This window comes from Somniosus microcephalus, chromosome 11 (assembly GCF_052327205.1).
Source record: "Somniosus microcephalus isolate GS21.2 chromosome 11, FLI_Smic_1.0, whole genome shotgun sequence".
Lineage (NCBI taxonomy): Eukaryota > Metazoa > Chordata > Chondrichthyes > Squaliformes > Somniosidae > Somniosus > Somniosus microcephalus.
The window spans coordinates 143264376-143552733 of NC_140997.1; the positions used below are offsets into that span (position 1 = coordinate 143264376).

Below are 288358 nucleotides of genomic sequence, written 5' to 3' on the forward strand. Positions count from 1 at the left end.
AGATGTCGGGGAACACAGGGTCTGATGAAAGGGAGGAACTGAAAGAAATCAGTATTTGTAGGGAAATGGTGTTAGGGAAATTGATGGGATTGAAGGCCGATAAATCCTCAGGGCCTGATAATCTACATCCTAGGGTACTTAAGGAAGTGGCCCTAGAAATAGTAGATGCATTGCTGATCATCTTCCAACATTCGATGGAATCTGGAACAGTACCCATGGATTGGAGGGTAGCTAATGTTACCCCACTATTCAAAAAAGGTGGTAGAGAGAAAACGGGGAATTACAGACTGGTAAGCCTGACATCGGTAGTGGGGAAAATGCTAGAGTCCATTATAAAAGATGTAATAGCAGAGCACTTGGAAAACAGACATGATCGGACAAAGTCAGCATGGATTTACAAAAGGTAAATCGTGCTTGACTAATCTACTGGAATTTTTTGAGGATGTAACTGGTAAAATAGATAAGGGGGAACCAGTGGATGTGGTGTATTTGGACTTTCAAAAGGCTTTCGCTAAGGTCCCGCATAAGAGATTAGTGTGTAAAGTTAAGGCACATGGGATTGGGGGCAAGGTATTGACTTGGATAGAGAACTGGTTGGCAGACAGAAAGCAAAGAGTTGGAATAAATGGGTCTTTTTCCGAGTGGCAGGCAGTGACTAGTGGGGTACCGCAGGGATCATCCTTGGACCCCAGCTATTCGCAATATATATTAATGATCTAGACAAGGGAACTAGATGTAATATCTCCAAGTCTGCAGATGACACAAAGCTGGGTGGGCATGTGTGCTGTGAGGAGGATGCCGAGAAACTCCAGTATGATTTGGACAGGTTGGGTGATTGGGCAGAAGCATGGCAGATGCAATATAATATGGATAAATGCGAGGTGTCAAAAACAGGACGGCAGATTATTATCTGAATGGCAATAGATTGGGAGAAGGGGAAGTGCAACAAGACCTGGGTGTCCCCTTGTGCACCAGTCGCTGAAGGTAAGCATGCAGGTGCAGCAGGTGGTTAAGAAGCCAAATGGTATGTTGGCCTTCGTAGTGAGAGGATTTGAGTACAGGAACAAGGATGTCTTGCTACAGTTGTACAGGGCCTTGGTGAGACCACATCTTGAGTATTGTGTGCAGTTTTGGTCGCCTTATCTGAGGAAGGATGTTCTTGCCATGGAGGGAGTTCAGCGAAGATTCACTAGGCTGATACCTGGGATGGCAGGAATGACGTATGAGGAGAGATTGGGTCGATTGGGCTTATACTTGCTGGAGTTTAGAAGAATGAGAGGGGATCTCATTGAAACTTATAAAATTCTGACAGGACTGGACAGACTAGATGCAGGAAGGATGTTCCCTATGGTCAGGGAGTCCAGAACCAGGGGTCACAGTCTAAGGATAAGGGGTAAGCCATTTAGGACAGAAATGAGGAGGAATTTATTCACCCAGAGAGTAGTGAACCTGTGGATTTCTCTACCACAGAAGGCAGTAGAGGCCAACTCATTAAATATATTCAAGAAAGAGTTGGATATATTTCTTAAGGCTAAAGGGGTCAAGGGGTATGAGGAGAAAGCAGAGACAGGGTACTGAATTTGGATGATCAGCCATGATCGAATTGAATGGTGGAGCAGGCTCGAGGGGCCGAATGGCCTACTCCTGCTCCTATCTTCTATGTTTCTATGTTTCTATGTTTCATCCCAGTTGTGGAGAAGAGTTCAAGATCTGATTGCAGGAGATGGCAAAGTTCTGAGATTACCTCCCTGTTGAAGCTTAAATCACAAAGACAGAACACTGTGGACATATCCAAGTATTCCAACATTGTCAAAATACCCACGATGAATGCCTTCCATCAATTTCTGCTCATGAACAAGTCATGATTAAGTAATGCCAACCTTGGATTTTTAAAGTACTATTAGGGAAAGTCTTAGTTTTAACCCTGCGGGGAGGAGGAAGAAAGTACAGAATGGTGTATTTAAGGCTTGGGAGGAACAAGAGAGGTTAAAGGAGCAATTACCAAAATAGAGAGAGACGAGAAAGATTGTGATTGAGATCGAGCCTTGAAGCTAGTGGTGAAAGAAGGATTGCTCATCAGACAGCAATCGCTCATCTTATATTTCATGAGGGTCCTGCAGTTCAAATGGTACTTATAGAGCTCCAACACCCATTTGAACAGGTCATTGTGTGGCTTCTTATTGTGTTCTTGAAATGTCTCAAATTGTTTTCCAGTGAAATGGTGCCTAATTCACCCCTTTGAATGCATGTTCAGAGTGCTGTGATCCACATCTCTGCAGGAAAATTACTTTTAATACTACTGGTGGCTCCATGGATAGATGTACTGCCTTCTGCTGTACCGAACCAGACGTACCAAAAAGGACCTAAGTTCCTTGGTTTGCACTTAGTTAGTTGATAGCCCCTTGGGTAGTGTGCACTGTAAAGTTGCTACAAGCAGCCACCGTGTCTGGCGACTACAAAGGAGGAAAAGCAGCCAGGCTCCCAACTCCTGACTGATGTTGCGTGACCCCTGAAAGTCTGTGTGTATGGAGGTTGGATGAGAATGCCTGATTGAATAACCTGTTGGCACTCATTGTCCATTTTCACATTCTCAACGAATGGCCACTTAGGTGATGAACTATGTGTTAATATATGCCAGCAACAGTAGCCAACACTAAGTATACTTAAAACTTTATTTTGTAAAACAGTGATTACATTTCCACTCACACGCAAATTTTTGGAAGGCATATCACATTGACCTGTAAGAAAAGACAATTTCTATATCGATATTTAGATTATCCCTGTCTACAAACCTTACTACTTATTGCCATGATTTCTGGTCATGGTTTTCTGCCAACATTTACTGTTGTAAATTGCTATTGTAAACATTTCCCATTTCAATTTTGTTATGTCAACTATCACAATGTAGTTGCAGGATCTGGCCACTGGTCAACTCTGTAAAGTGAGTTTTGGAACTCTACAAACTCGTACATTTCCCAGCTGACCTTGGGCAATCCAAGGGCAATTTATTAGTATCTAACTACATCCATATATCTGCATTTTTTTAAAAAGTCTTGCACTTAGCAGGCATTTTGTTCATTACTCTTGAGGCATCACACTTGATATGCAATGTCTGCATTATATTTGCTCGATTGGCTCAAGTGTCGTGGATATAAAACTGCAATAAGCCACAATTGAGAAGATTAGGACTTGCAGTAAAATTACACCTTTAAAAAAAAGAAAGTCCCCATATAAAAAGGAAAATCAAATTAGCTCAGAACTGGCTGAAGTCCAAAGAAATGTCTACAAGGACTACTGGGTCATGCCTCATGGTTAAGATAATGGAAGGACTGATCACCATGGAAAGCACTTTGAAGACAAAGGGCAAGATGAGTGTCAATCAATCCTTGAGGAGTAGTCAAAGGCACCAATTGGAGATGAGAAAGCGCAATGCAAACCATGTATGGAATATGAACTGGAAAACCTGCAACTAGGGAAAGAAGCCTATAGGTGGCAAATAATTGCACAGCAGTGCGGTCTTAATAGAAACATAGAAACATAGAAACATAGAAGATAGGAGCAGGAGTAGGCCATTCAGCCCTTCGAGCCTGCTCCGCCATTCAACGAGATCATGGCTGATCATCCAAACCCTAGCACCCGGTCCCTACACCGACAGCCATCCCACCCAAGCCCTATCCCCGTAACCCCACGTATATAATCAAGGAGATAATAAAATGACCACGTAGAGGAAGCTTTCTTTCTCTGCCCGTTTCTTCTTCCAGCCTTCTTTTTCCCAAATGTAAGAAGTCACACAACACCAGGTTATAGTCCAACAGTTTTATTTGAAATCACAAGCTTTCGGAGCGCTGCTCCTTCGTCAGGTGAAGTGGAGAAATGCATAAAGACACAGCTTATATAGCCAGAGAATAATGCAAGATGATTACAGGTAATCTTTCTAACTGCCATTTATCACACCTCGGCAGAGAGATAATCACAGCAATCAAAGGTGTGAATGGTGTCCAAATAGGTTAGTCAGGAAAACATTACATCAAAGAACAATGAGGTGGGGTCACAAGGGGTCAAATGTTGCAGATGCTGGGGTCTGTATGAAAAACAAAAAACAGACAAGAAAACATTTTTTTTGCTGGAAATCACAGCAGGTCCGGCCTCATCTGTGTAGAGAGAACAAGCCAACGACGACTTGTGTCTGGATGACCCTACATCAGCTGGGGTTACATGTAGCGTGACATGAACCCAAGATCCCGGTTGAGGCCGTCCTCATGAGTGCGGAACTTGGCTATCAGTTTCTGCTCTACGATTTTGAGTTGTCGTGTGTCTCGAAGGCCGCCTTGGAGAATGCTTACCCAAAGATCGGAGGCTGAATGTCCTTGACTGCTGAAGTGTTCCCCGACTGGGAGGGAACACTCCTGCCTGGCGATTGTTGCGCGGTATCCGTTCATCCGTTGTCTCGCCGATGTACCATGCTCCGGGGCATCCTTTCCTGCAACGTATGAGGTAGACAACGTTGGCCGAGTCACATGAGTATGTACCATGTACCTGGTGGGTGGTGTCCTCACGTGTGATGATGGTATCTGTGTTGATGATCTGGCATGTCTTGCAGAGGTTGCCGTGGCAGGGTTGTGTGGTGTCGTGGTCGCTGTTCTCCTGAAAGCTGGGTAATTTGCTGTGAACGATGGTCTGTTTGAGGTTAGGTGGCTGTTTGAAGGTGAGTAGTGGAGGCGTGGGGATGGCCTTAGCGAGGTGTTCATCGTCATTGATGACATGTTGAAGGCTGCGAAGAACATGGTGTAGTTTCTCCGCTCCGGGGAAGTACTGGACGACGAAGGGTACTCTGTTGGTTGTGTTCCATGTTTGTCTTCTGAGGAGGTCTATGCGATTTTTTGCTGTGGCCCGTCGGAACTGTCGATCGACGAGTCGAGCGTCATATCCCGTTCTTACGAGGGCGTCTTTCAGTGTCTGTAGGTGTCCATCGCGTTCCTCCTCGTCTGAGTAGATCCTGTGTATTCGCAGGGCTTGTCCATAGGGGATGGCTTCTTTAACGTGGTTAGGGTGGAAGCTGGAGAAGTGGAGCATCCTGAGGTTGTCCGTGGGCTTGCGGTAGAGTGAAGTGCTGAGGTGTCCGTCTTTGATGGAGATTCGTGTGTCCAAGAATGAAACCAATTCTGAGGAGTAGTCCATGGTGAGTTTGATGGTGGGATGGAACTTGTTACATAAGAAATAGGAGCAGGAGTAGGCCATACGGCCCCTCGGGCCTGCTCCGCCATTCAATAGGATCATGGCTGATCTGAATCTCACGTCCACTTCCCTGCCCTCTCCCTGTAACCCCTAATTCCCTTGTCTGCTAGGAAAATGTCTATCTCCATTTTAAATTTATTTAATGTTGCAGCTTCCACAGCTCTCTGGGGTAGCAAATTCCATAGATTTACTACCCTCTGAGTGAAGAAGTTTCTCCTCATCTCAGTTTTGAAAGGGCAGCCCCTTATTCTAAGATTATGCCCCCTAGTTCTAGTCTCACCCATCAGTGGAAACATCCTCACCGCATCCACCCGATCAAGCCCCTTCACAATCTTATATGTTTCGATATTGTTAAGTCCGTGAATGATTGAGACACGGACTAGCAGGAGAGAAACAAACAGAACTTTACTGGTGAAAGGCATAAACGAGTCTAACCAACAGAGGCTCTCTAGCGCCTTTTATACAGGGGTGGTCACTGCCGGTATTGCAGTCTGAGACCAGTTATTCTCTTAAAGGTACATACACAACAATTCCTCCCCTTTTAGATAAACAGTACATAACATTCATTTAACACTAATGATAACGAATTACAATCACAATTACTGTTGCTAGATACATTGGTTAAGTTTAAGCAATTATAAGTTCAGTCTTTGAGGAGGCTTCCTGATTCTGTCTGGATAACGCCTCTTTGGAGTATCAGGTTCTTCTGGCAATGTTGAGTTGAAATCAATGTCGTTGTTTGGTTCCTCTGCTTCCAATATTACCGGTTCTGCGGTAGCTGCAATTGGAACGTCGATTTCATTACCAGGTGTATCAGATCGTGGTGTGAAGTTGACGTTTTCCAGTGACTCTAGAATCTGGTCAGCATGGCGTCTTACAATGCTCTCCCCAACGTCCACGGTATACATGAGAGGTCCTTGTCGTGTACAAATCGTTCCTGGCTGCCATTTCTCAGTGCGGTAGTCCCGGGCCAAAACTGGTTGACCTATCTTAAAACTCCTGGTCGGCCTTTCATTCATATTCTGAAACTGCCTGTTCTCCACATCTCTTCGGACGTTTGGCTTAACCAAATCCAAGCGGCATCGTAGTCTTCGATTGAAGAACATCATGGCTGGAGTTTGGTTGGTAACCGCATGTGTCGCATTCCGGTAGGCAAACAAGAAGTTGTCCACCTTGTGTTGTAGGTGTATATCTTCATTACACATTGCCTTGACAGCCTTCTTGAATGTTTGGACAAACCTCTCGGCCAATCCATTAGTGGCTGGATGATATGGGGCAGATGTGTAATGCTTAACACCATTGTTCTTTAAGAACCTCCGGAACTCTTCAGACACAAACTGTGGTCCATTGTCAGAGCAAATCTGTTCAGGCAGCCCATTCCTGGCGAATATGGTTCATAAAACTGCGATAGTTTTTTTCGTGGTGGTTGAGGACATTTTTATTACCTCTGGCCACTTTGAATGTGCATCCACCGCAATTAAAAACATCGAGTCCATGAAGGGACCAGCAAAATCAATGTGCACCCTTTGCCATGGGGATGAGGGCCACTCCCATGGAAGCAGAGGAGCTTGTGGTGGGGCGTTTTGGACCTTCTGGCATCCTGCACAGCTCTTGGTCATCTCTTCGATTTCTCTATCGATTCCCGGCCACCACACAAACGCTCTGGCTAAGCTCTTCATTTTTACCCTACCCAGATGACCCTCATGAAGCTCATTGAGCACTCTATCCGTCAACTTAGGTGGAATTACTACTCTGGATCCACACATCAAGGTTCCTCTGCACACTGACAGCTGTTCTCTTCTTGACGAAAATGCTGGCAGCAGTGGTTCGCCATGTGCTGGCCATCCCTTCACCGTTAAATAACAGACCCGTGATAGTGTCGGGTCATTCCGTGTTTCCTTTTCTATGTTTGCATTCGTCACAGGGAGACATTCGACTATGGTCGAGTGGAATAACTCCATTGGATCCACTGCAAGGTCTTCTTCTTCCACCGTCGGCAACGGTAGACGTGACAGTCCATCAGCATTTCCATGCTGTTTAGTTCCCCTGTACTTGATGTCATATTGGTGTGCCCCTAGGAAAAGGGACCATCTCTGCAGCCGTTGTGCTGTCATTATTGGTACGCCCTTCTGAGGGTTGAAAATGGAGACAAGAGGTTGATGATCGGTTAGTAGAGTAAATTTTTGACCGTGCAGATAGTGATTGAACTTCTTCACCCCCCACACTAGGCTGAGGGCCTCTCTGTCAATCTGGGCGTAGTTACGCTCGGCAGAAGTTAACAAGCGTGACGCAAAAGCTATCGGCCTCTCCAAACCATCAAGGAATTTATGTGACAGTACCGCCCCAATGCCGTAGGGAGACGCATCACACGCCAGCCTGATTGGCAGTGCTGGGTTGTAGTGAGCCAATACTTCCTTCGAAGTGATTAAGTCCTTACTCTTCTGAAAAGCACGTTTACAATCATCGCTCCATGTCCATGCTACCCCCGTTCGTAGCAGGGCGTTCAGTGGATGCAGAATTGTCGACAAATTCGGCAAAAACTTATGATAGTAATTCACCAACCCGAGGAATGACCTCAGTTGCGACACATTTTCAGGCGCTGGGGCCTTAACAACCGCTTCAATTTTGTCAGGGGACTTATGTAAGCCTTCTTCATCAATCACGTGGTCACAATAAGATATCTGTTTCTTAAAAAATTCGCACTTGGGGCAGTTGGCTCGCAGCCCATGTTCCCGTAGTCTAGTGAGCACCTGTTCTAGGTTGTTAAGGTGTTCACTGTCATCTTCACCTGTTACAAGGATGTCGTCCAAGTAACACTGAGTCCCCGGAATCCCTTGCAGGACTTGTTCCATCGCTCTTTGCCATATCGCCGGAGCCGATGCTACTCCGAATACCAATCGATGATACTGGTAAAGACCTTTGTGAGTGTTTATCGTGAGATACTTCCTAGAGGATTCTTCAACCTCCATCTGCAAATATGCTTGTGCTAGGTCAATTTTTGTAAAACGCTTCCCTCCAGACAGTGAGGCGAAGATGTCTTCTATCCTTGGAAGAGGATATTGTACTGTGTGAAGGACTGGGTTCACCGTCACCTTGAAATCCCCACAGATGCGAATCTTCCTTGGCTCTCCGGACTTATTGCTTAACGTTTTCTTCCTGACAGGAATGATGGGTGTCGCCCACTCGCTCCAGTCGACCTTAGACAACATGCCCACCTTCTCCAGATTCTCCAGCTCTGCCTCGACGGCTGGACGAATTGCATATGGTACCGGTCTCGCTTTGAAAAACTTGGGAACTGCATTCTCTTCTATTTTTAACGAGACGGTTACGCCTTTAAGCGTGCCCAGTTCTTGTTGAAATACCTCTTTGGCGTTAGCTAAGATTGTTGACAATCGTCCAGGAGTGACGTCTTCATCTTTTTTACCGTCCACCGTCATTGCATGAATGGAATGCCAATCTAAGTTTATCTTCCTGATCCATTCCCGTCCCAATAACGGTGGTCCACCATTTGGCAGTATGTAGAGATACAATTTCCGTATTTTCTTGCCATTGTATTCGACAGGCACCCTTATTTTTCCTCTGGGATATACTTTTTGCCCCGTATACGTCGTCAAGACGATGGATGTCTCTCTCAAGAGTATGTGTGAAAATAGCCGCTCATAGTCTCGTCGATTCATGACGGTTAGCGCTGATCCTGTATCCAATTCCATTTTAACTTGGGACCCTGCTATCGTGAGGGTGACCCAAATGGTTCGGTGATCCTCTTTTGCGATTACATTGTGAAGTTTGAGACAGCTTAATCTCCTGTTCTCGGATTCACTATCGCTCATCTGGTCTTCGGAACTACTGTCCGTCATCTTTTGTACTTTCTTGTACGGTTCCTTAGTAGCCTTTTTGTTGTCGCTGGTCTTCTTCCCAGACCTACAAACTCGTGCAATGTGTCCAATCTTCCCGCATTGTCTGCATATTTTGTCTTTGGACCAGCAGTCCTTCTGGTCATGGTTAGTTCTGCCGCAGCGATAACATTTTGCAAATCCCCGTGCCATTTCGTGGGTGCTGTATTCCTGTGGTTTTTGTTGAATTTCTGCAGCTCCCCTGGCTGCTGCTTCATACGATACTGCCACGCTGAAAGCCTTATCTAGCGTCAGCTCTTTTTCTGCGAGTAACTTCTTCTGTGTTCCTTCATCTCAGGAGTCCACAGACAAATTCGTCCCGTAGGGTATCTGCCAGTCCTGCTCCGAACTGGCAGTGCTTTGATAGCTTGCGTAGTTCCGTAAGATACTCAGCATTGCTCTCATCTTTGTGCTGAGTTCTCCTGTGGAATTTAAATCTTTCTGCTATCAACAGCGGTGCAGGGTTTAAGTGCTCCTGTAGAACAGCAACAATTTCGTTAAAACTCTTCGCCTTCGGTTTGGTTGGAGTAATCAGGTCCCGCAATAGGCCGTACATTCTAGCGCCCATTAAGTTTAACAATAACGATGCCTTTTTCCCCTCCGCTATATCGTTTGCCTCGAAATATACCTCTACTCTTTCCACATACGTGGGCCAGTCCTCTAATGTATTATCAAAAGCAGTGATACAGCCAGTCTTCGGCATCTTGCAAATCTAAAATGGCGCCTCCCGCGCTTTGCCTTCTTCTCCGATTTAACAAAATGGCGCCTCCCGCACTTTTCCTTCTTCCCCGCTGTTGTTAGCACTGCTTTCCACGGTTTCCTGCGCGTTAAATATTAATTCGTTTTCTTTTATTATCTTCCCGTCGTGGAGCGGACCCTCTGGAACACTTCCCTCTCTCTTCTGAGGTCCAAACGCTGCCCAGCTTCGAAACACCGGCCGCGCCCTGTATGCTCCACCCTCTCTCTCTCTCCTTGCTTCCCGACTCGCTGCCCGGCCCCGTTGCAGCCCAGGAAGGATCAGAGCACTACCTGCCACCAGCCCGATTAGCTGGGAAACCACGGACCGAGGAACCCAGCCTGGCTCTGGAAAGTCGCTCCTGCAAAGCCTTGAACCCGATGATTGACGGTCGACGCCCGTTCCTCGAGTTTCAATGGACTCTATTTTTTTTTTTTCTTCCGACCTTCAACGTCGTCGGAGCTGCTGCTGAGTTGCAGGTAAGTTCTTTCTACCTCGTCGCCAATGTTAAGTCCGTGAATGATTGAGACACGGACTAGCAGGAGAGAAACAAACAGAACTTTACTGGTGAAAGGCATAAACGAATCTAACCAACAGAGGCTCTCTAGCGCCTTTTATACAGGGGTGGTCACTGCCGGTATTGCAGTCTGAGACCAGTTATTCTCTTAAAGGTACATACACAACAGATATGAGCGCCTCTCATTCTTCTGAACTCCAATGAGTAGAGTCCCAACCTACTCAACCTTTCCTCATACGTCAACCCCCTCATCTCTGGAATCAACCGAGTGAACCTTCTCTGAACCACCTCGAGAGCAAGTATATCTTTTCTTAAATATGGAAACCAAAACTGCACGCAGTATTCCAGGTGTGGCCTCACCAATACCCTGTATAACTGCAGCAAGACTTCCCTGTTTTTATACTCCATCCCCCTTGCAATAAAAGCCAAGATTCCATTGGCCTTCCTGATCACCTGCTGCACCTGCATACTAACTTTTTGTGTTTCATGCACCAGGACCCCCAGATCCCTTTGTACTGTAGCACTTTGCAGTTTCTCTCCATTTAGATAATAACTTGCTCTTTGATTTTTTTCTGCCAAAGTGCATAACCTCACACTTTCCAACATTATATTGCATCTGCCAAATCTCTGCCCACTCACTTAGCCTGTCTATGTCACTTTGCAGGATTTTTATGTCCTCCTCACTCACTGCTTTCCCTCCCATCTTTGTATCGTCGGCAAACTTGGATATGTTGCACTCGGTCCCTTCCTCCAAATCATTAATATAGATTGTAAAGAGTTGGGGTCCCAGCACTGACCCCTGCGGAACACCACTAGTTACTGATTGCCAGCCCGAGAACGAACCATTTATCCCAACTCTTTGTTTTCTGTTAGATAGCCAATCTTCCACCCATGCCAGTATATTACCCCCAATCCTGTGATTTTTTATCTTGATCAGTAATCTTTTGTGTGGAACCTTGTCAAATGCCTTTTGGAAGTCCAAATACACTACATCCACTGGTTCCCCTTTATCCACTCTGTATGTTACATCCTCAAAGAATTCGAGCAAATTTGTCAAACATGACTTCCCCTTCGTAAAACCATGCTGACTCTGTCCTATTAAATTATGTTTATCCAAATGCTCTGTTACTGTTTCCTTAATAATGGACTCCAACATTTTGCCAACCACAGATGTTAGGCTAACTGGTCTATAGTTTCCAGCTTTTTGTCTACTTCCCTTCTTAAATAAGGGTGTTACATTAGCAGTTTTCCAATCTGCCGGGACCTTTCCTGAGTCCAGGGAATTCTGGAAAATGATCACCAATGCATCCACAATCCCTACCGCCACTTCTCTCAAGACCCTAGGATGTAGGCCATCAGGTTCGGGGGAATTATCCGCCTTAAGTCCCATTATTTTACTGAGTACCATCTCCTTAGTGATTTTAATTGTGTTTAGCTCCTCTCCCCCCCATTGCCCCCTGTTTGTCCAGTGTTGGGATATTTTTAGTGTCCTCTACTGTAAAGACTGATACAAAATATTTGTTCAGTGTCTTTGCCATCTCCATGTTCCCCACCATTAGTTTCCCGGTCTCGTCCTCTAAGGGACCAACATTCACTTTAGCCACCTTTTTCTTTTTATATAGCTGTAGAAACTCTTGCTATCTGTTTTTATATTTTTTGCTAGTTTACTTTCATAATCTATCTTCCCTTTCTTAATTAATCTTTTAGTTATTGTTTGCTGGCTTTTAAATGCTTCCCAATCTTCTATCCTCCCACTAGATTTGGCTAATTTATATGCCCTTGTTTTCAGTCGAATACTATCCTTTATTACTTTACTAAGCCACGGATGGCTGTCTTTTCTTTTACTCCCCTTTTTCCTCAGTGGAATATATTTATCTTGAAAGATGTGAAATATCTCCTTGAATGTAGACCACTGCTCTTGTACCGTCTTACACTTTAATCTGTTTTCCCAGTCCACTTTAGTCAATTCTACTCTCATACCTTCATAGTCTCCTTTATTTAAGCTTAGTATGCTGGTTTGAGATCCAACTCTCTCACCCTCAAACTGAATTTGGAATTCAACCATATTATGGTCACTCATTCCAAGGGGATCCTTTACTAGGACATTTTTTATTAATCCTGTCTCATTACACAGGACCAGATCTAAGATTACCTGCCCCCTGGTTGGTTCAGTTACATACTGCTCAAGGAACCCATCCCTAATACACTCTATGAACTCTTCCTCAAGGCTGCCATGCCCAATTTGATTAGTCCAGTCAATATGAAAGTTAAAATCCCCCATGATTATAGCTGTTCCCTTATTACAAGCCCCAACTATTTCCTGATTTATACTCCGACCAACAGAGTTGCAACTGTTAGGAGGCCTATAGACTACGCCCACTAGTGACTTTTTCCCCTTATTATTCCTTATCTCCACCCAAACTGTTTCACTATCCTGATCCTTTGACCCAATATCATTTCTGACTATTGCAGTGATTCCATCCTTGATTAACATAGCAACCCCACCTCCCTTTCCTTCCTGTCTGTCCTTCCTAATTGTCAAATACCCTTGTATGTTTAGTTCCCAGTCATGATTATCTTGCAGCCATGTTTCCGTAATGGCCACCAGATCATACCCATGTGTAGTTATTTGCACCATCAACTCGTCAATTTTGTTACGAATGCTGCGTGCATTCAGATAAAGAACTTTCAAATATGTTTTCTGATAATTTATGCCTGCTTTTACCCCTTTTACTACTTTACCTTTTTCATTATACATTCTGTCCCTTCCTGACATGCTCTGGTTTTTAATTCCCCCACTGCTACCTTGCTCTATTGCCTTCTCCGCTGTCATTTTTATTTTTCGCTCTCTTAAAACCTCCCCCCAACTAATTAGTTTAAAGCCCTCTCTACAGCCCTAGTTATTCGATTCGCCAGGATTCTAGTCCCAGCACTGGCCAAGTGAAGTCCGTCCCAATGGAACAGCTCTCTCCTGTCCCAGTACTGATGCCAGTGTCCCAGGAAGCAAAACCCATTTCTCCCACACCAGGCTTTGAGCCACGCATTTAACTCTCTAATTTTATTTACTGTAGCCAAATTTGCACGTGGCTCAGGTAGTAATCCAGAGATTATTACCCTTGTGGTTCTGCTTTTTAATTTGGCCCCTAGCTGCTCAAACTCCCTCAGCAGAACCTCCTTCCTTGTCCTATCTATGTCATTGGTACCAACATCGACCACGACAACTGGATCCTCCCCCTCCCACTCCAAGTTTCTCTCCAGCCCAGAGGAGATGTCCTTAACCCTGGCACCGGGCAGGCAACACAGCCTTCGGAACTCTCGCTCTTGGCTGCAAAGAACTCTGTCTATCCCCCTAACGATACTATCCCCTACCACTGCAACATTTCTTTTAACTCCCCCCACTTGAATGGCCCCCCACTCCACGGTGCTGTGGCCAGGTTGCTCATCCTTCCCGCAGTCCCTGCTCCTGTCCCCACAGGGAGTAAGAGCCTCAAACCTGTTGGACAAGAGCAAGGGCTGCGGCTCCTCCAGCACTACCTCCTGGATCCCCGTACCTGCCTCACTTCTAGTCACACCATCCTGACCCTGGCCACGGACTACATCTGACTTAATTAGTCTAATTGGTGTGACTACTCCTGATACACAGAGTCCAGGTAACTCTCCCCCTCCCTGATGTGTCTCAGTGTTTGAAGCTCGGACTCCAGCTCTTCAACACGGAGCCGGAATTCCTCGAGCAGCCAACACTTACTGCAAATGTAATCACCGTGAGCATCAATGGTGTCCACCAGCTCCCACATATTGCAGCAGCAACACATCACCTGATCTCCCATTCTATGTAATTAATTACATTTATTAATATTATTTTTAAATACCCTCTGCCCCGATTCTAGATGATGAATATCGCACCTTAGAAACTATAAACCACAGAGTTTAAGCTTAATAAAGAGAGAAATACTTACCAACCAATCACTTACCCGCTTTCTGGTGACGTCACACTTGGATTACTTTTTACCTCTCTCCTTTCTTCGAGTTCCGAGTTCGGAGACTGGTAGGCCTTCCTGGTCTCTGGGGCCTTTTATAGCCCTGCTCTGCCGCTCGAGATTCCCGCCGACGCTGTGAGGCCTTACCTGGTTTCTGGGGCCTTTTATAGCCCCGCTCTGCCGCTCGAGATTCCCGCCGACGCTGTGAGGCCTTACCTGGTCTCTGGGGCCTTTTATAGCCCTGCTCTGCCACTCGAGATTCCCGCCGACGCTGTGAGGCCTTACCTCGTCTCTGGGGCCTTTTAGAGCCCCGCTCTGCTGCTTGAGATTCCCGCCGATGCTGTGAGGCCTTACCTGGTGTCTGGGGCATTTTATAGCCCCGCTCTGCCGCTCGAGATTCCCGCCGACGCTGTGAGGCCTTACCTGGTCTCTGGGGCCTTTTATAGCCCCACTCTGCCGCTCGAGATTCCCGCCGACGCAAACACACGGAACAGCCATGGGGACCAAATTCGCACCCCAATACGCCAACATCTTCATGCACAAGTTCGAGCAAGACTTCTTCGCTGCACAGGACCTCCAACCAACGCTATACACCAGATACATCGACGGCATTTTCTTCCTATGGACCCACGGCGAAGAATCACTGAAAAGACTACACGATAACATCAACAAGTTCCATCCCACCATCAAACTCACCATGGACTACTCCTCAGAATCGGTTTCATTCTTGGACACACGAATCTCCATCAAAGACGGACACCTCAGCACTTCACTCTACCGCAAGCCCACGGACAACCTCAGGATGCTCCACTTCTCCAGCTTCCACCCTAACCACGTTAAAGAAGCCATCCCCTATGGACAAGCCCTGCGAATACACAGGATCTGCTCAGACGAGGAGGAACGCGATGGGCACCTACAGACGCTGAAAGACGCCCTCGTAAGAACGGGATATGACGCTCGACTCGTCGATCGACAGTTCCGACGGGCCACAGCAAAAAATCGCATAGACCTCCTCAGAAGACAAACACGGGACTAAACCAACAGAGTACCCTTCGTCGTCCAGTACTTCCCCGGAGCGGAGAAACTACGCCATGTTCTTCGCAGCCTTCAACATGTCATCGATGACGACGAACATCTCGCTAAGGCCATCCCCACGCCTCCACTACTCACCTTCAAACGGCCGCCTAACCTCAAACAGACCATCGTCCGCAGCAAATTACCCAGCTTTCAGGAGAACAGCGACCACGACACCACACAACCCTGCCACGGCAACCTCTGCAAGACATGCCAGATCATCAACACAGATACCATCATCACACGTGAGGACACCACCCACCAGGTACATGGTACATACTCATGTGACTCGGCCAACGTTGTCTACCTCATACGTTCATGGTACATCGGCGAGACCATGCAGACACTGCGACAACGGATGAACGGACACCGCGCAACAATCGCCAGGCAGGAGTGTTCCCTCCCAGTCGGGGAACACTTCAGCAGTCAAGGACATTCAGCCTCCGATCTTCGGGTAAGCATTCTCCAAGGCGGCCTTCGAGACACACGACAACGCAAAATCGTAGAGCAGAAATTGATAGCCAAGTTCCGCACTCATGAGGACGGCCTCAACCGGGATCTTGGGTTCATGTCATGCTACATGTAACCCCACCTGACGTAGGGTCATCCAGACTCGAGTCGTCGTTGGCTTGTTCTCTCTACACAGATGCGGCTGGACCTGCTGTGATTTCCAGCAAAAAAAATGTTTTTTTGTCTGTTTTTTGTTTTTCATACAGACCCCAGCATCTGCAACATTTGACCCCTTGTGACCCCACCTCATTGTTCTTTGATGTAATGCTTTCCTGACTAACCTATTTGGACACCATTCACACCTTTGATTGCTGTGATTATCTCTCTGCCGAGGTGTGATAAATGGCAGTTAGAAAGATTACCTGTAATCATCTGGCATTATTCTATGATTATATAAGCTGTGTCTTTATGCATCTCTCCACTTCACCTGACGAAGGAGCAGCGCTCCGAAAGCTTGTGATTTCAAATAAAACTGTTGGACTATAACCTGGTGTTGTGTGACTTCTTACATTTGTCCACCGCAGTCCAACACCGGCATCTCCACACCATTATTTTTCCCAGGCTCTCCTGCTGATGTTCCCTCATCAATTCCCATCTTGAGAAAAGAACATGTGCTGCTCCACCACCTGCTGGACATCTACAGGCCTCAACAGACCTCAAAGTCTGAGCCAACCCTAAGTATATTTAAAACTTTATTTTATGGTGTTAGGATAGTGCAGGTCTTTCTCTTTAAGAAGATCATGCATTTTGGAATGAGCAGGTTTTTTTATTTAAAGCAATTCTAAATACCATAAAGTTCTTTAACTCCCAATTGTATATGGACTGCACATAATGTTTGATTTTATCTCACACCCTGTCTCTGAAACCCTTATCCAAAGTTTTGTTACCTCCAGACTGAACTTCCCCAATGCTCTCCTCACTAGCCTCCCAAGTCCACTCACTCATCCAAAACTCCACTGTTCACATCCTGTCCCACACTAAGGCCTAGAAATTGGGTATAGCCCCGCTTGGGGCGTTAGAATTGGCGCAGCGCAAAGTTTATAGCCAGACGCAACTTATCGCCACCTGGTGCGATATTGGGTTGCATCGCCCCTAAAGGTGATTGAGGCGCGAATTCAGGCGTTACACAGGACTCCTAAGGGGCTAAACTTCCGGCGCAACCCAATATCGGAGCGGACGGGCGCAGCACAGGTGCTCTCAATTACTGATGACCACGAGACTTCCAGGTGCCGGCCAGCTCTTAAAGGGGTGGGTCAGTCAGCTTCAGCATCCACACTCTGCACCTTGCAGGCCTCAGAATCGGTGCAGGCCCTTCTCTGGCGCTAAAAACTTGGACCAGATGGAGAAGGTGAGACAGAGAGCAGAGCGCTTCACCAATGAGGCTCTGGAGCAATTGGTGGCCGCAGTGGAGCTCCGGCGAGATGTTCTCTACCCAGACAATGGCAGGAGGCCGAATCATAAGGACTACCGACGAGCTTGGAGGGATGTATGCCAGAGGGTCAACTCCAGCAGCATGGTGACCAGGAGCCCTGTCCAATGCAGAAAGAAATTCAACGACCTCACTCGGGTCGTGAGGGTGAGTGTGGTTTCTGCAAACTTCTGCATCCCTTCATTTGCACCTGACTTTATGGCTACAGGGTGGCCTGTGCCCCATTGGCCATCTGCCAGCAAGCACCCATGGCCCTTTCTGGGCACACACATGCACATTTGACTCAAGGCGTCATGTAAGGGCTCTTGCACCATGGGGGGCATGAGATGATCACTCAGGGCATCGTGTAAGGGCTCTTCCACCATGGGGGGCATGGGATGATCACTCAGGGCATCATGTAACATAACTTCCCCTCCTTTCCCCTGCATTCCAAGCTGGCGAGGATTGGCAAAAAACAGCTTTGCACCGGTGGAGGACCTCCACAAGTGGTCACTCTCACGGATCTCGAGGAGAGAATCCACCAGACTCTTGGAGGACGTCTGAGTGGTCCTGTAACCACTGCAGCTGCCGACCCCATTGTCGACAGCGATGGTAAGGTTCTCACCTTTTACAACTGTTTCCTTCCACTTGTTCCCCCCGCCAGCATGCTTTCTCACTGTGGACCCATGTCATAGCCTTGCCACAATCTGGCATCCCTTGCTGCCAAGCTGTCCTTTTGCTAAAGCCACTCTTCCACCTCCCTGCTTTCAGTTGCTGCATCACCAGCTCGGGAGCCGGGCCCTCAAGCTGCCAGTGCCAGTGCCTCCGAAGGCTCAATGAGAAAATTACTGTCCAACAGAAGTTCAGCAACTCTCTCCAGCAACGATCAGAATGGCCAGCCCAAATGGCTGCAGCTTTTATACTAGTGCTGTCCCCTTTAAATAGCGCCCCCCGAGTCCGAGAAGGGCCTGGGAACGCTCCATCCAACTGTCACTAATAGCGCCAGGCGGAAAGGTTGCGGGCGCTACCGAATATCCGGTCCGGGGCGCCAAAAAGGCATTGCACACTGAAATGACGTCATGATCTCCCTGCGCCCGCGGGCGAGCGCAAAGAGTTAGCGCCGGCGCTAAAAGGATACTCAATATGGGAGGTGGCGCTATATTCACTGCGCCCGCCCGAAAATTGGGTAACGCCCCAATTCTCGGGCTCTTTAGGCGCTAATCGCTGGCGCTACCAACCGAATTTCTAGGCCTAAGTCTTGCTCGCCCATCATCATTATGCTTTTTGAGCTCCAATGGCTGCTTGTCCCTCAGTACACTGAATTCAAAATCCTTATTTTCATTTATGTATCTCGCCAAGGCCTCACCCCAGCCTACAACTGCAACCTTGTCCAGCCCAACATCCCAGCCCATGTCCTTCGATCCCTATGACTCTAACCTCCTATGCATCCCCATTTCTTTTGCTTTTGATGTCCGTTTCTCCTCCCCGCAACATTATGGGATATGTCGGTGTCAGCTGTGGCTCAGTGGGTAGGACTCTCACCTCTGAGTCAGAAGGTTGTAGGGTCAAGTCCCACTTCAGAGAATTGAGCACAAGATCTTATATAAATACAAGTTGTTGTTGTTGTAGGCTGACACTGCAGTGCAGTACTGAGGGAGCGCTGCACTGTCTGACGTGGCGTCTTTCGGATGAGACGTTAAATGGAGGCCCTGTCTGCCCTCACAGGTGGATAAAAAAAAAATCCCATGACACTATTTCGAAGAAGAGCAGGGGAGTTCTTCCCAGTGTCCTGGCCAATATTTATCCCTCAATCACTAAAACAGATTATCTGGTCATAATCATATTGCTGTTTGTGGGATGTTGCTGTGCGCAAATTGGCTGCCGCGTTTCCTACATTACAACAGTGACTACAGTTCAAAAGTACATAATTGGCTGTAAAGTGCTTTGTGAATTCCTGAGGTCGTGAAAGGCACTATATAAATGTAAGTTCTTTCTTTAGTACGTTAAAGGTAAAATGTAAGTTGTTATTGGCTGACCTCAGAAGTTTACAGGTATCTACATTAACTACCACTGCCTATTTGGAACACTCCCCCCCCCCCCCCCCGGCAGTGGCCTTAAGGAGAAAGGCCAGATTAAACACACCTCCATTTCAGCAACTAAACATCACGACTGTGCTTCAGCCCCAGAGAAGCTGTGAGAAACACCATGGGAGATCCGTTAGTTCATCAAATTAAACTCATCACTTGTTGCCAAAACAGATGTTTGCATATTTTCTTATTTGGTTTTTCAACTAAAGAGGGTAGCCCCAAGCAATGCACGTTACATGAGTAGGTTGTGAAATATCTAAGTACATCCAGTATGTTTGCCTATGCAGTTGAAATTACAATAAAACTGGAAGCATATTTACTGGAAAATCAGATAATTAGAATATAGACAATAAGCTACGAATGCAAAAATGCTGTGGGTTTGGCTTATTTTAGAATATTATTGACTCATCGTCACGACTGCAAAATCAATTGTATTCTGTCTCTAAGCATTGGCAATGGAGATAGATACTAGTTGAAAAGAATTCCCCAACACCTCTCCCCCCACTGTGTATTTTTAGCTTTCACTGAGGCAGCAGTAGGGGCACTAAAATTTGCCTCAGTCTCTCTGGGTTAAGATAGGGAAATCATCCTGCATTCCTGCTCCCTGCCCACTGACTCCTGCTGGCAAGTGCACATATCTGGATGTCAGTTTTAACTTTCAGGCTTTCTCCCAACACATTTGACTTCCGCTCATTGATGAATAGACAACTTCCATAAGCAGGCCAAGTCTATTATTAACTGACACCAGGGCCCTTATGTGTGCTGTGCTGTAAGGTAATATGCTATGGGACTATCAATTATCTCTAAAGTATCATATAATGCACTGGAGATTATGTGGAATGTCCAGCATAATCTCCTGTCTTTTCCGAAAGATGGTAAATGCCACATTGTCTGACTTTTACATTCAGGCTAAAGCTAAGTTAGGTTTATTTATAAATGAGATAATTACGCAGAATCTGAAAGCAAGAGAGCAAAAGTATAATTCTTAAAAACAATATCAGAAACAGAAAAGAGTAAAATACTCCCTTTAGAACATATTATTTTAATTGTCCAATAAACTACAGGATGTTTGGTTGAAAGTCTTTCATCGACTTTCCAAAGCAATATCATACGTGGGCAACACAATTCCTATGTCAACCCATAGAGTTCAGATGATTTGTTCAGAACTGAGCTGAAGATATGGAGAAAAATGTCTACTATATACTTTAGACCAAAGGCCCTTGATCAAGATCAAAGACACATGTTGGCTGTTTAACTAGGTCTTGTTAATGCCTTAAACAATATACATTTTAAACTTCTCCTAAGTCAAAGGCTTCTTATCTGGCTAATTACCAGTTCAATCAACTTGGCCTATTTTTCAAAAGGCAACTGGATTGTGCTCTCCAGTTTGAAGCTGAGTAAGGAAAGATGGCTTCCATTTAACTCGTCATTTCAAAACCACCATATAAATACAGAAATCTTTCCTCTGACACAGAACAAAAACTCTCCTTTCATCACAGTTGGGTAAGAATAGGACCATGCTTGGGTGTGATACTCCACACCCAAGTTCTCAGAGAAGGCTTCAGAGGGTGAACAATGTCCATGGAAGTATCCAGGAGAAGTCAACACCTGCCAGAGAGGAGGATTGAAAGAAAATTCCTATCTCTCCCTGCTGGTATTATCAGCCTGTAACAATTCCTCTTCCTGCTCCAGACTAAAATTTGAGTTAAATTTCTTTTTGGGACAAGTGAAAAGACAATGATCTGCGGTAAATTACAGTTCTGTCACACGTACTTTGTGTGATTCTGAGCCAAAAGGTCGCTATATCTGCTCTGCTTCCTGTATGCTAAGGCAATAATTGGTTGTGTTTTGTCTGAGGCCGTGTTTGTTCAGTGATTGTGCAGTGCCGGTTGAGAAAAGGAGATAAGTGAGCTTTCTGATCTTGTGGCCAAAAGTCTTGTTTTCAATTTTCTTGCTCATCCAAATAAGAATGCGGCAAAACTACCTGGTTAACATGTTTACTTTTGAGATTACTTCGGTGTCGAAAAAAATTAATTAAAAAAAATTGGCCTTAAATAGGGACTGAAAGGAAGCAAACTTGTATAAAGGGCTGTTTACTTGTTTCAGCTACACCACAACCATTTCTGTTGGAATCACAATGGGCAAGGGCTGCCCCCTACAATCTCCACCACTGCCACCACCCCCCCCCCCCCACCTCAGAGGAATGATCTTAATGATTCTTTTCTCCATAAATTTTACAGCACAGAATCAGGCCATTCGGCCCCACTGATCTATACTGATGTTTATGCTGCTACCCTACTTCATCTAACCCTATCAGCATATCCTTCTATTCCTTCTCCCTTGTGTGTTTATCGAGCTTCCCCTTAAATGCGTCTATGCTCAACAACTCCTTGTGTTCCACATTCTAACCACTCTCTGGGTAAAGAAGTTTCTCCTGAATTCCTTATTGGATTTATTAGTGACTATCTTATATTTATGACCTAGTTTTGGACTCCCCACAAGTGGAAACATCTTCTCTACGTCTACCCTATCAAACCGTCATAATTTTAAAGACCTCCAATAGGCTTCTTCGGCAGCAACCCCTACCACCTAGGACAAGAGGAACACCACCTCCATCAACTCCAAGTTCCCCTCCAAATTACACACCATCCTGACTTGGAAATATATCGCCGTTCCTTCATCGTCGCTGGGTCAAAATCCTGGAACTCCTTCCCTAACAGCACTGTGGGAGTATCTTCACCATAAGGACTGCAGCGGTTCAAGAAGGCGGCTCACCACTGTTAGATCTCAAGAGTTTAATAACCTTGCTTGTATAACAATTAAAAGAGTACGCAGGAGGCAGAGTTCAGTCAACAGCCATCACTTTCCAGAATCTTCTCAACTTCATGCACTCTATTTCCCATAGTGCATTGCACATCACAACTACGGTAAGCTATGTGGGACAATTCAAATACAACATTCAAAATACACAACATCTCCTCCCCTCTTACATTAGATGTCCCAATAGAACCACAACATTTTTAAAACACAATAACCTGGGAGTGAGGGTAGACTTCCTCCAACCATGGCTATACCCATGGGGATTATTCTGCCCCAGATAAAGGGTAAGCCTCTGAATTATAAGTTCAAACGTATAGGGGCCAGCCGCTCTCTGGTATGATACCGGCGGTCAACCTGGCTCTCCAGTTCATTGTCTCTCACAGGTGACGTCAACACAGTTGTAGGCGGCTGAGGTACCTGTATACAGGTCTCCCTTGCTGATGAGATAGGGGCTGAAGCGGCTGCTTCCTCAGAAGGTGAGCCTCTCGGTGTAGAAGGCGGATGACCCACAGTGTCACCCAATGACAGATAAACTGCTGTTGGTGGTTCAGTGGGTGTTGCTGCACTTCGTAGAAGCTGATCGGTGTGTCTCTTCCAGACAATGTCCTCAGGTGTCTGTACAGTGTAGGGTACTGGACCAGTCTGTGCAATGACAGTAGCAGGAACCCACTTAGGTCCACCACTGTAGTTCCGTGCCAACACATGTTCACCTGGACTGAAGACTCTGTCTTTGGAGCGTTGTTCACGTCGCTTGATCTGCTTGTCCTGCTGATACTGTACCACGTCTTTCACGTTTGGCAGTTTCAGCAGGTCGAAGTTGGTTCGTAGCTCTCTTTTGAGCAGTAGAGTGGCAGGTGATGCTTTTGTGGTCGCATGTGGTGTGTTCCTGTAACTCAACAGGAAACGATTCAGGCACTGATGAAGCGTTCCCTGGCCTTGCGATGCCTTTAGAGAGTGTTTCATGGTCTGAACAAACCTCTCAGCTAGACCATTGGTCACAGGGTGGTATGGTGCAGCCCTGATATGTTGTACGCCATTCACCTGCAGGAATGTAGCCATTTCTTGTGACACCCACTGTGGACCGTTGTCTGAAACAAGTTTTATCGGAGATCCAAATCGGCTGAACACCTCACCTAACTTCTCGATGGTCTTCTCAGCGGTGGTGGACCTCATTATAACAACCTCTGGCCACTTACTGTGTGCGTCAACAGCCACCAGGAGCATTCTCTCCTCGAATGGACCTGCAAAGTCTACATGAATGCGGTGCCATGCTTCCTCCGGAAAGTCCCAGGGGTGAAGAGGTGCAAGCTGTGGCACATTACAAACTCTCTGACATGAAGAACGGGTTTTAGCTTTGTCCTCAATCTGTCCATCCATACCCGGCCACCAGAAGTAGCTCCTCGCTATTTCTTTCATAAGAACCATTCCGCAGTGTCCGGACTGTAGTTGCTGTAACACTGGTTTCCGTAGCGATGGTGGAATAACCACTCTCCTCCCCCACAGCAAACATCCAGACTGCACCGACAGTTCGTTTCTCCTTAAGAGATATGGTTTCAGGTTTGGGTCATCGCTGTCAAGCGTGCCCCTGATGATAATGTCCAGCACTGCAGACAACACTGGGTCATTTCTGGTGTTTCGTCGGACCTGTGTCGAAGTAACAGGCGCGTTCTCCACCTGCCTAAAATAGCAGATGTCCATGCTACGCGTCATAGGCTTGGTGACAGGCAGCGGCAACCTGGAAAGACCATCGGTGTTGCCGTGCAGGTCAGACTTGCGATATCTAATGTCAAATGTGTGTGCAGACAACAGCAGCGCCCACCTTTGCATTCTGCTCGCAGCAAGTGACGGAATCCCTGTATGTGGCCCGAAGATGGTCATGAGAGGGCGGTGATCGGTTAGTAGGGTGAACTGTCTCCCGTACAAATATTGGTGAAACTTGCGAACACCAAAAACGATGCTCAGTGCTTCTCGTTCTGTTTGGGCATAGTTCGTTTCAGCTCTGTTCAAAGTCCTAGATGCGAATGCTATCGGCTTCTCTTCTCCGTTTGGCATGATATGAGAAACGACCGCTCCCACACCATATGACGATGCATCGCAAGCTAACTATATTGGTAATGAAGGGTTAAAATGCGTCAAAGCCTCTGACTTCAGCTGCGTGTCCTTTGCTGTCATGAACGCCTCCTGGCACTTGTTAGTCCATTCCCACTTCTTGTCTTTACATAGCAACCAATGCAGCGGCCTCAGCATCGAGGCTAGGTTCAGTATGAACCGTCCATAGTAGTTCAATAACCCTAGAAAAGAACGCAGCTGGCTGATATTTTCAGGTGCTGGGGCATCCACGATTGCCTTGGTCTTGGACGGTGCCTTGTGAAGGCCTGTGGCATCGATCACATGACCGAGGTACTCAACTGATACCTGAAAAAAATCGTATTTATCCCTGCGAACTCTGAGTCCGTAATCCCTCAGTCTCTGTAGCGTTGCATCCAAATTACGCAGATGGTCTTGGTCATCACACCCAGTAACTAAGATATCATCTAAGTAGCACTGGACTCCAGGCAATCCACTAAGGATCTGGTCCATAGCACGTTGGAAAAGCGCTGGAGCTGATGTAATTCCGAAAGGAAGTCGACGATACCTAAATAGGCCCTTGTGCGTCACAATAGTCAGCATTTCTCGTGACTGTTCATCCACATGCATTTGCAGGTAGGCTTGACAGAGGTCGATTGTGCTAAACTTCTGGCCCCCAGCAAGTCCCACAAACAAATCATCAATATGGGGGAGCGGATATTGCTCCACTGACAATACAGGGTTAACAGTTACTTTAAAATCTCCACATATCCTAACTCCACCCCCTTTCTTGAGCACTGGTACGATGGGCGTTGCCCATTCACTCACGCTGACTGGTTCTAGTACTCCGCTTTCAACTAGGGCTTCTAAGTCAGCCTCGACTTTTGGTCTGATAGAATAAGGTACGGGTCGTGCCTTCATGAACTTGGGTTTGCTATCCTGCTTAATACGAAGCTTCACAGTAATATCTTTCATGCTACCCAGTTCTCCATTAAAGACTTCTGCATGTTTCTTTAAGATGGCGGGTAAGCCTGGATCATTGTGTGACATCATGTAGACTGATAACCAGTCTAATTTTATTCTCTCCATCCATGAACGTCCCAGCAGGGAGGGGTAGTCTCCTTTAACTACATAGAGTGGTAACTTCCTAGTTTGTCCATTCAACTGAACTGTGACCTCAGTGATACCTCTCACGGTTACTCTTTCACCGGTATATGTCCTCAACGCTATGTTAGCTGGCTGAAGTGGAAGGTGCTTTAATGTCTTTTTGTAAACTGTCTCTGACATAAGAGATACTGCTGCCCTAGTATCGATCTGCATTCGCACAGGCTGCCCCTCTAGCAAGGGTGAGACCCAGTAGCCATGCGAATCCCCAGCTACAGTCAGCATGTTCAGTGATAGTTCCTCTTCTGAAGTGTCACTTGCCTCTGTTTTGTCCTGTTCTACAGAGCGGACATGCTTCTTTATCTTTTGTCTGAATTTTTTTTTTCCTTTCGTCTTTGATGTTTTCTCTGTGTCCTTTTTATTTCTGCATGCGCGCTGAATATGTCCCTTTTTACCACAGCTGTGGCAATCCATGTCCACACACCAGCATGCAGACGCAAGATGCCCCGTTTTGCCACAATGGAAGCATGGCCCTTGGCTCTCTGTTCTTACTTTGTGCACTTTTTCTGTTGCACCCAACTGTTGAGCTTCCTTAGCTGCCAATTCCATGGAAATACTGATTTCAATAGCCTTTTGTAGAGTCAGATTACTCTCCGTTAATAGTCTCTTCTGTATGGCTTCAGTTCTCATACCACACACTAGCCTGTCTCTTATAGTATCATTTAGCACGTCATTAAACTCACAGTGCTCTGATAGTCTTTTTAGTGCAGCTACAAACATGGTCACTGTTTCTCCTTCTTCCTGGTTACACCTGTGGAACCTAAACCTCTCAGCTATGACTAGGGGTTTGGGTGAAAAATGCCCTTTTAGTATCTCCACAATTTCACTATATTGTTTAGTCCCTGGTTTATCTGGATGCACTAAAGTACGCAAAAGATTGAAAGTCTTTGGTCCCATCACACTTAACAATGTAGGTACTACTTTGTTCCCTCCAATGTCATTTGCTTGTGTGAAGTATTCAAATCGTTCTGTGTATGAGCTCCATTGTTCGACATTCTCATCAAACGGTCCAATGTTACCGATAATTCCAGCCATTTTCCTTCTCTCAGGCTCCTAATTATCATTCACTAAGGATCCTTCCAATGTTGAACTCAACTAAAATCACTATCAGTTATTTAGTGCTTCAATTCACAGATCGTTTCACAGTTGAATAAATGTCCTTCCCGATTTACTCACTGCTTTTCCTCCCCTTCCTCAAGTCGTTAGTACCTTATATGCCGTCTCGTCTTCCCGCCATTGCAAGCTCCTTTATCCTCGAGCCAGCCTCACGTTAATTAACTGTCCACGACACAAATAACAGTTTTAAACACGTAAAACCTGACTATCTTCCGCACAGCAGAGCCACGTAAGTTCAGACGTCCTCGTCGCCACTTTTGTTAGATCTCAAGAGTTTAATAACCTTGCTTGTATAACAATTAAAAGAGTATGCAGGAGGCAGAGTTCAGTTCACAGCCATCACTTTCCAGAGAATCTTCTCAACTCAATGCACTCTATTTCCCATAGTGCATTGCACATCACAACTACGGTAAGCTATGTGGGACAATTCAAATACAACATTCAAAATATACAACATCTACCACCTTCTGAAGGGCAATTAGGGATGGGCAAAAAATGCTGGCTTTGCCAGCGACGCCCACATCCCAGGAACTAATTTATTTAAAAGGTCGCCCCCTCAGCCTTCTCTTTTCTAGAGGAAAGAGCCCCAGCCTAATCAGTCTTTCCTGATGGTTATAACCTCTCAGTACTGGTATCATCCTTGTAAATCTTTTTTGCACCTCCTCTAGTGACTCTATATCCTTTTTGTAATATGGTGACCAGAACTATGCATAGTACTCCATATGTTCTTTGCTCCAGGATGATTCTGAATACTGTCTGTAGTAACCTGGGAGGTTATGAGTAACCTGATCCACCAGGTGGTGCTGTGGCAATTGCTCTCCTGAGTTAAGTCTGATCTGTACTGTTGTACTCTTTGTTTTTGCTGCCTCATGGCAGAAACTTTTATGTGCAAGGGTTGATTAAACCATGTTACGGAGTTAACCTGTGTCTATCTCCATCTATGGCCAGCTCAAGATACCACATATGGCGACGAGAATAAAGGACGGAAGAGTTTTGGAGTATTCGGAAGAGGTGCTCGGGTTTGTTAGCAAACTAGTCGGAAAAGCACGAGGCTAGGCCACGGGAGTCGAAACGGAGTTTGATTTTTTGGCTGAAGTGACCGGACTCCAAGGATGGCAGGAACGGTAGGCTCCGTGGCACCTTTTGACAGCAAGTCGCAGTCTTGGGAGGAGTATATTGAAATACTGAGCCATTTCTTTATGGCAAACGAGGTGGACAGTGCTGAAAAGAAAAGGGCCATTTTACTGAGTTGTGTGGGAGCACAAACCTATACACGGATGAGGAATCTGCTGAGCCCGGAGCGGCCAGGAGAAAAACCTTTTGACGAGTTGGTGAGTCTACTAAAGAATCATTTCAATCCGAAACCTAGTGAAATAGTACAGAGATGGAAATTCAATTCGAGGATTAGGAGGCCGGAAGAAAGCGTTACCGAGTATGTGGAGGAGCTTCGGAAGCTCGCACAGGACTGTAATTTTGGAAATGCGCTCACAGTCATGTTAAGGGACAGACTAATATGCGGAGTTAACGACGACAGTATACAGCAAAGGTTGCTGTCAGAAGAAGGATTAACGTTTGAGACGGCACTTAAAAAAGCACAAGCCATGGAGACGGCTAACAAGGACATTAAGGACTTAAACAGTATGAGCAAGGAGAAATGGAGTAAACCAGGGGGAGGAGCTGTTTTCAAGATGGAAGCTGGCGTGAAAAGTCCACCAGTCGGGGTTGGGGATTGCTACCGATGTGGCGGGACGAGCCATTATGCAAAAGACTGCAGGTTTGCAAAGGCAAAGTGCCACAATTGTGGAAAAATAAGGCACTTAAAGAAAGTCTGTAAAAGGGCAGTGAGTGAGAGAAGCAGTGCTAAAGGGGCAAAGCATGCAAAAGGGGGGAGGGAGAAGTACACAAAGCGGGCAAATTACATACAAGAGGAGGAAGAGTCTAGTGAGTCTAGTGAGGAGGTTTTCACTGTATACAGTATAGACACTTCAAGGCCCAACGTACCCCCTCTCACTCAGTATTTGATAGTGAACAGAGGTCAAGTAAAGTTTGAGATTGACACCGGATGTAGTGTAACCATAATGTCGCAGACTGAGTACGCCAAGCTATGGGGGGAAGCAAAAGTACCAGAGCTAGGTACATGCCCCATTAGTCTCAAAACCTACACAGGACAGAAGGTGGACATTTTGGGGGCGGCCGAAGTACAAGTGGAACACAAAGGAGTCACCAAAGAGCTTACGGTGGTAGTGGTAGCAGGGTCAGGGCCAAACCTGTTAGGGCGAGGGTGGATCAGTGAGTTGAGTGTGTACTGGCAGGCAATGAATAAAATGGAGGACAGTACAGAGGCACTGCAAGAAGTGCTGATGAAGCATGAGTTAGTGTTCAAGGATGAACTGGGCACCTTAAGGGGAGCCACAGCCAAGATTCATGTAGCCAGTGATGCCACGCCTCGTTTCTTTAAACCAAGGTCGGTACCTTTTGCAATGAAAACCAAGGTTGAGGCGGAACTAGATCGCCTGCTAAGGGACAAAGTATTAGAACCAGTGAAATTTTCAGACTGGGCGGCACCAATAGTCCCGGTATTGAAGCCCGACGGTAACGTAAGGGTGTGTGATGACTATAAGTTAACAGTGAACAGAGTATCATCACTGGAACAGTACCCCATTCCGAGAATGGAGGACATGTTAACATCGCTCGCTGGGGGAGAAAGATTCAGCAAACTGGACATGAGTCATGCGTATCAGCAGATATTGCTAGATGAAGAATCAAAAAAGTTTGTCACAGTGAACACGCACAAGGGGCTGTTCACGTATGCCAGGTTACCATTTGGTGTCAGTTCTAGCCCAGCAATATTCCAATGGACTATGGAGGGCATTGTGCAGGGCATTCCAAAGGTGGCCGTGTACTTAGATGATATTCTGCTTACAGGAAGTGACGATCAGGATCACTTAAAAACACTGGACAAAGTGCTACAGTGGCTGGAAGAGGCGGGGCTACACCTGAAACGGAGTAAGTGTAGTTTCATGGAGAAGGAAGTTACATTCCTGGGACATCGGGTGGATGCCACAGGCCTCCATCCATTACCAGGGAAAGTGCGGGCAGTGCAGGATGCACCTGCACCCACCTCAGTGACTGAACTGAAAGCCTATCTAGGGCTCCTGAATTATTATAACCGGTTTCTTCCAAACTTATCGATGCTGCTGGCACCCCTGCACAAACTGCTGAGAAAGGAGGAGCCATGGCATTGGGGGCCAGAGCAAGCAAAAGCGTTTCAGCAGTCAAAGGAGCTACTTCAGTCCAGCAGGGTGTTGGTGCATTATGACGAGAAGAAGGAGCTGATAATGTCCTGCGAAGCATCACCCTATGGAGTGGGGGCAGTGTTGGCCCACCACATGCCAGATGGAGCAGAAAGGCCCATCGGGTTTGTTTCACGCACGCTCACAGCTGCGGAAAAGAACTATTCACGGCTTGCTAAAGAGGGGTTGGCCATTATATTTGGAGTAAAGAAATTCCATAAGTACATATATGGGAGGAAGTTTGTAATCAGTACTGACCACAAGCCTCTTATTAGCTTACTGAATGAGATGAAAGCGGTGCCTCAAATGGCATCACAGAGAATAATGAGATGGGCAGTAATACTAAGAGCCTATGAATATGTGATCACGTACAGAGCCGGCAAAGAAAACGGGAACGTGGATGCTCTCAGCCGCCTGCCCCTCTCAAAATCTCCTCGCAGAACTTCCCCTGAGGAGCACGTCCTGATGCTGGATCAGGAGATCAGTCCCCTGATGACTTCAGCGCAAATCCAGGGCTGGACAGCCAAGGACCCCGTTCTGTCAAGGGTCCGTGAGTATGTGTTGAAAGGCTGGCCAGATCACCGTGAGGGACCGGAGTTCGCGCCGTACAGACAGAGACAGCACGAGCTCAGTGTCCAAGATGGATGTGTGCTATGGGGAGCACGCATCATAGTCCCAGAGCGGGGACACTCTACTTTGATGGAATAGTTGCATCAATCGCACCCAGGAATGACTAGAATGAAAGGACTGGCTAGGAGCTACCTGTGGTGGCCTAACTTGGATGCTGAAATTGAGTCAAAGGTAAAGTCATGCACTATATGTCAGGAACAGAGGGAAGCACCTGCCGGGGCACCACTCCATCCCTGGGAGTGGCCCAGCAAACCCTGGAGGAGAATTCACATAGACTATGCGGGACCTTTTATGGGCAAAATGTTTTTGGTGCTGGTTGACGCTCACTCAAAGTGGATCGACGTTTATCCAGTGAGCTCTGCAATGACTGATGCCACACTGAATTGTCTCAGGAACAGCTTCAGCACGCATGGTATTCCAGAAATGATTGTATCCGACAATACACAGTGTTTTGTTAGTGAAGGGAGCAAAGAACTCATGGTAAGAAATGGAATCACACATGTCACCTCGGCTCCATATCACCCAGCCTCAAATGGGTTAGCCGAGCGAGCCGTGCAGACTTTTAAGGAGCTCATGAGGAAGAGCTCAGGTGACACCCTGGAGACCAAGCTCAATAGAGCCTTGTTTAGTTATCGTATAACACCCCAAGCTACCACGGGGCTTTCTCCGGCTGAGTTGATGATGGGGAGAAAGTTGCGGTGCACGTTAGACCTGATACACCCAGATCTCAAAAGCAAGGTTGAGACAAAACAAACAAACCAAAAAGCGTACCATGACAAACATACTAAAGCTCGCCATTTCTCCATAGGGGACTCTGTGTACACCCGGAACTTCGGTTATGGACCTAAATGGATACCAGGACTAATCCAGGACATTACAGGACCTGTGTCGTACTCCGTGTTACTAGGGGATGGTCGAGGGGTTTGTCGGCATGTGGATCAGCTTTTCAGCCAGCAGCAGGGGGAACTGCCTCAGATGGAACAAAGGGCAGTAGAGGAGGCTGTTCCAGGACCCAGCACGGCTTATAAGGTGCCAGTGGACACTGGTACTGCCAGGCTACAGTGGGACAGAGTAAAACCAACATCAGAGACTACTCCAATCTCAAGTGCGAATGAATCTGAGAATCCACCACAAGTGGAATTAAGACGTTCACAAAGGATTCGCAAGCAACCAGAAAGACTTATACAAACCTGTTAAATTAGTCAGGGGTTAACCATGGTTAGAGCATACTGGTTAATTAAAATGTAGTACCTAGTAAGGGTTATTGTTTAAGAATTGCATACGGCAATCTTAAGGGGGGAGGAGTGTAGTAACCTGGGAGGTTATGAGTAACCTGATCCACCAGGTGGTGCTGTGGCAATTGCTCTCCTGAGTTAAGTCTGATCTGTACTGTTGTACTCTTTGTTTTTGCTGCCTCATGGCAGAAGCTTTTATGTGCAAGGGTTGATTAAACCATGTTACGGAGTTAACCTGTGTCTGTCTCCATCTATGGCCAGCTCCAGATACCACACTGTCGATAACATGATAACAGGGAGCTGAATTAACATCAGCGGAGACAGTAGCCTAAAAATTATCCATAATAACGGATGAATACGTTCTGCTATTTTAGCTGAGGTGCTAACCCCTGCATTGAAAGAATGAATAAGGAAGGGTCATATGAACATGTTAAATGTTCATCTGCTATTGTGGCAACAGTAATTTTAGGCTACAGCTATGCTGGGTTAATGAGGTAGAGAGGAAGCTATCCTGTATCTATTGCTTTTTCCCATATCACACACTGTTTACTCGGGCAACCTGTTCCTTGGCCTCTGTCGATGACTATAAGATGTTCAAGCGTAACTAAGGGTGATTCACTCCCCGGCCTCTACTGCCCATCTCCTCTAACAGTGCAGCTGTTCTGAGTTCTCACTTTGTGGGGAATGAATGGGTTTGAACCCGTGCCTTGCTGCTAATGGTGCACTGCTCTGAAGCACTGTTGCACTGCACCAACTGGAATCACTTCAGCCGTGGCTTTGTGCTAATTCAGGTCCCTCACATCAATGGGCTTTCTAGCTTTTCCCTGTCAGTCCCACCAATGATGGTAAAGAGACAGAGCCAAAGCCCAACAATCTCATTATGATCTCATTCGATTTTGAATAAAGAAAGCCTAGGGATCTGCTGGTGCACATCGCTGCTTAAAGTCATTGGGCCAAATCTTGCTGGAAAAATAAGGCCGTGTTAACGACGCACACCATTATTAATGCACAAATCGGCCGGCAAGTTAATGGAATTAAGAGATACGATGTGAGTTGCAAATCTCCAGAACTTGCTGGTCGATTTATGCCGCTCTGCCGTATGCTTTGCACAAACGGCATCTCACTCTTAGCCTCCTTGTTATTTTTCAGAACTTGCTGAATTTGCACATTAAACTCACCGCAGAAAGTTAGAGCTGGTAATTAACATCATAAGTACCCTGTTAATGTGGTAATTGTTAATACAATGCCAATCAACCTCTCTGGTCCAGAAAGAGAACAATTAAAACTGTTGTCGCATTCCCACATCTAGTAAATTGTTAAGAGCTTTTAAAAATTTTAAATTTTACATTTAAAAAAAACTTTTCCTGTTGCTTCTTTCTTCCCCTCTCTTAATCCAATCTTTCTTTCCCTTTCTTCATTTCTCTTTCTGTACCTGATGTGACTCTAATTCACCCTCCTTCTCCGTCGTTCCTGTTTCTTTCTCAATCCTTAAATCTCATTGGTTAAGGAGATAGACTGTTGGTTCCGTTGTTCACCATGGTCGCAGATGCCCCGTTACCTTCGCCGCGCCTTTATTAGCTCGCACTTCCAGCAATTTGTGGCGCAAAACTTTTCGAGCTGAAGGATGAGGAAAAAGGTCTAACGGCGTAGGCCGTGAGATGCCCCGCTCCAACAAGATTTGGCCCATTGTTTTGGGGAGCCGACAAGTCATGCTAAACACAAGCAACATGGTAACATACTTGTTAATGCAAAGTTTTATAAAATCTTTAAAGAGAAAGAACTTGTGTTTATAGCCTCATCATTTCCAAAGTTCTTCACAGCCAATTAATTACTTTTTGAAGTGTAATAACTATTGTTACAGACAAATGCAGCAGCCAATTTCCACACAGCAAGGTCCTACAAACAGTAAATGAGATAAATAACCAGTTAACCTGTTTCAGTGGTACTGGTTGAAGGATAAATGTTGTTTAGGACACCAGAAGAATGCTCAGTTCTGATGACAGGCCATCAGTCTGAAACATTAATTCTGTTTCTCTCTTCACAGATGCTGCCTAACCTGCTGAGTGTTTCCAGCATTTTCTGTTTTTATTTCCCATTCTCTTCGATTAGTCAGAGTCATAATGGCACAGAAGGAGGCCATTCGGCCCATCGAGTCCGTGCCAGCTCTCTGCAGAGCAATCCAGTCAGTCCCATTCCTCCGCGGCCCTGCAAGTTTATTTCCCTCAAGTACCTATCCCGTCTTCCCTTGAAAACATTGAGTGTCTCTGCTTCCACCACTTCCGTCAGCAGCGAGTTCCAGGTCCTCATGCCTCACTGCGTAAAAAAGTATTTCCTCATGTCCCCCCTGTATATTTTGCCCAAAACCTTAAATCTGTGTTCCCTAGTCCATGTACCATCAACTAATAGGAACAGCCTTTCACCGTTTAACCTTTCCAAACTCGTCATAATCTTGTACCTCTATCAAATCGCCCCTCAACCTCCTTTGCTCTAATGAAAACGAATCCAGCTTCTCCAACTTGTCATTGTAGCCACGATCCCCCATCCCCGGAACCATTTTGGTAAATCTCCTCTGCACCCTCTCAAGGGCCTTCACATCCTTCCTAAAGTGTGGTGACCAGAACTGGACACAATACTCCAGTTGTGGCCTAACCAGCGGTTAGTGTCAGGGGATCTTTTATGTTCCCTTGAACAGGCATACAGGACCTCAGTTCAATGTCTCATCAGATAGATGGCACCTCCAACAATGCAGCACTCCCTTAGTGGGGCTTGAACTCGCAAACTTCTGACTCAGAGGGAAGAGTGCTGTCACTGAGCCATGGCTGACACTTTACAGTATGAGGTCCTTTTTAAGGGTTGCACTTGAATAGGATAATTCTACTTTGCTGCGTCAGATACCCACCACCATCACACAACATAATCATCACAACCTCTTGGACCATAATGTTAACTAAACAAATTTAGGCCAAGCGACAGCTTCGGGACTCTCATACTCACTACAATGGTCTCTCCTGCACAAGAACTCTTTAGGCTCCTAGTTCATTTTTTATTAATTTTCTGGCCAGCATACTGCTAATCACATCTCATCCAAGTTTTCTAGAACCTTCTTTTTGTTATTCTGGTAGATTATGCAACATTTATTTATCTAATTTTGTTTGTTTTCCCCCCAACATGCAACATAATATGCCAATGCATAAATACGCTCCAGCCTCATCAGGACAAATGTAAATTTTGTTGGCAAACATGATCACTCATATGAGGGAATTAGCTGAATAAAGCACAGATTAGGGTTATATTCCAGTGAGCTATCTGTGTCAAATTATATTCCTTTATATAAAAACCCAGGGCAGTAGCACAGCTCATTAACTCACTGGCTTCAGGGAATTCCATTTCTATTGTAACGTGCATTAAACTTCCAATCATTCTGAAAACCCGAAGGCAAACATTTTGTACAACCATTTACATGCCATCATTAGCAATAATGTTATTGTCTTCCAGCATCAAATCATTCATACCTGCTTTTAGTTGTCTCTCAATTCATTAAAAAAAATTATATCCTGAGGTAGGCATAAACGATCATGTTCTCTACTTCTCCTTCTCATCCAATGACATATCTGTAATGACCACCCTGCATTCTGAACCTTTGCTACAAATTGGTCTTTTAAGTTAGGTTTACACCCCCAGGCACAGCACAATGTGTGTAAACATTTCTCTCAAGTGGATCTACCCCCTTGTACAGTCAGTCACATCCGCAGTTATGCAAATCTCAGGCATGGAAACATCCCAGATTGTTCTGGGTTTAGATTCATGAACTTGCTAAAACCTATATTTTCTTGTAGCAGTATGAAAGCAGTCCACGGTGATGCCATTGTACCCACAAAGCAGTGCAGGAAGGAGAATGCAGTAATTTAAAAATGGTGTATTACCTACCTTACACATGACCTTAATAGTAAAGCCTTTTGAGCTCATGAGTCCCTTTCATTTTAACTCGCTTAGAATCAGATTCAAGTGGAATGTAGGGACCACCCAAGGAAGAAAATGTCATGCCTTCCACGGGGCCTTTCACAAACTAGGACACCCAGTGGGCTATTTCCCCCATTGTTATCCACACTTTGGAGAGGAGGCGATAGCAGTGAACCTGATGGGACTCCTGTAAAGTCTGTGGGTTGTTTAGTTAATTAATACACAGACTACCAGAGTAACTTAAAACAGGACTTTACTATTCGAAGGTCAGGGCGAATCTGCCCAATAAATCCTGACACAGCACTTATATACCGGTGTGGTCACCATCGGTATTACAGTATACAGAAGCCAACAAAGTAGTGCAACACCTAAAGTAGTTCTCTTAAAGGTGGACGGTTACATACAATAGTTCTCTTAAAGGTAGACGGGTACATACACTACAATCCTCCCTTTTTAGCTTACAACATACTGATTCCCCATTAAACATACATTATAACATATATACAACTTTATGCAAGACAGTTCACAGATTCAGTCTCTCTGGAGGTTTCCGGACTCTGCCCGGATAACGCCTCGGTGGTGTCGTAACACCCGGCGGGGTAGTAGGTGCTTCTGGCAAGGTCGATTCGGCTTGAAGGGCAGTGTCAGGTTCATCTGATTCCAGTATTACCAGATCGGAGGTAGGTGTTCTGGGTATCTCTGTCTCAACATTAACCGTGTAAGGTGGTGGAGTAGGTTGGCCATTTGTGGCTGACCCTATGATCTGGTCAACATGGCGCCTTATTATACTGTCCCCAATGTCCACCGTATACATCAACGGCCCTAGCCTTTTTCCAATAGTTCCAGGCTGCCATTTCTCGGTACGGTAGTCCCGGGCCAAAACTTGTTGACCTATCTGAAAATATCTAGTTGGCCTTTCATTCATGCCCTGGAATTGCCGGTTCTCTACGTCCCTTCTGACGTTTGGCTTAAGCAAATCCAGCCGGCATCTTAGTCGTCTATTAAAAAACATCATGGCGGGAGTTTGATTTGTGACCGCATGTGTTGCATTCCTGTACGCCAACAAGAAGCTATCCACCTTATGTTGTAAGTTAATGGCTTCATTACCCATGGCCTTTATGGCCTTCTTGAAGGTCTGGACAAACCTTTCAGCCAATCCATTGGAGGCGGGATGGTATGGGGCTGACGTGTAGTGCTTAACCCCATTGCTCTTTAAGAATTTCTTGAATTCTTCGGACACAAATTGCGGTCCATTATCAGAACAGATCTGTTCCGGCAGCCCATTCCTAGCAAACATGGTCCTTAACACTGTGATAGTTTTTTCCGTGGTGGTGGTGGACATCTTTATTACCTCCGGCCACTTGGAGTGTGCATCCACCGCTATTAGAAACATTGAGTCCATAAATGGACCAGCAAAGTCGATGTGTACCCTTTGCCACGGAGATGAGGGCCACTCCCATGGATGCAGAGGAGCCTGTGGTGGCGCGTTTTGGACCTTCTGGCATCCTAGACAGCTCTTAGTGATTTCTTCGATGTCCCCATCAATGCCTGGCCACCACACAAACGCTCTTGCTAGGTTCTTCATTTTCACTCCACCCAGATGTCCCTCGTGCAGCTCCTTTAACACCTTCTGTTGAAGTTTGGGTGGAATCACCACTCTAGATCCACACATCAGGGTTCCTCGACACACTGACAGCTGTTCTTTTCTCTGCGAAAATGCTGGCAGCGTTGGTTCGCCCTGTGCTGGCCATCCCTCCACCGTTAAATCATAGACTCGTGAGAGAGTCGGGTCATTTCTCGTTTCGTTTTCGATCATCGAATTTGTTACTGGTAGACATTCCACTATGGATGAGTGGAACATCTCTACCGGGTCCACTGTAGTCGCTTCTTCTACTATCGGCAATGGCAAGCGCGATAACCCATCAGCATTTCCATGCTGTTTGGACCTTTTGTATTCCATGTCATATTGGTGTGCCCCAAGTAACACGGACCACCTCTGCAACCTTTGCACTGTCATGGTGGAAACGGCCTTGTTAGGGTTGAATATGGACACCAACGGCTGATGGTCTGTCAGTAATGTGAACTTCTTGCCCTGCAGGTAATGATTGAATTTCTTTATGCCCCACACAAGGCTGAGGGCCTCCCTATCTATTTGAGCATAATTTCGCTCCGCGGAGGTCAATGATTGGGACACGAATGCCACTGGCCTTTCCGAGCCATTTGGTAACTTGTGTGAAAGTACTGCTCCAATTCCATAGGGGGAAGCATCACAAGCTAGACGAAGAGGTAACGTTGGGTTGAAATGAGCCAACGCTTCTTCAGAGGTAATCAACGCCTTGCTTCTGCGAAAGGCCTTTTTACATTCCTCACTCCACTTCCATGGTACTTCTTTCCGCAACAGAGCATTCAGCGGATGCAGCACCGTGGATAGATTCGGCAGAAACTTGTGATAATAATTAATCAACCCCAAGAATGATCTTAACTGTGATACGTTTTCCGGAGCGGGGGCCTTCACGACAGCTTCTATCTTGTCAGGTGACTTGTGCAGCCCCTCTCGGTCAATGACATGACCGCAGTACGAGATCCATTTTTGGAAGAACTCACATTTCTTGCGATTAACTCGAAGGCCATATTCCTTCAACCTAGTGAGCACCAGTTTCAAATTTGTGAGGTGTTCTTCCTCGTCTTCTCCCGTAATCAGGATATCGTCTAAGAAACACTGTGTGCTTGGAATTCCTTGTAATACCTGCTCCATGGCCCTCTGCCAAATTGCTGGAGCCGAAGCTACCCCAAAAACTAGTCTATTATAACGATACAAGCCTCTGTGTGTGTTGATGGTGAGGTACTGACGCGACTCTTCCTCGACTTCCATTTGTAAGTATGCCTGTGCCAGGTCTATCTTGGTGAAGTGTTTCCCTCCAGCCAACGAAGCAAAGATATCTTCAATCCGCGGAAGCGGGTATTGTACCGTGTGAAGCACCGGATTCACTGTGATCTTGAAGTCTCCACAGATGCGGACCTTCCCCGGTCCCCCTGGCTTGTTACTTGGTGAAGACTTCATGACGGGAACAATGGGCGTGGCCCACTCACTCCAGTCCACTTTTGACAGTACCCCTGATCGTTCAAGTTCTTCCAGCTCTGCCTCCACAGCAGGTCGTATCGCGTAAGGTACCGATCTGGCTTTGAAAAATTTTGGGCTTGCATGTTCTGCAATTTTAACCTTTGCTTTAATTCCTCGCAGTGTTCCCAGTCCTTGCTGGAATACCTCTTTAGCTTCGTCTAATATTCTGGACAACCGTTCAGGTTTAACATCTTCCTTTCCGGAATCTACCATCATGGTGTTTAGTGAATGCCAGTCTATCTTTATTTTCCTGATCCACTCCCGTCCCAGAAGTGGTGGACCTCCCTCAGGCAACACATACAGGTCCATCCTTTGGTGCTCTTTGTCCTTGTATCTCACCTTGACTTCTATCTTTCCGATGGGGTATACTTTGTGCCCCGTGTATGTCTTCAATACTAGTTCCGTATCCCGTAGGGGAATATGCTTGAATAACTTTTTATAATCATGCTTATTCATGACCGTCAACGCCGATCCGGTGTCCACTTCCATTTTCACTTGGACTTTTGCAATCTGTAGTGTGATCCAGATAGCTTGTCGGTCAGCTTCATTACTCACATTGTGAATTCTCAGACTATCCAGTTCCTTGCAGTTGGAGTGTGAGTCTGAATTCTGTTCTTCCAGACTCTTCCTAGTCACCTCATGTACCTTCTGTACCTCTTTTGTGGTGACTCATTATTGTTGGTCTTCTTTCCTGACCGGCATACCTTAGCTATGTGACCGAGCTTGCCACATTTCCTACATTCCTGGTTTTTAAACCAGCATTGGTTCTGGTCGTGTGTTGTCTTCCCACAACGATAGCATTTCGTTGTACCCGAAGTAATTTGCTGCACCCTGAGTGCCGCTGCCTTTAGCTGCATTTCCGCCATTCCTTTCGCTGCTGCTTCGTTCGATGCAGCAATAAGGACAGCCTTCTCAAGTGTAAGATCGTTCTCTTCGAGCAGTCGTTTTTGTGTTTCTTCCTTCGACATTCCGCACACGAATTTGTCTCGCAATGCCTCTGTCAGATTCCCTCCAAACTGGCAGTGTTTCGCTAGTCTACGCAGTTCGACCAAGTATTCTGCGTTGCTTTCGTCTTCCCTTTGCGTTCTCGCATAGAATTTGAATCGTTCCGCCAACATCAACGGTGTGGGGTTCAAGTGATCCTTCAGAACAGTCACAATATCATCGAAAGTCTGATCCGCCGGTTTAGCTGGTGCTAGTAGATGCTTCAAGAGCCCGTATGTCTTCGCGCCCATCGAGTTTAGCAAGGTTATAGCTTTGTCATCTTCTTCTATTTTATTGGCCTCACAATAGATCTCAATGCGTTCCACATACGTGGCCCAGTCTTCTACCTCGGAATTAAAATCGTTGATGTTACCACGCTTAGGCATCTTCCTCTCTTCCTGATAACACCACGAATTATTTCTTTAAATTTTTTTATTTTTTTTTCCAAGATGGCGGTTCCCGCAAAAATGGCGGATTCCCGCGCTTATCTTCTCTCCCCGCCCACTTCAATGGCGGTTTCCCGCTTCTGTCTTCTTCCCCGCCTAATGGCAGCTTCCCGCGTTTCTTCCCTAGCGGGAGGGGTACACTTTCCCCACGGGCGACGGCCGCTGGCTTTCAGGTTCACAGCCTGCGCGTCGGCTTCAGTGCTTTCCCTTTTCTCGGCAAGGCAACCGGCGCTGGGTACACCCCGTTGACGGCGAACAGTTTCAGCCGCTGGGCTGGCTCTCGCTCAGTCTCCCTTGGTCGGCTCTGCCTCTCCCGCTCGCTCGGCTCCCAATCGCGCCTCCCAGCCCTCTCGCAGTCCGGAGCTTCCCTCCCCGGCTGCGGCTGAGTTTTTATATCTTCCCGCGCCTACGCTCCCGGTCGCAGCGCTTCGTGGCTTCGGTCGCTGCCCGGCCTTTTTCGCTGGTCGCGGTCTAGCTGTCTCACGACGCCGTTGCGTCCCCAGCCTGTCTGTACCGCGGCTTCCTTGCTCCACGCTGCCCCAGTCTCAGCGCCTCTGGGCCCGACTTCTGTCCGGCTCCTTTCCCCCTCGACCGTGGTCGAGTGCACCGCCCTTATCCTCCAGTTATTCTTTTTACTTTTCCCTTACTCAGTCACCGTGGCCGGCTTGCTTCTCATGCTGATCGGCTCACTCCTCACCGTGGCAGAAGGGACAGTCAGTGCCTGTTGCTGATGGAAGTCTTTGTCTCTGAATTCTTCCTCCTTTCCAGCTCTGCAGACTCGAGTTTTCTCCCAGCAGAATGACGAGGGCGGTTGCCTCTTCTCAACGCTCGTTAACTGCTTTGGAAGTATTGTTGCCGCAGGGTACGATCGGACTCATCGCCACTGTAAAGTCTGTGGGTTGTTTAGTTAATTAATACACAGACTACCAGAGTAACTTAAAACAGGACTTTACTATTCGAAGGTCAGGGCGAATCTGCCCAATAAATCCTGACACAGCACTTATATACCGGTGTGGTCACCGTCGGTATTACAGTATACAGAAGCCAATAAAGTAGTGCAACACCTAAAGTAGTTCTCTTAAAGGTGGACGGTTACATACAATAGTTCTCTTAAAGGTAGACGGGTACATACACTACAACTCCCTGATCTACCAACATTTGAAATGGTTAGTTTATCACATCCTAAGTGCACTGAAATGGCAATTGCAGCACTTCTAGACAGAGCACTTCCAATTTGCACCGTTAGGTATTCCTGGTAGCTAACAGCATCATCACAACCATTGGAATCCTTATGACTCTCAGCCAGCTCTTTCTCAGGTTATGCTGATTGTCTAAAGCTTTGTGGGTACTAAGCTTGAGTTGATCATCAAACCGAGTGATTCTTCCAATATGGGATCCCGATAGGAGAGTTGGGGGCGGGGGGGATCATTAGAGTGACCATAATTTCTTTCATCTGATGCTTATGAATTAACTATGCTTTGAGGTGAAACAGGTAAAAAGCACACCTCCTCTGGGTAGGGATCAACAATGTCCAGGGCCACAGTTACATCTCAAAATTTGGAGCGTAACTCCAGTAGCCTCTTGCTATGGAACATAGCCACAAGGTCCACCTCTGGATAGCTACATTTATCAGTGGTAGAGTCGATCATCGGAGTGCATCATTCATGTGGTTGAACTTTGTCCTACTGGACACATTGCCAGAGGTGGTGTACTTTTGCAGTATTTCAATTGAGACCCTGTCTGACAATTGCTGGGATTCAGGTGGATGTGAAAGATCCCATATTACAGTACTATTCAAAGAGCAAGGACTTCGTCCCGTGATTTGGTCAACATTCATCCCTCAAACGCTACCTAAATCATATTAGCCGGTCGTTCATCTCATTTCCTGTTCCTGTTTGTGGGATCGATGTGCAAATTGGCTGCTGTATGAAAGCACTTCAACAAGTACTTCAGAACATCCCGAGGCCAAAGTAAGATGTTCTATAAATGCAAATTCTGCATCCCTCTCCCAAGGAATCTTCCCCTTCAGCGAAGGTAGCACCACTTAGATACAGGAGCAGGGCACACGAACAGTTCAGAACAGTTTCCTGAAGCAGCCTGGTCCTGGTATTTGATGAGAAGTCACTCCTGCAGCTTGGTTTAAATGTGAATTTAGCTACACAAGTGCCACACAGCTGCTTATAGTGGACAAACACCTGGACAGTTCTAAAGATGCCCTTGCTCTAAAAAAAAGCTTGCCATTCCATGCAAATTCAGTATCTAAAAGCTGGCTGCTTCTGTAGTTTGGTGACAATCTGTTACTGAGGCAACCAGTTAGTTTTCATGGGCAGCAGAACGAGAGGTTCAGAAAGGGGTGGGTTTGGCATCTGATGAATTAACAAGCTAAATTCCAAACATTACAAAGCAAATAGAATGACAAACTAAATGGCCAAAATAGAATGCAGGTCAGAGGAAAGCATGGTTAAACTATACAATGCTCTGGGCTAGACTGCACCCTGAGCGCTCTGCCCAGTTTTGGTCAGACACAGGACATTTCAGCCCCGAATGCAGTACAGAAGAGAATCAGGAGCTTGATCCTAAGGCTTAGTTAGAAGGATAGACTGGAAAACTTGGGCTTTTCAGCCTTGAAATAACTGAAGAGAGGCCTTTTCCAGGTCTATAACATAGTAAATGGTATTTAAAAAAGTCAAATAAGCAACACTATTTCAAACTAAACCCTGACAGTAGGACAGGGGCCACAGGCTTAAAATAGTGAAAGGCAATTTTGAACGGCTATCAGGAAGTTCTTCACACAAAAAGTGATCAATACATGGAATAAACTTCTGAGTAGGATCTGAGAGGCAAAAACCCTGCTATCATTTTAACAGTTGGATAATGTGATGGGAGAGTGGGGTAGACTGTAGTCTTTCTAGATGGGAGAGCTGTAATTGGCCAAATGGCCATCTTCATTTATATCTACCTTGCAATAGTGTGCAAATCTAAAGTGAAATATGTGGAAGGGTTTTGAAATCAAGACTCATCGCATGGTCTGTCCCACGACCAAATAACTGTAGAACTCCCTAGCTCCTTCAGTCTGCCCATCCTCCTATAGGGTTTCAAAAACCCAAGCTGAATGCCATCTAACCACTCACTTCTTGATCTGCACTTTTGCTCCTACCCTCTTGCACTTAGACTTTGGCCAGTCACCCAGACTCAAATAGGCCAAAAGTTATTTGTCTGTTGACAATGTCTGTCCAAGTTTCCAGAGAGAGTGTTCCTTGACTCGGGGATTGTCGAATCATTTAAAAGGGCAGATCCACGCTCTGAAAAAAAGGATGTTAAGAAAAACCCACTATAAAGCAATAATATTGTATCAATTTATTAAATAGTTCCGTGTAAACCAATGAGTCAGAGCCACAGGAAACAAACGATAAAAAGTAGTATTTAAACCAGATGGCTTCATTTCTAGTCTTCGCGATGAGGTTTTTAAAATGAGCCCACACTATACAACTCCTGCAGTTTACAGTTTGAACTATCCTTACCAAAAATATTGATGAAAATGGATTTCAGCCAAAGGCTTGTTCACACAGAGACTTGAACACTGCGTTCAGACCAGTCTGTAGGGGGCGAATGGGCTTTGAAATGGAAGTGTTGCAGGCACAGCTGGGGTGCGCACAGCACTAACCCAGCCAGTACTAGTATGAGTCAATTCCCCACGTGGGGTTGCCCGCAAGAAACACTTGGAAGCAGGAAACTCCAGCAGTCACTAGTGCCATTAAATTGGGGCCTTTTTATTTTGGGAGCGATTCGGAGGTGTTTTAAATTGCCGAGGCCGAATCAGGACATGTAGTAAAAGGATTCTGGTGTGGCTAAGAGGTTTGACCGTTAGGCAACATTTAGTGGAGAAACAAGTCTTTTCTTTTAAACTGGTGATTTGCACTTGAATCCACAGCGCAATGTCATTGCAGGGCAGCTTTCCTCCCCTTTTTTTTTTAGGGTGAACCGATCAGTAGGTGACCTGCTCCTAGGCCTCTGCCAACGCTACTGAAATTGGTTGGTAGGAGGCGGGCGGGAGCAATTCAGGGACAACCCCCTTCCCAATTTTCCTGTCCGGTTTCTGGATATTCCTTGGGAAAAAGAAATAAGCACAAGCTCACTCCTTGAACTCTGTGGTGTAGTGTGTTGTGGTTCCAATGTACTGGCCATCGTGCTGTCCAAGATCATTCCTTTGAAAAGCCTATTACCGTCTGCTGCTGGGGGTAAGCTATCGTATGGTGACAGACACTTGTCTGTGCCCACTATCAAGTGTACGGCCTTGGGCCGTGGCTGTACATTATCGGTTTAAGCACCTCAGACACCAAACAGCACCTCCTTTCAAAAGCCTCCTTACTCCCCCTACAAGGCACTCTGAACACAGCAATTAGGAAGGGTCTCTCTTACACATTGATGGCAACAGGGCTTGCAGCAATATATTTTCCCCTCCCAGAACAGGACAAGGCTCCAGGACACACAACAACTTATTCTCTGGTTCCCAGTTTTCTTGGAATCCATTTTATTTTGCCAAATATACAATTCAGGTCTCCAATCCTGTGATGCTCCTTTGCCATTCACTGCTCATTCTGTTGGCCCTCTGTGATACCAGACACCGAACCCTGGCCCTTGTTCACGTCACTGATGCAAACCCATTGGCCTTCCACCGACTCCTTCCACAAGCTGACCTGCAAAGACAAATTAGATAAGAGGGTGATGGTTAAGTTGTGTTAGAATATACACGGGTATAAGCATTTTTAAAAAAACATACCTACAGTGCAAAGTACCTTCATTAACACTCTTACTAGATTACTTTACTTGTACGAACCATTTAGAACCACAATATGCAGAATTATAGACAATCGAATGTGAATGATAAAGCAGTAAACTAATTTTTTAAAATTAATTCTCAGGCAATATCGGCATTTATTGCCCATCTCTATTTGCTCTCGAGAAACAACTGAGTGAGGGCTTCAGAGGGCAGTTAAGAATCAACCATGTGGGTGTGGGACTGGAGCCACATATCGGCCAAATGGCAGGTTTCCTTCACTAAATTACATTCGTGAACCTGTTGATTTACTATGACAATCCGACAGCTTCATGGTCACTATTACTGGTACAAGCTTTTTATTTCCAGATTTTTATATTTTCCCCCCCCCCAATTGAATTCCAATTCTAAAGTGCCATGGTGGGATTTGAACTCTCACTCGCTGGATTATTAGTCCAGGCCTCTGCTTTACTAGACCAGTAAAATTACCACTATGCTACTGAACCCGGTATTTTTTAATGGGGGAGAAAAGGATCATATCCCACAACCACATCTATTGCCCACCCCGGTGGTGGTGGTTGTTTGTACAACTTGAGTGGCCTGTTAAAGCTACTTCAGAGGGTGTTAAGGCCCAACCATGTAACGTCGAAGCCAGGTTGGGTAGGGGGTCCTTTCTCTGAAGGATGTGTAAACCCAGTTGGTTTTTATGACAATCCTATTTCTGCGGCCAGCCCACTAATTACCAGATTTATTGGATTCAATTTCTTAACTTGCCATGGGATTTGAACTCCAACCTCTGGGTTGCTTGTCCAGCACTATAACCACTACACTACCATACCCATCATTTATGGACATCATCTGAATTTCCAGATTAAATTACAGTCTTATTAACATCAGTCATCTATAATTTGTTACAAAAAGCACAGTGCTAATGCAGGTAAAGAAATAACTTGCATTTATATAGCACAATTCATGACATCAGGACGTCCTAAAGTGCTTTACAGCAATGAAATACCTTTTGAAGTGTAGTCATTGTTGTAATGTAGGAAACGTGGCAGCCAATTTGCGCAGAGCAAGGTCCCACAAACAGCAATATGATAATGACCAGATCATCTGTTTCAGTGATGTTGGTGGAGGGCTAAATATTGATCAGGACCTGGGGAGAACTCCCCCGCTTTCTGTCAAATAGTGCTGTGGGATCTTTTACATCCACCCGAGAGGGCAGACAGGGCCTCGGTTTAACATCTCATCTGAAAGATGGCACCTCCGATAGTGCAACACTCCCCAAGTACTGCACTGCAGTGTCAGCCTAGATTATGTGCTCAAGACTCTGGAGTGGGGCTTGAACCCACAGCAGAGCTGAACTCTTCTAATGGTCAAATCGGCAAAGGTACTACCTAGTACAGTAACTGAGCCACACAGGCCAGATGGGCCAATAACAATGTTCAATAACAATCATTGCAGTTAATTCATCGAGTGCTACAACTGACATCAATGGTCCCAATTCCCAGTGATCCCCTGCTTGAATCTCTACATCTGTGGAATTGGGTGAGAACATAAATGAACTTAGCTATGAATAGCCCACCACTGTCTTAGCTCTAGAGTATGTTATTGGAGGCTTACTCGCATCCATGAAAGCATATCTGAGAAAGAACCAGCACCTTCAAGAGCAAAAAATTGGAACAAAAAAGAGAGATCAAATAGACTAAAGATATACATGTGAGAGGGAAGTGCAGTAGATAGTCAGGTATCTCCCAGGACTGGTACCCATCATCTATATCTTGAAATGTGATTATAATCACACCATCCCCTTTATTTTTTAATATATATTATAAACCTGATCTTTCATCTGTGGGAGACAAAAGGAGTTAATATCGATGTACTGCATAAAGGTTTTATTACTCTGCTGTTTGAAAGGATTTTTGTGAAATAGCTAGGAAATTAAATAAAGTATTAAATAAAACACAGAACTGTTTTATAGATGAAAATATCCCCAACACCACCAAAGGATTAAATGTGTGATGTTGGCACAGTAAGTTCACAGAAGCCTAATTGTCAGTGGAGTACTCAAAGTAACCCAGCTCAGTGAATTGCAGTGCACAAATCATTGAAGATGGCAGGGCAGTTTGAGAAAGCAGTTAAAAAGGCTTACGGGATCCTGGGCTTCATAAATAGAGGCATAGAGTACAAAAGTGTGGAAATTATAATGAACCTGTATAAAACACTGGTTCGGCCCCAACTGGAGTATAGTGTCCAAGTCAGAGCACCACACTTTAGGAAGGATGTGAAGGCCTTAGAGAGGGTGCAGAAAAGATTTACGAGAATAATTCCAGGAATGAGGGACTTCAATTACATTGATAGACTGGAGAAGCTGGGGTTGTTCTCGTTGGAGAATAGATAGAGTCATAGAGTTATACAGCACAGATAGAGGCCCTTCAGCCCATCGTGTCTGCGCCGTCCATCAAGCCCTGTCCAATCTAATCCCATTTTCCAGCATTTGGTCCATAGCCTTGTATGCAGTGGCATTTCAAGTGCTCATCCAAATGCTTCTTGAATGTTGTGAGGGTTCCTGCCTCTACCACCCTTTCAGGCAGTGAGTTCCAGACTCCAACCACCCTCTGGGTGAAAAAGTTCCTCCTCAAATCCCCTCTAAACCTCCTGCCCCTTACCTTGAATCTATGCCCTTGTTATTGACCCCCCTACTAAGGGGAAAAGTTCCTCTTTATCTACCCTATCTATGCCCCTCATCATTTTGTACACCTCAATCAGGTCCCCCCTCAGCCTTCTTTGCTCCAAGGAAAACAACCCCAGCCTGTTTAGTCTTTCTTCATAGCCGAGGTGCTCCATCCCAGGTAACATCCTGGTGAATCTTCTCTGCACCCTCTCCAAAGCAATCACATCCTTCCTATAGTGAGGCGACCAGAACTGCACACAGTACTCCAGCTGTGGCCTTACCAGCGTTTTGTACAGCTCCATCATAACCTCCCTGCTCTTATATTCTATGCCTCGGCTAATGAAGGCAAGTATCCCATATGCCTTTTTAACCACCTTATCTACCTGTTCCGCTGCCTTCAGGGATCTATGTACATGTACACCAAGGTCCCTCTGTACTTCCTAGGGTCCTACCACTCATTGTGTATTCCCTTGCCTTATTTGTCCGTCCAAAATGCATCACCTCGCACTGTTCAGGGTTAAATTCCATTTGCCACTTTTCCGCCCATCTGACCAACCCGTTTATATCGTCCTGTAGCCTGAGGCTTTCCTCCTCGCAATTTACCACCCCACCAATTTTCGTGTCATCTGCGAACTTACTGATCATACCTTTTACATTCTCATCCAAATCATTTATGTAGATCACAAACAGCAAGGGACCCAGCACCGATCCCTGAGGTACCCCACTGGACACAGGCTTCCAGTCACAAAAGGAACCTTCGACCATCACCCTCTGCCTCCTGCCACTCAGCCAGTTTAGGATCCAACATGCCAAGGCACCCTGGATCCCATGGGCTCTTACCTTCTTGACCAGTCTCCTATGCGGGACTTTGTCAAAAGCCTTACTGAAGTCCATGTATACCACATCCACAGCATTTCCCTCATCCACACACCTAGTCACCCCCTCGAAAAATTCAATCAGATTGGTCAGACATGAGTTACCCTTGACAAAGCCATGCTGACTATCCCCGATTAATCCTTGCCTCTCCAAGTGGAGACTAATTTTGTCCCTCAGAATTTTTTTCCAATAATTTCCCTACCACAGATGTTAGGCTCACTGGCCTGTAATTCCCTGGTTTATCCCTGCTACCCTTCTTGAATAATGGTACTACGTTAGCTGTTCTCCAGTCCTCTGGTACATCCCCTGTGGCCAGAGAGGTTCTGAAAATTTGTGTCAGAGCCCCTGCAATCTCCTCCTTTGCCTCACACAGCAGCCTGGGATACATCTCGTCCGGGCCTGGGGATTTATCCACTTTTTGGCCTGCTAAAACCGCTAGTACCTCCTCCCTCTCGATGCTAATATGTTCAAGTATATCACAGTCCCCTTGCCCGATTTCTATGTCTACATCGTCTGATTGAGAGGAGATTTGATAGAGGTGTTGAAAATCATGAGGGGTTTGGACAGAGTAGATAGAAACTGTTCCCATTGGCAGAAGGGTCGAGAACCAGAGAGGACACAGATTTAAGGTGATTGGCAAAAAAAACAAAGGCGACGTAAGAAAAAACTTTTTTACGCAGCGAGTGGTTAAGATCTGGAATGCACTGCCTGAAAGAGTGGTGGAGGCAGACTCAATCTTATCTTTCAAAAAGGAGTTGGATAAGTATCTGAAGGAAAAAAATTTGCAGGGCTACGGGGAAAGGGTGGGGGAGTGGGACTAGCAGAGAGCCGGCACAGGCTCAACGGGCCGAATGGCCTTCTTCCACGCTGTAACCATTCCTCCACGCTGTAACCATTCTATGATTCTAGTGTTACAGACCCTCAGGACTACATTACAGGTTTGAGTTTCAATTGAGGCGTTAAGATAGTTTATGTGACATATAAAATAACAGATCCCTGGGAGTGTGTTACAGGCTGGAATCTAAATCAAGGTGATTCAGATTAGATCACGAAGCACATCTTTAAGATTATATAAGAACATAAGAAATAGGAGCAGGAGTAGGCCAATCGGCCCCTCGAGCCTGCTCCGCCATTCAATAAGATCATGGCTGATCTGATCCTAACCGCCAATCCACTATCACAGAACCATCTCCTGAATCTAACAGAATTAGACACACGAAATAGGAGCAGGATCAGGCTACACGGCCCCTGGGCCCGCTCCGCTACCCACAGGGCCATGACCACTCCGAACCTAGACTCATGTCCAAATTCCTGCCCGCTCCCCGTAACCCTTAATTCCCTTTACTTCTAGGAAACTGTCTATTTCTGTTTTAAATTTATGTAATGGTGTAGCTTCTACAGCTTTTTGGGGCAGCATATTCCATGGACCTACCACCCTCTGAGTGAAGTAGTTCCTCCTCATCTCAGTTTTGAAAGAGCAGCCCCTTATTCTAAGACTATGCCCCCTAGTTCTAGTTTCACCCATCATCGGGAACATCTTCACCGCATCCACCCGATCCAACCCCTTCACAATCTTATATGTTTCAATAAGATCGCCTCTCATTCTTCTGAACTCCAATGAGTAGAGTCCCAATCTACTCAACCTCTCCTCATATGTCCATCCCCTCATCTCCGGGATTAACCGAGTGAACCTTCTTTGTACTGACTCGAGAGCAAGTATGTCCTTTCTTAAGTATGGACACCAAAACTGTACGCAGTATTCCAGGTGCAGTCTCACCAATACCTTGTACAACTGAAGCAATACCTCCCTATTTTTATATTCTATCCCCCTAGCAATGAAAGCCAACATTCCATTGGCCTTCTTAATCACTTGCTGCACCTGCATACTAACCTTTTGAGTTTCGTGCACCAGGACCCCCAGATCCCTTTGTACTTCAGTACTTTCCAGTTTCTTGCCATTAAGATAATAACTTGCTCTACGATTTTTCCTGCCAAAGTGCATAACCTCACACTTTCCAGTATTGTATTCCATGTGCCAAATCTCTGCCCACTTACGTAGCCTGTCTATGTCCCCTTGCAGGTTTTTTATGTCCTCCTCACTCACTACTTTCCCTCCCATCTTAGTATCATCTGCAAACTTTGATATGTTACACTCGGTCCCCTCCTCCAAATCGTTAATATAGATTGTAAAGAGTTGGGGACCCAGCACTGACCCCTGCGGAACACCACTAGTTACTGATTGCCAGTCTGAGAATGAACCATTTATCCCAACTCTCTGCCTTCTGGTAGATAGCCAATCCTCTAACCATGCCAGAATATTACCCCCAATCCCGTGATTTTTTATCTTAAGCAATAATCTTTTGTGTGGCACCTTGTCAAATGCCTTTTGGAAGTCTAAATACACTACGTCCACTGGTTCCCCTTTATCCACCCTATATGTTACTTCCTCAAAGAACTCCAGCAAATTTGTCAAACATGACTTCCCCTTCATAAAACCATGCTGACTTTGTCCTATTAAATTATGATTATCCAAATGTCCTGTTACTGTCTCCTTAATAATGGACTCCAAAATTTTACCTACCACAGATGTTAGGCTAACCGGTCTATAGTTTCCAGCCTTCTGTCTACTGCCCTTTTTAAATAAGGGTGTTACATTAGCAGTTTTCCAGTCTGCCCGGACCTTTGCCGAGTCCAGGGAGTTTTGGAAAATTATTACCAATGCATCCACAATCCCTACCGCCACTTCCCTCAAGACCCTAGGATGTAAGCCATCGGGTCCAGGTGATTTATCCGCCTTGAGTCCCATTATTTTACTGAGTACCACTTCCTTAGTAATTTTGATCGTGTTTAGCTCCTCCCCCCCTTTAGCCCCCTGTTTGTCCAGTGTTGGGATATTCTTAGTGTCTTCTACTGTAAAGACTGATGTAAAATATTCAGTGTTTTTGCCATCTCCATATTTCCCACCATTAATTTCCCAGTCTCATCCTCTAAGGGACCAACATTTACTTTAGCCACCCTTTTTCTTTTTATATAACTATAAAAACTCTTACTATCTGTTTTTATATTTTTTGCTAATTTACTTTCATAATCTATCTTCCCTTTCTTAAATCAATCTTTTTGTTATTTTTTGCTGTCTTTTAAAGTTTTCCCAATCCTCTATCCTCCTACTAGATTTGGCTACCTTATATGCCCTTGTTTTTAGTCGAATACTATCCTTAATTTCTTTACTTAGCCACGGATGGCTGTCTTTTCTTTTACACCCTTTTCTTCTCAGGGGAATATATTTTTTTTGGAAGTTGTAAAATAACTCCTTAAATGTACACCACTGATCATGTATCGTCTTACCCTTTAATCTATTTTCCCAATCCACTCTACTCAATTCCGCTCTCATACCTTCATAGTCTCCTTTATTCAAGCTTCGCACGCTTGTTTGAGATCCAACCTTCTCACCCTCTAATTGAATATGGAATTCAACCATGTTATGGTCACTCATTCCAAGGGGATCCTTTACTAGGACATTTTTAATTAATCCTGTCTCGTTACACAGGACCAGATCTAAGGTTGCTTGCCCCCTGGTCGGTTCAGTTACATACTGCTCAAGAAAACCATCCCTAATACACTCAATGAACTCATCCTCAAGGCAGCCCTGGCCAATTTGATTTGTCCAATTAATATGATAGTTAAAATCCCCCATAATTATAGATGCTCCCTTATTACAAGCCTCAACTATTTCCTGATTGATACTCCGTCCAACAGAGTTGCCACTGTTCGGAGGCCTATAGACTACGCCCACTAGTGTTTTTTTCCCCTTATTATTCCTTACCTCCACCCAAACTGTTTCATTATCCTGATCTTTTGACCCAATATCATTTCTCTGTATTAGTGATTCCTTCCTTTATTAACATAGCCACCCCACCTCCCCTTCCTTCCTGCCTGTCCTTCCTGATCGTTAAATAACCTGGTATGTTTAATTCCCAGGCATTGTCACCCTGCAGCCATGTTTCTGTAATGGCCACAAGATCATACCCATATGTAGTTATTTGTGCCATTAACTCGTCTATTTTGTTACGAATGCTACGTGCATTCAGATAGAGAACTTTCAAAGATGTTTTGTGACACTTAGTTCCTGCTTTTGCCCTTTTTATTACTTTACCTTTTACTCCATACCTTCTGTCCCTTCCTGACACGCTCTGGTTTTTAATTTCCCCATTGCTATCTAAGTCTATGACCTTCTCTGTTATCATTTTTGTTATTTGCTCTCTAGGAACCTCCCCCCCACTAGTTAGTTTAAAGCCCTCTCTACAGCCCTAGTTATATGACCCGCCAGGACTCTAGTCCCAGCACTGGCCAAGTGAAGCCCGTCCCAACGGAACAGCTCCCTCCTGCCCCAGTACTGGTGCCATTGTCCCAGGAAGCAAAACCCATTTCTCCCACACCAGTCTTTGAGCCACGCATTTAACTCTCTAATTTTATTTGTCCTAGCCAAATTCGCTCGTGGCTCAGGTAATAAGATTATTACCCTTGTGGTTCTGCTTTTTAATTTGGCCCCGAGCTGCTCAAACTCCCTCAGCAGAACCTCCTTCCTTGTCCTATCTATGTCGTTGGTACCAACATGGACCACGACAACTGGATCCTCCCCCTCCCACTCCAAGTTTCTCTCCAGTCCAGAGGAGATGTCCTTCACCCTGGCACCGGGCAGGCAACACAGCCTTCGGGAATCTCGCTCTCAGCTGCAAAGAACTCTATCTATCCCCCTAACGATACTATCCCCTACCACTACAACATTTCTTTTAACTCCCCCCACTTGAATGGCGCCCCGCTCCACGGTGCTGTGGCCAGGTTGCTCATCCTCCCCGCAGTCCCTGTTCCCATCCTCACAGGGAGTAAGAGCCTTGAACCTGTTGGACAAGTGCAAGGGCTGCGGCTCCTCCAACACTACCTCCTGGATCCCCGTACCTGCCTCACTTCTAGTCACACCATCCTGACCCTGGCCACGGACTACATCTGAATTAATTAATCTAATTGGTGTGAATACCTCGTGATAGAGTCCAGGTAACTCTCCCCCTCCCTGATGTGTCTCAGTGTTTGAAGCTCGGACTCCAGCTCTTCAACACGGAGCCGGAATTCCTCGAGCAGCCAACACTTACTGCAAATATGATCACCGTGAGCATCAATGGTGTCCACCAGCTCCCACATATTGCAGCAGCAACACATCACCTGATCTCCCATTCTATGTAATTAATTAAATTTATTAATATTATTCTTAAATACCCTCTGCCCCAATTCTAGATGGTGAATATCACACCTTAGAAACTATAAACCAAAGAGATTTAAGCTTAAAAAGGGAGAAATACTTACCAACCAATCACTTACCCGCTTTCTGGTGACGTCACACTTGGATTACTTTTTACCTCTCTCCTTCCCTCTGAGGTTCGAAACTGGGGATTGGTAGGCCGTACCTGGGTCTCGGGAGCCTTTATACAGCCGCTCAGCCCACGATTCCCGCCGATTCTCGCACTGAGGCCGTACCTGGGCCTCGGGAGCCTTTATACAGCCGCTCAGCCCGCGATTCCCGCCGATTCTCGCACTGAGGCCTTACCTGGGTCTCGGGAGCCTTTATACAGCCGCTCAGCCCGCGATTCCTGCCGATTCTCGCACTGAGGCCTTACCTGGGTCTCGGGAGCCTTTATACAGCCGCTCAGCCCAGATTAGATTACAACAGTCAAATTCGTCCAGGGTGCATTTAAAAAAAATGTATGCATACATTTCATTAATTCCACGGGATGGACTGGCAGTGAGTCCAAAGGAAGAATACAGAAGGAAAGAAATGAGGAAGTGCGAGAAACAAAGGAAGCAAAAATTCATTAAAAAACAGAAACTGAAGCAAAGATACGAGTGATATTTGAATCTTTAATGCCCTGGTTGGAAGCCAGGTAGCCACCCTTTGGGGAAGGATCAGGACTGTTTTGTTGGGACAGTATGGTCCCAATGGAAACTGTTTCTTTGTCCAGTTGGTTAACCTCCTCCAATTAGTCGCCTCGTTTATTTGTCTGCTTTCCTTCAGCCCTTTTCCAACTGTTTCTAAAACATTACTTAATAGCATTGAAGCTAGGCTGAAAAAGCAGTGTTTCTCAGTGTATAGGGACAGCTATTTTGTACATATTTTAAGTGCTGCCTAGTTTTTATGATCAGGACAGTGCCTCTTTAGAAATGCACACCTCGCGCACTCCAGGTTATTACTATTCATTAGCATAACAGACACATCCAAAGCAAGCAACTGTTACCTTGTTGTCGCCTCCGGAGACTGCCAAGATATTCCCAGTGATAGACCAGCTGACATGCCACACTACGTCATTGAACTTGTGCAACAGTTTGTGCGTCCATGCGTTCCCAGCAGGGTCGTCGCAAATCCAGATAAAAACTCTGCCATCCTGTGGGGACCAGAGGAGAATCATAGAATCATACAGCATAGGAGGCGGCTATTCGGCCCATCGTGCCAAAATAAGTGCATGCGGCTAATCAGCAATTTCTATTGGACAACACTGCACTAACCTCCCTGCATCACACCACTTCACAAGCCCAGACAGCATGCGCAGGCCTCCTGCTCCCAAAACACTACCAGTTCTGCTGCGTAGGGCTCCTTACCTTTGATTTGCTTCCAGTGTATGGAAGCACCCAACTTCTGCCGAGAAACACCCCAGAGGCGTGACCCCTTAGCCCCAACACTTCTAATGTTGGCAGTGATTTGGGGCCTACTGCAGTATCTCAGAGGGCTAGTACATGGAACCATCGCTGCTCTCGGTCCAGTTCCCTTTTGAAGAGAGGATACAGCTTATAGCCACTGCTGTTACCCAGATCACAGAGCATGCAGAAGATTAGTAAGAGGCGGGTCCTACCAGCTAACAGCTCCACAGAACTGCAAATTTCTCCAAGAGATGCAATGTGATCAGTTTGGTTATTACCCTCACCCCCGAACAAAAAGCATTAACTGCAGTAGACCCCAAATCTCTGCAAACATTATAAGTCCCTCATCAGACTGCTTTGTCCTTTGCTGACTGTCCAGGTGGCACTGACTCACCATAGTCTGCTCATACATCCCTATTGCCCAGTGCTTACCTGGGAGCAACTGGCAATGGTGCTCGTGGGAAGCCCAATAGACGGAGCCCAGGCGACATCTCGAACCCAGTCACTATGGGCTTCAAGCTTTTGATCCTCTTTCCACTGACCGTCCTCCTCTCTGCAACAGGCAAAAAGGATCAAGTAGGACAAAACATATCTTAAAATTACCATCCAAGACAAAGCAGCCCGCTTGATTGGCACCCCACTTACCACCTTCCTCCACCACTGGCGTACCATGGCTGCAGTGTGTACCCTCTACAAGATGCACTGCAGCAACTTGCCAAGGCTTCTTTGGCAGCACCTCCCAAACCCGCGACCTCTACCACCTAGAAGGACAAGGGCAGCAGGCACATGGGAACATCATCACCTGCAAGTTCCCCTCCAAGTCACACACCATCCTGACTTGGAAATATATTGCCATTCCTTCATCGCCGCTGGGTCAAAATTCTGGAACTCCCTACCTAACAGCACTGTTGGAGTACCTTCACCCCACGGACTGTAGCGGTTCAAGGCGGCGGCTCACCACCGCCTTCAAGGGCAATTAGGGGATGGACAACAAATGCTGGCCTTGCCAGCGATGCCCATATCCCAGGAACTAATTTTTTAAAAAAAGGTGAAAGTTCAAATCAAACGTGCAAAATATTTTTGAATGTAATTTTCTGAGTACATTCTTGGGATGTTTGAGATAAACTTCTTGTACAACATCTTACATTTATATAGCACCTTTAACATAGTAAAATGTACCAAGGTGATTCACAGAAGTGTAATCAGACAAAATTTGACAATGAGCCCAAGGAGGAGACATTAGGACAGGAGACCTATTAAAGTGAGCTGGATTGAAGTGTCATTTTCCTTTGTATAACCGGTACCAATATGGTTAATGCGGCTAGTGACAACCTTTTCTCATGGTGCAGTTCAGCTATGATGTTGGGCACCGGAGATGGAGCTTTGAATTGGGTCCAGTTTTTACCAACTTCACATGCCCACCATTGCTGAAGTCTACTGACACTTGAATTTATTGAAATTTCTGACAGTAACAGACCCGCAAAAATAACAATGAAGCAACAGAAACACTTTAAACTACAAGGTGCAACAATCAGATTTATTAACCACTGGCGGCCAATCAGTGGAGCATCACATTGAGAGATTCAAGAGCAGCCAAGAGTGTTCTAGTAGGCCAGGTGCAAAGAGGGGTGCAAGGGGCAAATGGAGAGGCATAAAGAGATACAACAACGCCGCAGAGAGAGAGTGTGGAAGCAAAACCTTTGCCATCTCGCATGTCAGTCCCGCATGGAATCATACGGGTCTGATGATACTGAACCGAACCAGCACTCCCTGCCATGTGACTCCTGCACTTGTACGGCTTTACACCAGAGTAACACCACACCTAGCAGTGCAGAACCAAACCAGCAACCATTTCGTGGATAGAAAAATAAGTGTTTTTATTTTGTTTTTGCCCGGAGTGTCAGGGAGTGAAACACTGACACTGGCTGTACAACTCATTGGTGGCAGTACTATTTCGGGCTGGGGAAATCGGTAGATATAACTCCTCACACTTCTGAAGTGGCAGCCAGTCACATCTTTCATAATCACTAAAAATATCAACTGCAATTTTAAAAAGTTTGCACACTTTCTTAACATGGCTCAGCATATAACTGCACAGCCTGGTGTGGTACTGAACCACAGGGACCAGAGATTCTCAGGTTTGATCCCTGCTCTGTGCCGAGTTAGATGGCTTCAGGTGGGCCACAGTTACAAGGGTCTCCATACCCCTGTGCTAGGGAGAGGAAGATTAAGCAGGAGTTCCTACTCTTGATCACTATCCAGCAATCCCTGCTGGAAAGTCCACACAAGACACAAAAATCACACTCTACCATGGCCTGCCACCCCACCCTCCCAAACACAGTCACAGCCTCACTGTGCGGGTTGACCATCTGGCTCAGTTACTGGAGGACAACCTATCCCCGAGTAGATAGGGAAAACAATAATTGCATTTATTTAACATATATATATAATAAATCACACATCAGGAAACGGAACAGCCACCCATGAAGAGCACCTCCATGACTAATTCGAAGTAGTACAAGACAGATCACAGCCAGAAGTGATGCACCCAGGAAGGAACTGCATGGGAGGGAATACACCAGACGATGCTCTCAGACCCGTCAAACCTCACTCACAGAATTGATGAAAAATAAATACTACTCCATAGGCCCATACCTTCATCTTTTTTGATCTTAAATCTTATTCCTAATACAGTAATTGCCCAATGTTGGCGGCTCAGTACTGTAGTATGATCTCTTCCAATCACTTATTTTTCTTTCATTCCTCTTCCGCCACCACCGCTCCTCCCTGCCCCCCCACCTCACAGATGGAATGCCCCATTCTTGCAATGCTCCATCTAGTGATCCAGGAAGGAAACCACCTCCCAGTTTAAGCAGATTGACCAAAACTTACTTCCAAATTTTGACCAGATTGTCGCAGCCTCCTGACACAAATCGCTTGACATAGTTCGGCTTCTGACCCGAGGGCTGGTCTACAAGGCTTCCTGGTAAAACTGCAGGAGCCCAACTGACGGCATTGCAACCGATCTACAGAGAGAGAGAAACAAAGAGAGCTGCTTGTGAACTCGAGCCTCCTCCCGCTGTCCGTAAGTCAGGACCCAACATTGACAAGCTGTACAAAAAAAGACGGCTACATATAGTGACACCACAAGTCCCGGCCAGAATGGAGAAGATTGGGTAATTCTCCCGTCAATCACGTCTGTAGACCTCACTGCTATAAATGACTGGGATTGATTTTACACACACAATTTATATTATGTAACTATCTTCCACTCACTGCATTGTGCTGGAGAAATAATCCTGCATTTATCGGGAGACTCCGCTGTAGCTTCACTCACAAGTTTTGTTTGCTGTAGTTCATAGAGACTCTGTTTAAATAGACTCCATTTGCTGAGTAAATAGACTCTATTTACTGTAGTGTGTAGAGATTGAGTAAATAGATTCTGTTTGCTATAAGTCCCGCCCTGTCTCCAACTTATTGACTGACACAGTAGTGTCAATACTCACTCCAAATAAAAGCATAGTTTCTTACCGTGTGCGCATTGCTAATTTTCTTCATTTCCCACTGACCATCACCTGTGTACGAAAGCACCGAGATTGCACCGTCCGAGCTACCACAGGCAAGGATCAACCCAAATTCGTGGGGCGCCCAGCATAAAGAGTTGACTGCAACAAGAAAACCCAGAGTGTCTCAGTTCTAGCTCATGCTCCTTTTCAATGCCCTTTACATCTTATAACATTGGTTTCTGTACACTGGCTACAGGGAGGCAAGAACAAGACATTCAGGCAGTAACCATGGGGAAACAGCTACTTGTGCCAGGGACTAACAAAAGAATGCGGAAGTTATTAACATTACCAGTTAGTTCCAGGACCCAATTCCTATCCCAATCCACACTCTTTTCCGCCATGCTGCATCAGTAATCGATCCAATTCATAGCAACAGGAGTAGGCTACTTAGCCCCTCAAACCTGTTGAGCTAGTCAGTTAGATCATGGCCGATCTGTTCCTTAACTCCATTTACCTGCCTTGGTTTCGTAACCCTTACCTAACAAAAATCTATCAATTCCTCAGTCTTGCTGATGTTAATTGTCCCAGCATCCACAGCCTGTGTGTGTGTGGGGGGGGGGGGGGTAATTCCAGATTTCCACTATCCTTTGTGTGGATGTGCTTCCTGATTTCACTCCTATATGGCCGAGCTCAAATTTAAAATTGCGTCCCCTTGTTTTGGACTCTACCACCAGAGGAAATAGTTTCATAGGATCATAGCAAGGAGTAAGAATTTTCCACCATAACCCAGCTGAACATTATTTTTTGGAACTAATTTGAACAAGATCACATTTACAGTGGTGGGGGAAGGGGGGTTCATGACCCGCCCCTTCGAGGCCAGCCAATTTTGTATGTCAGGAATCCGCCCAAAACTAACTGCAAATAATTTACTTACTTAACTTTTAAATTGTTGATTGTGACGGCATTGGAGGATGTCGTCGTGGCCAATTTGTGCACGCAGCCTTGAAGCATCAGCTCTCCGGCCCCCAGACCCCTCACCTAAATTTTGGCCTCTGGACAAAATCTGGGCTTCAAACCCCCACGCCCCCTTCCTTCAACCTCACCTCTGGCCCTGCTGAGCTCTGTAGTTCAAGTCAGACAGTCGGGGCTGGAGGTTGCTTTGATTTTACCTTGTTCACACAGAATCATAAAAACACAGAAGGGGGCCATTCGGCTGGTCATGTCTGTGCTTGCTCATTGAAAGAGCAGTCGTGTTTAGTCGCACACACTCACTTTTTATCCGTAACCCTATAAGTTCCTCATCCTCAAGTACTTGTCCAACTCAGTTTTAAAATTATTTATGGAATCAGCTTCCACCACCTTTTCAGGTAGAGCATTCCAGATCCTGACAACTGAGTGAAAGAATTTCTCCTCACCTCCCCTCTAGATCTTTTGCCAATGATTTTAAATCTCTGACCTTTGTTTATTGACCCACTCACCAGAGGGAATAGTATTTCCTCCAAAAAAAAAACTCTCATCTTCTTGAAAACCTCGATTAGGTCACCTCTTAACCTTCTCTGTTCCAAGGAGAACAGTCCTAACTTTTCCAACCTCCCCTCATAACTGAAGTCCCTCATCCCTGGTAACATCCTGGTAAACCTCCTCTGTACACTTTCTAAGACCTTCAGGCCAAAACGCAAGTGTGTGGGACTAAACACGACTTCTCTTTCAAAGAGCCAGCACAGGCACAATGGGTCAAATAGCCTCCTTCTGTGCTGTAAGTTTCTATGATACAGAAGAGCCATACAACCTTCAGTGTCATGCTTCACAGCGACTCTCAAGATGGCACGTGACTCCACCTCAAGAAGGAATTACTTTGCTGCATTTAGCCGATAGTTTCTTTAATTTGAAACAAAAAGCCCCTCGACAGCTAAAATCAATGTTGCTCTTGTAATTACTTTTCCAAAGAGAATAGGTTTAGTTTATTATGCTTCTTTCATAAGGCAGTGCATCTGTCTTTGACAAACCTTCTCTCAATCCTTTTCACTGCTGTCAAGGTTTTTCAGAACGTATGGGGTGACAACCAGACAATGTACTTTGCATATAGTCACACTAATACTCTATAAAGCGATCATTTCCCATGGGGCAATATTCTATAGAAATACAAACACCCTAAACATGTAGCTGCCTTTGGACCTGCGCTGTCTAACACTACGATAGAAGTATCTATGTATGGTCAAGCATGCACCTATAAAAGGAACTAATAAAATGATCCAGACCGACGCTTCACTACGGTGAATGGTTCAAATACCAGAGGGCATTGGTCAAAAATTAGTGTTAGGAATAAGAAAGGAAATCGGAGGGAGGTTTTCCCCACTGGAAAAGGTAATCGAGCTGTTGAATTAAATTACCAAGATAGATCACTGAAGTGGACAGTAGAAATGGGTTAGAGAAAATTGGATGGCTTTTTGGATGGAGAAAGGGTTGTGGAATGTTTAAGGCGGGTAGGCAGGGTTATTCTCCAAAAGGAACATGCTTGTTGAGCCTAATGGTCTTTTCTCGTTCCTAAAAACTTTTGTGATGTATTACACCATGTCCTTCCCAAATCACATTGGTTAATAATCATTGACCATCTTTTGTACCTGTATATGCATTACCGTCCACTTCCATGCCATGCTGTGCCACAACCTACATAAACAGGCTCCTCTGGGCTTATTTCTACTAGCATAGTCTGGCGAGAAGTTATTTTAAGATGGACAGGTCACAGCAACTTCCCTCCTGGCACAGAATGAATGGTTGGGTGAAGTCTCATGCCTCAGCTATTGTGTGTGTGTTTTTTTTTTTAAAAAGAACACTTTTTTTTGGTAAGTTTTGTGCTTAGCAAGGTGAGGATGTCTGTGCTGGAGAATAGACTGTTCTCCTTTTGAGCAGAGTTAGCATCAAGCACTCAGGTCAGCTAAATAGTTAGATGCAGAATACCTCTTATGGGCTGGGCTGCAAGGGGCTACTTTTACTAGCTTTATTACAGAACAAGACGGACTCCTCACTCCAGAACAAGACGACAAAATAAATATGATTTTGGGACATGCCTAATTTTCATACCCTGGTTTATAAGCCACAACAACTTGTATTTAATATAGTGCCTTTAACGTAGTGAAACATCCTAAGGCACTTCACAGGAGCATTATAAAATGACCAAAAGCTTGATCAAAGAGGTAGGTTTTAAGGAGCATCTTAAAGGAGGAAAGAGAGGTGGAGAAGTTTAGGGAGGGAATTCCAGAGCTTAGGGCCTTGGCGGCTGAAGGCACAGCCACCAATGGTGAAGCGATTAAAATTGGGGATGCTCAAGAGGCCAGAGTTAGAATGTACAGTCTTGCAGTAAGTTAGCACACCATATGTTCATCCAAGTTCAAGACTGGCCTCCGCTGATGGGGTCATGGGTCTCCTTTTGTTCTTCTAGATATAAATGTCCCAAGTGAAATGAGCTTGACAAGCTGGAGCCAACTTGCAAACTTTTAGCAAAAACTGGAACTACCTCAGCAGTTTCACACAGAACAGAGTAGAGAATATGCCCAGCATTTCCCTATACTATTTTTAACCTACATTCAGCAACAACTAAGTAGTAGTGTGCGGAAAACCTGGTAAAATGAATGGATAATTTGTTTGACTGCCCAGACAGCCAAAAATCCATCTTTCTGAATGGATATTTGAATCTAAAGTGAAGTCTCTCTTTGCCAGATACACAATGCTAATCCGGAAAAAGAAAACAAAAAATCAATTCCGTAATAGAGTACTGTGATCCGTAACCTGCACGTAGCAAAGCAGAATCCTTACCAGAAGAGTCGTGGCCTGTGTATTCGTACATCTTGTCCCAAGTTCCATTTTCCTCCTTCCAGATGATGATCTTCCGGTCGTAGGAACAAGACGCCAAGATGTTGCCGTACATTGGGTGAGCCCAGCCCACCTGCCACACGGGGCCCTCATGGCTGAACAAAGAACAAGGATTTGTTCATTTAGATACGCAATTGATATTTATTCTCATAAATAAGGAGGAGCGATTGCGCAACACGTCAGTCACTGGCCGTGGGCTGAAGAGCTGTCATTTGGGGTCTCTCAGTTGGAAGACACCCACTCCACTTGCATGTTTGTCGGGTCCATCAGCAAGCCGCTCACATTGGAAAGATGCTGCCACGACGAGAGCCAAATGACAACTGCATCAGATGGCATGCTGGTTTATGCTACATTGCTCCACCTGACATTTAAGCCGAATCGAGCCAATGCAGGTATTGCTGGAGGCTTGCATGCTAGTCTGGCTCAATTTGACTCCTTTTGCAGAAGGACTGTTTGTCGCTGTCCAAAAGTCTCACTGTAGGACTGCTAGGCAAAGCTGTGGCAGTTTATATTTTGAAAAAGAGGATTATATCCTCCAGTGGAGGGCATACAGCGGGAAGAGGAAAGGGGGATTGCAAGAATGCTCTACCCTCGCAAGCGAACCAGACAATGTGAACCAAGCAATGCTCATCGCTCACTCTTCTTAATGATACTAAAGCCATAAAAGGTGGATGGTTTCTTGTACTTATCTCATGTCAAGTTACTAGCTTGAAATCACCACACTAGTCCTGGGGGTAGGGGAAGGGTCTTGGGATGTGGGCAATGCTGGCAAAGCCACAGTGATTGCCCATCCTTGTTGCCCTGAGAAGGCAATGGTGGACTTTCTTGACAGCAATTGTTTTTACAATTGAGTGGCTTGCTAGCCTACTTCAGAGGGCATTAAGAGTCAACCACACAATGTACAAAAAAAGCTGGGCCTTTGAGTTTAGCAATGGACAAATGTGTCCTGGATAAAGGGAAGTTAATGGAATTTTCTTCTTTCAGAAAGCTGGTGTACTATTAAACACTCTCAATAAAGTGGAACACATGTTAATACTTCTAAGTGAGGAACACCGTGCTCACCAACCAAAACTTTCCACTTACCCCCTCAGGTCAGCAACAAGGATCTGGCCTCCATTCTTGACATCAAATATCTTCACGGATCGGTCGGAGGAGCAGGTTGCAAGACGGGTGCCGTAGTAATCCATCTGCGCATCATGCTGCATGTAAACAGGGGGGGGGGGGGGGGGAGGGAGGAAAGCTTTCAGTAAACTTGCACCGCATGCTGCAATTGCTCAAATTATTCCAGTAGCTGTTGTCGAAACAAACACATCCATTAGGACTAGCCCAATGAACCATTGATGCCTTGTAGTGATATTTAGAGTTATCTGGATAGAGCCACATCATAAATACAAAGCAGCTATGTTCAAGCCCCAGTTCTGGAGACTGGAGACTGGAGCAGGCAGGTGAGCACATCACCATTTCCTTGGCTGCATTTGCAATATCAAAACCTTTAAAAGACTGGTCATTGACAGTAACTATACATGCTATAAATAGATGAAGAGCTAGGCATTTGTTGTCCACTTCCTCACTGGCTCAGGTTGTGGATACAGTTGCACAGCACCATCAGGCTGGTCTTCAATACCTCAGCAAATGGCCAACCTTCACGTGTGAGCCTAGACAGTGGCAACAGAGAATTCAACTGCAGAAGGCGGCGCAGCTGAGCCTGATCCTACCCGACCTCCCCCACCCATCCCCTCCCCCGCCACAGCATTTCCTAGCAATGGCTATTCAATGGAGACTGTCACTTTTTTTCACCCCCCTTCTATACCTCAGAGTGGCCAAGACCGATTGTAGCACCCTAAACAGTGCCCTGGGGATCTCTTGCTCAGCAAAGACCAGGATCAAATCAGGGACCTTGTGATACATCTGGCTTAGTACAAGACCGGATGATGCTTTTACCAACTCGGCCATGGTGCAGGGAGGGGGGCATGAAGGTACAAATATTCCACGTAGCAAGTTACTCGCACGGATAAGGAGATGCAACTTCAACAGGGAATCACTTAATGAAGCCTTTGAAGCTTGACGATTAAAAGAAAAGGGATGTCTCTGGTGGGACAGAGGAGCAAGCAGTTGATGCAGCATGGTACAGGTGACCAAAGCAGGAATCCTTATTTAGGTGCAGCAGACCCTGCACACCAATTTAGTGAAACTGCAGGTAATTAGCTAACCGGGAACACTATTACATAGAAACATAGAAGATAGGAGTAGGAGTAGGCCATTCGGCCCCTCAAGCCTGCTCCGCCATTTAATGTGATCATGGCTGATCATCCAAATTCAGTACCCTGTCCCTGCTTTCTCCCCATATCCCTTTAGCCTTAAAAAATATATCCAACTCCTTCTTGAATATATTTAATGAATTGGCCTCAACTGCCTTTTGTGGCAGAGAATTCCACAGGTTCACCACTCTCTGGGAGAAGAAATTCCTCCTCATCTCTGTCCTAAATGGCTTACCCCTTATCCTTAGACTGTGACCCCTGGTTCTGGACTCCCCCGCCATCGGGAACATCCTTCCTGCATCTAGTCTGTCTAGTCCCGTTAGAATTTTATAAGTTTCAATGAGATCCCCTCTCATTCTTCTAAACTCCAGTGAGTATAAGCCCAATCGACCCAATCTCTCCTCATATGTCATTCCTGCCATCCCAGGTATCAGTCTGGTGAATCTTCGCTGCACTCCCTCCATGGCAAGAACATCCTTCCTCAGATAAGACGACCAAAACTGCACACAATACTCAAGATGTGGTCTCACCAAGGCCCTGTATAACTGCAGCAAGACATCTTTGCTCCTGTTGTCGAATCCTCTCGCTATGAAGGCCAACATACCATTTGCCTTCTTAACCACCTGCTGCACCTTCATGCTTACCTTCAGCGACTGGTGCACAAGGACACCCAGGTCTCGTTGCACTTCCCCTTCTCCCAATCTATTGCCATTCAGATAATAATCTGCCTTCCTGTTTTTGCCACCAAAGTGGATAACCTCGCATTTATCCACATTATACTGCATCTGCCCAATCACCCGACCTGTCCAAATCATACTGGAGTTTCTCGGCATCCTCCTCACAGCACACACGCCCACCCAGCTTTGTGTCGTCTGCAAACTTGGAGATATTACATCTAGTTCCCTCGTCTAGATCATCATTAATATATATTATGAATAGCTGGGGTCCTAGCACCGATCCCTGCGGTACCCTACTAGTCACTGCCAGCCACTCAGAAAAAGACCCGGTTATTCCAAGTCTTTGCTTCCTGTCTGCCAACCAGTTCTCTATCCAAGTCAGTACCTTACCCCCAAATCCCATGTGCTTTAATTTTACACGCTAATCTCTTATGCGGGACCTTATCGAAAGCCTTCTGAAAGTCCAAATACACCACATCCACTGGTTCTCCCTTATCTATTCTACCAGTTACATCCTCAAAAAATTCCAGTAGATTAGTCAAGCACGATTTACCTTTTGTAAGTCCATGTTGACTTTGTCCGATCCTGTCACTGTTTTCCAAGTGCTCTGCTATTCCATCTTTTATAATGGACTCTAGCATTTTCCCCACTACCGATATCAGGCTTACCGGTCTATAATTCCCCATTTTCTCTCTACCACCTTTTTTGAATAGTGGGGTTACATTAGCTACCCTCCAATCCATGGGAACTGTTCCAGAGTCTATAGAATTTTGGAAGATGACCAGCAATGCATCTACTATTTCTAGGGCTATTGAGGATTGATGGGTCTGAATCCTCGCTGCATTTCACAATAGCCTTTGATTTGAAGTTGAATTGAATGAATCAATTTTATTTGAAGTGTAAATAACCATTACCGATCAACAGTGATAAAGCACAAGTTAAATTTCTACTCTTATGCAATTTTGATACATATAGTAAACAAACAGTTAAGTAGTGCAGATTTCTCTGCTATTGATGGTTTAACAGACATATACACACACAGGAGGAAGTACGCGATACAGAAAGCATTGGAGCTCCCAACCCTGGTGTTCACCCTGATCAACACTGCCATCCTCTGGTCTCTTTATTACATAGCCAAAGGGGCTCCAAGTTGCTCCTGCACCTACGTAAGGATTCCCACTTTGACTGGTCTCCAGCTAAACAATGGGAAGACCAAAACCATCATCTCTGGCCTCCATCACAAACTCCACCTCCCTCCCTGGCCATTCTCTCAAGCTGAACTAGACTGTTCACAACCTCACCATCTTGTTCAACCCCGAGCTGATTCCGACCCCATATCCTCTCTGGCACAAAGACCAGCTACTTCCACCTCCGTAACACTGCCCACCTCTGTCCATGCCTCAGCCCATCTACCGCTGAAACTCTCACCCATGCCTTGGTCACCTCCAGACTCGACAATGCTCTCCTCGCCGGTCTTCCATCTCCACCCTCTGTATACGTTAGTTCATCCAAAGCTCTGCTGCCCTTGCCCTATCCTGCACCAAGTTCCACTCATCCATCACCCCTGTCCTCACCGACTACAATGGATCTTGGACCTCAATGCCTCAAATTTAAAATTCTCATCCTTGTGTTTAAAGCCCTCCATGGCCTTGCCCCTCCCACATTTCTAACTCCTCCAGCCATACAGCTCCCCATAGCTCTCCATTCCTTTGACTGCATCCTCTTGGGAATCCCCACCCCCTCACTCCATTGGTCACCTAGGTCCCATGAAACGGGACTCACTCCCTCCACCTCCCTCGAGACCCTCCTTAAAACCCATTACTTTGACCAATCTTTTGGTCATATTCCTAATATCGCCTCCTCTGGCTCAGCATTCTCTTTTTCTTATTCCTCCCTGAACTGCCTTGTTTTTTTTCCACATTAAACAGTGCTACAAATATGCAAGTTGCTGTTGTAGGACTATGTAACAAAAACATTTATGGCAGTGTTGCACACAATGCAGTCCAACTTATTGTCACTACCTCTCCTTCACCTCTAGCCCTCAGTAGACTTGCTGGTACACCTCTCTCTGGGCCTCCATTCATGGCCTGCCCAACTCTAAAAGGTTAACCAAGCTAGGGTTCAGTGTAGTTTCCTCTCCTTTTCTTAGTATTCCTTCCAAAGAAAGACAAGGGCATGCTGTTAGCCCAGTTTCCAACGAGCAAATGAAAGGGGCCCTATAAAAAAATAGAAGTACTTTGTAGGACAACTGACCTTTATAGCCCTTTCCCTTAGGGAAGTGATTGGACTCAACAGAAAATGATTTATATTAGCAAAAGAGGCCAACATTCACTTCACCACAAGGGGCCCGAGCTCTCAATGTAAACTTAGAATATTCAGCTTTACTTGTATCCTGATCAGTGGCTCGGTGTGTGATGTATTGTAGGCGCAAACCAGTGTCCCGTCACTCTGTGATGCAACAGCATTCCTGAGAATGATTCTCAAGCAAGATACTGGTTGGGATTATAGCCCCGATTAAAAAAGTCAGCAACACTGGACGCTCGATAAATCTGAATTACAGCATAGGTTCATGTGGACGTAAAAGATCCCACAGCACTATTCAAAGAGCAGGGGAGTTTTCCCCGGTGCCCTGGCCAATAGTTATCCCTCAGCCAAAACCGCTAAAACAGATTATCTGGTGGTTTATCGCACTGCTGTTTGCGGGACCTTGCTGTGCGCAATTTAGCTGCTGCATTTTCTACAACAGCGACTACACTTACAAAAGTACTTCATTGGTTGTAAAGCGCTTTGGGATCTCTTGAGGTTGTGAAAGGCGCTATAGAAATGCAAGCTATTTTTTAAGTCTTTCTTTTTTTTGGTATGTAGCAAAAGACAGACAAGGGAATGCTATCTGGAAGCAGGCGCAAAGCATTCCTCCAGAGAAAGATGTGATCTATACATTTTTCATTTATAATGGAAGAGTCAAGCGTAGTGTCGCATTTAATGGAGGGAGCGAGAGAAGGCAGGGAACAGACTGCCTGCCAGCACCGTCTGGAGAACCCACAGAATCAGCGACAAGGGAGAGACATGGCTTCAAAGAAAATGGCAATTAAAAAAAAAATGCCCTGCTGTGTTTGCATTAAAAAATCAGGGCTAATTTACTGCCGATGAAAGCAGTTTGAGTAGGAAGGTCGTGCTCACCGAGATACAAGCTCCACAGTCGGTATACGAAATATATCCAACTATCTCCCTTTTCTGGAAAACGGTTTTCCTCAAAGCCTTAGCCTAAAACTTTTGATGTCATTTTAATATCTTGCTGCATTGGAGTGAGGCCTAAAGCAACAGACCAGAAACATAGAAGATAGGAGGAGTAGGCCATTCGGCCCCTCGAGCCTGCTCCGCCATTCAATGAGATCATGGCTGATCATCCAAATTCAGTACCCTGTCCCTGCCTTCTCCCCATATCCCTTGATCCCTTTAGCCTTAAGAAATATATCTAACTCCTTCTTGAATATATTTAATGAATTGGCCTCTACTGCCTTCTGTGGTAGAGAATTCCACAGGTTCACCACTCTCTGGGTGAAGAAATTCCTCCTCATCTCTGTCCTAAATGGCTTACCCCTTATCCTTAGACTGTGACCCCTGGTTCTGGACTCCCCGGCCATCGGGAACATCCTTCCTGCATCTAGTCTGTCTAGTCCTGTTAGAATTTTATAAGTTTCAATGAGATCCCCTCTCATTTTTCTAAACTCCAGCGAGTATAAGCCCAATCGACCCAATCTCTCCTCATACGTCATTCCTGCCATCCCAGGTATCAGTCTGGTGAATCTTTGCTGCACTCGCTCCATGGCAAGAACATCCTTCCTCAGATAAGGCGACCAAAACTGCATACAATACTCAAGATGTGGTCTCACCAAGGCCCTGTACAACTGCAGCAAGACATCCTTGCTCCTGTACTCGAATCCTCTCGCTATGAAGGCCAACATACCATTTGCCTTCTTAACCGCCTGCTGCACCTGCATGCTTACCTTCAGCGACTGGTGCACAAGGACACCCAGGTCTCGTTGCACTTCCCCTTCTCCCAATCGATTACATTCAGATAATAATCTGCCTTCCTGTTTTTGCCACCAAAGTGGATAACCTCGCATTTATCCATATTATACTACATCTGCCATGCATCTGCCCAATCACCCAACCTGTCCAAATCATACTGGAGTTTCTCGGCATCCTCCACACTGCATCCTCCTCACAAAACACATGCCCACCCAGTTTTGTGTCGTCTGCAAACTTGGAGATATTACATCTAGCTCCCTCGTCTAGATCATTAATATATATTGTGAATAGCTGGCGTCCTAGGACCGATCCCTGTGGTACCCCACTAGTCACTGCCCGCCACTCGGAAAAAGACCCGTTTATTCCAACTCTTTGCTTCCTGTCTGCCAACTAGTTCTCTATCCAAGTCAGTACCTTGCCCCCAATCCCACGTGCCTTAACTTTACACGCTAATCTCTTATGCGGGACCTTATCGAAAGCCTTCTGAAAGTCCAAATACACCACATCCACTGGTTCTCCCTTATCTATTTTACCAGTTACACCCTCAAAAAGTTCCAATAGATTAGTCAAGCATGATTTACCTTTTGTAAATCCATGTTGACTTTGTCCGATCCTGTCACTGTTTTCCAAGTGCTCTGCTATTACATCTTTTATAATGAACTCTAGCATTTTCCCCACTACCGATGTCAGGCTTACCAGTCTATAATTCCCCGTTTTCTCTCTACCACCTTTTTTGAATAGTGGGGTAACATTAGCTACCTTCCATTCCATGGGAACTGTTCCAGAGTCTATAGAATTTTGGAAGATGACCAGCAATGCATCTACTATTTCTCGGGCCACTTCCTTAAATACCCTAGGATGTAGATCATCAGGCCCTGAGGATTTATCGGCCTTCAATCCCGTCAATTTCCCTAACACCATTTCCCTACAAATACTGATTTCTTTCAGTTCCTCCCTCTCATTAGACCCTATGTTCCCCGACATCTCTGGGAGGTTATTTGTGTCCTCCTTTGTGAAGACAGAACCAAAGTATGTATTTAATTGGTCTGCCATTTCTTTGTTCCCCATTATAAATTCCCCTGATTCTGACTGCAAGGGACCTACGCTTGACTTCACCAATCTTTTTCTCTTCACATATCTATAGAAGCTTTTAGTCAGTTTTTACGTTCCTTGCAAGCTTACTCTCATACTCTATTTTCCCCCTCTTAATTAATCCCTTTGTCCTCCTTTGTTGAATCCTCAACTGCTCCCAATCCTCAGGTTTGCTGCTTTTTCTGGCCAATTTATATGTCCTCTCCTTGGATCTTATGCTATCCCTAATTTCCCTTGTTAGCCATGGTTGATTCACTTTTTTTTGTTTTATTTTTATGCCAAACTGGGATGAACAAATTCTGTAGTTCATCCATGCGATCTTTAAATGTTTGCCATTGCCTATCCACCATCAACACTTTGAGTAACATTCCCCAATCAATCCTACCCAACTCGCGCCTCATACCATTGTAGTTTCCTTTATTTAAATTCAGGAGCCTAGTCGCTGAGTCAAATACTTCACTCTCCATCTTAATGAAGAATTCTATCATATTATGATCGCTCCGCCCCAAGGGGCCTCGCACAACAAGATTGTGAATTATTCCTTTCTCATCATTACATAATACCCAGTCTAAGATGGCCTGATCTCTAGTTGGTTCCTCGACATATTGGTCCAGGAAACCATCCCGTAAACACTCCAGGAATTCCTCCTCCACAGTATTGTTACTAATTTGGTTAGCCCAATCTATATGTAGATTAAAGTCACCCATGATAACTGCTGTGCCCTTATAGCACGCGTCTCTAATTTCCCATTTACTGCCATCCCCAACCTCCACATTACTGTTTGGGGGTCTGTATACAACTCCCACTAATGTTTTCTGTCCCATGGTATTTCTCAGCTCCACCCATACAGATTCTACATCAGGGCTAATATCCTTCCTTACAATTGTGTTAATCTCCTCTTTAACCAGCAATGCTACCCCACCTCCTTTTCGCCTTCTTTCCTGAATATTGAATACCCCTGGATGTTGAGTTCCCAGCCTTGGTCACCCTGGAGCCATGTTTCCGTAATCCCAATCATATCATATCCGTTTACATCTATTTGCGCAGCTAATTCATCCACCTTATTACGAATGCTCCTCGCATTAAGACACAAAGCCTTCAGGCTTCTTTTTTTAACACTCTTAGACCTTTTAGAATTATTATTTATTGTGGCCATGTTTGATTTAAACCCTTGATTACTCTGACTGCCACTTTTGCTTTTCTGCTTTCTGTCTTTTGCTTCTATCCTTGTTTTCCTTTCCTCTGTCTCCCTGCACAGGTTCCCAACTCCCTGCCATTTTAGTTGAAACCTTCCCCCACAGCACTAGCAAACACTCCCCCTAGGACCTCGGTCCCAGTCCTGCCCAGGTGCAAACCGTCCGTTTTGTACTGGTCCCACCTCCCCCAGAACCGGTTTCAATGTCCCAGGAATTTGAATCCCTCCCTCTTGCAGCATTCCTCTAGCCACGTATTCATCTGAAATACCCTTCTATTTCTACTCTGACTAGCACGTGGCACTGGTAGCAATCCTGAGATTACAACTTTGAGGTCCTATTTTTTAATTTACCTCCTAACTCCCTATATTCAGCTTTTAGGACCTCATCCTGTTTTTTACCTAAATCGTTGGTGCCTATATGCACCACAACAACTGGCTGTTCACCCTCCCCTTCCAAAATGCTCTGTAGCCGCTCCGAGACATCCTTGACCCTTGCACCAGGGAGGCAACATACCATCCTGGAGTCTCGTTTGCGGCCGCAGAAACGCCTAGCTATTCCCTTTACAATAGAATCCCCTATTACTATTGCTTTTCTCAGCTAATATCCAATGCATGGCAGGGGTGGTAGCACGAGGAGGGGCACCAGGAAGGGGTTGAGCCCCAAGGCCTTAAGAATCAACAGGCTGCAGGAGCTAGGACTGGAAGGAGGAGTGAGCCAAAGGCGCTGAGGGCAGGGCTCAGACCGGGAGCAGTGGATAGGGAGTGGGAGGAGGCAATAGAGCTAGGATCATGAACTTTAAAAAAATTCTGGCTCGGACTGGGGGGGCAGAAGAATGCGAGCAGGAGGAGCTGCATACTGGGAGTGCAAGGAGACCTCAGGGGTTTGGGCCTGAAGTGGAAGGAGACCACAGGGCTGAGGTTTGGGCCTGGAGTGGGAGGAGACCACAGGGCTGAGACTGAGGCTTGGGCCTGGAGTGGGAGGATGCCACAGGGGTTGAAGCGGAGGCTGGGGTTTGGGCCTGAGTGGGACAATGGCATCGGGGTTGAGGCTGGTGTTTGGGCCTGGAGTGGGAGCAGACCACAGGGCTGAGGCTGGTGTTTGGGCCTGGATGGGAGCAGACCACAGGGCTGAGGCTTGGGCCTGGAGTGGGAGGAGACCACAGGGCTGAGACTGAGGTTTGGGCTTGGAGTGGGAGGAGACCACAGGGCTGAGGCTGAGGTTTGGGCTTGGAGTGGGAGCAGACCACAGGGCTGAGGCTGGTGTTTGGGCCTGGATGGGAGCAGACCACAGGGCTGAGGCTTGGGCCTGGAGTGGGAGGAGACCACAGGGCTGAGACTGAGGTTTGGGCCTGGAGTGGGAGGAGACCACAGGGCTGAGGCTGAGGTTTGGGCCTGGAGTGGGAGGAGACCACAGGGCTGAGGCTGAGGTTTGGGCCTGGAGTGGGAGGAGACCACAGGGCTGAGACTGAGGTTTGGGCCTGGAGTGGGAGGAGACCACAGGGCTGAGGCTGGTGTTTGGGCCTGGAGTGGGAGGAGACCACAGGGCTGAGGCGGAGGTTTGGGCCTGGAGTGGGAGGAGACCACAGGGCTGAGGCGGAGGTTTGGGCCTGGAGTGGGAGCAGACCACAGGGCTGAGGCTGAGGTTTGGGCCTGGAGTGGGAGGAGACCACAGGGTTGAGGCTGGTGTTTGGGCCTGGAGTGGGAGGAGACCACAGGGCTGAGGCTGAGGTTTGAGCCTGGAGTGGGAGGAGACCACAGGGCTGAGGTTTGGGCCTGGAGTGGGAGGAGACCACAGGGCTGAGGTTTGGGCCTGGAGTGGGAGGAGACCACAGGGCTGAGACTGAGGCTTGGGCCTGGAGTGGGAGGAGACCACAGGGCTGAGGTTTGGGCCTGGAGTGGGAGGAGACCACAGGGCTGAGGCTGAGGTTTGGGCCTGGAGTGGGAGGAGACCACAGGGCTGAGGTTGAGGTTTGGGCCTGGAGTGGGAGGAGACCACAGGGCTGAGGCTGAGGCTTGGGCCTGGAGTGGGAGGAGACCACAGGGCTGAGGCTGAGGTTTGGGCCTGGAGTGGGAGGAGACCACAGGGCTGAGGCTGGTGTTTGGGCCTGGAGTGGGAGGAGACCACAGGGCTGAGGCTGGTGTTTGGGCCTGGAGTGGGAGGAGACCACAGGGCTGAGACTGGTGTTTGGGTCTGGAGTGGGAGGAGACCACAGGGCTGAGGCTTGGGCCTGGAGTGGGAGGAGACCACAGGGCTGAGGTTTGGGCCTGGAGTGGGAGGAGACCACAGGGCTGAGACTGAGGCTTGGGCCTGGAGTGGGAGGAGACCACAGGGCTGAGGCTGAGGTTTGGGCCTGGAGTGGGAGGAGACCACAGGGCTGAGGCTGAGGTTTGGGCCTGGAGTGGGAAGAGACCACAGGGCTGAGGCTGAGGTTTGGGCCTGGAGTGGGAGGAGACCACAGGACTGAGGCTTGGGCCTGGAGTGGGAGGAGACCACAGGGCTGAGGCTGAGGTTTGGGCCTGGAGTGGGAGGAGACCACAGGGCTGAGACTGAGGTTTGGGCCTGGAGTGGGAGGAGACCACACGGCTGAGGCTGAGGTTTGGGCCTGGAGTGGGAGGAGACCACAGGGCTGAGGCTGAGGTTTGGGCCTGGAGTGGGAGGAGACCACAGGGCTGAGACTGAGGTTTGGGCCTGGAGTGGGAGGAGACCACAGGGCTGAGACTGAGGTTTGGGCCTGGAGTGGGAGGAGACCCCAGGGCTGAGACTGAGGTTTGGGCCTGGAGTGGGAGGAGACCACAGGGCTGAGGCTTGGGCCTGGAGTGGGAGGAGACCACAGGGCTGAGACTGAGGTTTGGGCTTGGAGTGGGAGGAGACCACAGGGCTGAGGTTTGGGCCTGGAGTGGGAGGAGACCACAGGGCTGAGACTGAGGTTTGGGCCTGGAGTGGGAGGAGACCACAGGGCTGAGGCTTGGGCCTGGAGTGGGAGGAGACCACAGGGCTGAGGTTTGGGCCTGGAGTGGGAGGAGACCACAGGGCTGAGACTGAGGTTTGGGCCTGGAGTGGGAGGAGACCACAGGGCTGAGGTTTGGGCCTGGAGTGGGAGGAGACCACAGGGCTGAGACTGAGGTTTGGGCCTGGAGTGGGAGGAGACCACAGGGCTGAGGCTTGGGCCTGGAGTGGGAGGAGACCACAGGGCTGAGGTTTGGGCCTGGAGTGGGAGGAGACCACAGGGCTGAGACTGAGGTTTGGGCCTGGAGTGGGAGGAGACCACAGGGCTGAGACTGAGGTTTGGGCCTGGAGTGGGAGGAGACCACAGGGCTGAGGTTTGGGCCTGGAGTGGGAGGAGACCACAGGGCTGAGGTTGAGGTTTGGGCCTGGAGTGGGAGAATAGCACAGGGTTTGAGGCTGGTGCTGGAGTGGGGCTGGCAATTAAAAAAAAAAATTGGCCAAGATAGCACTAACTAATGGCGGTTGAGGGAAGAGGCCAAAATAAGAGCAGTGCGGTGCCAGAAAAGAATCAAAAAAAAGAATTAGAACAAGATAAATGTTCAAAAACAAGCCCCCGTCCCCTACCAGTCTCACCCCTATGATCTCTGGATTGTGAAGCAAGATATAGGCACTGCATCAAACTGGAATGCTACAATATACACCAAGGTACCAGAAGTCTGTACCTCAGCATAAAATCACTCCAATTCTCCACAGCCACTGGCGTCGAATGCGCGAGCCACACATCCTTATGACAGCTGCCTCTGCCAGGACCAAATCTGCTCCTGTACAGAGTGCCCTTGGGTAGAACTCCCTTCCCCTTACTTAATATGAACGTTCATATTCATTCACGGAATGCGGTTTTATGAGCCACAGCATGGCAACTGCGTATGAGTAATGAACTGCTCTGCAGGACAGCAGTGATGCACGGCAGTCCAGAATATGCCTGAATCATCAGTCGAGGCTCTGGCCCAACAATAAACCAAACCGCTCAGTCTAGGCGTAAAGCTGCAGCTACTTTACTTGCATTCACGATCAGAAACACCTGCAAGTTATAAAGAAAGAACTTGCATTCATATAGTGCCTCATGGGCCCTTCACACTCGTCGTTTTGGGGGGGCGGAGAGGTGGTGGTGGTACAGGAATAGGCCATTCAGCCCCTCAGGCATGTTCAATTAGATCATGGCTGATCTGCATCTTAACTCCATTTACCCGCCTTGGTTCCATAACCCTTAATGCCCTTGTCCATGGATCCCTGTTTTGAAATTTTCAATTGACCTAGTCTCAACAGCTTTATCTATCTTTCTTAGGTCCTTTCACTTCCACATGTTGAACTCCATCTGCCAGTTTTCCAAATCAGCAAAAACCATAAGATGACCCAAAAAAGGCAAACTGCTGGGAAACCAGAACTTAGTGCTGCAGCAGTAGCTCTGCATAAACATGACACACCAGTGAAGAAGTTTTACTTTCTGGAAAAATGTTTGATCTTTAACCCAGAGTTTTTCTTCCAATACAGTCTGTCCTGTCCTTGCTGCTCTACCAACAGGATAGATTACAAGCAAGAAAATCCCAGTTCTATGACCTGTCTGACAAGCGTAGTGTCGCTATTACGTCAGAATCCATGTGACTGAGAAACAGGCATCAAAAGCAGCCAGGTCGGTTTCCGACATCGATATCCATCTAAAAATGGCCAAAAGGGCAAGGCAAGGCCCTTCATCCCATTCAATACGGTTTCTATTTTTAACAGCAACGCACGATTTTATTAAAGGAACAAGTTTTCTAATGAGTCAAAAAGAAATCCAACATTATTTCTACCAAAATCCCTGCACTGCTCTCATCACTACCAATGACAGACCTATAACCGCAGCCCAAGTTTGAAAGGACAGACCTGCAATTGTACTGCAGGATGTTTCTCCACAGTTCAAGTATGAAAAGCTCACACACCCACTGTTCCACTTTACTGAACTCCCTGTGACCACACTGCCATCAACGTGCTTTTCATTCAAAGGTAGCCTGCTTCTCCCAGTGGCTCCATTAGTAAGGTGTGGTACTGAGTCGTATAGATCTGGAGCATCCCAGGTTCGATCTGTAGTCTGTGCTGACCTCAGTAGGTGGTAGTGGGGCACTACAATCAGTGTCACTGGGTTAAAGGGGTGGAGAGGTGCAGAATTAATCAGCCAGGGGACCTGCAACTGGTCGCCATCCAGTGACATTTCCTCTAAAGTGCTTCAGTGTGGATGTCGGGCGAGATTGTGATCTGGCTGGGCTCGCACATGGAGAATGGCCATTTGGACTAGGTACAAAAAGGCTGCCAGTGTCTGTGGAACCATTTCTCAGCACAGGCTGTAACCCTCCAGGAAAGGAGGTGGTAAGGCAAGAAAATTAAAGATCAATGCAACAAAATGCCGCTTTATTTTCACTTCCCTACCTCCCACTAACCTTGGAGCAACAAGGGATGAGCAATAAATGCAACGGTGCCAGCATTTCCCAATGCCAAGACCAAGGGGGGAAAAGAGTTGTTTATTTTATACCTTTGATCCAAAATGGATTTCATGTGAGAGTCACAATCAACAGCATTTTTAGCCACTAAATCTTACATTTAGTACCAATCGTAGGATGATACCAGGGATGAAAGGATAGAGGTTCTGATGACAGACTTGGAAACCAAAGGCTATGCTTACTGGAGCAGAGGTGGTCAAGGGAAGATCTTAAAGAAATGTTCAATAGAATTTGAAAACGTTTATCTGACTCTCTGACTGGGGAATTGATAACAAGGGGTCATGAATTTGGATTAATACTAGAATCATAGATAGATTTTTGGACTCTAGGGAAATCAAGGGATATGGAGATCGGGCGGGAAAGTGAAGTTGAGGTCGATGATCAGCCATGATCTTATTGAATGGCGGAGCAGGCTCGAGGGGCTGTATGGCCTACTCTTGCTCTTATTTCTTCTTCTTCTTTCTTATAAAGGAAGATTCATTTTCATGGAAAAAAAGTTATTAGAATATGGAATATGTTACCACAAGTGGGTCAATAAATAGAGGCCATAGATTTAAAATCACTGGCAAACGATCTAGAGGGGTGATGAGGAGAAATGTTTTCACTCAAAGACTTGTTGGGATCTGGAACGCTCAATCTGAAATGGTGGTGGAAGCTGATTGCATATAAATAATTTAAAGGGAGTTGGGACAGGTTCTTGAGGATGAGGAATTTACAGGGTTACGGACAAAAAGCGGGATGTTGGACTAAGCACGACTGCTCTTTCAAAGAGCCAGCACAGGCACGCGGGCCGAATGGCCTCCTTCCATGAAGTAGCTACTGAAGGTGATTCAATATCAACAAAAGAGGGAGTTGGGTAAACATTCAGGAAAATGTTAAAGGTTACAGGGAAAGAGAAGGAAAATGGCACCAGGAGGTTGCAGTGTGGAGCTAGCAGTAGTACAGGCATGAAGGGGAAAATAGGGTTGCCAACCCGGAGTCTCCAGTAGGGTTGCAAAATTCTGGGAATTTTTAAAAGAGGAAACTTTCCATGGGAATTTAGAGTTTTTTTGCACACTGATGGTTTTTGTCTCTGACCCTTATATTATCTTTGTCGTCAAAATAGACATACTGTTCCATACAAATAAAAACAGGCTTTCAAAACTTTGTTTAGGTAATAATTTTGAACTTTACTGAACCCCCACAAAAAAGACCCATCTAAAATAAAATAAAAAGAGCGTCAGCTTATTTAGCCTGTAATTTGTCCTTATTTTGTCCCTTTGAGTCTTCTACTCATGAGTCTTCTGAGTCTTCTACTCCTCATTGCTCCTCCTGATTCTCTGACTCTGGCTCTGACGTGTCCATTTCCTCCTCTGTGTCAGTGTCTAGCTGTGTGGTGGACACTTCTGTATCTGGCTCAATAAGTTGTAGGTTCGCCCGGATAGCCACCAGTTTCTCCACTCTCTTGTTAGTCAGCCTGTTGCGCACCTTTGTATGCGTATTCCCAAAAAGTGACCAGTTTCGTTCAGAGGCCGCTGATGAAGGTGGGATTTGGAGTATCACCGATGCAATAGGTGACAGGGCCTCAGATGCACAAAGTCCTTTCCACCAGGTATGTGCACTGATATGCTTGCATGATTCCCATATCCCATCCCCATTCCAAAGACCTTGCTTGGTAGAGAACTTTGCCAGACTTCCCAGAACTTTGCCCACATCCAGATTGAGATGGTGTGAGAGGGTAGAAATCACACTGTAAGCGCTGTTGATCTGTTCTCCAGAAAGTATTGGTCTCCCAACATGCTTTGGGTCCAGCATGTATGCTGCAGCATGAATCGGCTTGACACAAAATTCTTGACGCGTCTGTATGAATTGAACAATTGCCTTCTCCTCTGCTTTGAGCAGCAGGGATGTGGGTAGGGCAATGCTGATTTGTTCTTTTAAATCAGTAAAAAGCCAGAGAACATCTGACAAGGCAGCGTCATCTCCTTCAATCTGAGCAATTGCAGATGCTACTGGTGAGAGTAGTTTAAGGCTGCTAACCACTCTCTCCCAAAACACATCATCCAGCAGTATTTTCTTGATGGTGGTTTCCATATCCCCAGACTGGGATATTGCCATTTCTTGCAGCGACTCCTTACCCTCCAGAAGGCTGTTGTACATTATGACAACACCACCCCATCTAGTGTTGTTGGGCAGCTTCAGTGTGGTGTTCTTGTTCTTTGTCATTTGCTTGGAGTTGTAGGTTGCTGCGACTACCTGTTTTCCCCTGACATACTTAACAACTTGCTTGGCTCTCTTGTACAGTGCTTCCATGGTTCTCAAACCCATGATGTCCTTGAGGAGCAGGTTAAGCCCATGAGCTGCGCACCCAATAGGCGTAATATGAGGGTAGGCCTCCTCCACTTGAGCCCAAGCAGCCTTCATATTCGCAGCATTGTCAGTAACTACTGCAAAGACCTTTTGTGATCCAAGATCGTTGGATAAATGCTGCTGCATCTTTGTGGCATTCTTTACATATGGCTTTCTACAGTGTTTGCACATGTACACAGTCTTTCCATCTTTAATGCCTGGGGTAAAATGCTTCCACACATCCGACGGTAAACGTGGCATTGTTCTATGCAGAGAAATAAAGGGCATTCATCTCTGTGTCGAACTGCGGTCGATCAGCACGATTGCAACAGGGTGAGTACATTTTTGCTGATGCTCCATGTGATGGAAGCATGACCTGTACACACAGGACGCTACATCACCAAGAGTGTATTATTTTGTATATTTTAAATTGAAGGACAACAGAGTTCAACAAGTAACTGGTTTATTTGGTATAAAGTCTGATTTACTTACTGCATCATCACAACATCAGCAGAAAACAAAATGACTTCCCTCAGGACCCCTAACCTGGATCTTAAAAAAACTATAGCAGTCTTACAGATGCCTGCAGGCCAATCACAATTCGATATGCAAATATTACAAATAGAGGGAGCTAATCGCTCATCCACTCATCCAACCAATCAGGACACATTTGTTCACAGTCACACACAAAACTTGTAATTATTAAAACAAGCCAAGTAAGAAGATAAACATATATTGATTAAGAAATTCCTTAATAATTAAGATTCCATCTCTGTTAGTAATTTTAAGAGAGGACCTGTGGAAAAAAAAGAAATACAAAAAAAACAATATTATGCTAGCATGTGCTTTTTTGGGCAAAATTCCCAAAATAAACTTCCCGTGGAAAATTTCCGGAAATTTACCGGAAACTTTCCACCCCTTTGCAACCCTAGTCTCCAGGAATCAAAGATTAATCTCCAGATACTGCTGCAAGCAACACCCGGGACAGAAATCATTGGGGCATTAAAAAGTGTTTTTTTCTCTTTTCTTTGAATACATTTGTTTTAGATATAAAAATACTGGAGATGGCTGCTCCACTGACAGTTGAGAATCATCCAATCGGTAACGAAGAAAGAGTCTGTTTGCTTTCCAACTCGTGTGGGTAGGTGGTGTGCCGCAAGGATGGATGCGTTGGGCGACCAATGGCGGGAACATGGGGACGGGTTGGTTGGAGGCCACGTGATGAAACTTCCAGAAATACGTCCAACCAGAGGTGGCGACCCTAGACAAAAAATGGCCTCCTTCTGTGCTCAAATTTCTATTAGTATTTCTACGATTGTGCCCAACAAGCACATGTGGGTTATGATGTTGAGTGCACTGCCTGTGTAAATATTATATCTGATGAATCATATGGAAAGTGAAAGTATTGAAGCTGAGGAGAACCTCACTTGGATGAAGGCAATTAGCGCGCACTGCTATGAATGTCAGTGTTTGAGAGACTATTTTCATCGGTTCATTTAGATCTCTCCTGGTTAGCGTCTGCATAGTACGATCACAAAGTAGTGTTCACTTCATGAATGAAGAGAAGTAGCAGCTTTCTGGTTAAAATACAGCAAATAACTCCAGTGTGGTATTGAGCCAGGTAGATGACAGGTTCAATCCCTGGTCAATGCAGAGTTACCTGACCTTAGCAGGAATAGCAGTAGGGGGTGTTACAGCTGGTCTTAGCACCTCTGGAATAGGCAGGGAAGGTTAAAAATAAATCTATAAACATTTCCATTCCCGTTGCTAAGCAGCGACTCCTGCTGGAATTGCGCATGCGATGGCCTTCAGAGTCTAATACCCTGCCAGCACTCAGTGGGATTGTACCTCAAATTGTTCCACTGCTTTTAGAAGTGGAGAGAAAAGACCTTTTTCGTGTCGCTGAAACCCCAGTACAGGAAACTTTCTGGTATCCGGCACGGACGGGACCGACGTGTTGCCGGTCCATCAACAATTCCAGATAACCGAATGCTATAGTAAAAGATACGGAGCTCAGAGCTCCGTATAAAGCAACAAACCCAACAGCTTCAAAGCAATCGGCACAAGTTGCAAGCATCTCTGTAGCTTAGCAACAGCTTCAGCTACACCCTTGCACAGCAACAAATGGAGTAAAAAAAGAAATAAAAGTTATCTGAACTGACTCCTGAATTTTGCCGGTGGATAGAGCGTTCCGGTTATTTAGGGGCCGGTTAATCGAAAGTTTCCTGTATTGGCATAGACAGATAATCCTTGCTCAGTATGGTGCCAGGGTTAGACTGGCCTTTATGGGGAGGAGTACAGCAGGTGGTACAATGGAGGGGATCAGTTAGGTTTGTGTCCACAATCCCCCATTCACTGAACTCTCAAACTTAACGGCCATGCTACAAGGAGTCACCAGGTAGACAATAGACATCTCCTACATGGAACAAAGTAAAGAGACACCAGACAGCTAGTTTCAATAAAATGAAAGATGGTAAATGAATACAAATTAATCCAACAATTTTTACCCCTCCAAAAAACAAATGAGTCATGTCAATAAGGGCTTTCTACAAATGTAATTAGCCTCACAAAAAGCAGCAGGTTAACCCCATCTTTTATAGGAGCGGGGTCAGGCTGGTTTCTGATGGCTGTGGCACACAGCTCATGTCACTTTGGTCTTCTCTATTCAACATACTCATGAGGGTGAAAGGTATTCCACTTTATAATCAGGAGTTTGTCTCTAGATGTGGCTGACACCAGTTTGTTTTTAATTCTCAAGGCGAGGATTAAGTATTAAATCACAGAGCCACCGATGCCATTGGTTAGATCGCAACCTTCAACTCACTCCTGAGCATCCAGTATTCTTTGGATAAACCATTGCAAAAATTTCCAATAAATTCCAGCATGTACCTTATACATGGACATCTGTTCTCTATTATACAACTTGCATGAGTGCACTGGTAATTGTGGACATTTTTACTTTAAATGATTCAAAATTACATGTTTGTCTCTATCTCTCTCTCCCCCGCCAAAAGATTACTGAATTAATCTGTGCTCATTTTCTTTCCCTCGTTGTAGCACTGTTCTGGCTACCTGATGTCCCTTCTAATACGCTGGAACAAAAAATAATTACTCTATTGATTTCCTCTTGCAAAGTGAGAGCCTGTACTGCGATGCACAGAAATGAGACAAACTGCATTGCAGTGCCTGGGATGTGCAGGGGACATCCTGCTGTTAGAAATAATTGCAGTGCAGGCTTGCGTATTTGGGAATAAACGAGTTTGTGCGACAGAAACAAGCCTCTTTCTGTCAGCTCTCAATTCCTTCTTTCCCTTATCTCCAGGTGCCAGTCACGATGTGCACCAGTGAGAACCCAGGCCTCCCCCAGGAATGCTCAGTATTGTCCATTGGGTGGTGGCAAGCACTGCCTGAGATGCAGATGGTTTATATATATTTAATAAAGTAAAGGACACCTCAGGGTGTCTGCACTGAAGCATTAATGACAGGGGCATAACCACAGCAAGTTCAAATTGAACAATGATCAGTTCATTAAGGTGCAATGAAATAGTCAATGTATGCAAGATACATTGACCCAACTCTCTCCAGAGATGTATCTAGTTACCACTTCACTAGCAAATGATATCAACCTTTGGGGGGGGGGGGGGGGGGGGGGCGTAGAATAGTGGCTGACTTCCTTCCTACTCCTAATTTTCAGATTACAAATTACCAAACAAAAAATATGAATCTGCAACTAAATGCCCACCCCTGATGTTTGAATTGTAAAGTGATAATCACTTTGAGGTGTGCTGCTCTGGGCACTCGAACACCTGACGTGGTGAGTGGGTGCAAGGTGCAATGTAGAAAATTGAACCATAGCACCTTCATTCCTCAGTTTAACAAGTACACATATACACACACGCAAGGTATTACAGCAAGCAAACAAAGCTAAAGAAGTTTATAGCAAGCTGAAACCCGATTAGATTGCAGTCTCATGAATCACTCTAAAACATCTATTTATTATTTGTGATACATGTCCTTTTTGGGTTTTTTCCAAATTAGGGAATTTTTGTGATCTTCTAGGTGAGGGTAATCTGGTAAAATTGGACCCATTTTCCACTTATATCAGTATCAAGCATTCCTCAGGTAAGGTACAGTATGGATTAGATACAAAGTAGATACACTGTACCTTTAAACATTCCCAGGGCAGATACAGCACGGGTTAGATACAGAGTAAAGCTCCCTCTACACTGTCCCATCAAACACTCCCAGGGCAGGTACAGCATGGGTTAGATACAGAGTAACACTCCCTCTACACTGTCCCACCCATCACTCCTCAAGTCTGATATAGCTTCAATTGGCTGCTGCGTGCAACTCCCTCTACACAGTTCCATCAAGCTTTCTCAGAATGGGTAACAGCATGGATTAGAGACTAGGATAAAGTATAGATAGATACAGAGTAAAGCTCCCTCTACAGCATCTGGAAAACACAAGTACTCAAGAATGGTTTTACTGCTGAAGGACTTTGCTCTGAAGGGTAGGATCAGAACCATTAGGGAATTTCCTATATTATCGAGCTCCTTACCCCTCACATACCTAGATTCAAGCATCCACACAGACATACAAATGTATCTGACAAGAAACCTCAGTACTCAGACTGAACTACATTCCCCATAAAGTTAATCAATCACTAAATGTTTTTGGCAGTAGCGATTAACCAAATTGCAGTCCTTTGAGAGTTCACACTGTAATAAGAATGAGCGATCCACTTACAATCATATCCTCGTGGGACGTATCCACTGTGTTGATTACAGAAACCTATGAAAAAAACAGATTAAGTGAAATTACCAGAACAACTGTTTTATGTTTATGCCAATTAAGACGAGGGATGTTTGGCTCATTCCCAGCACTCTTCCCATACAAGGCACCCAGTCCCAGTATTGATCACTTCCAGTTTAAGCCTCAGCCCCAACCTCAGAAGGGTGCTTCCTACGCACCAATATGACTTTTCATTGTTTGCACGCCACCGATCCCGCGCCTCTCCGATAAGGCTGGCAATTACTGCTGAATTTTTTGCTGAGGGCCTCTTTTCATTTTCAGGGGGAAAACGGAGAGGAAGTAAGGTCCGGTGGGCTGGGGGGGGGGGGAGGGAGAGATTTGAATGCAGAAGCAGTTGAATGGATGTTGTCAATCTTTTAACAAAGAAGTCCACGAGCTCCTCACATTTATTGTAACAAGCAAACAACGCTCACAGATTCTTCACCGACAACAATCAATAATTAATTTAGATGACCCATTTACAATCATCAAAGAAATTGCAAGTGAACCGTCTGGATTTAGTAGAAACAAAACCACCTATGTACATTTTGTGTTTTATTTTAAAGTTTCTGTGTTTTAGATACATTTTCAATTAAATCAAATAAAGGTTGAACAAACCACGTGTAAGCATAACTACTATTTTACTGAAAATGAAAAACAGTGGTTGCCCTGTGTTATCAACTGCAAAAAACAAATTTGCACATGCTCGCCTCTTTAAGGGGCACAACTACAGTAACAAAAAGAACATAAATGATTAAATAAGCCACTAATGAGGTTTATAAACTATCAATCTGTATTGGTTTGTGTTTCAAAAAAAATAGCAACTCATGATTTTTATACCAAATCTCTTGATTTTTAAGAGTTTGTCTCTTGATTTATAAGACAATGAGATTTGTGAGTGTCCTGGCCAATTTTTATCCCTCAATCAACATCACTAAATCAGATTATCTGGTCATTATCACATTGCTGTTTGTGGGAGCTTGCTGTGCTGTGGGAGCTTGCTGTGCACAAATTGGCTGCCGCGTTTCCTACATTACAACAGTGACTACACTTCCAAAAGTACTTCATTGGCTGTAAAGTACTTTGGGACGTCCAGTGGTCATGAATGAAAGGTGCTATATAAAAGCAAGTCTGGCTTTTTTAAATGGGGTTGGCATTACTGTTAGAATACAATCAAGAATGGGGGACCTTCTACATTGGACATAACTGTACAACAACAACTTGTATTTATATAGCGCCTTTAACGTAGTAAAACGTCCCAAGGCGCTGCACAGGAGTATTTTAAGACAAAAATTTGACACCGATTCACATAAGGATAAATTAGAGCAGGTGGCCAAAAGCTTGGTCAAAGAGGTAGGTTTTAAGGAGCGTCTTAAAGGAGGAAAGAGAGGTAGCGAGGTGGACAGGTTTAGGCAGGGAATTCCAGAGCTTAGGGCCTAGGCAACAGAAGGCACGGCCACCAAAGGTTGAGCGATTATAATCAGGGATGCTCAAGAGGGCAGAATTAGAGGAGCGCAGATATCTCGGTGGGGGCGGTGGGGTTTGTGCGGCTGAAGGAGATTACAGAGATAGGAAAGGGCGAAGCCATGGAGGGAATTGAAAACAAGGATGAGAATTGTGAAATCGAAGCACTGCTTAACTGGGAGCCAATGTAGGTCAGCGAGCACAAGGGTGATGGGTGAACGGGACTTGGTACAAATTAGGACAAGGGCAGCCGAGTTTTGGATGACCTTAAGTTTACGTAGGGTGGAATGTGGGAGGCCAGCCAGGGGTGCATTGGAATAGTCAAGTCTAGAGGTAACAAAGGCATGGATGAGGGTTTCAGCAGCGGATGAGCTGAGGCAAGGGCGGAGACGGTCGATGTTACGGAGGTGGAAGTAGGCGGTCTTTGTTATGCTGCGGATATGTGGTTGGAAGCTCATTTCACGGGTCAAATATGACACCAAGGTTGTGAACAGTGTGGTTGAGCCTCAGATACAGGAAACTCTCGTTTAAACGGCACCTAAATATCCGGAATTCTCTATTAACCAGCAAAATTCTCGCTCTGAAAACAACACCTCAATAACCGGCAATGTTGCCGAGTCTCCCGCGGTGGCCAAGTTAGTCAGTGGGGGTAGTTCTCCAAACTGTCACTACTCAGCTTCTTGGCGCTGTCGGAAGTCAGAACATCTTAATAACAGGAGTCTGACTCTCCCGCGCTGCTGGTAGTCTCTTCGGATCCGCCATTTTACAGGGGTACTGTGTGTCTCCCACGCTGCTGGTAGTCATTGCATTGCATTACCCTCAACTGGCAGTACTGTACTTAATCAAGCATCTTCCACCATCCATTTAACACAACATTCTGTAGGCGAGTACCTAATTACTGTATACTGCACATTTCTTGATTTTTTTATTTTTCTTTGTTAAAAATAGCCTCGGTAGATAACCCTCTCCGTCATCCGGAAATTTTGATAAACCGGCAACACGCCGGTCCCGTCGGTGCCGCATAAAAAAGTTTCCTGTATATATCCAATTCCCTTCAGAAAGTTACTATTGAATCTGCTTTCACCCCCACTTTTGTGTTCACCTGAACAGGCAGGCAGAGCCTTGGTTTGACATCTCTTCTGAAAGATGGCACCTTCAACAGTGCAACACTCCCTTAGTACTGCACTGAAGTGTCAGCCTAGATTCTGTGCTCAAGTCATGGACTGTACTTGAACCCACAACCTTTTGAAAGTGCTACCACTCAAGAATTTCATAGACAGTGGAAGACACTTTGGGACGTCCTGAGGTTATGAAATGCAAGCGCTTCCCCCCTCTCTCCCCCCCCAATAGCAACACCATGGTGGAGGTGTCACTGGATAGCAATCAGGAGTAGGAGCCTGGGCAGATACTCCCGAGTCCAATGAGCACTTATAGCATCCCTGCTGCCACAGGACAGAGCCAGAGGTTGAACCCGGAGCCATCCTGGCTTGTACCGGTCAGAACATTAACAAACAGCCATCAGGATGGTCCACCGGAGGTTCCTGTTGGCAGTCATGTCAGTGATTTTGAGTCCTATAGTTTATATGAGACCTGTCTGGAATGGGATTGATGTACAGGAAGGAATGTTCAATGAAGGAGTAAAAGGAATGGGGTGGAAGGACAGATAAATGGGGGAGTTGGAGGGATTTAGATGCAGGTCGGAGAGGGAGAAGCTGGGCAAAGGCAGAGAGCAGATGAAGGTTTAATGTGAACAAGCTGTGCCTGTTGGCACTCGGAGGGGGATGATGTGTCGGGTGGCCCACTGCTGCTTAAACAGGTAAATGACTCAAAACCCCGAATTGTACAAAACAGGCGATAATTATATCTCCTTCATTCACCAAAAACTCTTGTCCTCCTGCCACATACTTCATCAACACAAAATAAAACATTCCCTGCTGGGGCTCTCCTCCAATCCACACAGGGCAGAGTGCCCACCCAGCCCTCCCGCCCGGAGCAGAGTGCCCAGCCAGCCCTCCCGCCCGGGGCAGAGTGCCCAGCCAGCCCTCCCGCCCGGGGCAGAGTGCCCACCCAGCCCTCCCGCCCGGGGCAGAGTGCCCACCCAAGGGCGGAGGCCGATGCCGACCCTCATCCTCCAGGGGAAGAGCACTCACCTCGAGCCTCCAAACCCCCACCACCCAGGGCGGCACTGGGACGGACAGACCGGCCTGCTCTGACCGCACTGCCCCCAGCTCCAGAGGCCGAATACCTGGACACCCCGGCCCACTCACCATGGCTCCACCACTCGCACTCCCACACCCGCTTCCGCTCCGCTCAGACGTGGCAAGTCTCAAACCTGCGCCGCGCTATAACCTGACCGACTCCCTCCAGGGTCCAGCAACAAAGGTTCCGCAGCAGCTGAGTGCGAGATCACAGCGCACTGACCTCCAACGGCACTCTGTGCTTCAGCAGCACCCCTACACACAGCACCCTGAACATCAACATCACCCCCACACACAGCACCCTGAACATCAACAGCACCCACTCACACACAGCACCCTGAGAATCTGAAGCACCCACACACACAGCACCCTGAGAATCTGCAGCACCCACTTTCACACAACACCCTGTGCCTCAGCAGCACTGACAGACACAGCACCCAGAGAATCAGCAGTACCCACACACACAGCACCCTGAGAATCTGCAGCACTGACACACACAGCACCCTGAGAATCAGCAGCAGCACACATACATACAGAGATACAAGGGGTAGGACGGGAAGAGGTCATTGGAATGGGTGGAGGCTTGTATGGAGTATAAACTTTGGCATAGACCAGTAGATGCTATGCAATTCTATGTAACATTTTTTATAAATAAACAGAAGCTATGAGAGTATTTTGAATGCTCCTTCCCTTGAAACTGGTTGCAAGTTTTTTTTCAATCTGAGTTCTGCGGTTGCTCAGGCTATTTATCTGAATGTAAGTTGTAAGTCTTACTGCAATCTATTTAAGGATATGCAAGTCTTAGTAAATGCTGATAGTCTGGATATATTTGTGAGGTGATGCTGATTTAAATGTACGTTTCAATAGTAATATAATACAATAGCCAAAACTATAGCTGAATATAGTAAGAATATAGAGAAGTGCAGGTTTTTTCTTTAGTTTAATAACATAGTTTTTGCATTTAAGTTTAAGTGGGTGTGGGCCAGCTGTCTTGCAATGACACTATTTGACTGACATGCTGTCACTGATTGTGCTGTTGGGTTAATGATGCTCTCCCCTTTTGGGTCATTCCCAGTACATAGCTTTGTTGCGTGATATTCTGTCTCTTTTTGGATCATTCCATGTAGATGGTTCTGTTGGACTAATATGCTCTTGGAATATTCCGGGTAGATAGTTCTGCAGGATTGATATTATCTCTCTCTCAGATGGAATTGTCTTTGTTCCCTGCCACTGACTCCATCACGCTCCCAAGCCACTGAGGCTGAACCAGATCGTTCGCAACCTTGGTGTCCCATTTGACCATGAGCTGAGCTTCTGATCCCATATCCTCTCCATCACCAAGACCGCCTACTTAATAACATCACCCGTCTCCACCCCGCCTCAGCTCATCTACTGCTGAAACCCTCATCCATGCCTTTGTGACCTCCATACTCGATTATTCCAATGCTCTCCTGGCCCGCCTCCCACATTGCACCTTGTGTAAGCTTGAGCTCATCCAAAACTCTGCTGGCAGTATCCTAACTCACACCAATTTCCGTTCATCCATCACTCCTATGCTCGCTGATCTGCATTGGCTCTTGGTCCGACAAAGCCTCAATTTAAAAATTCTTATCCTTGTTTTCAAATCCCTTCATGGCTTCGCTGCTCCCTATTTCTGTAACCTCCTCCTGCACCACAACCCTCCGAGATCTCTGCGCTTTTCTGGCCTGTTGCGCATCCCCAATTTTCTTTGCTCCACCATTGGCAGCCGTGCCTTCAGCTGCCTAAGCCCTAAGGTCTGGAATTCCCTCCCTAAATCTTTCTGCTTCTCTACATCTCTCTCTTCCTGTAAGATGCTCCTTAAAACCTACCTCTTTGACCAAGCTTTTGATCACCTGTCCTAATATCTCTTTATATAGCTCAGTGTCAAATTTTGTTTGATAATTGCTCCTGTGAAGTGCTGTGGGACATTTTACTACATTAAAGGTGCTACATAAATGCAAGTTGTTGTTGTAGTTGTGGATGGGTCTGCTGGGTTGATATTATCATTCTTTTGGAAGTTCGGATATATTGTCTCTTGAATCGTTCCCAGTAGATGGTTCTGTAAGGCTGATATCTCTCTCTCTCGGATCATTTCCAGTAGATTGTTTATGTTGGGTTGATATTATCTCGCTCGGATCATTCCCAGTAGATGGTTCTGTTGGGTTGATATTATCTCTCTGTGATAATTCCCAGTAGATGGCTCTGTTGGGTTGATTTTACCTCTCTGTGATAATTCTCAGTAGACGGCTCTGTTGGGTTGGTATTACCTCGCTCGGATCATTCCCAGTAGATGGTTCTGTTGGGTTGATATTATCTCTCTGTGATAATTCTCAGTAGACGGCTCTGTTGGGTTGGTATTACCTCTCTCTCTGTGATAATTCTCAGTAGAAGGCTCTGTTGGCTTGATATTACGTCTCTGTGATAATTCCCAGTAGATGGCTCTGTTGGGTTGGTATTACCTCTCTCTCTGTGATCATTCCCAGTAGACAGCTCTGTTGGCTTGATATTACCTCTCTGTGATAATTCCCAGTAGATGGCTCTGTTGGGTTGATTTTACCTCTCTGTGATAATTCTCAGTAGACGGCTCTGTTGGGTTGGTATTACCTCTCTCTCTGTGATAATTCTCAGTAGACGGCTCTGTTGGCTTGATATTACGTCTCTGTGATAATTCCCAGTAGACGGCTCTGTTGGGTTGGTATTACCTCTCTGTGATAATTCTCAGTAGACGGCTCTGTTGGCTTGATATTACGTCTCTGTGATAATTCCCAGTAGACGGCTCTGTTGGGTTGGTATTACCTCTCTCTCTGTGATCATTCCCAGTAGACAGCTCTGTTGGCTTGATATTACCTCTCTGTGATAATTCCCAGTAGATGGCTCTGTTGGGTTGATATTACCTCTCTCTCTCTGTGATCATTCCCAGTAGACGGCTCTCTTGGGTTGATATTACCTCTCTGTGATAATTCCCAGTAGAAGGCTCTGTTGGGTTGATATTACCTCTTTGTGATAATTCCCAGTAGAAGGCTCTGTTGGGTTGATATTACCTCTTTCTCTGATAATTCCCAGTAGAAGGCTCTGTTAGGTTGATATTACCTCTCTGTGATAATTCCCAGTAGACGGCTCTGTTGGGTTGATATTATCTCGCTCCCTGTGATAATTCCCAGTAGAAGGCGCTGTTGGGTTGATATTACTTCTCTGTGATAATTCCCAGTAGATGGCTCTGTTGGGTTGATATTATCTCCCTGTGATAATTGCCAGCAGACGGCTCTGTTGGGTTGATATTATCTCGCTCCCTGTGATAATTCCCAGTAGAAGGCTCTGTTGGGTTGATATTACCTCTCTGTGATAATTCCCAGTAGAAGGCTCTGTTGGGTTGATATTACCTCTGCGATAATTCCCAGTAGAAGGCTCTGTTGGGTTGATATTACTTCTCTGTGATAATTCCCAGTAGATGGCTCTGTTGGGTTGATATTATCTCCCTGTGATAATTGCCAGCAGACGGCTCTGTTGGGTTGATATTATCTCGCTCCCTGTGATAATTCCCAGTAGAAGGCTCTGTTGGGTTGATATTACCTCTCTGTGATAATTCCCAGTAGAAGGCTCTGTTGGGTTGATATTACCTCTGCGATAATTCCCAGTAGAAGGCTCTGTTGGGTTGATATTACCTCTCTGTGATAATTCCCAGCAGACGGCTCTGTTGGGTTGATATTATCTCGCTCCCTGTGATAATTCCCAGTAGAAGGCTCTGTTGGGTTGATATTACCTCTCTGTGATAATTCCCAGTAGAAGGCTCTGTTGGGTTGATATTACCTCTGCGATAATTCCCAGTAGAAGGCTCTGTTGGGTTGATATTACCTCTCTGTGATAATTCCCAGTAGACGGCTCTGTTGGGTTGATATGATCTCTCTCTGATCATTCCCAGTAGACGGCTCTGTTGGGTTGACTCTGTTTCCCTGGCTCTGTGGTTTTTTTTGCCGGCTGTGGGCTGAAGCCTCGGCAGCTGCCACTAGATGTCGCGGCGAGGCGAGGCCGCCCTCCACGCTGCCGACGATGGGTTTTTCCAGTGACTTCTAACCCGAGACAACGTCACTTTGGGGGGGGGGCCAGTTTGATCGCCATCTTTTCCCATGGAAGAGCAGCGAGCGGCAGCAATCTTAGTCTCAGCCGCTCGGAGCCAGCCCCCACACACGCTTCAACATGACCAACGTGTCCTACCACATCTCTAACCTGCTGGAGAAGATGACATCCAGCGACAAAGACTTCAGGTGAGCGGGGCCTGCACAAAAAAAAACAAGCCCATTGCCTCCCGCCTCCAGGCTGCGGCGAGGACCTTTCCTAAACAGGGATTATTGTCCTGCTCCACATGAATATTAAAATCGTGCAAACATATCGCAATTCTAACACAAAACTCTTGGTAATTCTAACATAAAACTCTTGGTTGCAGTTCTAAACACTTAAGACTTTTTTAAAAAATTGTGTGTGTGGGCCCCACTCGCACAGTTTCTTGATCCTCTTGACTGGTCTCAATGTCAGTGCTCTGGGAGGGTGGGTGTCTGGTTGCTTTCTTGTTTAACTCCTGCATTGCATCATCCTGAACTTCAGAATCTGCGCAAAAATATCATGGGGTGTTGTAAAAAAAAAAGCATTTGCACCATTCTGCAGTTGCAGACTGGAGTGTGAAACTAGCCAGCTTGTGAATGGAGCCTATACAGTAATATAAAGGACCACCCACAATATATTCAGGCCACTCACCTCTGCATTAATTTAGTTCAGTGTCCCTGTTGCAGATATAAGTCATCAGCTTGTTTCTGACAAAGAGGGGGGCGGTTGGTTTACGTTCTGGGTCGCAGTGTACATGAGATATCAAAGTACTTTTTTTTTAATGCACCCAAGTCAGCTGTACATGCTATCTAGTGCTTCTCTCAAGGGCAGCACAGTAGTATCTCGTGTGCCTGAACTCTCAGCCAAGCCAATAGTGCAGAGAGAAAAAAAATCATAAAATTATTGCTTAGCATTATAGGCCCAGGATCTGCTGTTTGTGATCAACTTAAAGGAGCTATGCACCATAAAAGTGGCCTAATTAAGGCTTTTATAGGCAAAGGAACTAAAAGCGTCCGTATGGCCTCTTAGAGGTCTGTTGAACCTCTTGTGATTCCTGGATAGAATTGCTGAACTTCACATCATTTCCTTCCCATTCCCATCAAGAATTTTGTTAGGATTTGTGCAATTTTTATGTCTCACTTTACTTGAAATTATGCTTTACAACAAAGAACTTTTATTTAAGTGAAGAAAGAATGAACTTGCATTTATATGGCGCCTTTCAGGGCAGGTGGGGCTTTGGTTTAATGTATCATCCGATAGACGTCACCTATGACAGTGTAGCACTCCCTCAGTGCTGCACTGAAGTATCAGCCGGGATTATCTGCTCAAGTCTCTGGAGTGGGATGTGCACCCAGAACCTTCTGACTCGGAGGCAAGAGTGTTACCAGCTGAGGCACAGCTGACTCCTTATCACCTCTCTCTGAACGTTCAAAGTGCTTCCCGGGCAGTCAGCTACTGAGGATGCAGTGACTTGTGTAGGGTGTGACAGCCATTTTGCTCACTGAACAAGCCTTCAAACAGCAACTGTTGGTTGAGGGAGGAATGTTGACTAGGGCACAGAGAGTAACTCCCTGCTCCTCTTCAGATAGTGCCATGAGATCTTTTCGGTCCACCTGAGAGGGCAGTACAGACTCGGTTTAATGTCTCACCTGATAGGTACAGTAGTTATGATACTGGACTGGTAATCCAGAGGTTTAGACTAATAATCCAGAGAACAGGAGTTCAGATCCCACCATGGCAGTTTATAAAATCTGGAAATAAAAACCTGGTGTCAGTAAAAGTGCCCTTGAAGCTGTTGGGTTGTAGTAAAAACTCAGCTGGTTCACTAATGTCCTTTAGGGAAGGAAACCTGGCGTCTTAACCTGGTCTGGCCTATATGTGACTCCAGTCCCACACCAATGTGGTTGACTCTAAACTACCCAGCAAGCCACTCAGTTCTATCAAACCACAACTCAGGGCAACTAGGGATGGGCAGTAAAGTTCTGGTCTTGCCAGTGACGCCCACATCCGAGAATGAATTAAAAAAGATGTGTGATTTGCCAACTCTTGCAGCTAGCTGTACAAATGCCAGGATTAAGTTTACAGCTGGTCTTCACTGAGACTGGCTGCGCTGTATGAAGCTAAATGTGGGACAGCACTGCACTTACACCACTGTCCCACAACATGGCCTCCACACATGTTACTGGTGTGCTCTTGACTTGGGCACAGGGTTTCACACTATTAACGGGACTCTAGTGTAAACAACCCATCCTCCCCATCGCAGATGACAGTGGAGACTCACTTTTTTGCTAGTCTCCCAATCAGCCAAAGGACTGGTGTAAGTGTGTGATATTTTCTGTCATCTGAAAGAGTGGGAATAATGGAATCTTACAGCACAGAAGGAGGCCATTCAGCTCATCGTGTCTGTGGCGGCTCTTTGAAAGAGCTGCCCAATTAGTCCCACTCCCCCTGCTGCACGTAATGCCAATTCCGCTGTTTGTTTTTTGAAGATCTATACTAATGTCTGTTGTTGTCTAGGTTCATGGCCACTAATGACCTGATGGTAGAGTTGCAGAAAGACTCCATCAAGTTGGACGACGACAGTGAGAAGAAGGTGGTGAAGATGCTGCTCCGATTGCTGGAGGATAAAAACGGAGAGGTGCAGAACTTAGCCGTGAAGTGGTAAGTGAGAGTCGTTGAACCCAAACGTCACGGTGTACAGCTTTAGGCTGGTGGTGCTGATTATGTGGCCCGGTGCCCATTTGCTGCCAGTCTCTGCTCCACTGGTGACTCTGGACGTACTTTGTCCCATGTGCCCCTGAGCCTCAGGCCTACCTGGATGTTGACGGGAGTTGGCATTCAATGCTTGACTATACAGCAGGGAATCAACGCAAGGTTATTGTAACAATGTGAGTGTTTCCTGCACGTTTACACATAACGTAGCAGAGTGAATCCATTATATCACAGTCGTCACTGATGTGCCACCAGTGACATTATGGCTCTCCATCTGGTTATGTGATGTGTGAGAGAACATAACATAAGAAATAGGAGCAGGAGTAGGCCAGTCGGCCCCTCGAGCCTGCTCCACCATTCAATAAGATCATGGCTGATCTGATCCTAACCTCAAATCTTCTATCACTCTCCATCCCACCCGAACCCATGTGATCTCCCGGGAGAGGCGAAAAACCAGATAAAAAACCGAGTGGCCATTTGCGTGCTGATTTATTCCTGCCATAGAGGGTATCATTGACTTCTGCCTGGCAGGTGACCCTGATGTCGGGGTCTTGTGGTGTGCGCTCATGTGCCAATTTGCCTCGAATGTAATCCTGATGGGTTGTTCAGTGTTGGCGCAGTAGTGTTCATGCAGCTTGTTGGAGGAGAGGCAGAGAAAGGGGAAGAGTGACGGTGTCGCAATGCCAGGGTCACGGTATTTAATTTGTTCACTCCCTCAGCTTGGGCCCGCTGGTCAGCAAAGTTAAAGAGTACCAGGTGGAGACGATCGTGGACACATTGTGTACCAACATGCTGTCTGACAAAGAGCAACTACGCGACATATCCAGCATCGGCCTGAAGACCGTCATTGCAGAGCTGCCTCCTGCTTCTAGTGGTAAGATGGTCCTTCATACTTGGTAACCTCTGGATGTCCTCTCACCTTACACCCCTACCCCCCATTCTGATACAACCTGCTCCCAGATACCAAATGTGCAAGCCTTTCTGCAACAAAGCGCACGATTAGTGTCAATGGTTTCTGTGGTGAGACCAATTTGGGACGTGAATATGTCTGGTGCAAACAAGCGGCAGCTACTTGTTCCTCGAGTGTTTTGAGGATGGAATTCTCAGTATTTTGTCGTCTTCCTTATTTTTCTGCCCATTTTCTTTCTCTCGTAGCGGTGTTGTGTCTCTGTTGGGTTATGGCTTCATGGCTGCTGAACACATCAGTACCTCACCCAAGTGGCCATTCTTAGTGGGTGAGCCTCGACGCTCGAGTGTCAGCAGGCTATTTGGCCATGAGTGGCATGGGCCTGATCCTACTTCACCTGATAGCCACACGCACGGGTTACTGGCAATGTTTCCCCTAAGGTGCGCAGCTGCGCACCAATTGGGAAGTCCCGCGCAGGCTGCTCGCCAGCTGCTACCGCTGGAAAAAATACCGCGCATGCGCGGCCATGCGGCCAATTTAAAGGGATAGCGCACCCAAAAAAAATGAGAGGGAACGTTGGTTACTGGTCAGTGATCAGGAGCGGCAACCCTGGCTAAATTCTTTTTCTTTAACCTTTGCACTCTCGAGGGGCAGTGAGGCCAATTGTCATGTCCCAACTGCTCCCCCGGTCGAGCTCAGCTAACTTGGCACAACCCCTGGATTAAAGCTGGATCCTCCTGGTCTCTATGTTTCAGGCACTCGGCGCCTCAGTTGAATGAGCCATTTGAGTCAGCCTGATCCCCATTGTTATTTTTAGATTGGCTGAATAAGTGGCCAGCTCAGTCCCAGGCTCCCAGCCATGCCGCTCCCCGAGTAACCATGAGGGGGATGATCCACATTCCCTCCAGACTCGTGCGATAACTTCAGAGTCATTTTGGCTGGGAACATCAGGAACAGGAGTAGGCCATTGAACACCCCGAGCCTGTTCCACCCACCATTCAATTAAATCATGGCTGATCTGTAACTCAAATCCATTTACTTTGCTCCAAATCCCTGGATACCCTTAACTAACAAACCTATCAATCTCAGTCTTGAAAGCTCCAAATGTCCCAGCATTCACAGCCTTTTGGAGAGGAGAGTTCCAGATTTCTACTACCCTTTGTGTGGAAAAAGTGCTTTAATTTTGGGCCCCTGTATCCTACCAGTCCTAGGTTTGGTATGATTCAAGCTTGGGGTCATAAATATTTCTGAATCGTTTAAAGAAAGCCCAAGCTTAAGGCATGAAAAGCGTGTGGGCCTTGGAACCGGTTTTGCTGTGGTGTGAACTTGGCTCAGTGGCTGACGAGCTGTTGAGTGGTGGAGTTGTCAGAGCAGGTGATGTGTGAAGAAATTTATTGCTGTGAAATGTTTTGCAGTTAGGATTTTGTTTCCCAATTTTCTTTCTGCTCCTGAAGCTGTTGACTGGGTTAAGTTCCATGGGCACCAGCCATCCTCTGGTACCTCTACCAAGAGGCCATACGTCATGCAGAGGTAAGGTAGCATAGCGGTTATGTTACTGGACTAGTAATCCAGAGGCCTGGAGTAATGATCCAGAGACATGAGTTCAAAGCCCACCACGGCAGCATTAAATAAACCTGGAATAAAAAGCTAGTATCCGTAAAGGTGACCATGAAACTATCAGAATGTTCACATTAAGGAAGGAAATCTGCTGTCCTTACTCCAGACCCACAGCAATGTGGTTGACTCTTATCTGCCCTCTGAAATGACCTAGCAAGCCACTCAGTTTTATAACGCGGCTCACCACCACCTTCTTGAGGGCAATTAGGGATGGACAATAAATGCTGGCCTTGACATCGACACCCACATCCTGTGAAGGAATTCTAAAAAAAAACGTGAGCCTAGGCATTGAATGTCGGCAATCTACTTGGACATAGAGCTAATTATTGCCAAGTCCAGTTTGTCCTCTCCTGATGTCCAGGTGCCTTTGAGAGCAGGAACCCTGGCTGTTCCGTTCTCCACACCCACCCCCCCCCTCCTCCCCGCCCTTTGTCTGAGATTAACTTGACTGGAGACAGAACCTGGGACCTTTCTGGTTTGTATGACTCCCCATGTGGGACACTTCGCTTTATTTACCTAAGGATCCATTGGAAAACTCCTATAATTGATTTTTTGTACTATTTTTTTTTTAGCGTGCACCCTGTAGTATGTCCCATTAGGGTGTGCATCTGACATTGACTGACAGGACCAGCAGCTGATGTGCTTTCCAATAAAGACGGGAAAATTAACCTGGACTAGTCACTTAGGTTGTTACCGAGTGACACTGGCTGAGGCCGCAAATCTTTTGAACTACTAAGCAACATTGGCCAAGAGCTACTGAGCAACACTGCCTTGCAGCAGCCTAGGGACGTTGGCCGAGGCCTCGGAGCATCTGAATGAGGCTGGCTAAAGATTCAGAGCTACCAAGGGACACTGGCAGAGGGCCCAGAGCTTCCGTGGTCAAGGGATTGTAAGCAGAGAAAGGATAGACAGGCAAAAAGTGGTAATTCACCAATTTTTATTTGGTTACTTTTTTGTTAAGACTATGAGGTGAGAATTTTGAGCACAAAAATCGTAATGTGTTGAAAGAATACCTCTTCCCTGCTTTAGAGCTTGCTGGCTGGGGAAAAGGAGATGCAGAATTTACTAAATTCGGTCATTGCTGCCAATCTGAATAAACCCTCTAGGGATAGGCAGTACCCTGCAGTCAATAAACATTTGCTTTTGTTCTAGGTTTAGCCCTGTCCGCCAACGTGTGCAAGAAGATTACTGGACGTCTGACGAGCGCTATTGCCAAGCAAGAGGATGTGTCTGTCCAGCTGGAGGCCCTGGATATACTGTCTGATATGCTGAGCAGGTAAACTGCAGGGTTTGATGGACAAAAGAGTTCAAATTATTATCACGACTGAATGAGAATATACTCTGTGTATTTTAGTGGTACAGAGGAGTGGTGTTATCAGGAGTAATCTATTCTATAATGGTACACGGGCAGTGTTATCAGGAGTAATCTATTCTATAATGTACACGGGCAGTGTTATCAGGAGTAATCTATTCTATAATGTACACGGGCAGTGTTATCAGGAGTAATCGCATGGATGAACTACAGAAGTTGTTCATCCCAGTTTGGGATAAGAATAAAACAAAAAGGGTGACTCAACCGTGGCTAACAAGGGAAATTAGGGATAGCATAAGATCCAAGGAGAGGGCATATAAATTGGCCAGAAAAAGCGGTAACCCTGAGGATTGGGAGCAGTTTAGGATTCGACAAAGGGATTAATTAAGAAGGGGAAAATAGAATATGAAAGTAAGCTTTCAGGGAACATAAAAACGGACTCTAAGAGCTTTTATAGATAATGTGAAGAGAAAAAGATTAGTGAAATCAAGTGTAGGTCCCTTGCAGTCAGAAGCGGGAAGTTATAATGGGGAACAAAGAAATGGCAGACCAATTAAATGCATATTTTGGTTCTGTCTTCACAAAGGAGGACACAAATAACCTCCCAGAGATGTTGGAGAACATAGGGTCTGATGAGAGGGAGGAACTGAAAGAAATTAGTATTTGTAGGGAAATGGTGTTAGGGAAATTGACGGGATTGAAGGCTGATAAATCCCCAGGGCCTGATAATCTACATCCTAGGGCACTTGAGGTGGCCCTAGAAATAGTAGATGCATTGCTGATCATCTTCCAAAATTCGTTGGAATCTGGAACTGTACCCATGGATTGGAGGGTAGCTAATGTTACCCCACTATTCAAAAAGGGTGGTAGAGAGAAAGCGGGGAATTACAGACCGGTAAGCCTGACATCGGTAGTGGGGAAAATGCTAGAGTCCATTATAAAGGATGTAATAACTGAGCACTTGGAAAACAGTGACAGGATCGGATAAAGTCAACATGGATTGACAAAAGGTAAATCGTGCTTGACTAATTTACTGGAATTTTTTGAGGATGTAACTCGGAAAATAGATAAGGGAGAACCAGTAGATGTGGTGTATTTGGACTTTCAAAAGGCTTTCGATAAGGTCCCGCATAAGAGATTAGCGTGTAAAGTTAAGGCACATGGGATTGGGGGCAAGGTATTGACTTGGATAGAGAACTGGTTGGCGGACAGAAAGCAAAGAGTTGGAATAAACGGGTCTTTTTCCGAGTGGCAGGCAGTGACTAGTGGGGTACCGCAGGGATCGGTCCTTGGACCCCAGCTATTCACAATATACATTAATGATCTAAATAAGGGAACTAGATGTAATATCTCCAAGTTTGCAGACGACACAAAGCTGGGTGGGCGTGTGTGCTGTGAGGAGGATACTGAGAAACTCCAGTATGATTTGGACAGGTTGGGTGATTGGGCAGAAGCGTGGCAGATGCAATATAACGTGGATAAATGCGAGGTTATCCACTTTGGTATCAAAAACAGAAAGGCAGACTATTATCTGAATGGCAATAGATTGGGAGAAGGGGAAGTGCAACGAGACCTGGGTGTCCTTGTGCACCAGTCGCTGAAGGTAAGCATGCAGGTGCAGCAGGCGGTGAAGAAGGCAAATGGTATGTTGGCCTTCATAGCGAAAGGGTTTGAGTACAGGAGCAAGGATGTCCTGCTGCAGTTGTACAGGGCCTTGGTGAGACCACACCTTGAGTACTGTGTGCAGTTTTGGTCGCCTTATCTGAGGAAGGATGTTCTTGCCATGGAAGGAGTTCAGCGAAGATTCACAAGGCTGATCCCTGGGATGGCAGGAATGACGTATGAGGAGAGATTGGGTCGATTGGGCTTATACTCGCTGGAGTTTAGAAGAATGAGAGGGGATCTCATTGAAACTTATAAAATTCTGACAGGTCTGGACAAACTAGATGCAGGTAGAATGTTCCCGATGGTCGGAGAGTCCAGAACCAGGGGTCATAGTCTAAGGATAAGGGGTAAGCCATTTGGACAGAGATGAGGAAGAATTTCTTCACCCAGAGAGTGGTGAACCTGTGGAATTCTCTACCACAGAAGGTGGTTGAGGCCAAGTCTTTAAATATATTCAAGAAGGAGTTAGATATATTCCTTAGAGCTAAAGGTATTAAGGGATATGGGGAAAAGGCAGGTACGGTGTACTGAGTTTGGATGATCAGCCATGATCTCATCAAATGGCGGAGCAGGCTCGAGGGGCCGAATGGCCTACTCCTGCTCCTATCTTCTATGTTTCTATAGTGATACACGGGCAGTGTTATCAGGAGTAATCTATGCTATAGTGGTACACGGGCAGTGTTATCAGGAGTAATCTATTCTATAATGGTACACGGGCAGTGTTACCAGGAGTAATCTATGCTGTAGTGGTACACGGGCAGTGTTATCAGGAGTAATCTATGCTATAGTGGTACACAGGCAGTGTTATCAGGAGTAATCTATTCTATAATGGTACACGGGCAGTGTTATCAGGAGTAATCTATGCTATAGTGGTACACGGGCAGTGTTATCAGGAGTAATCTATTCTATAATGGTACACGGGCAGTGTTACCAGGAGTAATCTATTCTATAGTGGTACACGGGCAGTGTTATCAGGAGTAATCTATTCTATAGTGGTACACGGGCAGTGTTATCAGGAGTAATCTATTCTATAGTGATACACGTGCAGTGTTATCAGGAGTAATCTATTCTATGGTGGTACACAGGCAGTGTTATCAGGAGTAATCTATTCTATAGTGGTACACGGGCAGTGTTATCAGGAGTAATCTATTCTATATAGTGACTAGCTGGGGGGGGCCCGGCTTTGCCAGGGCTGTTTTGGGCTGGGCGGTTTAAATCGAGTGCCAGGCTTTGGGCCCTGTCTGTGTCCCTCTGTGAATCTGCTGGCGGGCAACATTTCTACCTTTTAATACCTTGAAAGATGAAAGTGAAAGTACTTATAAAACGTTTTTGGTAAATCTTATGTTATTTTTAAAAGAGATACTAACTTTCAAAGTAGTTTGAGCTGGAAGCTGAAGTCATGGCACTGAAACAATGGCTGCCAGATCCCCGAGATGAAAACGATTAGTCCCGCCCACACACACACACACACCGATTGGCCAACCATCAGGGGACCGTACTGTAGGATTGGTCAATCGTGACGGCACAGGATTGGTCGAACCTTGACGTCAGTCAATCAATGCTAGCAGATAATGAGTTTAATTTTGAAGGTTTTTTGCATAAGGCGCGAACAATTTTCGTCCGACCGAAAAGTAAATACGCTTATCAGCGTCCCGGAAGCGTAAGCTTTCTTCGGAGGTAACGCGCGCGTAGGTACGCCGTATAACTTTCGAGCGCATAGCCGGACAGACGCACACCCGAGGACAGACAGAAGGACAGACAGACAGAACAATTCCTTTATATATAGATAGATAGATACACGGGCAGTGTTATCAGGAGTAATCTATTCTATAGTGATACATGGGCAGTGTTATCAGGAGTAATCTATTCTTATAGTGATACACAGGCAGTGTTATCAGGAGTAATCTATTCTATAGTGGTACACGGGCAGTGTTATCAGGAGTAATCTATTCTATAATGGTACACGGGCAGTGTTATCAGGAGTAATCTATTCTATAGTGATACACGGGCAGTGTTATCAGGAGTAATCTATTCTATAGTGATATACACGGGCAGTGTTATCAGGAGTAATCTATTCTATAGTGATACACGGGCAGTGTTAGGAGTAATCTATTCTATAGTGATACACGGGCAGTGTTAGGAGTAATCTATTCTATAGTGATACACGGGCAGTGTTATCAGGAGTAATCTATTCTATAGTGATACATGGGCAGTGTTATCAGGAGTAATCTATTCTATAGTGATACATGGGCAGTGTTATCAGGAGTAATCTATTCTTATAGTGATACACAGGCAGTGTTATCAGGAGTAATCTATTCTATAGTGGTACACGGGCAGTGTTATCAGGAGTAATCTATTCTATAATGGTACACGGGCAGTGTTATCAGGAGTAATTATTCTATAGTGATACACGGGCAGTGTTATCAGGAGTAATCTATTCTATAGTGATATACACGGGCAGTGTTATCAGGAGTAATCTATTCTATAGTGATACACGGGCAGTGTTAGGAGTAATCTATTCTATAGTGATACACGGGCAGTGTTAGGAGTAATCTATTCTATAGTGATACACGGGCAGTGTTATCAGGAGTAATCTATTCTATAGTGATACATGGGCAGTGTTATCAGGAGTAATCTATTCTTATAGTGATACACAGGCTGTGTTATCAGGAGTAATCTATTCTATAGTGGTACACGGGCAGTGTTATCAGGAGTAATCTATTCTATAATGGTACACGGGCAGTGTTATCAGGAGTAATCTATTCTATGGTTGTACACGGGCAGTGTTATCAGGAGTAATCTATTCTATAATGGTACACGGGCAGTGTTATCAGGAGTAATCTATTCTATGGTTGTACACGGGCAGTGTTATCAGGAGTAATCTATTCTATGGTGGTACACAGGCAGTGTTATCAGGAGATTTTGCGGCGCTGAGAATGGAACTTGGGAAAATAAAATGGGCAACAATATTGGCAAACAATGATGTAGAACAGCAGTGGGAAATATTGAAAACGGTATTCAACAGAGTCCGTGAAAAATATATTCCGCTAAAAAACAAGAACAAGCTAAACACTATTGGGACACCGTAGATGAATAAAGACAAAAGGGAAAAATTGAGGGCAAGGAAAGAGGTACGGTCAGGATGGGAATAGGGCCACTAAGGGATGGACAGGATAATACCACAGGCAGCGATAGAGATGGCAGAAATATTAAATAATTACTTTGCTTCTGTATTTACCAGGGAGACAGAACAGGTGGACATGACATCTGATGATGAGATTAGAAATGAGATAACTGCATTTAAAATAAAGAGGAGAAATATTAAATATACTAATCAAACTCAAAGAGGATAAATCCCCTGGTCCAGACGGATTACATCCGCGCATTTTAAAAGAATCTAGGAAAGAGATAGCAGGGCATTACTACACATATTTAATAATTCGCTAGAACAAGGTGTAGTGCCAGAGGACTGGCGGATAGCTAATGTAATACCTTTATTTAAGAATGGAGATAGAACAAATCCAGGAAACTACAGACCGGTCAGCTTAACATCGCTGATAGGAAAAATAATAGAATCCTTACTAAAGGAGAAAATAGAAGAACATCTAGAAACCAAAAATATAATAATGAATAGTCAGCGTGGATTCAAAAGGCCTTCGATAAGGTACCACATAATAGACTAATGAATAAGGTCAGAACATGCGGAGTCAGGGGACAAGTAGCAGAATGGATAGCTAGCTGGCTTCAGGACAGAAATCGGAGAGTAGGGGTAAAGGGTAGCTATTCAGAGTGGCAGAAGGTGGGTAGTGGTGTTCCACAAGGATCAGTGCTGGGACCACTGTTGTTCACAACTTATATTAACGATTTAGACTTTGGAATCAAAAACACAATTTCTAAATTTACGGATGACATCAAATTGGGGGGGGATAGTCAATACTGAGGACTGCAACAAATTACAAGAAGACATCAATAAACTTGAAGAATGGGCATATAATTGGCAAATTAAATTCAACACAGATAAATAAGGTATTACATTTTGGTAAGAAAAATAGAGAGGTCACATATTACTTTGAAAATATGAATTTAAGTGGGGTAGAGGAGCAAAGGGATCTCGGAGTATATATACACAAATCACTGAAAGTAGCGACACAGGTTAACAAGGCCATAAAAGAAGCAAACCAAGCACTAGGGTTTATTTCTAGAGGGATGGAATTGAAAAGTAGAGAAGTTATGCTAAACCTGTATCGAACTTTGGTTAGACCACACTTGGAGTACTGTGTACAATTCTGGTCACCATATTATAAAAAGGATATAGAGGCACTGGAGAGGGTGCAAAAATGATTTACAAGGATGATACCAGAAATGATATCAGGAAAGGATGAACAGGCTGGGTCTCTTTTTTTTATCTTGAAAAGAGAAGGCTGAGGGGTGACCTAATAGAGGTCTTTAAAATTATAAAAGGTTTTCATAGAGTAGACACAGAGAGCGTGCTTCCACTTGTGAGGAAGAGCAAAACTAGAGACCATCAATATAGGATAGTCACAAAGAAATCAAATAGGGAATTCAGAAGGAACTTCTTTACCCAGCGTGGTGAGAATGTGGAACTCACTACCACAGGGAGTGGTTAAGCAAATAGTATAGATGCATTTAAGGGGAGGCTAGATAAGCATATGAGGGAGAAGGGAATTGAAGGTTATGCTAATGGAGTTAGATGAGGAAAGATGGGAGGAGGCTCGAGTGGAGCATAAACGCCAGCATGGACTGGTTGGGCCGAATGGCCTGTTTCTGTGCTGTATATCCTATGAGTAATATATTCCACTGTGGTATACGGGCAGTGTAATCAGGGTAATATATTCCAAAGTGGCATATGACATAGTCACCCACCTTTTTAAACCCATAGCTCCTGCTAGAAATCTGATTCAAAACAAGAACAACTTGCATTTATATAGCGCCCTTAACGTAGTAAAATTTCCTATGGCGCTTCACAGAAGTATAATCAGACAAAAAAAAATTGACACCGAGCCAAAGAAGGAGACATTAGGACAGGTGACCAAAAGCTTGGTCAAAGAAGTAGGTTTTTTTAAGAAGCATCTGAAAGGAGGAGAGGGAGCGGGAGGTAGAGAGGTTTAGGGAGGGAATTCCAGTACTTTGACCTAGGTGGCTGAAGGTACGGGCGCCAGTGGCGGAGCTAAGAAAATTGGGGATACGCAAGAGGCCAGAATTGGAGGAGAACAGAGTTCTTGGAAGGTTGTAGGCCTGGAGGAGGTTACATAGATAGGTAGGGGCGAAGGCCACAGAGGGATTTGAACATGAGGATGACAATTTAAAAATGGAGGCGTTTGGAGACTGGAAGCCAGTGTAGGTCAGCAAGCACAGGGGTGATGGGTGAACGAGACTTGGTGCAAAATAGGATACAGGCAGCAGAGGTTTGGATGTGCTCAAGTTTATTGAGGGTGAAAGATGGGAGGCCGACCAGGAGAGCATTGGAATAGTTGAGTCTGGATGTAACAAAGGCATGGCTGAGGGTTTCAGCAGGATCTGAAGTAGGTGCGGAGATGGGGCGATGTGGAGGAGGTGAAAGTAGGCGTCTTGGTGATGGAGAGGATACGGGGTTAGAAGCTCAGCTCAGGGTCCAATAGGATGCCAAGATTGCATACAGTCTGGTTCAGCATCAAGACAGTGGCCAGGGAGGGAGCTGGAAACGGAGTTTGTGGCGGGACATTGGCTTCGGTCTTCCCAATGTTTAATTGGAGGAAATGTCTGCTCAACCAGTACTGAATGTCGGACAAACATTAGTACACTAATTATGCTGCTGTTCTACCACGTTTCTGACCGGTGCAGTACCCTCTTGGGCACGGATCCGACAAAATGCAGCATGACACAAGTAAGTGCGTATTGATGCGTTGTTCGTGAAGTGGCCTACAACAGCTGGCCTCGCAAGCAGAGGTATCGGCTGTAATACAAAAGCAGCTGGTGAGAAGACTCCACAAAGGTTCTACTTTGGGCCCACTATTTACGAGGCCACAGGAGAGCACGGCCCACTTCCTATGATTGGCAAATGTGCCACCGGTGCTTTGCCCACATGGTGGTGGTTTGTGGGGAGGGAGGTGGGGGTTGCTGAGATCCATGCAGGCTTGTGAATGTCGCAGAGTCCTTGTCCTGTTGACAGCAGGAAGTGTACGAGGTTGGGATTGAGTCCGAGGGGTGGGATTGAGTCCGAGGGGTCAGCTTGAATCGTCATGGGTCCAGTGGTCTCGGAAGTCCTTCCAGAAGGTTTAGAGGTTGTGGCAGGACCAACATGTGTACAGGAGTGTGCCCTTGTGGCCACCGTTCCGCCAGCGCTGGTCTGCCAGGGCAAGGTGGAACTGTCGTAGGTTTGTGCTGGGTGCGATCTATGCAGTGAAGGATTCTGAGGTGACCCTCTCTCATTCTGCTGCAGGTGGAAGTTGTGAGGGTCAGTCTTAGAGCCTCCTTCCAATCTTCCCCGGAGAGTGGGTGGCCCAGGTCACACTCCCAGGAGACACGTAAGTTTTCCATGTCGTCTGGTGCTGAGGAAGGTAACAGTGACTGGAGAGCAGAGACGTACCTGCAGGGCAGCTCTTACTTATTTATTCTCAGGAAGTGGGCAACGCTGGCAAGGCTACCCATATCTAGTTGCCCTGAGAAGGTGGTGGCAACATCTCCTAATGGCGATTGTTTTTAAAACTGAGTGGCTCGTTGGGCCTCTTCAGAGGGCATTAAGAGTCAATTACTCACTGTGGGTCCGCAGTCACATGTAGGCCAGACCAGGTAGGAGTGGCAGGTTCTCTTCCCTGAGGGACATTAGTGAACCAGTTGAGTTTTTAACAACAATCTGGCAGCTGTCGTGGTCAGTTTATTTCTACTGCTGATATCTCCTCAGTTCTAACAGATGAAAAGTCACACTAGTGAAAGGCAGATTCACTACTGTGTGATTGAGCAGGGAAAACCTGGCTCCCATTCCCTTCACTCCTCTGCCTTTTACTCTGCTATTTTTCTTTTGTGTCTCTTGTCTCCTTCCTTTCTCTCCCTCCCCCCATCCTCCGCCACTCCACACGCTCAGTCTGGGGTCTGCTGGTGCCACTGTTCAGTGCTGTTTTTCTTTTTTTCACTATATTGTGAGAGAATGCTATAAGAAAGACTTGCGTCTATATAGTGCATTTCACGACCTCTGGACGTCGCAAAGCGCTTTACAGCCAATGAAGTACTTTTAAATTGTAGTCATTTAAAATACAGGAAATGTAACAGCCAATTTATGCATAGCAAGGTCCCACAAACTTTTCTTCTTAGGCAGTCCCTCGGCAATGAGATAAATGACTGTTTTACTGACGTTTTAGTGATGTTGGTTGAGGGATAAATATTGGCTAGGACACAGGCATGATTGTACGACACTGCGGGAGAACTCCCTGCTCTTCTTTGAAATAGTGCCATGGGATCTTTTGCATTCACTTGGGAGAGCAGACTGGACCTCGGTTTAACGTCTCATCTGAAAGATGGCACCTCCGACAGTGTAGCACTCCCTCGGTACTGCCTTGGAATGTCAGTCTTGATTTTGTGCACAACCTTCTGACTCGGAGGCGAGAGTGCTACCAACGAGCCACGGCATATTGTAATCAGAATACAATGGAGGTAGGGCTAGCCCAGCATCCACAACACAAGTGGAGGAGCTATATTGAAACAATAGAGCCTCTAATATTAATAGAGCATTTTCAGTTGCACTGTGGATGTTGGGCTAGTCCCACGTCCATAGTATTCTCTTGCTGGAAAATGAAGAGGGTAAGAAGAAAGTGTTTGTGAACGTGGGAATTGTTGGTGCAACCCGTATGAGGGGTTTTGATAGAATAAATAAGGAGACACTGTTTGCACTGGCAGGCGGATCAGTAACCAGAGGACACGAATTTAAGGTAATTGGCAAAAGAACCAGAGGGGAGATGAGGTGATTTAACTTTTTTTACACAGTGAGTTGTTATGATCTGGAATGCACTGGCTGAAAGGGTGGAGGAATCAGATTCAATAGTAACTTTCAACAGGGAATGGGATATATATTTGAAAAGGAAAAATTTGCCGGGCTATGGGGAAAGAGCAAGGGAGTCGGACTAATTGGATAGCTCTTTGAGAGCAGGCCGAATGGCCTCCTGTGCTGTGTGATTTTCTATATATAAGCAGGTTTATAAACCACTAGAATAGGGTCATTCTGGACTATTGAGGACACGAGAGGTATGTAATAGGTTAGACACTGTCCTTTCATCTCCGAAATCTGGTTGCGATTCCAAGCTGGACTGATCTTGATGTAGATCGCTTTCTGCCAATTTAAGGCAGTTTGGCATGCAATTTAACTCTGGTTGGCACTAAATGGGCTATCCTACTGTGGGCGGGTAAGGTGGGAGATGGAAATGTCACTGAGTTTAGGGGTTAAGACTTGTCACAGGTAGAGCAGAGGGAGCTTGAACGAGATGGAGGCGGGTGAACCCATAACTGTGGGGGTGCTGTGTTCTGAACGTGTCTTCGCATCTGTCATTGCAGGTTGGGTGGGACTCTGATCACATTTCACTCCTCCATCCTGAGCTGCCTGCTGCCCCAGCTGTCGAGCCCGAGGCTGGCTGTTCGCAAGAGAGCCATCATCGCTCTGGGGCACCTGGTCATGAGCTGCAGCAGCTGTCTCTTCTCTGAGCTGATGGATCACCTACTGGTTGAACTGTCGAAGAATGACTCTACCTCCATGACCAGAACCTATATCCAGTGTATTGGTGCCATCAGCCGGCAGGCTGGTCACAGAGTTGGTGAGTAACTGGCTGCGAGTCTTTCCTCAGTTGTTTCAGCAAATCAGTGGGATTGGGTTAGCTTTTTCCCTGTTATTTGGTACAAACAGGCTCGTGGAGGAAAATAAAATAGTGGGTTCCATTTCTGCCAGCGACAAGTCAGACTGTTGAAGGGGATCCCATCAAGGGGGACGTGATGGTGCCATGTGCTGGAGTACTATGCACAGCGGCAGAATGATATTGCATGGGTTGGCAAACCGTGGACCTCTGCTCACAGAGCTTGCTGGAACAGTGTAGAGGAAGCTTTACTCTGTAACCCGTGTTGTACCTGCACTGGGAGCATTCGATGCGGCAGTGTAGATGGAGCTTTACTCTGTATCTAACCCGTGTTGTATCTGCACTGGGAGTGTTTGGTAAGACAGTGTAGATTGAGCTGTACACTGCATCTAACCCATGCTGTACATAGGAACAGGAGTAGGCCATTCAGCCCCTCTAGCCTGTTCCATTAGATCATGGCTGATCTGTATCTTAACTCCATGTTGGTTCCGTAACCCTTAATACCCTTGCTTAACAAAAATGTATTCATCTCAGTTTTGACATTTTCAATTGACACCCCCCCCCGGCCTCAACAGTTTTTGAGGTAGAGTTCCAGATTTCCACTATCCTTGTGTGAAGGAAGTGCTTCCTGACCTCACCCCTGAACAGCCTAGCTGTTTTAAGGTTATGCCCCCTTGTTCTGGACATACCAACCAGAGGACATAGTTTCTCTCTCAACCCTATCAACTCTTTTAATCAACACCTGAATTAGATCACGCCTTAATCTTCTATACTCCAGGGAATCCAAGTCTAGCCTATGCATCCTGTCCTCCTAATTTAACCCTTTTAGCCCTGGTATTCTAGTGAATCTGTGCTGCACCCCCTCCAAGGCTATATACCCTTGCTGTGGTTTGGTGCACAGAACTGAACGCAGTGCTGTAAATGGGCTCTAACCAGAGCTTTATATCACTTCCATCACTCTCCTCACTTTGTATTCCAGCCCGCTTGAGGTAACGGCCAACATTCCATTTGCTTTTTGAATTATTTTTTGTACCTGTCCACTAGCGATTCCTGTAGTTGGACCCCTAAACATCTCTGCTCATCCACAGTTCCCAGCTTCTCACCATTTAGGAATTACTGTAATATATCTTTCTTGGGTCCAAAGTGGATGACCTCGCACTTTCCCACATTGCGCAAAACTGGCAGATGGGAGTTCAGTGACTTAACCTGACCTGGAAGTGCTTTGATGCTAATGAATTTTGAATTTACAACAATTACATGCCTCACTTTGAGAAGCATATAAAAACCCAAAATATTTGAACGGCTCTCTATTGGAGAAACCATATAAAGAAAGACGTGCATTTCTGTAGCACCTTTCACAACCTCAGGATGTCATAAAGCGCTTCACAGCCAAAATTCTTAACACACTGTGTGGTTTCAACCTACTAGAGATTAGAAGCAATATTCCCTCCTATTATTGATTAGAAGCAAGATAGTGTGTGTGGAACAGAGTCCTAGGAAAAGTAGCTAATTCCAGGTTAATTGACACCTTTAAAAAGGAACTGGATGAACACCTAAAGAGAAAGATGATCAAGGGATTTAGCAAAATTAGTGGATCCCTTTGATTTACACGAGAGTTGGGTATCAATGTACAGAGATCTTGGGTAGTGGGGAAGTTTTGATGTTTGAGGTAGCCATGGATGGTATGCGGAAGGAACGAGCTTGATGGGCTGAAAGGCCTTTTCTCATTCCAAGTTTCTTATGTTCTTACATGTGTCGATTTGAGTTCTATGTATAAATAGATTCTACCAACCTCCGCAGTCCCGCTAACGCAGTGTCCCATGTGTTTTTTTTCCAGGAGAACATTTGGAGAAGATTATTCCACTGGTTGTAAAATACTGCAATGTGGATGATGACGAGCTGCGAGAGTACTGCTTCCAGGCGTTCGAGTCCTTCGTGAGAAGGTGTGTTAATGTGTGACTGTTACTAGGCTTGCATTCCATTCCCTTTCCTTTCCCCACTTCACCTTGATCGATGCACCTGGCTCAGCCAGCTGACCTGTTTCTGGACCAATATTCTGTAATCAAGCACCTGGAAGCAGCCCCATATTTTGTCCTCCAACTTTTTCTCACTTTCCTTGTTTGGAACTCTCTTCCGCAAACAGCAATTGATGCTAGATCAATTGTTCATTTTAAATTGGAGTATATGGAGTTGGGTCAAAGATTAGCCATGACCTCATTGAATGGCGGAACAGGCTCGAGGGGCTAAATGGCCTACTCCTGTTCCTATGTTCTGTCCCTTCCCTCATGTTGTGCTATCAGACTGATTAATAGATTTAGGTAGGGCTTGCACTGCCACAGTATCTCAAAACCTCCTGTTATTGCCACAGATCAATGTAACGGATGCGGTGGGGGGGGGGGGGGGTGGGGTGGTGATTAGCCAGTGGGACTTGAACAATTTAAAAATGACATTTTCTATCGACTTAATACTCAATGCTTCATGAGTCTTGCGAGTCAGTGCCGTAACTGTTCTATGACACTTCTGTGCGTTTCACCATTGCTATTTACTCACTTTCCTTTCTGATCTTCTCTATCTTTCCCCCTGAGATGCCCCTGACTGGCAAAATGCTGCATTATCGGGGGCTGTTGTGCCATTCTATCTCTCTAGTTCTCTCCCTGACACTCGTAGGAGCAGGAGGAGGCCATTCAGCCCCTCGAGCCTGTTCCGCCATTCAATTAGATCATGGCTGATCTGTATTTTACCTCCATTTACCCACCTTGGTTCTACTCCACACTCCTCCGTTTTGCCAGAAAGGGTTGTAGTTGCAGGGCAAACTCCCGATGTCATGACATCGCACATCATAGTACAGGAAGCTCTCGTTTAAACGGCACCTAAATATCCGGAATTCTCTATTAACCGGCAAAATTCTCACTCCGAAAACAACTGGCAATGTTGCCAAGTTTGAGTCAGAGTCTCCCGCGGTGGCCGAGTTAGTCAGTGGGGGTAGTTCTCCAAACTGCCACTACTCGGCTTCTTGGCGCTGTCGGAAGTCTGAACACCTCAATACCCCTGTAACAGGAGTCTTGACTCCCCCGCGTTGCTGGTAGTCTCTTCTGATCCACCATTTTACAGGTGTACTGTGTGTCTCCCACGTTGCTGGTAGTCATTGCATTGCATTACCCTCAACTGGCAGTACTGTACTTAATCAAGCATCTTCCACCATCCATTTAACACAACATTCTTTAGGTGAGTACCCAATTACTGTATACTGCACATTTCTTGATTTTTTAATTTTTCTTTGTTTAAAAATAACCTCGGTAGATAACCCTCTCCGTCATCCGGAATTTTTGATCAACCGGCAACACACCGGCCCCATCGGTGCCAGATACCAAAGAGTTTCCTGTATAATTTTGTCAACTGCATGATCCCCATACAACACAGTACATCCCAAGAAAATCTAAAAACACAGCCAGCAGAGACGGTCGCAGTTTCAGAGCATCGATAGAAGATAGGAGCAGGAGTAGGCCATTCGACCCTTCGAGCCTGCTCCGCCATTCAATGAGATCATGGCTGATCATTCAAATTCAGTACCCTGTCCCTGCCTTCTCCCCATATCCCTTGATCCCTTTAGCCTTAAGAAATATATCCAACTCTTTCTTGAATATATTTAATGAACTGGCCTCCACCGCCCTCTGTGGCAGAGAATTCCACAGGTTCACCACTCTTTGGGTGAAGAAATTCCTCCTCATTTCAGTCCTAAATGTCCTACCCCTTATCCTTAGACTATGACCCCTGGTTCTGGACTCCCCGACCATCGGGAACATCCTTCCAGCATCTAGTCTGTCCAGGCCTGACAGAATTTTATAGGTTTCGATGAGATCCCCTCTCAATCTTCTAAACTCCTGTGAGTATAAGCCCAATTGACGCAATCTCTCCTCATACGTCATTTCTGCCATCCCAGGTATCAGCCTGGTGAATCTTCGCTGCACTCCTTCCATGGCAAGAATGTCCTTCCTCAGATAAGGCGACCAAAACTGCACACAATACTCAAGGTGCGGTCTCACCAAGGCCCTGTATAACTGTAGCAAGACATCCTTGTTCCTGTACTCGAACCCTCTTGCTACGAAGGCCAACATACCATTTGCCTTCTTAACCGCCTGCTGTACCTGCATGCTTACCTTCAGCAACTGGTGCACAAGAACACCCAGGTCTCTTTGCACTTCCCCTTCTCCCAATCTATTGCCATTCAAATAATAATCTGCCTTCCTGTTTTTGCCACCAAAGTGGATAACCTTACATTTATCCACATTATAGTGCATTTGCCATGTTTCTGCCCAATCACCTAACCTGTCCAAATCGTACTGGAGTTTCATGACATCCTCCTCACAGCATACCCTCCCACCCAGCTTTGTGTCATCTGCAAATTTGGAGATATTACATCCAATTCCCTCATCCAGATCATTAATATATATTGTGAACAGCTGGGGTCCTAGGACCGATCCTTGCGGTACCCCACTAGTCACTGCCTGCCACTCGGAAAACGACCCGTTTATTCCAACTCTTTGCTTTCTGTCCGCCAACCAGTTCTCTATCCAAGTCAATACCTTGCCCCCAATCCCATGTGCCTTAATTTTGCACGCTAATCTCTTATGCGGGACCTTATCGAAAGCCTTCTGAAAGTCCAAATGCACCACATCCACTGGTTCTCCCTCATCTATTTTACCAGTTACATCCTCAAAAAATTCCAGTAGATTAGTCAAGCATGATTTACCTTTTGTAAATCCATGTTGACTTTGTTCGATCCTGTCACTGCTTTCCAAGTGCTCTGCTATTACATCTTTTATAATAGACTCTAGCATTTTCCCCACTACCGATAGTGGGGAAATTGAAGAGAAAATCTATTTTATATGAAAGATACACTGTTTAAAGCTTGAGGACATCCAGTATACATGAACCCATTCCCATGGAATCCTGTGTTTTCTCTGTATATTGTTCCTAGGAATCAGTTTTACTGTTTGTAACTCTGCCACGTAGCTGCTATGTTCCATGTAACTCAACCTCGTCCATTCAACCTCCACGTACAGATCGGAATTGCCGTCTCTGTGACTGTGTACATCTATGAAAAAGGGACTGGTTTGTTGGGCATAATGGAATCTTGTTTCAAAGATATTGCAGCTTTAGAGAGGGTACAACGCCAATTCACTAGGATGCTGCCTGGTATGAGAAAAGATAAATATGAAGACAGACTTGAAAATTGAGTCTTTTTGTATTAGAGTAACTCAGATTATGGGCAACATAATTGAAGTGTTTAAAATTATGGAAGGATGGGACAGGGTAGATAGAAGCACACGGCTTCCAGTAATTTGAGGGGCTAAAAACGAGTGGCCATGGATACAACATTAAATGCAAGAGATCTAGAACAGAGGGCAGGAGAAACATCTTCACACAGAAGGGTAGTTTTGACTTCGGGCGATAGTCTAAAACGGATTCAGCCACCCATTTTACACGTTCTCGATTTTCATTTCCGTTGAAGTCAAAATCACCCCCAGAGAGTTGTGAGGCTGTGGAAGGGTTAGTGAATGAGGCAGAAACTATGTCAGAATTGAAGATTAGATTGGATAGGTGGCTGAAGGAAAAAGGGTTACGGGAACAAGATGTGTAAATGTGATTAGATCTATTTGCTCGTGCTTGCGTAGAGGGTTGAGCGCCGACACAGATTGGTTGGGCCGACTGGCCCCTTGCCATGTTGTAACTTCTGTGTATTTTGATGTAATTGGTGATATATTCAGGCCAATTCTAGTAGCCAACCTCAACTGAGATGAGTTAGAGACCAGAGATAAAATCTGGAGCCTTCAGGATCTGTATAAATCACGCAGGGAGGTGTGTTTACTTCCTGGGGCGTTAGGCGTAGTTCTTATGAAGCTTGTGATCTTCTATTTTTGGCTTGGCCATTTTGTGCCATTTACCTTGTCTCACTATTGGCCTATCGAAGCCTACCATGGTCAGTTCTGAAGTCCTGACTGATGACCTTTCAACTCTGATGGTGGATTCTGATTTGGGATGTACTGGGCTTTGACAGACAACAAACCATCCTGATGTGGACAAAAAGCACTTGACACCAGGGAGCATGGTGAAACAGTTAAATCCAAAACCAGCAGCTGCTACACAAGACTTTTGTACAGGGAGAAACAACATAATGTTTTGTTTTTGTGCTTACTCTTAAGATGTCCAAAGGAAATGTCCCTTCACATCCCTGCTATGATTGGACTGTGCCTAAAATACATCACGTATGATCCGAATTACAACTACGACCAAGATGAGGATGATGAGGACGCCATGGAAACGGACAAGGGCGATGAAGAGGAGGATCAAGGTCCGTGCTTCAGATTGTTGGGCGTGAGGCTTTTGTATTTTTATGACGCGCAGAGGGAAATGCAATAATGCAGATGATGGCTGGACCTGTGTCACAAATGAGAGGGAAGGGGGGGTGGTGGTAGGAAGAGGTGGTAAAGCCACGTTGAATGTCCTGCACTAGTCGCAGATCATAGCGATGTCAGCTCCTCCAGTGGCTGAGCAGGTTTATACAATGAATAGGTAACCAGGAAGGCCCTACATTTGATTACTGGTCTAAGCTGAGTTGGCTGATCTAACTGGGGGTTGACTTCAGTGTTCCCAGCTGGGGAGAGAAAAATCAGCCAGGGTTAATGATCCTGATGGCTAACCAGCTGGAAGTACGTACGTGTGGATGCCATGTGAGGACAGGATTGGGATCAGCCGTGATGTGCCCCCGTTCCCCCGGGCTCTCACATGAATAAATGGCACTTTGAGTTCTCAGAAAGCAATAGTGCCCATGGAACTATATGCCAGGAAAGAGTCAACACCTTTGGGGAACATGGGAAGAGGAGTAGGCCATTCATGTTTTGGCTGATCTGTACCTGAACTCCATTTACCTGCCTTTGATCCATAGCCCTTGATACCCTTACCGAACACAAATCTATTGATCTCAGTTTTGAAAAGTTCAGTTAACACAGCATCCATAGCCTTTCGGGGGAGTGAATTCCAAATTTATCTGGAAAAAGTGCTTCCTGATTTTCTCACCTAAAGTAGCCCAGCTCTAATTTTATGATTGTTCCCCCTTGTTCTGGATTCCCCCACCAAAGGAAACGGGGAGAACAAATGATGTCTTTAGGGTGGAACTGAGTTTTGCGGTTTGTTAAAACCAGTGCTGTTGTAATTGAGGAAAAGAGTAATTGACTAAAGTTATTGTATTTTCATCACTAAATTAAAATTAGAATTACATTTCATGTGGAGACAAAAACTAAACTTAAGATCAAAATTTGAGACCAGTGTAAATTAAACTTATTTGTCGGATTTAACCAAATCTACTTAGTAACACACGACTTTTGGAAATGAAAACAGGCAAATAAAGTGTGCTGCTAGACAGTACAGCCCCAGTTTATTATTTCCCAATAATTGTGTGCTGTGTGAGAAGCAAAAGAATTAGTATTTTATTTTTAAATTATAAATGTTGATAAAAGTTCCTGAAACAACTAGAATGAACATGTGGAAAGAAAAGCAAAATAGGGATTCAATTTTTTTCTCCCAAGACAAACTAAAATATGGTCAAAAATTTGAGAGCAAACTAAATTTAGGATCCTATTTTTTCCTGAAAAACAAACAAAATAAGACAAAGACTCGTGGCTTAGTGGTGGAAATAAAATTGAAGTAATCACTGGGTAGAATATAACCCTTTCAACTCTGGGACCAGGGTTCAAATGTAGCTCAAACTGTCTGGGTTCAAAAGTCATCCAGACTAATGTGGACAAAAGTCTCTCTTCTCTGCAGGCTGTACAGATGCTAGATGATACAATTTTTGGAAATCTCAACTTAGTTCTGAGCAAGATTAGGCCTACAAAACTGACAACCATTTGGGTTTAAATGGTAATTTCCATCAAAGAAGCCATAAGGATGTTTGGTGGTTTTGGGAAACGGCTGTAGTAGGGAACGATTTTCCAACGTTGAGGTTAAAGTACATTTTGGGGCATGGTAGAACTTTTCTCTGTATTTCACCCATATAATACCTGACCTGGGATTGCTTGATAGAGTAACGTAGAGTGTACTCACTCTGTATCTATCCTCTGCTGTGCCTGGTCTGGGAATGCTTGATGATGCTGCGTAGGGGAAGCTTTACTTTGCCTCTTACTGTGTTGTACTTAACCTGGGAGTTCTTGATGCTTACAATGTGGGGAAAATGCTCCATTTCCTTTGTACCGACATCCTGCACCTTGATCACAACAAAAATTAAACAGAAGTGGGGAACAGAGGGAAGCAAACCACAGGTCTGTACTGGCGGGCTGTGCTTCTTTAGCTGGTTAAACACCAAGCAGTACCCCGTGCACACTTGAGAGGTCCCTAAGCTGTGCTTCCTGCCAACCTGCACCTCGGCTCTCTGGACTTGGGTAAGTGGGGTGGGTCCACCCGTGTGGATTCTCACTGGCCCAGAACTTCGGGTCTCCACGGGTGAGTAAGCACAGGGTACTCACCCGTAGGCCCAATGGAAGTGCCGGTTTCCTGCATGCACTGTGCATGCGCGGGAAACCGGCACTTCCGTTCCCCTGAACAAAGGGGTTCAGAGTTCGAACGCGTGCGCGGGAGAGGCTGCACGTGCGCATCGAACTTAGGTTTTTTTTATAGGTTTTCCCGGGAGGGTAAGTCTCCAGAAGTTACACATTTTAAAAAGCAGGCATAAGGCCTGCTTTTTACAAGGTGAATGGCGAATTAATTAAAATTAAAACATTTTTTCCACAGGTTTATTATTTTTAAATACTTTAAAGAAAGGTAAGTTTATTTTTTAGCCCCGTTAGAAAATAAAATTATTTTTTTCAAAAACTTAAATTGTTTAAAATAGTTATTTCATGTAATTTATAGTTTATTTAAAAAATGTGATGGTTTTTTAAAAAATTATTTGAAAATTTAGTGATGTTTTGGGGCCCGTAGTATTTCTAAGTTTTGACAGCTCTTCCTGTCAAACTTATGAATGGGCATTTCCCTGCTCTGATTGGCTCCCCATGGCCCACGTGATCCCAGGGGACGCATCGAACTAACTGCGCCCCTGGGATACGTAAGCACTGCGCGCCGGCAGTTGGAGCAGGGCCAGGATCGGAATTCCACGGGGGCTCACAGCTCAACGGCCGGCACACTAGGTAAGTGCAGGTCGGGGGCTTACACCCGCGGGAAGCCCCCGACCCAAATTTCTGGGCCACTGACTTGGCTTGGCGCTCTTTAGCAAATTGATGCACTTCACAAACCCAGCTGACAAAGAAAAAATGCAAAGGCCAAGCTCATTATGGATTGCTAGATTTTCCGTGTGATGGGGACCATGACCTTTAGCACCCCTCCCCCCCCCAACAACACGGCAGCCAATTTACACACAGCAAGCTGCAGAAACAGCAATGAGATAATGACCAGACCATCTATTTTAATGATGTTGATTGAGGGATTAATATTGGCCAGGACATTGGGAAGAACTCGCAAGCTTCCTTTCCCCTAAAAGGAAAAACAAACATCTTGCCTATTTCACTGCAGGGCTGCTCTTCAGATCATTTGCTTTCAAACTCCCCAGAAATGTTTTGAGGAAGTCAGGCTTGGCCAGGCACCGTAGAAAGGGGTTTGATGCCTTCATGGGCCATGGGCTGTGGTCCTCATTGTGTTTCTTGTGCTCGCCCCACTCAGACAGTGAAGAGGAGTATACGGACGATGACGACATGAGCTGGAAAGTGCGCCGAGCCTCCACCAAGTGCTTGGATGCCATCGTGAGCACCAGGCATGAAATGCTGCAGGAGTTTTACAAGACAGTCTCGCCAGCCCTGATTGGTCGATTCAAGGAGCGGGAGGAGAACGTGAAGGCCGACATATTTCATGCTTACGTGTCCCTCCTGAAGCAGACCAAACCAGTCCAGAGCTGGTTGCAGACTTCAGATGCCCTAGAACAGGGAGACATGCCCCTTATGATGCTTCAAAACCAAGTGAGTATTTTCTGCAGGTTGGTATTCTCCAGTTTTCCCTCCTTCCCTTAGCCTTAGCCTGCCTTCAAAAATACTTTCACATCGGGGCTGCTTGAGAGTGGCGAGAACCTTATCTCATTCTTTCCTTCCCAATCCCAGGGAGACTGAGACCAATCGTAGTGGTCTGTCCCTTACTGAGATCAACTAACTCAACTCAAACTGTGGATCATCCTGGTTAGTCACACAAAGGGCAATAGCAGGCTGGCAGTGAGTGGCATACATGGTAATAGCAGCCTGTCAGTATGTTATAGACATGGTAATAGGGTGAGTTATGCACAGGGCAGTAGTGGGTGGCACAAATGGTACATAGGGTAGTAACAAGATAGCAGGGGTCATACATAGTACAATAGTGGCTGAGCAGCAGATTAGCATCCAGGTAATAATGAGCTAATACCTGCAGTGTAATAGCAGGCTAGCAATGATGGGTAATAATGGATTGGCATTGAGTTACACACACGGCAATGGCAGTTTGGGAATCCTTTGCACACACAGGGTAATAGCAGGTTGGGTATCAGTTACACACACAGGGTAATAGCAGGTTGGGAATCAGTTACACACACAGGGTAATAGCAGGTTGGGAATCAGTTACACACACAGGGTAATAGCAGGTTGGGAATCAGTTACACACACAGGGTAATAGCAGGTTGGGAATCAGTTACACACACAGGGTAATAGCAGGTTGGGAATCAGTTACACACACACGGTAATAGCAGGTTGGGAATCAGTTACACACACAGGGTAATAGCAGGTTGGGAATCAGTTACACACACAGGGTAATAGCAGGTTGGGAATCAGTTACACACACACAGGGTAATAGCAGGTTGGGAATCAGTTACACACAGGGTAATAGCAGGTTGGGTATCAGTTACACACACAGGGTAATAGCAGGTTGGGAATCAGTTACACACACACGGTAATAGCAGGTTGGGAATCAGTTACACACACACGGTAATAGCAGGTTGGGAATCAGTTACACACAGGGTAATAGCAGGTTGGGAATCAGTTACACACACAGGGTAATAGCAGGTTGGGAATCAGTTACACACACAGGGTAATAGCAGGTTGGGAATCAGTTACACACACACAGGGTAATAGCAGGTTGGGAATCAGTTACACACACAGGGTAATAGCAGGTTGGGTATCAGTTACACACACACAGGGTAATAGCAGGTTGGGAATCAGTTACACACACAGGGTAATAGCAGGTTGGGAATCAGTTACACACACACGGTAATAGCAGGTTGGGAATCAGTTACACACACAGGGTAATAGCAGGTTGGGAATCAGTTACACACACAGGGTAATAGCAGGTTGGGAATCAGTTACACACACAGGGTAATAGCAGGTTGGGAATCAGTTACACACACAGGGTAATAGCAGGTTGGGTATCAGTTACACACACACGGGGTAATAGCAGGTTGGGAATCAGTTACACACACAGTAATAGCAGGTTGGGAATCAGTTACACACACAGTAATAGCAGGTTGGGAATCAGTTACACACACAGGGTAATAGCAGGTTGGGAATCAGTTACACACACAGGGTAATAGCAGGTTGGGAATCAGTTACACACACGGTAATAGCAGGTTGGGAATCAGTTACACACACAGGGTAATAGCAGGTTGGGAATCAGTTACACACACGGTAATAGCAGGTTGGGAATCAGTTACACACACAGGGTAATAGCAGGTTGGGAATCAGTTACACACAGGGTAATAGCAGGTTGGGAATCAGTTACACACACAGGGTAATAGCAGGTTGGGAATCAGTTACACACACAGGGTAATAGCAGGTTGGGAATCAGTTACACACACAGGGTAATAGCAGGTTGGGAATCAGTTACACACACACGGTAATAGCAGGTTGGGAATCAGTTACACACACAGGGTAATAGCAGGTTGGGAATCAGTTACACACACAGGGTAATAGCAGGTTGGGAATCAGTTACACACACACAGGGTAATAGCAGGTTGGGAATCAGTTACACACAGGGTAATAGCAGGTTGGGTATCAGTTACACACACAGGGTAATAGCAGGTTGGGAATCAGTTACACACACACGGTAATAGCAGGTTGGGAATCAGTTACACACACACGGTAATAGCAGGTTGGGAATCAGTTACACACAGGGTAATAGCAGGTTGGGAATCAGTTACACACACAGGGTAATAGCAGGTTGGGAATCAGTTACACACACAGGGTAATAGCAGGTTGGGAATCAGTTACACACACACAGGGTAATAGCAGGTTGGGAATCAGTTACACACACAGGGTAATAGCAGGTTGGGTATCAGTTACACACACACAGGGTAATAGCAGGTTGGGAATCAGTTACACACACAGGGTAATAGCAGGTTGGGAATCAGTTACACACACACGGTAATAGCAGGTTGGGAATCAGTTACACACACAGGGTAATAGCAGGTTGGGAATCAGTTACACACACAGGGTAATAGCAGGTTGGGAATCAGTTACACACACAGGGTAATAGCAGGTTGGGAATCAGTTACACACACAGGGTAATAGCAGGTTGGGTATCAGTTACACACACACGGGGTAATAGCAGGTTGGGAATCAGTTACACACACAGTAATAGCAGGTTGGGAATCAGTTACACACACAGTAATAGCAGGTTGGGAATCAGTTACACACACAGGGTAATAGCAGGTTGGGAATCAGTTACACACACAGGGTAATAGCAGGTTGGGAATCAGTTACACACACGGTAATAGCAGGTTGGGAATCAGTTACACACACAGGGTAATAGCAGGTTGGGAATCAGTTACACACACGGTAATAGCAGGTTGGGAATCAGTTACACACACAGGGTAATAGCAGGTTGGGAATCAGTTACACACAGGGTAATAGCAGGTTGGGAATCAGTTACACACACAGGGTAATAGCAGGTTGGGAATCAGTTACACACACAGGGTAATAGCAGGTTGGGAATCAGTTACACACACGGTAATAGCAGGTTGGGAATCAGTTACACACACAGGGTAATAGCAGGTTGGGAATCAGTTACACACACGGGGTAATAGCAGGTTGGGAATCAGTTACACACACACGGTAATAGCAGGTTGGGAATCAGTTACACACAGGGTAATAGCAGGTTGGGAATCAGTTACACACACAGGGTAATAGCAGGTTGGGAATCAGTTACACACAGGGTAATAGCAGGTTGGGAATCAGTTACACACACAGGGTAATAGCAGGTTGGGAATCAGTTACACACAGGGTAATAGCAGGTTGGGAATCAGTTACACACACAGGGCAATGGCAGGTTGGGAATCAGTTACACACACGGGGTAATAGCAGGTTGGGAATCAGTTACACACACACGGTAATAGCAGGTTGGGAATCAGTTACACACACAGGGTAATAGCAGGTTGGGAATCAGTTACACACACACGGTAATAGCAGGTTGGGAATCAGTTACACACAGGGTAATAGCAGGTTGGGAATCAGTTACACACACGGCAATGGCAGGTTGGGAATCAGTTACACACACAGGGCAATGGCAGTTTGGGAATCCTTTGCACACACAGGGTAATAGCAGGTTGGGTATCAGTTACACACACAGGGTAATAGCAGGTTGGGAATCAGTTACACACAGGGTAATAGCAGGTTGGGAATCAGTTACACACACAGGGTAATAGCAGGTTGGGAATCAGTTACACACACAGGGTAATAGCAGGTTGGGAATCAGTTACACACACAGGGTAATAGCAGGTTGGGAATCAGTTACACACACAGGGTAATAACAGGTTGGGAATCAGTTACACACACAGGGTAATAGCAGGTTGGGAATCAGTTACACACACAGGGTAATAGCAGGTTGGGAATCAGTTACACACACAGGGTAATAGCAGGTTGGGAATCAGTTACACACACAGGGTAATAGCAGGTTGGGAATCAGTTACACACACAGGGTAATAGCAGGTTGGGAATCAGTTACACACACAGGGTAATAGCAGGTTGGGAATCAGTTACACACACAGGGTAATAGCAGGTTGGGAATCAGTTACACACACAGGGCAATGGCAGTTTGGGAATCCTTTGCACACACAGGGTAATAGCAGGTTGGGTATCAGTTACACACACAGGGTAATAGCAGGTTGGGAATCAGTTACACACACAGGGTAATAGCAGGTTGGGAATCAGTTACACACACAGGGTAATAGCAGGTTGGGTATCAGTTACACACACAGGGTAATAGCAGGTTGGGAATCAGTTACACACACAGGGTAATAGCAGGTTGGGAATCAGTTACACACACAGGGTAATAGCAGGTTGGGAATCAGTTACACACACAGGGTAATAGCAGGTTGGGAATCAGTTACACACACATGGTAATAGCAGGTTGGGAATCAGTTACACACACATGGTAATAGCAGGTTGGGAATCAGTTACACACACAGGGTAATAGCAGGTTGGGAATCAGTTACACACACTAGGTAATAGCAGGTTGGGAATCAGTTACACACACGGGGTAATAGCAGGTTGGGAATCTGTTACACACACAGGGTAATAGCAGGTTGGGAATCAGTTACACACACACGGTAATAGCAGGTTGGGAATCAGTTACACACACAGGGTAATAGCAGGTTGGGAATCAGTTACACACACAGGGTAATAGCAGGTTGGGAATCAGTTACACACACGGGGTAATAGCAGGTTGGGAATCTGTTACACACACAGGGTAATAGCAGGTTGGGAATCAGTTACACACACACGGTAATAGCAGGTTGGGAATCAGTTACACACACACGGTAATAGCAGGTTGGGAATCAGTTACACACACAGGGTAATAGCAGGTTGGGAATCAGTTACACACACAGGGTAATAGCAGGTTGGGAATCAGTTACACATGGTAATAGCAGGTTGGGAATCAGTTACACACACAGGGTAATAGCAGGTTGGGAATCAGTTACACACACGGGGTAATAGCAGGTTGGGTATCAGTTACACACACAGGGTAATAGCAGGTTGGGAATCAGTTACACACACAGGGTAATAGCAGGTTGGGAATCAGTTACACACTCACGGTAATAGCAGGTTGGGAATCAGTTACACACACACGGTAATAGCAGGTTGGGAATCAGTTACACACACGGGGTAATAGCAGGTTGGGAATCAGTTACACACACAGGGTAATAGCAGGTTGGGAATCAGTTACACACACAGGGTAATAGCAGGTTGGGAATCAGTTACACACACGGTAATAGCAGGTTGGGAATCAGTTACACACACAGGGTAATAGCAGGTTGGGAATCAGTTACACACACACGGTAATAGCAGGTTGGGAATCAGTTACACACACAGGGTAATAGCAGGTTGGGAATCAGTTACACACACGGGGTAATAGCAGGTTGGGAATCAGTTACACACACAGGGTAATAGCAGGTTGGGAATCAGTTACACACACAGGGTAATAGCAGGTTGGGAATCAGTTACACACACAGGGTAATGGCAGGTTGGGAATCAGTTACACACACAGGGTAATAGCAGGTTGGGAATCAGTTACACACACGGGGTAATAGCAGGTTGGGAATCAGTTACACACACACGGGGTAATAGCAGGTTGGGAATCAGTTACACACACAGGGTAATAGCAGGTTGGGAATCAGTTACACACACACGGTAATAGCAGGTTGGGAATCAGTTACACACAGGGTAATAGCAGGTTGGGAATCAGTTACACACACGGTAATAGCAGGTTGGGAATCAGTTACACACACAGGGTAATAGCAGGTTGGGAATCAGTTACACACACATGGTAATAGCAGGTTGGGAATCAGTTACACACACAGGGTAATAGCAGGTTGGGAATCAGTTACACACACGGTAATAGCAGGTTGGGAATCAGTTACACACACAGGGTAATAGCAGGTTGGGAATCAGTTACACACACGGTAATAGCAGGTTGGGAATCAGTTACACACACAGGGTAATAGCAGGTTGGGAATCAGTTACACACACAGGGTAATAGCAGGTTGGGAATCAGTTACACACACAGGGTAATAGCAGGTTGGGAATCAGTTACACACACAGGGTAATAGGTTGGGAATCAGTTACACACACAGGGTAATAGCAGGTTGGGAATCAGTTACACACACAGGGTAATAGCAGGTTGGGAATCAGTTACACACACAGGGTAATAGCAGGTTGGGAATCTGTTACACACACAGGGTAATAGCAGGTTGGGAATCAGTTACACACACAGGGTAATAGCAGGTTGGGAATCAGTTACACACGGGGTAATAGCAGGTTGGGAATCTGTTACACACACACGGTAATAGCAGGTTGGGAATCAGTTACACACACAGGGTAATAGCAGGTTGGGAATCAGTTACACACGGGGTAATAGCAGGTTGGGAATCAGTTACACACACAGGGTAATAGCAGGTTGGGAATCAGTTACACACGGGGTAATAGCAGGTTGGGAATCTGTTACACACACACGGTAATAGCAGGTTGGGAATCAGTTACACACACAGGGTAATAGCAGGTTGGGAATCTGTTACACACACAGGGTAATAGCAGGTTGGGAATCAGTTACACACACAGGGTAATAGCAGGTTGGGAATCAGTTACACACAGGGTAATAGCAGGTTGGGAATCTGTTACACACACAGGGTAATAGCAGGTTGGGAATCAGTTACACACACACGGTAATAGCAGGTTGGGAATCAGTTACACACGGTAATAGCAGGTTGGGAATCAGTTACACACACGGGGTAATAGCAGGTTGGGTATCAGTTACACACACAGGGTAATAGCAGGTTGGGAATCAGTTACACACACAGGGTAATAGCAGGTTGGGAATCAGTTACACACACAGGGTAATAGCAGGTTGGGAATCAGTTACACACACAGGGTAATAGCAGGTTGGGAATCAGTTACACACACAGGGTAATAGCAGGTTGGGAATCAGTTACACACACACGGTAATAGCAGGTTGGGAATCAGTTACACACACAGGGTAATAGCAGGTTGGGAATCAGTTACACACACGGGGTAATAGCAGGTTGGGAATCAGTTACACACAGGGTAATAGCAGGTTGGGAATCAGTTACACACACACGGTAATAGCAGGTTGGGAATCAGTTACACACACGGGGTAATAGCAGGTTGGGAATCAGTTACACACACAGGGTAATAGCAGGTTGGGAATCAGTTACACACACAGGGTAATAGCAGGTTGGGAATCAGTTACACACACTGGGTAATAGCAGGTTGGGAATCAGTTACACACAGGGTAATAGCAGGTTGGGAATCAGTTACACACACAGGGTAATAGCAGGTTGGGAATCAGTTACACACACAGGGTAATAGCAGGTTGGGAATCAGTTACACACAGGGTAATAGCAGGTTGGGAATCAGTTACACACACGGTAATAGCAGGTTGGGAATCAGTTACACACACGGGGTAATAGCAGGTTGGGAATCAGTTACACACACGGGGTAATAGCAGGTTGGGAATCAGTTACACACACGGGGTAATAGCAGGTTGGGAATCTGTTACACACACAGGGTAATAGCAGGTTGGGAATCAGTTACACACACAGGGTAATAGCAGGTTGGGAATCAGTTACACACACAGGGTAATAGCAGGTTGGGAATCAGTTACACACACAGGGTAATAGCAGGTTGGGAATCAGTTACACACACACGGTAATAGCAGGTTGGGAATCAGTTACACACACACGGTAATAGCAGGTTGGGAATCAGTTACACACACGGGGTAATAGCAGGTTGGGAATCAGTTACACACACAGGGTAATAGCAGGTTGGGAATCAGTTACACACACAGGGTAATAGCAGGTTGGGAATCAGTTACACACACAGGGTAATAGCAGGTTGGGAATCAGTTACACACACAGGGTAATAGCAGGTTGGGAATCAGTTACACACACACGGTAATAGCAGGTTGGGAATCAGTTACACACACGGGGTAATAGCAGGTTGGGTATCAGTTACACACACAGGGTAATAGCAGGTTGGGAATCAGTTACACACACACGGGGTAATAGCAGGTTGGGAATCAGTTACACACACAGGGTAATAGCAGGTTGGGAATCAGTTACACACACAGGGTAATAGCAGGTTGGGAATCAGTTACACACACAGGGTAATAGCAGGTTGGGAATCAGTTACACACAGGGTAATAGCAGGTTGGGAATCAGTTACACACACAGGGTAATAGCAGGTTGGGAATCAGTTACACACACAGGGTAATAGCAGGTTGGGAATCAGTTACACACACGGGGTAATAGCAGGTTGGGAATCAGTTACACATGGTAATAGCAGGTTGGGAATCTGTTACACACACAGGGTAATAGCAGGTTGGGAATCAGTTACACACACAGGGTAATAGCAGGTTGGGAATCAGTTACACACACAGGGTAATAGCAGGTTGGGAATCAGTTACACACACAGGGTAATAGCAGGTTGGGAATCAGTTACACACACACGGTAATAGCAGGTTGGGAATCAGTTACACACACAGGGTAATAGCAGGTTGGGAATCAGTTACACACACGGGGTAATAGCAGGTTGGGAATCAGTTACACACACAGGGTAATAGCAGGTTGGGAATCAGTTACACACACAGGGTAATAGCAGGTTGGGAATCAGTTACACACAGGGTAATAGCAGGTTGGGAATCAGTTACACACACAGGGTAATAGCAGGTTGGGAATCAGTTACACACACAGGGTAATAGCAGGTTGGGAATCAGTTACACACACAGGGTAATAGCAGGTTGGGAATCAGTTACACACAGGGTAATAGCAGGTTGGGAATCAGTTACACACACGGTAATAGCAGGTTGGGAATCAGTTACACACACGGGGTAATAGCAGGTTGGGAATCAGTTACACACACAGGGTAATAGCAGGTTGGGAATCAGTTACACACACAGGGTAATAGCAGGTTGGGAATCAGTTACACACACAGGGTAATAGCAGGTTGGGAATCAGTTACACACGGTAATAGCAGGTTGGGAATCAGTTACACACACAGGGTAATAGCAGGTTGGGAATCAGTTACACACACAGGGTAATAGCAGGTTGGGAATCAGTTACACACACAGGATAGTTACATAATGACAGTTGAGAAATAAACAGCAAAACTTGAACATTGACAGAACGGTGATAAATCTAACTTGCAGAACCCTTGCAGCAAAACTGCTTGATGAGGTTGCATATCAGTGTTGCTGTGGCCATGTGCCATCATTTCCTGGTTTACCTTGGACTGGTGTGTGATGACATAGTGTCTGCAGCCTATGCGCAGTGTTTGATAATAGACATTCTCACCACCGTTCATCAGAACACAGCTTTTCTCAAATATCGGTTATTTGCTTGCCGTGGCTTTGGACCCATATGGTGTCTTCTGAAATCAATTTTATCGGATAAGAGAGTAACTAATTCATGTGATTTCTAAATGTTTTCTCTCTCCCTCCTTCTTATTCCCACTCACACATGCGTGTATATGCCCTCTCTTCCCCCTTTTTCTCCCTCTCCCCCTTTTTTCCCCTCTTCCCCTCTCCCTCTTCCCCCTCCTGCAGGTACCTAGTATCGTGAAAGCTTTGCACAAGCAGCTTAAGGAGAAGAGTATGAAGACACGACAAGGCTGTTTCAACCTCCTCACAGAACTGGCTAGTGTCCTACCCGGAGGCTTGTCAGAACATATACCAGCCTTAGTACCAGGTATGAACAAGGAGTGCAGCTGGTAGTGGGGGTGGGATGTGGTTAACACCTTGGTTCTGAAATAGGTGGAGTGAAGAGAAACTCGATGTTTAAATTTCCTGGGGTCGGTGCAGGGGAGCACCAAACGGCCATATCTGCAGAACGGTGGGACACTGCTCCCTCCCCTTCATCGCATTCTGAATTCCTGATCTCATACATGTTGCTATCTGGGAGTCCCAAGCAGGGGCCAGGCACTTCTCACAGGCAGAGCAAGTCACCCAAGCCATCCTTGTGCAGTCGGCATCAGAGTGACCCTCTGGCCTACCCTTTTGGCCTTGGGTTGTGTTTGGTGCTGGGAGGCCTCCAAAAAAGAGGAAGGGGAAAAATACCTTTTTTAAAAGCAGGATTTGCAAACTACTGTAAATAAAAACCCTTCTCCAAACTAGCAATCCTATAGCTAACTGAGCAAAATAAGGATTAAAAAAGCAACAAAGCTTCGAATGAGAAAAGGCCATCCAGTCCACTCCTTCCACTGACATTGTCCAACTGGTACTGTCATGGACTCCAGCCAATCCATTTACTCTTGAGGGGAAGTTCTATATAAATGCTGCAAGATTCGCACAGATAATATTGGAAAAGTGCAGAATATTCATTCATCCTCGCATCTCTATCATTCAGCCATGACCTACGACCCTCCCCAGACAATGTCCACCCTGGCCCAGCAGCACAGGAGCCATTGTGTCTCTTGGAGTATTTAACCATTTTGGTCTGTACCTATATCCCTATAACCATTAATCCCATTCCCAACTGGATATTTATCCAGCTCCTTTTTGGAAATGGGTAATTGACAGCGTCAAAAGCTATCACTGAGTGTCTGTCGCAAAGAGTTGTGTGGTGTCACTCATCTGATGGGTAACTGCATTGTGTGGTGTGAAACTAAGCTGTACAGCCCAGTCAGAACCCAGGTTCTGTTCTTGACATGTGTTGAGTTAACTGCTCTCAGTTGGGGCAATAGTGGAGATGCTGCAATAATCTTGATTTCTTTCAACCAGGGAGGGAGGCAAGAATCAACCAAAGTTCTCTATCCAGTGATACCTGCTGGGAAGTGCACACTCGTTCTTTTCCGAAAGTTGGAAAGAACATAAGGAAGGACATTGGGATATCTAGCAGTAGTTGGGTGAGGCTAAGCTTGGGATGTAGATGATCAGTGGAAGTGAAGACTGAGGAAAGTTTGCGTTCCTGGGAACGAAAGAGTTGGAGTAAGAGATGAGTCTTTATTTCAATGCAATGTGGGTGCAGCTAGCAGGGACAGTGGAGGGCGGGATGTAGGAACAATAGGCCATTCAACCCCTGTTCCGCCATTCAATTAGATCATGGATGATCTGTATCTTAACTCCATTCGCCCACCTTGGTTCCATATCCCTTAATACCCTTGCCTAACAAAAATCTATCAATCTTAGTTTTGAAATTTTCAATTGCCCCACAGCCTCAACAGCTGTTTGGGGGAGAGTTTTCCAGATTTCCACTACCCTTTCTGTGAAGAAGTGATTCCTAACATCACCCCTGAACAGCCTAGCTCTCATTTTAAGGTTATGTCCCGTTGATTTGGATTTCCCCACTAGAGGAAATAGGAACAAAAGACAAAAGTTCAGAGGAACACTAACCATGGCAGTACTAGTAAAATAGAGATGTGAAAGGTTACATTGGCGAAAGCGAGATATGGGGCGAGAAGTGAGAAAGGGATTCTCTGCCAAATGAATTGTTTTTCCTTATATCCTGTCCGGGCATGTGAGACTGGTGTTGTTGGAGCCTTGCCAAGTATGGGAGCAGGATTGAAGTCTTGGATGGACTTGGGCTTTATAGAGAGCTAGACTTGTGGAGAAGTGGTTGGTTAATAGTATTTGAATGTTCAGTTACAATAAACAGATTCCATTTTCTTAATTTTACAGGCATTATTTACTCCCTCACTGACAAATCGAGTACCTCAAACATGAAGATTGATGCACTGACCTTCTTCCATGTCATCCTTTGCAATCATCCACCAGAGGTGTTCCACCCCCACATCAAGACTTTGTTGCCTCCGACAGTGGCGTGCATCAGCGACCCATTCTACAAAATCACCTCCGAGGCATTGCTTGTGACTCAGCAACTTATAGAGGTGATCCGTCCACTGGGCAAGCCTTGTTCGTTTGACGCTAAGCCTTACGTGAAAGATCTGTTCAGTAGCACTTTGAAGAGATTGAAAGCAGCTGATATCGACCAGGAGGTGAAGGAGAGAGCTATAGCCTGTATGGGACAAATCATCTGTAATCTTGGAGACAGCCTAGGTGCTGACCTGAATCCCACATTGCAAATCTTCCTTGAACGACTGAAAAATGAGATCACAAGACTGACCACAGTCAAAACCCTGACCCTGATTGCGAGTTCGCCCTTAAAAATCGATCTGCGGCCAATTCTTGGCGAGGGCGTTCCCATCCTGGCCTCCTTTCTTAGGAAGAACCAGCGTGCATTAAAACTCAGCACCCTAGCCGCTCTGGATATCCTGATTAAGAATTACAGTGACAGCCTTAAGCCAATGATGATTGAGTCAGTCTTAAAGGAGCTTCCATCCTTGATTGGGGAGAGTGACATGCATGTTTCCCAAATGGCCATCACCTTCCTGACATCACTGGCCAAAGTCTACCCATCGTCTGTGTCCAAAATTGGTGGGTCCATATTGATGGAACTGTTCAACTTGGTTCGCTCGCCGCTGCTCCAAGGAGGGGCTCTGAATGCCATTTTGGACTTCTTCCAGGCTTTGGTGGTATCCAAGACTCCCAACATGGGCTACATGGAGCTTCTCAAGCAGCTGACGGGAACCATCTACTCAGCAACTCAATCAGGTGGTTCCGTGGTTTTGCACAAACAGGCCTATTACTCTGTGGCTAAATGTGTGGCCGCACTTACCTCAGCTTGTCCAAAGGATGCCAGTACCGTGGTGAACCAATTTGTCCAAGATGTGAAGAACCCCAAATCCTCTGATTCAGTCCGCTTGCTGGCTCTACTTTCTTTAGGTGAGATAGGCCGCACCATGAATCTGGGCGCACAAAAGGAGCTTAAGGTGGTCATCCTTGAAGCGTTTTCATCACCTAGCGAGGAGGTAAAGTCAGCTGCCTCCTACGCATTAGGGAACATCAGTGTAGGAAACCTCAGTGAATATCTTCCTTTCATACTCAAGGAGATCAGCAGTCAGCCCAAGCGGCAGTACTTGTTGCTGCACTCGCTGAAAGAGGTCATCAGTTCTTCCTCGGCAGACAGTTTGAAACCTCATGTCCAGGACATTTGGGCCTTGCTGTTCAAAAACTGCGAGTGCGCTGAAGAAGGGACTCGGAACGTGGTGGCCGAATGTTTGGGGAAGTTGACCCTCATCGACCCGACCCACTTGCTGCCCAGGCTGAAGAAACAGCTCACGTCAGGTAACTATGGAAACAAGCTTGTGGTGGAAAAGGATCAAACCACTGACTGGCACCAGCACAAGCTAAAAAAGAAAGACTTGCATTTATATAGCGCCTTTCACGACCTCTGGATGTCCCAAAGTGCTTTGAAGTACTTTTTGAAGTGCAGTCACTGTTGTAATGTAGGGAAACGCAGCAGCCAAATTGCACACAGCAAGGTGATAATGTTCAGATAATGTTTTTCTTTTTTGTGGTGGTGCAAATCAGTGGTTTGATTCTGCTTGAGGGATAAATATACACCTGGGAGAACTCACCTACTCTTCAAATAGTGCCATGGGATCTTTCACATCCACTTGGAAAGCAGACCGGGCCTCGGTTTCACGTCTTATTGGAAAGACAATGCCTCCGACAGTGCAGCATCCCATCAGTAACTGCACTGGAGTGTCAGCCTAGATTATGTGCTTAAGTCTGGATTGGGGCTTGAACCCAAAACCTTTGTGACTCGGAGGCGAGAGTCCTACCACCGAGTCCATCCCTCATTTTTGACTTCCTTTGCCTGCATTCCTTTTCTACCACTCAATGCCAAGTGAATATCCCAAATCGGGAAGCCCAGCTTCCATCCTTTAACCAGATGCTCGGAGGTCCATGGGAGTGTCCTTTCTACACACATTTTGGTTAGTTACTGAGCAGCATTGTCACAGCCCCAGGAGCGTTTCTCTCTTTCCCCCCCCCCCCACCCATGGTGTCTGAGCTGGGGAAAATATAGATATATAAATTCTCACTGATGACTCGGTTGATAAGTGAGGCACATGATGTGGCACTGAATCATACCGGTCAGGGAGTTAGCAGATTTGATTCCTGATCTGTCGTAAGTTGACTGCTCTCGGCACTGGAGTTCAGTGTCCCTGGTTTAGGATGAACTCATAATTCAAATCTAGATTATTCTCCAGTAACAACTGCTAGAATCTCATGTATGTCTGGCTCAGATGCGATGGTTCCTAGAGCTGAATAGACTCACTTGTATGTGCTTACAAAATGAAGCATAGCTACTTGGGTAAGGGCAGCCAATGCTCGTGGACCAGTCCCCATCATGGGCAATTACCTTTGGGAAAGAAGGAGTAGGGAGTGAAAAATTGAGATAAAAATCATAGCGATATAAAGCTAAGACTGAGAAAAGGGCCATTTGGCCCATCAAGCCTGTTCCATCCACAGTCCATGTACGATAATTTAATTTGGACTCCGCTTCTCCCAACCCCTCTCCACCAACTATTGAACCCTACTATAAGGAGCACTTCTCCTACCTCAATCAAGTAGTGTTATCAGTATCTCTATGACACTCAATCTCCCTGCTCAATGGATATTGATCCAGCTACTTTTTAAAGATGTCACTTGACCCTGAATCAACTAACTAACTTTTCTGGGAATGAGTCACATGTCCACTATCCTGAGGGAGTTTTTTTTTTCTTATCTCTAACCTTGCTCAAATGCTGCAAATTTTGTCTTTTTTTTTAAAAAAGGTACTGAAATCCTTTGAGCAGATAACTAATCAGTACAAGCCCAAGAGAGCAGAATTTAACTGTGGTCACTATTGATGGAAATGGGCACTGAGTGAGTGTGTATTTAAAAGCTGCTGTCTATTCCAAAGGATATCGATCCCAGGTTAATTGGCGTCACTGAATTTTACAGCACAGAAACAGGCCATTTGTGCTTCAATTCTGTTCTGGTGTTTGTCTCCACATGAACCATCCAGTCTAATCTTGCTCTCCTGCTCACTCTCCATACCCTTTAATATTTTTTCGAAAAGAACGTACAGACTCTGGTTCAGCAAGGATTTGTGGCAGAGAATTCCATCTTCTGCCCACCCTATGTGTGAAGAAATTGGCCCAGATTTTGCGGTGGGTAATGACTGCGAACTGTCAGCATTCGCTGTCATTACCCCTCTGAAACTGACTAACCTCAGGGTGTGGCGCGTGTGCATCTAAACACGGAAATCCTGAAGTTGCGGTCAGTCGTTCACTGCTCCGAAACTGGCCGCGCTGTGGACCCCCCTCTCCAATAGCCGGCAATCAGTGGAACTGACGAAAACTTGAGCTTTTTTACACTAATATCTCTGTTAAATACCCCATTAAATGTTGAGCCTTGTTTGAATAGGTGTAACTGGGGTTTTAACAGCATATTGACTGCTAAACAACCATTCTGGCCCTGAAAAACAAATTTTTATAATTGTGGAATGTCAAATTTTTCCATTATGCTAAAAATTACAATAAAAAAACATTTTTTAAATGTTTGCCCATGATATTTCAGCGTCCATCTTATCCCTATGTGAAAGTCCCAATCTTTATTTTGCTCTCTTAACATTTTTAAAAAGTGAGGGTAAAGGCTGCTTTTTATTTCCTGGTTTGCTGTCTGAGAGAATTCTTCCATGTGATTGGCTACTTGGACAGCTTGATGACGTCACTGCTGCATTACACCAGGAATCCCCTATTCACAGCACTACAATTAATTACACATCGAGAAGCCTCAAGTTTTTGCCACAGAGATTGCAAGATCTCTGTGGACAGCTTTCTTCGAGGTCTGCAGCGAGTGCCTTCGCTTTGCCACTTACTGCAAATTACAGGCCATTATTTCTGACCTCCCCTTTGTTTTTGTTACTTTCTTAAATGTGTGCCTCCTCTCAATCAGTGAAAACAATCTATTACTATTTACCTTATGGGATCTTGGAGACCTCTGTCAAGTCACCCCTTTATCTTTTCAGCTCTAGTGACAAAGCCCTAGCTTCCGAAATTTCTCTTCATACCTGTTAACCCTCATCCCCAGTAACACCCTAAGTGTTGCACCTTTCCCATTGCTTTTTTATTCTTATATAATGGGTGCCCAAACTGTACACAATACTCTTTAACAATGGCCTAAATAAGATCTTCATTGCTAACTCTTTGCTCTGTATTCTGTGCCTTTTGATACAAAAGCAAGGATTCCATTGCCGCCTTTATGGCCTCATCTACTTGCACTGACACTTTTAAATGACCTCTATCTGCACAGCAAGGTCTGCATGCTTCCCTGTCAAACTTAAAATCTTATCGTGTATTTCTATTACTTAATCTTATCAAAAATCTATTTCTTCAGGTTTCTACATTGAACTGCATCTGCCCCCTATCCATCTCCTGCAGTCTTTCACAATTCTTGTCCCAATTTACAATGCCCCCAATTTGGTGTCATCAGCAAGTTTTGATACTGTTCCCACAATGCCCAAGTCCAAATCATTAATGTATATGGTAAATAAGAGCAGCCCCAACATGGACCCATATAGAACACCACTCACCATTGTACCCTAGTACTGGACTAGCGAGGTCATGTGTTCAAATCCCACCATGGCATGTTTGAAATGGAACTCAATAAATCTGGTAATTTTGTGGGCTGGCACCAGAAAAATGACCATGAAAAGTTGCTGGATTGTCATAAAATTCAACTGGTTCACTGCTGTCCCTGACCTGGGAGTGTTTGATGCTGACACTGGGGGAGGGAGGAAAGCTAAGGACGGTGTTCAGAAGGTGATGTAATATCCATTGCCTTGGTGAGCACAACAAAAGATATTTTTTTTTAACTGAAGCAGGAGATCACAATTTAAAAGGTGAGAGATGTCAATGTACAATCCTTTCTAAAACATTTGCAACTCTAAAAAGAAGCAAAAAGAGCCAAACCGCCAATAATTGGATGTGTGCGGCTGAGTCATTGCTAGTTTAGTCCTCAGTGACTCTTTATTCCAATGTCTTTGTATCTTGGGATGACTTGGACAAGTGTCTCTGAGTCAAATACCTGATGTCCTTTCACCCAACTGGTAGGGAGACATGAAGGTTAACCCTTTCAATGCAGAGATGTCACACCTGCCATCCAGTGCAGCTTAGATCAACAATTCAACCTATGACCTTGCCGCTCCATGGCCCTGGACAATATTGTACCTCCCTTGGGCGAGAGTTTTTTTTAAGGTATTTTCCTCCCCCTTGGTCACTCCCAACCCATCTGTGGGGTGACCTGTTGTCAGACAATGCTCCCTCTCTGTACGGAAGTATCTGGACCCCGCTTGGCATTGGCAGAACCAAAATCAGAGCAGGTGGATATCCTGGGGCAAGGGTTTTGAGGGATATGGAGCAAAGGTGGGTAAATGGAGTTGAGATACAGATCAGCTCTGACCTACTTAAATGGTGGAACAGGATCGAGGGGCTGAATGGCCTGTCCTAAACTCACCTCTCTCTGCTCACATCATCCAAATTTACAGTCAAATTGAAAAGAGTTTTTGTGTCTAAAGATGTTTATTTTCTCCTCCTCCCCCCCTCCCCCCCCCCAAAACCCGGCCCAGCAAAGCCATTCCTGTATTGTGAAAAATGATTTGGAAAAAGTTGTTCATTTGAGCGTTTCATACTTTGAATTCCTTCAGGTTCGGCCTATGCTCGAAGCACAGTGGTGACTGCCGTTAAGTTTACAATTTCAGACCATCCGCAGGCGATTGACCCGCTGCTGAAAGGCTGCATAGGTGAGTCTTGCAATGGGGAAGTAGCTTCTGCCCGAAGGTACACTAAGGGGGCAATGCCCAGCTCCCCCCTCCCGATGCCCTGGTGGTGAAGGCACCAGCCAACATACTGCTGATCTATACAGATCATAAGGTCCCAGGTTCAATCCTCAGTCTGTGGTGAGTTACTCGATCTATACCTGGCTCAGTGCCCCAGGGCTAGGGAAGGTTAAAAATCGGCCAGGGTTCTTCTGATGGAATGTGCCCGTGTGTGGTCGTTGGGTGAGGACAGGATGCCCCTCTCCCCTACCCACGTGCACATCCACAATGGTCTTAGCCTCAGTCAACACCAGCCAGCTCAGCACTCTCGTGACGAACGGGAACTTGCAAGCACCAGAGGGTGGCCAGTGCTTTGAGAGTGTGAGGGTGGGCGGGGGAGGGATTTGATAAAGGGGTAGCGTCTTCAGGTAAAAGTGTTCCGAAGCGTATTTTTCCCCCCCTTGTTTCGGGAGTTCATGTTCACTGTAGGACGGCATTTTTACGAGGCAACTTGTGTTATCTCACAGGGTATTACTGAGGGGAAAGTCAGCTGAATACTTCCTCATGTAGACAGTGCCGTTACAACGGAATACTCTAGACAAGTAAAGAAAGAACTTTCATTTATATAGCGCCTTCCACGGCCTCATGCGCCCCGAAGCACTTTACACCCAATTAAATACTTTTAAAGTGCAGTCACTGTTGTAATGTAAGAAACATGACTGCCGATGTGCACACGGCAATCGGATAATCTGTTTTAGATGTTGGTTTTGGAATACATTTTGGCCAGGACACCAAGAGAACTCCCCATCTCTTTGAATAATGTCATGAGATCTTTTACATTTACCTGAGAGCAGATGGGGGCTTTGGTTTAATGTCTCATCTGAAAGACGGCACCTCTGACAGTGCAGCACTCCCTCAGTGCTGCACTGAAGTGCCAGCCTGGATTATGTGCTCAAGTCTCTGGAGTGGGACTCGAACCCACGACGTTCTGATTGAGGCAGGTCGCCACCTGGTGGCAGGTCGCCACCTGATGGCAGGTCCAGGTATGGCTCTGTCCCATGCCAAGCAGTGCAGCAACTCACCAGCCATTGGGAGTTTACTCTTTGATTTTTAAAAGGGAATGTTTGTGCCATGCTGATCTGCAGTCCTTAATTTTTCTCTCTCTATTTCTTTGCAGGAGACTTCTTGCGGACTTTGGAGGACCCAGATCTCAACGTCAGACGCGTTGCCTTGGTGATGTTCAACTGTGCGGCTCACAATAAGCCTTCCTTGATCAGGGACTTGCTGGAGACCGTGCTCCCGCAGCTGTACAACGAAACCAAAGTCAGAAAGGAGCTCATCAGAGAGGTAAGCACATCACACAGGAGGCTCGAACATTGCTTGACAAGATAGCTAGTGTATAGTGCCTTGCATGACCTCGGGACATCCCAAATGTGGCAGCTAAATTGTGCACAGCAAGGTCCCATAAACAGCAATGTGATAATGACCAGATAATATGTTTTAGGTGTTGGTTGAGGGATAAATACTGGCCAGGACACTGGGGAATAACTCCCCTGCTGTTCTTCGAATACTGCCATGGGATCTTTTAAATCCCCCCGAGAGGGCAGATGGGAGCCTTGGTTTTATGTCTCATCAGAAAGACAGTACAGGTAGACTATCCTTGATCCGAAAACCTCGGGACCAGCCGTGTTTCGGTTTTTGGAAAATTTCGGATTTCGGAAGGTATTTTATAAGACTGGGAAATTTGGCGGGGGGTCGACGGGGGGGTCGGCGGGGGTCCGCGGGGGGGGGGGGTCGGCGGGGGGTCGTCGGCGGGGGTCGGGGTCGTGCGCCACTCTGGTCATGTCGTGCGCACAACTTACGCTGAACGAAAAAACCTTCGGTTTTTAGAGGGTTTCGGTTTTCGGAAGTTCGGATAAAAGGTAGTCTACCTGTACCACCAACAGTGCTGCACTCCCTCAGTATTGCACTGGAGAGTCAACCTAGATTATGTGGCTCAAGTGTCTGGAGTGGGACTTTAACCGACAACCTTCTGACTCGGAGGCGAGAGTGCTACCCACTGAGCCACAGGTTCCATTTCTGACTGCTGTCCAGTGACTCCAGGCCTGAGGATGGTATCCTGAAAAGGTAACCTTCTCCCGAGCTCCAGTGAGATCCTCCAATCTGAGAGGAGTGGGCACAGAGTCCACCTTAGTGGGTACCAACGCAGCACTGGGGAGGAAAATGAGGCGGCACAACCAGTTATGCCGTCCCGTCCTCATTAGTATGGCTGTGCCTTCCAGCAGTGTCACCACTCCATTCTTCCCTCGGGGGACCCTAGGAAATCCATGGCACTGTAAAAGAGGTATCACGGGTCTCTGCTGCTGTATACTCTGCTTTGTGCCTGGGAATTATACACCCCATGTTGCGAAAGAGAACACAATCGGCCCAATAGTGTGTGTGGCATTTTTCAAACTTTGGGACTGTGGTCATCTAATTCTGTACATTTTATTATTTTTATTTTTATTATTTCCAAACAACTGAATTAGTAGGAATAATGAACGATGAATACTGGGTTGCTTACAGCTAGGTTACCTCCACTCCCCACTCTAATTTACACACGCCTCGTCAATCCGTGTGTTTTGTGTTATTTCCTTGGGCTTTCTGACTAAACTCTCCATTTCTTTCCAGGTAGAAATGGGCCCTTTCAAACACACGGTGGATGATGGGCTTGATATTAGGAAAGCTGCCTTTGAATGCATGTACACCTTGCTGGACAGCTGCCTCGATAGGCTGGACATCTTTGAGTTTCTCAACCATGTGGAAGATGGGTTAAAGGATCATTACGACATCAAGGTAAATGTGCTTATCTGTAAATGCCAGGCGGCGCGCCCCCGTACAGGCGGATGCCAGGCGGCGCGCCCCCGTACAGGCGAATGCCAGGCGGCGCGCCCCCGTACAGGCAAGTTGCTCAACAGGAACTGATTTGAGACTGCAAGAAACTATTCTTGGAACCCTTCGAACCTAATGCAAGAGAAAGGAGATGTTCATCCCTCTAGTCTGTGTTGGGTTCGAGCTCAGGTACCAGACATGCAAGGACACTTGGCTAACCTTGCTTTCACATGTCGATCTGACTTAAAATAACTACTTTTTGTGCCGTCTTGCAGATGCTGACTTTTATCATGTTAGCACGATTGTCGACTGTCAGCCCCAGTGCAGTGCTTCAGAGGTTAGACAGGCTGGTGGAGCCCCTGCGTGCGACATGCACAACTAAGGTGAGTCCTCCCCAGAGATTGCTGAGCAGAATGGTGTTTCGTGAGGATTAAAATATTGTCTATGTGGATAATTAGCCAGTAACATGCCTGTTGGATTTAGATCTTCATAACCTCTTTCTTCACACCTCTCCTCTTTCCCCCCCCCCCCCCCCCCCCCAAATCACCCCTTTCCCAGGTTAGAGGGGTAAAGGAAGATGAGGTGGAGAGAGTTGAACATGGTGTGCTGGAAGAAGTGGGCTGAATGTCTTTTGGTTGTTCTATATTCCCTTGTCTTACTGTAATGAGCAGGACAGGTGCGTCCTCTCTTCCTCTGGTGTTCTATACACGCCTTCCGCCACTTTACCAGTTTCCTGGTGCTAACATCTCCTTTTCACCATGGACGTCCACTCCCTCTACACCTCGCTTCCCCACCAGGACGGCCTGCGGGACCTCCATTTCTTCCTTGAATAGAGGCCCAGCCAGTCCCCATCCACCACCACCCTCCTCCGCCTGGCTGAACTTGTCCTTACTTTGAACAACTTCTCCTTTGACTCCACTCCTTCCAAATAAAAGGTGTTGCTATGCGAAACTGTATGGGTCCTAGCTATGCCTGCCTTTTTTGTGGGATACGTGGAACATTCTTTGTTCCAGTCCTACAAGGCTCACCTCTTTTTCCAGTATATTGATGCCACTTCCTTCTCTCGCCCTAAACTGGAAAATTTCATCAACTTGCTTGCAATTTCCACCCCTCCCTTGCCTTCACGTGGTCCATCTCTGACTCTTCCATTCCAATATCTACTATAAGCCCATTGACTCCCACAGCTACCTTGACTACACTTCCTCCCACCCCGCTTCTTGTAACGACTCGATTCCATCCTCCCAGTTTCTTCATCTCTATCTCATCTGTTCTGATGATGCCACCTTCCACACCAATGCTTCTGATGTGTCTTCCTTTTTCCTCAACTGAGGATTCCCCTCCACTGTGGTTGACTGGGCCCTCAACCGTGTCCGTCTCATTTCCTGCACTTCTGCTCTCACCCCTTCCCCTCCCTTCCAGAACCACTATAGGGTTCCCCTAGTCCTCACCTTCCACATTCAACGGATCATCCTCCGCCATTTCTGTCACCTCCAGTGCGATGCCACCACCAAACACATCTTCCCCTCCCCTTTCAGCATTTCAAAGGGACCGTTCCCTCTGCAACACCCTGGTGCACTCTTTAATCACCCCCAACACCCCCCCTCCTTCCCACAGTAGTTTCCTGTGCAAGTGCAGGAGATGGAACACCTGCCCTTTCACCACCTCCCTTCCCACCGTCCAGGGCCCCAAACACTCCTTCCAGGTGAAACAGTGATTTACTTTATATATACGAATTAGGAACAGGAGTAGGCCACTCGGCCCCGCGAGCCTGCTCCGCCATTCAATAAGATCATAGCTGATCTGATTACTTCACATTCCCGCCTACCCCCGATAACCTTTCACCCCCTTGCTCACCAAGAATCTATCTACCTCTGCCTTAAAAATATTCAAAGACTCTGCTTCTACCGCCCTCTGAGGAAGAGAGTTCCAAAGACCCACGACCCTCTGAGGAAAAAAATTCTCATCTCTGTCTTAAATGGGCGACCCCTTATTTTTAAACAGTGACCCCTAGTTCTAGATTCTCCCACAAGAGGAAACATCCTCTCCACATCCACCCTGCCCAGACCCCTCAGGATCTTATATGTTTCAATCAAGTCACCTCTTACTCTTCTAAACTCCAGCGGATACATGTCTAGCCTGTCCAACCTTTCCTCATAAGACAACCTGCCCATTCCAGGTATTAGTCTAGTAAACCTTCTCTGAACTTCTAACGCATTTACATCCTTCCTTAAATAAGGAGACCAATACTGTACACAGTACTCCAGATGTGGTCTCACCAATGTCCTGTATAACTGAAGCATAACCTCCCTACTTTTGTATTCAATTCCCCTCGCAATAAACAATCACATTCTATTAGCTTTCCTAATTACTTGCTGTACCTGCATAGTAACCTTTTGCGATTCATGCACTAGGACACCCAGATCCCCCTGCATCTCAGAGCTCTGCAATCTCTCACCATTTAGATAATATGCTTCTTTATTCTTCCTGCCAAAATGGACAACTTCACATTTTCCCACAATATACTCCATTTGCCAGATCTTTGCCCACTGACTTAACCTATCTATATCCCTTTGTAGCCTCCTTATGTCCTCTTCACAATTTACTTTCCTACCTATCTTTGTGTCAACAGAAAATTTAGCAACCATACCTTCAGTCCCTTCGTCCAAGTCATTTATATAAATTGTAAAAAGTTGAGGCCCCAGCACTGATCCCTGTGGCACACCACTCATTACATCTTGCCAATCAGAAAATTACCCATTTATGCCTACTCTCTGTTTCCTGTTGGCTAGCCAATCTTCCATCCATGCCAATATGTTACCCCTTATACCATGAGCTTTTATTTTCTGCAATAACCTTTGATGTGGCACCTTATCAAATGCCTTCTGGAAATCTAATTACAGTACATCCACCGGTTCCCCTTTATCCACAGCACATGTTACTTCCTCAAAGAACCCCAATAAATTGGTTAAACATGATTTCCCTTTCACAAAACCATGTTGACTCTGCCTGATTACATTGAACTTTTCTAAGTGCCCTGCTATAACATCTTTAATAATAGCTTCTAACATCTTCCCTATGACAGATGTTAAGCTAACTGGCCTGTAGTTTCCTGCTTTCTGTCTCCCTTTTTGAATAAAGGAGATACATGTGCTATTTTCCAATCTAATGGAACCTTCCCCGAATCTAGGGAATTTTGGAAAATTAAAACCAACGCATCAACTATCTCACTCACTACTTCTTTTAAGACCCTAGGATGAAGTCCATCAGGACCCGGGGACTTGTCAGCCCGCAGCTCCAACAATTTCCTCAGTACCACTTCCCTGGTGATTATAATTTTCTTGAGTCCCTCCCTCCCTCCCTTGCATTTCCTGATTTAGCTATTTCTGGGATGTTACTTGTATCCTCTATAGTGAAGACTGATGCAAAATACCTGTTCAATTCAACTGCCATCTCCTTATTTTCCATTATTATTTTAAATTTAAACATAATATACTGTAGTCACCGCCCACAATGCGGTCTCCTCTACATTGGGGAGACCAAAAGGACCTACCTGTGGACCGGGTCGGAGTCGGTTGATTTTCCTGAGGCCCTGACCAACGAGCTGCATTGGGATGCCCGATCTGCAACTCTCTGGTTTTATGCAGATGATGCCTGTGGCCCAATTTCCAGTGAGCCCTGGGGTGTTTGTTCCCCTCCCGATGGCCATTTTGTGCTGGTTTCTGGTACTATTCCAATCTCACAGCTCTAGGTTCTGCTAGCACCACTCTCTGGTAGGGCAATCCATGCCCTAATAATCCTAAACGTAAAGAAAAAAATCTCTGAACTTCTCCCTTTATTCTTTGGATAAATTCCTGCCCCCTAGTTACCGACTCGCCCACCAGTGGAAATGGTTGCTCCTAAATTACCTTATCCAAATCCTTCATAGTTTTGAACACCTTTGTCAAATCTCCCCTTAACTTTCTGTTCTACTGAAAAGAGCTCCAGTTTCTGTCGTCTCTCCTTGTAACTAAAGGAACTCAGCCCTGGTATCAGCTCAGTGTATCTCTTCTGCACCTTCTCCATGGCCTTGACATCTTTCCCAAAGTAAGGCGTCCAAAACTGGACAACATGTTCTAACTGTGGCCTAACCAATGATTTGTGTAGGTTTAACATGACTTCGAATTGTCCCCTGACTCTTTGCATTATGCACATTGCTGTGGTCCAGGAGCACAGGGACCTACCTGAGGGGGAAAGGTATAACCTGCCTTCTCTTACAGGTAAAGGCTAACTCAGTGAAGCAGGAATTTGAGAAGCAGGACGAGCTGAAACGCTCGGCGATGAGGGCAGTAGCAGCTCTACTCACCATCCCGGAGGCCGAGAAGAGCGCGCTGATGGCGGAGTTCCAGTCGCAGATCCGGTCCAACCCCGAGATGGCGTCCATTTTTGAAAGCATTCAGAAAGACAACACGTCAGCGACTAGTACAGATACAATGGACCTCAGCTAAAAAAAGAAAGTAAATCAAAAGGATCTGAACAAGATGCCTTGGCTTCATAATTAACTCCTGTGTGAAATATTATTTATCTTGCCATTTGGGTTTTTCCTGTTGTTGCAGCACCTCCCATCAGCGCTCTGGCTGGTACTATGGGCTGGTTGTCTCAGTGTTGCCTTTGCATGACTTTTGTTTCTGGATATTGGTGCTCACAGTACAGTCCAGACAGTTTCCTCCCGCCCGCCCCCCCGGAATGATTGATGGTCGTACTTGGACACACTCTGCCCCCCTCCACCCCTTCTCCCAGCCCCCCGGTGGGAAGGAAGGGCAAGGGCTGTGGGGGGGAAAGCCCACAGCCCTTGCTGGCATAACTCAAGTGACCTCATGAGGCTGAAAATGAAACTTATTGAGTTGGAGATGTGTCTGTGGACCAATTGGCTTTGTCACCCTAACCAAACAAGCATCTCAAATTTGGCGGTACTTCTCATCTGTCCCATTTTACTTGTATGTCCCAACATGGCAGAGAGAAATCGCAGCAGCGGATTTATCGGTTCCGCTGTAAAATTGTGTGCTCGCCCCAAGCACTGACCTGAATTCCACCATTTCAATTATGGACTGGCTGATTCAGTGCATGACCTCAATTCTGGATGTAGTGTTCATGATACAATCTGGAAGATTACCCCACCTACCATGAGAATGCCGGGGCTCCTAGGAACAAACAATGGTCGCACTTGGATTCCTCCCCATTAGGAAGGGAAAACTGGCTGTGTAGGGAGATTTGTGTGTGTGGGTGAGGAAATGGCTGGGAGAAGGGGAAAGAGTGGACAACTTAATGAACAAGACTGCTGGGTGGCAGTTACCAGACTAGCACAGACCCTTGTGACCTCGAGTAATGTCAAGGCACAGCAACAGTAACCCATGTAATTGCAGCCTGACCATCACTATTCTGTATGGATGAACCCTTTTTAGTCACATTGGGCCGAGCAATTCTGGGTGCTTTCAAGCAGCTTGTGTGACATGAGCTGTAGCTGTGAGCACCACTGCCTTGCAGTTGTGCATTTTCCTGGGATATTGGCGCAAGATCGATTGAACTTTCCATTCGGCCCAGCCAAGGTTGGGGAACGGTCATGTGGGTCCTAGCCCTACATGGCCCACAGTGTTGGTACAGAGCATCCCACACTGTTCCCAGGCTCTACTGTTGTAAAATACAGATCTGCTAACCTCAGATTCTCAGTCTTGGGCATTTACAGCGTTATAAGGTGCCAGGATCATTCATAATCACACATGCTCCTCCAGCCACGACCGTCACCACTGCTCCTTGGGAGGAATAGATGAGGCAGATTTTTCCAATCTCACTCGCAGTCCTTGCCCCAGACAGATTGACATCCTTGCCAAGGTCTATTCATCTGGCAAAACCAAAAGAAGTGACAAGTAAACTGAAGGGGTCAGTAGTTTAGGACTTGAGCATCTAGATGGTGGCTTGGAGGCATATTGGGTTCTCTTGGCCATAGTACTCTGGGCACAGGATGTTCCATTTAGCGGTGCTCGCTCAGATTCTCCCCCCACCCTAGTTCATCCCCGATTAAGTACGAGGCGTTACTTGTAAGCCAGGCTTTTCTTCAGCTCTCAACAGCCAACCTCTTCTGGCGAGGACTACGTTACAGACTCTGCTCATAGCTGTTAGGTGACCGTTTCAGTCCTTACAGATTCCACATTGAAAAAACATTGGTTTCAAAGCAGTTTATTTTTGCTCTGGGAGCAGTTCATTATGAATGAAAACAGTGAATTGCTGATGCAGGCAAATCAACCCCCTCCCCTTCTATAAATCAAACTGAGTTAAGTTAACTCAGTGCCAATACAGATCTCAACTGAAGCAAATGCATATTCTACTCCCTTGCTCTATTACACTGCTAATTTGGGCAATGCTAAATGTCATGTGATACAAGACCTCGCTCTATGTTCAACCTTTTAAGAAAAAATAAAATCAGTGAATCAGATGGAAGAAAGTCCATTCACTAACGCACTGTTAAACCTGGGATCCTGGGGTGAAGCAGCCTACTCTGGCTCCCAGTGTCAATTTTCAGGTATTCATCAGTATTGGATTTAACCAGTTAAAAAATGGGAGTGCTTGGGTGCAGTAATGGTGATCAACCCCTAGATGTCTCTAGAACGGCTTGTAAATATATCACCCATTAGTTACCAAATGTGCTGCTGGCATCTAGTGCCAGTATGCTAATACAGCAGCAGCTGTCACATGTACAGAATTGTGTTGGCAGACTGCTTAGCGTTAGGTATGTTCAATCTTTGTTGTGCCCAGTGGAATGTTAGCTGTCCATCAAGCACTGGGGCAGATGGAGCGCTGCTAAGCAAGTCTCATGGTATCTTGCATCTATAAGCTTAAAAACACAAGATGACTTGAACAGTTTGCAAGTTATAACTGTGATGTTTTTTGAACCTGATCAGCTACAAAGTGCACTGGAAGGCTGTGCCACTGAAAGCAATATAGTGAGTCGTTTGCAACTTTTCCATTTTTTAAAAAAAAAAGTCAAAGGCGACTGTCACTATGGCGTGTTATATTAAAAGTTCATAAATATTTTGGAGCGAGTGGTATGAAAATAAAGGTTGAAGCACGGGGTTGTTTGTGTGGGCTGTTGTCATGTGTGCCTTGTTAGAGGGGTGGAGGGATCTTCTGGGTTAAAGTGACACTCTGCTGCACAATTCTCCAGCCTACCTGTTTGACACAGATTGCCTCGAGTGGTTTAACCTGCATCTGTTAAGAGAAACTAAAGTAGCTCAAGATAAGTGACTTGCATCACATACGGGCTTTCCTGTAACCCCTGCCCAATGCCTCCTCCATAGCCAGGTGACTAGTGGCAATTCAGCAGGGTGATGATTGATCCTCTGTCCTACCACTTCATAATGCTGCCTGCCAGTGTGGCAGTATTTTTAGCTGGTGCTTACTCATTGAGCCAGGGGTTTGGTATGGGATGTGGATGTTGTCCCGTGGATGGCAGTCTGTATTTCTACAGGACAAATTGCTTCAGAAGAGGTGCTGCTGATCCTGTTCATTTCTCCTCCTCCTTGAGATGGGAGTACACGGCTTTAACAGAGTGCATTGTCAGCAGGCGAGTGTGTCAAAAAAAGGCAAGCAATGCACCTGCTACTGAAGTTGGAAACTGATTTATGTTAACTGCAACAAACTATTCATAATGCCATTTAAAAAAAAAACTAGTCTCACTTCCCTGATGGCCTAATAGTGCAGTACTGAGCTGTACCTTTCCAAGGTCCTAATCAATCCCAGACTGATTGCTACCGAGAGGAAAGGAGGGGGTGGGTTTATGGATGAGAGGGGGGGGCTTAGGAGTATGTTAGAGGTGTGTTAGTGGGAGGGACCATGTGGGGCTTGGAGGAAGGGGCTCAGATAGAAGCTAAAAGTGGCCTGTGATAAACTCTTTCCATTTAGGAGTTGTACAAGTTTTCCGACAGGGACACTTTTATCACTACCTTTCAAGAAATCAGTGGCATTCGACAGTCCAATTCCTGGGCACAAGGTGCAATGGCGAGATTCATACCAGCACAACTTCCAAACAAAATATGCCACAGCTGCCCATTGGCTGGTGGGAAGCTGCAACACGTCAAATTTTTCCACAGCACAGCAATTATCCAACGCTGACATAAATGACCATTCTCTTTCCAAGCAACTTCTCAATTTTCTTACATGCTTTTAATAAAAGAAAGATCTTGGTCTGTTAAAGGACTTCCATCCATCTCACATGAAAAGGCCAATGCCATCCAGGACATGTTTCATTCAGCCGTCAAGGCGCCATACACCTGGAATTCCCTCCGCCTCCCTCTCCCCTCTTTAAGGCCCTCCTTAAAACCCACATCTGACCAAGCTTTTGGTCACTTCTCCTACTATCTCCTCCTCTGTCTCATCCATTTTTGTCTGATTACACTTCTGAAGCACCTAGAGATATTTTTCTACAATAAAAAGATGCTATATCACTGCATTGTAAACATGTGTTCAACAGTGATAAGACACTTAATTGAAAGTAAAAGAATGTGAAACAACAACTGGGACAACCTCAACACAAACAATCAGAATGTAATGTGGAAAAGGTTTTAATCTGATCTGTAACTGGTGACAACCAGCAGAAGGGTAGAACAGTCTTCAACATAGTCTCGCCCCATGCCTCATCCCTGCTTAGGTTGAATGTTTGTAATAAGACAGCATATCTTCCAGGGAGTTGCTTCTTGCTGATGGATCATGTTCCGAACTGGCTTGCGACTTCCCTACATTCGGATGCCTCTGTCCAGTCTGCTGGTAGGAATGTCCGGGCTGGCCCTTCTTCCAGTCTCCATAATTATTTGACCTCCTGGGGTCACTGTAATACTCTGAAGGGGGTGCAAACTCAGATGGCCTCTCGTCCCTGGGATCCGGGCAGTTCCTTGACCAGTGTCCAAACAATAACTCTGGAATGATTAAAAAAACACGCATCAGTTCAACTCTTCACCAAAGCTGTGCAGCACCTGGGCACCTACTTCCTCAAAGTAAATGGGAAGCTCACACTTTACTCATGACTGTAGCACTGGATATCAGAAAATAAATCTCTCTCAGGGGGGTAATAAATGTTAGATCACAAAATGTTTGTCATATCCATCATGTTCTGATCTATGTCACATGTCTACCCATCCAGTTATTAAAGTCCCAAGCCAGAAAATCAATGTCATAGAGTCATAAGCACAGGAGGCAGCCATTTGGCCCATCGAGTCTGTGCCAGCTCTCTCTAGAGCAATCCAGTCAGTCCCATCCCCCTGCTCTATCCTCATAGTCCTGCAAGTCTTACTTCCCTCAAGTGCCTATCCAGTCTCCCCTTGAAAACATTGTCTCCACGCTTCCACCACTTCAGTCAGCAGAGTTTTCCAGGTCCTTACCACTCGCTGTGTAAAAAAGTTTTTCCTCACATCCCCCCCGTATCTCTTGCCCAAAACCTTAAATCTGTGTCCCCTAATCCTTGTACAGTACCATCAACTCGTGGGAACAGCCTTTCCCCATCATAATCTTGTACACCTCTATCAAATCACCCCTCAACCTCCTTTGCTCTAATGAAAACAAATCCAACTTCTCCAACCTGACCTTGTAGCTAAGATCCCTCATTCCCAGAACCATTCTGGTAAATCTCTGCACCCTCTCAAGGACCTTCACATCCTTCCTAAAGTGTGGTGAACAGAACTGGATGCAATACTCTAGTTGTGGCCTAACCAGCACTTTATAAAGGTTCAGCATAACTTCTCTACTTTTGTACTCTACCTCTATTTATGAAGCCCAAGATCCCATATGCTTTGCTAACCACTCTCTCTAACTCCCATGTCCCTCTGTCCCTGCACACTTTAAAACTGCCATTAAGTGTATATTGCCTCTCCCTGTTCCTTCTGCCAAAGTGCATCACCTCACACTTCTCTATTAAATTCCATCTGCTACCCTTTCTCATGTTGCAGTCGATTGGTATCATCCTCACTGTTTGCCACACCCCCAAGTTTGGTGTCATCAGCAAATTTAGAAATTCTACTCTGCATTCCAATATCCAGGTCATTTATATATATCAAAAAAAGCAGTGGCCCCAGCACTGACCCTTGGGGAACACCACTGTCTACCATCCTCCAGTCTTGATAACAGCCATTTACCACAACTTCCTTAAGCCAATTCCTTATCCAAGCTGCCACTGACCCACTTATTCCACGAGCCTCAATTTTGTTAACCAGCTTTCTATGTGGTGCTTTGTCAAACGCCATCCTAAAATCCATGTAGACAACATCCATTGCATTCCCTTCATCAATCCTCCCTGTTGCTTCATTAAAAAATTCAATTAGATTAGTCAAACACGATCTGCCTTTTACAAATCCGTGTTTGCTCTCCTTAATTAGCTTAAACCTCTCCAAGTGCCTGTTAATTTTTTCCTTGATTATTGTTTATAAAACTTTACCAACCACTGATGTTAAGCTGACCGGCTTGTAGTTACTAGGATTGTCCTTACACCTTTTCTTGAACAATGGTGTCACATTTGCCACTTTCCAATCCTCAGGCACCTCCCCCCGCATCTAGGGAAGATTGGAAAATGATGGCAAGCCCTTCCGCTATCTTAGCAACCCGGGATGCAAGCCATCTGGACCAGGCAACTTCTCCACTCTAAGCATACCCAGCCTTTCTAGTACATCCTGTCGATCAATTTTCACCCCTTCCATTGCTTCTACCTTTTCCACTTCTACCGATAATTTGTCAGCAGCCACCTCCTTAGTAAACACCGATACAAAGTATTCATCGAGTATTCTAGCCTTGCCCTGCGCCTCTAAGCATAATCTTCTTTGTCCCGAATAGGCGCCACCCCGCCTTTTACAAACCACTTACTGTTTGATGTTAACTGCCATTCTATACTCATATTCTCTCTTTGCCAATCTTATTTTCATCTTCACTTCCCCTCAACTTATTGTATTTGGTCTGGTTCTCTCTTGAAGAATTCACCTGACATTCATCATACACCCTCTTTTTTTGTTTCATCATCTTCTCTATCTCCCTCGTCAACCAAGGAGCCCTTGCTTTGGTTCCCTTACCCTTTCCTCTTGTTGGAATGTACCTAGCCTGTACTTGGAACATCTCCTCCTTAAAGATCACCCATTGTTCTGTTAGTTTTTCCTGTCAGTCCATGGTTCCATTTTACCCTGGCTAGATCCTTTCGCATCCCATTGAAGTTAGCCCTATTCCAGTTTAGAAGTTCCACTCTAGATTGTAACTTGCTCCTCTCCATTACTAATCTAAATCTTATGATACGATGATCACTTGTATAATCTATCGGGGACTCTCCCTCACTTCTGGATAAACATAATTTAATAGGACAGAGTCAGCATGGTTTTATGAAGGGGAAGTCATGTTTGACAAATTTGCTCGAATTCTTTGAGGACGTAACATACAGGGTGGATAAAGGGGAACCAGTGCATGTAGTGTATTTGGACTTCCAAAAAGCATTTGACAAGGCTCCACACAAAAGATTACTGATCAAGATAAAAAATCACGGGATTGGGGGTAATATACTGGCATGGGTGGAAGATTGGCTATCTAACAGAAAACAAAGAGTTGGGATAAATGGTTCGTTCTCGGGCTGGCAATCAGTAACTCGTGGTGTTCCGCTGGGATCCCAACTCTTTACAATCTATATTAACGATTTGGAGGAAGGGACCGAGTGCAACATATCCAAGTTTGCCGACGATACAAAGATGGGAGGGAAAGCAGTGAGTGAGGAGGACATAAAAAACCTGCAAAAGGACATAGACAGGCTAAGTGAGTGGGCAGAGATTTGGCAGATGGAATATAATATTGGAAAGTGTGAGGTTATGCACTTTGGCAGAAAAAATCAAAGAGCAAGTTATTATCTAAATGGAGAGAAACTGCAAAGTACTACAGTACAAAGGGATCTGGGGGTCCTGGTGCATGAAACACAAAAAGTTAGTATGCAGGTGATCAGGAAGGCCAATGGAATCTTGGCTTTTATTGCAAGGGGGATGGAGTATAAAAACAGGGAAGTCTTGCTGCAGTTATACAGGGTATTGGTGAGGCCACACCTGGAATACTGCGTGCAGTTTTGGTTTCCATATTTAAGAAAAGATATACTTGCTCTCGAGGCGGTTCAGAGAAGGTTCACTCGGTTGATTCCGGAAATGAGGGGGTTGACGTATGAGGAAAGGTTGAGTAGGTTGGGCCTCTACTCATTGGAGTTCAGAAGAATGAGGGGCGATCTTATCGAAACATATAAGATTGTGAGGGGGTTTGATCGGGTGGATGTGGTGAGGATGTTTCCACTGATGGGTGAGATTAGAACTAGGGGGCATAATCTTAGAATAAGGGGCTGCCCTTTCAAAACTGAGATGAGGAGAAACTTCTTCACTCAGAGGGTAGTAAATCTATGGAATTTGCTACCCCAGAGAGCTGTGGAAGCTGCAACATTAAATAAATTTAAAACGGAGATAGACAGTTTCCTAGCAGATAAGGGAATTAGGGGTTACGGGGAGAGGGCAGGGAAGTGGACGTGAGTCTAGATTCGGATCAGCCATGATCCTATTGAATGGCGGAGCAGGCCCGAGGGGCCGTATGGCCTACTCCTGCTCATACTTCTTATGTTCTCACCACCCGCAGCTGTTGATACCCTACTTTAAAAGAACACCAACTCCTTTACTTACCTCTCCTCCAAGAAAACCAAGCATGCTGTTAATATCTTTCTAACCTTCAATCCTCATTTCATCAGATACCGATCTAACTTCCCTTTTAAATGTGAAGGTCGAGGCTGAAGCAACTACCTTTTCTGGGAGTCACATGACCAATGCAATAGATTTCCAGGCTAGAGCAGAACGGGATTCTTGGTTTACTTTGGAAGCAAACCACAAATCTGCAAGAACCCGAGTTCTTTTGATCTCCATTGTTCATGCCAAGAAACGCAGCAGCTCTCCAGCTGCCACGCTTCACGTGTGAGACTGAACACTGGGTGCTGGAAAACAATTCAAGGGTGAGGGTCCCTCAGAAACAAATCTGACATGGTCCTCTCCCGAGATCCACAGAAGCAGACCTCAAATTGTGGTGGGAGTCATCAGATACCAAATCAGAAGTGGGAATCTGGCTTACTTATTTTTTTTTTTTTAAAACCTCTCCCTGTCCCAAGAATGCCAAGGGTAAGTGTGTACTTGCTACTACCCCAGCTGAGAGCAGCAAATTTAGCACAGTCCAGGGGTCAATTAATTTTGCCCCAATTGTTTTAACTGCAGCTGATCAGAACGAGCACAACATATCCATTTACCAATTGGGCTTACAGATCGACCTTGTAACAGCTAAAGGCACAATTCCCTCAGTTACCTTTTCCTCTGTCCCATTCCCGGATGTGCGGCACACCAGGTTTTGTGTCCTTCCGCTCCTGTATTACGACCTCCACCTTCTTATTTCTCAGGCAGGTAGCTTCATTCTGCATTACACCCGGTTCTGAAGGCGATGGCATGGGCACCAATTCCTCAGTCTCTTCACCTGCACATGAAATAAGATCACACAAATAAAACAAGATGAGTAAAACCTAATTTTTGATCGCAGTCCAGATCAATTCCTTGGCAAAGGCCTTTGGATTGGAGATAAATTCAAAATCTTTGTGCTTTCTTCTGCCTCACTAGGTTGGTATCCCCAGGCTGGGCACCATCCAGTCCTTTACTACTACTATTCTGCACTGGCTGTAAGCAAGTGGACAAAGGCAGGTGGCAGAAGTTGGGCAAGTGGTAGGAGGTGCCCAGTTGCTTTAAGGTTATTGCCCACCGTCAATAGCCCATATTATTCCCTGTTACACTCGATTTTGAAGTTTACGTCATAGAAACACAGGGATTTACTGTAAAGTGATCGTGACATGGACACAACCTTGCTTATGGTGGACTGATTCTTAGTGCTGTGCATCATATCCATGCAGCATCTCAGACCTCCATCTTGGGGTGCACACCACGTACTTTAAAATACCCATCCTGTGGGCCTGAACAACATAATGCAGCTTTGACACCCTGCCTCGGAGAGCTTTGGAACATGGAGCTGCCCCCTTCTCTACAAAGTTCTTTCAGAATGGTCGGGGAACTTGATTTTCTGAAAAGAGTGGTTTGGGGGGGGGGGGGGGGGGGGGAAAAGGGAGGTAAAGTCAAAAAGTTAGTCACCCCAAGTCAGGTTTGTATGGCTTCTCATGGAGTCATTAACAGGGCCTGTAGGATCCCAGTCCATTCCACATGGTTGGGCTAGTACATGGAGTGGGGGGGAAACTAAAGAAAAATTGAAAAGGTTTAAATAATTAAACCTGCTTGTAAGTGGGGCAGCTTGAAACACATTTGTAATTTTACCGCCAGTGTATAACGTGGCCAGGTCAACTCATTGTATGAAAATGGCATTATACTAGTGTCCATCACCAATCTAGTATCTTCTAAAGGGACTTTGTAGCATTAGATGAATGTAACCAGGCTTCAGGAAACTTCTTTCCAGTTTCTAAGTTTTTTTTTATAAAACATAATTAATCTTTAAATTGAAATGAACATGAAATTATAGTTTCCCCGAGACCATGCACCATTCACCAGCTGACTGGTCATACAAGTCTCTGTCAATGCAGCCCAATCAAATGTGGCTCGCCCTCAAAATCCCAGAGAGGAACACCAAGCCTCCACTCTTCCAGTTCCTCCTTGGGGAACTGTGGAGGGGATCATGCATTGTCTCACTCTCACAGGGAATTGCTGTAGCAAACCCTCCATGGTGTAGGGCCACATCATTTCGTATAAATGGCACCACAGAAATTACAAAGACAGAAGGTGTAAATCTTGGGTTCTATTCTAGGGCTCTTCCACATGTCCCAATTCCTGGACCTCACCCAACAAAAAGATTTCCTCGCACCTTCATTATTCCGCTCTGGCAGCTCTGCAATGTCTTCGATTCCATCACCTTTCAGTTTCTTCATCTGCCTCTGACGAACCTTTGCCAATCTGGCATTCAACATGGCTTTGCGCTTCTCCTTCAGTTTCTCTCGTTTGGTTCTCTGATCCATCGTCTGCAACAGAAAGCAAAGCTCAGCCACCGCGACTCTCACTGGGGTTTAGAAACGGCAAGAGAGAGAGCCAGGTCAGAACTGTTGTGCACTCCGGTGATGCGGACATCTCCTGGCTCAGAAGCCTGTTCCCTCCCCACTGGTATCAAGGCTGCTCCCAAGCACCAGCACAAGGGATTCTCTATGGAGCAGCAGCTGACCTCAAGCGACACGAGGTAGGACTTGAAACGGCAGGTCTTCACAGGGATAGAAAAGACCAAAGCAAGAATACTTCTCACCAGCTACAATACTTTTATTTCAGTAATAGCAGTGACTGCCTGTGCTATACTAGGAATTGAAGACAAGCAAGTTAAATGCAGTATGAACCCTTGTGCTGTTCTCAATTCCTCTGTACGGCCACAGTCCATTATTATTACTCAATCGCACATTTTACCATTTGGTTTTGCAAAATTCACGGTTGAGCTCCAACAGTAGCAAAGAGACACTCCACTGCTGGTATTACACCAAAGAGGTGCCTAGTTGAGGCGGTCTTAAGTTTGAACATCTGGAGAGGGTCAGGTCAGAACCTTGCATCTTTTAAAAATGTATTTTCCCCAACTTTCTCTGCTCCTCTCCCACAGACAGCAACTCAGCATTTTTTAAAGTTATTTTTGGGATGTGGAGTTGCTGGCAAGGCCTGCATTTATTGCCCAACCCTTGTACAGTCGTTTGCTAGGCCACTTCAGAGCGCAGTTAAAAGTCAACCATGTTGGTGTGGGACTGGAGTCACATATCTACCACACCAGGTAAGGAAGGCAGGATTCCTTCCCTAAAAGACAATAGTGAACAAGTTGAATTTTTACGACAATCTGGCAGCTTCATGTTTGCTTTTACTGATATCAACTTTTTATTTCCAGATTAATTTTTTTATTTCAAAAACTGAATTCAAATTCTCAAACTGCCATGGTGGGACTTGAACTCATAAGAACAGCCATGATCCTATTGAATGGCGGAGCAGACCCGAGGGGCCGTATGACCTACTCCTGCTCCTACTTCTTATGTTCCTCTATCCACGTGGCTACATACTCATTCTTATTATATGCCTTATTTTTTTGCAACAAGCCTCATTGCACAACTGTCCATGTGGACTGTCCTCGACGAGCCCGGTTCTCCTGGTCTGTATGGCTGAGCTGCTCGCTGCCTTAACCGGCTGAGCAACTGGGAGAGCCCACTGACTCCTTTGTAACCATTTAACTCAAATGGATGCAACACATTCACACATCTGGAATGTACCTGTTCTCTCAGCATGTCGAGAGTCTCAATCTGCTTCTTCCTGGCACTTTCATCACGAGCAAAGGCAAAATAACCTACACCCAGCTCTCGAGCCTCTGTAATACAGCAAGATCAATCAATCAGAACAGCTTCTTTTGGCTATCTATTTTCAAGATTATTTTCCCCATACACTTTGGGCTCTGCCACCTCACTTTTCAACTGACAGATTGGGCTAGCAACCCATGGCCAGGTCCCTGAAGAGGTTGCTGGCTGCCAAGAGGGTGGCAAGTGTAACCAAGGCAACTCAAACTCTGGATGTGAGCAGTGCATTACACACTTTGGCACCATGTCTGCTTTAATCAGGAGAGCAGTTTTCAAAATAACATTTATATGGGAGGCTCCTCCAGTGGATCAAATGAAGGCGTCACAAGTCCACCACTATCTGTGGTACTATACCCCAACTGCCTTCAGGAGAGGGCAGGCCGTTACGCTTCCCTGTCCTCCCACACAAATTCTCGTCGCTGCGGTGCAGCTTCCAGCTGGCTAACGACAGAGCAGGGTATGGCTGCCTTTTTTGGTCGAACAGGATGTGTAACAGCTCAGAAAAAGGATCAAGCAAAATAGTCGAGCAGTGTTGGAATTTAGTCTCTGGCTTCAATGGCTGAAATTAGCAGACTTTTGGGAAGGCTGAAATAATGTGCAGTTCTCGGCACCATGATAACTGATAAAGCAAATGGCTCCTTTTACTCCAGCTCCCCCGCCATTGCTATAGTCATGAACTTTGGCACGAGCTAAAGTAAGAGGGATCCATCCTTGCTGGTGTCACTGTTGGAATGTGACGAACAACCTTACGGGAGAGACTAACAACCTTACGGGAGAGACCAAGCGGACTGAAGACTGAATTTCAAGCTCAGCCTTTTCATTGCTACTTCAACCAGGAGGCATTGCAGGTCTTTGCTGCTCCAGCCTCTGACAGGTTTTCCGAGGTGGATTACCACCCAGTCACGCCTGCTGGAATAAAACCCAATTGTAGGATCCTGCAAGTGACAACTTAACCCAGGTAATTCGACTGGGGACACTTTAAGTTATACTTTTTATTAATAAAGTGTGCGGCATGCACTAAAATTCATACCGCTTTGCCGGATGTCCTCGTAGTGCACTGGTCCGATTGGTCTACTCAGTGCCTCCTCTTCCTCTTTTTCCCACTGCAGCCGCTGAAGCTCCCTTTTCATGTCTTCAGAAAGCAACGTCTTTTTTTCCACCTCTTGCCTGTGAACAGTTTAAGCCAGAGATATATCGCAGAGGCCCATGGCAACTCCTACGGTCACAGGACAGTACTTTCAACAACTCATTCCCAACAAGCAGGCGGACCAGATATTCTTTTTTGTTTCATTATTAAGCACAAAGGTGGAAACGAAGGCGAGGCAAATCTGGAAGTAGTGATAAGGCGATACCAAACTTGGGTTTGATGAAGGAGGCAAGGAGTATGACTGAACAAGATCTGCCCGGTTTCAAGTTCTAAGATTTTCTATACTGTGCATTTTTATACAAGACCAAGGCACTAAACTGTTTAAAATGTTAGCCATGAAGCTGCATTTTGAGATTTACTTTGTCTTGCTAGCTGAATACATGTATTGTCTGGGAACATCACACACTAAAGTGCAAGTGGCGTTTTGTGTAAGTATAAGCATTTCCCTGGCCGTGAGATGTACAAAATCCAACAGGCTTTGTCTGAAGCATAGCCAGTAAACAAAGAATTCATCCAGCTCTCCACACCATTCCCCACCCACACAGGTGATAGAAATAATCAATAAAAATAAACACAGAAAATACTGCAAAACACTCAGCAGGTCAGGCAGCATCCATGGTGAAGAAACAGAGTTAACGTTTCAGGTCGATGAACCTCAGAACCTGATGCAACTCCGTTTCTTTCTCCACAGACGCTGCCTGACCTGCCGAATGTTTTCCAGCATTTTCTGTTTTTATTTCAGATTTCCAGCATCCGCAGTTTTGTGCTTTTTGTTATAGAAATAATTAACATCGATTATCTGTCCATTGTAAAAGAAAGAGAGCAGGTATCTGGAATGGCTGATTCACCACATCTACCTTCACAGCAAGACACTTGCCTATAATGACAGGTCTTTTGTTCTTGAGGCATGAGAAGCTACTCAATAGGTAGGAGTCGCAGGCCTAGTTTCTGGAGTGCAGTTCAGCCACTTCAAAAGGGTGTACTGCAGCAAGGCAGAACCCTTGTGCACAAAGGCATGTCCTAATGTAAAAGGCTTTTATTATTTTGCTGTTAAAAAAAGTTTTTAAAGTATTGGTGAAGATTAGGAAATATATTGTCATTTTAATCTGCTGACCTATTTTGCTTCTGTATATAGAGCTTTAAATAATAAACACAAATTTATAGTTTTAGTCTAAATTACATAGTCCAGTGTTTTCCCTTCTATCAAAGAGTTCAGAATGGGACAGCGGGAACCTATACCATTTCTAGTGGGTGCCCAATGGTATAGGGATTCACTCTTTACCTGTGGCATGCTATCCAATATACCTGACACAGGGTGAAGCTCCAGTACATAGGAGTGTGAGCTTGCCTACGAAGGTTTAATTTTGTGGTGTATTGGGAAGTAGCCTGAATTGTAGCATCGACTTATGCAGCTTTAAGCTCCTGAGACAGAGTAAGTTAGAATAGGAAACAATACAATGAGTCATTTCAGCACCAAGGGAAGACAGGGAGAAGGACGAGTGTCTAGAGTGCGAGATACAGAGGAGCTTTCAAACTAGCCAAACTCCCGGGTAAGCCAGAAATAATCCATAACAAAAACTTTGCACAAATCCCCTAAATTAACTTTCTGCTGCAGAAAAGACAATATCCACAGCAGAGCAAACTTCAGCAAGGTAGGTTTTCTGTTGTTGATTGAGGTTTGTTTTCAGTTAAACAGAAACAGTTTGAAAAGACAGGTGACAATTTTACTTCAAGGCAACAATTTATTTAGGATATTAGAATGCTCATAGTTTAAATACTCAAATAAATCAAGGCAAAATGAAAATGCTTGAGAATGCAGGGTTCCGGTGGGTTACAACCCCTAGAGGTGAAAGGACATTGTAGGTGACCCACCCCCAGGACCTGGGTTCAAGTGCCAGCCCAGACTGATGGAATAACAGTCTCCCCTTTCTATCAGCTGGATGGGTCCTAGTGAAATGATTTTGCAGCCGTTTCAACCCAGTAGCTTGTGAGCATAAATCCACACACAAAACTGCCCAGAACCTAGCAGTAAATTATTCAAAGTCTTATTCAAAGAGGCCATTGGATGGCTGAAATATAAATGTCACCCTGGTACAAATAAGGGGTGCACTTCTGAGGCTAAGGTTAAGGTAACAAAAAAATCTTGCATCTATATTGCACCTTATAAGCCCAAAGTAACCCAAAGTGCTCAACAATGAATAACTTCGGAGGAGCAAGGACCGTTACACAAATGTGGCAGCTGTCCTGCATCAGCAACATCCCACAGACAGCCGAGAGTTGAATGATTAGTTAATCTGTTTTTGATGGTGTTGATTCAGGGAGGAATTTTGACCAGGATACCAGGAGAACTCCCTATTGTTCAAGTAACACTGGGATCATTACCACCCACCTGAACTACTGGAGCAAGCAGATGGGATTGACGGTTCAACATTTCGTACAAAGGACCGCGCCTTCAACAATGCAGCACTCCATCAGTACTGCAGCAATTGGGATGCTACCGAGGTATAGTCGAGAAAGCTTTGCTGTACATCGGGGAATGCTCGATACATGTATTAATGGGTTGTAAAAGTGCAGAAGCGTTCCAATTCTCCAATACGAAGACTGATCGCACAAGCTATAAAAGTGTAGTTACATTCTGGATAGTCAACCTAAACACCTGGATGTTCCTATGAGGTGCAGCACCCATACCCAATTCAATTTCCCATGAGGCAACTGTTCCTACAGCTCACTGCTCCTAAAGGACATTACTCATAGTTACCTCAATCCTTTTAGATCTTTATCCATAGCGAGTAGTCCGGACAAATCTTTCTTCATGCATCTTCTGGATCGGCCTAAAGAATCCACATAGTCAACCCTGGGGGGGGGGGGGGGGGGGGGAAGCACATAGCAAAGCACAGCCCTTAGTTCAAATTACTGTTTAATCATCTCTTACCCTGGCTGGCACAAATGTGAAGTCACTACGTGTACACTTTGAGCTAAACACTAAATTGGAAAAATATCTCCAATTAATAATTCATAACAATATAGAACTCTTGGATGTCTGGCAGGGGGAAGCAAGAATATAATTTAAGCAAGGCCTTCAAATGATAAAGCACAAAAGCAAAGTTTTTAAATGGGCGCTATCTGAACTGCAAGATTTAAAATAACAGACAATGCTGGAGATAATCAGCAGGTCAGGCAGCATCTGTGGAGAGAGAAACCGAGTTAACGGTTCAGGTCGATGACCTATCATCAGAAGAGAACCTTGAAGTCCTCTTCTGAAGGTGGCTACTCACGCTGGGGTACATTACCACAGGTACTGTTAGCATTCCAGTACCTCACCAGACTGCCCATTGTTAATTTGTGAACCTAAACAGTGCGTGTCAGGCTATTTCGACTGTGGGGGGGAAATCACAGCTGGGCCCAGTCTTGTCCCTATGAGGCCTCTGCACATACACACTTCGAGCCGATCTTACTTGGAACATTATAAACCCAACAAAATGAAAACAATACAAACCATTAAATGTAGCTGAATGAAGACTATTGTTGCATTACTACAAAGTATTCAGATGGTACAAGACTCTTTTGCAGCTTAAAGCATAACTATTTGCAAATTAAAATTCTAGAATACTTTAGATTCATCTCCCATGTACATCTCTAGATTCTCACCATTCTTCATCAGGGTCCTGAGGTGGTGCAATTTCAGCCTCAGGCACTGCGTCCTCATCTTTCTCGCTCTCTGCTGCCTTCTTTGCTGCCTCACTCTCACGGAAAGCCTGCAACTCCTTCTGTTTGTCAAAAATCTTCTGTGTGAAATCTACCAAGTACATGCTTTCCGTTTCTTCATCTGGCACAGGATGGTGGGGTGTCCGTTTTGTATTGAAGGGAGAAGAGATACAAGGAGAGATAAATAAAAAGCTGCATTTATTGGTAACTTGCGATAAAAACTGAAAACGTTGGAAATGCAAAACAGCTCCAGGTGCAGATTAAAATAGAAATGACAGGCAAAAGTTTTGGGTTGCAACCCTTCATCGAAACCCAAACTATTAAACTGTCTTTTTTTTTTTCTTTTCAGATGTTCAAACATGTATATTCTAGCATTTTCTGTTTTTATTTCAGGTGAAACTTTAGGAGCAATCTGCTCTGGCCAAAATAAAGCCAGCTCCGTTTGGTTTGCTTGCTTAAACATTTTCTTTTTAAATGGCAGGTTTTTAAAAAAAAAATCCTAATTCAGAGTGGGTTCCATCTTTCTTTAAATTCTACCCAGAGCGCAGGTCCCAGATGCAGAATCCACTGATGGCATGGACCTGCAACACTGTAATGAGTTTCTAGGAACATAAGGAGGCCATTCAGCCCCTCGAGCCTGTTCCGCCATTCAGTTAGATCATGGCTGATCTGTACCGTAACTCCATTTACCCATCTTGGTTCCGTAACCCTTAATATCCTTGCCTAACAAAACCCATCAATCTCAGTTTTGAAATTTTCAATTGACTCATAGCCTCAACAGCTTTTTTTTGGGGGGGGGGAGGGAAGGAGGGGGGGGAAAGAGAGGAAGAAAAAAAAGTAAGAGTTCCAGATTTCCACTACCCTTTGTGTGAAGAAGTGCTTCCTGACATCACTCCTGAATTGCCTAGCTCTAATTTTAAGGTGATGCCCCCTTGTTCTGGACTCCCCCACCAGAGGAAATAGTTTCTCTCCATCTACCCTATCAACTCCATTAACAACATATTGGGGCAGTAATTCCTCCCCAAACGCGTGAGTACGGAAGGGGTGCTCACGCGTCTGGCCGGAGGAAATGCCGGTTTTCAGCATGCACAGCGCATGCGCTGAAAACCGGCATTTCCTCTACTCTAACCCAAGAGGTGAAGAGGCTAGCGCGTGCGCTGTAGGGGGCAGCGCGTGCGTCTTGGATTTCCTCTGTTTCGGGGGATTTGCGCATGTGTAAAGGCCTCCGGTCTTTACGCTTGTAAAAAGCACACGTAAGTATTTATTTTTACAGGTAAGTGGTGTTTTAGTGCAGTTTAGAATTTTTTTTTCCCCCACAGGTTTATTATTTTAAAGAATCTACAATAAGGTAAGTTTAGTTTTAGACCCTTTTTATTAAAAATTTATTTTTTTCAAAAAAAATTGTTTAAATTATTTTTTAAAACTTATTTATACTTAATTTAATGATTGGGATGTTTTTTAAAATTTTATTTAAAGTTTTAGTGGTGTTTTGGGGTGCAGTACTTCATGAATTTGACAGTTCTTACTCTCAAACTTATGAATGAAGTTTCCCCTCCCCTGATTGGCTGAACAGTGCTCACCTGATCCCAGCCGGCACATCGCACTAACTACGCCGCTGGGTCAGGTTAGCACAGCGCGCCGACATCAGAACCTGGCCACTGAAAGGAAATCCACTGCGGGCCAGGTTTCAGATGTCGGCGCGCAGGGTGAGCGCACATCGGGGGCTTGCACGCGCGGCAAGCCCCCGACACCAAGTTCTGGGCCAATATTTGCAAATTAAAATACTGACCACTACACCCCTCCAATTATGTCCTCTTGCGCATCTCAGATTTTCATTGCTCCACCATTCGTGGCTGTGCCTTCAGCTGGCTAGGCCCCAAGCTCTGAAATTCCCTCCCTAAACCTCTCCTCCCGTAAGACATTCCTTAAAGCCTACGTCACCTATCCGATATCTCATGTGGCTCATTATTGGTTTGATAATGCTCCTGTGAAACGCCTTGGGGAAGTTTACTCCCTCTCTTAGGCAGTCCCTCGGAACCGAGGATGACTTGCTTCCACCCTATAAATGAGTTCTCAGGTGACTGATAGTCCAATGCGGGACCTAGTCTCTGTCACAGGTGGGGCAGACGGTGGTTGAAGGGGCGGGTGGATGTGGGGCTTGGGTTGACGTGCGCTCCTTCCGCCGTTTGCGCTTGGCTTCCGCTTGCTCCCGGTGAAGAGACTCGAGGTGTTCGGCGCCTACCCGGATGCTTCTCCTCCACTTTTGCGTTCTTGGCCCAGGGATTCCCAGGTGTCAGTGGGGATGTTGCACTATTTCAAGGAGGCTTTGAGGGTGTCTTTTCCTCTGCCCACCTGGGGCTCTCTTGCCGTGTCGGAGCTCCGAGTAGTGCGCTTGTTTTGGGAGTCTCGTATTGGACGATGTGGCCCATTCATCGGAGCTGATCGAGCATGGTCAAAGCTTCAATGCTGGGGATGTTGGCCTGAACGAGAACACTGACGTTGGTGCGCCTATCCTGCCAATGGATTTGTAGGATCTTGCGGAGGCAGCGTTGCTGGTACCTCTCCAGTGCTTTGAGGTGCCTGCTGTACATGGTCCATGTCTCTGAGGCATACAGCAGGGCGGGTATCACTGCTGCTCTGTAGGCCATGAGCTTAGTGCCGGGTTTGAGGTGTTCAAATTCTCTCTTCCTCAGGCGACCGAAGGCTGCACTGGCACACTGAAGGCGGTGTTGGACTTAGTCATCGACATCTGCCCTTGTTGACAGTAGGCTCCCGCGGTATGGAAAGTGGTCCACGTTGTCCAAGGCCTTGTCATGGATTTTGATAATCGGGGAGCAGTACTGTGTGGCGGGGGCAGGTTGGTAGAGGACCTTTGTCTTATGGATGTTTAGTGTAAGGCCTATGCTCTCGTACGCTTCGGTGAAGGTGTTGACGATGGTTTGGATTTCGACCTCAGGGTGTGCGCAGACGCAAGCATCGTCTGCATACTGTAATTCGATGACAGAGGATGGGACGACCTTGGATCTGGACTGGAGGCGATGGAGGTTGAACAGTTTCCCGTTTGTTCTGTAGATTAGCTCTACTCCAGCGGGGAGCTTACTGAGGGCGAGATGGAGCATTGCAGCCAGGAAGATCGAGAAGAGCGTTGATGCGATGACACAGCCTTGTTTGACCTCGGTACGTACGTGAATTGGGTCCGTGGTGGATCCGTTGGTCAGGACCACGGCTTGCATGTCGTCGTGAAGATGGTAACAAACTTTTGAGGGCAGTCGAATTAGAGGAGTACACTCCATAATCTCTCACGGTTGACGGTGTCGAAGGCCTTTGTGAAGTCAAAGAAGGCCATGTACAGCAGTTCCCTGCATTTCTCTTGTAGTTGACGCGCGGTGAAGATCATGTCCATTGTGCCCCTTAGTGGGCGGAATCCGCATTGCGACTCTGGGAGGAGCTCTTCAGCCACTGGGAGAAGGCGACTGAGGATTCTTGCGATGACTTTCCCTGTGGCAGACAGCAGGGAGGCTCATCTGTAATTACTGCAATCGGACTTGTCACCTTTCTTGAAGATGGTCACGATTACAGCGTCTCTGAGATCCCCTGGCATGCTCTCCTCCTTCCAAATAAGAGAAATGAGTTCATGTATTCGCGTCATGACTGCACTATATAATGCACGCACGTCGTGGTTGTTGACACACAGACACAGACACACAGACACAGAGACACACAGACACACAGACACACACACAGACAGACACACACACACACAGACACACACACACACAGACACACACACACACAGACACACACACACACAGACACCCCCCCCCCCGGGTTTCATTCCTGACCCCGCTGCTGGTCCACGTTGTGCCGCTCCTGGGCCCCGTCCTCGCTCCTGGCAGTTTACTACATTAAAGACGCTATATAAATACAAGTTGCTGCTGTTAATCACAGCCAGCTTTGGTGCTGCTTCATGGGATCAAGGGCCTTCCCTTAAGGAAGGTAGGATGAGGCAGCTTGGCCACTCTTGTTCACCTGCGAGTGGACAGTGCAGAATGCCACTGGGAATAATTCAGCAAACTGCTGCCTATGGAACTGGGGCTGGCCATGCAGCATGGTGGGCTGGCGGAGAGAGAACGTGAAAAGGAGGAAAATGGGGTAAGAAAAAGTACTTGCCTAGCTCAGATACACAACACAGGCAAGCAGTGCTCCAAACAGCTCCACCTGGTGAGAAAGACCAGCACAGCTGAAACTCAGTCCATAGAGGTAGACAACCAGAACCATCAATAGTCTGACTGACATCAAAAGCCATCCTGCCCCATATTGTAAGGAATTAAGCAGTAAGGATACTATTTTTTAATGAATTATTGTGACTTTGCACTCATCGAAATGAGGGATGGTACTGGGGAATGGAACACTTTCAATTTCAGGCTCCCAGTATCAGCATCAAGCAGTTCCAGATGAGGTTTGAACCTTAGATTGAGAGCTCCCAAACTCATTTCACATAAATCCCACAAATAATGCTGCTTTTGTGTTTTCTGAGAGTTAAATGGAAGTATCTGAACAAAACTTATAAACCACAAACCAAATTACCTGGCAAGTCTCCTTTTGTCATCTGCTCGTAAAGTTTTGCTTTTTCCTCCAGCCTCTGCCTAAAGAAAATACAAATGAATTTAACCTGCAGCAGTTAACACAACGTACGAGCATGACCTTTTACAACACAGCACAAACATTCTATCACAGGCAGTTCTTTTAAACTGAAATCGCTTATTTGAAGAGCCCCACTCCACAGACTTGAGCACAAAATCTAGGACGACCCTCCCAGTGCAGTACTGAGGGAGAGCACCACTGTAGGTGCCGTCTTTTGGATAAGATATTAAACCGAGGCCTGGTCTGCCCTCTCAGGTGGACGTAAAAGATCCTATGACACTATTTTGAAGAGGAGCAGGGGAGTTATCCCTGGTATCCGGCCAATATTGGTCCCACAACCAACATCACTAAAAATACGGATTATCTGGTCGTTATCACATTGCTGCCTGTGGGGATCTTACTGTGTACAAATTGGCTGCCGTATTTCCTACATTACAACAATGACTACACTTAAAAAAAAAAAGTACTTCATTGGCTGTAAAGCGCTTTGGGATGCTGTTAGGCCATGAAAGGCGCGATATAATTGCAAGTCTTTCTTTCTATTGGTTCTTTTCAATTGAGGAACCAAAGTGAAGATCCACGACCTAGAATGCAGGACACCACCGAGGTTGAAAAAGAGTGAGAGAGAAAACAAGGTACACTTGGCAATAGTAAAGAGATGACACAAAGTTCAATTTTTAAAAGCTTAAAGAGGAAGAAAGGACTAAGGGAGGCAAGGACTTTCAGTTTTAAGGGCTTGGAAAAGGTGTTAAAAGATGGAGCTATTTTGAGGAGGAAGATAATTTAGAAAGAGAGAAGGGTCAGAGGAGCACAGAAAATAGTATCAATAAAACAGAGTTAACAACTTACATTTATAAAGCACCCCTCACATGCAGGAAGATATTTCAGAGTGCTTTATAATAAGGAGGAAAAGAAAGGTCGTGTCAGAGAGAGATGTAGGCTGGAAGCTAAAGATATGAGAGGGATTGGTTATTGGGCATCAAACTTTTCCTCGCACCAGTCCAACAATGCAAGAAGCACCCCCAGATAAGGGAGCAGTGTTCAAACACTGGACTTTATAGAAGCTAAGAGCTAGTGTCACAGCCCAGTGTCACTGAAAGAGAGGACAGATTTAATCCCAACTCCACTAAGTTGCTGATCTCACCCATACTGCTGTGGGATGCAATAAGCAGAAGCCAGGTTTGAATATATTTCTCCACTCGTTGTCTGAATGTTGAAATCCCCCATGAGTAGCACGTAACAATGTTCCTCATCTGCTCAAACATCACACCATTGTCTGCTCACTTTGTACAGGGGTCTATAATGATATCAATTGATAATATTGTGACTTTACCATTAGCTAGTTTTATCCATATTATTTTACTAAATCCTCTTCTGCTGCTATATCCACCCTCCCAGTGCTCTGCCTCTTGGCACGTCCCCTGAAAGGAGGGACAATCACAAGGATGAACCTGTGCCCTACCACTTCCTGGTAAATTGCAGGGGCTCAGCATGTGTTCTCTGCTTCTTGAAAGTCCTCCCCTTTCAATACCCGTGTATTTTAGTAGGTAACTAGAACGAGACACAACACTTCAATTACGGTGTCACCGAACCGTTATATGACAATATGTCTTCCTGGGACTTTGACTCACAGTGAAGATACTTTCCAGTTAAAACTCTTACTTTGATTTATCAAGAGTCTGCTGTTCCTCAATCTTTTCTTCTACATCCTTCGCAGCCCGATCAGAAACACCTGAATTTTGCTTGATCCAGATATTTGGCTTCTGTTAAATTTACATATCATCAGTTTAACATTTCTCTGCATCTTGAAAATATAGAACACGTTGCAAGGTAATGACTTTTAAATTATGGACAGGATCTTAAGGGAACTTTAAAGACAGAGAAAGTACAGACAGTGCTGATTACTTACTTATTTGAAGTTTATTTTTGCTCATCAAGGTGAGGGGTGTTAGTGTGGGAGGATAGAATGCTTTCATTGCCATCGCAGTTTGCCACTATCAAACATTCCTGGGTCAGGTACAGCATGGGTTAGATGCAGAATAAAGTTCCCCTAGTCTGCACCAACAATGTGCCTCAGCCCCAGCCTCAAATGGTTTAGGTGTGGAACAATGGCTATCCAGGAGTGAGTTACAAGCTGAAATCAAAGCAAGAATCATCCATACTACAGCTATAGAGTGACAGGGACAGAAACCTGGGAGCAAGTCCCTCGCTGGTCCACTTGGTGGGTGGGAAAGTGCTTGCTGCACGGTAAGTGAATGGCAGTAACAAAAATTAAAATAAATCTAGCTGACTGAGAACCCTAATGTGTCATTTTTAACAGAAGAATTTAAGGCCACCATGAGGCACATCAACCCGCAAGAACCATATTTTGCAGTGTAATCACAAGGCTCATTTAGCACACTGGCATAAATACACTAAGGAAAACAAAAATCGCACTTAAGCCAATGCACCTCCATGTGCCAATATGCCTCTTGTGTGATACTTTCAAGTCATGTGTCCTCTCCAAATACAACTGAATTTTGAAAGGAAAAAATCTATGATTGTACTGTTGGGTGTTTTCCCTAGTTCAGCTGAACATAAGCATGAAAAATTCACACATCCATCATTAATACTTTGCTGCCAAGTGACAACAATGTTCAGGCTAATTACCATTAATAACATGACCTCAATGAGCCTGCTGAGAAACAGCAGTAACAATGCTCACAGCTCTCATACCTTGTTGGCTGGCTTGGCTTTAAATGGAGCCCCTGCTTCTTTCAGAAGTTTATCCTGCTTGAACTCCTCCTGTTTCCGATAAAGTTCTGCCTTCAGATCGACCAACTACAACACAGAATTATTATTTTAACAAGGTGGATTGTTAGAACATTTTGCAAGTTAAAAACCCAACAATTTCTACTCAATGCAGAATACAAGGGGCTATAGAAGGGTTTTGTACTGCCTTGAAACAATGTTTTTATTCCCACCAGTGGACCTCCTGTTTTTATGGTATGTGATGTAATGGGCAATGCATTATTATAAACACAGGCATCTTTTTGGAGAGACAAATGCAATGAGATATTAAAAGCAAACATTACAGATTGTTTGTTCTGAGGAAACAATTTGTTTTCTCCCCAGAACTGTATATATTAGTAATAAATAAATACACTAACTTTTCCTTTAGTGTTAGATGAGTTGCAAAGCATTGTTAGGGTAAAAAGAGAAACTGAAAGATAATGCCCAAAGTAAGTGTTTAAGGAGGTATACTATATGTTAGGCATGAGTGCCACCTGCTGCTCTGAATGAAGCATCAAGAAGTTGACGTATGGATCAGTCATGATCTAATTGAATGGCAGAACAGGCTCTAGGAGCTGAACGGCCTACTCCTGTTCCCATGACTAAGTGGGAGCACTCTTGCCTCAGAGTCAGAAAGTTGTGGGTTTAAGCCCCACTCCAAGGCTGGAGTACATAATCCAGGATAGCATTTCAGTGCAATACAGAAAGAGCTGCACTGTCCAAGGTACCGTATTTTGGATGACACGTTAAACTGAGGCCTGTTCAGGGGGATACAAAAGATCCGCTGGTACTATTCAAAGAAGGGCAGGGAGTTCGACTGATGTCCTGGCTAACATTTCTCCCTCAACCATTTATCTCCTTGCTGTTTGCGGGACCTTGCTGTGTACAAATTGGCTACAAGTGTGCCTATAATAACAGTGACTACACTTAAAAAGCAATTCACTGGCCAAGGTCAAAAGGTGCTACACAAATGTGTATTTTCCTTACTTTGCTTGGATTAACGAGGTTTTGCTGAAGACTAAATTACCGCTGGAATCAATACTGTACTAAATACAAATTATTTTATTTGTTTTCACCTTATTGTTCTCTTGCGCCTGACAGAGTCAAATCAATAGGATAGCAGGCTCCCCGCTCTGAATGAAACATCAAGGTGACTGGTGACCTGCCCCCGGGAGCGGTTCTATAACTGGTCTGTATTGAGCCCCCATGGCTCCTGTGTAAGTGGGGTGGTTACTCACATAGCTGCCCACCACTGCTACCCTGCAAATCTTCTGGAGCTGCTGTGTGACTATCTGGACTCCCTTCCAACATCACTAAAAAAAAACCAGATCATCTGGTCATTATGTCATTGCTGTCTGTGGGACCTTGTGCGCAAATTGGCTGCCGCATTTCCTATATTACAAAAGAAAAAAAGCCCCTAACTGTTCAATCTTTCCCGATAGCAGTAATCTTTCAGTTCTGGCACCATCCTTGTAAATCTTTTTGCACTTTCTCCAATGTTTCTATGTCCTTGTTCTAGTATGTAGACCAGAACTGTGCACAGTACTTCGAGTACGTCCTGACCAGGGTCCTATACAAGTTTAACAGAACCTCACTACTTCTGAATTCTATACCCCATGAAATAAATCCCAGTGCTTTGTTAGCACTTTTAATGTTTTGCTGACCTGCGATGCTGCTTTTGATGATTTGTTCACCTGTATTCCTAGATCCCTTTGCTCTTCTATCCCATTCAGTTTCTTATTTCACAGAATCACAGAATCACAGAAACCCCACAGTGCAGATAGAGGCCATTTCGGCCCATCGAGCCTGCACCGACACATATCCCACCCGATCCCTGTAACCCCTACACCAACACATATCCCACCCTATCCCCGCAACCCCACGTATTTAATCCCCCTAACACTAAGGGTCAATTTATCATAGCCAATCAACCTAACCCGCACATCTTTGGACTGTGGGAGGAAACCGGAGCACCCGGAGGAAACCCACGCAAACACGGGGAGAATGTGCAAACTCCACACAGACAGTCACCCGAGGCCGGATTCGAACCCGGGTCCCTGGCGCTGTGAGGCAACAGTGCTAACCACTATGCCACCGTGCTGCCCCCTTGGTAGGTGTTCTTTCTATTTTTCCTCCCAAAGTACATCACCTCAACTTTATCTATGTTAAAGTTCATTTGACACTTAACTGCCCAGTCTGCAAGTTTTCTAATGTCTTTTTATATTATGTTGCATTCATCCTCAGTGTTAGCTGTACGCCCCCCTGCCCCCCCCCACCAGTTTGGCATCATCTGCAAATTTTGATATTGAGTTACTTATTCCTAACTCCAAATCATTAATGTAAATTATGAATATCAGTGGTCCCAGCACTGATCGTTGCGGAACACCGCTTTCTACCTTCCTCCAATCTGAATAACTACCCTTTACCCCTACTCTCTGCTTTCTATTTTTTTTTAGTCAATTTGCTATCTATTCAACTATTTGTCTCCTGGCTTTACATGCCCCAACCTTTGTCATGAGCCTAGCATGTGGTACCTTATCAGAGGCCTTTTGAAAATCCAAGTATGTGACATCTACTGCATTACCCTTGTCTACTCTTTCAGTTACCTCTTCAAAGAATTCTATTGAGTTAGTTAAGCATGACTTAGCGTTTCGGAATCCATGCTGACTATTTTTTATTACAGTTTCTGTCACTTCTTTTAGTATAGCTTCCAGTATCTTTCCTATCACTGGTGTTAAGCTAACTGGTCTATAGTTCCCAGATTTTGTTCTATCTCCCTACTGTTCATTATTTTTTTTTGCTGCTTAGTACACGACCTGTGTACTCAAACCAATCAGTTGTTGGTCAGTTAACGCTCATCTGTTCTGGGTTCTTGCTTTATTTATTTCAGACAATCACAATTTTGGCTACACTGACAAGTGCGACACTTTCCAAGTTTGACGATTAGAGTACGATGGACACTTTACAAGTATGATGCAGCTGAATGTGACAGCTGTGGAAGACATTTCATTATATATTTATTTATACATCATGGAAATTACTTAAAAATCAAATTGCTATTGTAATTTTTAATCACAGAAAAACAGCCTTCATAGCTGTCTGGTTTGAGTAACTGTCGGTAGCTGAGGAGGGTTGGAATGCCTCATGCCTTATCCAATCAGCAGAAAAATGCCAACTGCTATTAAATTGATAATCTTGCTCAGAGAGGCCATAAGGATGGCTGATAAGGGGAATGCAAATAGGGAAAGTTATTCTCTTCACAAAAAAAGCATCCACATTTCCCCATCCCAAACCCCCCACTTTCATTTTTCCCTTCACAAAAGTGCTGATCGATGCCACCCTATTTGGTACCTTGCTATAGCGGCTGTACTTTGCGTGCAATGACCAACTGCAACCTATTCAACTGAGAGGTGCGTCACAGCCAAACCTAAACTTGTACTCACACAGCCACACGCATGCACTTTCTAGCAGAGTTCAGTGGATAACAATCAGGAAAAAGTTACACAGACTTTGCGTCAGCCCTGGCTCAGTTGTAGCACTCTTTCCCATGAGTTAGAAGGCTGCAAGTTCAAGCTGCACTCTAGGACTTGAGCACATAATCTAGTTTAATTCTCCAGTGCAGTATTTAGGGAGTGCTGCACTGCCAGAGGTGCCGCCTTTCAGATGAGACAATAATCTTAGGCTTTATCTGTGCCATCAGGCGAATGTAAACCATCCCATGGTACTATTCAAAGAAAAGCAAGTGAGTTTTCGGTGTGTCCTGGCCAACATTTACCTCACAACCAACATCACTAAAACAGATTACTGGTCATTTATCTCATTGCTGTTTGTGGGACCTTGTGTGTACAAATTGACTGTGTTTCCCTACATTTCAACAGTGACTACATTTAAAAAAGTACTTCATTGGCTATGAAGAGTTTTAAAATTTCCTGAGATTCTGAAAGGTGCGATATAAATTAAAATTCTCGCTTTCTTTCTGGTCTATACGGCTCAGTACTAAATTGCTGTTAAACAGTGAAGGATAAGCAGAGTAAAACGTAGTAAAACATCCCAAGGCGCTTCACAGGAGCATAATCAGAAAAATTTTGACCCGGAGCCAAAGGAGGAGACATTAGGGCAGGTGATTAAAAGCTTGGCCAAAGGGGTAGGGTTTAAGGAGGGTCTTAAAGGAGGAGGAGAGAGAGAGAGAGAGAGATAGCAAGGTGGAGAGGTTTAGAAAGGGAATACCAGAACCTTAGGGCCCGGACGGCTGAAGGGATGGCCACCAACGGTGGGGTGAAGGAAGTGCGGGATGCCTTACATGCCTTCGAGATCTCTGCGCTCCTCCAATTCTGACCTCTTGCACATCCCCGATTTTAATCGCGCCACCACTGCCGGCCATGCCTTCAGCTGCCTAGGCCTTAAGCTCTGGAATTTCCTCCCTGAATCTCACCACCTTTCTCTCCTCCTTTAAGATGCTCCTTAAAACCTATCTCTATCTCCTTATGGGGCTCAGTATCAAATTTTGCTTGATAGCGGTCCGGTGAAATGCTTTGGGACAATTTACTATGTTAAAGGCGCTATATAAATACACGTTGTTGTTGTTGAACGCAGAGATCTCAGAAGGTTGTAGGGCTAGAGGAGATTACAGAGACAGGGAGGGTTGAGGCCATGGGGGAGGGGGGATTTGAAAACAAGGATGAGAATTTTAAAATCGAGGCATTGCCGGACTGAGAGCAAATGTAGGTCAGCGAGCACAGGGGTGATGGGTGAATGGGACTTGGTGCGAGTTAGGACACAGGCAGCAGAGTTTTGGATTACCTCAAATTTATGAAACATTTCCTATAACACAGGGAATAATAACCTGAAGTTTTTTTTAATCAGTATGAGCTATTTTTCTCTCTCCATCCCCTAGAAAGCTGTTAAATACGCCAGGAGTACTAACTCTCACCGACCCCTCTGCTGTCAGATTACACAGCCAGAGACGTAGATTCGAGGCAGTGGAGCCAGGAAAGCCCGGGGCTAACATGGGGCCTGCTGTCGGTATTTACTATCCCGGACCATCATTTTCCGCATTCTCTGAGACTCACCGAGGCTGCCGTCACGACGAACGTTTTCTTTTTCTTGTCCATAGTGATAAGGATTCGTTTAACTCCCGACAAACTACACAGAAACCAAGCGACAGAGCTCAACCGTCATCTTAGTGAGGTTAAAATGGCGTTCGTGGGGACGTCGAACCGCCATTTTGATGAGGTCAATTAATAGCCGCGGACGGACATGCCCAGGTCAATCCGCCATCTTAATAAGGTCAAAGATTGCTCCCCAGGCCAGGGAGGGTAATGTGTAATTTACCATCATGTAAGCATTGCCTTTGATTTAAGTAAATTTCTATTTTATTACATGGGATTCCTGGATTTTAATCAGTGTTTTAGGATAACGTGCCATGATTTGCCCGTCTGCCCTCTCCGTTGGACGTAAAAGATCCCATAGCACTATTTCGAAGAAGAGCAGCACGGTGGCATAGTGGTTAGCACTGTTGCCTCACAGCGCCAGAGACCCGGGTTCGAATCCGGCCTCGGGCGACTGTCTGTGTAGAGTTTGCACATTTTCCCCGTGTTTGCGTGGGTTTTCTCCGGGTGCTCCGGTTTCCTCCCACACTCCAAAGATGTGTGGGTTAGGTTGATTGGCTATGATAAATTGACCCTTAGTGTTAGGGGGATTAAATACGTGGGGTTACTGGGATATGTGTTGGTGTAGGGGTTACGGGGATCGGGTGGGATATGTGTCGGTGCAGGCTTGATGGGCCGAAATGGCCTCTATCTGCACTGTGGGGTTTCTGTGAAAAAAAAGTGTCCTGGCCAATATTTATCCCTCAATCAACATTACCAAAAACAGATTATCGAGCCATTATCACATTGCCATTTGTGGGAGCTTGCTGTGCGCACATTGGCTGCCGCATTTCCTACATTACAACAGTGACTACACTTCAAAAAGTACTTAATTGGCTGTAAAGCACTTTGGGACGTCTGGTGATCGTGAAAGTCGCTATATAAATGCAAGTCTATTTCTTTATACGGGTTTGAATAAACGGGTCGTTTTCCGAGTGGCAGGCAGTGACTAGTGGAGTACCGCAAGGATCGGTCCTAGGACCCCAGCTGTTCACAATATATATTAATGATCTGGACGAGGGAATTGGATGTAATATCTCCAAATTTGCAGACGACACAAAGCTGGGTGGGAGGGTAAGCTGTGTGGAGGATGTTGTGAAACTCCAGTACGATTTGGACAGATTGGGCAGAAACATGGCAAATGCACTATAATGTGGATAAATGTGAGGTTATCCACTTTGGTGGCAAAACAGGAAGGCAGATTATTATTTGAATGGCAATAGATTGGGAGAAGGGGAAGTGCAGAGACCTGGGTGTTCTTGTGCACCAGTCGCTGAAGGTAAGCATGCAGGCGGTTAAGAAGGCAAATGGTATGTTGGCCTTCGTAGCAAGAGGGTTCGAGTACAGGAACAAGGATGTCTTGCTACAGTTGTACAGGGCCTTGGTGAGACCGCACCTTGAGTATTGTGTGCAGTTTTGGTCGCCTTACCTGAGGAAGGACGTTCTTGCCATGGAGGGAGTGCAGCGAAGATTCACCAGGCTGATACCTGGGATGGCAGGAATGACGTATGAGGAGAGATTGTGTCGATTGGGCTTATACTCACTGGAGTTTAGAAGATTGAGAGGGGATCTCATCGAAATTTATAAAATTCTGTCAGGCCTGGACAGACTAGATGCAGGAAGGATGTTTATGATGGCCAGGGAGTCCAGAACCAGGGGTCATAGTCTAAGGATAAGGGGTAAGCCATTTAGGACTGAAATGAGGAGGAATTTCTTCACCCAGAGTGGTGAACCTGTGGAATTCTCTGCCACAGAGGGCGGTGGAGGCCAGTTCATTAAATATATTCAAAAAAAGAGTTGGATATATTTCTTAAGGCTAAAGGGATCAAGGGATATGGGGAGAAGGCAGGGACAGGGTACTGGATTTGGATGATCAGCCATGATCTCATTGAATGGCGGAGCAGGCTCGAGGGGTCGAATGGCCTACTCCTGCTCCTATCTTCTATGTTTCTAATGTGGGGTATTTACAACCTTACGCTATATCACCGATTGTCCACATGGTTCCTTAGAAGTACTTTGCGACACCCTGCTGAAGGTGTTGTTACTCTATTCAGTTTTCCCTGGGTGGCACACAGACCGTCAGTCTACAAGCAGTCTCCTCCTTTGCTAAAGATTGATAACCTGTGAATGACTGCCTATCTGAGGTGATTATAAGAGATGCAACCACCTGTTACTTTGTGCCAGCATAAGCTACCGGCATGGTCGCAAGGCACCTGTTCAGATTGAATAGGCCCCAGCCTGGGGTAGTAATTTTGATGGTTGACAAACATTTTGAGCAGGGAACAGCACCACTGCTTGTGCAGAGCCCTGTGACAGAAACCCTGGGTTCAGAGAACACCTCTTAGAATCATATAGCACAGGAGGCCATTCAGCCCAAGGGCCTTTGCCGGCTCTTTGAAAGAGCTCTCCAATTATTTCCACTCCCCTGCTCTTTCCCCATAACCCTGCAAATGTTTTCCTTTTCAAGTATATATCCAATTCCTTTTGAAATTTGCTATTGAATCTGCATCCACCGCCCTTTCAGGTAGTACATTCTAGATCATAACAGTAATGCCAACCCCACCATCTCATAGATCAAGATACAAAATTGCGTGGGTTTCCTCCGGATGCTCCGGTTTCCTCCCACAGTCCAAAGATGTGCGGGTTAGGTTGATTGGCCATGATTTTTAAAAAATTGACCCTTAGTGTTAGGGGGGATTAAATACGTGGGGTTACGGGGATAGGGCTTGGGTGGGATGGCTGTCGGTGTAGGGACCGGGTGCTAGGGTTTGGATGATCAGCCATGATCTCGTTGAATGGCGGAGCAGGCTCGAAGGGCCGAATGGCCTACTCCTGCTCCTATCTTCTATGTTTCTATGTTAAACTCTTAAAAATGTAGAAATCATGAGTTGCTATTTTTTTCCAAGCATAAACCAATATAGATATGACAGTTGGTAAAACCTCATTAGTGGCTTATTTAATTTCGAACAGGTCAGAGCTCTTTACAAAACTATATTACTGCATCTGAAAATGCTTTACAACTAACTTTTTTAAAAATCCTACCTGTTATCACCATATTGTTATTCTCAGTTTAAGGCTCCGCAGCTGGTCTGAGAGCAGGCAGGTCATTCCAATGACTCGAGAATTTACAAAGCAACAGCCCTCGAGCACTGCCGGGTTTGCAGCTCAGCTGAGACCCCTCAGCTCATTTCCTCTCCCCCACCACCTGCCCAATTTCTCAGTCAGCACGTGACCTGCACCCACACAGCCTTAGACTGTACCCCCAGCTCCATCGCACCAGCCTGTAACCCTCACCCTTGCCCATGGGGGCAAATCTTATTCCAATTTCACTAGTAAGAATATTGTGAAGTGGGACTGCACAATAAGATTGTGCAGGGGGCTCATGGGGTTAAATCCCCTCCCCCCTAAAGGGGATAAATCCTCATCCCCCACAAAAGGGGAAAAGCCCTCTCCCCCATAGGAGGCCCATGGGGGAAAATCCCCTCCTCGCAAAGGGGCAAATCTGCTTCCCCAAAAAGGGCAAAGCCCTTCTCCTCCTATAGGAGGCCCATGGGGGCAAATTCCCTCCTTGCAAAGGGGAAAACCTCCCTCTCCAAACCCCCTATAGATCCAATAGCACTGTTAGAAGAGGAGTTCTCCCAGTGTACTGGCCAACATTTATTGCTCAACCAACACCACTAAAACAGATGAACTGGTCATTAGCTCGTTGCTGTTTGTAGGACCTCGTTGTACGCAAATTGGCTGCCGCAGTTCCGTCATACAATGACTACACTTCAAAAGTACTTCATTAACTGTGAAGTGCTTTGGGACGTCCTGAGGTTGTAAGAGGCGCTGTCTAAATGCAAGTTCTTTCTTTCTAATGAAATGCAATATACTGCATTTCTAACAATTCTTAAAACCAGATTATCTGGTTATTATCGCTAAACGTACTAGCCAAACAAATTTGATCTATGTTGATTACAGACAGTCCCATTAACAGAGGCAACCCACCTCCTCTTGAAACGAAATCTCCATACAATATTTGCCTATTGCTGTACCCTAGGCACTGTGACAAAAAACCTGAAAAAATTACAACCGATCTCTGTTCTTCTATTTTCTGTACTAAGAGATCAATCCTGAAAAATAAGCGAATTTATGGACTTAGACTCAAGGTAACATCTGTATTATTTTAGAAACTAACACGGAACATGGGAACATGAGCAGCCGTGTCTGTTTAATGAGAAACTCAGTTTGCATTAGCAACATAAAACAGCCCAACAAAGGCCATATTCTTTTGAATGCCAACAACTATTCCCACATCTGGCTACACAGATGCTTAAAGCCTCAGGACAAAAGAATTCTGGCACCTTGAATGTTGAACTAATATGAATCTCCAGATGCGGGAGCAAATTTGTGAGACCAACAGCATATTTTCAGCATGTTACCTCACTTCAAAGAAGCTGTGTAGCAGGCGAAGGCTATGAGATCCTGCTCATTGGACTAGAAAAGAAATGTAAAATCATATATAATACACCAAATTGTTATCGTCCTGGATGGCAGTGTGGCATAGGACATTACTGCTCAGGATTCAGATTCCCTTCTAACATTTCCCCATTGGATGGACCCCAATTTCACTGCCCTGTCATGAGGGGTACAGAGTGGACCCATTGTGATTTTTCCAGAGGAAAGAAAATCAGGTGGCGAGTCCCCACACTTCTTGTGCATCTTCTAGAAGCTGTTCTGCAAGATGCTTTGTCCATCCACATCAATTCAATTCAATTTTTTTTTTATGTGTCATATGTGCAGCAGATGTGTGTACTGCACAATGAAATGTTGATTTTTTACGAGTCCTCCCAACATCAGAACTATTCACCCGGCTGTTGGCATTGGTTGCAACCGCATGCTTGCGTTGTAGTCTTCTGTTGCTGCAACAGCGACAGAAGACTACAAGGGCAGTAATTACAATTCCCCTATTGCTACCATTTATGCCATCAGCTAATCAGAGTAAAAACAATATCAAAGAATGGGTAAAACATTGACAACTAAACAAGGTGAAGTCTAGGTTAAGGATTTCTTCCAATGAGATGTTCGATTCACTATATAAAAATGTATTTTAATTTGTGGATCAGGCCAATATTTGTCCACGATCTGCTGCCTCTATATACCCTTGGTCCAAAGTATGATACATTATGAAAAGAAGTAGCATGGAAATGCTCAGCTGTCATAAAATAATGAAGCATACAAACTTCCAGACTATGAGAATCTATAAAAAAAAAACTACAAATTTTAAGCTTCTAATTTTAAGGTAATTGGCAAAAGGATTTCTTCTTTTTTTTTTTTTTTTTTTAAAACACAGCGAGTGGTTATGATCTAGAATGCACTACCTAAAAGGATGATGGAGGCAGATTCAATAGTAACTTTCAAGAGAGTTGGATAAATACTTGAAGGGGAAAACATTGCAGGGCTCTGGGGAAAGGGCAGGGAAATGGAGCTAATTAGATAGCTCTTTCAAAGAGCAGGCACAAGCACGGGCCAAATAACATCATTCTGTGCTGTTTGATTCTATGAAATTATGAGAACCATGACTGCCGATAGCAGATGCCATTTGCAACATCGCTTTGTTCTTGTGATTATTCAGCCCCTTACTGCTTCAGAACTCTCCCACCCATCACATTTTCATTGCTGCATTTAGATTGTGTGTGTATAGCATCATCCTTGAAATATGAAGTGACTCTCATCCTACTTTTACATCTTCCCTGCCCATGCCTAGGGATAAGCAAGCAATTTTTATCCACACTTCCAACGAATGCTACTCTAGCTCCCAAGATACTGAATTGCTGCCCAGGCTGATGTGCTCACTGATTTTTCTCTCCCTTCCTGCAAGGGTGTAGTGGGCCTCTGCTCAATGCCTCCACTAGCCCAATTATGCAGGGATAATAAATATCTGCACTTCTGCACTCTACATGAACATGTTGCTCACCTATTTGTAAAATGTTGGTACATTAACACATTGCTCCACCTATTTACCAATGTTTCTCCTTTTGTGTCCATCTACCCCAGCAGCAAACGGACAACAATGCACCTAAACGGAATATCTGACAACTTTTAGGTTAAAAATGTACCTGAAGGACCACTACAAAACATTAAGGTACAAAGAGCAAAGGCATACAGAATCCACTTCCAACTGTGCGGGAAACAAATATTTTCTTTAATTGAACAGAATGCAACAGTTCAAAACTTAAGACAGATGCAAATTTAACCCTCAAAAAACCCAAATCACCCAACAAGTGAACTTTCCTGACTCCCAGGACGTAATGTGAACTTAGCAGTCTTACATCAAGCACATGATGTAATGACCATTAACAAACAGGTACTCACAATACAGAGGTGAAAACAGTACATACAGTAAAACTGAGATATGCTTTTATTTTCTGTGTGAAAGGAAACAGTTATGGATGTGTGTGCGTGTGTGGATTCTTGACCAGGAGCATTGGCAGGCCATTTGATCTTGGTGGAGGCCATCACAGACGAATCTGAACCAGTCCTCATCTAACATCTACACAGCAGGGATCACTGGACAGTGAGGAGTGCAAATCACACTCGACTGCATTGTGGCATGGCATACTGGAGCTCAATCATGTGGTGCTACCCCTCTTCATAGCTCAATTTTCAATAAAAACTGAAACAGAGATTTAAGTTCAAGTCCTATCATCTTTAAATTTAGTAAAGCTCTACAATCAACATTGCAGCATCCAGTATTCAAAGCTGAGAAGAAACACGCAGTACTAAAAAAAAAACCTTAAAAATATGTAAACTAAAAAAGATAGTCAGGCTAAACTTATGCTGGAAAAATAACATTCTGAACTGACATACTTTAATTTGTCATGTATCCAATTATCTTATAGGACCCATATAGTTTAAGAGAGAATTAACTGGGATTACATTTTCAGTTACATTTGGTCAGTTGTTTATATTCCATATATATCCTGGGTATTTTTTCTCAGTACAGAAAGAACTGTGGACAGTTTCATAGCTTTCTGTCTGGCAATTTCCATTACAGTGTACAAGGCAAGTCCTGGATGGGAATAGCAACAGACCCTCTTGGAGACCTGAAACAGATACAAATGTACATAGTGTTCAGGTTAAAATATCCATTTTCAGCACTACAAACTGAACTTGACACACCAGTGTTGTTTAAAAGGTAGGAAGAGTGTGAAAAGTATTCAAAAACAATTTTAATTTTGCGACATACAAAAATTCTTCCTTCTCTACATCTTCCAGGAATGTGCGTAATTTCCTGGTTCTGGACATTCAGATGAAGCTGCCCCCATTTCTGTAAATCCTGCTCGCTCTAGCAGACTGCTAAGAGTGCACAGGAGTAGCTTAGGGCGAATGGTCCTACAGTTTCCCCGCCCTTGGTATCCACTTGGATACGGTCGCTTGGCACAGCATGGCCAAGACAGTCAACTGACTGTATAGAACTCAAAGTGCATTTGCAATGGCACGGACTACTGTGAAACTGAGCCATAAAGATCAGGAAGGCATAGGTTCAATTCTCAGTCTGTACAATGGTAGGTACACTACAATTGTCATGTAGCCAAAAACAGGTCAGCACCTTGAGAAGGAGAGAGAGTTGGAAGGGAAAATGTAAACTATTGCTCCATCACTCTGGTAGAGTGCACTGTAACCCTATCATTACGGCAAATGGCATTCTGAACTAAAGAGAAGCCCATCTTCAATTAACATAAAAAGCATTCATAGAATCGGGTTTGTGCCTAGTCCACACTCCCCATACCATTTAATATTCTTTTTATATCCAACTATTTATTTCTCTTTTAAAACTGTTCTGCTTCCACAGTTTATGGCAAAGAATTTCACATTCTAACCACCATCTATACAAAGAAAGTTTTTCTAAACTCTCCTTTATGTCTTGTGATTTTAAATTTATGCCCTCTTGTTACCAGTGGAAGCCATCTATCATTATTTACCTCATCATAACTCTTCATAATCTTGGCGACATTAATCTCTCAGCTCCAGTGAAAAAAGGCCTTATTTCTCAAGTCTCTTCATAAAGTGCAACCTTTTATCCCTGAAAATATTCTATAATGCTTACTGGTGCAAAATATATTGGAAGCACTTTAATACTTAAGCATCATTTTTAGCACCAATATCTGAATATTGTTGGGTTTGCAACAAACAAATTAAGTTGATATCACGCACACATTTTGAAATTCCCTTTGTTTGGCACTAAAAACAAATGTAGTGCCTGATGTGTGACTTTTCTTATATACGTGTTTAAAATCTAATTAAGTTTTAAACTTCCAGCTCGCTAGTTAATGTTTAAGGCTATAGGCAAGTGTTTTAGTTAACATTACAAATTTTGGAAAAGAAACTAGAGTCAAGCAAAAGTACCTTGTCAACAGATGTCCACGTAGCTTATGACATCTATAATTCAATGGTAGCTTATGGGTTACCATACTGCCCTTTTATCTGACACTCAAACCATCCCAAATTGATGGGATGAAAGCGCTATTTCTCTGCTGGATGAATGTCCTACATGAAACGTGTTTGGACAAATTCAGTTCAGTTCCTAGTGGGTAGTTTTATACTGTGACTTGAGCCCATAATACTGGAATCTCATTCCAAGAGGGCCAAAGAATGGCTGATATGAAAAATGGAAATGCCACTCTGGCGTAACATGAAACACCCTGAAGTTGGGGCGAAAGCATTTTCTTCAGGCCAAATGGAGGTAGCTTTATCCTCCACCTGAGCTGTACGTGGCCGGAGAAAGATTTATGCCGAGATGGAATAATGACTAGCACAAAAAAGTGTTGGATTGGGAAGAAAATTATGAAGCAATTTTCCTTTACTACACCCTTGTAAATACTATTTTAGCCAGAAAGCTGAGTACATTACAAAATTAACTCTGATTGAATTATAGTTGTCAGCTGGTATTTTTTGAGGTCAGCGTCACTATTTCACAGTCATAGCTTGATTTTGTAACATTAAGGAAGGCCCTGCCAAATACTGTTTAAGTACTGTAAGCGAAGCATGCAAAGATTTTCTGTATTTTGGCTGTTTTATGATCAATCCTAGATTTTGCACAGTCAATGTGACTATGTGATTTACATATACATTCCAATGGGTAACTAGCCAGTTGCTTAGATCCACCTGGAGCTATTACTACTTAAGTAGCTTAAGAGACAGCATAAACAGAACACAACTGACCCCTCTAGGTAAGAAGTATGGTGCATCAGTTTCTACGACAATCCTCTCTATTGGGATTTTTCTCACTGCTTCCTTGGCCGCAACAGCAGTTGGATAGGTTAAAAGAGCGGTGAACCCAACCGACAAATTTGAAAATTCCTGTAGAAATGGTTCAATCACCTCATAACGGCCTGTAAAGCAATGCCTACAGAATGAAAGATCAAAAACAAAATTAAAACCAAACTCAACAAAATATGCCATTTTCTGGTATGAATCAGTTTTCCTAAAACATTCTTTTGGTCTTATTAAAAAAATGTTTAATGACAGGAAGTCAGCCAGTTCATTCTTAGTACCTTCTAGAAGCCAGCAACACAGACACCTGGGAACAGGTATACAACCTGTTCACTCAGCTAGTGGAGGAGAAAAATAAAATAATTATTTTTCGTCAAGGAAAAAAATTCACTTTATTGTAATATCAGTACATCTCCCATGGTGTTGCTTACAGCTGATCCAGGACCTGGAGTATGGTGCTGCTACAGCCCACACCAAACAGTTGGGGCCCGATTTTGTGGATTCTGTGGGAAATGGTCGGATTCCCTGAATGTGGGGTTCTGACCCGAAAAAAATGGGTCAGCCAGCTGCACGCAATTTTCCCCTCAAGTGGCCAATTAATTTCCAGCGTGTGGACAGCCTTGCTAATTGTCCATTTCTAGTCAGAAAGCCCCACAGTATGATGTCATCATTCGTGGTGCTTTCAAGGTCCACAGCAAGCATTGCTTCCTCTGTTGGCTTCCAAACGAACCATACAGGATGGCAGAGGAGCCTGCAGCAGCTGTGGCCAGTGCCAGACCCCGAGCTGCCTCCAAATTTGATGAAGCTTCACTGCAGGCATTATTGGATGGGGTTAGGGCCCACAGGGAGGTCCTCTTCCCTAGGTCAGGCAGGAAGAGGCCTCCCACTGAGACCAAGGCTGCATGGATGCAGGTGTCAACAGATGTCAACTCGAATGTGCATGTAACCTTGGCATCACATCTCTAACTCCTTCCTCTACTCCCCCACAGGACCATCCAGAGCCCCCGTCCCCACTGTGGAAGAGGAAGAGGCTGTGCAGCCAGACTCCTCAGAGGAAGCTCCAACCTCTGAGGGCGCAGCGTCAGCAGAAGTAAGCGCACCCAGCACCAGCGCAGACACTCACACCTCGGGGGGACCTTCGGGACATAGAGCAGTGTTGTCACCTGGTGTTTCACAGCTCACAAGTGAGCCTCAACAGATTCTGGAGACAGGGACAGCAGTGGAGAGTCCTCGTCGGAGGGCGCAGGACTCTGCCAGCTCAGCTGCGCTGCATGTCGACCCTCTGCCTCTGGGTCCATCCGCAAGAGAAGAGGTGATGGATCTCCATGCACAGATGCAGGAGTCTCTGGCAGGTTTTGTCTCCAGGGTCGCTGCGAGTGTGGAGCGAATGGAGGAGTCCATAGCGACCATGAGCAGAGCCTTTGTGGAGTCATTGGCGCATGAACGCATCACCATGGAAAAGTTGGCAACCTCCATGGAGGAGATAACGCGCCAGGGTATGGAAAACATGGTGGGTGCTCATAAGAGAATGACATCTCTTGAGGAATGTTGGCCATCTATTGAACAGAGAAACCAGACCTTCATGGAAGTCCTTCCGAGTAGGACTGCCAGTGCAGATACGGGTCCCCATGGCCCCCTAAAGCGCAGCAAGGTGCTCTCAAGCCACTTCCAAGCGCTGGCCCCTTCTGGCCTGTGCAGCTTCAGGTGAGTGAGCAGCAGCCTGGTGCTCCTGGTTCTCATCCTGCTGTTCCTGGTTCTGCTGCTGCCGCCTCTGCTGCTGGAGATCCTCTAATGGCAAAAAGGGAAGAAAAAAAGGCGTCCCATGCTTCTGGTAGATGCCTCCGCTGAGGAAGCGCTGAGTGAGGGTGGCGAGAGGGGCTTCCCAGGAGATCACATTGGAGAAGTGTGTGAGGCTCCAACCTTCCACAGCTGTGCCTAAGCCTTGAAGAAGTAGCCCCAAGCCTGCAACAACAAGGTCCTTCAACATACAAATGCTCTCCGATTAAATCGCAGCTTTCCCGAATGACCTGCAGCTGAGAGCAAGCAAGTCGGCAAGCTTCACGCCAGGTTTCATCAGCGGGGTTCCCCGCAGGTGTGTTTAGCGTGGGGAACCCTTGAAAATCGCAAGGGCCCCTTAAAATGGCATTAAACATGCCAGTAATTGGTGATTAGGGTCCCGACGGCCAGTGGCGGGCGGGACTGATTTGGGTCGCAGAGAAACGGTGGTCCAAAAGTCGGACGGGGCGGGGAATCAGGCCGGGGGTGGGGGCTCGCGACCCCCTATTTCTGCGATTTTCGGCCCCTGCCCGCCTGAAAACCCGCCCGATGGCTGGCAGAAAATCGGGGCCTTGTTCTCCCATCCTTGTAATACAGCAGATTTACTGCAGCATTGGATTACATCTTTCATTGACATCATTGCCGACCTGTATGGCTGCTGTTTTACGGGCTCCTCCCCAACTGGTATTTTAATGTTGTATTTAATTTATTTATTTGTATTTAATGTATTTAATATTGTATTTTAATATATCGTACTGTTAGTTTTTAGTATTCTACTGTTTAGTATTTAGCACTCTAGTTTTAGTATTAGTAATTTAGTTGTTTTAAAAAAAAAATATTCTACTGTTTAACTGACCTGTATGGCTGCTGTTTTATGAGCTCCCCAACTGGTATTTTAATGTATTTAATGTTGTATTTTAATATATCGTACTGTTAGTTTTTTAGTATTCTACTGTTTAGTATTTAGCATTCTAGTTTTAGTATTAGTTTAGTTGTTTTTTAAAAAATATTCTACTGTTTAACCGACCTGTATGGCTTATGAGGGTAGCCGCTGTTTTACGAGCTCGTCCACAACTTTCCACGTACTGTTTCTTCACTTATCCGCTACGACCATTAATCACTTCTGGACATAAGATCGTCCGGAGATATAGAACCTACCCCCGATTTTTCGAACTGGGATTCTGCTGCTACTACCATCTACCCTCCCACCTGCTTACCTGACTTAATTCCTGTGATCAGGAAGCGACAACGGCGCAAGCGGGGCAGACGAGCAGGTGCATTAGTGAAGCTGAGGCGACGTGAACACCACCCCCCCTTCCAAGTATTCTCCTGGCGAATGTGCAGTCACTGCACAATAAGCTGGACAAACTCAGGAGGGAGGCTCACCTTCCAGCGAGACATTAAGAACTGCAATGTCTTGATTTTTACTGAGACTTGGCTTGATCCATCGACACCAGCTTCGGCCATTCAACCAGAGGGATTCAACATTCACCGGCTAGACCGAACAAAGGACTCAGGGAAAAATAGAGGGGGTGGAGTATGCTTTATGATCAACAACTCCTGGTGTTCCGACATGGAACTACTTACATCTTCTTGTTCACCCGATCTTGAACACCTGATGATCAAATGCCGACCCTTCTACCTCTCGAGAGTTCTCATCCGTGATCATTACAGCAGTGTATATTCCACCACAGGCCGACGCAAATAGGGCACTAAACGAGCTGTATGGGATCATTAGCAGCCTTGAAACTTCCCATCCAGAGGCTGCATTCATCGTGGCTGGTGATTTCAACAAAGCCAATCTGAAGAAAGTACTGCCTAAATACCATCAGCATATCACCTGCCCAACGCGAGCCAAGAACACACTAGATCACGTTTACACTCCATTCCGGGATGGATACAAGGCCCTCCCCCGCCCTCCCTTCGGCAAATCAGATCACGGCTCCATCCTGCTGCTACCCACCTATAGGCAGAAACTGAAACAGGAAAAGCCTGTGATGAGATCTCTACAATGCTGGTCGGATCAATCAGACGCTATGTTACAAGACTGTTTTGATTCCACTGACTGGGATATGTTTCGGAATGCCTCGGACAATGACATCAACACATATACAGATTCAGTCATTAGTTTCATAAACAAGTGCATAGACGACGTTGTTCCAAGGATTGTTGCACGAACATTTCACAACCAGAAACCATGGGTAAATGGCAATATCCGTGCTATGCTAAAAGCACGGTCCATCGCATTCAACTCTGGGGACATGGATGAGTACAAGAAATCAAGGTATGACCTCAGAAAAACCATCAAAAATGCAAAAAGACAATACACGGACAAAGTGGAGTCACACTATCATAGCTCAGATTCGCGAAGGATGTGGAGTGGACTACAATCTATTACAGACTACAAAGGGAAACCCAACTGTGTCATGCCCAGCAATGCCTCTCTCCTGGATGAGCTTAACACTTTTTACGCCCGGTTTGAGGTCAACAACAACTGGCCTGTTACAAGGGCACCCGCGGCTCAGGACGACCGGGTCTTCTCAATCTCCGTGGCTGACGTGAGCAAGACCTTTAAGAGAGTGAACACCCACAAAGCACCCGGTCCAGATGGAATCCCTGGGCGTGTCCTTAGAGCATGCGCTGACCAGCTGGCAGCCGTGTTTACGGATATATTCAACCGTTCACTGTACCAGTCTGTAGTCCCCACCCGCTTCAAGATGACATCGGTTATTCCAGTCCCCAAAAAAACAAAAGTAACCTGTTTAAACGACTACCGCCCCATAGCACTCACTTCTGTCATCATGAAGTGCTTTGAGAGGCTGGTCAAAACCCACATCAACTCGTTACTACCTGACACACTGGACCCACTCCAATTTGCCTACCGCCCAAACAGATCTAGGGATGATGCCATCGCCACTGTACTGCACACTGCCTTATCACACCTGGATAAGAGGAACACCTATGTGAGAATGTTGTTGATTATAGTTCAGCATTCAATACCATTATCCCCTCCAAGCTTGTCAACAAGCTCAGTGAGCTAGGACTTAACACCTCACTATGCAACTGGATCCTGGACTTCCTGACGGGAAGACCCCAGGTGGTGAAAATAGGCAGAAACACCTCCTCCACACTGATCCTGAACACGGGAGCTCCCCAGGGTTGTGTGCCCAGCCCCCTTCTGTACTCCCTGTTTACTCACGACTGCGTGGCCACGCACAACTCCAACTCCATCATCAAGTTTGCTGATGACACTACTGTTGTAGGCCTGATCACAGATGGCGATGAGACAGGCTACAGGGAGGAGGTAAGAGCCCTAGGAGAATGGTGCAAGTACAACAACCTCTCCCTCAACATCAGCAAAACAAAGTAGATGATCGTGGATTACAGGAAGCGGCAGGGGGAGGGACACACCCCAATCTACATCGAAGGGGCTGAGGTGGAGAGGGTCAGCAGCTTCAAATTCCTGGGTGTATTCATTACGGAGGACTTAACGTGGTCTCATCACATCGACGTTGTAACCAAGAAGGCATGCCAATGCCTGTTCTTCCTCAGGAGACTGAAGAAATTTGGAATGGCCCCCCAGATTCTCACCAACTTCTACCGGTGCACCATCGAGAGTATCCTGTCCGGCTGCATCACTGCCTGGTATGGCAACTGCACCGCCAGACCGCAAGGCTCTACAGATGGTAGTGAAAGCTGCACAACACACTATAGGAATTAAACTACCTGCTGTGCAGGATATCTACCCCGAGAGGTGCCGGGGGAAGGCCCCCGAGAATCATTAAAGACGCGAGTCACCCCAGCCACAACCTCTTCGCCCTGCTCCCGTCCGGTAAGAGATACCGAAGCATACGGTCTCGTACCAACAGGTTTCGAAACAGCTTCTACCCCCAGGCCATAAGACTCATGAACGATTAATTTATTATTTATTACTGTTGTTTTATTTATTTATTATTACTGTCTTTCTATTAGTATTTTTATCATTGTTATGCCATATTTATTCCAATGTTGGGAGGACTCGTAAAAATCAACATTTCATTGTGCAGTACACACGTCTGTTGCATATATGACAAATAAAATAAAATTGAATTGAATTGAATTGAATTCAAGAGGGAGCTGAACCGGTTCGTGACTGGGGCAGAGATCACATCATATGGAAGGCAAGTGGATTAATAGATAACACATGGTCCACATTATATTCTAGACTGGTTTTGCTCACCTGAGGGGGTCAGAGAGAAATTTTCTGGAGTATGTTTTCCCTTATTGGCCCTGTTTTTTTTCCCCTCTCCCAGGAGATTACATAGCTATGGGGGGGGGGGGGGGGGGGGGGGAAGTGTCTAGTTATGAAGCTCCAGCCATCACGAGTGTGGGGCAGGCTTGATGGACCAGCTGGCCATCATTTTCGTATGTTCGTACATGATTGCTCGACATAAAAATACCACAGCATACTGATACTGACAGACTCAACAGTAAAATACAAACTCCCTAGGAACTGCCACACCAGCAACTGCTTCAGCAAAAGCGCAAAATCCATTGTGGAACAGTAGCGTAGTGGTTATGTTACTGGACTAGTAACCCAGAGGCCTGGACTAATGATTCGGAGAAATGTGGCCGAACAAAAACACTTCAACCAGCCCATGAGCTCTACGTATAATATACCCCCATAAAGAACATAGGCTAGAGATTATTTTGAGGACCTCGCGCATCTTGGGAACCTGCATGCACTCATGGTTTTAAACAGGAGAAAATAAACCCTCTTACAAAGCCAAAGCACAAGTAGAATCATCATTTCACCTGTGAATCCTGTAGTCCTTTGGCACATTGATTTTCATTATCTCAAGAAGGTCTTGGTCAGCATCCCTGCAGTGTATGACAAGAGGCTTCTTTAATGCCACTGCAAGCTTTAGCTGTCTCTCAAAGACCTGGCAAAAACAAGAATGTATTTATCAATAATCCTTAAGCTCCAACATCTATTCCCCCACCCCCCTCCACACACGCACCAATTGAGGGAGTGCTATACTGCTGTTGGAGATGCTGTCTTTTGGACAAAATGTTAAAACTGCAGCTTTATCTGCTTACTCAGGCGAGTGGAAAAGATGCCTTGGTACTATGTGAAGATCAGAGGAGATCTCCCGGTGTCCTGGCTGACAATTATCACTCAACCAGCAGCACCAAAGACACACTAAATGGACATTTATCTCATTTGCTGTTTGTGGGACCTTGCTCCGCAAAAACTGACCGACAGGTTTGCATACAAAAAAAAACAGTAACCGACTGGTTATAAAATACTTTGGGACATCCTGAAGATGTGAAAGGCGCTATATAAATGCAAGTTCATTCTTTTTTCCTCAATGTCAAAAAAAATCCCAAACACCATTAGTTCAGAATTTTTACTTAAAGGCTTAAACTATATAAAAACTCTTATGATGCATCATGCACAGTATTTGTCCACAGTAGCTGGAAATCCCCAGCACCAAAATCCCAGGTGAAATTTCCAACTCAACCCCGTGGACCAATGTGACCAAGGCATTTCTAGTAAGTGACCAAGTTTAGTGAGTTTCTTGTTTAGAATTGTGCAATGTGTGTGTTTGTTGTGCGTGATTTTTAGCTGTATACAATGATCTATAAAGAAGGAAAACGGCAGTGTGAGGAGAGTAATTGAACAATATGGCTCATTTATGCTAGTTAATAATGCTTCCAGATTGCTGCGCTTAGGTAAAAAAGTAATTAAATAAGTGATGCTTTCTCATTGCTGATTGAAAGTGAAGTGAATTAAATTGTTTTTATTCTGCTTCGTATTAGGCAATAGGAAATGTGAGCAAATCAGCATGGTTGACAGACACGTGACATATATATACATAATACACACACACATATATAAATAAAGAAAAATAACAAATCCCCTAACTAGGATGAACAAAAATTGTCCCTGCAAACTCCAGACTATACATGCATACTTAGTAAAAAAAAAACACAGGATACCCTGGATTGAGGACAGTGCTGCCTGGTAATTAAAGGATTTGGGTAATTAGTTCAAATAATTACTGACAAATATTTATTAGCTTTTAAAGGTTACATTTTCTCAAATCTTTAATACTATAATTTAATTATCCCCCTGGCATAATTTCTAAAATTCACCAGATAAATGAATTCACTAATAAATGAACGTGCCCTCCTCCAGCCCACATACCTGTTTTTGTTTAGCAATGTCTGTGGTACACTTGTAAGAGTAGTCCAATCCCATCTCTCCAAAAGCCACCGCTTTAGGGTGTCTCAGTGCTCGGATAATTGCCTTTTCCTGCAAATGTGTGTAGTAACGGGCAAAATGTGGATGGCAGCCAAAAGCACCCCAAACAAGCGGTTCTTCCAGTAAATTTTCCCATAAGTTCCCAAGAACCAGACTGCGAGGGTCACAGAAATCTGTGATACAGCCGTGAAACTCCGCTGGAAACGTGCTATCGTAAACCTTCATAAACTTTGCAAAAGTTCCGCTAAAGGACAACTTTGAGTACAAAAAGTCCAGATGGCAATGTGTGTCTATAAAACCTTCCCTTTGGTAGTTCTGTCCCCAGTTTTCTTGGAACCGATTCTCTGAATTATTAGCCAAAACTTCTGAATCTTCTACTGAAGAGTTGAGGGAACCTGTACTCACGTCCAAGTTATTGCTATTATTGAGCTGACGTAGTGAGCAGCCTGATGACTCAAAAGACAAGCTATTGCGAATAGTGGACCCAGAACTTCGCGAAGAATTTATTGAATGGCTTGGGAAAGATTCTGTTCCATTGTCAGGATAGTTATGCTGACACCAAGTATCATAAAGACTGCTGGATGATGAAGGTTGCGGAGGAGTTTGAGGGTTTGACCAGTATTCTGAATATGGACAAGAGGGGCTAGAATACAAGAATGGTGGGTATGTAATATATTCGGTGGGTAATGGGGTACTAGCCGTGGAATTTTCCAGTTTGCATGTTGGACTAGAATCTCCTTGTGAAAACATAGCTAAAACTGTGGGGTCTTCTACATCAGACCAGTCACTTCCAAAGGATGGATCCTCATCAGAGGTCAATTTCTGTTTAAAAAAAATAAAAGTAATGTCATAACCTTGACTTAACCAAGCCCAAAGCAAATTGAAAACTTTATATTTAAGTTACAATGCAGAGATGATGTAATAGATGTGCATTTTGAAAATTGGATCTAGACCAGATTTTATAGTGCTTCACAGAATTGAATTGCTGAAGGCAAAACACCAGCTCATTTTATAACTGTCTGCCTTGGCTTCTCTCTGCACCCATCTACTGAATAGTAATAAAAAAACTGGGAAAACACCGTTAAACAGAAAACTAGATAAATACATAGAAATATACCTTCATATCACTCTCTGGCAAGTGACATTCTAGAAATAAAATTAGATCCATGTCCTTAAAATATTGAAAAGGACAAACTAAAGTTAGTACAGGTACACTAAAGTATTGAAGGACTACAAGAGACAAATACAAAATTGCCCAGCTTCAGGCAAGGTTAGGGGCAAGAACCACCTCTCCACCTTTACATGTACATAAATGGAACATAACCCCCATCAAAAGTTGATCCTTTATCAATATACTTTATACATAAATTTAAAAAAAGGATCCGGACAAATATCTCATCAGAATCACACAGAAATTATAATGCAAAACAAGCCATTTGGCCCAACCAGTCTTTGTGGATATTTATCCTCCACTTGAGTAATAGTCCCAATCCCATGTGCCTGCCCTGTTCCCATATCCCATCCTCCCACTTTCCTTCAATTGCCTATCTAACCTATTCTTAAATGTTGGCATAGTCTCTGCTTCAATCACTAACTCTGGTACTGTATTCCACAGCCTCAATCATCTATTAAAAAAAAGTTTCTCCTACTCTCTGTCCAAAATCTTACATCTTATTATATCTATATATTCCCATGTTCTAGACTCAATCACTGGAAACAATCAGTTTCTCTTTCTATCTATCCTGCCCATCCCTTCACAATTTTAAACATCCATAAAATGCCCTGTAATCTCGGTTCTAATGAAAGCAGCCCAATTTTTCAAGTCTTTCTTCCTATTTGCATTTCCTCATACCAGGCAGCATTCTCTTGAATCTTTGCTGTATCTTCTCTATTACCTCAGCATCTGTTCTATAGTTTGAAGTCCAAAACTGCACAGTACCCCAACTGTGGTCTTACTAAGATTTATACAGATTCTCCATTACATCTCAATTTTTATATTCTATACTGTGCCATAAAACCCAGTATTCCATTAGCTTTTTTAGGGCCTTATCCAATTGAGGTACTGCTTTTGTCATATAAACCTGAACCCCCAAATCTCTCTGCTCTTCAACATCACCCAGCTTTCCCCCAAAGTATAATTACTACTTTATTTTTTATACAAACAAAATATACCACCTCACATTTACTGACGGTGAATTCCATCAGTGACTTTTTTTGCCCATTCCACTATCTTATCAATATTCCCTTGCAACTTCCTTTGGTCCCCAGAATTATTTACTATGCCTCCTTTTTTACTATAGTCTACACATTTGGACACCACTTCCTCTAGCCCTATTTCCATTTCAGAGGTATACAAGAACAAGGACATCATCACCTACTTCCAACTACTGAGAAATTGCTCTTAACTCCGACTCAGTTTCCTCCCTTCTAACTAGTTTTTAAATCCAATTTCCCCACTCCCAATTCCATGCCCCTTAATCTTCTCCAATAGTCTCCTGTGTGGTACCTTACCAAACAAAGGTTTTCTAAAAGTCCATGTACACCACATCCACTACAATTTCACCATATCTGTCATCTTCTCAAAAAACACTCAGGTTTATCAAGCACAATCTTCCTTTCTGAAATCTGTGTTGATTGCTTCTAATTATTTTCTCTTCATCTAGATATTTAGTAATCTCATCTTTAATTAGTCATTCCAAAATGTTCCCTGCCATAGATGTTAAACTAATTGCCCGGACTAGCCTGGGCTCCCTTTTTGAAAACGGGTATTACATTGGCCGCTCTCCAGTCCTCCAGCACACATCCACTGTGTAGAACACAAATACAATTTCTCGGGCCTCCAATATTTCTTTCCGCTTTTCTCTCAAGATCCTTAGATGTATTCCTTCAGATCCCAGCACTCTATCCTCCTTTAACTTAACTAACTTCTCTAACACTTTCCTTTTATTTATTGTATCTTTCATCTCAATTCAGGATTCACCTCCTCCCAAATATCCTTCTTGTTTGTAAACACCAAAGCAAGGTATATGTTAAGTATCCCTGCCAATTTCTACTTATCCTCCACTAATTCACTTTCCTCGCCTCTTGGGTCCCACTTCACATTTAACAACCCAGAACCGCTTTCCTTATTTTCTGGTATTCTATATGCTGCTTTCTTCAATATTACTCTTTATCAAACCACTCTATTTATCCAGAGCATTCTGAAACTTGTAGTTAAAAAAAATGTATATACTTAATTTGCAACTTTGCAATCCCCTCTTTAAAAATATCCCCTTGTTGACCTATGGTCCTGTGTGCCAATATCACTTTCCATCTCACCTGAGCTAGCTCACTCTTCATGTTTCTAAAGTCTGCCCTATTCTAATCTGATGCTTTTGTATGAACTTTTCCCCTTGTGATTTGGACCTGAAACCGCATCAGATACAGAATTGGCAGCAAGACACATAGAATATACAACACAGAAACAGGGCCTCTGAAAATGGACCTCAACAAGGAGAGCTGAACTTGTTCTCTTCCTAATTTATCATGTCCTTTATAGCACAATGTTGACAAAAGAAATCAAAATTAAAAAGGTAGTCTTACTGTGAATACCTTGCAGTGATCATTCTCAGTTTTTGGAAGGAGATTCTTGTTTCCTTTCATACTTGTCTCATTATCCACAGCTACATCTACAAATACCAGCTCTGGGGTTGGTCTTTCATCCATATTTCCTTTATAGGCCTTCAATCTGCTGTTCCGCTTTGGTTCCATAGAATTATTTTCAGCATCAGTTTCCTGTTGTTGACTGCTGTATTGCAAAGAACCATCCCCATGAGTTGTTTCTTGCCAAACTCCTTCTCGGGTTTGCCCACAATCTTTTGTTAGAGGTTCTGCTGGTACTAATCCAACCCGTGTCTCTTTGGTGTGGTCGGTATTTCTAGCAGGGCCTTGCACCTGTTTTTTCTGGAAGTCCCTACCAACAGCTTCTGATACAGCTTTAAGGTAGAGAACTTTAGTACCCTGTACAGGTGCTGCCTTCCGAGTCTCTCTTTGAATGATACCTTTGTAATCTCGTGCCTCGACTATAGATTTTGTACTCTGCTTCAAGGTACTGCTCAATACTGCAGATAGACTTCTCCTTTCAGCTTCCATACTCTGTAATATATACCAACAGTAAAATAAGTTAGAACATTATAAAAATCACCAATTAGGACAAAGAATAAGTGAAGAGGTTTCATTTGTTTTTAAATGTTAGGGATCTTGCTAGCAGGCATTCAAGCAGTGGAAGCATCTTTCTTCTACTGATTTCCTTTATGCTGTAATTTTCCAGACACACTGCAACCTTTATTAGTCACCTTTATAGAGTGGTCAGCTCTCTACGTGGCCATCCTTTGGCAATCCTAAATTCATCATTAAAGGCAATGTAATATTTCTTCCATTAACCAATCACCTATGTATTCTATTTCATTCAGGCATTTTGTATATATTGCACCTGCATACAGTAGTCAATGATAGGGAAAAACAGGCTACAAAATGGTAGCAGACTTTTGTTACAGTATATTGCTTTTCAGATCACGATTTTAAAACTATTTTGATTTGTTAAGTTTTTAACCTGCTCTTTGTCCAACCATTTCACTAGCTAAATCTCTTGCCTACTCAAAGTTGTTTTATTTCATTTGGGCAAGCTTTTGTGTATTGGTCAGCAGTTTGACCCTCCCCAGTTCAGCCCCCTGATTAGTTCAGTTTAAAAAAAAAACATGCTCAGGGTGTGGAGGGTTTGTGTAAACATTTGCTGTTCTCAATTTTGTGGATGCATACATCGAGTGCACAACACACAAGATCGTTTCTGTAACCTTTAAAAAAGGCATAGCTAAGAAGTCCAGGACAAAAATTAGTGATTGCTGAATGCCTACATATTTTGGTTCTAGCAGAAAGAAAAATTAGAAACCATAACTTGCAGAGCACTTTAAATTTAGGATGACACCAATGAATTTGTGCGAAGAAAATGCAGAGAACAATTGCAAAATAAATCATACAGACATATAAGATATCTGAATTGACGTGGAAGTGGTTCCAGCTGCATCGATCCATGAATATTCTATTGTAGGGACCACTCATACAAGAAAAGGTCCTCACATTAGTGGGCAAGTAGGAATGATTTCCAAACTTTCAGTAGCTGGTTGGATTATTTTAAGAAATGTCAGAATATTGTTCTATTTACCATGAATGCAAATACATCAGAAAAAGACATTTGCATTCTGTGCAATGCTGAAGGAAGGAAAAGGCGGTCAATGGAAAATCCAAGATTCTTTGATGCTTGAAAAACTTTGGCAAAGAAACTTCCAGTGACCAACTATGCAAATGGGGGGGGGTTCTAGGAATTCAATCACAGAACCTTCAGACAGAAATGCAAAGCTGTTCTTTTCACTGTCAGCCTGCAGAAAAGTGTTTGACATAGGAAAGTCAGAATCAAATTGTTCCTAATGAAGGCCACTTCTAAACTCCAGCCATTGGACCAAGATGCCAAAGTGTGTGCAGATTGTTAATACAAAGTTCCTGTTCTGGTCATTTGTTCCCAAGATTGACAGTATAAGCAGTACTACACATGTGGGCAAATGCATTACAATCAGCATTCACTGTTTAACAAGCATAGGATCAGGTTGAATCACAGTCCATGATGTTGACGTTATGGAGGATGGTTTCCTCAAGGCAGATGATAATGGAGAGATGTCCTAATTGGTCAATATAGCTACCAAAGCATCATCAAGCAATGTATCCTGTCAGCAATTTTGTAAGCAGACCTTGACTCTGATTTGCTGACCAGGGATGACTTTTAATAGGAAAATTGGGATAATGACCTTATGAATAACCATCACATGAACAAGCAGTTGATGTTGGGAGCAGGAAGTCAGTGTGTGAAATTGGTCTTGGACGGTAGCTTAAAACAGGCAATAGTTTTACATGCTGCCTGATTTTCTTTTCCATTGAAGTTAGGCAGTGTGTAAAACAGGCTGCCGATTTGCTATTGCACATTTTTTGCTACCGTCCAAGACCAATTTTACCCCTAGCGAATCTGAGAAAACAGTGAAAATATCACCAATAAATACACTCCTGTCTCCTATGCATAGCGAGCACACGATCAAATTCAATCATTGGAATACTATATGCGCAAAGTTTACACTAACTGGCATTTTGGAACAATACAGAAAAAGAAGCCATTCCATATGCAGCAACCACTAGATGGAGATATTGTGCCAAATTACAGGCTAGGTAACTGCAGAATGACAGGAAATACATCATATGACAGCAGGTTTATACAGAAAAATCACTCATTTCTACCCAGCACATATTTTCAATTTCTTTCACTCAGGAATCTATCCGACAATGTGGAAAACTGCCCAGGTATGTCCTGTCCACAAAAAGCAGTACAAATCCAACCCGACCAATTACCGCCCCATCAATCTACTTTCAATCATCAGCAAAGTGATGGAAGGTGTCATCAACAGTGCTATCAAGCGACACTTACTCACCAATAACCTGCTCACTGATGCCCAGTTTGGGTTCCGCCAGGACCACTCAGCTCCCGACCTCATTACAGCCTTGGTCCTAACATGGACAAATGAGCTGAATTCCAGCGGTGAGGTGAGAGCGAATGCCCTCGACATCAAGGCAGCATTTGACCGAGTCTGGCATCAAGGAGCCCTAGTAAAACTGAAGTCAACGGGAATCAGGGGGAAAATGCTCCATTGGCTGGAGTCATACCTAGCACAAAGGAAGATGGTTGTGGTGGTTGAAGGTTAAGCATTGCAGCCCCAGGATATCGCTGCAGGAGTTCCTCAGGGCAGTGTCCTAGGCCCAAACATCTTCAGCTGCTTCATCAATGACCTTCCCTCCAACATAAGGTCAGAAATGGGGATGTTCGCTGATAACTGCAGTGGTCAGCGCCATTCACAACTCCTCAGATAATGAAGCAGCCCATGCCCGCATGCAACAAGACCTGGGTGACGTTCAGGCTTGGGCTGATAGGTGGCAGGTAACATTCGCGCCACACAAGTGCCAGGCAATGACTATCTCCAACAAGCGAGAGTCTAACCACCTCCCCTTGACATTCAATGACATTACCATCGCCGAATCCCCCACTATCAACATCCTGGGGGTCACCATTAACCGGAAACTTAACTGGACCAGCCACATAAATACTGTGGCAACAAGAGCAGGTCAGAGGCTAGGTATTCTGCGGTGAGTGTCTCACCTCCCGACTCCCCAAAGCCTTTCCACCATCTACAAGGCACAAGTAAGGAGTGTGATGGCATACTCTCCACTTGCCTGGATAAGTGCAGCTCCAACAACACTCACAAAGCTCGACACCATCCAGGACAAAGCATCCCGCTTGACTGGCACCCCATCCACCACCTTAAACATTCACTCCCTCCACCACCGGCGTACCGTGACTGCAGTGTATACCATCTACAAGATGCACTGCATCAACTCGCCAAGGCTTCTTCGGCAGCACCTCCCAAACCCACGACCTCTTCCACCTAGAAGGACAAGGGCAGCAGGCGCATGGGAACACTACCACCTCCAAGTTCCCCTCCAAGTCACACACCATCCTGACTTAGAAGTATATCGCCGATGCTTCATCGTCGCTGGGTCAAAATCCTGGAACTCCCTACCTAACAGCACTGCGGGAGTACCTTCACCACACGGACTGCAGTGGTTCAAGAAGGCCGCTCACCACCACCTTCTCAAGGGCAACTAGGGATGAGCAATAAATGCTGGCCTTGCCAGCGACGCCCAGATCCCATAAACAAATTTAAAAAAAAGACATTCTCATGAGTGTCAGATTCCTGAATTCACATTGGCAATACATGGCCACTGATGCTGTGGCTTAAATGACTAGGTAGCTAATGAAATCACTCCATTCCACATCACAAAAGGGTACCAGAACTGATTAACATAACCAACTATATCCAGGGAGAGTAAGGGTTTTGTGCAGCTTCTCTATCTGAAAAAGCACAGTAACTTTTAGAATTTCTCTTCTTAAAAAGAACTCTTCCATACATTAACATGTTTAATCACCATAATTGTGACCGTTAGCAGTTTAACACAGTAAGGGTGCAAAAAAAAACCAAGCCAAGTCTCTTTAAACACATATCTAAAGGTTGGATTGTTAGTGGTTTCCAGGAAGTCATTTTCATACCAGTAGAGAACATATTGTGATAAAAAAATACCTCCTCAGCAGGCTGTGGAGATTTTGGTGCAAATCTTTTACGATAGTGATTTTTGTCACTGAACAAAGTCTTCCTAAGTGAATAATTCTTTTTCCATTGATTTGTACAGCAGAAACGGAGGTCTTGTGATTGAGCAAAGGCAGGGTCATCTGAAGGAACTATTTCTGGCATCACATTCACTTGTTCAATACTGCCATCAGCTGGCTCCTTTTCTTTGCCGGTCTTCAGACCGATTTTCTGTCTGCTGTCTATGTGATCAGACACAGAATCTCGGTTAGACATAGCCCCATTATTGCTTTCTTGGCCCTGTGACCAACGTGAACACTGTGGCTGCTCAGTTGTGTATTTCCTGTATTTTGTTGGAGAAACAGTGGAGTTGTCATCCCACCTAAACTTCATCTTTTGCTTCTGACAGCTTGGCTCCATTGCTGGTTCAGCTATAGTAATCAAAAACATCTTGATCATTAAGCATGCAGAGCCTCCCACTTAAGTGTATAACTTCAAGAGCAGTAACTATTACACAAATCACAAAACCAGACAATTCAATGAAATGAAAAGCAACGATCACACCCATATTATCTAGTTCTAGATTCAATAATTTAAGTATTCAGGCTATTAATAGAAATGAATGAAAGAGTCCCCTGATCATAGATATTGCATGTTTCTCTAAATTTACAAGTTGCTGTGCCAACCTCCCATCATCTAGTTCCTGGCTCACTCCATTTCTCACCCTCCCTCCTGCCTCAGTCCCAGCACCTTTCTCATCATACCTCCTACTCTCATCAACCTCCAGTCCCTGCTCTCTCCCTTCCTATCTCACACACACAACCTGCTTCTAGCAATTGATCCCTTCAAGTGTCTACCCCTTTTCTCGCACCCTCTCCCAGAACATGGTCCCTCCCTCCCCCAATTCCTTATCCCTTCTCTCCCCCAGTCACTGGACCTCTCTTCTCACCTCTCTCTCCCCCCCAGTCCCTGCCCCTCTCCAGCCTCTGATCCCACCTCAGTCATTTCACTCTTTATCTCCCTTTCCCTCTGCCCCTCTCCCTTCCTTTCCAAACCCAAGACCCTGCCTCCCCAATCATTGCCCTTCTTTCCGAGTCCCTAACTGTTTCTTCCCCAATAGTTATTACCCTTCTCCCACCCCCTCACCTTTCAAACTCATCCTCCCCCTCAGATCTCTTCCCCCACTTTTAAGTGTCAGCCTTGGTTCAATGGTAGCATACTCATGTCCGAGTCAGAACCTCATGGGTTCAGGCCCCACTCCAGAGACTTGAGCACATAATCCAGGCTGACACTCCAGCGCAGCACTGAGTGCACTCCCTCAGTACTGCACCGCTGGAGGTGCCGTCTTTTGGATGGGACGTTATACCCCAGAGGGTGGGTGGGGCCTCGGTTTAAGTAAAAGATCTCTTAGCGCAGTTTCAAAGAGCGAAGGAGTTGTCCCCGGTGTCCTGGCCAATATTGATCCCTTAAATCAACATCTAAAAGCAGATTATTTGGTCATTATCACAGGGCTGTTTGTGGGACCTTGGTGTGCGCAAATTAACTGCCGCGTTTCCCATATTACAACAATGACTACACTTTGGGGGGCGGGGAGAGAGTCCTTCATAAAGCGCTTTGGGGCGTCTTGAGGTCGTGAAAGCAGCTATAGAAATGCAAGTCCTTTCTATCTATCCTTTCACCTATACCCCTCTCTCCCGAGTTCTTGCACTCCCGTTCCCGCACCCTACATTCCCGATCACCCACCCTTACTCCTCTCCCGGTTGCTGTACCAGTTGCCCGCGTCGACCGTTACTCGGGCGCTCGCGCACTTCCTTCACCAGCTCCCCTCCCTTGGTCCATTCCACTCCGCCAGAGGGGGAACAGGGAGCTCAGGTGGGGCCTCGAATCTCCCGCCCGATTACAAAGAAAGGTGAGAAAAGTTACAATTTCAAAGATACAGGTACACTGGCCTGTTATTCGTGGGTAAATCAATTGTCGGAAAAACCGGACCCCGATCGAACAGGGTGGGGTTAGATTATTTCAGTCTCCCCCTCCAGCGTAAAAAAGACGTGGTCAGAGCCGGTTACCAAGCATTGGGCGCGAGTCTCCCGCCGCCATTTTAAATTCAAGATGAGGCTGGATTTGGGCACCAAGGGTGAGTGGAGCGGGATTGTTGGTTTCTAGTTACTTGACGAAAGCTGCAGGGAACCACCTTTGGATAACGGCTGCTTTAAACTCTTCATGTCTCAATGCTTTTGCTTTTTGCAAGTGTTTTCACCTATTCCCTGCTACCAGGAAATATGTATTCTATTATTACATTTCAACAGGCCTATGTAGCCTGAACTGTTTTCCGCCTCCATTCGCGTGCGCACTTTGGCTGCCGCTCAGGACCCGAGCCATTCCACTAACCCCCCCCCCAGTTTCCTTCTCTCTCGATCCCTCCCTGAATGCATTCTACTGTTGTCGAGCCTCCTTTCTTCTCTCGGATACACTGCCCTCCCAAATCCCTACCCCAATCCTTCATTACTCTTCGGCATTCCTACTCCTGTCGCCGTCCCAGGCGTGACTCCCTCTTAGATAAGCCCACAGCTTCCCTCTATGCCTCTCTTGGCATCCTATGAAGGCCCCATCGAGGCACTTGTCGCTGCCACCTTACGAGCAGCAACCCCAACTGTCCCATCCTACTCTCTCGTCGACCTTGCCGCCCAGCGCGCTCACTGGGGGCAAATCTTGCCAATCTCCTCCCCATCCAACTCATTCCCCCCAGCGCTGACCCTGTGGACGCTGGCAGTGGGGCAGCCATCACCAACCCTCTCTGCATCTCCCTCCAGAATGTCCATTCATTTGCGAACAAGGCCCTTGCCATCCATGAGCATATCATGGATGACTGCATCGATGTCATGGCCCTGACGGAAACTTGGTTCAGGGATGATGACACCTTACCCTTAAATGAAGCTTCCCCACCCGGCTATACCTTTCACCACTTGCCACGCTCAGACCGCTGTGGTGGCGGTGTGGCTCTCATCACCAAATCTCACCTTGGTCTGTCCCCCTATTCCTCTGGCAGTTTCTCCTCTGAGCATCTCACCTTATTCCACCCCTCGCACCTCTCATTTAAAATTCTTGTTCTCTACCGCCCACCCAAGTACCATAAACATTTTATTACTGAGATATCTTCACTGTTCTCCTTCCTCAGCCTCTGCACCGAACGACTTCTCATCCTCGGTGATTCAACCTCCATTTCAATTCATCATGCTCTTTCTCCTCTGAGTTCACTAGCCTCCTATCCTCCCTTAATCTCAGCTTCCATGTAAACTGCCCAACCCATATTCACAGCCACCCCCTCGACCCTGCCATCTCTCGTGGCCTCGCTACTCCCATCGTGTCAATTGCAGTTAAGACCATCTCTGACCATTTCCTCATCGCTCTCCACCCACATCCCCCTAACCCTACTTCCTTCTGTGTTTGCCCCTGGAAAAAACTCTCCCAATTCTCTTACAACTGCACTTATGAAATCGCAACTGTCCAGCCTCTGGCCCTCCATTCACCATGACATTTCTGCAGCTACCGATCTGCTCAACCACTCCCTCACCACTATCTTTGATGCCCTAGTCCCTACTAAAACAATTACCCTCTCACCCTGGCCGTTCCCCCTGGTACGGTTCTCATCTTCGTTCCCTTAAGTCCAAGGGATGCAGACTCGAACGGATATGGTGGACAACTGATTTAGCCATTCACCGCCAGATCTGACTGGACCACATAAAGCATTATCGGGTCCTGCTCTCGTCTGCCAAAATTGCTCACTCTTCCAGAATCATTCTGGGATGCAAAGATAAACCCCGGCTCCTATTCTTTACTGTTAACTGCCTTCTTAAACCCCTCTCCCCTGTCTCCTCCACCCTCACCTCCGATAACAAGTATGAGGAGCTCATGAACTTCTTTGTCTCTAAGATTGAGACCATCTGTTCAGCTGCCTCTGCCACTTCCCTTCCTTCCCCATGCCCACCGGGCCAAACTTCCGCTAAGGTTTCCCCCTGCCCTAGCCCTGAACTCACATCTTTCTCCAGTTTCTCGCCGATCTCCCCTCATGACCTCTCCACGCTCATCTTGTCTATGAGACCCACCTCCTGCTCCCTCGACCCTATTCCCACCAAACTGCTGACCACCCAACTTCCTTTTCTGGCTCCCATGTTAGCTGATATTGTTAACGGTTCTCTCTCCTCAGGTACTGTCCCCCTCTCAAATCTGCCATCATCACCCCTCTCAAAAAAACAAACCTTGATCCCTCCATCTTTGCAAACTACCGCCCCATCTCCAACCTCCCTTTCCTCTCGAAAGTCCTTGAACGTGTTGTTGCAAATCCCAAATCCGTGCCCATCTTTCCCACAATTCCATGTTTGAATCCCTCCAATCAGGTTTCCGCCCTTGCCACAGTACCGAAACGGCTCTCATCAAAGTCACAAATGACATCCTTTGTGACTGTGACAAAGGTAAACTATCCCTCCTCGTCCTTCTTGACTTGTCTGCAGCCTTTGACACAGTTGACTACTCCATCCTTCTCCAACGCCTCTCCACCGTCGTCCAGCTGGGTGGGACTGCCCTCGCCTGGTTCCATTCTTATCTATCTAATCGTAGCCAGAGAATCACCTGCAATGACTTCTCTTCCCGCTCCCGCATCGTTACCTCTGGTGTCCCCAAGGATCTATCCTTGGCCCCTCCTATTTCTCATCTACATGTTGCCCTTGGTGACATCATCCGAAAACATAGTGTCAGTTTCCACATGTACGCTGACGACACCCAGCTCTACCTCACTACCTGTTCTCTCGACCCCGCCACGGTCTCTAAATTGTCAAACTGCTTCTCCAACATGCAGTTCTGGATGAGCAAAAGTTTTCTCCAATTAAATATTAGGAAAACCGAAGCCATTGTTTTCGCTCCCCACCACAAACTCTGTTCCCTAGCCACTGACTCTATCCCTCTCCCTAACATCTATCTGAGACTCAACCACACTGTTGACAACCTTGGTGTCATATTTGACCCGTGAAATGATCTTCCGACCACATATCCGCAGCATAACAAAGTCCGCCTACTTTCGTCTCCGCCCTTGCCTCAGCTCATCCGCTGCTGAAACCCTCATCCATGCCCTTGTTACCTCTAGACTTGACTATTCCAATGCACCCCTGGCTGGCCTCCCACATTCCACCCTACGTAAACTTGAGGTCATCCAAAACTCGACTGCCCTTGTCCTAATTTGTACCAAGTCCCGTTCACCCATCACCCTTGTGCTCGCTGACCTACATTGGCTCCCAGTTAAGCAGTGCTTCGATTTCACAATTCTCATCCTTGTTTTCAATTTCCTCCATGGCTTCGCCCTTTCCTATCTCTGTAATCTCCTTCAGCCGCACAAACCCCACCCCCCCCACCGAGATATCTGCGCTCCTCTAATTCTGCCCTCTTGAGCATCCCTGATTATAATCGCTCAACCTTTGGTGGCCGTGCCTTCTGTTGCCTAGGCCCTAAGCTCTGGAATTCCCTGCCTAAACCTGTCCACCTCGCTACCTCTCTTTCCTCCTTTAAGACGCTCCTTAAAACCTACCTCTTTGACCAAGCTTTTGGCCACCTGCTCTAATTTATCCTTATGTGAATCGGTGTCAAATTTTTGTCTTAAAATACTCCTGTGCAGCGCCTTGGGACGTTTTACTACGTTAAAGGTGCTATATAAATACAAGTTGTTGTTGTACAGTTATGTCCAATGTAGAAGGTCCCCCATTCTTGATTGTATTCTAACAGTAATGCCAACCCCATTTAAAAAAGCCGGACTTGCTTTTATATAGCACCTTTCATTCATGACCACTGGACGTCCCAAAGTACTTTACAGCCAATGAAGTACTTTTGGAAGTGTAGTCACTGTTGTAATGTAGGAAACGCGGCAGCCAATTTGTGCACAGCAAGCTCCCACAGCACAGCAAGCTCCCACAAACAGCAATGTGATAATGACCAGATAATCTGTTTTAGTGATGTTGATTGAGGGATAAAAATTGGCCAGGACACTCACAAATCTCATTGTCTTATAAATCAAGAGACAAACTCTTAAAAATCAAGAGATTTGGTATAAAAATCATGAGTTGCTATTTTTTTTGAAACACAAACCAATATAGATTGATAGTTTATAAACCTCATTAGTGGCTTATTTATTCGTTTATGTTCTTTTTGTTACTGTAGTTGTGCCCCTTAAAGAGGCGAGCATGTGCAAATTTGTTTTTTGCAGTTGATAACACAGGGCAACCACTGTTTTTCATTTTCAGTAAAATAGTAGTTATGCTTACACGTGGTTTGTTCAACCTTTATTTGATTTAATTGAAAATGTATCTAAAACACAGAAACTTTAAAATAAAACACAAAATGTACATAGGTGGTTTTGTTTCTACTAAATCCAGACGGTTCACTTGCAATTTCTTTGATGATTGTAAATGGGTAATCTAAATTAATTATTGATTGTTGTCGGTGAAGAATCTGTGAGCGTTGTTTGCTTGTTACAATAAATGTGAGGAGCTCGTGGATGTCTTTGTTAAAAGATTGACAACATCCATTCAACTGCTTCTGCATTCAAATCTCTCCCTCCCCCCAGCCCACCGGACCTTACTTCCTCTCCGTTTTCCCACTGCCCTAACCCTAAATTTGCATATTTCTCTTCTATCTCCCCTCCTTGTCCTTTCAAAGCTCATCTTGTTAATGAGACCGACCTCCTGCTCTCTCGACCCTATTCCTACTAAATTGCTGACAACCCAACTTTCCTTCCTGGCTCCCATATTAGCGGATATTGTTAATGGTTCTCCTCTGGTATTGTCCCCCTTTCCTTCAAATCTGCTGTCATCACCTCCTCCTCAAAAAAACAACTCCTACGTCCTTGCAAACTATCTCCCCATCTCTAACCTCCCTTTCCTCTTAATGTGTTGTCGCCTCCCAAATCTGTGCCCATCTTTCCCAGAACTCCTTGTTTGAATCCCTCCTATCAGTTCCGCCCCTGCCACAGTACTGAAATTACTCTTGCCAAGATCACAAATGGCATCCTAATTGACTGCGACAAAGATAATCTATCCCTTCTCGTCCTTCTGGACCTGTCTGCAGTCTTTGACATGGTTAACCACAAAATTCTGCTCCAACGCTGCTCAACCGCCGTCAAGCTGGCTGGGACTGCATTCGCCTGGTTTAATTCCTATCTTTCCAACTGTAACCATAGAATCACCTGCAATGGCTTCGCTTCCCAATCCTGCACTATCTTTCATCTACATGCTGCCCCTCAGTGACACCATCCGGCAACACAACGTGAGTTTTCACATGTATGCTGATAATACCGAGCTCTACCTCTCCTCCACCTCTCTCGAACCCTCCACCATCTCCATACTATCAGACTGCTTGTCCGACATCTAGCACTGGATGAGTAGAAATTTCCTCCAAGTAAATATTGGGAAGACCAAAGCCATTGTTTTTGGTTCACACCACAAACTCCATTCCCTTTCCACTGATTCGATCTCTCTCCCCGGCAACTGACCAAGGCTGTTCGCAATCTTGGTGTCATATTTGATCACGAATTGTGCTTCCTACCTCATATCAGTTCTATCATTAAGACTGCCCATTTCCACCTTCGTAATATCGTGGGTCTCCGCCCTTACCTCAACTGAGCTGCTGCCTTTATCACCTCTAGACTTGATTATTCCAGTGCACTACTGGCCGGCCTCCCTAGCTCTACCCTCTATAAGAACATAAGAAGTAGGAGCAGGAGTAGGCCATACGGCCCCTCGGGCCTGCTCCGCCATTCAATAGGATCATGGCTGATCCGAACCTAGACTCACGTCCACATCCCTACCCGCTCCCCGTAACCCTTAATTCCCTTATCAGCTAGGAAACTGTCTATCTCCGTTTTAAATTTATTTAATGTCGCAGCTTCCACCGCTCTCTGAGGTAGCAAATTCCATAGATTTACTACCCTCTGAGTGAAGAAGTTTCTCCTCATCTCAGTTTTGAAAGGGCAGCCCCTTATTCTAAGATTATGCCCCCTAGTTCTAGTCTCACTCATCAGTGGAAACATCCTCCCCGCATCCACCTGATCAAGCCCCCTCACGATCTTATATGTTTCAATAAGATCGCCTCTCATTCTTCTGAATTCCAATGAGTAGAGGCCCAACCTACTCAACCTTTCCTCATAAGTCAACCCCCTCATCTCCGGAATCAACCGAGTGAACCTTCTCTGAACTGCCTCGAGAGCAAGTATATCTTTTCTTAAATATGGAAACCAAAACTACACACAGTATTCCAGGTGTGGCCTCACCAGTACCCTGTATAACTGAAGCAAGACTTCCCTGCTTTTATACTCCATCCCCCTTGCAATAAAAGCCAAGATTCCATTGGCCTTCCTGATCACCTGCTGTACCTGCGTACTAACCTTCTGTGTTTCATGCACCAGGACCCCCAGATCCCTTTGTACTGTAGCACTTTGCAGTTTCTTTCCATTTAGATAATAACTTGCTCTTTGATTTTTTCTGCCAAAGTGCATAACCTCACACTTTCCAACATTATATTCCATCTGCCAAATTTCTGCCCACTCACTTAGCCTGTCTATGTCCTTTTGCAGGTTATTTATGTCCTCCTCACTCACTGCTTTCCCTCCCATCTTTGTATCGTCGGCAAACTTGGATACGTTGCACTTGGTCCCCTCCTCCAAATCGTTAATATAGATTGTAAAGAGTTGGGGTCCCAGCACTGACCCCTGCGGAACACCACTAGTTACTGATTGCCAACCCGAGAATGAACCATTTATCCCAACTCTCTGTTTTCTGTTAGATAGCCAATCTTCCACCCATGCCAGTATATTACCCCCAATCCTGTGATTTTTTATCTTGTGCAGTAATCTTTTGTGTGGCACCTTGTCAAATGCCTTTTGGAAGTCCAAATACACCACATCCACTGGTTCCCCTTTATAAGAACATAAGAAATAGGAGCAGGAGTAGGCCAATCGGCCCCTCGAGCCTGCTCCGCCATTCAATAAGATCATGGCTGATCTGATCCTAACCGCCAATCCACTATCACAGAACCATCTCCTGAATCTAACAGAATTAGACACACGAAATAGGAGCAGGATCAGGCTACACGGCCCCTGGGCCCGCTCCGCTACCCACAGGGCCATGACCGATCCGAACCTAGACTCATGTCCAAATTCCTGTCCGCTCCCCGTAACCTTTAATTCCCTTTACTTCTAGGAAACTGTCTATTTCTGTTTTAAATTTATGTAATGATGTAGCTTCTACAGCTTTTTGGGGCAGCATATTCCATGGACCTACCACCCTCTGAGTGAAGTAGTTCCTCCTCATCTCAGTTTTGAAAGAGCAGCCCCTTATTCTAAGACTATGCCCCCTAGTTCTAGTTTCACCCATCATCGGGAACATCTTCCCCGCACCCACCCAATCCAACCCCTTCACAATCTTATATGTTTCAATAAGATCGCCTCTCATTCTTCTGAACTCCAATGAGTAGAGTCCCAATCTACTCAACCTCTCCTCATATGTCCATCCCCTCATCCCCGGGATTAACCGAGTGAACCTTCTTTGTACTGACTCGAGAGCAAGTATGTCCTTTCTTAAGTATGGACACCAAAACTGTACGCAGTATTCCAGGTGCGGTCTCACCAATACCTTGTACAACTGAAGCAATACCTCCCTATTTTTATATTCTATCCCCCTAGCAATGAAAGCCAACATTCCATTGGCCTTCTTAATCACTTGCTGCACCTGCATACTAACCTTTTGAGTTTCGTGCACCAGGACCCCCAGATCCCTTTGTACTTCAGTACTTTCCAGTTTCTTGCCATTAAGATAATAACTTGCTCTACGATTTTTCCTGCCAAAGTGCATAACCTCACACTTTCCAGTATTGTATTCCATGTGCCAAATCTCTGCCCACTTATTTAGCCTGTCTATGTCCCCTTGCAGGTTTTTTATGTCCTCCTCACTCACTACTTTCCCTCCCATCTTCGTATCATCTGCAAACTTTGATATGTTACACTCGGTCCCCTCCTCCAAATCGTGGGTTCGGAATGGTCATGGCCCTGTGGGTAGTGGAGCGGGCCCAGGGGCCGTGTAGCCTTGTTCTGCTCCTACTGTGTTCTAATTCTGTTAGATTTCAGGAGATGGTTTTATTCCTGTTCCTGGCTGGGGTGGAGATCGCCTTTACAGAAGGTAAGTACTGTAGAAAATATAGGGACAGAGTGATCTCCTGGAAGAATTTCGATCGCCTAGATGGGTCGGAGAGGAATTTCCCAGATTTTTTTCTCCCAAATTGGCCATTGGGTCTTTATCTGGTTTTTCGCCTCTCCCGGGAGATCACATGGGTTCGGGTGGATGCAGAGTGATAGAAGATTTGAGGTTAGGATCAGATCAGCCATGATCTTATTGAATGGTGGAGCAGGCTCGAGGGGCCGATTGGCCTACTCCTGCTCCTATTTCTTATGTTCTTATGTTCTTATGTTAATATAGATTGTAAAGAGTTGGGGACCCAGCACTGACCCCTGCGGAACACCACTAGTTACTGATTGCCAGTCTGAGAATGAACCATTTATTCCAACTCTCTGCCTTCTGGTAGATAGCCAGTCCTCTATCCATGCCAGAATATTACCCCCAATCCCGTGATTTTTTATCTTAAGCAATAATCTTTTGTGTGGCACCTTGTCAAATGCCTTTTGGAAGTCTAAATACACTACGTCCACTGGTTCCCCTTTATCCACCCTATACGTTACTTCCTCAAAGAACTCCAGCAAATTTGTCAAACATGACTTCCCCTTCATAAAACCATGCTGACTTTGTCCTATTAAATTATGATTATCCAAATGTCCTGTTACTGTCTCCTTAATAATGGACTCCAAAATTTTACCTACCACAGATGTTAGGCTAACCGGTCTATAGTTTCCAGCCTTCTGTCTACTGCCCTTTTTAAATAAGGGTGTTACATTAGCAGTTTTCCAGTCTGCCCGGACCTTTGCCGAGTCCAGGGAGTTTTGGAAAATTATTACCAATGCATCCACAATCCCTACCGCCACTTCCCTCAAGACCCTAGGATGTAAGCCATCAGGTCCAGGTGATTTACCCGCCTTGAGTCCCATTATTTTACCGAGTACCACTTCCTTAGTGATTTTGATCGTGTTTAGCTCCTCCCCCCCCTTTAGCCCCCTGTTTGTCCAGTGTTGGGATATTTTTAGTGTCTTCTACTGTAAAGACTGATGTAAAATATTCATTCAGTGTTTTTGCCATCTCCATATTTCCCACCATTAATTTCCCGGTCTCATCCTCTAAGGGACCAACATTGACTTTAGCCACCCTTTTTCTTTTTATATAAGTATAAAAACTCTTACTATCTGTTTTTATATTTTTTGCTAATTTACTTTCATAATCTATCTTCCCTTTCTTAATCAATCTTTTTGTTATTTTTTGCTGTCTTTTAAAGTTTTCCCAATCCTCTATCCTCCCACTGGATTTGGCTACCTTATATGCCCTTGTTTTTAGTCGAATACTATCCTTAATTTCTTTACTTAGCCACGGATGGCTGTCTTTTCTTTTACACCCTTTTCTTCTCAGTGGAATATATATTTTTTGGAAGTTGTAAAATAACTCCTTAAATGTACACCACTGATCATGTATCGTCTTACCCTTTAATCTATTTTCCCAATCCACTCTACTCAATTCCGCTCTCATACCTTCATAGTCTCCTTTATTCAAGCTTAGCACGCTTGTTTGAGATCCAACCTTCTCACCCTCTAATTGAATATGGAATTCAACCATGTTATGGTCACTCATTCCAAGGGGATCCTTTACTAGGACATTTTTAATTAATCCCGTCTCGTTACACAGGACCAGATCTAAGGTTGCTTGCCCCCTGGTCGGTTCAGTTACATACTGCTCAAGAAACCCATCCCTAATACACTCAATGAACTCATCCTCAAGGCAGCCCTGCCCAATTTGATTTGTCCAATTAATATGATAGTTAAAATCCTCCATAATTACAGATGTTCCCTTATTACAAGCCTCAACTATTTCCTGATTGATACTCAGTCCAACAGAGTTGCCACTGTTCGGAGGCCTATAGACTACGCCCACTAGTGTTTTTTTCCCCTTATTATTCCTTACCTCCACCCAAACTGTTTCATTATCCAGAATTCGAGCAAATTTGTCAAACATGACTTCCCCTTCATAAAACCGATTTAAATTATGCTTATCCAAATGTCCTGTTACTGCTTCCTTAATAATGGACTCCAACATTTTACCAACCACAGATGTTAGGCTAACTGGTCTATAGTTTCCAGCCTTGTGTCTACCTCCCTTTTTTAATAAGGGCGTTACATTAGCAGTTTTCCAATCTGCTGGGACCTTTCCTGAATCCAGGGAGTTTTGGAAAATTACCACCAATGCATCCGCAATCCCTACCGCTACTTCTCTCAAGACCCTAGGATGTAAGCCATCAGGTCCGGGGGATTTATCCGCCTTAGTCCCATTATCTTACCGAGCACCATCTCCTTAGTGATTTTAATCGTGTTTAGCTCCTCCCCCCCCCCCTATAGCCCCCTGTTTGTCCAGTGTTGGGATATTTTTAGTGTCCTCTACTGTAAAGACTGATACAAAATATTTGTTCAGCGTATTTGCCTTCTCCATGTTCCCCACTACTAATTTCCCGGTCTCGTCCTCTAAGGGACCAACGTTCACTTTAGCCACCCTTTTTCTTTTTATATAGCTGTAGAAACTCTTGCTATCTGTTTTTATATTTTTTGCTAGTTTACTTTCATAATCTATCTTCCCTTTCTTAATTAATCTTTTAGTTATTCTTTGCTGGCTTTTAAATGCTTCCCAATCTTGAGGTCATCCAAAACTCTGCCACCCATGTGCAAACTCACACCAAGTCCCGCTCACCCATCTCCCCTGTGCTTGCTGACCTACATTGGCTCCCACTTAAACAATGCCTCGATTTTAAAATTCTCATCCTTGTTTTCAAATCCCTCCATGGCCTCACCACTCCTTGTCTCTGTAATCTCCTCTCCAGCCCTATAATCCCCCATGACTTCTGCGCTCCACCTATTCTGGACTTTTGAACATCCCCGATTTTAAATGCTCCACCATTGGCAGTCGTGCCTTTAGCTGCCTAGGTCCTAAGCTCTGGAATTCCCTCCCTAAATTTCTCTGCCTCTCTACTTTTCTTTCCTCCTTTAAGACTCTTCTTAAAACCTACCTCTTCGACCAAGTTTTTGATCATCTGCTCTAACATCTCCTTATATGGCTTTGTGTCATTTTTTTTTTGATAACACTCCTGTGAAGCGCCTTGGGATGCGTTATTATGTTAAAGGCACTATATAAATATAAGTTGTTGTTGTTACCTAGTTCTGAGGGGCAGGACTGTGCTCTGCAATCTTCCAGAAGTTCGACCGCAGACCCGTGTTGACCAAGCTACCGGCTCGGGCCTGCGTCCACGCCCAATTGGACAGGCAGCGGCGGCAGGGTCGGCAGTTCAGGGTTGCTGATTTCCACTGTCTGCTGGAAGCAGCCCCGGCACAGCGCGTGTCTGCACAGCGGCATCACTAGCTCCACCAGCAGGTGCGCCTGGCAAATCGGGCACAAGAACTTGGCCAGGCCGAGGCCGACTAGACTGCTCCATTTCTTGCGCCCCATTGCGGCCGCTTGAGTTCTGGTTTAGTCCAGTTTGGGAGTGGCATCACTTCAAAGAAAGAAAGTTAAATTACAAATTGGTTGAAATCAGTGCAATTAAACTGAATTTGGAGTTGGTTGAGCTGCAAACTGGGTGCTGGTTGCATGCACAACAACAACAACAACTTGTATTTATATAGTGCCTTTAATATAGTAGAACGTCCCATGGCATGTCACAGGAGTATTATAAGACAAAAAATTTGACACCGACTCAAATAAGCAGAAATTAGGGCAGGTGACCAAAAGCTTGGTCAAAGAGGTAGGTTTTAAGGAGCGTCTTAAAGGAGGAAAGAAAGGTAGAGAGGCGGAGACGTTTAGGCAGGGAATTCCAGAGCTTAGCGGCAAGGCAACAGAAGGCACGGCCACCAATGGTGGAGTGATTGTAATCAGGGATGTTCAAGAGGGCAGAATTAGAGAAGCGCAGATATCTTTTTTTTATATTCGTTCATGAGATGTGGCCGTCGCTGGCAAGGCCAGCATTTATTGCCCATCCCTAATTGCCCTTGAGAAGGTGGGTGGTGAGCTGCTGCCTTTAACTGCTGCAGTCCGTGTGATGAAGGTACTCCCACAGTGCTGTCAGGGAGGGAGTTCCAGGATTTTGACCCAGCGACGATGAAGGAACGGCGATATACTTCTAAGTCAGGATGTTTTGGAACTTGGAGGTGGTTGTTGTTAGATCCGTGTGTTAATGGAGACACGGAATGCAGGAGTTGATTTAACAAGTGTTTACTGAACAAAGTCTGGAGGTGAACTAACTACACAAGACGCTACACAGGCTTCTCTACCCGAGTGGTCACTACTGGTACTACAGTATACAGGGGCTTCAAAAACATAGTTCCTCTTAAAGGTACATACACTACAATTCCTCCCCTTTTAGATAAATAGTACATAACATTTTAAGTAATCATTAAATAACATTTTTACAAGAACAATAATATACACATTTGCTGAAGTTAATTAATTACAAATTCAGTCTCTCTGGAGGCTTCCTGACTCGGTCCGGATAACACCTCGGTGGTGTAGTAGGTTCTTTTGGCAAGGTCGATTCGGCTTCAATGCCAGTGTCGGGTTCATCTGGTTCCAGTATCACCGGATCGGAGGTAGATACTATGGGTATCTCTGCTTCATCACTAGGCGTATAGAGTTGTGGTGTAGGTTGTCCTTTTTTGGATGACTCTATGATCTGGTCAGCATGGCACCTTATTATGCTTTCCCCAATGTCCACGGTATACATCAGCGGTCCTAGTCGTGTGCAAATAGTTCCAGGCTGCCATTTCTCGGTACGGTAGTCCCGGGCCAAAACTGGTTGACCTATCTGGAAGATTCTAGTTGGCCTTTCATTCATGCTTTGAAATTGCCGGTTCTCTACGTCCCTTCTGACGTTTGGCTTGACCAAATCCCGCCGGCATCTTAGTCTTCTATTGAAAAACATCATGGCGGGGGTTTGGTTTGTAACCACATGTGTTGCATTCCTGTACGCAAACAAGAAGTTATCCACCTTATGTTGTAGATTTATGTCTTCATTACCCATGGCCTTTATGGCCTTCTTGAAGGTCTGGACAAACCTTTCAGCCAATCCATTGGTGGCGGGATGGTATGGGGCGGACGTGTAGTGCTTAACCCCATTGTTTTTTAAGAACTTCCTGAATTCTTCGGATACGAATTGCGGTCCATTATCAGAACAGATCTGTTCAGGCAGCCCATTCCTGGCGAATATGGTCCTTAATACTGTGATGGTTTTTTCTGTGGTGGTGGAGGACATCTTTATTACCTCCGGCCACTTGGAGTGTGCATCCACCGTGGTTAAGAACATTGAGTCCATAAATGGACCAGCAAAGTCGATATGTACCCTTTGCCATGGAGATGAGGGCCACTTCCATGGATGTAGAGAGGCTTGTGGTGGGGCGTTTTGGACCTTCTGGCATCCTAGACAGCTCTTGGTCATTTCTTCGATGTCTCCATCGATAGCTGGCCACCACACAAACGCTCTGGCTAAGTTCTTCATTTTCACTCCACCCAGATGCCCCTCGTGAAGCTCCTTTAGCACTTTATCCTTGAGTTTGGGTGGAATCACCACTCTGGATCCACACATCAAGGTTCCTCGGCACACTGACAGCTGTTCTCTTCTTTGCGAGAATGCTGGCAACAGTGGTTCGCCATGTGCTGGCCATCCCTTCACCGTTAAATCGTGGACTCGTGAGAGAGTCGGGTCATTTCGCGTTTCCTTTTCAATGGTAGAATTTGTCACCGGTAGACATTCCACTATGGTCAAGTGGAACATCTCCACTGGGTCCACTGTAGGCGCCTCTTCCACCGTTGGCAATGGTAGGCGCGATAACCCGTCCGCATTCCCATGCTGTTTTGTTCCTTTGTATTCTATGTCATATTGGTGTGCCCCTAGGAAAAGGGACCACCTCTGTAGCCTTTGCGCTGTCATAATGGGAACGCCCTTTTTAGGGTTGAATATGGAGACGAGGGGTTGATGGTCAGTCAACAAGGTAAATTTTTGTCCGTGTAGGTAATGGTTGAATTTCTTCACCCCCCCCACACCAGGCTGAGTGCCTCCCTGTCGATCTGGGCATAGTTACGCTCAGCTGAGTTCAATGAGCGTGACGCAAAAGCTATCGGCCGCTCCGAGCCATCAGGGAATCTATGCGATAATACCGCTCCCACGCCGTAAGGGGATGCATCGCATGCCAGTCTGATTGGCAGTGATGGGTTGTAATGAGCCAACACTTCCCTGGACGTGATCAAGCCTTTGCATTTATGGAAGGCATGTTTACAGTCTTCGCTCCATTTCCAAACTACTCCCGTTTGTAGCAGTGTGCTAAGAGGGTGCAGAACCGTCGACAAGTTTGGCAAAAATTTATGATAGTAATTTACTAATCCCAGGAACGACCTTAATTGTGAGACATTTTCAGGCGCTGGGGCCTTTACTACCGCTTCAGTTTTTTCAGGTGACTTATGCAACCCTTCTTCGTTAATGACATGGCCACAATATGATATTTGTTTCTGGAAAAATTCGCACTTGGGGCGATTTGCTCGAGGGCCCGTTCTCTCAGCCTCGTGAGCACCTGCTCCAAGTTGGCAAGGTGCTCGTTGTCGTTTTCTCCTGTTACAAGGATGTCGTCTAGGTAGCATTGAGTCCCCGGAATCCCTTGCAGGACTTGCTCCATAGCTCTTTGCCAGATAGCTGGAGCTGATGCCACTCCGAAAACCAGTCGATTGTACTGGTACAGGCCTTTGTGTGTGTTTATCGTGAGATACTTTTTAGAGGCCTCCTCAACCTCCATCTGTAGATATGCCTGTGCTAAGTCAATTTTGGTGAAACGTTTCCCTCCGGATAGTGAGGCGAAAATATCTTCTATCCTCGGAAGAGGATACTGTACCGTGTGAAGAACCGGGTTTACAGTCACCTTGAAGTCCCCACAGATGCGAACTTTTCTCTGTTCTTCAGATTTATCATTATTCAACGTTTTCTTCATGACTGGGACGATGGGTGTTGCCCACTCACTCCAATCTACCTTGGATAACACGCCTGCTTTTTCCAAATTCTCCAGCCCTGCCTCGACGGCTGGATGAATTGCGTATGGCACCGGCCTTGCCTTAAAAAACTTGGGAATTGCTGCATCTTCCACTTTTATTGAGGCGGTGGCGCCTTTCAGGGTTCCTAGTTCCTGTTGAAACACTTCTTTGGCGTTAGCCAAGATTTCTTTTAATCGTCCAGGTATGACGTCATCATAGTTTTTTTCCTTACTGGTCACCGTCAGTGCCTGAATGGAGTGCCAGTCTAAACGTATCTTTCTGATCCATTCACGTCCCAACAACGGTGGACCACCATCTTGCAGAACGTATAAATACAACTTCTGTATTTCCTTGCCGTTGTATACAACAGGCACCCTTATTTTCCCTCTGGGGTATACTTTCTGCCCCGTATATGTCTTCAAGATAATGGATGTGTCTTTCAAAGGTATATGCGGAAATAGCCGCTCGTAATCCCGTCGACTCATGACAGTCAGAGCTGATCCTGTATCTAGCTCCATTTTGACTGGGGACCCCGCTATCGTGAGGGTAACCCAAATGGTCTGGTAATCTTCTTTGGCAATTATATTATGTAATTTGAGACAGCTTAGTCTCTTGTTTCCGGAGTCGCTATCGCTCTTCTGGTCTTCGGAGCTACTGTCCGTCATCATTTGTACCTTTCTGTACTTTTCCTTATTGACCTTTTTACTGTCAGCGGATTTCTTTCCAGATCTGCATACACGTGCAATGTGTCCCATCTTTCCGCATTGCCTGCATGCTTTGTCCTTGAACCAGCAGTCCTTCTGGTCATGGGTGGATCTGCCGCAACGATAACATCTCTTGAAACCCCGTGTCATTTCATGGGTGCCGAAGTCCTGTGGCTTTTGCTGTATCTCTGCAGCTCCTCTTGCTGCTGCTTCGTATGATACAGCCACACTGAAAGCCTTGTCCAGTGTCAAATCTTTCTCAGAAAGTAGTCTTTTCTGTGTTCCTTCGCTTAGGAGACCGCAGACGAATTTGTCTCGTAGAGAATCTGCCAGTCCTGCCCCGAATTGGCAGTGCTTTGACAGCTTTCGTAATTCGGTGAGGTAATCAGCGTTACTTTCATTCTTGTGCTGATTCCTCCTGAAGAATTTGAATCGTTCCGCTATCAGCAGCGGTGTTGGGGTTAAGTGCTCCTGTAAGGTATCAACAATCTCCTTAAAATTCTTGTCCATCGGTTTGGCTGGAGTGATCAATTTTCGTAACAGCCCGTATGTCCTTGCGCCCATCAGATTTAGAAGTACCGATGCCTTTTTATCATCCGCTACTTCATTCGCCTTGCAATATACCTCCACTCTTTCCACATATGTGGTCCAATGTTCTATATCACTATCGAAAGCAGTAATATTGCCAGTCTTCGGCATCTTGAAAATCCAAAATGGCGCTTCCCGCGCTTTTCCTCCGTCCCCGATGGATCAAAATGGCGCCACCCGCGCTTTTCTTTCTTCCCCGCCGAGTTAAGATGGCACCTCCTGCGCTTTCCCACTGCTGCCAATGCTGTTCTCCGCGGTTCCCGTTGCGACCTGCAGCTTTTCGCGGTATTTCTATATTTTTTTTATATATCGCTTCAATAGTTTCTCCGTTACTTGGAGAACCGTTCCCGTCGTGGAGCGGACCCTCTGGGACTCTCCCCTCCCTCTGCTCGGTCCGAACGCCGACCCGCTCTGCAGCACCGGCCGCGCCCTGAGTGCTCCACTCTCTCCCCCTGCCTCTGCCTCCCGACTCGTTGCCTGGCCCCGCCGCAGAGCCACCCGATCGAGCTCCAGCCCGCCGCAGCCCAGGAAGGATCAGTGCACTACCCGCCACCAGCCCGCCCAGCTGGCGAAACCACAGCTTTTTTTTTCTGGCTTCGACCTTCGTCTGAGGAATCGATCCCCTTGAGGTGCTGCCGAATTGCAGGTAAGTTCGTTTCTAACTCGTCGCCACTGTTAGATCCGTGTGTTAATGGAGACACGGAATGCAGGAGTTGATTTAACAAGTGTTTACTGAAAAAGTCTGGAGGTGAACTAACTACACAAGACGCTACACAGGCTTATATACCCGAGTGGTCACTACTGGTACTACAGTATACAGGGGCTTCAAAAACATAGTTCCTCTTAAAGGTACATACACTACAATTGTGTTCCTATGCGCCTGCTGCCCATGTCCTTCTAGGTGGTAGAGGTCGCGGGTTTGGGAGGTGCTACCGAAGGAGCCTTGGCGAGTTGCTGCAGATCATCTTATAGATGGTACACTGCAGCCACAGTACACCGGTGGTGGAGGGAGTGAATGTTTTTTAAGGTGGTGGATGGGGTGTCAATCAAGCGGGCTGCTTTGTCCTGGATGGTGTTGAGCTTATTGAATGTTGTTGGAGCTATCCTTATCCAGGCAAGTGGAGAGTATTCCATCACACTCCCTACTTGTGCCTTGTAGATGGTGGAAAGGCTTTGTGGAGTCAGGAGGTGAGACACTCACCACAGAATCCCATACCTCTTATCTGCTCTTGATGCCACAGTATTTATGTGGCTAGTCCAGTTAAGTTTCTGGTCAATGGTGACCCCCCCAGGATATTGATGGTGGGGATTCGGCGATGGTAATGCCGTTGAATGTCAAGGGGCGGTGGTTAGACTCTCGCTCATTGCCTGGCACTTGTGTGGCGCAAATGTCACCTGCCACTTACCAGCCCAAGCCTGAATATCATCCAGGCCTTGTTGCATGCAGGCATAGACGACTTCATTATCTGAGGAGTTGCGAATGGCACTGAACACTGTGCAGTCATCAGCAAACATCCCCATTTTTGACCTTATGATAGAGGGAAGGTCATTGATGAGGCAGCTGAAGATGTTTGGGCCTAGGACACTGCCCTGAGGAACTCCTGCAGCGATGTCCTGGGGTTGTGATGATTGACCACGAACCACCACAACCATCTTCCTTTGTGCTAGGTATGACTCCAGCCAGTGGAGCGTTTTCACCCCAATTTCCATTGACTTCAGTTTTACGAGGGCTCCTTGATGCCAGACTCAGTCAAATGCTGCCTTGATGTCAAGGGCAGTCACTTTCACCTCACCTCTGGAATTCAGCTCCTTTGTCCATGTTTGAACCAAGGCTGTAATGAGGTCTGAAGCCGAGTGGTCCTGGTGGAACCCAAACTGGGCATCAGTGAGCAGGTTATTGGTAAGTAAGTGCCGCTTGATAGCACTGTCAACGACACCTTCAATCATTTTGCTGATGATTGAGAGTAGACTGATTGGGTGGTAATTGGCCGGATTGGATTAGTCCTGCTTTTTGTGGACAGGACATACCTGGGCAGTTTTCCACATTGTCGGATAGATGCCAGTGTTGTCGCTGTACTGGAACTGCTTGGCTGGAGGCACGGCTAATTCTGGAGCACAAGTCTTCAGCACGACAGCCGGGATGTTGTCGGGGCGCGTAGCCTTTGCTGTATCCAGTGCGCACAGCCGTTTCTTGATAACACGTGGAGTGAATCGAATTGGTTGAAGGCTGGCTTCTGTGATGGTGGGGACCTCGGGAGGAGGCTGATATGGATCATCCACTCGGCACTTCTGGCTGAAGATGGTTGCAAATGCTTCAGTCTTGTCTTTTGCACTCACGTGCTGGGCTCCACCATCATTGAGGATAGGGATCTCTTGGGGTTGTGAGGCTGGAGGAGATTACAGAGATAGGGAGGGGGCGAGGCCATGGAGGAATTCGAAAACAAGGATGAGAATTTTGAAATCGCGGCGTTGCTTAACCGGGAGCCAGTGTAGGTCAGCGAGCACAGGGGTGATGGGTGAACGGGACTTGGTGCAAATTAGGACACGGGCAGAGTTTTGGATGACCTCAAGTTTACGTAGGGTGGAATGTGGGAGGCCAGCCAGGAGTGCGTTGGAATAGTCAAGTCTAGGGGTAATAAAGGCATGGATGAGGGTTTCAGCAGCGGATGAGCTAAGGCAAGGGCAGAGACGGGCGATGTTACAGTGGTGGAACTAGGCAGTCTTAGTTATGCTGCGGATATGCGGTCGGAAGCTCATTTCAAGGTCAAATATGACACCAAGGTTGTGAAAAGTGTGGTTCAGCCTCAGACAGATGTTAGGGAGAGGGATGGAGTCAGTGGCTTGGGAATGGAGTTTGTGGCGGCGATCGAAAACAATGGCTTCGGTCTTCCCAATATTTAATTGAAGAAAATTTCTGCTCATCCAGAACTGGATGTCTGACAATTTAGAGACCGTGGAGGGGTCGAGAGAAGTGGTGGTGAGGTAGAGCTGGGTGTCATCAGCGTACATGTGGAAACTGACGCTGTGTTTTCAGATGATGTCACCAAGGGGCAGCATGTAGATGAGAAATAGGAGGGGCCAAGGATAGATCCTTGGGGGACACCAGAGGTAACGATGCAAGAGCGGGAAGAGAAGTCATTGCAGGTGATTCTCTGGCTACAATTAGATAGATAAGAATAGAACCAGGCGAGTGCAGTCCCACCCAGCTGGACGACGGTGGAGAGGTGTTGGAGAAGGATGGAGTGGTCAACTGTGTCAAAGGCTGCAGACAAGTCAAGAAGGACAAGGAGGGATAGTTTACCTTTGTCACAGTCACAAAGTATGAACAGGCAACAGTAATTTATAGGCTCCAGTATAGATAGAATGAAAGGCCGTTTACAGGCCTTTTTCAAATAAAGTTATTGGCTGCTTGGTCTTCCAACAGTTAAACTTTGTGTTTGACCGCGAGGAGAACGAGGCAGCGAGTTTTCAAAAGAAACCTTTTCAAAACAATCAACCAAACTCTTCAAAACATTAAACTAGTTCAGGACCATCGAAGTAGGAATCTATGAAGAAAAGTCTGCATATGACGGACATCTGTGTGTGTAAGAACTTTCATTCGCAGGAGAGAAAGAGCCCGTGTTAGGGTGGCGACAAATAAATGTTGAAACAACAAATCGACAATATAACAACAGCAATATTTGTGATTATCTGTGAGTAAAAAGAGAGACTTGCATGCAGGTGTAGCAGGCGGTTAAGAAGGCAAATGGTATGTTGGCCTTCGTAGCAAGAGGGTTCGAGTACAGGAACAAGGATGTTTTGCTACAGTTGTACAGGGCCTTGGTGAGACCGCACCTTGAGTATTGTGTGCAGTTTTGGTCACCTTACCTGAGGAAGGACGTTCTTGCCATGGATGGAGTGCAGCGAAGATTCACCAGGCTGATACCTAGGATGGCAGGAATGACGTATGAGGAGAGATTGTGTCGATTGGGCTTATACTCACTGGAGTTTAGAAGATTGAGAGGGGATCTCATCGAAACCTATAAAATTCTGTCAGGCCTGGACAGACTAGATGCAGGAAGGATGTTTCTGATGGCCGGGGAGTCCAGAACCAGGGGTCATAGTCTAAGGATAAGGGGTAAGCCATTTAGGACTGAAATGAGGAGGAACTTCTTCACCCAGAGAGAGGTGAACCTGTGGAATTCTCTGCCACAGAGGGCGGTGGAGGCCAGTTCATTAAATATATTCAAGAAAGAGTTGGATATATTTCTTAAGGCTAAAGGGATCAAGGGATATGGGGAGAAAGCAGGGACAGGGTATTGAATTTGGATGATCAGCCATGATCTCATTGAATGGCGGAGCAGGCTCGAAGGGCCGAATGGCCTGCTCCTATCTTCTATGTTTCTATGTAACGCATAGTGTGTTTATCACTAGGGCACATTGTCTGAAACAATTTGTTTCAAACAGATTTTATTTACACTGAGCTGAATTTATAAAGAATTCAAGAACAATGAGCCTATTTTGTATTTCCAAACATAATTGATAATTAAACAGCTAATTTTGGAGATTTAACTGGCTGGCAAGGAGGGAAAAGAGATAGAGAAAATAAACCGATAGCAACAACGAAAGTAAAAATCTACCAGCAAGGAACCGAAGTCTCTGAGCTGACAGTGTGTTAACAATAAACACATTTTGTATTAGAGGACAAGAGAAGTATTTGAATTCCAGTAATAGAATGATCGTTAGGCATGATTGTGAACTTTTTGATGAAGATGAATGAGTTAAAATTAGATTATCTGAGTCACTGCGCAAACTAGGAAATATCAATCACGAACTCGTACTTGCATTCTGTCGTAGGTATCTTAGCAAAAACAAATTGCCAGTGGTACAAAGCTCTGCCTTACTAACGGCTATGACATTGATAATAAAGGACAACATTGAACACTTATGCCAACCACTGGCTATAAAACGGATTAACTTGGCTTTGATGGACATGACCAGATCGGAGCATGTGACTATTCAACATCAAGAAGTGGCAAGAAGCCTCCTGGTTAGTCTGAGTGCCAGGTTTCCCAGTGACATTTTCAATCAGATACAGTATTCCAACCATGGACCCAACCACATTCCTACGTGGTTCTGACACTGGCAAGGTTGTGTAGAGCAAACATACATTGCATGATACCTCTGCTAAAGCCTGTCTTCAAAACCATGCCCCCCATGCTTCGTAAAGTAACAGATGGGGAAATGAAGTGGACTCTCTGTGTTGCATTGTTCTTTTTTTAGTGAGAGCATTCTAGAATACCTGACAAACACAGAGGGAACCCCAAAACCTAGACTAAAAAAGAACATATTCTTCTGAGATTTTTGTGGCTTATGATCTACTTTTCAATTTATGGCTGCCCACGAAAGAGCCCAAGTTGAGGACAGCAGTAATAGAAACAGTAGACCAGATAATCCACTTACTACCCTATGACAAACTAGAGAAGGAGCTCTCCAATTAAATTCCAACCATTCTCTCCATGTACCAGGAATCCTCTCCTGATCTAAGGGTCTGTGCAGTGTGCTGCGCACTGCCATAGAGAGGAACAGTGAAGTACTAGTGACACAAATCAAATTAAATTCTTTGCTACTTCAGAGTTCTAGCTCCGGCCTTTACAAGCCAGATACTAGAGTTCCTTCAGATGCAACTGTCAATTGACAATGACCAAGTTCAGCTTGGGACACTGGCCATGCTGAAATACCTTATTGATACTGTTCCTTCAAACATGGAAAGTCAGAAGAATCAAATTCTGACTAATGTACAACTATCATTTTTATCTGAGAGTAACAGAGTGAAGGGAATACTTGCCCAGGTAATATACACTGTGGCCAGACACAATTACTTGGAGCTAGAGAAAGGAAAGGAGTTGGTGGAATTTATCATCCAACAATGTTCTCTGCCCACCGAGGAGAACAGAAAAAACAAAGAGCAGCTCTGGAACGTAATGACGGCTGTGATTACGGATAATGATTTAAGGAGACTGTGCGAAGGATTGATGACGGTGACTTTATCGATTATTGGATGGGTGGGGCTTCAATGTGCAGATCTATCGCATGTTGTAAGGGAGGCGGCCATTAAAAGCTTGTACGTATTACATTATATCCTGTTACACCTTGAAGGGTTTCCTGTGGATCATCAACATAAGGAAGTGAAGCATCTGAAAGCCATCACAGGTGGGTTAAATCAACTTATCTGTCAGGCCCTCTTTCAAACGTGCACTAATGTTGGTGAAGTTCTACCAAAGTGCATAGCTCATGATCAGTTGGACACTACTCTTCACGATCTTTAAAGGACAAACAGAAAAGCAACGGAACATTTCCTGTGCGGCTTCTATTGTCACAAATGTCCTCATTAGAAAATGTGGAGCTAGCTTTGCGGACATCCCTGGAACAATCAAAATATTGTGCAATCACTTGTGCTCAATTACTGAGCCGCAGGTAACATTTGCAGTGACACATTCTATCTCCATTCTGGTGCCACAATGTGCCACCAGTTTTGTCCACTCTCCTCACTTTGATAGGAATGTTAGTGGCATGTGCAGATCACTACTAACAGATAACGCACTAGCTACAGCTGTAACCAAATACTTGCTGGACAACCTAAAGTCATTGTATGATGGTGGCAGAGATTCCCTGTGGGGAATGGTCTATCTCTTGCCTGATCTTCTCTCTTCCCCCGACAGCCCAATGGAGATTGAGGACTTGCTGTGCGCACAAACCCATCGCCCACCACTCCTTGATGCAGTTTATTGAACCACCAAAATGTTCACCCACCTGTCTCAGTGAATTCTTTCTTATCCTCAGTTTGGTGAAGCAGAAAGCAATATCCACAAAGAACCATGTGTATTTCACAACCTAATATACATCTGCAAGGAGCTGGTGGGTTATGTGGGGAGAACTGTCATGCTTATTCTCAGTTAGTATCCAAAATGACTGCAAGCCTTCCCTTGGCAGATTTCTGCTTTTCTCAGTTTTTATAGTGTAATCTAATTTTCCACCAATACCCTTTATAGATAAGTTGACTGTATGTTTTCTTGATCATCAGCTATTGATAGCACACAATTGATATCACGTTAGAATCATTCATCCTTCAGTCTGGGTGCCAGCCTGACTGCGTCAGTGGCACTGAATTGTGTCTAATGGCATCTACCATGACACTGGCTAAAGAAACGAACCAAATCTAAATGACATAATCGCTCCGAGTTCTCGAGTATGTTTATAGCCTCGACATTGGGGCTATCCGAATGGCTCTACGTCTTGTCCGGTGACAGTGCAGGCGGGAGTTCATTGCGCCGGATTCCTGGTGCGCCTGATTATTCCCGGGCGTGATTTTATTGGCCGGATAACCGGGAGCGCCATGGTCAGGTGCACTGACCCTCAGTGCCTGATTCGTCGATCTGTGCTCCTGTCAAGTGAGACTCTACCCTGGGAGCAAAGTCCTTGTATTTTCGGCCCTCGGATATATAGGCAGGTTTCGTGCAGGTGAGTGAGTGCTGGGCGTGACATTAGGTGTGGGGCCTGATTGCCATAATTATAATATTAAAATCAGACCTGCGCTGACCTCACTGTAGATTTCCTTGCCTCAAGATTGGGTGCTGCTGGCTTGCTCGCCCAATCAACCAGCCCCTGATGAGGCTCAGCGCTGTCAGCATCACCTCCCAATGTCAGCACTAGAATCCTGTGGGATCCGGGGGAAGGACGGGGAAAGTAGGTAGCTCCCGTTAAAGAGCTAGAAGCAGGCACGATGGGCCGAATGGCCTGCTCTAGTTTTTATCAAGCAACTCTATCAGTTGACATTTTGTGCATTCCTCCCGTGAAGACACTCAGTACACCAGACCACACTCACTCCATTAACATTCAAATAGGTTTCCATTCATTGAGTCAGAACGTTGTGGATTCAAGCCCCACTTAAACCGTCCTCTCAGTTGGACGGAAAAGATCCCACGGCACTATTTTGTAGATAAGCCTAAAAGTCCCAAGAGCCACAAGCTAAATGGGCATTGTAACTTTGGTATGTGAGTGTTCAAATCTCTCACCCATTCAGGTAGGAAGTTGATCTTTGGTGCGTAAAGACCACTCATACAAAAAATCTTCAGGGAGTTAATATTAATGTTGTAAATAATAGTGAAGCATTGTAGATTATAATACTCAACTTTGGTTAAAAAGACCTTCATTGAGAGGTCATGAATTTGCGTGTTGAATAACTCAATTAAACAACCAGGTTACATTTTAATTTCTGAAAATATGAAATACAGTAGGTACGGGCAAGAAGACTGTATGCAAACTCTTCACCTAACGGCTGATACAGGAAGTAAGTCCATGGGCTTCGGAGCACCGCAGTCCTTTAAGTGCTGAAGTACTTTTCTGCGTTCTAAAATGCGCAGACATTTTTACTGCCATCAGCTTCATATACAAACCAGAATGGGCTGTCTCCTGATGGTTCAGTTGGTTAAGTGCTGAGTAGTTGAGTCAGACAGGCCTGGACTGTCCTATTGTTCAATCCCTGATTTGTGCTGATTAATGCATCTCAGCTAAGTAAGGGGGAAGAGGATGTACTGTGAATAACCTCAGTGCTCTGGGCTACAGAGAGGAAAATTAGGCAAATTTCCCACCCCCTGATCGATCAACTCCTGCTTTAAAATATGCGTGTGACTGTTGGCTGAGGACTGGGTTGGCTATGATGATCTCTGCTTCCACACCTTCGTAGTCAAATAACCCTTTTTAAAAACTCTATGATTCTAGGAACTGGAAGGTGTCAACACCTGTGGAAACATATCCCAGCATAAGTCAGCAGCTTAGGGTGAGGAAAATTTAAGAGAAATTGTGTTTGGTCTTGTTCTTGAAAACCATCTAAAGAAGTAATTTGACACTAGGCTTCATTTCTTTCCATTGAGTACGAATGGGTGGTAAATCCTTACCTGGCAAGTCCCTGTCCAAACCTGTCCAGTCTCAGCTATTCTAAATAAGAGTCGCTCATTTTTAGGATGAAGCAGAGGGGGCAATAGTCATGTACTTTGTGTAAGTCAGTCCTAAATGGTTAAGAACTGGTGCAAATCTCACCAGAATGAAAATGTGCTAATAGCACTCAATTTTCACGGGGCACCTCATTTGTATAGTTATTCACAGCTCTTGGGGCAGATTTGAACAGATGCAAAGAACGCACTAGTGGTAGGAGTGAAAGAATTACCTGTCGGTGAAATTTGAAAGGATGCAGACAAATAAAGGGAATGACAGTATAGAGTGAGCACGGTGAAATATTCATCTGAATCGGTTTGTAAATGATCTTGGGCTTTTTTTTGTCATGCAGTTTCACTATCATCAATGCTCCATACCTGCCAACTTTCACTTATTAAGGGCGAGAGTAACTCCTGTTATGCCTCTTTCATGCTTTTGTGTACAAATTGCGAATTGTCATGTCAAATTATTGGCACTGAGAATGGTTTTTTAAACGATTCAGCAGTGCAGAAAGTGGTTGTAACAGTTTGCTGCGCTGTTAGTTCGCTATCACCAGGATCTGTAGTACAAACGGCCTATCCTCTCATCGTACATTTTGTCAGCCTACCCCTAACTGCTCTAAATTATACATGGATGTGCCCTTGACTCGGATATTAATATTCTTATAGGTCCATGGCCAGTTCCATTGACACGGTTTCCACTTCTACTCTAAAATCCCTCATCAGGATATAACAATTTTGTTACCGCAACAACAACGACTTTTTAAAAATTCGTTCATGGGATGTGGGCGTCGCTGGCAAGGCCAGCATTTATTGCCCTTGAGAAGGTGGTGGTGAGCAGTGCGTGTGGTGAAGGTACTCTCACAGTGCTGTTAGGTAGGAAGTTCCAGGATTTTGACCCAGCGACAATGAAGGATCGGCGATATACTTCTAAGTCAGGATGGTGTGTGACTTGGAAGGGAACCTGGAGGTGGTGGTGTTCCCATTGCATCTGCTGCCCTTGTCCTTCTAGGTGGAAGAAGTCGCGGGTTTGGGAGGTGCTGCAGTGCATCTTGTAGATGGTACACACTGCAGCCACGGTACGCCGGTGGTGGAGGGAGTGAATGCTTAAGGTGGTGCATGGGGTGCCAATCAAGCAGGCTGCTTTGTCCTGAATGGTGTCGAGCTTCTTGAGTGTTGTTGGAGCTGCACTCATCCAGGCAAGTGGAGAGTATGCCATCACACTCCTGACTTGTGCCTTGTAGATGGTGGAAATCCTTTGGGGAGTCAGAAGGTGAGACACTCGCTGCAGAATACCTAGCCTCTGACCTGATCTTGTTGCCACAGTATTTATGTGGCTGGTCCAGTTAAGTTTCTGGTCAATGGTGACACCTAGGATGTTGATGGCAGGGGATTTGGCGATGGTAATGCCGTTGAATGTCAAGGGGCAGTGGTTAATAGACTCTTGCTTGTTGTGTAGCGCGAATGTTATCTGCCACTTATCAGCCCAAGCCTGAACATCGTCCAAGCCTTGTTGCATGCGGGCATAGACTGCTTCATTATCTGAGGAGTTGTGAATGACACTGAACATTGTGCAATCATCAGCGAACATCCCCTTTTCTGACCTTATATTGGAGTGAACGTCATTGATGAAGCAGCTGAATATGGTTGGGCATAGGACACTGACCTGAGGAACTCCTGCAGCGATGTCCTGGGGCTGTGATGATTGATCTTCAAACACCGCAACCATCTTCCTTTGTGCTAGGTATGACTCCACCCAGAGGCGAGTTTTTTCCCCGATTACCATAGACTTCAGTTTTTCTAGGGCTCCTTGATGCCACACTCGGTCAAATGCTGCCTTGATGTCTAGGGCAGTCACTCTCACCTCACCTCTGGAATTCAGCTCCTTTGGCCATGTTTGGACCAAGGCTGTAATGAGGTTGGGAGCCAAGTGGTCTTGGCGGAAATCAAACTGGGCATCAGTGAGTAGGTTATTGGTGAGTAAGTGCCGCTTGACAGCACTGTCAGTGACACCTTCCATCATTTTGCTGATGATCGAGAGTAGACTGATGGGGCGGTAGTTGGCCGGATGGATTTGTCTTGCTTTTTGTGGACAGGACATACCTGGGCAGTTTTCCACATTGTCGGATAGATGCCAGTGTAGTAGCTGTACTGGAACAGCTTGTGTGTAGAAGTGTTTCCTAATTTCACTCCTGAAAGGTCTGGCTCTAATTTTTAAGACTATGCCCCCTAGTCCTAGACTCACCAACCAGCAGAAATAGTTTCTCTCTACCTTATCTGTTCCCCTTAATATCTTGAAAACTTTGATCAGATCACCCCTTAACCTTCTAAATTCTAGGGATACAACCCTAATTTGTGTAATCTCTCCTCGTAACTCAACCCTTGAAGTCTGGGTATCATTCTGGTAAACCTACGCTGCAGTCCCTCCAAAGCCAATATATCCTTCCTAAGGTGTGGTGCCCAGAACTGCTCACAGTACTCCAGGTGTGGTCTAACCAGGGTTCTGTATAGCTGCAGCATAACTTCTACCCCCTGTAAGAGCCATAAAAGCTTAAGAAAATACTTTAAAATAGTGGCTAAATGGCATAATACAGTTAATTTACCTGACCGACTTATTGTATTAAGAAACCCCCTATTTTCTTGCTCCAGTAGTATAGTCCAACACCCCCTTCATCCTTGCCACAATGGAACAGTCCCTAAGCCACACATGGGTGCAGCCATTTTACAGTTTAAACTGCACGTGGTGAAAGAGGCAGAAGCTGTGAGGTTTGGAGCAGTACAGTTTTTGACCGTGTTCGTTTATACGTGTTTGCTTTGTAATTCCGTTTGTTAAGTGTTACAGTAAACAGTTTAAAAGACAAAGCTACGTTTGGGAACGTTTTATTTCGACACGCGTCTACTCGTTGTTAAAGGCCCCACAGCTCAGTGGCCTGCCTGTTTGGAAACTAAGAAGCGCCACTACATTAGTCAAAAACTTGCTCCCTAAGAAGGAAGGGACGGAATCGTCGGCGAACGTATACATGAATGGTCACGGAGCCAGACGACAATATAAGAAAGCGAAGGTACAGTGACTGTTACTTGCTTTGTTCATTCTATTGAGAAGCTAAATAAGAGCTGCGGGTAAAATGGCCGAGGCCTTGCGGAGCCAGGAGCTTCCCTCAGCCAGAAGGATTGTTAGCCAAAAGAGGGAAATAAAGCTCACCCCAAAGGCAATGGAAGAGAAGTTACATAGAAGCATAGGTGCAAGGAAGGCTAAATTAGCTCAGATAACTGGAAAAATGAAGATAATTGATCGCCTCATGGAAGATAATGCTAATATTAAGAAAGCTGAAGACATAATGTATTACGATTTCTCCAAGCTGCATGAAGAGTTTAATGTACTCAATGAAGATGTATTAGCACTTCTGTCTGAAGAAGAGGGAAACGATGATCAGCACAACTGGTTTGATCTTAAATCAACCAGCATTAAGGACTATATCAAGGCCACGGAACAGTGGATTTTAAAGATTCGACAAGATGCTGATACAGCAGAGAAAGATAAAGTTGACGATGAAGTCGGACCAGACGATAGCATTTCAGAGACTTCCGCCAGACCGAGCAAAAATCGAAAAGAAGGTAGCTCTGTTTCTGGACGCAGGTCAGTCGCTTCCACCACAAGCTCGTTGCGACGCATGAGAGCAGAGGCTGAACGGGCGGCGCTGATGGCGCGCGCAGCATCTTTAGCGGAGAAGCAAGCTCTTGAATGGGAAGAGGCCCAACTGCAGGCCCAACAGGCCCAACTGCAGGCCCAAGTGCAGGCCCAACGGGCCCAGGTGCAGGCAAAGAAAGAACAGCTGGAGATAAAAACAGCTATCGAGGTCTCAGACGCCAGGTTGAGTGCGTACGAAGATTATGAAGGCTCACGGGATGGCGGGAGCCACTGCCAGTCAACGTTGTCACATAGAGTTGGATCCAGGGCACCTTCAAGAGTTACAACAGAGCCCGAAGGCAATCCCCTGGCATTACAGCGTGGAAGAGTGGCCTCTCCACTAACAGGAGCACGTGATGCTACCCCAGACGTCAGACGGTCTAGACTAGACCCTGCTGATGACCACCAGAGGCCTGAAGACACAGGGAGAAGCCTATACCGAGTGATGCAACGTCAGAACGAAATTACAGAGATGCTTGTAAAACAACAGAATCTGTTTCGACTCCCTCAAAGAGACATACCAGTGTTCCAAGGCGACCCACTCAAGTATAAGCCCTTCATCAATCCTTTGAACAAGCCATTGACTCCAAAACAGAGAGCAGCAGTGATAAGTTGTACTACCTGGGACAGTACACCAGTGGTAAACCACAAGACCTGGTCAGAAGCTGTGAACACATGAGACCGGACCGGGGATACATAGAAGCCAGGAAGTTGCTGCAGGAGCACTATGGTAACGAGCTGAAGATAGCCACTGCATATATTGAAAAGGCTACCAAGTGGCCACAGATCAGATCGGAGGACGGAGAGGCATTGAACGCATACGTTCTTTTCCTCATAGGATGTCGCAACACCATGGAGGATGTTGAATTCATGGAAGAGATGGACAATCCTACGACTATGAGAATCATCATCTCTAAGCTTCCTTACAGGATGAGAGAACAATGGAGAAGAACAGCCTTTGAGATAATGGAGAGACGGAAAAGTAGAGCCAGGTTTGCAGACTTAGTGAATTTCATAGACAAACAGGCTAAAATTGCTAGGGACCCATTGTTTGGAAACATCCAGGATGTCAGCCCGACTACTGATGGAAGAGTGAAAGCCAAGCCTGTTGAATCAAAGACTCTCAGGAAAGGTGGTTCTAGGGGAAGCAGCTTTGCAACTATCGTCACTCAGGCCGAGGAAGAAAGGCCCCAGAACTCCTCTACCAAAAGGAGCAGCACAGGGACGTCTGCTGATGCCTTTCAGAAGCCATGCCTATTCTGCCAGAAGAATCATACATTGGATTTCTGCAGCGACATCAAAGCACAGCCACATAAGGACAGAATCGAATTCCTGAAGTGCAACGGCCTATGTTTTGGATGTCTCTCTCAGGGGCACCTGAGTAGAAACTGTAAGCAAAGAACAACATGCAGAGAGTGCACTCGGAAACATCCCAGTCTGCTGCATATCCATAAAGAAGAACAAGTCCCTAAGAAGAGTGAAGAAAACAATACCGACGAGACGGTTGTTTCAAGTGCTCTGGTGTCGCTAGAACCAGAGACTTGCGGACTTACTGGGGCCGGTGACAGTGATTGTATTCTTGCCATCGTACCAGTAAGGATCAAGTCTAAGAGGAGTGAGAAGGTTGTGGAGACTTACGCCTTCATGGATCCAGGTAGTTCAGCAACGTTCTGCACAGAATCACTCATGCGACAGCTGAACGTTAGAGGCAGAAGAACAGAAATCCTATTACGCACCATGGGTCATGAGAAGGCAATGCAAAGTTATATCCTGTCAGACCTAGAAGTGTGTGGACTTGAAGAGAAGGACTTCATAGACCTGCCTAATGTTTTCACACAGAGGGAGATTCCTGTTAGAATAGGGAACCTAGCCCTGCAGAAGGATGTGGATAGATGGCCTTACCTAGAAAAGGTGCGTCTCCCATACATTGAAGCAGAAATTGGCCTATTAATTGGAACCAATGCCTACAAAACTATGGAGCCATGGCAGGTGATAAACAGCAAGGATGACGGACCCTACGCCGTCAGGACAGCCCTTGGATGGGCAGTCAATGGACCGGTAAGGAGAGATGATGGCAACAAGTCGAACAAGGAGGAACGACAAAATGTCACAGTTAATCGCATCTCTATCGCAAGCATTGAAGAGCTGTTGATACAGCAGTTCAACGCAGACTTCTCAGAACGCAGCTGTGAGGAAAAGACAGAGATGTCACAAGAAGACCATCAGTTCATGGATTTGATGACAAGGTCTACACAGTTCATTGATGGCCACTATCACATTGGTTTGCCACTGAGAAGGCAGACCGCGAAGATGCCAAACAATCGCTGCATAGCAGAGCAACGCGCCATCAGTCTAAAGAGAAAGCTGAACAAGAACCCTGACTTTCACGAAGACTACAAAGACTTCATGAGAAACATCATAGCGAAAGGCTATGCTGTAAAAGTGCCCGAAGAACAGTTGAACAGAGACGATGGAAGGGTCTGGTACATTCCTCATCACGGGGTGTATCACCCAAAGAAGAAAAAGATCCGTGTAGTGTTTGACTGCGCCGCCTCATTCAGAGGAACTTCACTGAATGACCAGCTGCTTCAAGGTCCTGATCTTACTAATACCCTCATTGGCGTCTTGACTAGGTTTAGACAAGAGCTCGTTGCCATGATGGCAGACATAGAATCAATGTTCTACCAAGTCAGAATCCCTGATGAAGATGTTGATCATCTGCGTTTCCTTTGGTGGCCAGATGGCGACGTTAGTCAAGCGATGGTGGAATGTAGAATGGCCGTACACTTGTTTGGAGCCACATCATCTCCCAGCTGTGCAAGCTACGCTCTCAGAAAAACTGCAGAAGATGGCAAAGGCAAAGCACCATCAGAGGCTGTGGAGACAATCTTCAGAAACTTTTATGTCGATGACTGTCTGAAGTCCGTGTCAACAGAAGACGATGCCATCGCACTGTCAAGAGACCTTAGAACTCTGTGTTCGAATGGAGGATTCCATCTGACTAAGTGGATAAGCAACAGCAGAGCAGTTCTAGCTTCTATCCCAGAAAAGGAAAGAGCCACTGAAGTCAAAGATCTGGACCTGAGCCACGATGTCCTTCCTATCGAGAGAGCTCTTGGTGTACAATGGTGCATCGAGTCAGACACGTTCAACTTCAGGATAATGGTGAACGAAAGACCATCCACAAGACGAGGGATTCTCTCCGTGGTCAGTTCCATCTACGACCCTCTTGGATTCCTGGCACCACTCATTCTGCCGGTGAAGCTGATGCTACGAGAGCTGTGTAGAGACAAGAGAGGATGGGATGAAGATATCCCAGAAGGTCAAGCTCCGAGATGGCACAGATGGCTGACAGATTTGCAACAACTTTCTAGCTTCAACGTCAGTAGATGCATCAAGCCCGCGAGTTTTGGAGTTACAAGGACGGCTCAACTACATCATTTCTCGGACGCCAGTGAGGACGGCTATGGCACGGCTACTTACCTCTTGCTGACAAATCAACAGGGCCAGAAACATTGTGCCTTCCTCATGGGGAAATCCAGGGTGGCTCCGCTGAAGCAGGTCACCATCCCGAGACTGGAATTGACGGCAGCGGTTGTTGCAGTTAAAGTTGACCAGGTGATGCGTAAAGAGTTACAGCTCCCATTAGAAGAATCTGTCTCCTGGACGGATAGCACGACGGTGCTGAAGTATATAGAGAATGAGAAGATACGCTTCAAGACCTTCGTAGCAAACAGAATCTCATCCATTAGAGAAGCTACACAACCATCTCAATGGAGGTATGTAAACACCTCATTAAACCCAGCAGATCAAGCCTCACGGGGATTGAAGGCTGAAAACTTCACGAGGAGCGAAACTTGGATACAAGGCCCAAGTTATCTGCTGGAAACCGAGAGATCATGGCCAGAAAGACCAGATATGCCAAGTCAGATTGCTGAAGACGACGTCGAAGTCAAGAGATCAGTCACAGTAAATCTCATAAATACGAAAGAGAACTTCGACACAGTGAACAAGCTTGTTAACCATTTCTCAGGATGGCACCAGTTGAGGAAAGCAGTTGCATGGTTTCTAAGGTTGAAAGAGTTGCTGCTACACCTGAGCGGTAAGAGAAAAGAGTACCGAGCCACTATCAGTCAGTCTGAAAGTAACCCTGATAAGCAGAGAATGCTTCTACAGCAGTACATGCATCAGCACAAGACCACATTGGGCAAGAATTCATTGACCGTGGAGGATTTGGCCAAGGCTGAGAAGGAGATAGTTCGCTTCAGTCAAAGACAAAGATACCCAGAAGAAATCGAAGCTCTACAGCGAAATACTCCAATCAAGAAAGGTAGTCATATCTACAAGCTGGACCCTACACTGCAAGATGGAGTACTGAGGGTGGGAGGGAGACTAAACAAATCTGCTATGCCAGAGGAGGCCAAGCATCCTGCTATCCTTTCTAAGGACCTCCGGGTTGCTACTCTCATTCTTCAGCATATACACCAGAGTATTGGACACAGTGGGAGGAATCACGTGCTTGCGAAGCTAAGACAAAGATACTGGATTCCAGGAGCTAATTCCATAATAAGAAAAATACTCTCTGAATGCATTGTTTGCAGACGGTTACACGACCCTGGAAAGACCGATCACAAAGCTCTGCCTGCTACAAGAAGTAGCGTGAAAGGTTCCTGAACGAAAAAAGTGGACATTTATATTGTAAATATGTTGAACTCATTAGTTTATGACTCTTAAGAATGTTTGAGTAATTGATATGCTTCATGTGCCTAGTCAATTAGGGGCCGGAATGTAAGAGCCATAAAAGCTTAAGAAAATACTTTAAAATAGTGGCTAAATGGCATAATACAGTTAATTTACCTGACCGACTTATTGTATTAAGAAACCCCCTATTTTCTTGCTCCAGTAGTATAGTCCAACACCCCCTTCATTCTTGCCACAATGGAACAGTCCCTAAGCCACACATGGGTGCAGCCATTTTACAGTTTAAACTGCACGTGGTGAAAGAGGCAGAAGCTGTGAGGTTTGGAGCAGTACAGTTTTTGACCGTGTTCGTTTATACGTGTTTGCTTTGTAATTCCGTTTGTTAAGTGTTATAGTAAACAGTTTAAAAGACAAAGCTACGTTTGGGAACGTTTTATTTCGACACGCGTCTACTCGTTGTTAAAGGCCCCACAGCTCAGTGGCCTGCCTGTTTGGAAACTAAGAAGCGCCACTACATTAGTCAAAAACTTGCTCCCTAAGAAGGAAGGGACGGAATCGTCGGCGAACGTATACATGAATGGTCACGGAGCCAGACGACAATATAAGAAAGCGAAGGTACAGTGACTGTTACTTGCTTTGTTCATTCTATTGAGAAGCTAAATAAGAGCTGCGGGTAAAATGGCCGAGGCCTTGCGGAGCCAGGAGCTTCCCTCAGCCAGAAGGATTGTTAGCCAAAAGAGGGAAATAAAGCTCACCCCAAAGGCAATGGAAGAGAAGTTACATAGAAGCATAGGTGCAAGGAAGGCTAAATTAGCTCAGATAACTGGAAAAATGAAGATAATTGATCGCCTCATGGAAGATAATGCTAATATTAAGAAAGCTGAAGACATAATGTATTACGATTTCTCCAAGCTGCATGAAGAGTTTAATGTACTCAATGAAGATGTATTAGCACTTCTGTCTGAAGAAGAGGGAAACGATGATCAGCACAACTGGTTTGATCTTAAATCAACCAGCATTAAGGACTATATCAAGGCCACGGAACAGTGGATTTTAAAGATTCGACAAGATGCTGATACAGCAGAGAAAGATAAAGTTGACGATGAAGTCGGACCAGACGATAGCATTTCAGAGACTTCCGCCAGACCGAGCAAAAATCGAAAAGAAGGTAGCTCTGTTTCTGGACGCAGGTCAGTCGCTTCCACCACAAGCTCGTTGCGACGCATGAGAGCAGAGGCTGAACGGGCGGCGCTGATGGCGCGCGCAGCATCTTTAGCGGAGAAGCAAGCTCTTGAATGGGAAGAGGCCCAACTGCAGGCCCAACAGGCCCAACTGCAGGCCCAAGTGCAGGCCCAACGGGCCCAGGTGCAGGCAAAGAAAGAACAGCTGGAGATAAAAACAGCTATCGAGGTCTCAGACGCCAGGTTGAGTGCGTACGAAGATTATGAAGGCTCACGGGATGGCGGGAGCCACTGCCAGTCAACGTTGTCACATAGAGTTGGATCCAGGGCACCTTCAAGAGTTACAACAGAGCCCGAAGGCAATCCCCTGGCATTACAGCGTGGAAGAGTGGCCTCTCCACTAACAGGAGCACGTGATGCTACCCCAGACGTCAGACGGTCTAGACTAGACCCTGCTGATGACCACCAGAGGCCTGAAGACACAGGGAGAAGCCTATACCGAGTGATGCAACGTCAGAACGAAATTACAGAGATGCTTGTAAAACAACAGAATCTGTTTCGACTCCCTCAAAGAGACATACCAGTGTTCCAAGGCGACCCACTCAAGTATAAGCCCTTCATCAATCCTTTGAACAAGCCATTGACTCCAAAACAGAGAGCAGCAGTGATAAGTTGTACTACCTGGGACAGTACACCAGTGGTAAACCACAAGACCTGGTCAGAAGCTGTGAACACATGAGACCGGACCGGGGATACATAGAAGCCAGGAAGTTGCTGCAGGAGCACTATGGTAACGAGCTGAAGATAGCCACTGCATATATTGAAAAGGCTACCAAGTGGCCACAGATCAGATCGGAGGACGGAGAGGCATTGAACGCATACGTTCTTTTCCTCATAGGATGTCGCAACACCATGGAGGATGTTGAATTCATGGAAGAGATGGACAATCCTACGACTATGAGAATCATCATCTCTAAGCTTCCTTACAGGATGAGAGAACAATGGAGAAGAACAGCCTTTGAGATAATGGAGAGACGGAAAAGTAGAGCCAGGTTTGCAGACTTAGTGAATTTCATAGACAAACAGGCTAAAATTGCTAGGGACCCATTGTTTGGAAACATCCAGGATGTCAGCCCGACTACTGATGGAAGAGTGAAAGCCAAGCCTGTTGAATCAAAGACTCTCAGGAAAGGTGGTTCTAGGGGAAGCAGCTTTGCAACTATCGTCACTCAGGCCGAGGAAGAAAGGCCCCAGAACTCCTCTACCAAAAGGAGCAGCACAGGGACGTCTGCTGATGCCTTTCAGAAGCCATGCCTATTCTGCCAGAAGAATCATACATTGGATTTCTGCAGCGACATCAAAGCACAGCCACATAAGGACAGAATCGAATTCCTGAAGTGCAACGGCCTATGTTTTGGATGTCTCTCTCAGGGGCACCTGAGTAGAAACTGTAAGCAAAGAACAACATGCAGAGAGTGCACTCGGAAACATCCCAGTCTGCTGCATATCCATAAAGAAGAACAAGTCCCTAAGAAGAGTGAAGAAAACAATACCGACGAGACGGTTGTTTCAAGTGCTCTGGTGTCGCTAGAACCAGAGACTTGCGGACTTACTGGGGCCGGTGACAGTGATTGTATTCTTGCCATCGTACCAGTAAGGATCAAGTCTAAGAGGAGTGAGAAGGTTGTGGAGACTTACGCCTTCATGGATCCAGGTAGTTCAGCAACGTTCTGCACAGAATCACTCATGCGACAGCTGAACGTTAGAGGCAGAAGAACAGAAATCCTATTACGCACCATGGGTCATGAGAAGGCAATGCAAAGTTATATCCTGTCAGACCTAGAAGTGTGTGGACTTGAAGAGAAGGACTTCATAGACCTGCCTAATGTTTTCACACAGAGGGAGATTCCTGTTAGAATAGGGAACCTAGCCCTGCAGAAGGATGTGGATAGATGGCCTTACCTAGAAAAGGTGCGTCTCCCATACATGGAAGCAGAAATTGGCCTATTAATTGGAACCAATGCCTACAAAACTATGGAGCCATGGCAGGTGATAAACAGCAAGGATGACGGACCCTACGCCGTCAGGACAGCCCTTGGATGGGCAGTCAATGGACCGGTAAGGAGAGATGATGGCAACAAGTCGAACAAGGAGGAACGACAAAATGTCACAGTTAATCGCATCTCTATCGCAAGCATTGAAGAGCTGTTGATACAGCAGTTCAACGCAGACTTCTCAGAACGCAGCTGTGAGGAAAAGACAGAGATGTCACAAGAAGACCATCAGTTCATGGATTTGATGACAAGGTCTACACAGTTCATTGATGGCCACTATCACATTGGTTTGCCACTGAGAAGGCAGACCGCGAAGATGCCAAACAATCGCTGCATAGCAGAGCAACGCGCCATCAGTCTAAAGAGAAAGCTGAACAAGAACCCTGACTTTCACGAAGACTACAAAGACTTCATGAGAAACATCATAGCGAAAGGCTATGCTGTAAAAGTGCCCGAAGAACAGTTGAACAGAGACGATGGAAGGGTCTGGTACATTCCTCATCACGGGGTGTATCACCCAAAGAAGAAAAAGATCCGTGTAGTGTTTGACTGCGCCGCCTCATTCAGAGGAACTTCACTGAATGACCAGCTGCTTCAAGGTCCTGATCTTACTAATACCCTCATTGGCGTCTTGACTAGGTTTAGACAAGAGCTCGTTGCCATGATGGCAGACATAGAATCAATGTTCTACCAAGTCAGAATCCCTGATGAAGATGTTGATCATCTGCGTTTCCTTTGGTGGCCAGATGGCGACGTTAGTCAAGCGATGGTGGAATGTAGAATGGCCGTACACTTGTTTGGAGCCACATCATCTCCCAGCTGTGCAAGCTACGCTCTCAGAAAAACTGCAGAAGATGGCAAAGGCAAAGCACCATCAGAGGCTGTGGAGACAATCTTCAGAAACTTTTATGTCGATGACTGTCTGAAGTCCGTGTCAACAGAAGACGATGCCATCGCACTGTCAAGAGACCTTAGAACTCTGTGTTCGAATGGAGGATTCCATCTGACTAAGTGGATAAGCAACAGCAGAGCAGTTCTAGCTTCTATCCCAGAAAAGGAAAGAGCCACTGAAGTCAAAGATCTGGACCTGAGCCACGATGTCCTTCCTATCGAGAGAGCTCTTGGTGTACAATGGTGCATCGAGTCAGACACGTTCAACTTCAGGATAATGGTGAACGAAAGACCATCCACAAGACGAGGGATTCTCTCCGTGGTCAGTTCCATCTACGACCCTCTTGGATTCCTGGCACCACTCATTCTGCCGGTGAAGCTGATGCTACGAGAGCTGTGTAGAGACAAGAGAGGATGGGATGAAGATATCCCAGAAGGTCAAGCTCCGAGATGGCACAGATGGCTGACAGATTTGCAACAACTTTCTAGCTTCAACGTCAGTAGATGCATCAAGCCCGCGAGTTTTGGAGTTACAAGGACGGCTCAACTACATCATTTCTCGGACGCCAGTGAGGACGGCTATGGCACGGCTACTTACCTCTTGCTGACAAATCAACAGGGCCAGAAACATTGTGCCTTCCTCATGGGGAAATCCAGGGTGGCTCCGCTGAAGCAGGTCACCATCCCGAGACTGGAATTGACGGCAGCGGTTGTTGCAGTTAAAGTTGACCAGGTGATGCGTAAAGAGTTACAGCTCCCATTAGAAGAATCTGTCTCCTGGACGGATAGCACGACGGTGCTGAAGTATATAGAGAATGAGAAGATACGCTTCAAGACCTTCGTAGCAAACAGAATCTCATCCATTAGAGAAGCTACACAACCATCTCAATGGAGGTATGTAAACACCTCATTAAACCCAGCAGATCAAGCCTCACGGGGATTGAAGGCTGAAAACTTCACGAGGAGCGAAACTTGGATACAAGGCCCAAGTTATCTGCTGGAAACCGAGAGATCATGGCCAGAAAGACCAGATATGCCAAGTCAGATTGCTGAAGACGACGTCGAAGTCAAGAGATCAGTCACAGTAAATCTCATAAATACGAAAGAGAACTTCGACACAGTGAACAAGCTTGTTAACCATTTCTCAGGATGGCACCAGTTGAGGAAAGCAGTTGCATGGTTTCTAAGGTTGAAAGAGTTGCTGCTACACCTGAGCGGTAAGAGAAAAGAGTACCGAGCCACTATCAGTCAGTCTGAAAGTAACCCTGATAAGCAGAGAATGCTTCTACAGCAGTACATGCATCAGCACAAGACCACATTGGGCAAGAATTCATTGACCGTGGAGGATTTGGCCAAGGCTGAGAAGGAGATAGTTCGCTTCAGTCAAAGACAAAGATACCCAGAAGAAATCGAAGCTCTACAGCGAAATACTCCAATCAAGAAAGGTAGTCATATCTACAAGCTGGACCCTACACTGCAAGATGGAGTACTGAGGGTGGGAGGGAGACTAAACAAATCTGCTATGCCAGAGGAGGCCAAGCATCCTGCTATCCTTTCTAAGGACCTCCGGGTTGCTACTCTCATTCTTCAGCATATACACCAGAGTATTGGACACAGTGGGAGGAATCACGTGCTTGCGAAGCTAAGACAAAGATACTGGATTCCAGGAGCTAATTCCATAATAAGAAAAATACTCTCTGAATGCATTGTTTGCAGACGGTTACACGACCCTGGAAAGACCGATCACAAAGCTCTGCCTGCTACAAGAAGTAGCGTGAAAGGTTCCTGAACGAAAAAAGTGGACATTTATATTGTAAATATGTTGAACTCATTAGTTTATGACTCTTAAGAATGTTTGAGTAATTGATATGCTTCATGTGCCTAGTCAATTAGGGGCCGGAATGTAAGAGCCATAAAAGCTTAAGAAAATACTTTAAAATAGTGGCTAAATGGCATAATACAGTTAATTTACCTGACCGACTTATTGTATTAAGAAACCCCCTATTTTCTTGCTCCAGTAGTATAGTCCGACACCCCCTTCATTCTTGCCACAATGGAACAGTCCCTAAGCCACACATGGGTGCAGCCATTTTACAGTTTATACTGCACGTGGTGAAAGAGGCAGAAGCTGTGAGGTTTGGAGCAGTACAGTTTTTGACCGTGTTTGTTTATACGTGTTTGCTTTGTAATTCCGTTTGTTAAGTGTTATAATAAACAGTTTAAAAGACAAAGCTACGTTTGGGAACGTTTTATTTCGACACGCGTCTACTCGTTGTTAAAGGCCCCACAGCTCAGTGGCCTGCCTGTTTGGAAACTAAGAAGCGCCACTACACCCCCTTTATATTCTAGTCCTCTAGATATAAAGGCCAGCATTCCATTAGCCTTTTTGATTATTTTCTGTACCTGTTCATGACATTTTAACGATCTGTGTACCTGGACCCCCAAATCTCTTTGGACCGCCACTGTTTCTAGCTTTTCACCATTTAGAAAGTACCCTGCTCTATCCTTTTTAGGTACAAAGTGGATGACCTCACATTTGCCTACACTGAAATCCATTTGCCACAGTTTTGCCCATTCACTTAATCTGTCGCTATCCCTTTGTAATTTTATGTTTTCATCTACACTGCCTACAATGCCGCCTATCTTTGTGTCATCGGCAAATTTGGATATATGACTTTCTATGCCATCCTCTAAGTTGTTAATAAATACTGTGAATAGTTGAGGCCCCAACACCGATCCCTGCGGGGCACCACTAGTCACATCCTGCCAATTTGAGTACCTACACATTATCTATCCTGCCGCTCAGCCAATTTCCTTACCAGGTCAATAATTTGTCCTCAGTTCCATGGGCTACTACCTTAGTTAACAGTCTCTTATGTGGGACTTCCAGAAGTGCATATAAATAACATTCATAGACATTACAACTACTTTAGTCACCTCCTCAAAAAATTCAATCAGGTTTGTCAGGCATGACCTGCCTTTCACAAATCCATGCTGGCTCTCTTTGATCAACTGAAAAGTTTCGAGGTGTTCAGTCACCCTATCCTTAATTATAGACTCTAGTAATTTCCAGACAACAAATGTTAGGCCAACTGGTCTATAATTCCCTGGTTTCCCTCTCTCGCCATCCTTAAATAGTGCATTGGCATGTGCAATTATCCAATCTAAAGGAACGGTTTCTGAATCGAGAGAACTTTGGAAGATTATAGTTAGGGCATCTGCAATGTGCTCACCTACTTCCTTTAAAACCCTGGGGTGGAAACCATCTGGTCCTGGGGATTTGTTACTCTTTAGTGCCATTATTTTACTGTTATTTTACTTAAGTTAATTTTATTGAGTCCCTGTCCCTGATTCAGTATTAGTTTCCTTGAGATTTCTGGCATGCTATCCTCTTCTTCTATTGTAAATACTGATGCAAAGTAATTATCCAACATGTTCGCCATTTCTTTAGTATCATCGACAATATTACCGCTTTCAGTTTTTAAGGGGCCAACATTGCTCCTAACTACCCTCTTTTTCCTAATATAGTTATAAAAATTCTTTGTGTTGATTTTGATATAACTAGCAAGTTTCTTTTCATACTCCCTTTTGTAGCTCTTACTGTCTGTGTTGTGATCTTTTGCTGTTTTTTGTATTTTTCCCATTCGCCAGGATCTGTATGTTTTTTTGCATTTTTGTCTGCTTTTAGTTTTATTCTGTCCCTCACCTCTTTAGTCATCCACGGCTGTTTTTATGGCAAGTAGAGTTCTTGCCCCTCAGGGGTATAAACTGGTTCTGTATCACTTTGAATTTGTTTTTGAACATCTCCCACTGATCTTCTGTCGTTTTACCCATTCACAGATACCCCAGGCCGAGGATGAGCTTCCTCAACATGACTGAGCAGCAGTGCCAAAGGAAGCTGAGACTTTTGCGAGAGGTAGTCACTGACATCTGTGCAATGCTGCAGCAACACCTGGAGCCCAGAGGAGCAGGTGGACACCCCTTACCAGTAACTGTCAAAGTCACCACCGCCCTAAATTTTTTTGCTTCAGGATCTTTCCAGGGATCATCAGCAGAATCTCCCAGTCGGCCGCACACACTTGCATCACGCAGGTAACCAATGGCCTCTTTGCAAAGGCGCACATTACATCCACTTCTCCACGGATGAAGCAAGTGTAACCGCGTGTGCAGTTGGCTTTGCAAAGATGGCAGGCTTGCCAAGGGTGCAGGGCATCGTAGACTGCACACATGTGGCCATTAGGGCACCCCATCACAACCCAGCTGTATTTGTCAACTGCAAGGGCTTCCACTCCCTTAATGTCCAGCTGGTTTGTAACCACAGGAAGAACATTATGCACGTTTGCGCAAGGTACCCTGACAGTTGCCATGACTCGTTCATTCTGCAGCAATCTACTGTGCCTCAGCTCTTCAATCCGCCAACCCAACTTTCCGGATGGCTACTTGGAGACAAGGGCTGTCCCCTGAAGATGTGGCTAATGATGCCATTGAGGAGGCCATCAAATGAAGCTGAGGAGCGCTACAATGCGAATCACATTTCTACCAGAGCCATCATCGAGCAAACCATTGGCTTGCTCAAAATGCGATTCAGATGCCTCGACAGATCAGGTTGAGCCCTACAGTACTCACCAGCCAGGGTCTCCAGAATCAGCGTGGCTTAACGCTGCCTGAGGAACAAGTGGCTCAGTGCACAGCCTCCTCCTCTTCAGAGGAGGAGGAGGACCTTGCGGAGGCAGATGTGCCAGTTCCACCAGCACGCGAGCACATTGCTGCCCGTGATGCAAGGGATGCACTAATCTATGCCAGATTCGCTTAAGTTTACGAAGCAAACACATGTGGCTGCCACCTTTTTAACACATCATATACAATGTACAATAAAGTGTGGGTTCCTATCACTCTCACCACCATCATTACAGATGAAAGGCGCCCTGGCACCTCACTGTGACACTTCCATTTCTGGGTACACATAGGCCAATTCTTTGAATGTTTGCCATCGCATTTCTTTATTGAAATTAAGATAGCGATGATTATGTTAAAGATGTATTACATCAAAACACCCAAGTGACCACCCTAGTGACTATAGGTGCTTAATCTTTCTCTTACGCGTGCTTCTACGTGGTGCTTCCCCTGTGGCTTCAGCAGATGTGGAGACACCTTGCTCACTTTCATGCTGCTCCTGCTTCGACACCTTTGGTGGGTGTCCTCAGGGTTTGGGAGCCTGGGAGGGCTCGGCAACAGTCTACTCCTCCTGCGGCTGTGCAGGGACTGAGATGGCCATCTCAGTTGGGTGAGGACTCTGGTGGGGCTCTGATCGAGAGCTCCGCAGTGGCATGGTTGTGTGAGTGCTTGGAGAGGAGCCCACACTTCTTTGTTGCCTGCCACCAACATCCCTCTCATGGGTCAGCCGCACTTCAGTGCTAGCAAGTAGCCATCAGTGGTGCCATGAAGACCCGTATCTGCACTGGCAGTCCTCCTCAAAAGGACGTCCATGAAGCTCTGGTCTCTGCTCAATAGCTGCCCATCGCTACTCCAGAGATGTCATTCTATTCTGAACATTCACCATGTTTTCCTGACTCTGGCGACTTATTTCCTCCATGACCGTAGCCATCCTTTCCACGGAGGTTGCCACCCTCTCTATGGTGGTGCGTTCATGCGCCATTGCCTCCACGAAGGCAGTGCTCATGTTAGAGATGGACTCCTCCATCCTCGCCACACTCGCAGTTACCCTGGATGCAAAACCTGACAGAGATTCTTGCACTTGTTGCTGAAGTTCCAGCACCGCTCTCTTTCTGGATGGCCCCAGAGTCACAGGGTCCACATGCAGCTGAGCAGAGCTAGGAACGCCCTGCAGCCTCCGACGAGGACTCTCAATTGCTGTCCCTGTCTCCACCATCTGCTGATGCTCACTTGTGAGCTGTGATACACCAGGTGACAACACGACTATCTCGCGAAGGACCCACCAAGGTGTGCATATTGGTGCTGGGTGCGCTTAATTCTGCTGATGCTGCGTCCTCAGAGGTTGCAGCTTCCTCTGAGGAGTTTTCTGGCTCTTCCTCCTGGGCAGAGGGAAAGGGGGGCTCTTGATGGTTCTGTGGGGGAGTAAAGGCATGAGTTAGACATGTGATATTAACGTATCATGCACATCGAATTGCGCAGATGATCATAACTCAATCTGTATGAGCATCAGATGCCATATCAGTCACTCATGCAATGTAACTGAGAGGGCTGCAAATCTATTCTGTCACCAGCTTCCTCTACTACGTCCGTCTGACCGTCCCCCACTTCCAGATCCTCAGCACCTCCTACGATCTCCGGAGCAGCCTCCTCAGTGGTGGTCAGCTGGGCAATGGAAGGTGGCCCTCCTGTCCTGGCCCTCTCCCTCTTATTGTGGAATCTCTTTTCCTGCAATGAGGGACACAAATGGAGTTGGAGTGAGAATGTTGGAGTGAGAGTAGAGAATCCATAGCATAGATGCTTAGAGGGAGACAAAGATGGAGTGAGGTGCCAATACCAAGGGCCCTCCCTGTGCGTTGTTAGTTGCTGTCATTGCATGACAGTGATAGTGAGTGTGAGGGGTGCACAGTCGAATAGTGAAGTGATTCTGTACATAGAGAGGATGTAAGGGTAAAGTGGGATGTGCAGGAGTAGGTTGACAATGCAGAGTGCTGGTGATGAGAGGAGATGGGGAGCAGATTGAAGGTAGGTGTGATGTTATACTCGCTTTTGCTGAGCATACCAGGTCATGAAACCTTTTTCTGCACTGGACCCAGGAGTGAGCACACAAAGATCTGGAGCTCACTTCCTCAGCAATTTGCAGCCGGGCTGCTTTGCTTTGCTGAGGAGGCTTCCTCCCTCTGGATGAGGGGAAGAGTACCTCCTGGCGTCCTCTCACTCCCTCCATAAGAGCATTGAGGGAGTCGTCATCAAAGCGGGGAGATGCCTTAGCTCTTGCAGCAGTCATGGGAACAATTTCAAAAGGAGAAGCAGCAGGAAAGAATTTATTTGTAACAATTCTGCATGGGCCCCTTAAATACAGCTGGCTGACAGACGTTAGCAGAGGCGAGCAGCAGACCAGAACCTACTAATTGGGCCAGGTAGCGCGCATGGACACATTAAGTTGGCCACTTAAGGCAAAATCGCATTTTCTGGACGGCTGAAAGCGGAGGCGGGACTGGAACCCACCAAACCTCAAACCCACCTCCATTGATAAAATCGCAGCCTTAGTAGCTGTTTTGCGTTTCTCCCTTTCAAATGCTACATTGAACTTGATCATGTTATGATCGCTATTGGATAAATGTTCACGCACAGTTAGGCTGTTAACTAAATCCAACTCATTACTAAATCTAATATGACATGCCCCCTTGTTGCCTTTAGGACATATTTTTGTAGAAAACTATCCTGGACACACTCAAGAAATTCACTACCTTTCTGACAGGTGCTAGTCTGCTTATCCCAATCTATATGAAAGTTAAAATCCCCCATTAAAACCACTCTGCCTTTGGTACACGTTTGTCTAATCTCTGCATTTATACAATCTATCACGTCACAGCTGCTACCAGGGGGCCTATACCCAACTCCCACTACAGTCTTAAATCCTTTCCTATTTCTTAATTCTACCCATAAAGTCTCCACTGCCTGCTTACCTCTTGTTATATCTTTGCTCATCATTGAAGTGATTTCACCCTTAATCACTAAGACTACTCCTCCCCCTCTGCCATTTTCCCTATCTTTCCTTATAACCTGGTATATTTAGTTCCCAGGCCTGACTGTCTTGCAGCCATGTCTCAGTAATGACTACCATGTCATACCTTCCAATTTGAATTTGCGCCTGCAGTTCATTCAATTTATTCATTATACTCTGTGCGTTTGTATAAAGAACGCTTATTTGGGCCACACACCCTAGCCGGTGCTTCAGCTCTAATGTTCTACTCATTTGTTTCTTATTTCTCTCTCCTGGTTGAATCACTTTACATCTTTTCGTTTTCTCCTTACAAGTAGTGCCTAAAGCACAATTTCTGACTGTTGCTGGACTGTTGGTTTGTTTTTGAACTACTATTTGTACTACAATTTCCACCTGAGCCTACCCCACCCCCATTTACTAGTTTAAAGTCCTTGTGACCACCCTATTCTTTCCGCTAGGACCCTGGTCCAAGACCGGTTCAGGTGGAGACCGTCCCAACGGTACAGTTCCTTTCTGTCCCAATACTGGTACCAGTGCCCCATGAAATGGAACCCTCCTTTCCCACACCACTCCTTTAGCCAAGTGTTAACTTCCCTAATCAATTTATTCCTATGCTAATTTGCACGTGGCTCAGGTAATAATCCAGAGATTATAACTCTTGAGGTTCTGTTCTTTAATTTAGCTCCTAGATCCTGGTACTCCCCAAACAGGACCTCTTGCCTACTCTTCCCTATGTTGTTGGTCCCAACATGGACCACAACGACTGAATTCTCCCCCTCCCTCTCCAATATCCTTTCAAGCCGGTTAGAGATGTCCCTCACCCTGGCCCCAGGTAGGCAACATACCATGTGGGACTCTCGATCTTGCTTATAAAGGATGTTAACGGTCCCCCTAATTATAGAATCCACTACAACTACCACATTACGCTTCCTCTCCTCCTCCTCGTGTCCCCTTAGGACAACCTCCTGCTCCAAAGTGCCATGGTCCACATTCTGGCTGTCCTTCTGGCAGTCTTTATCCTTATCCTCACAGGTAGCAAGTACATTGTACCCGTTGAATAGGATCAGTTTCTGTGGCTCCTCGTTCCCTTTCTTACCTGGGTTCCCCTTACTCTGCATACTATCGGTCACACCAACCCCGTTCTGTACCTGTGTGACCGAAGGCTGGAACAAACTGTCCAGATACTCCTCCCACTCCCTTATGTGTCGGAGTGTCTCCAACTCGCACTCCAGCTCAATGACTGAGTCGGAGAGATTAGAGACGGAGACATCTACTGCAGATGTGTTCGCTCGGGACAGTTGCTGTCCACAAACTCCCACATACTGCAGTCTAGACACACAACCTGCTCTGCCATATCTTAGTCTAACCTTGTTTTATTTATTTAATTCGTTAAAATCTTTATTCAATGATTATTTAATTAGTTTATCTAGTTACAAAGTTTTTAATTTAATAAAATAAGCTATAGTTTCCCACTCCTACTTTAAACAACTGTCCTAGCTGGACACCGGGCACCCCTCGAGCGCCAGCTGTGCCCATCACCTACCTGCTGCCTTGTGACGTCACTCCTTTTTTTGTTGTTTTTCAATTCGCTGGAGATTTACTGCCTCCTCCGCTGCTGCCGCCACTCGGGTCTGCGCTATCCTCGCCTCCCGCTTGGTTTGTAGTGTGCCGCCTCCTCCGATGCTGCTGCCACCGCTGAGTCTCCCAGTAAAAAGCAGGATGATTTCACCAGCAAAATGCAGTGAGTGGAGCATAGTTACATACAAATTGTGTGTGAAAAATCAGTCTCATTCCAGGTGTAATTAACAGGGGCATTGCGCAATCATCTCCATTCTGGCTGGGAAAACGGGAACGGATTCCCCTGAAACACACAACACTTCATTTAAATATTAATTTGGGGAGGGGGCATCCCATCCCGTGTGCCATCTCCAGAAATTCTTAATGGTGAGTGGCTTATCCAGGGTTGCTAGCCAGCAGTAAGTATAAGGGAGTTTGTTTAAAGGTCACTGTAATGTGAAGACCAGCATATCTCAGCCATTTCTTGACCCTCTTTTTTGTTGCGTTTTCTCTTTGGTTGGCACTTAGGTTGCCGTGTCCCCCAGTGAGGATCCCCGCTTGAGCTGTTGGAAGACCAGTCGAGAGATGCCAGGCACAGCTGGCGCTCGAGAGGCGCCCTGTGCCCAGCTGCAGACAGAGGTACACGTACCACACTTTGGCCAACAGTTAGTAGAGGCAGAGGTTCCTCTTCTCAAATTGGAAAGCACCAGCAAGGTTCAACTTGCCATAATGTTAGAAGCTATCTTGGGAGCACCCCAATCGCAGCAGGACCTGGTAGTGTTAGCCTTGGCTCAGTTGGCTCACCTCTCTAAGTCAGAAGGTCGTGGGTTCAAGTCCCACTTGAGCACATAATCTGCACTGACTGAGGAAGGTGCCGTCTTCCAAATGAAACGCTAGATCGAGGCCCCGTCTGTCCTCTCAGGTGGACGTAAAAATTCCCACGGCACAATTCAAAGAAGCAGAGTTCAGTAATGCCAACCCCATGGTCTCATAAATCAAGAGACAAACTCTGTTCCTCTACACTTCTCAGTATCCTTCCATTTATTGTGTATTCCGTTGCCTTGTTAACCCTCCCCAAATGCATTATCTCACACTTCTCCTGGTTGAATTCCATTTGCCACGTTTCTGCCCACTTGACCAGTCCATTGATATCTTCCTGCAGTCGACAGCTTTTTTCCTCACTATCAACCACATGGCCAATTTTCGTATCACCTAAAAGTCGCCACAGCACTATTCAAAGGAGGGTTCAGTAATACCAACACCACCATCTTATAAATCAAGAGACAAACTCTTAAAAATCAAGAGATTTGGTATATAAATCATGAGTTGCTATTTTTTTCAAATATAAACCAAATATAGATTGATAGTTGGTTTATAAACCTCATTAGTGGCTTATTTAAACATTTACGTTCCTTTATTACTGTAGTTGTGCCTCTTAAAAAAGGCGGGCACGTGTAAATTTGTTCTTTGCCGTTGACGACAGAGGGGCAACCAGTGTTTTTCATTTTCAGTAAAATAGTTATGCTTATGCTCTTACATATGACTTATCCAAACTTTATTTGACTTAATTGAAAATATAATGGGCGTGTTAGAGGCAGCAGCCTGGAAATGATAGTCGGTGATACCAGCAGACAAAGGGTTAACACATTCCGCTGGCTGTTGATTTAAAGCAGGCAGTAGCAAGTATATCTTAAATGGTTCCGCTAAAATAGCAGAAAGAAGCATGCTGGATAAATAGTCATAGTGAAAGAGGAGATAGTGAAGATACCTGATGGGATAAAAATTGATAGAGGCAGTACCAGAAAGGCTGACTGTACTTAAAGTAGATAAGTCACCAGGACCGATGGGATGCTGAGGGAAGTTAAGCTGGAAATCGCGGAGGTACTGGCCATAATCTTCCAATCCTCCTTAGATGCAGGAGTGGTGCCAGAGGACTGGAGAATTGCAACGGTTATACCCTTGTTCAAAAAAGGGTGTAAGGATAAACCCAGCAACTACAGGCCAGTCAGTTTAACCTCGGTAGTGGGAAAGCTTTTAGAAACAATAATCAGGGACAAAATTAACAGTCACTTGGACAAGTGTGGATTAATTAAGGAAAGCCAGCACAGATTTGTTAAAGGCAAATTGTGTTTAACTAACTTGATTAAGTTTTTTGATGAGTTAACAGAGAGGGTTGATGAGGGCCATGCAGTGAATGTGGTGTACGTGGACTTCCAAAAGGCGTTCGACAAAGTGCCACATAATAGGCTTACCAGCAAAGTTGAAGCCCATGGAATAAAAGGGACAGTGGCAGCATGGATACGAAATTGGCTAAGTGTCAGGAAACAGAGAGTAGTGATGAGCGGTTGTTTTTCGGACTGGAGGAAGGTACACAGTGGTGTTCCCCAGGGGTAGGTACTAGGACCACTGCTTTTCTTGATATATATTAATGACTTGGACTTGGGTGTGCAGGGCACAATTTCAAAATGTTCAGATGATGCAAAACTTGGAAGTATAGTGAACAGTGAGGAGGATAGTGATAGACTTCAAGAAGACATAGGCTAATGAAATGGGCAGACACGTGGCAGATGAAATTTAACACAGAAAAGTGCGAAGTGATACATTTTGGTAAGAAGAACGAGGAGAGGCAATATAAACTAAAGGGTACAATCCTAAAGTGGGTGCATGAGCAGAGAGACCTGGGGGTATATGTGCACAACTCATTGAAGGTGGCAGGGCAGGTTGAGAAAGCAGTTAAAAAAGCATACAGGATCCTGGGCTTCATAAATAGAGGCATAGAGTACAAAAGCAAGGAAGCTATGAGGAACCTTTATAAAGCACTGGTTCAGCCTCAACTGGAGTATTGGCCTAGAAATTCAGTTGGCTGCGCCAGCCGTTAGCGCCTTAGGAGGAGCAGATCTCGAGCGCTAGGCGCTTAGCGCCCGGGCGCAGCGCGATCTGCGCCTCGCCCCAACTTCAGTAGACATTTAGCGCCGGCGCAAAGTCTTTGCGCGCGCTCATCTGCGCGCGCAGATCATGACGTCATTTCGTCGTGCAACGCCCTTTGTGCGCCTGGAACCGGAACTTCACTCGCGCCGCCCCATTGTGCGCCGGGCGGCCCTAACGACTGTTGAGTGAAACGGTACACAGCCGAGGCGGGCCGCGGGGAGCGCAAATTAAAGGGCACTTACCCTGCACTATAAAGGGCAGCCATTTTGCAGCATTCACTCTTGTGCAACGGATTTTTGGAGAGAGACCAAGGAAGAGAGCTTACTGCTTTGGCCCAACACTAGGACAGGTATTTTTGGCTTCAGGCCAGAGCTTTGCAATTCTCTTTGCCTTCATTGAGATCTCAGTGTTTGCCAGCATATTATGGGGGCTGCATTGGGTGCCAATGCTGAGTTTCAGCATTATGTCGGAAGGGCTTACAGACGCCGTGAGAGAGTGGCAGCCCTGGCTAGACGCAGAGGGGGCAACAGGCGTCGCCAAGGGAGGCCTTACCCACCCAGGGTATACCGCCAGCAGTTCTCCTATCTCAACATGTCTGCCGCGCAGTGTGTTAGGAGGCTGCGATTCAGAAGGGAGGTGGTTGCAGAGATCTGCCAGCTGCTTCACAGAGATCTGCGTCCACAGCTGATGCGCAGGACGTCTCTGTCGGTGAAGGTGACGGTGGCTCGCAACTTCTATGCCACCGGCTCCTTCCAATCCGCTGCTGGGGACATCGCTAACATCTCCCAGTTCGCCGTGCATTGTTGCATCCGCCAGGTGACCAATGCCCTTTTCAGAAGGAGACGTCAATTCATCTCCTTCCCCATGACCCTGGACAAGCAGCAGCAGCGTGCAGTGGGATTTGCAAGAATAGCGGGCTTACCCATGGTGCAAGGCGCCATTGACTGCACGCATGTGGCTTTGCGGGCACCTCTGGAGCATGCCGAGGATTACCGCAACCGGAAGGGCTACCATTCCCTCAACGTACAGCTGGTGTGTGACCACAGGCAGCGCATCCTAGCTGTCAATGCCCGCTTTCCAGGCAGCAGCCACGATGCCTTTATCCTGCGACAGACAACTGTGGCTGACATGTTCCAGGCACAGCCTCACCCAAGAGGATGGCTTATCGGGGACAAAGGCTATCCTTTGTGTACCTGGCTCATGACCCCGCTCCGCGCGCCCAGGACCCCTGCTGAAGAGGCATACAACGAGAGCCATCAAGCGACCAGGAACCTCATCGAACAAACAATCGGCGTCCTGAAGCAACGGTTCCGCTGTCTGGATCGCTCCGGGGGAGCCCTCCAGTATTCGCAGGAGCGAGTCTCCCAATTCGTCGTCGTTTGCTGCATGCTGCACAACCTGGCTATCCGCAGGACTCGGGCACTGCCACCTCACGTTGGACCACCACCTCAGGAGGATGAGCATGAGGAGGAGGAGGAGGAGGAGTACCAGCCCAGGAGGGAGGCAGAAGGTCCAAGGGCCGCCCGTCGGCGGCTTATTGAACGTCACTTCTAGGCCCCCTGTCAGGGAATGGCTTGTGCCAATGAAAGAACATGATTGCAGCCGCTCCGCAAGCCCTCAGCCGGTTAAGGCAACAAACACTTCAAAGATCAAACATGGACAATGTGAATAAATAAAATGGTTTATTGTACAAACTCAGGGCCCTTCCCACATGAAAACCAAAAACACACGAAACCCCCAAAAAACACACACACACACATGACTCACTCCCACAACCTGGTGAGGATTAACAAAAGATGTAAACAAAAATGGCCTTCATCCTCGGCCTTCACAAAACACCCATTCCAAAAAACAAAACATTTGGACACACGCTCTACTTTGTGGCCCGCGAGGGCGATGCCTTCTGCAAACTTTGGCGGTCCCTGCACGCCCTGCTGCTCCTCAAAGTGAGGCCAGTGGCTGCTGCAAGGCTGGGGGAAGGCTCCTGAGGGGCACATGTCGTGACGGCAGATGCCCTTGGGGGGCGGCCTAGACGAGGTCTGGCCCTCGAGGGGCCGGCTGGTGAATGCTGTGGCTGGGCAGCATCAGTCGCTGCAGCAGCTCGTGGCAGCTCCACTGGGGGAGTGGCAGTGGCGGCTGGAGGAATGGGGGCAAGCTGGCGGATGGCAGGCGCTCGCTGGTCGCCTGAGACACTGGCACTCGCCCGGGCCAGCACTGCAGCATGCGCAACAATCTGCCGAGGGACAGACCGCTGTGCTGCTGCAGCGCGGCGGGTGCCCTGGTGATGCCTGGCTGACACAGCGAGTATGGCAGCAGTGAGTGCCCGTGTTGCCCTGTTCTGTGACCGCATCAGAGCAGCCAGTGACTGCACGGCACCACTGATCACCTGGCCAGTCGCTGCCTGAGCTGCCCCGAATTACGCCCGACTTGCTGCCTGATCTGCCCCGAATTCCGCCAAACTGGTGGCCTGTGAGGCCCCGAATTCGGTCACACTCTGAGACAGGGACTCGATGGCCTCAGGCATCCGTGCCACTACCCCCATGAGCTCCGTGTGCCGGCGCTCCGAGTCCGCGGACATGTCCTCGAGGAGGCGCAGCTCCTCGGCGTTGACCGTCTCCGGACTGGAGGCCGGACTCTCCCTCTGGGGAGAAGGCCGCCGAGCTGCCCGACCCTTCCTGCGTTGCTGGACGCCGCTGGGCCCAGCAGTTGGACTCCCCTCCGACCCTTCCCCCCTCTGGGGTGAAGGCCGCTGAGCTTCCACCCCCCTCCCGCATTTCTGCAGGCCGCTGGTCCCAGGAGCTACACTCCCCTCCGACACTTCCCCCAGGCTCCCCTCCAGGGAAGACGTGTCCCCTACATTGGCATGGCTTGCCGCGGCTGAGGGTTCCCCTGATGGGCCGCCTTCCTCTTGCTCCTCCTCCTCTTCTGAGGGGCTGTCACTGGCAACTTCAGGGACCTCCTCCTCACCATCTGAAAGCAGGAAGGCACAAGAGTAGCTTTAGAGTGAGGAGAGGGCGTCAGCGAGGGATGCATGAGTGGTGGCATTCTGCGCATTGGTCGGGCAGTGGCAAAGGATGTAGATCTGATGCGCAAGTGGGACGAGAGAGGTCCAAAAGGTGATGTCCTTACCATTGGTGCCCAGAACAGGGTCGGCATCTCCAGATGCAACGGGGCCAATCACCCGGGCACCCATGATACGCTCCACGCGCTGTTGCAGCTCGGTGAGCTGCTGGATCTGGGGTCCGCCTCCCCCGGTCTCAGTCCGGCTCCTCTTATTGGCCAGCTTGGCCTGCAAGAGAAAGGACGGCCTCTAAGTACAGTGTGTAGCCCTGATCTTGTGTGCACTGCCTCCCATGGTGGAATAGCCTGGCCAGTGTGTAGCCCTGATCTTGTGTGCACTGCCTCCCATGGTCGAATAGCCTGGCCAGTGTGTAGCCCTGATCTTGTGTGCACTGCCTCCCATGGTCGAATAGCCTGGCCAGTGTGTTAAGTGCACAATGTGCAATTGATGCTCATGACTGTCCCATAGCTGCTGCATGAGGGCTGGCCATTAGGGCTTTCAGGTCCCTTTGCCCATAATGTGAGGTGCACATGCAAGGATGAGGAGGACACTGGAAAGGGTACTCACCCTGACAATCCTGGCGAGGTCATTTAGCTTTTTACGGTATTGTACAGAGCTCTTGGGGACCTCACTGTTGGATGTCACCCTGGTGGCGACATGCCTCCAGGCTTTCCGGTAGACGCGGGCCGCCGGCTTCTTCCCATTGTCCGGAAACAAAATATGGCGTCTCTTCTCCACAGCGCCAACCAGCACCCTCAGATCATGCTCTGAGAAGCGCTGCGCTCGTTCACGGGCCTTCTCCATCCTTTCAGGCGCTATTTGGGTCCAGCAGCAGTGTTCAGGCCTAGCTGGAGGGCTGCAGTGTCCAGGGCATGGCAGCAGACCAACTCGACCCTTCCCCCTTAAGAGCTGGCCGGCACCAGGGTGTCTGCTGTCAATCAAGAAATGACCGCACCTGCGCTGCGCCCGGCCTTGGCGGTATCGCTCAGCACCGCCGGCTTAACGCCTAAAGAGAGCCGTGCATCGCCAGTTTTAGCGCTCGAGCAAACTCTTAGGGCGAAGCTAATGAATATCGGCGAAGTGGCCTCGAATTTGCGCCGGGCGCAAACTTTAGCGGCCGCCCCACTTTACCGCCCCAAAAGTGGCTATAATGAATTTCTAGGCCATTGTGTCCAATTCTGGACACTGCACTTTAGGAAGATGTGAAGGCCTTAGAGAGGGTGCAGAAAAGATTTACGAGAATGGTTCCAGGGATGAGGAACTTCAGCTACGTGGATAGACTGGAGAAGCTGGGATTGTTCTCCTTTGAGCAGAGAAGGTTGAGAAGAGATTTGATAGAGGTGTTCAAAATCATGATGGATCTAGACAGAGTAGATAGAGAGAAACTGTTTCCATTGGCGGAAGAGTCGTGAGCCAGAGGACATAGATTTAAGGCGATTGGCAAAAGAACCAAAGGCGACATGAGGAAAAACTTTTTTACGCAGCGAGTGGTTAGGATCTGGAATGCACTGCCTGAAAGAGTGATGGAGGCAGACTCAATCATGGCTTTCAAAAGGGAGTTGGATAAGTACCTGAAGGAAAAAAATTTGCAGGGCTACAGGGAAAGGGACTAGCTGAAGTGCTCTTGCAGAGAGCCGACACGGGCCACATGGCCTCCTTCTGTGCTGTAACCATTCTATGATTTTAGTATAGATAGACTGAAGGGGCCTTTACAGGCACTGGACATGTTTGTTTATTCATATAGGCCAGACATAGTGAAAGAGGAGATAGTGAAGATAAGGACAGCAGCTTTCCTTCCCTAAACCCAGATGGGTTTTTATGACAATCCGGTAGTTTCAAGGTTACCATTACTGATACTAGCTTTTTATTCCGGATTTATTTAATTGAATTTAAATTCCCCAGCTGCCGTGGTGGGATTTGACCTCTTGTCTCCAGATCATTAGTCCAGGCCTCTGGATTACTAGTCCAGTAACATAACCACTATGCCACTGTACCCATTGGAACAGGGAGAGGCCATTCAGCCTGTTCCACCATTCAATTAAATCATGGCTGATCTGTCACCTCAACTCCATTTACTCTGTGCTCCTGATTTGATTCTAACTCAACCACAGTTGCAGAAATTACGCCACAGTTGAGAAAATATTGCCCTGCCGGGCCTGGGGCTCCCCCTTAGATTATTGGTACATTCTGATGGTGTCACAACACCCTGTCATTTCACTCTCGATCCCATTACTCCGATGTGAGATCCACTGTTCTAAACAAATACACTGAATTTTGTTTTTTCAAATAAAAATTCATACAAAATGATACTGATAGCAGCTCCGTCCATGACTGTGCATCTGTCCAGTGAGACCCTGAGCCATCCAGGAATAGGACAACCACAGGTTTGATCCCTGGCCTCTGCTGATAAGGCTCACATGTCAAAGACGTTATGGGTGCTACAATTAGCCTCATGGCCTCTGTGGTTTAGGGAGGAGGAGATCGGGCAGGGTTCCTGCTCCTGGCAGCTGCCCTGTAACTCCTGCTGGTGCTGTATGTACAGGAAGAGGCTTGTCTGAGATGGCCACCATGATAAATAGCCCAATGCCACTAACTATCACTAATAATGGCCCCTTGGGCCTGGTACCAGAGGATGACCATATCGCAGCAAGGGGACTAGCACCTTCGGAAAAGAAATGGAGAAATCTAACACTACCCTAACCCTAAACCTCAAATTGTGCAATGTTAATAGCGCAATGCAGAGCTGGCTGCAGTATCAATAATCATTGTGACAACATCGGAGCTCGTGACGTCACTGGTGGCCATTGTGACGTAACCGCTGGCCATTGTGACGTAACCGCTGGCCATTGTGACATCGCCAGTGGCCATTGTAATGTCGCCAGTGGCCATTGTGGCGTCGTCGGTGGTCATTGTGATGTCACCGATGATGTAGGCCAGCTGCATTGTCAATAGTCACACTGAAAAAGAAATGACTCCCTAGTATAACTGATGCACTTGACTGCAACCCGTGTACCCCACGATTATTTATTGGACCTGAATCCACTGTAATGACGCTGTCAAAGGGAGATATTACGAGCTTAAACTAATTCAAGACCATTGAAGTAGGAATCTACAAAGAAAAGTCTGCATGGGAAGGACATCTATGCGTGTGAGAACATCCATTCACAGGAAAGAAGGAGCCCATGGTGGCAACAAGTAAACATCGGAACAACAAATTGACACTATAATAGCAATACTCATGATTATCTGTGTGAGTAAAAAGGGAGAGCTCTGTGTTGTAACACAGTGTGTTTTTATCACTAGGGCACATTGAAACAATTAGTTTCAAAGGCCGGAATTTTGCCGGTCCTCGGAGTGCGGGATTGGAGGCGGTCAAAAATCGCAAAGCTTGACAGCGGGCAGGAAACCCTGTCAACCCGCCCCCAATCAATCTTCCCAAGTGTTGGGTCCCCAATTTGCACATGGACCCGACACCTAGCGGCGGGAAGAGGATTATAGCCACTTACCTGGCTGTTAACAGGTACTTGATACTTGTTAACAGGCTCTTTTTCAATTTTGCCGCTTCTGCCTCGGATTCCCCGATGTCCGGACACCACACCAGGTAAGTGTGGCGTGTTGTGAGTCTGCTGTAATGTTTCTGCATTGATGACAGCTGCAGAAGTGGTGTGAAGGATCCAATAGTGCACTGGTGAGTTTCAGAGGTAAGAAAATGTTGGGAAAATAATTTTTAATGTATTTACTCTTTTCTGTAGGTAACAAGTTTTGATTTGGCTGTCTAGTCCCACCTCATTGGGAGAACCTCTCGCACCAGTGACAGATCGCTTCTGTAACCTCACCTGCAGCTGCCATCTGTTCTAGTCTAAGGAGGGAGTCACTGGAGAGCCTGGGTGCAAGAGCTCACCTGTGAACAGTCAAACATCTCAATGCTGTCAAACAGAGAAATGAGCTCTCAAAGAAAAATTGCGCATGGTCCCTTTAAGAAAACCGGCAGTCGACACGTCATCAAATGACGTCATCTGACCGGCTTCTACTTAATTGGCTGGCAAGCCCGCAGGGTGGGCTTAACAAGGCCAATCAACGTAAAATCACATTTGTTGGCCGGATGCAGTTGGGGGCGGGACTGGAACCCGGAAACCAGCTGACTTGGTCCCAAACTGCATCCATTTGCAAAATCGCAGCCAAACAGATTTTATTTGCACTGAGCTGAATTTATAAAGAATTCAATAAACAAACATTTTGTATCAGAGAAGTATTTGAATTCTAGTAAAATGGTGACTAACAGAATAGAATGATCGTTAGGCATGATTGTGAACTTGCTTTTTGATGAAGAGGAATTTGTTAAAATTAGATTATCTGAGTCACTGCGAAAACTAGAAAGTATCAATCAGCGTTCTGTCGTAGGTATCTTACCAAAAACAAATCGACGGCAGTTCAACGCTCTGCCTCACTAACGGCTATGACATTGAGAATAAAGGACAACATTGAACACTTATGCCAACCGTTGGCTAAAAAACTGACCAACTTGGCTATGATGGACATGACCAGATGTGACTATTGACCATCAAGAAGTGGCAAGTAGCCTCCTGGTTAGTCTGGGTGCCAAGTTTCCCAGTGACATTTTCAATCAAACACAGTCAGTGATCACCCAACCACATTTCTACGTGGTGCTGACACTGGCTGTGTAGTGCAAACGTACATTGCACAGTACCTCTGCTAAAGCCTGTCTTGAAAACTGTGTGCCTCATGCTTCGTAAAATTACAGATGGGGAAATGGGTCTTTTTAGTGAGAGCATTCTCGAATACCTGACAAACACAGAGGGAACCCCAAAACCTAGACTAAAAAAGAACATATTCTTCTATGAGAATTTTGTGGCTTATGATCTACTTTTCAATTTATGGCTGCCCATGAAAGAGCCCAAGTTGAGGACAGCAGTAATAGAAACAGTAGACCAGATAATCCACTTACTATCCTATGAAAAACTAGAGAAGGAGCTCTCCAACTTAATTTCAACCATTCTCTCCATGTACCAGGAAACCTCTCCTGATCCTTGTGTTACTAAGGGTCTGTGCAGTGTGCTGTGCATTGCCATAGAGAGGAACAGTGAAGTACTAGTGACACAACTGCAGAGTCTGCTGATCAGTTTACATAAACAGATCTGTATTATGATTGAGCAACCCACCAACCCATTTTATGAGAAGCTTCTAAATTAAATCCTTTGCTGCTTCAGAGTTCTAGCTCTGGCCTTTACAAGCCAGATACTAGAGTTCTTTCAGCTGCAATAGATAATTGACAATGACCAAGTTCAACTTGGGACACTTATCGATACTGTCCCTTCAAACATGGAAAGTCGGAAGAAACAGATTCTGACTAGTGTACAACTACCATTTTTATCTGAGAGTAACAGAGTGAAGGAAATACTTACCCAGGTAATATAAACTGGCCAGTCACAATTACTTGAAACTAGAGAAAGGAAAGGAGTTGGTGGAATTTATCATCCAACAGTGTTCTCTGCCCACCGAGGGGAACAGAAAAAACAAAGAGCAGCTCTGGAACGTAATGGCGGATGTGGTTACGGATAACGATTTAAGGAGACTGCGAAGGATTAATAAAATTGATGATGGTGACTTTACCGAGTGTACCTTGGAATAAAGAAACTGAAAGCTGGGACAACAAAATGTATTCTTAATTGTGAGCACTATCCAAATCTTCCTGAGCCTCGTACACTGCTGACGCGGCTATTGACTGTGTCTTCATTCTTGTATCAGGGAAAAGGCAGAGGTGCTCCTGCTCTAAGCTTACTACATATCCTGGGAATGAACATCCACCCAGCAACAGTCAGAGTATGGGACAAGGAACTCCCAATTTTAGTTAATTTTCTGTGGGAGAATTCAGCAGTCTAACCTCCAGAATGAATGGGAAGAGAAACTGTTGGGGGTTTTGTCCCAAACTCTGGAGGCAATCGCAGATGAGGTGTGGATCGTCCAGCTAATTGAGAGTGCTCCAACTGACCCAGGACAAAGAAATCATGAAGAAAATTCTTCAGGAGATGCTACAGAGTGTTCAGCACAATGAAGATTTAGAGAGACGGGTTAGCTGCTGTGCTATGACCCACTTAGACACCATGTTCACTGAAGGATTTCACAAAGTTAAATAGTTCTAAGACACCAAGTTCCTTCCACCTTCTTGAGGACCAGGGTGACAATGAAATAATAAAAGTTAAAAGCATGCTCATTTTATGCTATGGGCAGATAATTTGTTTTTTGCTGTTGATAACACGGGGGCAACCAGTGTTTTTAATTTTCAGTAAAATAGTTATGCTTATGCTCTTAAACGTGGTCTGTTCAACCTTTATTTGATTTAATTGAAATGTATCTAAAACACAGAAACTTTCAAATAAAACACAAAATGTGCACAAGTGGTTTTGTTACTAGTAAATCCAGTCCGGATCACTTACGATTTCTTTGTTAATGGTAAATGGGTAATTATATTAATTCATAGGTGAAGAATCTGTGAGCGTTGTTTCCTTGTTACCTAGTTCTGAGGGGCTGGACTGTGATCTCTGCAACCTTCCAGAAGTTCGACCGCAGCTCCATGTTGACTAGGCTACCGGCTTGTGGCGGCAATGTGGGCAATTCAGGGTTGCTGATTTTCACCGTCTGCTGGAAGCAGCCCTGGCATAGCGCGTGTCCGCACAGTGGCATCACCAGCTCCACCAGCAGGTGCTCCTGGCCAATCAGGCACAAGCACTCGGCCAGGCTGAGAGGTGGGGCCGGACCCAAGGTTGGGACTTCAGGCTCGGCTAGGCTGTGCCGTTCCTTATGTCCCATTGCGACCGCTCAAACTCCAGTTTAATCCAGCTTGGGCGTGGCATCACTGTCATTTCAAAGAAAAAAAGTAAAATTACAAATTGGTTGAAGCCAGCGCAATTAAATTTGAAGTTGGTTGAGCTGCAAAGTGGGTGCTGGTTGCACACGCACGCAGATTGTGTTTTTTGCAGGGTTGCTGCGGTAGAGGCTCTGATTGACAACCGGGCATATGCTAATGAGTCTGTGTGCAGTATATTTACATTGAGCTGGTAACCGGGTTCCATTCACCCACATGGTGCTGCATTCGTGCCACTTTAGAGAAATCGTAGCAGTTCAACTGTCTCCGTGCCCTGGCTACCTAGAGGAGCGAGAGAGAGGAAAAAAGCGCACACGAGCACAGTGTGAGCAGCAGCTCACGCAGCCTGGGACTCACCATGATCCTCCCCTGTGGACATTGTGCTTCCCCAACCTTTGCTAATGGACAGGAAGCACATTCCCCGACAATTGCTCCCGGACAGGAAGCACATTCGGCCGTCACTAATCGATTACTGACATCTGAAGGTGAACGCGCGACCAGCTTTGCGAGGGGAGAAAAAAAAATCATGAGATTTGACAGTTCTTTCGTAAGATCATTAGTGAAGCTTAAATTTACTTTGAAATTGTTTCGCTCGCGATAAATTGGCGAGAGTTGGCATGGCTGCTGTAGTCTATCAACTTGACTGCTCAAGTAAATGGTTAGAATATGATGTTCTGTGGAGGTCAGGAGGAATTTCACAGATCTTTATCTTACTGGAGGTCATACCTATGGTTAGTTGGGTTGTTTAATAAGTTGGGTAGAGTCCTTGATGTGTGTAGTCAGCTGGAAGAAATGTGCTGAATGGGACTTTTTTTTTCGTCTTAAGACATTGAGAATGTTAAGTAATCAAAAAATCTTGACAACTTACCACCCTCACATCTAAACAGAAGCAGAAGATCATGGAAACCACTATAGATACAAAATTCACCAATGGCTCTCAGGTTATCATTTTAAGAGACTTTCAGTGTTACAGCTTGTGAGTTTACTCCTTGACTAGCTTATTAAATTCCTATATACATATCACACTTGCTTGTAAATCTACACAATTTCTTTCTTGCCCCTCCCTTCCTAAAGCATCTTGGGATGTTTTCTCTGTTAAAGAAACAATATAAATGCAATCTGTTGTCACTACCAAAGAGACCCAAGTTGACATTCATTGGATGAATATGAAATCAATGTTACCAAGTTGTCAGCACTGACATGATGCCAGGAGCAAGGACGAGGCCCAGGAGCCAGGTCGAGGCCCAGGAGCGAGGTCGGGACCCAGGAGCGAGGATGGGGCCCAGGAGCGAGGACGAGCCCAGGAGCGAGGTCGAGGCCCAGCAGCGGCGTCTGGAGAACCACACTGCAGCTTATGAAACCCAGGCAGAGAGGACCTGTGGGAAGGAGGGAGGAGGACAGTAGGAGTATGTTTGTGTGTGCGTGCTAGGCCGATGTAGCAGAGACTGGTCTCCAATCGTCTTGGATCCCCTTGCCATTGGACCAAGACCTTGCTCTGTCAAGCCCGTGTGGTAGCTGGTGTGCAACCGCCACCCCACGATAAAAGAATTCACGCACAGGCATCTTCCACCCTTTAAAAATGAATTTCGGGACCTGGAACGTCAGGACCCTCATGGACAACCCCAACAGCAACGCTGTACTGCTATCGTTGCCCGGGAGCTCAGACGTTTTGACATAGACATCGTCGCCCTAAGCGAGACCCGGCGGGCAGGGGAAGGCCAGCAAGGAGCAAGGCAGTGGTTACACCTTCTGGAAAGGCAAACCTGAAGTAGAACGCCGCCTCCATAGGGTAGGCTTTGCCATGAAAAATGAGCTAGTTGAACGTCTCAGACTCCCCTTGTGGAATAAATGAACGCCTCATGATTCTATGGCTCAACCTAGCCTGGAACCAGTGCGCTATCGTTATCAATGCGTATGCCCCAACATTGGAAGCCACAGATGAGACCAAAGAGGAATTATACTCCAGCCTCGAACAATCCCTGTCCTGAGTCCCAACGGGCAACAAGCTGACCCTCCTTGGCGACATTAACACCAGAGTTGAAAAGGACACAGACCTCTGGGGAGGTGTGATTGGCAGAGAGGGGGTAGGGAAAGTCAACTCCAACGGTACCCTCCTCCGGACGAAATGCTTAGAACATGGCCTTGTCATAACCAACACTTTGTTCCGTCAGAGAGACAAGTACAAGGCTTCATGGCAACACGCTCGCTCCAAGCACTGGCATCTGCTGGACTACTTCATCGTCTGAGTGAGGGACCGCAAGGACGTCCGCATCACCCGCGCCATGACAGGAGCTGATGACTGCTGGACAGACCACCTTTGTCATCTCCATTAACAGCCCCAAAACAGCGGCGGCAACAGAAGCAATGCCGCAGGAAAATCAACACTGGAGCACTCAAAGACCGTGCTAAGAAAGCCCTATTCAGCCTGCGCCTCACAACCAAGCTGATGACTCCCAGTGATTCAGAGACACAGAGTGTCCACAGCGCCTGGTCTGCTCTCAAGGCCTCCATAATCAGCACTTGTGAAGAGACGTTTGGTCACTCGACCAGGAAACACCAAGACTGGTTCGACGAGAATGACCAAGAGATCCAGGAGATAATAAGCCGCAAGTGCAAGGCATTCCTGATCTGGAAACAGCAACAGAACTCGAGAGCAAGAAAGCAGCTCTACAGACACCTGAAGGCTGAAGTCCAACAAAAAATTTGCGACCTAAAGAACAGATGGTGGGTGGAGAAAGCGCAGGAGATCCAGCAGCTAGCCGACAACCATGACGTGCGTGGATTCTTTAGCGCAGTCAAGACCACCTACGGCCCAAGAACCCAAGGTCCTACCCCACTGCGGGCCAAGAACGGAGAGGTATTCATCAAGGACAGAGAGGTAGCCAGTGCCCGCTGGAAGGAGCACTTCAAAGGTCTCCTTAACTGAGACTCTGTCTTCGACGTGAGTGTCCTCAACTCCATCCCGTGGCATGCTACCCACCACCACCTCGGCACAACCCCAGCCCGGCATGAGGTTGAAAAGGCCATCTGCCAACTGAAGAACAGCAAGGTCTCAGGAGCAGATGGAATCCCCGCCGAGGCACTAGAACATGGAGGAGAAGCACTATTGGCGCAAATACATGAACTCATTTCTCTTATTTGGAAGAAGGAAAGCATGCCAGGGGATCTCAGAATGCTGTAATCATGACCATCTTCAAGAAAGGTGACAAGTACGATTGCGGTAATTACAGAGGAGTCTCCCTGCTGTCTGCCACAGGGAATGTCATCGCAAGAATCCTCCTCAATCGCCTTCTCCCAGTGGCTGACGAGCTCCTCCCAGTGTCGCAATGCGGATTCCGCCCACTAAGGGGCACAATGGACATGCTCTTCACCGCGCGTCAACTACAAGAGAAATGCAGGGAACAGCACCAACCATGTTGATGGCCTTCTTTGACCTCACAAAGGCCTTTGACACCGTGAGGGATTATGGCATGTTCTCCTCAAATTCAGCTGCCCTCAAAGGTTTGTCACCATCCTGCACCTGCTTCACGACGACATGCAAGCCGTGATCCTGACCAATGGATCCACCACAGACCCAATTCACGTACGAACCAGGGTCAAGCAAGGCTGTGTCATCGCACCAACGCTCTTCTCGATCTTCCTGGCCTCAGTAAACTCCCCGCTGGAGTGGAGCTCACCTATAGAACAATTGGAAAACTGTTCAACCTCTGTCGCCTCCAGTCCAGATCCAAGGTCGTCCCATCCTCTTTCATCGAATTACAGTATGCAGACAATGCTTGCATCTGCGCACACTCTGAGATTGAATTCCAAACCATCGTCAACACCTTCACCGAAGCTTACTAGAGCATAGGCCTTACACTAAACATCCGTAGACAAAGGTCCACTACCAATCTGCCCCCGACACACAGTACTGCTCCCCGATTATCAAAATCCATGATGAGGCCTTGGACAACGTGGACCACTTTCCATACCTCGGGAGCCTACTGTCAACAAGGGCAGATATAGATGATGAAGTCCAACACCGCCTTCAGTGTGCCACTGCAGCCTTCGGTCGCCTGAGGAAGAGAGTGTTTGAAGACCAGGACCTCAAACCCAGCACCAAGTTCATGGTCTACAGAGCAGTAGTGATACCCGCCCTCCTGCTTCAGAGACATGGATCATGTACAGCAGGCACCTCAAAGCACTGGAGAGGTACCACCAACGCTGCCTCTGCAAGGTCCTGCAAATCCATTGGCAGGATAGGCGCACCAACGTCAGTGTTCTTGCTCAGGCCAACATCCCCAGCATCGACGCTTTGACCACGCTCGATCAGCTCCGATGGACGGGCCATATCTTCTGCATGCCCGATACGAGACTCCCAAAACAAGCGCTCTACTTGGAGCTCCCACATGGCAAGAGAGCCCCAGGTGGGCAGAGAAAACGCTTCAAAGACACCATCAAAGCCTCCTTGAAAAAGTGCAACATCCCCACTGACACCTGGGAATCCCTGGCCCAAGACAGCACAAAGTGAAGGAGAAGCATCCGGGAAGGCGCCGAACACCTCGAGTCTCTTCGCCGGGAACAAGTGGAAGCCAAGCGCAAACAGCAGAAGGAGCGCACGTCAACCCAAGCACCCACCCACCCGCCCCTTCAACCACCATCTGCCCCACCTGTGACAGAGACTCTAGGTCCCGCATTGGACTCATCAGTCACCTGAGAACTCATTTTTAGTGTGGAAGCAAGTCATCCTCTGTTCCGAAGGACTGCCTAAGAGAGAGAATGATACAGCAAACATGTTTTTATCATTACAGGAAACTCTTTGGTATCCGTCACTGATAGGACCGGGATGGTGCCGGTTGATTAAAATTTCCGGATGACGGAGAGGGTTATCTACCGAGGCTATTTTTAACAAAAAAAAATTTAAAAATCAAGAAATGTGCAGTATACAGTAATTGGGTACTCACCTACAGAATGTTGTGTTAAATGGATGGTGGAAGACGCTTGATTAAGTACAGTACTGCCAGCTGAGGGTAATCCATAACTCTTCAATGACTTCCGACAGCGCCAAGAAGCTGAGTAGTGGCAGTTTGGAGAACTACCCCACTGACTAACTTGGCCACTGCGGGAGACTCGGACTCGACAACATTTCCGGTTATTGAGGTGTTTTTGGTGTATGAATTTTATCGGTTAATAGAGAATTCCGGGTATTTAGGTGCAGTTTAATCGAGGGTTTCCTGTATAAGGTCGGAGCGATCATAATATGATCGAATTCTTCATTAAGATGGAGAATGAAGTAGTTGACTCAGAGACTAGGGCCCTGAATTTAAATAAAGGAAACTACGATGGTCTGAGGTGTGAGTTGGGTAGGATTGATTGGGGAATGTCACTCAAAGGGTTGACGGTGGATAGGCAATGACAAACATTCAAAGACAGCATGGATGAACTACAGAATTTGTTCATCCCAGTTTGGCATAAAAATAAAACAAAAAAGGTGACTCAACCGTGGCTAACAAGGGAAATTAGGGATAGCATAAGATCCAAGGAGAGGACATATAAATTGGCCAGAAAAAGCAGTAAACCTGAGGATTGGGAGCAGTTTAGGATTCAACAAAGGAGGACAAAGGGATTAATTAAGAAAGGAAAAATAGAATATGAGAGTAAGCTTGCAGGGAACATAAAAACTGACTGTAAAAGCTTTTATAGATATGTGAAGAGAAAAAGATTGGTGAAGTCAAGCGTAGGTCCCTTGCAGTCAGAATCAGGGGAATTTATAATGAGGAACAAAGAAATGGCAGGCCAATTAAATACATATTTTGGTTCTGTCTTCACAACGGAGGACACAAATAACCTCCTAGAGATGTCGGGGAACACAGGGTCTGATGAAAGGGAGGAACTGAAAGAAATCAGTATTTGTAGGGAAATGGTAGGGAAATTGATGGGATTGAAGGCCGATAAATCCCCAGGGCCTAATAATCTACATCCTAGGGTACTTAAGGAAGTGGCCCTAGAAATAGTAGATGCATTGCTGATCATCTTCCAACATTCGATAGAATCTGGAACAGTACCCATGGATTGGAGGGTAGCTAATAGCCACTATTCAAAAAAGGTGGTAGAGAGAAAACGGGGAATTACAGACCGGTAAGCCTGACATCGGTAGTGGGGAAAATGCTAGAGTCCATTATAAAAGATGTAATAGCAGAGCACTTGGAAAACAGTGACAGGATCGGACAAAGTCAACATGGATTTACAAAAGGTAAATTGTGCTTGACTAATCTACTGGAATTTTTTGAGGATGTAACTAGTAAAATAGATACGGGAGAACCAGTGGATGTGGTGTATTTGGACTTTCAGAAGGCTTTCGATAAGGTCCCACGTAAGAGATTAGCTTGTAAAGTTAAGGCGCATGGGATTGGGAGCAAGGTATTGACTTGGATAGAGAACTGGATGGCACACAGAAAGCAAAGAGTTGGAATAAACGGGTCTTTTTCCGAATGGCAGGCAGTGACTAGTGGGATACCGCAGGGATCGGTCCTTGGACCCCAGCTATTCACAATATATATTAATGATCTAGACAAGGGAACTAGATGTAATATTTCTAAATTTGCAGACGACACAAAGCTGGGTGGGTGTGTGTGCTGTGAGGAGGATGCCGAGAAACTCCAGGATGATTTGGACAGGTTGGGTGATTGGGCCGAAGCATGGCAGATGCAATATAATGTGGATAAATGTGAGGTTATCCACTTTGGTGGTAAAAACAGGAAGGCAGATTATTATCTGAATGGCAATAGATTGGGAAAAGGGGAAGTGCAACGAGACCTGGGTGTCCTTGTGCACCAGTCGCTGAAGGTAAGCATGCAGGTGCAGCAGGCAGTTAAGAAGGCAAATGGTATGTTGGCCTTCGTAGTGAGAGGGTTTGAGTACAGGAACAAGGATGTCTTACTGCAGTTGTACAGGGCCTTGGTGAGACCACATCTTGAGTATTGTGTGCAGTTTTGGTCGCCTTATCTGAGGAAGGATGTTCTTGCCATGGAAGGAGTTCAGCGAAGATTCATCAGGCTGATACCTGGCATGACAGGAATGACGTAGGAGGAGCGATTGGGCTTGTACTCGCTGGAGTTTAGAAGAATGAGGGGAGCTCATTGAAACGTATAAAATTCTGACAGGACTGGACAGACTAGATGCAGGAAGGATGTTCTCGATGGTCAGGGAGTCCAGAACCAGGGCTCACAGTCTAAGGATAAGGGGTAGGCCATTTAGGACAGAAATGAGGAGGAATTTCTTCACCCAGAGAGTGGTGAACCTGTGGAATTCTCTACCACAGAAGGCAGTAGAGGCCAATACATTAAATATATTCAAGAAGGAGTTGGATATATTTCTTAAGGCTAAAGGGATCAAGGGGTATGGGGAGAAAGCAGGGACCGGGTACTGAATTTGGATGATCAGCCATGATTGCATTGAATGGCGGAGCAGGCTTGAGGGGCCGAATGGCCTACTCCTGCTCCTATCTTCTATGTTTCTATGCTATGACCTACAAAACTCTATGTTCAATCCCAGGCATGCTGACTGCTGTAAACAACTGCCGTGAGCCATTCCTAATAAACGGTGGTAGGTGATTGCATTTGTGTTCTCCAATTCTTCTAAACAGTATCAGTTCCAGTTGTCTCTTGCTGAAAATTCACATACTTTTAACTTTTGTGCACTTCTTTGACCTCACTGGATGTTATGTGAATCATAGGGCAGGAGTCATCCTCATCAAAGCCTTATTTACTGTTGCATTTGACCTACGAGGAGATTATTCAGGAGCTTCAGCTATAGCTGCAGAAGGAGCAAATATGATGACCAAGATGTTAAATCAAATTGAAAATGATGCAGAAACTTGGGAAAGGTTGCTTGTTGAAATATCTTTGACTTTGTTCATTTTGATATGCAATTCATGTGATGTTCCCAATGCAAATATCCATACCACAAATCCAGCCAAACAAATTGCCTAAATACTTTCTTTAAACTACTTTTGGTTGTCATTTGCAAACAGCCATTCCTGTTTGATATTTCTCACCCTCCAATAGGCTGAAGATGTAGTGGGAATCCTGCCAAAATTCCTACCCGCACTTTGCCACAAGAGGGTTAATTGTTAGACCTGGGCTATGTTTTGTTTGCAGAAATGGAAAAGCACAGGTTCTAAATTACAGCAACTTGTTGTAAATTAACGGGACCATGGATTGCTTACAAAGACTATTGTCCGTCTGTTTGCATGAGAAAATGGAATTTGAAAATCCCAATTTACGATGCTCAATAATTTGTTCGTCCCAGCCGCCGAAGAGCAACTGTCCTGCAGCAGTGTCAGTTTCCCATTTTAGACTCTCGGGTCAGTAATAGCATAAGTTGGATGCAGAGTATCTTCCTTTTACTATGTTCAAATAATGTGCTTTAACCCTAACCTCAGAATATCACCCTTACTCTATGTGTGACAGTTCTCTTTTCCCACCCGTGTCAGCCCTGCGGCTCCTCTGAGTACGATTGTTAATTTAGTGCCATCTTAGAGACAGTTTTGTCATGATTTCCCACACTCATTTAATACAACACCCTTACAAGAAAGGAACTACAAAAAAGTAAAATTAAACAATACAGAAAGTTTAAATTTGAAAAAGAAAACCTGATGAGATTCTCCCATTAAAAAATATTTATTTTCAACTGACGGCATACATTTAATCTTGAATTTAACAGCTACTGTACACATCATAATGCAATTGATTTAAGTTGATATAAAATACTGTACAAAGCTTCCATGTGGTTTATTTAATATTATTAGTATTTTGCAGCACACTGAGATTCATTTAAACAGGTGATTGTCGCTGCCTCTAAGGCACTACCTGAATTCTCACTTTGAGGTTCCACCACCTCTTTCTTCAGGCATCATTTCAATGTTAATAAAAAGTTATGCCCAAAATTTGCTGGAGTGGGGCATCTCGCAGCATGCCCAGTTTGTTAGATTTTTCTCTCTCGCCCTTTAGATTGAAAAATTTTCGTGCTGGAAGTGCGAGCTGATAATGGCATCTGTGACCTTGGTGAATAGCAGGACCAACAGTCTATCTCCTTAACCAATTAAATTTAAGGATAGTGAATGAAATAGAGGAATGACGGAGAAGGAAGTAGACTGAATTAGATACAGAAAGAAATAGAGGGAAAGAAAGATTGGATTATGGGAGAGATAGAGAAAAGAGACAGACAGGAAAAGAAATTTAAAAAACTTTTTAAAAACCCTCTAGGAACAATTTACTACCTGTAGGAGTGAGACAGTTTCAGTTGTTCCCTTTCTGGGCCTCCGCGGTCGAGTCACATTGCAACAACATAAATGTAGTCATTAGAAGGGCCTTTGCATCGTTAAATACCAGCCCTAACTTCCTGCAGCGAGTTTAATTTGTTTTAACAGCGCAAATGCAGCAATTTCTTGAAAGTCATGGGGAGGTTAACGGCGAGCTCTGATTTTTGCGAGGCTAACGGCAGAATGGCACAAATCATCCAGCAATTTGTGGTGATTTGCAACTCGTGGCATATCACTTCCTCGTCGCATATCACTTCCTCGTCACAAATGGCTGTTTCTTTTACACACTAATAATGGCATGCACATTTAAGTCTCAATTATTTTTCCAGCAAATTCTTCCTACATTACAACAGTGACTACACTTCAAAAAGTACCTCATTGGCTGTAAAGCGCTTTGCGAAGTCCGGTGGTCGTGAAAGGCGCTATATAAATGCAAGTCTTTTTTTTATTATGTTGCAGGAACAGCAGGGCATGTACAAAGTAAGCCAGAAGCCATTCTCTGGTTCGGATGACCACCTTTGGCCCAGTTGAAAATCAGAAATATAACAATTTAAAAAACAACAGTGTGCATGTGTGAAACAGGCTTATCCCTGCCCAATTACACTGAATAGTTCAACAGAATCATTAGGGTTGATTAGACCATGTAGTACCTGTCATTTTTAATAAGGTAGGCTGGTGGTATCTGGTGTAGAGTTTGATAATGGTTCCTTTTGCATATAATCATTGCTCATGTCTGGTCTTCTACATTCAATATCTTCTATATTCAAGAAAGAGTTGGATATATTTCTTAAGGCTAAAGGATTAAGGAATATGGAGAGAAGGCAGGGACAGGGTACTGAATTTGGATGATCAGCCATGATCTCATTGAATGGCCTACTCCTGGTCCTATCTTCTATGTTTCTATGTCTGAATAGTCTGGAGCACTAACTGCCACGAGTATCAGACAGACAGCTTACATGAAAACAAAACCACTATTTAATTATCTGCATTGTTAATCTTTGTACATCAGGAATGAAGACGAGAGACCCATTTAATATTGCTACTAAAATAAATCAATGGCTTAATAAGTATTTTATTTAATCTGGAGAACTTTTAAATCTCTCTGTGTACTGGGTTTCTGATGACCTAGTCTCAGGTTGGAAAACAGGCAAGTGTGCAATGACATGATGCATCTGCTCCTATAAACTTACTGCTTTTCCACATTTTCTTCCCCCTCCTCCCTTTCTCTCAAAAGCAAACTATTTGACTGCAGAGGTTATGGCAGCCAAGCCCAATCCTGTCCTCGTTTGATGTCAACACACGTGCTCTTCCAGGAGAGGTCATAGTCAGGAGATGGAGACCTGTCCGATTTTGTCTCCCTAACCCAGAGATACAAAGGCCATTTGTAGAATCTTTATTACCACCCCAGCTGAAATCAGCATACTCAGCACAGACCAGGGATGGAACCTGGGGCCTGCTAGTCTGCTTGGGCTATAAAAAAAATTCATTTAAACTTCAAGCAAAAAAACCCAAGATCATACACATTGCACTGCTGCATGTATGTCACCTGCCACTGAGCAAACTCATTCTAATGAGCAATGTGGCAAATTTTGAAGCGGAGTATTCAGAGCATGGTGTTAGTAGGCACATCTTCGGGAGTTATCTTGTCTGAAAATAACACTTCCCAAATACACGGAGACAACAGCCCTTTAAATGTAAAGCTAGCCTAAAAGTATTTGTAACGATTGAAGCAGATAGCTGAATCTTTTGGGCACACATTGAAAATACAGAGCCTTCACTGATTGGCTTAAGTGTGTATATTCTTGTTTGTTCCCAGACAGTTTTGTAGTATCTTCAATATTATAGTATCTTTATTGCCACCCCAGTATTGTGGTTCAATATTGTGGTTCATTCTGTAAAAGATAAGCAGCATTAGGCTTTAAAGTCCAAACTTCAAAACAATATCTTGTGGCATTACTGTCCAACAATTATTTTTTTTAAATTGAGTAGGCCTTAGCAGCAATCATTTCTAACTCGGCTTGCTCATAAATTAAGTCCCAGCTTTGGTTGAGTGCCCAACTAAGGCTCAGCTAAGTTCAGGCCTTCAATATAGTTAAAATTTGAGTTAGAACCTGTATTTTTAAATGTTTAGAATTACTTCATTTTACTTAGTTATTGTTTCAGTTACAACTTTTACATGGTTAAAGCTATTAAATCTTACTTAAAATATCAATTTTTAGCATGGAAGTGTAAGTTGCCTTCTCGCTGTGGGGATTGTAGTACTTGGATCTGATTGGTCTCTACTAATCACATGGCATTATCAGTGACATAATTAGCAGCAGCCAATCAGAATACAAATTGTAACATCTTCATGGGTACACAAAAATGTTATATAGTTTGTTTACATAGATTGCTACATCACATAGATCAACTAATACTACATACACACACCTACATACATACAAAAGTGAAATACTGCAGCTGCTGGAAATCTGAAATAAAAACAGAAAATGCTGGAAATACTCAGCAGGTCATGAAACGTTAACTTTGCTTCTCTCTGCATAGATGCTGCCGTCCGGCTGAGTATTTCCAGCATTTTCTGTTTGTATTACCTACATACATATATAATCTTAGATGTGCTAGATGCAAGTCGAAGGCACGGTTTCACACTTTTTTCAACAACAACAACTTGTATTTATATAGCGCCTTTAACGTAGTAAAACATCCCATGGCGCTGCACAGGAGTATTATAAGACAAAAAAATTTGACACCGAACCACATAAGGAGAAATTAGGGCAGGTGACCAAAAGCTTGGTCAAAGAGGTAAGTTATAAGGAGCATCTTAAAGGAGGAAAGAGAGGTAGAAAGGCAGAGAGGTTTAGGCAGGGAATTCCAGAGCTTAGGGCTCAGGCAACAGAAGGCACAGCCACCAATGGTTGAGCAATTATAATCAGGGATGCTCAAGAGGACAGAATTAGAGGAGCGCAAATATCTCGGGGGGGGTTGTGGGGCTGAAGGAGATTACAGAGATAGGGAGGGGCGAAACCATGGAGGGATTTGAAAACAGGGATAAGAATTTTGAAATCGAGGCGCTGCTTAACCGGGAGCCAGTGTAGGTCAGCGAGCACCGGGGTGATGGGTGAACGGGACTTGGTGTGAGTTAGTTGGTTTTTCTTCCAATTTCGGCAGCACGGTGGCATAGTGGTTAGCACTGTTGCCTCACAGCGCCAGGGACCCGGGTTCGAATCCGGCCTCGGGTGACTGTCTGTGTGGAGTTTGCACATTCTCCCCGTGTTTGCGTGGGTTTCCTCCGGGTGCTCCGGTTTCCTCCCACAGTCCAAAGATGTGCGGGTTAGGTTGATTGGCTATGATAAAAAATTGACCCTTAGTGTTAGGGGGATAGGGTGGGATATGTGTTGGTGTAGGGGTTACGGGGATCGGGTGGGATATGTGTCGGTGCAGGCTCGATGGGCCGAAATGGCCTCTATCTGCACTGTGAGGTTTCTGTGATTCCTTATCTTTCCTCTCCTGAAAGTAATGATTCATGCTGGGATACAGTAAGTTTACTTGTAAGTTTGGCCAGTTACACCTGTAATTTCCGCAGGTATTCTCCTGATCATTCACCGAGCCTTCAACAGAAGATGTGGAAACCCGGAGAAAGTGTTAAAAGGCATTTACCGGATTTCTCTGGAATTTCTGCTCTTCTGCAGATATTACATTGGGATATTGGGGAATACCCATGGAAATTCTACCTCTTAATGTTAATAGGCAATTTCAATATAGGATTGATCTTGTGTCAGCCATTGTATACACGTGGTCACTGAATACCTATTGGTAGTGGATTTTTGCATCTATACCTCAAGGACATACAGTAATTGCAGTGTCTCTGCTGCTACCCCAGCACAGATCAAGCCTGGGATCTTGCTGGTCAGTATTGCCTTTTTAGATGAATGCATCCTGATGTGATGGCACTGAGCACTAACGTGCGAATGGTCAGAGCAACTGAGCAGAGACGGACACAGTTTTGAGATCCGTTCCACACAGGCCCCATTCTGAGCCATGCAATATCAGGAGGAGTCAAGCAGAGACTGCAGTATCTCCTTGCTGGGGTAAGGAAAATCAGATGTAAAAGTCATGCCAAGATTGACAACTGAATCTTCCAGCACTTGCCTACAGGAGCATTGGTGTGGGAGCAGTAAGGCACTAACAGTGTATAATTGGAAGTTTTTTTTAATTTAACAAAGTTATTTGAATTCACAAAGCTCTAGTTACTGTTTAGGAGAGATTATTCAGCCTTCCCTTTTAAAATCCAGGAGTCTATCTGGAGCTTTTGAAGAGACAAGAAACTTTCTGTTGTCTTCAAAGTGAATCTGTCTAAAACTTCCAAAAAGAGTGTTAGCTAGCCAGAAAATTCTGCAGTTGCTGAGCATATAAAAAGAGCAAACACAGGTGTATAAAGGTTAATTATGACTTAGTGTAGTATAGAAGTTGTGAGTTACAGAGAAACCTGTAAATTAGGGACACCTAAGGGACTTGCATCAGGTGTCTTTATTTTCAAAATGTCATTGTATGTACAGTAAACCATGAACCAACTATCCCTGGGTTGGCTGTATTACCCTCACCTAGGATCGTGCCTAATTCTGGAGCCCTGCCAGCAGGACCTGATTTCAGTTCATTTTCTGTTTGTTGGGCTTCCCAGTTCATTGCCATCCTGGGGGTCCTTTTCCATTGAGGGAGGAATATCCTGATCCTGGGATCTGCTATGTTGGCAGCATGCACAAGGCAATGTGGGCGCTGTAGGGCCGGAGTGCCTGGGAAATCCCAGCCAAATTGTGCGTGGTTGGGGGGGGGTGGAATTAATGTCCTGTCCGGGAACCCGTCCCCTCCGTGTGCTGTAGCTGCTAATGTTTGACGTGCTGGGGGGTGGGTAGGGGATTGTTAGCAGCTCATCGATACCCGATGGACTGGTGGAATGCAATGTCTAGGGTTGGCAACTCTGGTTGGAGGCATTCCTGGAGGTTTGACCACGTGATGTTATGATCATGTGATGCCTGTCCATGTGACTCCTGATCATGAGCTCCTGTTCCCCATCTTGTCTCCTCATCTCTCCCCAGTCCCCATTCCCCAGTCTCTCCCCGAAACTCGAGGCCCCCACGATTGCCGACACCAGAGTTTCTTCCATGTCCCCCCCCCCGATTGCCAACTCCTGAGCTCCCCTCGACTCCCGAGGCCCCTCAATTGCTGACTCCTGAGCTCCCCTCGACTCCCGAGGCCCCTCGATTGCCGACTCCTGAGCTTCCCCCCATTGCCTACTCCGGGGCTCCTCCTGAGGTCCCCCAACGTCCCAATTGCGGACTCCGGAGCTCCTCCCAATTGCCGACTTCTAAGCTCCCCACTCCAGACTCTTGAGCTTCCGCTCCCCCCCCACCACCTAATTCCTGACTCCTGAGGCCCCTTGGTTCCAGAGTTCCCCCTTACTCCCAACCCTCGATTGTTCCTAACACCTGTGCTCATGTAGCTCATTATTCTCCAGAGTCTCAAACAGTTGGTCCTGGCTCTCTGCGGCAGTGGAGGTGACATCACTGGGCCAGAGGCAGGAATGGAGCCCAGTGCAACGGGCACCTGGATGTAAATTGAAGGTGAGGTAGAATGGGGAGTTCTTTACCCAGCATCCATAGCAGCCCAGAAACCGCTCTGGGATAGAGATGAGCAAGCATTCAATCCCAAAGAGTGTGAGCGGGTTTCTCTGCTGCTATGGATACTGGGTAAAGAGATCTCCATTCCACAAAAGCCCTTTCTTTCACCCACTGCCACCTCACACTTACCTGCATGTCCCATATTTTAAGTTGTAAATGGACTTGGTGCATTGAAGGCTGTCCATAATTTGCACGTGTTCGTGTTTTCACGGTGCAGCTTGTATCTATGACAATGCATATTATTTGGGACTGTCAATAAGTGTCCATTTTTTGGGGAAGTGCATTTGTACAGGTTTCACTGTACTTGTTATTTTCTATTGCAATGAGGAGCTAGCTAAACTTATCTCCTACTGTAAATATATATATTACTGTTATTGTTCATTTATTGTGTTTGGTGGTTAAAGCCTAAAATAAAGCCGTGAAGTGTTATTTTTCTCCTTTTGAATATGAGAAGCAACCCATGGAGGCACTGAAGTACATCGAGTACTGAAGGGATCTTTAAAAGGTTCTCTTTTCATTATCCCAGGCATACTATGAAACCTACCTGATAACCAGGCAATTAAAGACACTGTCCCAAGGATAGAGAGGTTGGGCTCACCTATGAGAGTATATTGAAATACAGGTCAAATGTGTCTGGACCAAAAATGGTAAAAGAAACACTTGAATTAACACAATACCAAAGAGGCTGCCAGTGTAAATACCTTCATCAGGTAAAGAGGGAGCTGAGAGGAGCTCGGCACTGTCGATTTTCTCTTCTTCATACAAAAGGATCTTATCCAGCAGTTTCTTTTTGTGGGGGTTGATCTTGATATTTGTGGAAGACAAAACTTCTGCTGCAAACCAAAGTTACGGAGAAAGTTAAATGCTGCAACAGAACCACTTGGAATCATTAATGTACAAGAGGCAATTCACCACTCCTGCACTCCCAGCAGGGGGCCATAGTCAAAGGGAGCATGGATCCAAGAGAGGGCTACAACATTGTACTGTAGCACTGATTTACCAACCCATGCTCTATTTGAGCATGGCTCACTGCTGGGAGTGTGGAATCGATGAAGTAACTGTATAGCGTTTAACATAGATGCTTCCCTTTCCTAATGCAAATGAATTGCAACACTCGGAATCTGTGCCAAAGAAGCAAGTTTATTCCATGTATTGAGATGGGAATCTCGGAGAAAATATTACTGTGCTTCATTTTAAAATGAGAAAAGGTCCAAACTTCATATATTCCAGCCCCCCCCCCCACAAGCCTAAATGAAAGGATTGTGTATTTATACACCTTCAAAAACTAAATTTACAGTGACAGCATCAAGTTAAGAAAACTATTCACTTTTTTTAATTAAAAAAACCTTTTGTGCACATCCGAGTGACTTGTTATTACTGGGGAATTAAATACTTTATTCTGGTTTGGACATTCTGTCAGCATCAAACACTCCCAGATCAGGTATAACGCAGGTTAGATCAGGTATAACAAGGATTGCAAAATGCTGTGAATTTTTAAAAGAGGAAACTTTCCATTAGAATTTTTGGGAATTTTGAGTTTTTTTGCACACTGATGGTTTTTGTCTCTGACCCTTACATTATCTTTGTCGTCAAAATAGACATACTGTTCCATACAAATAAAAACAGGCTTTCAAAACTTTATTTAGGTCATAATTTTGAACTTTATTGAACCCCCACAAAAAAGACCCATCTAAAATAAAATAAGAGCGTCAGCTTATTTAGCCTGTAATTTGTCCTTATTTTGTCTCTGAGTCTTCTACTCATGAGTCTTCTGCTCCTCCTGATTCTCTGACTCTGGCTCGGACGTGTCCATTTCCTCCTCTGTGTCACTGTCTAGCTGTGTGGTGGACACTTCTGTATCTGGCTCAATAAGTTGTAGGTTCGCCCGGATAGCCACCAGTTTCTCCATTCTCTTTGTTAGTCAGCCTGTTGCGCACCTTTGTATGCGTATTCCCAAAAAGTGACCAGTTTCGTTCGGAGGCCGCTGATGAAGGTGGGATTTGGAGTATCACCGGTGGGATTTGGGGTATCACCGATGCAATGGGTGACAGGGCCTCAGATGCACAAAGTCCCTTCCACCAGGTATGTGCACTGATATGCTTGCATGATTCCCATATCCCGTCCCCATTCCAAAGACCTTGCTTGGTAGAGAACTTTGCCAGACTTCCCAGAACTTTGCCCACGTCCAGATTGAGATGGTGTGAGGGGGTAGAAATCACACTGTAAGCGCTGTTGATCTGTTCTCCAGAAAGTATTGGTCTCCCAACATGCTTTGGATCCAGCATGTATGCTGCAGCATGAATCGGCTTGACACCAAATTCTTGACGCGTCTGTATGAATTGAACAATTGCCTTCTCCTCTGCTTTGAGCAGCAGGGATGTGGTTAGCGCAATGCTGATTTGTTCTTTTAAATCAGCAAAAAGCCTGAGAACATCTGACAAGACAGCGTCATCTCCTTCAATCTGAGCAATTGCAGATGCTACTGGTGAGAGTAGTTGAAGGCTGCTAACCACTCTCTCCCAAAACACATCATCCAGCAGTATTTTCTTGATGGTGGTTTCCATATCCCCAGACTGGGATATTGCCATTTCGTGCAGCGACTCCTTACCCTCCAGAAGGCTGTTGTACATTATGATAACGCCACCCCATCTAGTGTTGCTGGACAGCTTCAGTGTGGTGTTCTTGTTCTTTGTCGTTTGCTTGGAGTTGTAGGTTGCTGCAACTACCTGTTTTCCCCTGACATACTTAACAACTTGCTTGGCTCTCTTGTACAGTGTTTCCATGGTTCTCAAACCCATGATGTCCTTGAGGAGCAGGTTGAGCCCATGAGCTGTGCACCCAATAGACGTAATATGAGGGTAGGCCTCCTCCACTTGAGCCCAAGCAGCCTTCATATTCGCAGCATTGTCAGTAACTACTGCAAAGACCTTTTGTGATCCAAAATCGTTGATGACCGCTTTCAGCTCATCAGCAATGTATGTGCCTGTGTGTCTGTTGTCCTTCGTGTCTGTGCTCTTGAAGAACACTGGGAGAGGAGTGGAGACGATGTACTTTATGATGCCCTCCCCTCGTACATTTGACCACCCATCTGAGATAACTGCAACACAGTCTGCCATCTCTATCATTTCTTTGAGCTTTCCTTGGACTCTGTTATACTCAGCCTCCAGCAAATAAGTAGACAAAGCATGTCTGGTGGGAGGACAGTATGCAGGGCGAATAACATTGAAAAATCTCTTCCAGTACACATTGGCTGTGAGCATCAGGGGTGAGCCTGTCGCATATACAGCCCGAGCAAGGCACTCATCTGCATTCTTCTGGCTATGGTTATCCATTGTATCAAAAGAACCTTCCAAGTGGGCTAGGAGTTGCTGATGATAAGGAGCCTGATGCTGAATGTGAACCATCATCTTCTTGAATGGAAGCAGAGGAACTCTGGGCTGTTTGCTGTGAGCTTTGAGTGAAGTTGTTGCATTTGGATAAATGCTGCTGCATCTTTGTGACATTTTTTACATATAGCTTTGTATAGTGTTTGCACATATACACAGTCTTTCCATCTTTAATGCCTGGGGTAAAATGCTTCCATACATCCGACGGTAAACGTGGCATTGTTCTATGCAGAGAAATAAAGGGCATTCGTCTCTGTGTCGAACTGCGGTCAATCAGCACGATTGCAACAGGGTGAGTAAATTTTTCCAGATGTTCCATGTGATGGAAGCATGCCCTGTGCACGCATGACGCTACATCACCAATAGAGGGAGCTAATCGCTCATCCACCCAATCAGGACACATTTATTCATAGTCACACACAAAACTTGTAATTATTAAAACAAGCCAAGTAAGAAGATAAGCATATATTAATTAAGAAATTCCTTAATAATTAAGATTCCATCTCTGTTAGTAATTTTAAGAGAAGACCTGTGGGGAAAAAAAAGAAATACAAAAAACCCCCCAAAAAACAATATTATGCTAGCATATGCTTTTTTGGGCAAAATTCCCAAGCTAAACTTCCCATGGAAAATTTCCGGAAATTTACCGGAAACTTTCCACCCCTTCGCAATCCTAGGTATAACGCAGGTTATATCAGGTATAATGCAGGTTAGGTACAGAGTAATGCTCATTGAGCAATCCTAGCTCAGTTACAGCGTGGGTTAGATGCACACTCAAGCAACTCTGCATGTTGTCCCATCATGTACTCCTCAGTCAGGTATAGCACAGGTTGGACGTCAAGTAAAGCTCCCTTTATGCTGTCCAATTAAGTAGTTCCAGAGCAAGTATAGCTCAGATTAGATGTAGAGCAAAATTCCCTCTACATTACCACAGCCTCAAAGAAGGGCCCATTAGCCACAGTAAATTAAAAAAATCCCATGCAAATTACTGCAGCTAATGGCCTCTAGGAACTGGGTTGAGATGCTCCTAAACTCAGTTCACAAACAACCCTCACATCCAGCCGATAGACGCGATCTTCCATTTCATTAGTATTGGCTGACTGGGGTTCAGGTCCCAGAAGTGAAAGAGCTGCACATGTCATCCTACTGCACCACCCAGTCCAGCACATCATTTCCATCTCCAATATTTGCCTTTTATTTTCCCTGACTGGAGTGGAGTGACAGCCTTCTGCTGGGCTCAGCTGCTAGTCTGGATCCAGGTCTGGTTCTTAAAGAAACGACGTCAACAGGAAAAAGTTTTGGCTAATCTTTTGTCTGTGTTTAAATAGGATGTGTGGTGATGTAAATCGTGTCAAAATGTGTCACAACATCAATTGTGTGCAACGTTATCGTGACATACATCTTTTCTGGCTTTAGCCAGGCTTTCGTTCCCGATTGTTATCCAGTGATCTTTATTGGAAGTGGCATATGTGAATGATGGGCGAGGATAGGCTGAAGCTGAGCTGTGATGCCCACCCACCCCATGGTTAAATACCTCACCAACACTTACTGCTTCGGCTCACTTAGATAATATACTGGAAGGCCACCACCATTTATGGAACTGTATCCCAGCGTGAGGCCTTCAGGGGGAGGATGGGCAAGGGGGAAATTGGAGCAAAAATACCTTTCAAATATATGTGCATAAAAGTCTAGTTTTTATACAATTGGACCCTACCTGGACTCGTGCTGTCAGGCACTCCTGGTCGTCCTCCCACAGACAAAGTTGAGTTCTCAAACGCACATGCTGCTCCACAACATAACTCATTGATGTGCAAACTTTGGCAAGAAGCGTATTTTGAGGGGGACACTGAGTTTTCAGATTCTGAGTTGGTAGTCAGTGTGTCTCTTCTTTGAGGAGACAGCATAAGAGAAACAGCAGAGTTCCACCAGCAGAGCTTCATTGCAGGGTCTGTGTAGTTGGCTTCTGTGTGGTTAAAAGGATTGACCATTCTATCTTTTGAGTATAGATGAAATTCACAGATGCCATTTGATGCAGCACCAGAGACTTGGTCTCTTGCTGGAGACAATTCTTGAACAAAGCTACTACTGGTCTCTACAGGTTCCTGGCTGGTTCTATGATCATCTGTATTGGTGGATTTTGAACTGTCTTCAGTTCCCTTGGAGCATGAGCTGGAGTCACTGCAAGCACACTGTGACTTAATATTGCACATTTCACAAAACAATTGGCCAAGAGATGCCGGCACGGGGTAATAACCAAAATTATCCGACTCATCTGATTCACATGGTATCTTCACCAATTTTGCATCCGGTAGTTGTGGCGAGTTTTCTGGCAAGCCTCTGAAAATGGATGGGCTCTGGGATTGTAAAGACTTTATGCAGTAATTGGGAGCTGGAAATGAAGCCAATTGATTTAGCTTATATGTAACATCTTCTGTCTCCTCAGGAGTGCTGTGCAGATCATGGCTTTTTACCTGATGCTCAAGACACTCCAGCATTGAATAAACCTGTAAAACACAACACAATACATATCAAATAACCCCAACAAATTTCTGTGATCATCAATGTGAGGGATGGCAGTGCAGGGGAATGGCAAGCCTTTTTTTTGTTGCATCAATCACTCTATAGCAGGATAATGCCCAATCTACCCTGTCACAATAACATATCTGATACAACCTTGGCAAAACACCATGACTGAATTTTTCCATTTCCCACGCCAGCCACCATTGCAATCTGAGACCACTTTTTAAAAAAAAAATTGTTCATGGGATGTGGGCGTCGCCGGCAAGGGTAGCATTTATTGCCCTTCCCTAATTGCTCGAGAAGGTGGTGCTGAGCTGCCTTCTTGAACCGCTGCAGTCCGTGCAGTGAAGGTGCTCCCGCAGTGCTGTTAGGGAGGGAGTTCCAGGATTTTGACCCAGCGATGATGAGGGAATGGCGATATATTTCCAAGTCAGGATGGTGTGTGACTTGGAGGGGAACTTGGAGGTAATGATGTTCCCATGTCCTTCGAAGTGGTTTTCAGATCATAAGCGATGCAGTCCAATTACAAAAACTGCTGTCAGGCACTTTGAACTAGAAAACAGTGTTTGGAAAGTCTAAACTCTAACATTGTTACTACGACAAAATGACTCCCAAATTTGCTGCTCTGTCATGTCCTGAAAGTATCGATACAATACTGCATTAAGTAGCATGGGTACCAGAGACGCCCTCTTCTACCTTGCATAAGTGGTACCTAGACAGTGAATGTTAATGAACTATTTGACTCTGGACACCATTGCAGCCAAGCCTAATTTTGTCCTCAAATCCATACATGCAAAGGATGTTGAATGATTGCCTGAACAGGGAGACAGACTCTTGGTTTAGCATTTCATTCAAAGGACAGCACCCCTGACCATGCAGTAAGACACAGAATTACAAAGAATTTTTGACATTCGGCCCAACCAATTCATATTGGTGTTTGTCTTCTACACAAGCAGCAGTCCAAATCCAATATGCCTGCCTTGTTTCCATATCCCTATATCTCCCTTTCCTTCAACTGCCTATCTAACCTCTTCTTAAATGCTGACATGGTCTCTACTTCAATCACTAACTCTGGTAGTGCATTCCACGGCCGCACAACCCTCTGTCCTAAATCTCTTGCATTTAATCTTATATTTCTGGCCCCTCATTTAGACCTCTCCCACCCCACCCCGAACTACTGGAAACAGTCTGTTTCTATCCACACTGTCCCATCCCTTAATAATTTTATACACCTCTATCAAATCACCCCATAATCTCTTCTATTCTAACAAAAACAGCCCAAATTTATTCATGTCTTTCTTCATATTGTTCGATGTATTTTTATTTACCTCTTTCATCTCGGGTCTCTTCTTTTTGATGCACAGACAGATAATAACAGCAAATTTAACTGCGAAACTTAAGGGGAGCAGGCCACCCTTTGTATCCAAATACATCTGACAAATTTTGTACGCTGTTTTCTCTAGATCTGCAGCATTTTTCGTTTGCCCTGCTGCCTCCAGCTCTCCCAACATAAGATCTTTCTGTTTAACACAAAGACGATAGTAAGAACATGTAATATATTAGGAAAATTGTAAACATTATCAATGCCACAGCCTCAATAAAGACTCCCGAGTCATATATATGGTGCGCATCATTTTCAGTGGGTGAACCTGATGCGCTATCAATTACTCATAAAAGACTGAGAGTTAGAAGAGTAACTGAAGGCTTTTATTAACAACAGAATGGAGGTCTGCCTCGAGTGGTCGACCGGTCCAGGATACAAGGGCTGGGGAGCAGTCACCTTTATACTAGGACCTGTGGGAGGAGTCAGCCGAGGCATGTCCAGATGTTACCACAGAACCAAATTGAAGTGTATGTGTATGCACAAAAGGAAATCTTCATGTATGAGCACAAAATAGGCACCACTGCAAGATTACAGCGTAGGTGGAGGGAGGAGAAAGAGGCAGAGACAGAAAGGGGGGATTTGCAGTGGAATGTCCAAAACCTTCTCGGGAGACGATGGCGCAAGTAAAGAGGCCAACTAATAAAAAGGCAGTGAAGTTGATTATTAGAGAATTTGTGCCACTCTGTATGCATCTGTGTAGACTGGAGAGAGGAGACAGTTAATGCAAAGTACAGTGTGAAGCACATATTGAAGTTGTCTTCTTACCAGAAATTTTGGTTGTCTGCTCTCGTCTACTGCTTTGATACCAGTCAGAATTTCGGCAAGAACCTGCAATAAAATTACAATGACACTTGCGAGCTTTACCCTTAAATCTATATCTGCTAATGAGAACTGCAGAGGAATGCAGATAGACAAAACAATCCTTTTAGACACAATAAAGTATGAAAGAGGGGACAGGTGGTCTGTCAGCACAGCACATTGTGGGTACTGACTCACTATCCCAATGAGTGCTCGTATACTGTGCCAGTGAATCCTTCACATAATGACTTCCTAATCTCAGCCAGGCCCCTTGGGGGAATTGAAGAGAGAAGTACTGGGTGGAGGCAAACCAGCTATTTCTAATTAGAACCTGAGGAAGGGGGAAATCCATTGGAATGTAAGTCAGTCTGAATTCTCATATAGTTCCTGGCAATTAGAGATTAGAGTACAATCAGATGCTTTTTTTATACTTTATTGAAAGAATACCTTCACATCTGTAGTGTTGCCCTATGATCTTTTCATTTCACTACACTACTTTGTTATTTGGTAATGTTTTACATTGTGATATGGTGGGTTTTACAGAACCTAATTTTCACAGTGCATCACTTTATCAAAGTACATTTATATTGACTGTCAGTCAGCAACCACGTCATGATTTTCAAGCATCAGCACAGAACCACACACTAGGTAGTAGGTAGCAATGTAGAGATCATAGAATCATTGAATGGTTACAGCACAGAAGGAGGCCATTCAGCCCATGCCGGCTCTCCGCAAGAGCACTTCAACTAGTCCCACTCCCCCGCCCTTTCCCCGTAGCCCTGCAATTTTTTTTCCTACAGGTACTTATCCAACTCCCTTTTGAAAGCTACAATTGAATCTGCCCCCACCACCATTTCAGGCAGGGCATTCCAGATCATGAGCATAACCACTCGCTGTGTAAAAAAGTTTCCCCTCATGTCTCCTTTGGTTCTTCTGCCAATTACCTTAAATCTGTGTCCTCTGGTTCTTGACCCTTCCGCCAGTAGGAACAGTTTCTCTCTATCTACTCTGTCTAGACACCTCATGATTTTGAACACCTCTATCAAATCTCCTCTCAACCTTTTCTGCTCTAAGGAGAACAATCCCAGCTTCTCCAGTCAATCCATGTAACTGAAGTCCCTCATCCCTGGAACCATTCTTATAAATCTTTTCTGCACCCTCTCTAAGGCCTTCACATCCTTCCTAAAGTGTGATGCCCAGAATTGGATACAATACTCCAGTTGAGGCCAGTAATATGTTAGGCATAGATGGTGAAGGGGGTGGTGGTGGTGGGGGGGGGGGGGGGGGGGGGGGGAGTGTGGAGGGTCGAGGGTGTATCACTGGCAAAGGAGCTTTGGGGTCAGACCTAATCCCTTCCCACATCACTTGAAAGACCTGGATCATGTTCTTTCTCTTCTTTTTCACCAATGAAAATAAATTCAGTTCTAATTCTTTCTTCATAATTTAGAACCTTAAATCCCAGAATACCCCTTCTTATTCTTCTCTGAATTCTCTCTAATGCATCAATGTCCAAGAGGGGGCCCAAAACTGCCTGCATCATTCTAAAGAGACCTCACCAGTGATTTATATCAGGGTGAAATAAATTGATTTGACTTGTAATCAAATGCCCTTGACAATATTGCATTAGCCTTTTCGTAACAGTCTTACATTGGCTGGATACTTTCAATGAATGGTAAAACCCATCACAGAGGAACTACTTACTATTCCAAAGCTAAAGGTGTCAACTTTTACAGACAGCCACCCAAGCCGAACAAACTCATCCGGTAGGTAGGCTGGAGGTCCCTGCAAAGTCTTGGTCTTCAGGGTAGTGTGGCTGTTGGTGTAGTTAGCACTTGTGCTAAGAGGGCCAATCTTCACCAGACCAAAGTCTCCCAGCTTTGGTGTAAAATATTCATCTAGCAGAATGTTAGAACTGCAGGAACAAGACAAATGTTAAATTTAACCAATATATAATGACCGTTACTATTTGGAAATCAACTGTTAATTATGGCTCTAAGCATTCAGTAATTACATTGCAATCATTAACCTTCAGTGTACAGTGTCCTGGTACTTGGTTTCTACAAGGACACCTCAACTACCAAATACCAGTAAAAATCCCTCTACCAAATCCCCAATGTATTTTGTTAAAAATGATATGTATGGATGGATTTCATTTTGGCGATCTCATCGCAGGGTTCAGATATGTGGCAACATGGATTTGTAGAATGCAGATTGCATTATCCTACATTACTAGGATTGAGATTTCAACTGCACCACCTTGAGGAGGAGCTCAGCAGAGACGAATAAAAGAGAAAATTGGGAACAGAGCCATTTTTGCACATCCGTTACCTGGTTCATAGAAACGCTGACAAAAGCCTGTGAGTAGGCTGCCCACCTCCCGTCTCGACTGCAGATAGTGCACAGGGATGAGAGAAGTGGAGAAAAATAGGAGCATTAAACTATAATAACGATAAAAAGTTAGAAGCTCTCCCTGATGCCTCAATGGGTAAAAGCACCACTCGATGTACCACTAAGCTACACAGACCTGGAAGAACACTGCTTTTGCTCCTGGTCCAATCTGAGTTGTTTGATCTGAGTTGGGGCAGGGGTGGGTGACATGCAGTATTGCTAATGTAGAAAAGGCCAAACAATATTGGACAGGATTCTTGGTTAAACTTACTATCCACTACTGTTTGCTGGAAAGTGCACATACAGACTACAGGCAAGGATAGGATTGGGCTTGGCTATGATGTTCCAATAGTTGTTGAGCATTTTGTGGAGGAAAAGTGGCCACTTGGGTGAGGTATCAGCGCACTCAGCATGATTAATGCCTTCATGAGCAAATGATGAAAAGGAAGGAAAATTGGGGAAAAAGTGACCTTGAGGAAGACAATGATTCATAAAGAAGTATCTAGTGCAGGTATGTGCATTTCATGTCTGGTCTGATTCCAGGAATCATTACTTTTCTAATCAGAACAGACTTGGTGAATCAAAGTTCTGGGAATGGCAGTTTTACCTTTTTATATTTCCATGAATTAGAGGCAGATTACACTGATGCAGGAACTGTATCGCCCTTGCTGTTCCAACTGCAATGTTAATGCGTGTATTCCATGAAATTGCATCGGCAGAATTCTGAAACAACAGAGATATTGTTTAACAATTTCTTAGTGCAAACTGAAGGAGTGCTGTACTGTTGGAGGCACTATCTTTCAGATGAGATATTAAACTGACTGCCCCCTCAAGTGGACGTCGAAGATCCCATGGCACTGTTCAAAGAAGACCAGGGGATTTCTTCAGGTGTCCTGGCTAATAGATATCCCTCAACCAACATCACTAAAACAAAAATGATCTGGTTATTATCTCATTGCTGTATGCAAATTATCTGCCGTGTTTCCCTACATTACAACAGGGACAACACTTTAAAAGTACAGGTTGAGCGTCCAAAATCCAGAATGTTCCAGACTCCAGGACAATTGGTGGCAGGGTCGTCCAGAATCCGTAAAATGTTCCTGAATCCAGACACCCTAAAGGAGGCTTACCAAAAGCCGGAAATATCGCAACCTGGACCCAGGCATTTCCGGACTCGGAACATGTTTCTGATGTCCGAAGTCTGGAAATATCGCAACCTGGGCTCGGGCGTTTCCGGACTTCGGACATCAGAAACACGTTCCGAAGTCCGGAAAAACATGAAAACCGGCTCGACCTTGGTCCCGAGTTTGCCGGATTCGGGACGCTCAACCTGTACTTCATTGGCTGTGAAGCGTTCAGGACAACCTGAAGTCATGAAGGGTGCTACATAATTGCAAGCTTACCTTCTTTCTTTCCTTCAGTGTCTACTGAAAATAGTTGCTAAGTATATGAAGCATTGCTCAATTGCACCAGCTGCATTATGGGGAGGATCCCAAATTAAGATAAAAGCTGGATTCTTA

The 288358-nt window shown here is 45.5% G+C and overlaps 5 protein-coding genes and 1 long non-coding RNA gene across 18 annotated transcripts in view; 2 read left to right on the forward strand and 4 right to left on the reverse strand.

Moving 5' to 3' along the window:
- Positions 1-43615: 43615 nt before the first annotated feature.
- sec13 (SEC13 homolog, nuclear pore and COPII coat complex component) lies at positions 43616-88354 on the reverse strand. 2 transcript variants are annotated; one of them, XM_086001326.1, is made up of 9 exons: positions 88249-88354; positions 84473-84517; positions 63744-63859; positions 62604-62755; positions 58816-58949; positions 58177-58310; positions 55717-55837; positions 54885-55031; positions 43616-44970 (listed from the first exon to the last, which is right to left on the reverse strand). In XM_086001326.1, the coding sequence occupies exons 1-9, from the start codon at positions 88249-88251 to the stop codon at positions 44860-44862; spliced, it is 963 nt and encodes a 320-aa protein (XP_085857452.1). In that variant the 5' UTR covers positions 88252-88354; the 3' UTR covers positions 43616-44859. The 2 variants fall into 2 exon arrangements, with proteins under 2 accessions (XP_085857452.1, XP_085857453.1); XM_086001327.1 differs by lacking the exons at positions 84473-84517; positions 88249-88354 and having other exon boundaries at positions 63744-63865.
- A 3934-nt stretch (positions 88355-92288) lies between these two features.
- On the forward strand, positions 92289-147031 carry LOC147110922 (cullin-associated NEDD8-dissociated protein 1-like). The gene is made up of 15 exons (XM_086001328.1): positions 92289-92462; positions 94816-94959; positions 95730-95884; positions 98687-98810; positions 109053-109309; positions 111183-111288; positions 115549-115697; positions 119057-119349; positions 128960-129101; positions 131030-132535; positions 136947-137042; positions 138235-138404; positions 139728-139892; positions 140204-140311; positions 144185-147031. The coding sequence occupies exons 1-15, from the start codon at positions 92395-92397 to the stop codon at positions 144410-144412; spliced, it is 3711 nt and encodes a 1236-aa protein (XP_085857454.1). The 5' UTR covers positions 92289-92394; the 3' UTR covers positions 144413-147031.
- LOC147110923 (uncharacterized) lies at positions 123269-128953 on the forward strand. Of its 4 annotated transcripts, none has more exons than XR_015080016.1 (3): positions 123269-124934; positions 124972-127670; positions 127702-128953. It is a non-coding gene; the product is annotated as an uncharacterized LOC147110923 (long non-coding RNA). The 4 variants fall into 4 exon arrangements; XR_015080015.1 differs by having other exon boundaries at positions 124972-127355; positions 127428-128953; XR_015080013.1 differs by having other exon boundaries at positions 124972-126383; positions 126487-128953.
- Positions 147032-148503: 1472 nt separating the features above from the next.
- On the reverse strand, positions 148504-173836 carry ccdc174 (coiled-coil domain containing 174). Its single transcript, XM_086001329.1, has 11 exons — positions 173683-173836; positions 168557-168661; positions 167504-167604; positions 165785-165843; positions 161141-161318; positions 160251-160346; positions 157376-157512; positions 156265-156359; positions 154842-154995; positions 153294-153458; positions 148504-148870 (listed from the first exon to the last, which is right to left on the reverse strand). Exons 1-11 carry the CDS (start codon positions 173722-173724, stop codon positions 148602-148604), a joined length of 1401 nt encoding a protein of 466 aa, XP_085857455.1. The 5' UTR covers positions 173725-173836; the 3' UTR covers positions 148504-148601.
- A 6090-nt stretch (positions 173837-179926) lies between these two features.
- On the reverse strand, positions 179927-201331 carry tatdn2 (TatD DNase domain containing 2). 6 transcript variants are annotated; one of them, XM_086001334.1, is made up of 7 exons: positions 201027-201331; positions 199252-199688; positions 194624-195175; positions 190985-191863; positions 189589-189716; positions 182968-183151; positions 179927-180848 (listed from the first exon to the last, which is right to left on the reverse strand). In XM_086001334.1, the coding sequence occupies exons 2-7, from the start codon at positions 199675-199677 to the stop codon at positions 180708-180710; spliced, it is 2310 nt and encodes a 769-aa protein (XP_085857460.1). In that variant the 5' UTR covers positions 199678-199688; positions 201027-201331; the 3' UTR covers positions 179927-180707. The 6 variants fall into 6 exon arrangements, with proteins under 6 accessions (XP_085857460.1, XP_085857459.1, XP_085857461.1 ...); XM_086001333.1 differs by having other exon boundaries at positions 201001-201331; XM_086001335.1 differs by having other exon boundaries at positions 199252-199499; positions 201001-201330.
- A 69783-nt stretch (positions 201332-271114) lies between these two features.
- The window catches only part of LOC147110926 (interleukin-1 receptor-associated kinase-like 2), a 77836-nt gene continuing 60592 nt past the window's right edge, over positions 271115-288358 (reverse strand). For 2 of the 4 annotated variants that reach the window (XM_086001340.1, XM_086001337.1), the window contains 8 exons: positions 287446-287561; positions 286152-286362; positions 284418-284480; positions 283597-283788; positions 281463-282252; positions 277064-277195; positions 276907-276960; positions 271115-272579 (listed from right to left, as the gene is read on the reverse strand). In XM_086001340.1, coding sequence (XP_085857466.1) covers positions 272575-272579; positions 276907-276960; positions 277064-277195; positions 281463-282252; positions 283597-283788; positions 284418-284480; positions 286152-286362; positions 287446-287561 — 1563 coding nt within the window. In that variant the 3' untranslated portion in view covers positions 271115-272574. The remainder of the gene's footprint in view (positions 272580-276906; positions 276961-277063; positions 277196-281462; positions 282253-283596; positions 283789-284417; positions 284481-286151; positions 286363-287445; positions 287562-288358) is intronic. The other 2 variants (XM_086001338.1, XM_086001339.1) reach the window with 2 other exon arrangements.

Coding starts and splice junctions, on each gene's coding strand:
- sec13 (XM_086001326.1), bottom strand. Junction 62,756..63,743: donor CTTGTTGCTGACCTGAGGGG/GTAAGTGGAAAG, acceptor TTCTTTGTTCAG/CCATGAGGGCCCCGTGTGGC. Junction 44,971..54,884: donor TCTCCGGAGGCGACAACAAG/GTAACAGTTGCT, acceptor TTGTCTTTGCAG/GTCAGCTTGTGGAAGGAGTC.
- LOC147110922 (XM_086001328.1), top strand. CDS start 92,395: ATGACCAACGTGTCCTACCACATCTCTAACCTGCTGGAGAAGATGACA. Junction 115,698..119,056: donor CGATGAAGAGGAGGATCAAG/GTCCGTGCTTCA, acceptor CGCCCCACTCAG/ACAGTGAAGAGGAGTATACG. Junction 139,893..140,203: donor AGGATCATTACGACATCAAG/GTAAATGTGCTT, acceptor GCCGTCTTGCAG/ATGCTGACTTTTATCATGTT.
- ccdc174 (XM_086001329.1), bottom strand. CDS start 173,724: ATGGACAAGAAAAAGAAAACGTTCGTCGTGACGGCAGCCTCG. Junction 160,347..161,140: donor CAGGACCCTGATGAAGAATG/GTGAGAATCTAG, acceptor CCCCCCCCCCAG/GGTTGACTATGTGGATTCTT. Junction 148,871..153,293: donor GGAATGGGACAGAGGAAAAG/GTAACTGAGGGA, acceptor TAATCATTCCAG/AGTTATTGTTTGGACACTGG.
- tatdn2 (XM_086001331.1), bottom strand. Junction 189,717..190,984: donor ACATTGCTAAACAAAAACAG/GTATGTGGGCTG, acceptor TGTTTTTGCCAG/GTCTTTGAGAGACAGCTAAA. Junction 183,152..189,588: donor AAGGACTACAGGATTCACAG/GTGAAATGATGA, acceptor TTCATTCTGTAG/GCATTGCTTTACAGGCCGTT.